Source organism: Adiantum capillus-veneris, chromosome 29, assembly GCF_014529385.1.
Source record: "Adiantum capillus-veneris isolate H3 chromosome 29, ASM1452938v2, whole genome shotgun sequence".
NCBI classification, from domain to species: Eukaryota; Viridiplantae; Streptophyta; class Polypodiopsida; order Polypodiales; family Pteridaceae; genus Adiantum; species Adiantum capillus-veneris.
The window spans coordinates 69,137,237-69,425,594 of NC_140959.1; positions in this window are offsets into that span (position 1 = coordinate 69,137,237).

Genomic DNA, 288,358 nt, shown 5'->3' on the forward strand with positions numbered 1-288,358 from the left:
TGAGATGACACCCAAGGAAACAATTTTTTTGCAGTGAGAATTACAAAAGGTTTTGGTAGCAAGTAGGATCTAAACTTTCTCACCGCAAACATGAGAGAAAGCATCATGAGTTCTGCCTCCGTGTAGCCTCTCTCCAAAGCATTCATGACCCTACTAGCAAAGTAGATGGGTCGCATTCGGGTACTATGGGGATCTTGTTGTAGCAAAACCGCTCCAATTGTTTCTTTCCCAACACTAGAGCTAACAAAGAATGTGTACTCCCAACAAGGAGACATGAGTGTTGGTAGTTCTGACAGGATGACTTTAATGTTAGAAAAGTACTCTTCAAGCTCATAAGACCATGCAAATTCTACTTGTTGTGTCAACTTTTGCAAAGGATGAAGCAACTCTGAAGCTAAGTGAATAAAGCGCGACATATACTTCACCTTTTGAATGAATGAGATGGCCTCTTTGAGATTCTTGGGTGATGGGAGCTCAATAAGAGCCTTTGCCTTTGAAGGATACACCTCAATGCCTTTATAGGAAACCTTGTCACCAAGCAAAATCACTTCATCCTCACCTATGTGGCACTTGTCGGGGTTGAGTTGACCTCCCATGTCATAGAGCTTCTTTAAACCTTCTTCTACCCTTTGTAGATGCAATGATTTTGAGCTATAAATGCAAAAACCATCAATAAAAACCCTAATGGACTTTCCAAAGAATGTTTGAAACACCATGTTCATGATGCGTTGGAAAGTTGCAGGAGCATTTTTCAAGCCAAATGGCATGACTCTAAAAGCATAACAACCCCAAGGAGTGATGAAGGTTGTTTTCAATTGATCTTCGAATACGATACCTATTTGAAAGTAACCCGAGTAGCCATCACACATAGTGTACTTCTCATGACCAGCTACCTCATTTAGTATCTCATCCTGAAATGGGAGGGGAAAGTGATCTCTTTTTGTTGCCTCATTAAGTGGACGGTAATCCACACACACTCTCCACTTGACGTTTTTCTTAAGAGTGACAACAACAGGAGAGACCCACTCTGAATTCTCCACTGGATAAATGAAACCTGCTGCTAGAAGCTTTCTTACCTCCTTGAGTAAAGCCTTCTCCTTGATGACTCCTAGCCTTCATAGCTTTTGAGCCTTAGGTGTGGCCTCTGGCTTCAACTCAATTTTGTGTTGAACAGCATCTACTCCACGCACATCAGTGTAGTCTTTAGCAAAAAGCCTCGGAAATTTCCCTAGCACACATTTGAACTCCTCTCTTTCGTCCTTTGTAAGTGTTGTAGACAACATACCTTCTAACATTCCTTCATCTTGCACATTTTGGTTCTCTTGAGTACCTACCTCTTCCAAACCTCGAGAAGAGGTCTCTTGGTTGTTTGGCTTAAACCTTACCCCCATGACTTCGATGGAAGACTCCTCTTCAGTAATGCTGCCGCTACTTTCTCCTTCTGAAGTGCTATCTGTCTACCCTTCCTCCGTCTCACTTTGAGATTATTCTTCATGGAGCTCCTCTTGGCGTTGCTCCTTCATGTCAAAGACAACCTTCTTATGATTTTCATTCGTGCAAATTAGCTTTCCATTCTCCCAATCCTGCAAAGCTCGCATTTTCATTAGCCATGGTCTCCCTAGGATAAATGGGTAACCATTTCCTTTGGTAGACATAACATAAAAATCCACTGCCTTCTTAATGCCAAAGGCCTCTACAAAAACATTTTTACAAATGCCTACACACCTAGCTTTGCTATTTTTTGCCATCTTAACTTTAATTTCAGGTGTCTCATAGATGTGCATGCCTAGTTTTTGCATGAGTCCCTCTGTCATGATGCAAATTTGTGCACCCCCATCCACTAGACCTTTCCTAACCAATCTTCCTTTGATGTAAAAATCTAGCACAGGTGTAATATCCTCATTCATTTCAGCATGTGCAATTTTTACAAAAGGCACACTCTCTTTTACCTTTCTCCTAGTGCTAAATGCCTTTGTTAAATCCCTCCTAACTTGTGGGCATAATGCAAGAAACTAAGGCCATGTGATATCAGGACCCTTACCTCTCATGTCTTCCAACAAGTTGTATGGAGCCATACCATGTCTAAGAGGGAAGTCTTGGATATTGATACGACGTCAAGTCCTCGATCTTAGCTTCATTGGTTTCCTTTGCCTTCTTACCTCGTCCATGGTCACTCTGTGATGTGACACCTTATTTCTCCTTCCCTTTTCCATAGCCACATTTAATGCCATTTGCTTGCATGTCAACCTCTTTTGAATTTGTCACCTCTACCACATGCACATTTGTGTCTGGCAAAGGTGGAACTCCTTCCACTCCTTGTGGAGGTGGTCTTCCTCCATTTGGCCTTTGTAGAATCCGTGGTTGCTGACTTGTTCCTTCACCTGCATTCATCACTGGGTAATTCAAGTTAGGTCTCCCTGGCTCCCCATGGTGCCAAGGACAATTATACATACCATGTCCATACTCTCTGCAATTCCAACATTGTAAGACTCTCCTAGGTCGTGGATCTCGCTCTTCAGACTTCCTTGCTTGTCCTTTTGGACCTACAGCTTGTGCAAGGTGAATTGACAAGTTGCTTAAAGATTCATTTAACTTCTCAATCACTTCCGCTGCTACCTCAGGAAGCTCCCTAGATGTTGATACTTGTGACTTACCTTTGGGTCTAAGACCTTCTATTGGAACCTCTCCCCTTAGGCACTTGAGTTTCCTATACTTCTTGGAAGCTCTAATTTCAGATGCATCATAGGTGGTAGGTGCATCCTCCTCCACCTTTACCTTAAGATCAGCAAAGAGTCCAGCTATGAATCTCTCCTTCTTTAGAAATTCTGCACCATCACCAGGGTTAGCAACATTTTGTATCCATAGAGCCCAAAGACGTAGAAACTCTTGCTTGTACAAGTAGTAGTCATCTGAATCTTTTTGCTTATGAGAAACAATGTCTTGCCATAGTTTTTGAGTGTTTTGGGGATCAAAGAAGTATCTCTTGAAATGATTCACAACTTCCGTGTAATTCCCTTTAACTTCCTCAGGCAAAGAGTCAAACCAAGTGCTAGCATCTTTCCTAAGGACCACCACAAACATCTCTACACGTTCTTGATCAGTTACTATCCTCTTAATATGACAAGACATCTTGAAATTTGCTAAAAATAATTATGCATCCTCTCCAGGCTCTCCAAAGAAAAGAGGGTATCCGAACATTTGGCGTTGGCTTTCCATTAATATGAAAGATTACAAAACGAGTTGCAACAAGGGATAAAATAGAAATTTAGAACCACTTGCCTGCAAATGAAGAAGTAAGAAAGTACCACTCTAGGTTTTCTTCTTCAGCTATCCAAGCTTCAATGAGGTCTCGATTTGTTTGATCAAAACAAAAGGGTAGACTATTTATGAGCTCTAAGAAGGGTTAAAATTCTTCAAAGCTAAGACGATATACAAAAATATCTAAAACTTCATTTTCTGGATCTAGAAGAGCAACCACGTCCCAAGTAATGAATTGCACTTGCTCTACAATTCCCAATGCACAAGCGGTTTGTATAAAAAACTAGATCTTCATGCTCGGCGAAGGCTCTGAGAAAGTAGCGCGCAATTGACTAGGAGCTCCTTTCCTTCGAGTTCCACATACTCGGAATGAGGCAACCTTCTCACAATTTCATAAAGAACATCCTCCTCAAGTCCAATCAAGATTGCAAGATTTAAAGACTCCACTTGTGCTACAAAACTCCTGGACAAAAACTCCTTAGGATTATGGTTAAATCGTTCATAAGCATCAAGAGATTTATAGTGTCTCTATGAACAAACTGTCATAGAAAGTAGAGAAGGATGAGAATTTATACAAATTTGCAATCTTCTCCATTCTCTCTTTATTAAGACAAACCCTAAATAGCTCGGTATCTCCTTTGTTGAAAGTGAAAGGAAGACTATTAATAAGACTCAAATGAGGGAAAAATTCACCAAATGTGAGTCTATGAAGCATAAACTCTGGCCGCAAGTTTCCTGAAGAGTCTTTCTCAATGGTGAAATGCACTCGCCAAACACCACATTTCACTCTATTTACCAATCTTAGGGCACACACTACTTGGATGAATGTACGGTCTTCCTTACTGCCCAACAGCAAAAGAAAAATGGAATCCACACGCAGGACCTTTCGTCTTAGCTTCACCACCCTCTTGTTATGAGGGAGACGCTTTACTACCTGCTCCTGCAACTCAATCGGTAATAGAGCTAGATCTCTAAAGATTGAATTTTCACTGCACAAACACTCCTTGTTAGAACAAATGATCGTTTTTTTTGTTTTTGTAACAAACGTGGACAAACAAAAAGCCAACATACACACTATTTTGTTTGGTTGAATTTTAAAATAAAATGAACACATGTACATCAAAAGAAGTGTGGTAGTTGATGAGAGGTAGAATGACAGGTTGTGGAGATGCAAGAATTTCCCATGTTCTTTCAGCCCCAAACATAAACACCATACGCTGGTGAAAATGTATCTTTCTACTAAGTGCAATATTTGTCCTAATATATGGTGTGAAGTAAAAAGGGAAAATTTCTGGGCCATTATCCATGCTCTATACATAACCTAATGCCTAAAATAGAACAAAGATATATACATCGAAACTAAGATTGTACCTAATGAGAGGCAAAATAAAAGGATTTACCGAAGCGTTTATTTCGGCTAACCTAAGAGAACCTAAAATTCTACGAATTACTCGTTGAAATTGCAACTTAGTACTAACAATTATGTGTACCTTTTGCCTTGCAGTCAGAATGAAAGGATCATACAAATTCTCGTGATTCATTCAAGCTACTTGATTATGCTAAAGGTTGAGCCTTCACAAAACATACACAAGCCGTCCTTAGTGGGGGAACCAATTTGAGGCAGTTCGGGGCGGGCAACAAGAAGAGTGGCCTCTAAGCACCCTTGTAGGCTCCCGTGCTGCTCAATTGGGTTGGGGTTGGAAAAAACAACAAACACACACACAAACCCGCAACCTAACCCTACACAAATTTGGGGCACCACCTAGTTTTGGATGCGAACTAGGACGCGTAAAGAGAGAGAGAGAGAGAGAGAGAGAGAGAGAGAGAGAGAGAGAGAGAGAGAGAGAGAGAGAGAGAGAGAGAGAGAGAGAGAGAGAGAGAGATAGTGCTTGGGCTGCTTTGAAATGTATCGGCAATGATCAAGCAAACACAATTATATATGTAAGAAAGAGAGAGAAGAGGGAGGGGGTGCTTGTTGCATTAATACCTTCTTACAAATCTGTCATGACCGATCAAAGTGAGATTAGTATTTGTTCAACATAGCTTGAGTAAATTTCACCACGACACATCACAAGAAAAGCCACCCCAATCACTGTCTTAAGGCCAGGGGAGTCCTCTCCACCCTGTCGCCCTCTTACAATATGTGGGATTTATGGCTAAATTGATGACGACACCCAGACACAAGCTATCAAGAACTAAAAATATCACCAAGACACTTACACATCATTGTTGCCCATTACTTCACGTTGGAAGAGAGACAAAGTATCCAAGCTTAGTCCAAATCCACCCTCCTTGATTCAGCAAATGTTGGGATTACACTAGTAGGAGGAATGATAGATTTTCCACTCTCAATTGAATGATCGCTCTCTCTCTTACAATGGCATGGAGTTCCCATGCTAATCACCCCTATTACAACACATGCACAAGCATACGACAATGAGCTTCCACTCAAGAGCTCCTTCTAGAGAGGTTGAGCTTGGCTTCTCAAGCTATAGCATAGTTCTCTTGCTTATCGCTCTCTCTTTGTGCTAGCTACACCCTCCTTTTATAGCAATTTTGAAGGCTAGGGTTACTCCTCTAACCATGGTTGGGTTATATTTTCAGCACTTATCTAATTTCTTTTGCTTGGAATTATCAATAAGTTGGTGTGGATAGATGAAGAAGAGAGAGAGGAGAGAAGTGGAGGTGATAGGACTTTTCATAGTAGGTTAGTGTTAGTAAATTAGTAGAGTTAGTTATTTTATTGATTTACAAATGGAATTGGATATTTACAATGGGAGTATCCAAGTAGGAAGAAAAAACTCTTAATAGGTAAGAAAACATGGATTTCTTATAATGTTGATGCTCCAAGTGTCTTGAGTAGGGTCAATTTCGATGCTTGTTGACGGTACGTTCTTTTCACTACAAGGAACTCTACCAGCTCTGCAAGCAGGTGTACCAATCCAAATCACCAAACTATCTGCTGGGAGTCAAGTTTGCACGCGGATATGTTTATATCGTATGCACAGGTCCCGTAAAGTGGGCTGAGTTTGCATTTGAGGTGGTGAAGAATGTGACCAATGAAGGTCACTTAGATAGGAAAAGAGAACAATGGAAGTTAGAGACTTCCCAAGTATCCACAGGTACCCCAAGTGGTTCTACCATCTTCTTAGTAAATACCCCATCCGGAAGTACACCAGTCGGAAGTGGAATTTTTGCGACCACTCAGTCTGCCTTTAGTGTTGAAGTATCCACTTCCTTGCAAGAACTTCTTGTTGAGGTTAGAAAATCTCATGAAAATGTATCAGCCGAGTGTCAGAAGGCTAAGGATTCAGTGTTCAAATCTGTTGCTGATGTGCACCGTTGCAAGGGTGCCCTTAACACCATCGGAATGCACTTCCTTGATGATGCCAATGTACCAACAGGCTTGCTTGACAGCCTCCAAGAAAAATTTGACCAAGCAAAATCCACCCTACAGCAGGCACAGGTATGCTTTTAACTCCATCTGATTTTAGTATAATACATGCAAAGTACCATATGGTATGATTTTTCATACCGGTAGGATTATATCATATTCGGTAATGGTAGATGACAATACCGGTAGGATGTTATCATACCGGTAGGATTATACCCTACCGGTATGATTATATCCTACTGGTAGGATGTTATCTTACCGGTAGGATTTAGGAGATAATCCTACCAGTATGATAACATCCTACTGGTATGGTTACATCCGACCGGTATGATCAAATCCAACCGGTTTGATGTTATGCTTCCGGTATACTGTTATCCTACCGGTATGATGTTACCGGATGTTATCCTACCGGTATGATGTTACCGGATGTTATCCTACTAGTATGATGTTATACTATCCAGTATAATAACATTATACCAGTGGGATAACATCATACCAGCAGGATGTAATCATACCGGTATGATAACATCATTATACCGATTTTCAAGCATTCATACCGATTTTATACCTGTTTGACATTTTTTGATAACAGAGGTCTCTTGCCTACAGGAAGAATTACCCAAATGCTTGGACTGTGAGGAAACATTTGGTCTCTATGTCATGTTTGTGATAGGCATGAGTAGTCAACCAATGCTACCTGAAACCATAGTCTTGCCTGCACGAGTAACAGTTCCTGGACATAGTGTTGTTCTCATTGATGTGTGCAATGCTTGTGGTGTAAGAATTCATGATCACAATCGCTCAAGCCATGTTGTTCTATTGCCTTGTTCACATGCATACCATGCATTCTGCTATGCTCACTTGGCTAAGAAAGGAAAGTGCATGCTTAAGGATTGCCTCGGAGTTATTTCTACAGAAGACCAATCCATTCTAAAGAAGAAGCCAGTTGAACCATGCCCAAAAACAGGTGAGAAAATTGTTTCAATGGGTAATCAGGTGGTTGATTTTTGTCTTCTCTGATGTTTTTTCAGGTGGTTGATTTTTGTCTTCTCTGATGTTTTTTCAGAGTCAAGCTGCTTGAGAACCACTGCCGGTAAAGACACAGGGAACGATGCAGTGACGCCTGCATACAAGACACGTGTGGAGGTATTTCTTGATGAAAATGTCCCTGGTAATGCTGAGAAACCTGTTTCGGAAACAACAGAAGAAGAACAAAACTTTGAGGTAAAGGAGCAGAGTACGACTGGTGCTGAAGAGAAAACCCAGAATGAGGAAGATGATGTGTTGCTAGACAGCGTGCGGGTGACAAGATCAAAGACCCCGAGAAAACGAGGCCAACGTGGAAAGAGTAAGTTTTTTCATTGATTATGGCTCTAATAAGTGATCTCTTGCTGCACAGCTTTCTAAAGCTGATGGTCGTGTAGATGTCATGCTGGAGGGATGTCCCGAGGAGACCCTTGCTCAGCATATAAGAAAGGCAAAAAGAAAAAAAATCGAGAAGACTGGAGATGAGAAGCCTGAAATGGAGCAAAAAAGCAAGGAAGAGGAAGAGACCCAGGGGCAGCTAGAAGAGGAGATGGACATAGAAGACACTAAGGAGATGCAGAATACCGGCACAAGTTCTGACCCTAAACCCAGAGCCTGCAAAAGATTATAGTTTGCCCCCCCATGTTTCTTTTTATGTAACCACTTCTGAAATTAATATAAATTTCTTTCCCATTCGACGTCTCTTTCATCTCGTGCCTAATTTTTGAACATTGTGTGTTTTTATTGTATGATTTCAATCTATAGATATGTCCTAATTGCATATTTAAATTTGAGTCTTGTGTAATTTTGCATCTGCAAATATGTTTTCAGTTGAAGAATGGCGCCTTGTAGATAGGTTCTGGGCTCACAAGCAGAATGGCAGGGCTGATATTCGTGCAATATGGAATTGCGTGTTGTCTCCTGCAGTGCTTGTGTTTCCTCTATGGTATAGACTAATTAAAAGAATCCCACTGATATGGCCAAGGCCACCACCTCCGTTGAGCGTCCAGCATAGGGTTCTCATTTTGGACCTTAATGGATTACTGCTCAAGAAATTTGATGGAAAATATGGTGAAGAATTGCCCCACTGGCCAGAAATGCGGTATGTTGTTGAAGGGGATACACAGTTTTGGGTAAGGCCCGATGCAAAAGTGTTTCTGAATTTTTGTTTCAGATGGTTCGAAGTGTGGATATGGAGATGCTGCGAGTTTGAGAAGCTCAAACGCACGCTAGCGACAGTGTTCCCTGAGCACCACAAAAGATTCAATAGAGTGGTAAGTCAGACACAGTGCACAAGGTGTTGGAGCTATATATGGCTCACTCTACTCAACTTGGTCTCACCTATATATTTGTATCTTGTCCTCAATATGAATTAGTCTTTGGGAGCGTATATGGTGTGTCTCTTGTCTCGTCTCTCTCTCTTTCTCTCTACATCTCAACATGGTATCAGAGCACTAACGATCACACGCCGATTCAATTCATGGGGACAAAACAGTATGTGTATGCGATTTGCATGTAAGATTCAAAAAATACTACAAATTTTATTTTTGAGCATTGATTCTTGTTAACTGTGGTTGTTTTGTGTTAAGAAGAATATGATTAGTGTTTTGCGTGGCGTTTATTGCTAATCAATCTAATCGTTGATTACGTTTTCTTGTTGATGACACCTTGAACTTCATCTCAATTTTTCTTGTTGTTCTGCTCAAAATTTGGAGAAATGGGAAAAGTGCAATGGAGCATAGCGCAATGGAACTTTTCATCCAAAACTTGTTCGAGATTTTCGATTTGAGTTCTAGGTTTGCATCAATCGGAGTTCGCAGCAGAAAGTTATGCTGTTTTACTGCAATTGAGCTTGATGCAGCTTTCTTCGTCCTACTTCTTCGTGAAGCGTCCGCGATCGTTTTTTTTATTTTGGCGTTAACGTTTTCGAGAAGATTTAGCTTTTTGCTATTCGTATTGTGGCCATCAATCTTGCGTCTCACGCCACTCTATTTTGAGGACTCTTTTATTATTAACGTCTCCATTACCCTACCTTTTTTGGGTGACGTCTCTCACATCTTTGGACGTTCCTTGAGCATCCTTCTTAAGTTTATCGTTGACAGAACACAGTCCTCATATCTCTTTCATTCTCAATTGCGGCCTTCACCATATATGGTGTACAAATTCTATGATCTTATCTTAAACATCTTCTCACAACAAGATATGGCTATGAATATTCTCGTTAACGGCTTTCCTTCTAGCCAGGGTTCTGCTCCTCCTTTCCAAGGTCAAGGTTTTCCAGGCTGGAAAGCAAAGATGTTGTTAATTCTTGAAGGCGATGAACTCTCCGATGTTGTTCTTGGAAATCGTGTTTGTCCGCCTCAGCCTGTTGATACGGATAATAATAACGTGCTTATCACTGAAGGACCTATATTTGAAGATTGGAATGTTGCCTATAAGGATTGGCAACGACGTGATAAAGCAGCTCGTCGGTATATTCTTTTTGCTCTTACTGATTCCCTTTTGCTTGATATGTATGAACTGCCTACTTCCCACGACGTATGGCAGTACCTTATTGCAAACTTTCAGAAGAAATCTGTCACAGAAATACTTTATTTGAGAGGGTTGCTTAACAAGTTACAATATGAAGTTGGTAGTGCCATGACATGACATATTGAATCTTTCATCTCTATTATTCATCAACTTGCTGCTCCCAGTGATCCTGTTCCACAAAAGCAACTGATTACACTTCTCCTTGATACGGTGAAGGACTCTTCTTATGATAACATTGTTACTATTCTCTCTAATAAAGATGGTCTTGATTTCGACCAAGCCTACATGTCTTTAATTGAATACTCTCAACGTCAAGAACGTCGTAATGCTAGTCATGATACAGCTATGATTTCACAAGAGGAGACTAAGTCACAACAGATGGAACGGGCTTTTTATGCTCAAAGGCGTCCATTTCAACGAGGAAACCGCAGAGGTGGCCGTCGCGGTAATATTTTCTCTCATCCCAAATTTCTTAATAAGCAATGTTCTTACTGCAACAGAAATGGCCATACTGAAGATGATTGTTGGGCACGTCAATATGATGAAGAACACAATAGTACCACAAAACAACCACGTTTATGTAGAGACTCTTCTTCTTCTTCTTGTGATTATTGTGGACGATCTGATCATCCCACTCATATGTGCTATAAGCGTCGATTCGACACAGATCGGAATAGAGCATATGCTACTGAACATCAAAACAACATTGTACCAGAAACAAGCTGCGTCCTATGTTCAGTTGCTCCAGACAGAATACTTCATGTACGTGATGGATCACTTTTTATTGTCGATTCTCGTGCTACAAGAAATATGACATATCAGTCTAAGTGGCTCCATAACTATCATCCACTGCCAGTTCAACATGTTGTTTATCTTGCTGATGATACTACTTGTCAAGTAAAGGGTATTGGAGACTTATATCTTGGTACCTTATCTTCTTCCACTCGAATTTTGTGAGGAGTATTACATGTACCAGATCTTCAACGTAATCTTCTTTCAGTTGCTAGACTTGTTGATCTTGGTCTGTTTGTTGGATTTGATCATACCAAATGCCGAATTGAGAAAGATGGACAGACTATAGCCACTGCTCCTCAAAATGGTAAAATGTTTGAACTCTCTCTCAACGATGCTGTAGCAAATGCTGTCACTGCTCCAGTTGATCATGATTGCAAAGTATGGCATCATCGTTTTGTTCATGCTGATTTCTCAAAACTCCTTGATCTTCAACGTCGTGATCTTGTTCATGGCATGGATCTTAAAGCCCATCCCCATATGGGAATTTATGAATTTTGTGCTCTTGGGAAACACAATCGCAAACCCTTTCCTCTTTCAAATACAACTCATTCTCATATTGATATATGTGGACCTCTACCTTCTTCGAGATCACAATATCGCTACTTCATTGCTTTCATTGATGATTTCTCAAGGTATACGACTATATTTCTACTTAGACAAAAATCTGAAGCCTTATCTGTTTTCAAACAATTCCACAAGGCGGAACTTCAAATTGGTCGTCGCCTTAAGAAGCTTCGTAGTGACAATGGAGGCGAATATGTTTCTCGAGAGTTTGTGAGTTACTGTGCTGACAGTGGAATTCATCGTGAACACACTATTCCATATTCGCCTCAACAGAACGGTGTTGCTGAACGAAAGAATCGCACTATTCTCAATGCTGTAAGATGTATGCTAATTCATTCTAGCTTATCTCGTGTTTGTTGGGCTGAAGCTACTTTGACAAAAGTATTTATTCAGAATCATCTTCCTACTACTGCACCCTCTGGTAAGATACCCATCACAGCATGGACAGGTGACATTCCTTCTATATCTCATTTTCGAACCTTTGGATGTATTGCTTATATTCATGTTCCCAAAGAAACACAAACAAATCTTGATGCTCCTGGTCTTAAAGTTATTTTTATTGGATATTCTGACACTTCCAAAGGCTACAAATTCTATGACCCTTCCTCCAAGAAAGTAATTGTGAATCGTGATGCTACTTTTAACGAACAACTTATGGGAGGCTCATGGTCCATGGATGATTCTGATGATACTAAATCATTGCTTCAGGTTTTTCCATTTCTTTCAGAAGATGAAACTCTTCCTATAGAGCAACTTTCCTCTTCACAACCATCCATTCTGAATGTTGTCAATGATGATATTGATATTTTTGTTGATCTGCCTATTGATTTTGAACATGGCTCATGTCATGTTTATGATGACGATATTGCTGATAATGATTTTTCTACTTCCGAAGATCCCATTACTTATGATGAAGCTATCTCTTCACCACAAAAGGATCAATGGCAAGAGGCTATGGAAGTAGAGTACGATTCTCTTATCTCTAAAGGTACATGGATACTAACTGAATTACCTCCTGGTCGTACAACTATTAAATGTAAGTGGGTGTATAAGACAAAAGTAAAAGCAGATGGATCTTTTGACAAGTTCAAGGCGCGTTTAGTTGCAAAAGGTTACTCCCAAGTAGCTGGTGTTGATTATCAACAGACTTTTTCACCAGTTGTTTGCATTACAAGTGTTCGAGTTTTATTGGCATTTGTTGTTCAATTTGATTTAGAAGCTCATCAAATGGATGTGCGAACTGCTTTTCTTAATGGTGACTTGGAAGAGGAAATTTATATGGAACAACCAGAAGGGTTTGTTATTCCAGGTAAAGAAGACCTTGTTGCTCAACTCCATAAGGCACTATATGGTCTCAAACAAGCTTCGCGAGCCTGGTATACAAAATTTGATCTTTTGCTCACCTCTAAAGGATTCATCTCTTGCTTGTCAGACACCAACTTATACATAAAACGCCAAGGTAGCAGTTTTGTGATTCTTGCTCTTTATGTGGATGATACCATCCTTGTTTCCAATGATTTGGGATTTCTTCAGCAAGTGAAAAAGTTATTGTCTTCTGCATTTGATATGGTGGATCTTGGAGAGATTCACTCGTGTCTTGGCATTCAAATCCAACGGAACTGTACAAAAGGTATTTTATTCCTTCAACAGTCAATGTTTATTGCAGATACTATTCAAAAATTTGGTATGGAATCTGCACATTCAACAAACACACCTTGTCTTGCAAGCTCTACGAAGAACACTTCTGAAAATGGCGGTCAACTTGCCACAAATCAACCTTATGCTAAATTGATTGGATGTCTTCATTTTGTTGGCATGAACACTCGTCTTGATATTCTGTTTGCTGCTAATTATCTTGGACAACATCTTGCATGTCCTTCTCTTAAGCATTGGTCTGCTGCAAAGCGTGTGTTGAAATACTTGAAAGGCACTACAGATTTTGGTTTAGTCTATCGACGACAACTCACATCGGATTCTATGCAATCTCTTTCTCTTTTGGGCTACACAGATGCAGACTGGGCAAGCTCACATTTATCTATGCGATCTACTAGTGGAAATTGCTTCTTTATAAATGGTTGTCTTGTTTCTTGGACCAGCAAGAAACAACGTTGTGTTGCAGTTTCTACGACTGAGTCAGAATATGTTGCGGCATCACTTGCAGCTTGTGAGTTGATTTGGCTTCGACAAATGTTGGTTGATATTGGTCACTCTCCTCTTTCTAGCACACCCTTGCGGTGTGACAACCAAAGTGCTATTAGTCTTGCAAAAGACTATGTTCAACATAATAAGTCAAAGCACATTGCTGTCCATTATCATTATGTCAAGTATGAAGTACACAAAGGAACCATTATGGTTGAACACTGTCCAAGTGACCAGATGATTGCAGAAATTTTGCCCAAAGGCCTCAACGAGTCACGTTTCATCGATCCTCTTGCGCTCGGAGCTTGGAGTTGCTTCGACCTCACTCTTTCTAGACTGGCTTCTTTGCTATTGTAATAGCTTTGTACATATGACATTGTAATCTTTTAGGTACCATGCACTATGCACACTCCACATTTGCACATTGTGATCTCTAAGTCACTTGAATATTTGTACATAGATGCACAATTCACTTTCATATCATCATCGCTGGTTCATATTTTTGCATTGTATAGGGGCTTGGGTTTTTCCCTTGAACTCCCCAAGGGTTTTTTCATCCAAATCTAGAGACCTTTGTTTGAGTGGGGATGTTGGAGCTATATATGGCTCACTCTACTCAACTTGGTCTCACCTATATATTTGTATCTTGTCCTCAATATGAATCAGTCTTTGGGAGCGTATATGGTGTGTCTCTTGTCTCGTCTCTCTCTCTTTCTCTCTACATCTCAACACAAGGGCCCCTTTTAAATTGGGCGTGAAAGATAAACCGGTGTTCCACAAGAATCTCGAAAATTTTTCTAACCTACCACCTGACACACTTATCTTTGATGATTCTAGATATAAGCTAATGTTTAATCCATTGGGGTCATTTCTTGTTTTCCCCAAGCTAGAAAATCAGTCTAAAGAAGTGCGCGCCTATTTTTTGTCAACCACTGTCATAAACTGGCTAGCACACTGGTTGTACTCTAAGGACAGAATTGAGTATACAAAGAGGATTGTAATTTGTGCAGATGGACAACCTGACGACACCTATGTGCGTCGTTTTTATTGGAAATTGAGGATTGACTTTTTCAAGAAGAAAGGAACAGATTTTTTATATAAAAAGAAAGCTTCATAAAGTTTGTGAAGTGGGCGACTTTTGTCGATGAATGTAAATGGAGAACTACTCAGCCAAAAGGCTCAATCAATGTAAGAGAATTCATGTATAATACATTTACAAGCAAGTTGCACGGAAATACATTGTATTCTATATTTGAAGTATATTGCAAATAAAAGGAGAGAGTGAGAGAGAGTGTCTGATAACGGTATTATACTAGGCATGACTGGTATGATACTGAGAAGTGTGTGTGTGTGTGTGTGTGAGAGAGAGAGAGAGAGAGAGAGAGAGAGAGAAAGAGAGAGAGTCGGATACAAAGAAGTGACATGTATGATACCGGTATGATTCTTTCAAGTGACTGGTATGATACAGGTATGATATTGAGAAGTGATCGGTATGATATTGAGAAGTGACACGAGAGAGAGAGAGAGAGAGAGAGAGAGAGAGAGAGAGAGAGAGAGAGAGAGAGTCTTATACTGAGAAGTGACTGGTATGATACTGGTATGATACTGTGAAGTGACTAATATGATACCGGTATGATACTGAGGAGTGACCGGTATGATACTTAGCAGTGACAGAGAGAGGGAGAGGGACTGGTATGAAACCGGTATGATACTGTGGAGTGACCAGTATGATACTGAGATGTTACACACACACACACACACACACACACACACACACACTCAGAGAGAGAGACAGAGAGAGAGAGAGAGAGAGGGAGTGGAATGATACCGGTATGATACTGAGGAGTTATTGGTATGATACCGGTATGATACTGAGAAGTGACTGGTATGATACTGAGAAATGACAAAGAGAGAGAGAGAGAGAGAGAGAGAGAGAGAGAGAGAGAGAGAGAGAGAGAGAGAGAGAGAGAGAGAGAGAGAGAGAAAGAGAGAGGAACTTGTTTTATACCGGTATCATACCAGTCACTCCTCAGTATCATACCGGTATGAAACTGAGAAATGACTGGCATGATGTTTAGAAATGACAGAGAGAGAGAGAGAGAGAGAGAGAGAGAGAGAGAGAGAGAGAGAGAGAGAGAGAGGGAATGTATGATATGGGTATGATACTGGGAAATGACTGGTATGATACTGGGAATTGACTGGTATGATACCGGTATGATACTGAGAAATGACTGGTATGATACAGAAATGATACTGAGAAGTGACAAAGAGAGAGAGAGAGAGAGAGAGAGAGGGAGACATTTTAGTTTACAGTAATAGGCAGATATACACAAAATTATGCATTATGCATTTCTTAAGATGGTTACAGCTCAAAAGGCATACTATTGTAGATAGACTCACTGACATCAAGTGATATTGTATATAGTTTTGAGTTGCTGGGATGGGGTATCATGGGGATTTTGATTGCCCGAACAAGATGTGAATATATGAACACCTCTGGCTTTTTGTCCAAAAGCTCGTAGGTCTGCTCATTTATCATACGATAGTAAAACCCTTTGATAGCATAGGATCCTCGCCCAATGATATTGCCCCAGTCATCTTCAGCGTCTGAATGAAACTCTTGAATAGCTGCAGTGCATTTCACCATATAGAAATCCACTTTTTCTTCATTGTCATTTGGTGCGGGAACAACAAAATTATCACCAACAATAAGAGCTTGACTGAGGGTGTCATAGTGTCCTTCATATGTTGCATCCTCATTTATATTGTCTTCATCGTCTTCCCCTTCTTTTGTAGGCTCCAAAATAAGGTATGTCCAGAAAGGAACGTGTGACTTGCTCACACATCTCCTCCACTTTTCATGTTTACATGCACTACAGAAACAAGACAGTGAACGTGTTCTCAAAGCAGTTGTATCATGATCTAAATATGCAAAAACAGAGTGCATTGAGCGGGTATTTTTTACAGCCTTCACATCCCAATTTTTTCCCCTTTCGACATCTCCCAATTCAATCACCCAAAAAATCCTGCTTACATAACAGGCCTGGGATGCATAGGTGGCTGTAGCACCATCTGACAAGGTCCGTCTCAATAATGCCACAACATCTATAGCACAGTCTATCTTTGGGCAGTTTGGCTGCAATTGGTATTGAGTTAAAGACCTTTTTATCACTGCTCCCGCACCGTCGTGTTCTCCCTTACCATGTCCGGATCCAAAAAAGTTCCAAGACATTTTCCATCCCGTAAAAACATTGTATCTGCAATTTATTCAATGGATAGAAGAAGATTAATATACTCTTGGCACGATAAAACTACCAAAAAAAACACGTATTATAATATTACTGATGTTAGACAAGCATTTTATTACAACTTTAATGCCACTATGATAGGTCTCTATATTAAAACCACCTTCAGATAATGTTTGTTATAACATGGTATCCCTGGCAAGGAAATAGAATGGTCTTCTTGCTTTGAATTGTGAAGCTGCTCCATCTGACCATACCCAATGACGTTTTATATTTAGACCAAATTGCTTTAGCCATTCCGCATGTTTCAGAAAACAGTGTTGAACAAAATGTGTCATGTTGCTTGTCATCTGAAATGAAGAAGTGAATTGTCTTGTGAATGTCACCTACATAATATAAAAATCAGAAATTATTGAAGGCTTAATACAAAAGAAATAATACTGATCTAGGGTGATGTTGTTACCTACAATTCAGAAATATGTTATGTGCACAAAAATAGTTACTTGATTTGAATACAAGTGCATGGACTGAATCTCATTTTGTTCTTTGAAACTATAATTTTCAGCAAAGTCAACAACTAACACAACAACATCTTTTGGAAAGCTTTGTATACATTCCTTATATTGTTCTGCTTGCCATCTATACACAAAATTATGCATTATGTATTTCTTAAGATGGTCTTTGAACATGACTGAGAGATCTTGGCATGATATTTCCTTATGCGACAAGACTTTCCTTTTCTTCTTCAAACCCTCACACACAGTTCCTACTTATAGGTCCTCAAAAATCTTCACCACAATCTTTTTAGCAATAAATGCAACCTCTGCAACACAAAAGTCTAACTTATCCGGGCCACACCTTTTACATTGACCACTCAAGCAGGCAAGTGCATGGAAGGTGGACGTATCTAATTTAGGACACAGTATAGAGTCCAATAAGGCTGTTACACTCTTGATAGGGTTTTTTGGTGCCTTGCATCCACCATTGTCTTTGCATATGTTGCATTGACAATGGCAAGCTTTTCCATGCAGACCGAATACAGAACTTCGCATGTGATTTATGGAATCCTTTAGGAAGGAAATTTGAACATGTGAAATGCAGCAGCAAGTATATAGGTCTCTCAATTTCCGCACAAAATATGGCTTCATGTACTCAAACGCCCGCTGCCTTATTACAATTTCAGGGTATTGTTCTTTGAAGTTGAGAAAGAGCTCCACCTACAATGAAAGACATATATGGTTAAAGAACATTGAAGAAAAGTGTAGGTTTTGAGGAAAACTGTTACATTACTATAAACCAGTATTTTTATTTCAAACCACTATGTTTTTTCACTTAATTGGTTAGGTAAACTAGTATATATGAACACATGTCCTTGGTACGTACCAGTGGTATATAAGTGTCAACCAGTGCAAATGTTCTTACTGCTGATGTAAACCAGTCTTTTCATTTATAACCGGTATGTTATTTACCTAACCAGTACAAGTGAGCACTTAACCACGATGTATATCAATGATAAATAAGTGTTAAAAAGAATGAACACATGCCCTTGGTACGTACCTGTGGTATATAAGTGTCAACCAATTCAAATGTTCTTACTGCTGATGTAAACCAGTTTTTTCATTTAAAACCGGTATGTTATTTACCTAACCAGTATATGTGAGCACTTACCCATGATGTGTACCAATGAAAAATAAGGGTTAAAAAAATGAACACATGTCCTTGGTACGTACCAGTGGTATATAAGTGTCAACCAGTTCAAATGTTGACTGCTGATGTAAACCAGTCTTTTTATTTAAAACCGGTATGTTATTGTTAGCCAGTATGCCGCGAAGGAGGATGGAGCACAGTGAGAACACAGACCAACAAACTGTCAATCCGAGGACGTAACTGACCCGACTAGGGCATGGAGGCAATCTGTGCGTTGTCAACCCTGAGCTAGACACGAATAACACTCTACAGTCAGTAATCCTACCACAACACTACCATAAACCAAAGAAACAGACAACGCATCCTAAGAAACACTACAAGCTCGAAACAGTCTCAAATCATATCAGAATGACTCAAAATCGGAGGGTAAGACTCACAAGGACATATCCTATGTGGCCAAACACCTAAACCCTGAAAACCATAACTGTAAGACCTCTAATCGCTGTCGCGATAGACTCAAAACAGCAATTTCCAAAGTGTCCAGAATTGATCTACAAAGACATCAACACGAAGAGCTTCTCGCCCTGATTCTAACGAGTACTCGATCATTCAGAACGGATGTCGTTTGAGGTACTTACGACCAAACATAACTCGTAGTAGGCGGGCTCGCGATGTGGTACTCGGCTTGCATTGCTTGCATGGACGCGGAGAGCTCCTCGATGCTTACACGCTCCTACTCTCATATCTGCAATGTGATTAGTGTGTGCGACGGTGTGTGTGCGTGAAGCTCACTAGTGTGTGCTGCAGAACCCACGACTGTATATTATTTGAGATAATGTAATGTGTTTTTTACAAAGCCTTAGAATTCAGCTTATATACAAAGCCTTCAAACCTAATGTCCGGCCAAATGACCTGAATTGTCTCTAGGCTTCTACAGAGCTTAATTACAAGAAACTGAGTTGGCTTTACTCATGATACAAGCATCTGCGGCCAAAATACAAGTGCCGATTTAAAATATGAGGTTCCCGTAAACATTACAAAAGTGGCCGTAATGGCTCAAAATAATAATAACGGGATATTCGATGATGTCCATGAACTCGTATCTTCGTGTTGTAGCATCCATCTTCATCTTCATTACTTCATCACCATCTTCATGTGGAATCTTTACATAATCTTTGAGGAATCTTAATGGAATCTTTATGGAAACGTTGTTGAAAGGGCGTCCTTTCAACACTCTCTCCCTCTGAATTCTTGTCGTCCCCGACAAGACCCTATGCCTTTGCTGCCCTTGACGAGTTCTTGATGTCTTGGTGTTGGTTGAAGTTGTTGTGGAAGCCTCTTCTGCAGTTGGTTACTTTGCGTGATATTAAAGCTGCCTTGAAGTTGTACCTGTAGTGTATTTGAAGCCTGGAACTCTCCCCCTCCAATAGGTTGTTGTATCTTGAATTGCATGAGGTTATATCGACTTGTTGGTGCAGCAGATCGTTGTCATTGTAGCTTGAGTTTGCTTTTCCTGTGGTTATTATCTAGAAGTGGTACCTATAAGCTGACTTGAAGCTTTGTCAAGCTGTTGTTTGGCCTCTCCCTTTTGACTTGTCAGTAGATTTGCAATTAGTAGTGTGGGGATATCGTGGTTCTTCTTGTTTTTGTTGTTATAAGAAATAAAAGAGTAAAAGTAAAATGTAGCGTATACACAAAATGAAGGTCTTGGATACCTAGATAAGACTAAAGGGAAAAACCCAGTGGGAAAAAATGTCTTTAGTCATTTATAGCGAGAAAAAGACCAGTGCAATCGGATGGCCTTTGTACTCGTGCACACTCCACAAACCACGCCTCATGCAAACAAGCAAAGAACAAAACAAAGGGGGCACCACCCTAAATTAAGAGGTTTAGGGACCTCACACATAGTGCACATAGGCAAGTGAGACTTCTGGCATTATGATGGCATCCAAAACATATGGCGAAACACATAGAAATGAAGCTTAGGGACCTTATGTAGCATATATATACACAAGACATCAGCTTAACAATACAACGGCATCTGATCATACATAACAAGGATATAGAGAAGCAAGCAAGGATGGCATAATCCCTTGTCAAAAACAATCAACCCAGCAAGTAGGTATGATCCTACTAGCAACACATCTATACCTTAGAGAATGATGGCGAGGATGGTGGCCATGGAGCATGAGAGAAGACTCCTTATTTAGGTTTTAGGGCTAGTAATGTAGCATACTAGAGGGAGAGAGAGAGAGAGGGAGAGAGAGTAGAGCTCCATCCATAGCTCCTCGTTGTGAGCAATGTCGTCATAGCTTCGTTGCTTGGTGAAGTGGGAGAAGTGTTGGTTTTGAGTGAGAGAAGGCCTCCTTATATAGGTTTCTGAGAGGGTTTAGGATTAGGGATAAACATGCTTAAATCCGCTCATTGGGGTTACTTTTTGCTTAGGGTGGTCAACAGATTGAGGTCACCTGATATGTCACCATCAAGATATTCTCTAGAGTGATGTGAGAGGGGACGGTAAATGCTGATTTTTCTGATTGTGACACATGGGGATAAGGCCTTGACCAGCATTTAAGAGCAGGTAAGGTGGCTGTTGAAACTGGAGGTTCTGCACATGTCAGGGGGGGACCTGCGGGGGGGAGGTGGCATCTGGGTCCTCCTGAATATCAAATTCTCAAAAAATCCTCAACCATGGCTTCTTTTGACATGTGTTCATTGAAAAAATCAACATGTCTCTTTTCAACTCAAAAGTCTTTATCCCTGTTGACTCACCTTTACCATAAGATTTTCCCCTTTTCTCCTCCTATAACTGCATTGTTGATGCCCAATCACTGCTTCCAGTAACAGTGAACTGTTACCTACCAAATACTTATGGTGAAGTAAAAAATATTTACCATGGGTTAAAAAAGTTACTGTAGGTAAAAAGTGATTTGTATTTACCATGTAGGTGAAAAATATTTACTGTAGGTAAAAAAATATTTATTGTGGTAAAAAATATTTACTGTCGGTAAAAAATATTTACTGTCGGTAAAAAAGTGAGAACGGAGTATGCTGTGCTGTCAGTCCACACGAACATCCTCGTGTACATTTTACTAGAAATTCACACCTAGAATGGGCTATTCTGTAAGATATAGGTTGCAGGCATGCATAAGAGCTCGTTCCCACGTATCTTCTGTCCATGGCACTTTTTACTCTTTGGTGCTTGTGAAGTAGATTTTTCTTTTCTTTCGAGATCCCTTGGACTAGAGAATCCTCATCTCCTCAACAACTGACTGTGACTTTATTGCATCTTCAGAAGGGGTCCTAAAAACCATGCATCATATACCCCTCCCCCTTAAGCTAGAGGTATTTGATGCCTCTAGTTGTAAGTTGTGCTACAATACGGTTCTCTTGAATACTTACCCACCTGGTACCAATTGAATTTTCCATGTTACTGCTTTCCTAGCTGATGCACCCTGTTTAGTCCTTTCTGATGAATAATTGTATCCATCCATGACTAACAACTGGTCTCCTAGACCCTTGAAAGCCATACCCCATCCATTGTCAATATCCGCTTTCACTGGTAGCATTCTCTTTTTTTTCTTTTTTTCTTCTCTTTTTTTCCTTTTTTTTTTGTCTTCTCTTTTTTTTTTTGAAACGACTATGTACATGATTGGTACCTTAGTTGGAGCTCGAATATGATGAGCTCTCCTCTGAACCATCCTTAGCATTGATTTCACCAGCATATGGCTGTGAAAGACGACATTGGTAGGCCTTCAATCGCCAACCATTTACCGGGGTCTGATGTACCTTACCATCTAGGTCACCTAGTTGGTAACTACCATTTGAGAACCTCTGTATCACTACAAAAGGGCCTTCCCACTTAAGCAAGAACTTACCATCCTTCCTGCGATCAAAGCGATTGTCGTATCTGAGCACTAAAGAACCTTCCTTGATCCCTTTCTTGACAAGGTTGCGATTGAACTTCTTTCGTTTCTTCTCTGCCTGGGCTGCATAGTACTTCACTGCTGACTCTCGATCTAGCCCTAACCTCTCCAAATCGATGATTCTTCCTTCCACCTGCTTCTCTTGACTATCCTCTGCATGTGCTTTTAGAACTCGGAGGCTCGCTAGCTCCACTTCTATAGGCAATAGTGCCTCTTTCCCGTAAACCAAGTGAAAAGGTGTATACCCCAAGGATGTTTTAAAGGATGTTCTGCAGGCCCAAAGTGCTGCATCTAGGTGTTTGTCCCGTGCCTTAGGATGTAAATACACTTGCTTAGTGATGATTTTACATATAAGACCATTTACCTTTTCGACAAGACCATTGCACTGAGGGTAGTATGGTGTAGAGTGCCTGCGCTTGATTTTTAACTTGCTCATCAATTGCCCGACTAAATTAGCTCGAAATCCTTGTCCCCTATCCGAGAGAATCTCCAAAGGTGTGCCAAAACGGCAACAAAGGCATTCAAAAATGAAATCACTCACGTCCTTGGCTGTGATGCGCTTTGTGGGACGAGCTTCTGCCCATCTGGTCATGTACTCCACCCCCATAATGATGTATTCCTTCCCTGATTGAGTGCAAGGTAGTGGCCCTATTGCATCTATCCCCCATTTTTCAAATGGCCCATAGGTTTTGATTGGATGCTGATTTTCATGGGTAAGACGCCTTGGTCCAGCTTTTTGGCAAACCTCACATGTGCGCCACCAATGTTGTACATCTCGATGGAGGCTTGGCCACGTGAACCCTGCTTGTAAAATCTTTCTACTAGTAATCTCTTGTGCAAAGTGGCCACCACACACACCTTCATGACAACTAAACAAAATATCCTTTATCTCTTGGGATGCAAGAACTCTCCTTAAGACAGCATCTTTCCCTCTACAATACAAGTCCTCATTCACTAAGCTATAGCTGGTAGCCTTTTTTTCCAACCACCTACGTTCACTTTTACTCATACTAGAGGGTGCTTCACAATGCTCAAGAAAGTAAAGTAAATCATGCAGCTCCTCCTTTCCCTTGTATAAAGGACTTTTCACAAGGATAGCACCTACTATGAGAGTTTGTAGTTCTTCACCTGCTAAGGCATCTGCTTCTCGATTTTGATCTCTAGGTACAAAGTGCACTCGAGCTTCTTTAAAACCCTTCAACAAGGCCTTTGCTTCCCTCATTTTAACAGAAAATTTGCCATTTTTACAGGCCCATACACCAACCATTTGCTTAACAATCAACATGGAGTTACCAAAAACATTTAGCTTTGTGATGCCCTGAGAAAGACAACATTGCAACCCTAAAACAAGGGCATGGTACTCTGCCTCATTGTTAGAATGAACCTCTTTTACATGAAACCCTTTTGCAAAGATCTTCTCCTTCTCTGGACCTAATATTACTATGCCTGCTGATGCCTTCTCTTTGGTCCTCTTGTAAGCCCCATCAAAATACAGACTGTGTGCTCCCAGTAGAACTTCAGGCTCCGGGATAGGCGGTACCTTACTAGGTGCCTCTTTCTTGGCCTTCTCATAACACCTTTGTGTGAGGACATCTGCCAAACAAGCACGGGTGGAATCCTCTACTTGTAGTGTGTAGTCAAACTCTTGAAGCTGCACCACCCACTTTGCTATTCTTTGAGACAATTCCATGTGTTGTAGGGAATATGGAGAAACCTCCTCAGTTGTGATCACCACAAATTGTCTCCGAAGTAAGTAAGCCCGAAACTTCTCCACTGCAAACTTAAGAGCTAGCACCAATTTCTCAGTTGCGCTGAAACCCTTTTCAGCAGCTGTCATCACTCTACTAGAGAAGTAGATTGGTCTCATGAGAGATGTCTTTGGGTCTTTTTGCATCAAGACAGCTCCTAGAGCTTTTGGACCTACACTAGGATTTACATAGAATAATTCACCCCATGTGGGTTGTAGGACGACAGGCAATGAGCTCAAAATGGTTCTAACTTCTTGAAAGCACCTTTCACCCTCCTCACTCCATGTCAATGTAGTGTGTTTAGTGAGCTTCTGCAAAGGATAGATTGCCTGAGAAAGGAGATGTATGAATCGTCCCATGTAGCGAACCTTTTGAATGAAGGAGACTAGTTGCTTCACGTTTGAAGGAGTAGGTAAAGCTAACAATGTCTTTACCTTTTCAGGGTCAGCCTCAATAACATCTTGAGACACAACATGGCCTAGTAGAGTGACCTTGCTCTCACCTATGTGGCACTTGTCTTTATTCAATTGCCCACCCAATTGGGCCAGACGGGTGAAACCTTCATCAACCTTGGACAGATGTACTTCCCTAGAGCTGTAAATGCAAAAATCATCAATGAAGACTCGTATGGATTTACCAAAGTAAGGCTGAAACACCAAGTTCATAAACCTCTGGAAAGTAGCTGGGGCATTAGTTAAACCAAAAGGCATAACTCTATAAGCAAAACACCCCCAAGGTGTTATGAAGGTAGTCTTTCTTTGGTCTTCATCTGCAATTCTGATTTGGAAGTAGCCTGAGTACCCATCACACACTGTGTACCTTTCATGACCAGCCACTTCATTTAGTATTTCATCTTGAAAAGGCAAAGGAAAATGGTCCCTTTTTGTGGCTGCGTTTAGAGGCTTGTAATCCACACATACCCTCCACTTCCCATTTTTCTTTGGTGCTACCACAACTGGAGACACCCACTCAGAATCTTCCACTGGGTAGATAAATCCTGCCTTGAGTAATCTTTTTACTTCTTTTAAGAGTGCATCTTGTTGAACTAGCCCTAATCTCCTTAGCCTTTGCACCACTGGTTTGGCACCTTCCTTTAATTGGATATGGTGTTGGGTTACCGTCACTCCTTTAATATGCTCATAATCAGTTATAAAGAGGCCATCATGCTTCTTTAGTACCTGCAAATAGGGTTCTCTCTCTTCTTCTAGTAGGTCCTTAGCTAGCATCTCCTCTAAGCCTGTGGCTTCTTCCTTGTTTAGAGAGTCTTGACCACCTTCTCCTTCTGGGTTTCGCAGTATTATACCCATGACTTCCAAAGAGCTAGCATCCTCCTCAGATGACTCATCCTCAGATGAAGAGCATCTGTTTGTGCTCCATTCATCCATAGAAGTCTCCATCTCTAGGTCTTGTTGTCTACCCTGCTTCATGTCATACACAATTTTTTGTTGCTTGCCACCTACCTTATGATTTGGTCGCAACTCAAGGGAACCTGTCTCCCAATCTTGCCTAGCTTTCATAGCCATAAGCCAAGCTCTTCCAAGGATTAGCGGATAGCCCTCCCCCTTGGTTGGGATCACATAAGCATCAATTGAGATTGCCACACCAAAAGCTGAAACCTTCACTCCATTAAACTTTCCCACACAAGCCACCCTTACATTATTTGCCATCTTAGCTTGTAAGGAAGTTTGCTCATTTACTTCCAAACCCAACCTGTGCATTAATTTTTTGTCATAACACAAATCTTGGCTCCACCATCTACGTACACATTGGAGACTCGCTGACTCTTAATCTCTGCATCAATGACTGGCACGATATCCTTCATGCCTCTTGCACTAATAGACCCAACTGACTTTGCCTTAGCCCTCCTGATGCTGACCATCTTAGACCAGGTTCTACGCATCTTTGGGGAAAGGTGGAGGATTTGCTGCCATGAAATCTTTGGTCCTTGCTTACTCACATTTGCTACCAGGTCGTAAGGTATGGATCCTACCCCAAGTGGAAAGTCTTCTACTCCTATGTGCCTCCTTGACCTACTCTTCCTTTTCTTGTCTCCTATCACTTGGGAGGAACCCTCATTCCCTTTATCCGGCTCTGAAGCTTCCATTTCATCAGTTCTTTGTCTCCTAACTCTCTTTATTGGCATGGCAACAGCTTCCTCCATTTTTTCTTTCCCTTTATCCATACTATTGTCAAGACTTATGACAGAGACATCCCTGTCCTCCCCTCCCGATGGTAGTGGAGGGATCTCTGCTGGTGCTTGTGGTGGTGGAGGAGGGGGTCTCAATATTTGGATTGGTGGAGCCACGTGTGCATTTTGTCCATTTAGTGGCCTAGCTCGAGGAGGAGTGACTTGTTCGCGAGGAGGTGGTCTTTGATTACCATTTCCTTGATAGCGTAGTGGATGGGGGCAATAATACATGCCGTGACCTACCTCTCCACAGTTGTAGCAAATGTACTCACATGCTTGCCTTTGTCCTTCTTGTCTATTTCGTTCATTTCCTGGCTGGGGAGCCCTTACACCTTGAACCAGATTGATGGATAGGCTCTCTAGTTGATTGGTGATTTGTTGAAGTAATTCTTGTTGAGAGGACTCTTGGTCTGTTGCTCCTGTCCCTGCTACTACCCTTGCCGTAGGTTGAGCTAGCGATAGAGGCTCCATTCCCCCTTGTAGTTGAGCTTGGAATTTTAACTTCCTATCCTTCTCCCTTGCATAAGTCATAGCTTTATCAAAGGTATCTGGGAATTTACCTTTTACCTTTTCTCGAAGGATGGGGTAAATCCCTGCCAGGAAACAGTCCTTCTTTAGGCATTCTGGTGCCCTTTCTCCTTCACCTAGTGATGCACACCATTTCTCCCACAGGTTGGAAAACTTTCCTTCATAGCTTCTATAGTCATTGGGTGATGTTTGGCGTAGCTCTAAGAGCTGTCTCCATATCTCCTCTGGAGGCTCATGGCGGCGAAATTCTTCGATGAAGGCCATCTTTAAGGACTCCCAGTCTCTTCTTCCTTCAGGTGCCAAAGATTGATACCATAATTTTGCACCTTCCCTCAAGACCAAAGGAAAGGCCCTTAACTTAGTAGCTTCGTCATCCCTTCCCGATACCAGAAAGGCCATTTCCAAATTATCCAAAAAGTCTGGAGAAACCTCCCCAAGATTACCATAAAAATTAGGGAAGGCCATAAGTGAGAGAGTAAATAATTACACAAACAGCTCCAATTTATTTTAAAATAGAGTATGGTAATTACAATTTGGAGCTTTAGCACAACTTAGCTCAAAATAGGATGAAGATCGACACATCAAAGGAATGGTAATAGTCTAGTAAGGGTAGAATGACAGGATGAGGAGAGCGCAAGATTTCCCCAAGTCTCTCGGCTCCAAACAACAGGGCTATTCTTTGCTGATAAAAGATTTTTCTATCAATACAAATATTCACACGGATATGACGCACAAAATGGAAAGGAAACATGCGGGGATCATCATTCTCATTATTGGCATCCATACTTACACACAAGAGCCTAGCTTAGTTGCACCACCTTGGGACCAATGAGCCTGATCAGCCACAGAAGGTCAGCACCTCGGATCACTTTGACTCTTCCTGATGCATCTGTGAAGACGTAAGGCGTGATGGAAACACTTTGTACAATGCTGAGCCTTTTAGCAAGCAACAATTGGATGCTATTACCATAATCAACATGACGAATGAAAGTGACGCCATTAATGTGCAGCACATCATCAACTAAGATAGTTTCCTTAGATTGAGATAACTTCTTGAAAATTAGCAGCAAAGGTAGGGCAGGGAGGCTTTTCACCCGGTCTGCAAAGCGCTTTGGACAATATCCAAAGTGATCTTCACGTGGATAGGAGGTTGGCTTGGGATTGGTGGTGTCTGGATTCACAAAGTGCACTGGGAGCACTCGCAGACGGGTGGCAATCTTGTAGGAAAGCCTTCGCCTCTTTGCTTTAGGGGGATTTAGGGGTGAGAGTCATGGTTGCAAGTTGGTTGCTCACTAGCCTTTTTCTTGCCTGTAGTGGTCATGTAATCCCTTATTAATGAGATTAAGCCAAATGTTACCTTACGCTTGAGCACGCGCTGTGGCCTTGGGCCACTTAGGTGTAGAGGTGATCTTCCTCCTCTTAGTCAGCTCCTCAGGAAAGAGAGGTCTGGTGATGCTTTCTCTTCCCTTAATGTGTGTCACAGTACCTTCGTGTATGTTGATGTAGAATATTTCAAGCTCGTGTGCTAGTGATGTGAGAGGGGAGGGTAAATGCTGATTTTTCTGATTGTGACACATGGGGATAAGGCCTTGACCAACATTTAAGAGCAGGTAAGGTGGCTGTTGAAACTGGAGGTTCTGCACATGTCAGGGGGGGACCTGCGGGGGGGAGGTGGCAGCTGGGTCCTCCTCAATATCAAATTCTCAAAAAATCCACAACCATGGCTTCTTTTGACATGTGTTCTTTGAAAAAATCAGCATGTCTCTTTTCAACTCAAAAGTCTTTATCCCTGTTGACTCACGTTTACCATAAGATTTTCCCCTTTTCTCCTCCTGTAACTGCATTGTTGATGCCCAATCACTGCTTCTAGTAACAGTGAATTGTTACCTACCAAATACTTATGGTGCAGTAAAAAATATTTACCATGGGTAAAAAAAGTTACTGTAGGTAAAAAGTGATTTGTATTTACCATGTAGGTGAAAAATATTTACTATAGGTAAAAAATATTTACTGTCGGTAAAAAAGTGAAAACGGAGTATGCTGTGCTGTGAGTCCACACGAACATCCTCGTGTAAATTTCACTAGAAATTCACACCTAGAATGGGCTATTCTGTAAGATATAGGTTTTAGGCATGCATAAGAGCTCGTTCCCACGTATCTTCTGTCCATGGAACTTTTTACTCTTTGGTGCTTGTGAAGTAGATTTTTCTTCTCTTTCGAGATCCCTTGGACTAGAGAATCCTCATCTCCCCAACAACTGACTGTGCCTTTATTGCATCTTTAGAAGGGGTCCTAAAAACCATGCATAAGTCATAATTAAATGCGAGGCTATACGTACTTAGGTTCTTATGTTATATAGTTATGCTTAGTTAAAGTACATATGGCCATATGGCTACTAGTATGGGCTTGATATACATGGATAAGTGTTAGTAGCTTGAAGTCAGAGTCATTGTTGTTGAGCAAAGGCTCATAAAACTTGTTTCCGCTTGGTCATCGTCATTTGTTTGTGTAAGTGCATGGGTGGAATAAAAAAGAGTGCCTAATGCATATGTCCAATGATGGGACATCTATATACTTGCACAGAGTTATGCATGTTAAACAAGATGCGGTGTGAGAGAAGATTATTGATGGGTTCTTCATGGAGTTAGTGTAGCGAGAAAAACATATAGCATGAGTGCTTCAAAAGCTTTCACTACTCCCAAGAAGGGTTTTCGTTGTCGAGGTTTTTCACTCTTCCTCACTGTGTCAAGTGCGTGAGTGTTTTGTTTTGACTACTCCGCCTTCTCCACCTGATATATTATATGGACTTTGACTCTTATGCTCACCTCTTCCAGCATGAGTGACATGACTTTATGTATGCTCAACTCTCGAGCTTGAGCTTATACCTATTAGCTAGACTCATAGACCACAGAAAAATATTAACTTGAAGCTTGGGTCTGACACTTTGCTCATTTAGTGGCTTAGCTGCCCGACTCTAGACTCTTATGCCATGTAAGTTTAATGGCAACTTGGACTTACCTGATCGTGGCCTGAAATCCAATTCCATATGCTTTTGATGTTTAGGCCTTTCTCGTTAGTTTCTGTTGGAGATGCCATGTTGTCCAATACATTGGCATATATATGCTCTTCATTCCTTGGTAGCAAATTGTGGTCGCCTGATGAGACAGGTAATGATGTTGAAGCAATGGTTGATGAAGTCTTCTTCTTCCAGATAGTGTTCTTCAAAACTGTGACCTCCACATTTACCGTTGCTTTCTTTTTGTTGTTAAGAGGCTGTAAAGGAGTTGTGTATCTTTCTTGTTGTTGAGCCACAATCGTGGATTTTGGAGCCCACACTGTTCTTTTACCTGGTGTGATCTCCTTTGCCACTTGCCTTGTTTGTTCTTTGACTTGATGAAACCTTGTCTTTAATTTCCAAATATGGCTGTTACTTTTGTAAAATCCTTGCTCTTGTAGTAATTGACGAGGGATCCATCGATAGGTTGTAGTACTCTTGGGTGTAGTGGGTGGCTGCTCTTGATTTCTTGATGTTTCTTGCTTTTCCTTGGTGATTCCTTGATAAGCTACTACCTTAGGTAACCAGATTTGAAAGTTACCCTCATAGAATCCTTGTGCTTTGAGTAACTCGACTGGAATGAATCTTTGGACTTGCTTGGAGGTGATCTTCACTTGACTTTGTTGGGTAGTCTGGTAGAATTCTGATTTCATTACCCAGACTTGTAGTATGGTTTGTCCAGTGGAAGACCTTCTGTTTTTCTTTTTGTACCTCTCCTTTCTGTTGGTTGAGTTATGTGATTGACGTTGACGGCTTTGTTGATTCCTGGCTGAGTGGTTCTCATGGGATGGATATTGCCAGGCTGTTATCTTGGGCTTGTTGACCCAAACATCTGAATTTCCTTTCTTGTAGCCTTGTGCAATAATTGACTTGCTTGATGTGATCCATCCTGTTACCTTTGCTTGTTGAGGTTGTTCCTGTGATTGTATCCAAATTGGATGATTAACTTTAATCTGTGCCTTGGATACTAGCACTTGGTTGACCTGTTTTGACTTCCTTTGGAGACTTTCGGGCGATGGAAACTTCGGTTGATAGACTTTTTGATTGGGTTTCCATTGTTTTGTTGATGGTTTGGTTTTTGATGTAGAGGCTTTGTCTTGCACTTGAATTGGCTGTGCTAGAGACTGTGGGATTACTTTAGCTTTGCCTTTTTCAATAGCCAAGAATCTTTGAACTGTTGTAGGCTTGACCTCTGTTGTTACTGGATAGCTTGTCATGATGACCATTGTTGAAGATTCAGGCTCGTCTTCAAAGACTTGTGCCCATGGCTTGGACAAAATCAAGTGTGTTCCCATTTGTCGAGAATCTACCACCAAGAATTTTTCTTTGACATTCTGTGAGTGTAGTTGGAGAGTAGCTTCTGCAATCCCCATACTTATAACATCTACTTCGGGTGAGAGATTTACCTTTAATTGAATATCATAAAGCTTTGGATTACCTAGAAGTAACCACATGCCATATGACATGACATTAGTCATGGAATTTATATCAATTTCTGCCATAAAATTCATCTTGACTCCGTCTTGTGCACTTAGCAAAAAGTTGATCTTCTTTGGTACTAGATTGCCTGTGTTCTCTTGAGTGACTTGATCAATCTTTGTCCTAGACTCCTTGTCATCTTCTTCTTCATTGTTCACACTTGTGAGTTCATCTGTGTGTTCTAGCTCCTGCTTGACCACCATTTCCCCTGATATGTCTTTTCGAGAGACAAAATCAACATTTGGTTCTTGTAGAGTCATAGGCTCTTCTTCCTCGACTTCAGCTATTGAAATGTCACCAATAGTGTCTGAACTTCCTGTCACTTGCTGCAACTCTTCTTTGATTGATTCCAAGTCTTCACATTGCTCGTTTGTAGGCACTGGACCTGAAGCATCTTCTTTGGATCTTAGCCCTTCTTCCTGCAACTTTGCTTTGTTGACTTGCGGCTCCTCCTTTGTATTATGCATTCGAGTTGGACAGTTTGTAATCAAGTGTGTTATCGCACACTGATCGCAAAGAGCATCTATTTCTATATGACCAATATTCAGGCTAGGTATCTGGTTTTGTGTTATCCCCATAGCTGATACCCATGTTTCGAACTCATACTCAGATTCGTCATCTGTCTCACCCATAACCCTTAGCATGTAGTAGGGGACTATGTCATACCCATTCTCATCGCAAAATTTTGTTGGTGTGGTCTCATTAACACAGACATCCAAAGTAGCCAATATCCGAGTCTCTGGTGGTTCTAACGCCTCTTCCGGAAAAGGTTCTCTTATGTAAGCATCATCTTCTAAGACCCTCTCTAAGGAATTCTCATTTCTCCCAAAGTCACTACATTCCGATGCTCCACACATCCAGATTTCTTTCTTTTTGCCCATCCACGGATGGTCTGTTGATCCACTTTGTGTTGCAAAATCAAAATCTTCCATGGGCGTTCTAGTTACATCTTGGTAACTATGATTTCTCATATTTACACGTCTTGTGGTTTCAGCATGTCTCAAGTATAGATAATCATAACCCCAATCTTGTACCATCTTGAGTTGCCTCATGAATGGCTTCCAAGGATGATTTCATAGTTATTTTTCTTGCCAAAGTCAACTATGGCAAAAGTATGCGCATACTCTATACCACAAGAAGACACTACTATCTCTTCTAGCAATCCCATGGGTCTTTCCACATGCCCATCCGCTAACTTTAATTTTATTCTGGTTGTTCTAAAGGCGGGCCTACCCCATTTCTCCCATATTTGTTTTTTTGCTATGGCAATTCCTGCTCCGTTGTCAAGTATAGCTTTTGTTTCAATCCCATTGTACTCGACATGCAAAGTGGCATTACCATCTTCTCCTTCACAGTACTCTCCTACTTTGTTCAGAGGTACCGGTCTTACATTTGATCTAGGCTTCTCAATCTCATCTAGCTCTTTTTCCAGGAACCTTAACCGTCTTTTGATCCCAATTTTTTCCAAGCATTTTCCTATATCCGTCCACATACTTGGCCTGATTTTGAAAAGTTCTGCCAACGTAATTGTGCACTTCACTGGCGTCGATAGCAAGTCAGTCAAATTTTTTGTGTCCAATTCTTTTGTCCCCCCTAGCCTCTGTGATGGAACTCTCACAATCTCAGACTTTGCCTCAAAATCTCCCATGTACTGTGGCAAAGTTCTTAACGATGCAGGTCTAGTGTCTTCGGAGGCTATCGATCCTACGTCACCATGATATGACCTCACATCAACACTCATTTGTGGTCTATCTAATGTGATTTCTGGAAATGGTGCTGGTCAAGCATCCTCTTCTCTTTTTTGGGCATCTCGGACAGCCTTCCATAACTCCTCTAGCCACTGCTCCTCAACTATAGGAACATAGGGTGGGAAATCTCTCATTGATTCATCTGTTGTATTTTGGACTACCCTCGAGTCTTGCGACCTTGGCAGTGGTTCTTCTCTATGATCCACTTCTTCTCTAGGCAATTTGTCTACTTTAATGCTCTCGTCTTTGTGCAATGGGGTGACTATCCTATCCTTCACTTCTGGTGGAGGTGGTTCTAGCAATGCTTGAGCAGTTTCAATGAGCTGCTTACACATTTCTAGCCTCTGCTTCTCTAGTTCAGGATAAGGATAAGTCATCCATCTTTGTTCTAAGGTCTGTCTATTTGCCAATCTAGCCTCATAAGCCTGTAAAATCGCATCTAAAGGCTCATTCACTTTGTCCACTAGGACAGATCCTCCTGAACTAGCACTCTTTGGTGCTTCAGCTGGTTTAAGGGTTTCAACTTCCCTTTGCTGTGTGTTGCTCTTGAGTTGTTTCCAACTCAGTTGTAACAGCCTTTTCTTCTCCTTTCTCCCTTTCTAGTCTCGCTTTCATTCTAGTCCTTCTTACTCGTCTAGAGTTTCTACGGCTTTTGGAACTCTTACTAGTCTCTCCATCTGTAGGCTTCTTCTCTTGCACTTTTGCTTGTGCTCTTGTGACAACGTTTATTGGAGCAACTTGCTTACTTTCATCTTCTTGTTGTTTAAGCACCTGTTCTTTTGTAATTGTTTCTTTCTCTGTTGTTGTTGTCGTCTCTCCTTTTGTTGCGGCTCGTTCTTTCTCTGATTTGCTAGTAGAAGGAAAGGTAGCATGTGGTTGCATTTTACCTTTCTTTCTTGGATGCTTAGGACAATCTAAAATCATATGTGTGATTGCACACTCATTACAATATACATTTATCATGATATCATGGTGTGGACAATCCTTAATCAAGTGATCACTACTACCACATCTGTCACATGGACGTATTGGTTGTTGTGGCCATACTTGATATTGACCTTGAAGTGGCCTCTGATCTACCACATTTCTTTCTATTTGAAGCTCATGACTCACATATGCATTTCTAGCAGCTATGGGTCTTTCACTTAAGAACACTTGTTCCGCTACAGGATGATATCTAGGTGGTTGAGACATAACATGCTCAAACCCTGGTGGAGTCTTAGGTCTATATTCAGGAAAATGCTGCGTCAGATGGTCCCCTCCACATGTCATGCACCTTCGTTGTTGAGGAATCCTATAGGCTGGTACTCTGTCAGAGTGGTTGATGAGTTGCATCACATTCTCTATGATTTGCTCCTCAACATTTACTTGGTTTTGTCCTAGATTCCCTCTTTGATCCTCAAGATCAACGGTTTTCTTTTTCTCACTCGCATCATTCATCTTCTTCTGACCATCTTCATAGAACGTGCAATTGTCAAATAGGTCAACTGCCACTTTGGTCACCTCTTCCAAGGTTTGGTATCTTTTCATGTATAGGTCGATCCTTTTGGAGATTCTCATTCCTAAGTCCTCTGATGAAGCATAGGATCTGACGTTCTGGCGTGGGTAAATCTTGGGTAGGACATCTAGCAACGTATTGCTTGAAACGCTATATTGCATGTCGCAATGTTTCTGTTTCGCCTTGTTTAAATTCCTGAATCTTAGGAAGGGTGTTATGTTTTATGCCCCTCTTGTAGAAATCTTGAACAAATTCATCCAACATTTTCTCAATGGTTGTGAACTCTCTCCGTTTGAATAGTTCAAACCATGCTTGTGCATTGTCCTCCAATGTAAGTCCAAAACTCTCATACTACGTGTGGAAGTCCTCTACTCGTTCTGCTCGTAGGACTTGCTTGAAAGCCGAGACATGGGCATATGGGTCTCCTATGCCATTGTACTTTCTATTTACACATTTTCTTAGCTGAGATGGTCTTATACTTTGGGATGCAAAGTATGGAACCATACTCCTCTCTGGTATCGTTTCATCTCTCGTTATTGCTCTAGGAGGAAATCCAGGTGGTGGTCCCCTCTTTGGAATTCTCTTAAAGGTTCCTCTGTTTGGTGGATGTATCTGAGGTCCTTCATTGACCAAATATCCACTCATCTCTAATTTGGTTCGCGGATTTGTGCTTTCTACAACTCTATATTCTCGTCCATACTTGTCAACAAATAAAGATGTCCATTGTCGGTCAACCTCGTATGTATAGACATATAAGAGCTTGTACTCTGTCTTCTCATCTGGGTAAGGCTCTAATCAACTGTAAAGGTTGAATTGATTTCCATTAATATACCTATATAGTCCTTCACTTTCATGGTTATACATCCAAACTCTCTCCACAAAATTGGTCTTTATGTACTGTAGGTTTGGATGATCTATTCTGGGCGGGTGCTCATCTATCCCTGCAATCCATGTGCTTGTATAAGCTGAGTCTGAGTCTGAGTCTGATGTAGACATGACTTCTAGGCTTAATAGATCTACCTTGCTGTAGTAATACCTCTCTCAGTGTGTTCAACTGTTTTGGTCAGGGAAAATCCAAAACTATGTCCAAAACCGTGAGCGTTTTCTCACAATTCTCTCAAATTGACGGTTTTAGACACCCCTGACTTCAAGATGCATTTTGAGGCCTTAAACAGCGTTTTTTTTTTTCAAAACTGACCAAAATGTATGCCATTGGAAACCATTTTGGTCAATTTACTCTAAGGTCTGTAGTGCTGCTCTCAAGCTACGTTTTGATAAAAAAACTTTTGGAATCGGAGTCCGTATGTGAAACTTATGACCAAAACAGTGAGATCTAATTTGGAAAGTTGCTCTATCTGATGTTTTTGCAAGTGGTCAGTTTGAGCCCAAAATTGGTGTGTGCACTCCTTAGGCAATGATAAACCGAGTGGTATACTTGGTTTCAAAAACTTTTCTCAAAAAAAATTTCATGACTTGTCTATCGCGATAGACTCACCAAGTACCCCTTGCAGATGTCCAAATGCACTCAAACTTTGTGTATAGGGTATAATGGACCTTCTGAACCCAAATATGAAGTCAGATTTGAGTTTTGATTTTTCTACAATGAATTTCTAAGTCTATCGCGATAGACTCACTAGAGTGTTACTGGGATACAAATTTTCAACTGTTTTAACAGATTTGAGTTCCCCCTTCTCTTGAGATACTACTCACCAAGTTTCAACCAATTTGGAATACTTTTCCTTTGTAACTTGGATCAAACAACGGTTTCTTTTCTGATCTTATGAAGTAATCCTCTTAGATGCACTTCCAGAGCTCCAAATTTACTCAAAATTTAACCATAGGCTCACAACAACATGTAGAACAAGGCCCTATGGTCAATTTTCAAAAATTTCAATTTTTGTGAAAAAACCCTAGTCTATCGCGATAGACTCAGCAAGTTCTTCATTTTTGAAAATTTTCCAGATTTCTCTTCACCACTGTGTTCCCTATGCTCTCTACACCTTGCTCACCAATTTTCACTTGTTTTGGACTTCTTCTTAGGTCTCTAATTCCAACTCTAGAATTCTTAGTCTATCTGATCACTAGAAAATAGACTTAGGATGACTTCCCAATGTCCAAAATCCACCAAATTTTGTGTGTAACCTCCTGAGAGGCTAAACAAGCTATGCTCCAGAGGGTTTTGAAAATTTCAATTTCTTTGGCCCTGCTTTGAGTCTATCGCAATAGACTCAGCAAGTACCCCTTTTATAGGTCAAACTTGAACTTTGACTATACCACTGTGTTCCAACACCTCTCCTTAGTCCTCCTACCAATTTCCAAGTGGTTTGGACTTTTACTTTGCCAGTTAGACCAGATCTGGTGTTTTCTACAAGCTGAATCCTCTCAAATGGTCTTGGACCCACTTTCTGATGTCCAAATGACTTCAAAATTTTTATGTGTCCTTGATAGCACCTTTCCAAGCTATGCCACAGAGGTTTTTGAAAAAATCAGTTTCTATCACTGGGTTCTTAGTCTATCGCGATAGACTCACCAAGCATGTCAAAATGACACCTTTTTCAAATTTTCTCTTCATAGATGTGTTCCCTACCCTCTGTAGATCATGTATACCAAGTTTCACAAGGTTTGGAAATTTGGTCAAGTCCCTTTACCCAATTTGTCTCTGAAGTCTAACTCAAAACACCAACCTTGAGGTTTAGTGGTCAAGCAGGTATCCAAGTACACTCAATTTTTGGGAGCAGCCTTGTATTGATGTGTTTTACCTGTGGTATGATGGGTTTTGCCTATGTGTGAGTCTATCTCCAATTCACTAGTCTATCGCGATAGACTAAGCAGAGAGCCACTGGGGAGTGATTTTTTTCTCTATTTTTGGACAGTTTGGTTCCCAATGCCCTTAGAAGCCTATCCCCAAAGTTTCATTCAATTTGGACTTCTTTTCCTTTGAATTCAAGCATTTCACCCAAATACTCCTTACACTCAGAAAAAGCAAATTCCCACTTAGATGCACAAGCACTGATGCAAATGCTTTGAAATTGCACCTACAAGCTCTAGAGCATATGCAAAACAAGGTCTTGAGGTCAAACCTTTTTGAAAATTGCAGATTTGGTTTCAGTTTTTTTTTTATAGGGTTTTTTTTTTTGGATTGGACCAAATCTGTGTTTTCCCCCTACCTTAAGGTCTCCAATGCAACAACAAGCACTCAAATTGGCTTTCAAACGACCATTTTACAGCACTTTTACCATAATCAACAGAATTCCGCCTTTTGTGTTTTGAAACACATTTTCATGTCAAAATTGCTCTAGATCAACATCAGATGTCCTACACTACCTAAAGTCCTACTTTGGATGGTTGAATGGTTGTTTTTGCTTTCTGGCAAGCAAACAGCCTCCTACTTACCTTTTGCATTTTTTTTTCTCTTTCAAGTTCGTCACAACCATAAGTCACAACCAAACACAAAAACCATAAAACCTAATCTAAACACACAACAAAATAATATAACCATACCTCAACCTCATGGTGGACCACCTCGGCGAGACGTAGGCTCCCTGGCTATCCCTCAGTCAAGAGATCCGCTCTCTGACTTCCCACTAAGAAGGCAAATGGTGACAACACTCTAGAAAACTCTAGAGAAACGCTATACTATCAAACACGAGTGATGCGGTCTACGCTAGTTTAGACACTTCATCCACGGCAACGGCGCCAATGTTAGCGGGTACGCCGCGACGGACGATGGAGCACAGCGAGAACACAGACCAACAAATTGTCAATCCGAGGACGTAGCTGACCCGACTAGGGCATGGAGGCAATCTCTGGGTTGTCAACCCTGAGCTAGACACGAACAACACTCTACAGTCACTAATCCTACCACAACATTACCATAAAGCAAAGAAACAGACAACGCATCCTACGAAACACTACAAGCTCGAAACAGTCTCAAATCATGTCAGAATGACTCGAAATCGGAGGGTAAGAATCACAAGGATATATCCTATGTGCCCAAACACCTAAACCCTGAAAACCATAACTGTAAGACCTCTAATCGCTGTCGCGATAGACTCAAAACAGCAATTTCCAAAGTGTCCGGAATTGATCTACAAAGACATCAACACGAAGAGCTTCTTGCCCTGATTCTAACGACTACTCGATCATTCAGAACGGATGTCGTTTGAGGTACTTACGACCAAATATAGCTCGTAGCAGGCGGGCTCGCGATGTGGTCCTCGGCTTGCATTGCTTGCGTCGACGCGGAGAGCTCCTGGATGCTTACACGCTCCTACTCTCATATCTGCAATGTGATTAGTGTGTGCGACGGTGTGTGTGCGTGAAGCTCACTAGTGTGTGCTGCAGAACCCAGGACTGTATATTATTTGAGATAACGTAATGTGTTTTTTACAAAGCCTTAGGTTTCATCTTATATACAAAGCCTTCAAACCTAATGTCCGGCCAAATGACCTGAATTGTCTCTAGGCTTCTACAGAGCTTAATTACAAGAAACTGAGTTGGCTTTACTCATGATACAAGCATCTGCGGCCAAAATACAAGTGCCGATTTAAAATATGAGGTTCCCGTAAACATTACAAAAGTGGCCGTAATGGCTGAAAATAATAATTATGGGATATTTGATGACATCCATGAACAAGTATCTTCGTGTTGTAGCATCCATCTTCATCTTCATTACTTCATCACCATCTTCATGTGGAATCTTTATATAATCTTTGAGGAATCTTTATGGAAACATTGTTGAAAGGGCATTCTTTCAACAGTTATTTACCTAACCAGTACATGTGAGCACTTAACCACGATGTATACCAGTGAGAAATAAGTGTTAAAGAAAATGAACACATGTCATTGGTACGTACCAGTGGTATATAAGTGTCAACCAATGCAAATATTCTTACTGCTGATGTAACCCAGTCTTTTCATTTAAAACCGGTTTGTTATTTATCTAACCAGTACATGTGATCACTTACCCATGATGTGTACCAGTGAAAAATAAGGGTTAAAAAAATGAACTCATGTCCTTGGTACGTTCCAGTGGTATATAAGTGTCAACCAGTGCAAATGTTCTTACTGCTGATGTAAACCAGTCTTTTCATTTAAAACCGGTATGTTATTTACCTAACCAGTACAAGTGAGCACTTAACCACGATGTATACCAGTGAGAAATTAGTGTTAAAAGAAATTAACACATGTCCTTGGTACATACCCGTGGTATATAAGTGTCAACTTGTTCAATTATTCTTACTGTTGATGTAAACCAGTTATATACCAGTGGTATATAAGTGTCAACTTGTTCAAATATTCTTACTGCTGATGTAAACCAGTATTTTCATTTAAAACCGCTATGTTATTTTACTAACCAGTACATGTAAGCACTTAACCACGATGTATACCAGTGAGAAAAATGTGTTTAAAAAAATGAACACATGTCCTTGGTACGTTCCAGTGGTATATAAGTGTCAACCAGTTCAAATGCTCTGACTGCTAATGTAAACCAGTCTTTTCATTTAAAACCGGTATGTTATTTACCTAACCAGTACATGTGAGGACTTAATCACGATGTATACCATTGAGAAATAAGTGTACAAAAGAATTTACTAGATATGTAAACCACTATTTTCCTTTCCAACAGATATGTTTTTTACCTATCTGACATGACAAACAATACATGTGATCACTTGACGAGTACATGTGAACACTTAATCACTATGTATACCAGTGAGAAATAGGTGTTAAAATATTTTTACTGGTTATGTAAACCAGTTTTTTACCTAAGCAGTTTATACATATCATACGTGTGTGAAAGTATGCGTCTGCAAACGTATGTTTCAACAAACATACGCGTATGATAAAAACTATGTTTCCATTTATATTCTCCTTCACATCCAATATTTATCTACTCTTAGTCTAGGACCAAATACAGATTCCCCTTATTTCCATTTATAACTTCCTTCATATCCGATTTCATATCTACTCTTATCAACCCATTTATAGAGAATATAGGTTATGAATGCAAATATTAGAAAACAAAAATGGATATAGTGAAGCAAGTTATTACCTGAGATTGTTTAAGAAGATGCAGAGGATGTTTGACATATGAATTTCTTCCAATACGCTTTCTGCACACATCCTTCTTATTGGGTGAAAGTGTGAGGTCCCTGCCCCTTTTTGAGAGGAGCGGAGTACCTTTGATAGGTCTCCAATCCTGAAAAAGAAAAACCAACGGACATTGCCTTAGCTACTACATAGCCACGGGCATGAACCGTTAGTGAAGGATTGGTCCTATCTCGCTAAGGCCGAGCGTGACCACCATAACCCTATCTAAAAACTATCTATAATCAATTATACCTAAAAGTATAAATCTTAGAGTGACCAACCTGTGTGCTTTTTTCCCCATGTTTCAGAAGCACAGCCGCCAAGGTTTGTCTCTTTTAAGATTTATGACTTAAAAAAAAACAATTTCTAGCGTTGGAAAGTTACCCGACTCATCGGGTCCATCCGTCCATAGAATGATACCGTCGGATATCATTCTCCCACTTTCCACCCCGCACTCGCCCTTCTTTTGTTATCTAATTACTACCACTCTGTTTAAAAATACATGTTCCTTTACTTTTTTTATGATATTGGTTCGTTAAAACAGCCCTTCAAACAGTATTACAAACAATAGTCAAACAAGAAGTCGTACAATTTTAAACCAACAACCATTGGATTAGGTTCACTCAAGAATCTCTACTGGCGCTATTATGTCCGATCGGTATATACATTATTTATAAAAACCCTTGTCCTCATGAGCGTCCCATACCGCTCGACAAGTACTCGTTGTGCTAATCTGGACGTACTCCCGCCACAACAACAACGGTGCCAATCTGGGCGTCATCCTCACGCCACGGCAAAACAAACCTGCAATATCCAGCTGGGCTAATCTGGGTGTACTCCACCACAGCATCAGCGGTGCCATCTTGGGCGTTATCTCACGCCTCAGCAACTGCCACATAATACCACCGATAATAAGTAGAGAGAGTTGAGAGAAACCATACCGAAGGTTTTGGACAAACATTCTTTCCTATAGCAACCAGTTTAACCAGACAATCTTTTCTACTTGTCAAACATATGACGAGTTTCTTGGGGTTAAGCCCCGTGGTTTCGGTCCGTGTTTTCTTTTCATAAGGTAAATAATATATTCCTATGGTCTCGCATATGCAATGATGCATAACTTGAAACTGCAATACTAACCTGTACCATAGCACCGATTGGTCCGATTGGTGGAGTTTTAGCATGTTCCACAGGGGTTTCACCGTTACTTGTACCAGCTTCATGATCATTAGCGCCTTGGGTTCGAGAACGCTTTGGAGCCATTTTTTTGTACTACACTTATGTTATACACTTAGAACTTTAAATTGGTCAATTTCCCTAGTAATCTCTTGTTTCCAAAGAGAGTCTGTAATTTGAACCCTCGCCAACTCGGATTCACACTTATTGTTGTTGTTTTACATCTAATTTCTATACATCAAATATTTGCTAATCGTAATTAATCAAAAATTATATGTGTAAACTATGAGTGAAAGTTTAGGAATGCATTACTTTTATGCTTCACATTTCTAATCCAATTCTAACTTCAATTTCTATACTTTAACTAAATCAATTTTTAGTATTATTCAAAATTCTACTTAATCTAATTGACAATAAAATTGGTGAATGAGAATTTGATCATGTGTAATAACAATATGATGAGTTCTCTTATGTATTAACTTTCAATTAACTATGCATGAGTTAATAGTGAAGATGTACTAACTAGAGAGAGTAGGTATACTTAGAGAGATTAAAGTAAGAGAAAACATATACACACATCTTTTCTAAAGTTAATTGAATCTTACTAATCCATTAGAAAATTAGAGTAAAAGAGAACACACACACATCCTTTTCTAAAGCTAATTGAATCTCACCAATCTATTAGAGAGATTAGAGTAAGAGATAGCACACATACACACATGTCCTTCTTAAAACTAATTGAATCTTACTAGTCTAGTAGAGAGATTAGAGTAAGAGATAAACACACACTCACATATAGCTAATTAAATCTTACTAATTTATTAGAGAAATTAGAGTAAGATATAGTACACACACACATAGCTAATTGATTCTTACTAATCTATTAGAGAGATTAGAGTAAGAGATAGCACACACACACACATAGCTAATTGAATCTTACTAATCTATTAGAGAGATTAGAGTAAGAGATAGCACACACACATCATTCCTAAAGTTAATTGAATGCTTCATTAATACGCACCTTATTAGTCCACTAGAGTTTTTTCTCTCTTAGTGGTTCGTGGACGCCTTCTCTCTAAGAGAAGTGGCAGCACTTCGTGAGCACTATAGAGGCAATCTCTATGTCTAAAGTGTGAGCATGGATGCTCTATTTATAGCAGAAAGAAAACGTCCAACTTTTTTTTCCCAAAAAAAAATAAATTGTTTTTTCCCCAAAAATCATACCCGCGTTTTTGGTACCTTTGTGGTACCCATCAGCTTGACAACTTTGTCATTATCATCAAAATATAAGGCCACACAGGCCCCCCTCATTAAGATTGGTCAAGACTAGCCTCTCCTTTTCATGTGACATTCTGTCCCACTTTGTCCCCTTCTATGTGAGTCCATGTTCCTTCATTTGTCATCCCTGTGTATTTTTTTTTCTTTATAATTATTTTACTTATTTCCTTAATGATAATTTACTTTACATTTTTAAGTTAAACTTTACAGTCTTATATTAACTTTACAATAGTAAAAGAAAATTCTACAATCAGTAACTAAGTCTTGCAATAAGTTGGTTATTGATTCATATAGCTAAACATGTCAGAATTTTGTAGCGTAAATTTTAAATTATAGGTTTTCTCAACCTACGATTCATAATATGAACTCGAATATCTTAAATAATGAGTGATGGTTAAAGAAAATTCAACTACGTAATAGAACTTGTGTGAAATTGAAAAGTAGAGACCTTACAATCTCCCCAACTTAGAGTTTGAGATGCCCTCATCTCAAGAATAGGGTAATTCTTAAGAAGGGATGTCTCATCTTCCCAAGTAGCATCTTCTATAGGGAAATCCTTCCATAAGATAATATGTTCTTTAATGGATCTATTCCTAAGCTTTCTCTCCCGAGTTTCTAGGATAGTATCAGGTTGGAGTTGTAGAACATCTTGAGCAGGTAAAATGATTTTCTCATCATCAAGGACATGGTCAGGGTTATATACATAAGGTTTTAATAGACTTACATGAAATACATCATGCACTTTGAGATGATAAGGGAGTTTTAGTCTATAAGCTTGATCACTTACAACCTTGATTATTTCGTAAGGTCCACAATATCGGTAGCTAAGCTTCTTATACCTTCCGAGAGATAGATTGCTCTTTTTGGGTTTTACTCATAAGAAAACTTTGTCACCTTCTTTGAAAATCCGATCAGATCTTTTTAAGTCGGCGTACTTCTTTTGTCAATCTTGAGCCGCTTGAATATCCCTTCGAATAGCTTTGGTTTGAGCTTCCATTTCTTCAAGCATTTTCTTTGAGGCTTCTACCCTTATAGTGGGGTTAGAAAAGTTAAGAGGTGATAAACATTCTTGACCATAAAGAGCATTAAAAGGTGTCATTCCAATACTTCTATGAGTAGAGGAACTGTATGCATACTCTACCAAGGGTAGGTATTGAATCCACTTGCGAGGTTCTCTATTGCAGTAGGCTCTGAGGATGTCTTCAATTACTTGATTAACTCTTTCATTTTTGCCATCAGTTTGAGGATGATAAGCAGTACTAAAACATAACTGGGTTCCAATAGCTTGAAACAATGATACCCAAAACTTTGAAGTAAACTTGGCATCATGATCACTGAAAATCCTCTTGGGTAAACCATGAATTCTGAAAACCTCCTTCACAAACAGACGAGCAATATCTGAAGCTATAAAGGTTGTCTTGACTGGGATTAAGTGAGCCACTTTAGTAAGCAAGTCGACTATGAACATGATTGAATCATAGCCAGCTTGGACATAAGGAAACCTGGTGATAAAGTCCATGCTAAAACATTCCCATTTCATTTGGGGAATATCTAAAGGATGTAATTTACCTGGCATCTTTAGTCTTTCTGCCTTAATCCTTTGACAAGACAAACACTGCTTGACATAGAGAAGGACATCACCCTTCATACCTTGCCAATAGTAACTTCTGCGAATTGCATTGATGGTTTTGGCATAACCTGGATGTCCTGAAGTTGGGCCATCATGTGCTTCATATAGGATAGCATTCCTTAGGGTAGAATCCTTAGGTATGCATAGTCGATTCCTATAGTAAATTTTCCCATCTTCTAAGGAATAATATAGAGGTTTAGGCTGATTTGATGATACCCTTTCTTCACGTAGGATACTAGCAAGAATCTGGTAATCTACATCTCTGACAGCAGCATAGGAGACCTTGTCTAAAATAGGGTTGTTAGCCATGGAAATTGCCCCTAGAAAAGCTTTATGGATTAGGGCATCTGCCACAACATTATCTTTACCTGGTATAAATTTAATATCAAAATCATATTCGTGCATGAGCTCTATCCATCTCCTCTGTCTCATGTTAAGGTTAGGTTGGGTAAAAATCCACTTAAGGCTCTTGTGATCTGTTACCAACTGTAATTTGCGTCCCAATAGATAATGTCTCCACAGCTTGAGAGCCTGAATAACTGCTAGCAATTCTAAATCACATGTATCATAATTCACTTCATGAATCCTAAGCTTCCGAGAAGTATAAGCTACAGGCTTTTCTTCTTGAGTAAGGACTCCTCCTAATGCAAGGTTACTAGAATCTGTGATCACCTCGAATTCTTGGGTGAAGTCTGGAAGTTTTAAGAGAGGTTCTGAAGCAAGATACTCCTTAAGCTGTTTGAAGCAAGATTCATGTTTTTCTTCCCAAATTATCGTAGCTCCTTTCTTTAGCAAGTCGGTTAGTGGTGCAACTTTAAGAGCATAGTCCTTTGCAATGATCCTGTACCACCCTGTGATACCTAAGAACCCTTTGACTTCGGTTTGGGAAGTCGGTTGAGGCCATTCCACAATATCTTTGACTTTGTCAGGGTCAACAGAGACTCGTTCAGGTGAAATGATAAACCCTAAGTAACAGACCTTAGGGGTAAAGAAGGTACATTTGTTCTTCTTTGCATACAACTTATTTCGGCGTAAAAGCTCTAACACTTTCCTAACATGTCCTTCATGCTCTTCCTCCACGATTTATTATTTGGCCTCGTCCTCTAGCTTGATTAGGTGTATTTGTTGTAGAGACTCGCCTAGGACATACATTCTTGAATTGTCCTAGCTCATTGCATTCATAGCATCTAAGATCTGCATTTTGAGCTCATTTGCTGAAGCTGCAACTATTGGATGAGTTTGGTGAACTGGGTGAACTTGCCTTTGGTTCCACATCATAGGCCATCCTCTCCTTCCAGCATTCCTTAAATTTCCATTTTGTACCCTTTGAGAATTTGACATCTCTTTAGCTAAGGGTTTAGCTCTTAAAAGAGCATCTTGCAAATTTACAAGCCTCATGGCTTCCAGATGAGTATTTAAAGGAGCATTTAGCCCTTGGCAGAAACGGGCTACTTGTTGATCTGCGGTCATTGGCGGAGCATAGCGCCTAAGAGTTACAAATTTGGAGTAGTATTCTTCCACTGTAAGATGAAACTGACGTAAGTTGAATAATTCATTCATCTTAAGGGATTCGTGTGCGGGTGGAAGATAACGTCTTTTGACAACATACTTAATGTCTTCCCAAGTTTGAGTGTTTTGAGCTACTTGATTATCTTTGCAGTGTTGTTTCCACCAAATCTTGGCATTCCCCGTGAGATGAAACATAGCCAACATTGCTTGGTTATCGGGAGTAGTACCAGCAGCAGCAAAATAATCCTCCATCTCTTCGAGCCACACTTCTGCATCGCGCTCAACTAGGGCTCCTTCCCCTTTGAAAGAGGGAAGTTTAGCTTGCTTGAGAAGTAGCTTTTTCTCTTGAAGAGATGTGTACACCGCACTCTGTGCAATACAGATTAAGTGAAACTTTATTGGATACTCTAACTTTAATCCACTTTAAAGCAATACTTGATCAGACAATAATAAAAACAAAAGATAATATTAATCCAAACTTTATTTATACACATATTATTTGCTACCAAGATGTTGGGGTAGATACAACAATGATAGGAAGAATATCTTCTACTCTCACTCACTCAAACTAGCTCAAGCTTTTCTATGCACCAAAGTGATGGTGTATAGAAAGCTTACTCTCTCTTTACAACCAAGATAGAACTGGCGTGTGCTACGCTCAATCTAGTGTGCAATGGTATAGTGATGTCTTTTACAAGGAGGAATGGGTTCTATTTATAGGTTTTAGAAGCCTTGATTAGGATTAAGCCTAATCAATTTCATTAGGAAAGATCAAGGATTATGAATTTCAAATGAGAATGGGGTCTCTCTTTTCTCTTGAGTCACATGGATGTGGGCTCAAGTAAGAGAATTATTGATGTGGTGAAAGGAGAGAAACTTCCATGGGAGTAAGTGAATTTGGTTTACTTGTGCGGTTGCCTACTCCATATGCTGATAGTGTGGGTGCATTTTTACAAGAGAAGTTAATTGTTAGTGGTAATAATCACTAGAATTGTTAGTGATACATTTACAATGGGTAGGATGAGTTGATTTGATGAAGGAAGAGGGGTGAATTAAAAGAGAATCATTGAGATGGTGAAGCTTTGAAGAAGCTTGAACTCACCCTTGTGTAGATTGTGGAAAAAATGACCGCTGGTCTTCTTCTTCTTCTTCGCTTCTTTACGCCGCCGCCACGGTTGACCACCACGATGAAAAGAGGATTTGTTGATGAAAAATCCTCAATTTGCAGAAGTTATCATGGTTAAGATGCTGAATTTTAGATATTTTTAGGAGAGGTAAATGAAATTGTAACATAGAAGCAATAGAGAGAGACATGGAGAGGGTGTATGTATGTAGAGGTTCATAAAAGAACTAAAGGGATGAGAGAGAAGGATAATGGTGAAGAGGCTGGGAGAAGCCATGGAAATTGCAGGTTTGAGTGAGGGAAGGAGAGGGAGGGATGTGTAAGAGTGAGTAGGTGTGTGGAAGGGTGAGAGAAGACTAAGGGCTACTTGTGAGAAAAGTGGACAGACTGGGGTCCACTCAAAAATCGTAGCTCACCGCTGGTAGCTCCAAAAATCATGAAAAAATTTGAGGTGATTATTTAAAGCGTGGGATACATGTTCTCTTTTAACCACTGCTCCAAATTCGGAGTGGAGATAGGTGCCAAAATTCTCACCAAAAATCCTGTTTTGATGCCTGCAAAAGTCTTTTAGTGGCCCCCTCCTTTGTTGAATTTGTACAATGCATCCAAGAGTGAGCCCCTCCTTTGTCATATTATAATACAAAGCATCCAAGTTGCCCTTGACCCATGCATGGAGGAGGATTATTGGTGAATAAAGAAATATATACATGGTGGGACTAGTGTATGGACTATTCATGGACTTTAGCTCAATGAGCACATGGTGTTAGAATAATGAGTAAAAATAATAATAAAAATATGGAGGAGTTATGGATATGGAAAGATATTGGAATCATATGATATGGTCCCTCCTTGAATTGTTTGGGTGAAAGAGGAAAAGGTATGCAAGTGAATAATATAATAAACATAACCAATGAGTAGAAATCAATTTTTTGTTTTCACGAGGGTGAGGGTGAAAATGTGGGAGTGATTTGTATAAAGAAAAAATATGAGGTTAGAGTATGTACATATTGGCAAAAAATATAATTATGGTGTAAGAGGATAAAAGAAGGTGTACATAGGTTTAATAAAACACACACTTAAGTAGAAATATTTAAATAAAATACCAAAATAATTTTAAAAATCCCTATATTTAGGCCATATATACAATGAAATATTTACACACAAAGAGGCCATAATATACTTTCTTTTTTTTTTTTTTTGGCTCACTAGCCTAGTGACTAGGTAGCTGAGGGTTTTTAAGAAGATATGGGGAAAGCCCCCTAACTCACACACGCCTATGTACAGTGAAATGGTAGGGATAGCCATAGCATTTGGGTGAATTTGGTAGGATGGAGCAACTTACTATGGCAATTACGGAGAGCTGAAAAACGGCTATCATTAGCGCTCTCCCAGGATGATGGTATATTCATGTACCATCATAGAGCATCTTTTCCAAAGAGAGTGCTTTAGAGTCCTTGACGAGATCTTCATTTTTTGGCCCCTCAGAATTTTGGCTAGAGTTACACTCATGCTTCATGTAACAATACTTACATGAGACAGCGGCCTCTTGACAGATCTTTGGTAGATCCTTTGGTAGAAGGCGACTCAAATAGGGCTTCAAGCGATACCCGTTTACCTTCCTGGAGTGCTCTTTACCATTCAAGGCCATAAGCTGATAGTAACTTGAATTGAAAGCCTTCTTGACTATGTATGGCCCTTGCCATCTAGTTTCAAACTTGGCATCAAAACGATTGTCAAGTTGATTGTCATACCTTAGCACAAGCTCTCCTTCCTTGATGCCTTTGTCCTTCATTTTCTTGTCGAGCTTTTCTTTCGCTTGTGTGGCTTTCCTCTTGTAACACTCGTAAGCTGCTTCTCTTTTCCACTCAAGCTCCACTAACGTAAGAAGTCGATCCATCCATACCTCTTGATCATCTTGTGCACCTTTTCCATTAAGCCGCATTGTTGGAATGTTGAGCTCGATAGGCTGCAAAGCCTCTTGACCATAGACCAAGTGAAATGGTGTGAACTCCGTGGCTTCCCTATATGTGGCTCGATATGCCCACAAGGCACCATCCAAGAAGTCATCCCATAACTTTGTTTTGTTTTGCACCATCTTTCTAATGATTCCTGCAATGACACCATTAGCCTTCTCCACCAAACCATTTGATTATGGGTAGTATGGAGTGCTATGACGATGTAGAATGTGAAGCTCTTCACAAACTTCTGTGAGTAAACCCTTCTTGAACCCCGGACCATTATCCGAAACAATCTCTAGAGGTGTGCCAAATCTACAACAAATATTAGTGTAGACAAACCTTCTCACTGTTTTCCCATTTACCCTTGCCACACTTTGAGCCTCTACCCACCTAGTCATGTAGTCCACAGCCACTAGAATGTAAAGTTTACCATTTTTTGTCCTAGGCAGAGGATCCATAGCATCAATGCCCCACTTTTCAAAGGGTCCATTTGCAAGAACTATTTGCCTCGGGCCATGCACCAACCTTCTATTTCGATTTATCTGACAATTGTGATAGCTTTTACACCAATGTTGAACATCCACATGCAAACTTGGCCAAACATACCCCGCAAGCAAAATCTTCTTCACAGTTAATTCTTGGGCAAAATGACCACCACATGTATCTTCATGAAAACTTTTTAGAATGGCTGGAATTTCCTCGATAGTTGGTACTCTTCTGCACACTTGATCCTTTCCTCTTTGGTAGAGGGATCCTTCTAGGAAGAGATACGTGTTTGAATTCTTCATGAGTCTCCTCTTCTGAGCCTTCGTGAAGTCTTGTGGAAACTCACCCTCCAAAATGTAGCCAATAATGGGAGTCAATGACTCTAATCCCTGGTATCTCGGTTGCTTGACAGCTGCTGCCACCATGATGACCTACACTTCTTTCTTGACACATGTGACTGCTTGTTGTGCAAGTAAATCGGCATCTTCATTTTGTTTCCTAGGAATATGATATAGTTGCACTTCTTCAAACTGATTAAACATCCTACGAATGGCATGAACTTTTGTCCTTAAGCTTTCATTCTTGCATGCCCAAATGCCAAAATCTGTTTAGCAATGAGAAGTGCATCTCCCTTTACCATGAGACATTGTATACATTGGCCAATGCACATCTTCAAACCATGAAGTAGTGTGTCGTATTCTGCTTCATTGTTGCTAGTTGAACCTGGTAGATTGACCTTCTCTTTCATGACCACCTCTCCACTTGGGTTGAGCAACACTAGCCCTCCCCCTGCTTTTCCTGTGACTCGTCTAAAAGCTCCATCAAAGAACAAGGTAAAAGCATTAGGAATACTTTAAGGTGGTGGCAATGGTAGGGTCTTTACTTCAGGCACCTTAATCTCCTTCTCATGTACCCTATAAGTAAGGATCCCTGCCAATTGTGCACGCACACTATCTTCTACTTTGAAAGAGTATTGAAACTCTTGCAACTCCATAATCCACTTTGAGATCCTAGTACTAAGATTCATTTGAGATGACACCCAAGGGAACAAATTTTCTGTAGTGAGAATTACAAAAGGTTTTGGAAGCAGGTAGGATCTAAACTTTCTCACCGCAAACATGAGAGAAAGCATCATGAGTTCTGCTTCTGTGTAGTCTCTCTCCAAATCATTCATGACCCTACTAGCAAAGTAAATGGGTCGCATCCTTGTACTGTGGGGATCTTGTTGTAGCAACACAACACCAATTGTTTCCCTTCCAACACTAGAGCTAACAAAGAATGTGTACTCCCAACAAGGAGGAATGAGTGTTGGTAGCTCTGACAAAATGACTTTAATGTTACAAAAATACTCTTCAAGCTCATCAGACCATGCAAATTCTACTTGCTGTGTCAACTTTTGCAAAGGATGAAGCAACTCCGAGGCTAAGTGAATAAAGTGTGACATATACTTCACCTTCTGAATGAAAGAGATGACCTCCTTAAGACTCTTCAGTGATGGGAGCTCAATAAGAGCCTTTGCCTTTGAAGGATCCACCTCAATGCCTTTATAGGAAACCTTGTGATCGAGCAAGATCACTTCATCCTCACCTATGTGGCACTTGTTCGGGTTGAGTTGACCTCCCATGTCATAAAGCTTGTTTAAACCTTCTTCTACCCTTTGTAGATGCAATGATTTTGAGCTATAAATGCAGAAATCATCAATGAACACCCTAATTGACTTTCCAAAGAATGCTTGAAACACCATGTTCATGAAACGTTGGAAAGTTGCAGGAGCATTTGTCAAGCCAAATGGCATGACTCTAAAAGCATAACAACCCCAAGGAGTGATGAAGGTTGTTTTCAATTGGTCCTCCAATGCAATCCATATTTGAAAGTAGCCTGATTAGCCATCACACACGGTGTACTTCTCATGACCAGCTACCTCATTTAGTATCTCATCCTGAAATGAGAGGGAAAAGTGATCTCTTTTTGTTGCCTCATTGAGCAGACGGTAATCCAAACACACCCTCCACTTCCCGTTTTTCTTGGGAGTGACAACAATAGGAGAGACCCACTCTAAATTCTCTACTAGATAAATGAATCCTGCTGCTAGAAGATTTCTTACCTCCTTGAGTAGAGCCTGCTCCTTGATGACTCCTAGCCTTCGTAGCTTTTGAGCTTTAGGTTTGGCCTCTGGTTTTAGCTCAATCTTGTGTTGAACATCATCTACTCCACACACGTCGGTGTAGTCTTTAGCAAAAAGCTTAGGAAATTTCCTTAACACACCTTTGAACTCCTCTCTTTCATCCTTTGTAAGTGTTGTAGACAACATACCTTCTAACATTCCTTCATCTTCCACATTTTGGTTCTCTTGGGAACCTACCTCCTCCAACCCTTGACAAGAGGTCTCTTGGTTGGTTGGCTTAAACCTTACCTCCATGACTTCAATGGAAGACTCCTCTTTAGTAATGTTGCCGCTACTTTCTTCTTCTGAAGTGTTATCGGTCCAATCTTCTTCCGTCTCACTTTGAGATGATTCTTCATGGAGCTCCTCTTGGCATTGCTCCTTCATGTCAAAGACAACCTTCTTATGATTGTCATTTCTGCAAATTAATTTTCCACTCTCCCAATCCTGCAAAGCTCGCATTTTCATTAGCCATGGTCTTCCTAGGATAAATGGGTAACCATTTCCTTTGGTAGACATGACATAAAAATCCACTGCCTTCTTAATTCCAAAGGCCTCCACAAAAACATTTTTACAAATGCCTACGCACCTAGCCTTTCTATTGTTTGCCATTTTGACTTTAATTTCAGGTGTCTCATGGATGTGCATGCCTAGTCTTTGCATGAGCCCCTCTGTCATGATGCAAATTTGTGCATCCCCATCCACTAGACCTTTCCTAACCAATCTTCCTTTTATGTAACAATCTAGCACATGTGTAATGTCCTCATTCATTTTAGCTTGTGCAATTTTTACAACAAGCACACTCTCTTTTACCTTTCTCGTAGTGCTAACCGCCCTTGTTAAATCCCTCCTAAGTTGTGGACATAATGCAAGAAATTGAGGCCATGAGATATCAGGACCCTTACCTCTCATGTCTTCCAACAAGTTGTATGGAGCCATACCATGTCCAAGAGGAAAGTCTTGGAGGTTAATACGATGCCGCGTCCTCTTGGTTTCCTTGGTCTTCTTTGCCTTCTTTTCTCGTCCATGGTCACTTTGTGATGTAACCCCTTCTTTCTCCTTACCTTTTCCTCGGCCACGCTTAATGCCATTTGCTTCCATGTCAACCTCTCTTGAATTTGTCACCTCTACCACATGCACATTTGGGTATGGCAAAGGTGGAACTCCTTCCACTCCTTGTGGAGGTGGTCTTGCTCCATTTGGCCTTTGTAGAAGTCGTGGTTGCTAAATAGTTCCTTCACTTGCATTCATCACTGGGTAATTCAAGTTAGGTCTCCCCGGCTCCCCACGGGGCCAAGGACAATTATACATCCCATGTCTAGACTCTTCGCAATTCCAACATTGTAAGACTCTCCTAGGTCGTGGATCTCGCTCTTCAGACTTCTTTGCTTGTCCTTTTGGACCTACAGCTTGTGCAAGGTGAATTGACAGGCTGCTTAAAGATTCATTTAACTTCTCAATCACTTCCCCTGTTACCTCAGGAAGCTCCCTAGGTGTTGATGCTTGTGACTTACCTTTGGGCCTAAGACCTTCTATTGGAACCTCCCCCCTTAAGCACTTGAGTTTCCTATATTTCTCAGCAGCCCTAGTTTCAACTGCGTCAAAGGTAGCAGGTGCACCCACCTCAGCTTTTACCTTAAGGTCAGGAAAGAGTCCAGCTATGAACATCTCCTTCTTGAGAGATTCTGCACCATCACCAGGGTTAGCAACATTTCTCACCCATACAGCCCAAAGACGTAGAAACTCTTGTTTGTACAAGTAGTAGTCATCTAAGTCTTTTTGGTTATGAGAAACAATGTCTTGCCATAGTTTTTGAGTGTTTTCGGGATCAAAGAATTATTTCTTGAAACGATTCAAAACTTCTGTGTAATTCCCCTTAACTTCCTCAGGCAAAGAGTCAAACCAAGTGGTAGCATCTTTCCTAAGGACCACCTCAAACATTTCTACACGTTCTTGATCAGTTACTATCCTCTTGATACGACAAGACATCTTGAAATTTTCTAAAAATAATTCTGCATCCTCCCCAGGATCTCCAAAGAACAAGGGGTAACCACTGATTTGCCTAGTTGTATCCATGTTGCTAGTTTTACTAAAAAATTTCTTTCTCTTTTTTTATTTTTTGTTTTGCAAAATCAAATTTCAAGGTAGAATGAAAATATAAACGTCAAAGCTTAGATCATAGCGCATCAATGGCAAAATGAACGGATTGACTGAGGCATTGATAGTCGCTACTTGCCTAGGTTCAAACATACGACGGAAAATACATTGAAATTGTAACTTTGTGCCAACTATTACATGCACGTCTTGTCTAGCCAAAGGAATGAATAAACGATACAAGTTCTCAGGATTCATCAACCTAGCTAAAACAAGATAAACACATGTACATCAAAAGAGACATTATAGTCTACAAGTGGGAGTATAATAGGATTTGGAGATTGTAGAATATCTCTTAATGCTTCAGCACCAAAGAGGAATACAATACATTGTTGAAAAAATATTTTTCTATCAATACGAACAATTATCCTAACCCCTTGCACCCAATGAAACTGATGAAATTGAATTGCATGAGCAGGATTAGGAGGTGGTGGATTGTTCATGTAAACACAACTAGTTTTTGAAGACTTACCTTGGGTATGCTAACACAACCGCTCGTCCTCAGTGGGGGCACCAAAATTGAGGCGGTCCGGGGCGGGCAACAAGAAGAGCAACCTCTAGACACCCTTCAAGGCTTCCGTGCTACTCAATGGGGCTGGGGCACAACACAACACAAACCAAAACAACAAACCCACAGCCAAATCCCAACTACACAAGGGGCACCACCTAGTTTAAGAGCGAACTAGGACGCAAAAGAGGAGAATCGTTAGAGCAACCCACAAACAAGCAAGGAATTTACACTAACCCTAACACCAATGGAACACTCTCACACACTAAAACACGAGAGAGAGAGAGAGAGAGAGAGAGAGAGAGAGATGGTGTACAACTTAGCTTCAACTTTATATTTTGCACAAAAAGGAACTTAGAGCTTGCGGAATCAAGTGACAAGATTTGGTTATAGCATCACTAGCACATTGTCTTAGGGTTATGGGATCCCTCTCACCATCCACCCTCTTACAATGGTAGCCAAACAATAGACAATGAATCACAAGCAACAAAACAACAACCTTCAATGAAACAAGTCACCTTATGAAGCTGAATGAGTTTACCAAGCCAAATTGGAGGAGAAGCGTGAGCCTTTGGACATGAATTGCACCCAAAACTACCAATTCATTGATGTTGGGGTAGATACAACAATGATAGGAAGAATATCTTCTACTCGCACTCACTCAAACTAGCTCAAGCTTTTCTATGCACCAAAGTGATGGTGTATAGAAAGCTTACTCTCTCTTTACAACCAAGATAGAACTGGCGTGTGCTTCGCTCAATCTAGTGTGCAATGGTATAGTGATGTCATTTACAAGGAGGAATGGGTTCTATTTATAGGCTTTAGAAGCCTTGATTAGGATTAAGCTTAATCAATTTTATTAGGAAAGATCAAGGATTATGAATTTCAAATGAGAATGGGGTCTCTCTTTTCTCTTGAGTCACATGGATGTGGGCTCAAGTAAGAGAATTATTGATGTGGTGAGGGGAGAGAAACTTCCATGGGAGTAAGTGAATTTGGTTTACTTGTGCGGTTGCCTACTCCATATGCTGATAGTGTGGGTGCATTTTTACAAGAGAAGTTAGTTGTTAGTGGTAATAATCACTAGAATTGTTAGTGATACATTTACAATGGGTAGGATGAGTTGATTTGATGAAGGAAGAGGGGTGAATTAAAATAGAATCATTGAGATGGTGAAGCTTTGAAGAACCTTGAACTCACCCTTGTGTAGATTGTGGAAAAAATGACCGCTGGTCTTCTTCTTCTTCTTCGCTTCTTTACGCCGCCGCCACGGTTGACCACCACGATGAAAAGAGGATTTGTTGATGAAAAATCCTCAATTTGCAGAAGTTATCATGGTTAAGATGCTGAATTTTAGATATTTTTAGGAGAGGTAAATGAAATTGTAACATAGAAGCAATAGAGAGAGACATGGAGAGGGTGTATGTATGTAGAGGTTCATAAAAGAACTAAAGGGATGAGAGAGAAGGATAATGGTGAAGAGGCTGGGAGAAGCCACGGAAATTGCAGGTTTGAGTGAGGGAAGGAGAGGGAGGGATGTGTAAGAGTGAGTAGGTGTGTGGAAGGGTGAGAGAAGACTAAGGGCTACTTGTGAGAAAAGTGGACAGACTGGGGTCCACTCAAAAAATCATAGCTCACCGTTGGTAGCTCCAAAAATCATGAAAACATTTGAGGTGATTACTCAAAGCGTAGGCTACATTTTCTCTATTAACCACCGCTCCAAATTCGGACTGGAGATAGGTGCCAAAATTCTCACCAAAAAGCCTGTTTTTATGCCTGCAAAAGTCTTTTAGTGGCCCCCTCCTTTGTTGAATTTGTACAATGCATCCAAGAGTGAGCCCCTCCTTTGTCATATTATAATACAAAGCATCCAAGTTGCTCTTCACCCATGCATGGAGGAGGATTATTGGTGAATAAAGAAATATATACATGGTGGGACTAGTGTATGGACTATTCATGGACTTTAGCTCAATGAGCACATGGTGTTAGAATAATGAGTAAAAATAATAATAAAAATATAGAGGTGTTATGGATATGGAAAGATATTGGAATCATATGATATGGTCCCTCCTTGAATTATTTTGGGTGAAAGAGGAAAAGGTATGCAAGTAAATAATATAATAAACGTAACCAATGAGTAGAAATCAATTTTTTGTTTTCACGAGGGTGAGGGTGAAAATGTGGGAGTGATTTGTATAAAGGAAAAATATGAGGTTAGAGTATGTACATATTGGCAAAAAATATAATTATGGTGTAAGAGGATGAAATAAGGTGTACATAGGTTTAATAAAACACACACCTAAGTAGAAATATTTAAATAAAATACCAAAATAATTATAAAAAATCCCTATATTTAGGCCATATATACAATGAAATATTTACACACAAAGAGGCCATAATATACTTTTATTTATTTTTATTTTTTTGGCTCACTAGCGCAGTGACTAGCTAACTGAGGGTTTTTAAGAAGATATGGGAAAAGCCCCCTGACTCACACACGCCTATGTACAGTGAAATAGTAGGGATAGCCATAGCGTTTGGGTGAATTTGGTAGGTTTGAGTAACTTACTATGGCAATTACGGAGAGCCGAAAAATGGCTATCAGCACCATTTTGATCATTATCTTCCTCACGTGCTACCTGCTCAAGCTTGTTCTTAGCACGCTGCTCCCTCTTTCTCCTAGCATGATATTCCTTGACCGCATCAACAGCATACCTAGCACACAGTTCACAGTGAGGCTGAGATCGATCAGATACAGTGTGAGATCTTGCTCCATGCTAGAGAGGGAGAGATTGAGCAAGGTGATAGGCCTACAGAGAGCAAGAGAAGTATATGACAGCAATAGATGTGTGATAGGCCTACAAAGTAAAACAGCAATCTGTGCTCCTACACAGAGAGTTAGAGAGAGACAGGAAAAGGAGAGAGCACAAAGACAAAGAGCTGGCTGACGTGCATAGTTAAGAGCTACAGAGCCGTATTCTATATTTGAAAAAGAGACATGGAAATAGTAATGGTGTAAAGAGCTGGCTGACATGCATAGTTAAGAGGTACATAGCCGTCTTCTATATTTAACAAAAAGCTTTGGAAATTCTATCTTTAATTAAAAATCTGTTCAAAAGAATATATCGAATTGAACTAATAGAGATGGTTTTATGTACCGGTTATAAAACCTATGTCCGGGACAAGGTTTTTGGTCCACCTATTCATGCATCCACCCTGCAGGAACCAATGGGAAGCCGGCAAGAGAAAAAGGGAAGAGGGGTTGAGTAGAGAGAGAGTTGGCATTTGTATTCTAACTCACTTTTCTACACACACACACACAACTCATGTGTTGAGCAAGAACTCCATCTCCTTCTCCAAGCGTTGAGAAGTGGAGGCCTACACCAACAACTCTATATTGTCTATGGAATGCAAATCCAACCAAGAGACAAGCTTCAATGGCATGCTCATCTCCCCTACCATGCTAATTACTAATGTAAGCTATTCTATTAGAGTGATTATGTGAGGAGAATACTTCTTTCCTCATAAGATACATCTTATTCCTCTCAATCTTTCCTCCTTCCCTACTAGCTCTCACCATTTTTGAAGTTGTGTGAGGTCTTGGGACTGAGGCTAGGGACACTAGGTGTGTTTTTCAAGTATAATTTGGTGTATAAGGCTTCCATCTTTATTGCATCAACTATTTTTGTCTAGGAACAGAAATATTTTATTGTAAAAAAGTCTCCTTTGATGGGAGAAGTTATCATAAAAAGCTGTTTTGGAGGAGGGACAAGCTCCATGTAAATCCGGTCCTCAACAATTGTTCTATTTCTCTCTTTTTTCAAGTATTGTCTATGCCAAACTAGCTAGGTATAAATTGCTATGCTACTTTTGCAAACTAAGTACTCTCTCTATGCTCATTAGGAACTTGTTCTTAATGAAATGCTCACTATATTATAATTTTCCACTGCTACACTCAAGTTACTAGTGCATTAAATGTTACATTGGTATAAGAGCTATTAGTATCTCTTTTCTTGCTCAAGAAGAGAGGTCCTCAAGTTTGCTACAAATGGTTGGTGTTATTAATTGCAAAAGAGTAAGTAGAATAAGGATGTTTCAACCTTGAAGCATGCCTACTTTATGCAGTTAACGGGAATACGATCGAGAGCTATGTTCTTAATAATGGAGTCCTCCAGGTTTGTTTATGGCTTAACCATTATTGAGCTATTAGAAGCTTGACAAGAACCGGTGTTGTCTGGTCTCTATTAAACCCTCTCTTCTATTCCTTGGAATTAATAATATTTGAGCCACAGGTATAGATGCTTGAGTACTTACCTCTGAAGGTAAAGAGGAGTAGCAACTAGGGCTTATGTGCCAAAGTATAAGTAGTAATGTACATCTAAAATTTGTCAGTATGGCTGACAAAGGAAAAGAGATTGAAATGAATGTTGATGGATTTGATTTTTCTAATGAAAGAGACACTAATGATGCCCCTATGCTTGTAAACTATCTTGTTTCTAGGCTTCAACAAGCCCTGGGCAATCCATCCCTTCAAGGTGAAGTGCTACAATGTACCCATGGTATTCTCCAAACTCCCCACCAAGAATAGAGAGTACCTAGGAAAGCTCTTGGTGAGACTTCCAAAAAAGGACTCTCTCCGATAAGGGAAGAAGAGGAGGATCCGTATGAAGGGCTCAAAAACTTACTGCTCGATGAAGCATCTCCCTCCCAAAGGAGAACCCAAGTCTCAATGGTAGAGCCCCCATCGAAAGAACGAGAAAGAAGCGAGTCTCCTGCCACGTAGGCAGAGATGGCTCCACGAACACGGCGGGCAAAACGCTATCCAACACCCCCTAAACAGAGAGGACCATCACATACTCCTCTTCAACATAATCTAAAGAGGGAAGAGAGAAAACAAGAGAATTGAAGAAAAAGGTGAGAAAGAGGTCACCCTCTTCTCCATCTTCTTCATCCTCTTCCTCTTCTAAAGAAAGTGATGGTGCAGACAAGGAGTAACAACGGAAGAAAAAGGCGAGAAACTCTTCTCCATCCATCCTCTTCCTCTTTTGAACAAAGTGATGGTGCAGCTCTTGAACCACCCAAGAGAAGAGTCCATAGGAAATATTATTCCGCATGGAAAAGGTCATCCAAGCTCAAAAATTTCAAAGAGGGAGGAAGAACATCTCTTTCGTTACCTACGATGGCACCTTTGGTGGTACGGACAAAGTTTTGACCTTTATCCAAAAATTTGATGTGGTGTTTGGAGATGAGGTCTTCACGGAGTCCTCTAAGCTATGTCATGTACCTATGCATTTCCAAAAGTCCGCCAGGCAATCGTGGTCTAGCCTACGAGCAAACGGTGAAGCTCCACGAACAAGAAAGCTTTAAGAGCTTCCATCATGAAGAAGTTTTTGGCTAGAGATGCCAAAGACAAAGTTCTCATTGAATGATGAAGCTTGAAGATCTCTCCCTATGAATCTATTCACAAATATGTAGACAAATTTTGGTATTTACATCTCAAAGCCACTGCCTACAAAAAGGTGGATTTTCGAGAGCAAAAACAACAATTTTGTGCAGGCTTATCTGAGGATATGGCGGAGCATTCTAACTCCCAAAGGCCTCGCACCATATATGTGGTCATACACCATACCATGGTGGCTTCAAGAATGAACTTCCAACAAGGGGCTAAGATAAATCTTAAGCCCATGGGAAACAAGGACCACAATGAGCCTAAGGGCATCCAAAAGTCTCCCAAAGGCAACGCCAACAACAACAAAGTCAAGGAGAAGGGAGTTTATTAAGGCAAAAATAAACTCTCTCCTGAAGAGATAGAGCGTTATCAAAAAGATAACCGTTGTTTCAAGTGCAAGGAGCAAGGGCATGCCTATCTGCTTGCCCCCACAAGGGTACATGTAATGAGCCTTCTAGAGCTACCTTGGTTTCAATTCAAGAAGAGGATGCTCATCACAAAGGATCTTCTGTATGTCACGCTTGGAGAAAGGTAAGAGAACATGATGCTTTCATTCTCTTAGACCTTGGTTCTACTCAAAATTTCATATCCACAGAGTTGGCCACCAAGCTAGGCATCCAAGCCTATGAGATGGGAGATGTCCTACCTGCCAATGGTGCTTTTAAGGAGCAAGAAGCCTCAGTCACTCCCTTAACTGGGAAATTGAGGCTCCATGTCCAAAGCTATGTGAACAAGGAGGATTTCTTCATCTCTCCTCTCAAACATGAGGATGTAATCCTAGGGGCACCATGGTTGGATCGCATGGCTGCCAATGTTAAATTCCTTGAAAGACAAATCTACTTTAGGTATAGGGAAAAAGATATGTACATAGATACTAAGGAGTTGAGTAGCACCATACCCATTGTACATAAGCAAGCTTTCAATAAGTCAATAAGAGCTCTATTTCTGTGTACATGATTTTGTTAAAGGTTCTCAAAATGAACCTAATGTTTTAGCAAAAGAAGATATAAGCAATCAAAAGGACTTAGAGTTATCCAATTTCCTCAAGGGATTCCAATATGTTTCTATTGAGGACATCCCTTGTGAGCTACCTCCCAAACGTGGGGATGACAACCATGCAATTCAACTTCTTCTAGGAAGCTCACTGCCTAATAAATCTCCTTATCAAGTTTCTTAATCTCAACAAGAGGAGATTATGTGCCAAGTGCATGAGTTGGTTGAGAAAGGCATGGTTAGGCCTAGCTCATCTCTATTTGGTTCACCAATGTTATTAGTGCAAAAGAAAGATGGCACGTACTGTATGCGTGTGGACTACATAGCACTAAATAGGATCACTATCAAGAATAGGTTTCCCATTCCACGGGTAGAAGACCTATTTGATAAGCTACAGGGTGGACCTATTTTAGCAGGATTGACCTAAAAAGTGGCTACCATCAAATAAGGATGGTTGATCAAGACATTGTAAAGACCGCATTTTGCACTACATTGGTCTTTATGAGTACATTGTCATGCCTTTTGGCTTGACCAATGCACTAGCTACATCTAACCGTTTGATGGAGAAGCTATTGAGGCCTCATGGAAGCTTTACTAGAGTGCTCTTTGATGATATAATCATCTACTCTAATTCATGAGACGAACACAAGCAACACCTCCAGGTAATATTTCAAGTTTTACAAGGGAATAAACTTTATATTAATTGAAAGAAAAGTGAATTTTTCTTACAAGAGATTCAGTATTTAGGTCACATTTTCTCTCAAGATGGCATCCAAATGGATCCTCCAAAGTTAGAGGTAATAAAAGAATGTCCTAATCCAAGGAATTTGCATGAACTAAGAGGCTTTATAGGTATGTATGCATACTATAGGCGCTTAATAGAAAAGTTCTCACAAATTGCGGGACCATTAAATGACCTAACAAAGAAAAACGTTAGGTATATATGGTCCACCAAGGAGAACAATGCTTTCAAAAATCTTAAAGAGAAGCTTATCTCTCAACCTGTGCTTACACTGCCGGGTCTCTCAAAACCCTTTGAGGTCCAATGCGACGCTTGTGGTGATTGCCTTGGAGCTGTTTTGCTCCAAGAAGGGAATGCCATAGCCTATGAAAGTTGAAGGCTCGAACCTGTTGAGCAAGGTCTAGTTATATATGTAAAGAATGAGGATGCAAGAGAGCTACACAAGACAAGCACAAAGCACACAGAGATGGAAAGCTTCTTCTTCTTCTTCACAGAAAAGAGAGTACAAAATGACTAAGTGCTAAAGCTGAAAAGTAGCACATATGTACATGCGGTCACTAAGTGTGAACTCGCTAGAAGCGTACTAGGCTGGCACTATAAGTGTAGTCCAGCTGTAGAATCACTGGCAGAGATCCTCCATGTCGGTCACCTAACGCGCCAGTGAGTAAATGCCGTAAGCGGCCAAGACCCGTAGTGGATGCCAGCTCAAGGTGTAGAGCTCGACATCTCAACACTCCCCCTCGAGCTCTACATGTCGCAGAGTCCAAGCATAGTCCGAAAACGTCGAAGCTTCTCAGCTCCGAGGGCCTTGGTAAAGATATCCGCTATCTGCTCCTCTGTGCTGACGTAGACCAAGTCGATGTCGCCCGCCAACACTCGCTCTCGAACGTAGTGGTAATGGACCTCTATGTGTTTGGTCCTAGCATGGAACACTGGGTTCCTAGCCAACTGCATGCTGCTGAGGTTGTCACAATGAATGACAATCTGCTGGTCCACCTGCACTCCCAAGTCCTCATGTAATGTGCGTAGCCAAGCTACCTCGCACGCCGCAACTGCTGCACCTCTGTACTCGGCCTCTGTGCTCGATAAAGCAACCGTAGGCTGCTTTTTGCTGCTCCAAGTAACAGCAGCACTCCCAAAAGAGAACATGAAGCCACTCGTAGATCTCCTATCAACAATGCTACCTGCCCAATCTGCATCTGTATACCCATACAATGCTAATGGTGCATCTTCTACATAGAACAATGCGTAGTCAAGAGTCCCTTGCACATACCTAAGTGTGCGTCGTACTCCATCCAAATGTGGCTTCCTCGGAAGCTGCATGAATTGACTCTCCAAGCCTACTGTGTAGCTCAAGTCTGGCCTTGTGATAGTCAAGTAGATTAGACTACCCACCATCTTCCTGTACATATTGACATCCTCAACAACATCACCCTTCTCTGCACTCAGCTTTGCATTCACATCCAAGGGAATGGAAATCAGCTTACAATCAGCCATACCATACTTTGACAACATGTCCAAAGCATATTGTCTCTGTGACAGCCATACACCCTCTGGAGTCCTGATCACCTCAATGCCAAGAAAGTAGCGCAACTCGCCCAAATCTTTCATTTCAAACTCCTATTTGAGAAGACCCTTCACATGGTCAATCTCCATAGCATTGTCACCAACAATAATAAGGTCATCTACATATATGGTAATGACCACAATCCCCACATCACTCTCACGTACATAGAGTGAATGATCAGCATGAGCTCTCCTAAAACCAATACTGACAAGATACTTGGCAATCCTGTCATACCATGCTCTAGAGCCCTGCTTCAAACCATACAAAGCTTTGAGAAGTCTACATACATAATCTGGGTAACCTGGATCGACATGACCAGGTGGTTGATCCATATACACTTCCTCTTGCAACTCACCATTCAAGAAGGCATTCTTTACATCCATTTGATGCATAATCCATCCTCTAGATGCAGCCACTGCTATGACAGCTCTCACAGTCGTCATCTTTGCCACTGGAGCAAAGGTCTCCTCATAGTCTATGCCATACGTCTGTGCATAACCCTTTGCGACCAGCCTTGCCTTGTGACGCTCAATGTTACCATCAACCTTATGCTTGGTTTTATACACCCATTTACAGCCAATAGCTTTCTTGCCACTTGGCAATGGCACCAACTCCCATGTGTCATTTGCTTCCAATGCAGCCATCTCTTCATTCATTGCATCATCCCAATGCACATTTCCAACTGCATCCTCAAAACATGTGGGCTCCACATCCTGTATCACCTTAGCCATGTAGGCTTGGTGATGTGCTAGATACCCATCATAAGTCAATTTCTGAACTGGATTTCTGACTCTATTAGATCTGTGCGGTCCTTGGTCACTCCTTTGCCCTCTAGCATCTTCTTGTACTTTCCTTACACCAGGTGTCGTGACAGCCGGAATTCCAAATTCCTCATCAAGACTTTGTTCAGAACCATCTGAATCCATGTCTACATGTGAAAAACTTGATGATGCATCAACCATAAAGGGAGGTTCATCAACCTTTTCCTTTCCTTTTCGTGATACATTCCCTGTACCTGTTGGTGGAGTAACCTGCTTACGTAGTCTACCATTCCATGGTTTCTCAACAGAGCCACGAGAAGAGGACTCTTGTGGTCCACTCAAAACCTGTGACTGTGGCCTCACATTTTGTACAACCACATCATCTTTTACATCAGCCCCAATAGTGCCATGTGCATTACTGTACCAGCTGCTCATCTCATCAAAGACTACATCTCTGCTCACTCGTAATTCTCGTGTAGTAGGATTGTAGCACCTGTACCCCTTTTGTTCAAGGGAATATCCCACAAGAATACATTTCTCTGCTTTAGGATCCAATTTCCTACGCAACTCATCTGGTACATGCACGTAAGCTATGCAGCAAAACACTTTCAAGTGTGCCATATCAGGCTTTGTACCTGTAAACTTTTCCTCAGGTGTTACATCATGCACCGTAGCTGTAGGTGTCTTGTTCATAATGTACACAGCTGTATTTACAGCTTCAGCCCAGAAATGATGAGGCATGTTCTTCTCATTCATCAATGCACGTGCAACCTCTGCAATGTGCCTGTTTTTCCTTTCTGCGACCCCATTCTGCTGTGGAGTATATCTGCATGTAAACTGCCTGTGTATACCATGCATTCGCAGAAAATCTGAAAAATCATTGGAGAAGTACTCTCCCCCTCCATCTGACCTCAATGTCTTGATTTGCATATCTGTCTCCTTCTCAATCATGACTTTGAAGTCTTGAAAGTGACCAAATACTTCACTTTTGTTACGCATGAAGTAGACCCATACTTTCCTTGTATGGTCATCAATGAAAGAGACATAATACCTGCAACCATGTATACTTGCAGTATCGGTTGGACCCCAAACATCTGTGTGCACCACCTCAAGTGGCCTTTTACATACATTGCGCTCATGTGGAAATGAGCCCTTTGACTGTTTTCCAAACTGGCATGCTGCACACACTTTATGCATACCATCCACCTTGAATTTGGGCAAACCTTTTACAATCTGTTTTGTTTGCATGCTGTGCAATCTCTGCTCATTGACATGGCCAATGCGTTTGTGCCAAATGTCAACATCAGCCACAACACCTGTGCCCTGTGCAAATAATGCAGCTTTTACCTCAGGCATGTCTACATTCAGCGTAAACATTCTGCCCACACATTTGCCCTCTGTGATCAGCTTACAGCCATTCTGGAAATCTTCTACATAACAGCCATTTGGATTGAAGCGAACCTGCAAACCCTGCTCAACCATTTGTCCAACAGAAATAAGATTCTTTGTAATGTTTGGGACATGAAGTACATCTGCTAAGTACTTTGATTTCCCACTCTTCGTATTTAGAGGTATGTCCCCTACATGAGCAATGGGGTGAGCTGTGTCATCTCCTGTCTGCACATAGCCTGACACATCTGGTTTGCGCGTATCTCTAAACCACTCTCCACGAGACGTCATGTGATTAGAGGCACCTGAATCCACATACCAAACATCATCTTGGGTGGAATTCTCTGCAGTCATTGTATTCATTACATGCTGCATAACAAACATGCGCTCGTTTTTGCTGTCATCTGTATCTCTGCTAGTAGATGCATAGTTGCCCTGTTCTCTCTTTCTACTTGCTTTTCCCTTTGGACAGTCACGTGACATGTGACCTCTTTCACCACAAGTCCAACATTCTCTACTATCTGGAGTATGTTGCTGCCTGCTTGATCCTGCACCACGACCTCTTTGACTCCCCCTGCCTTGATACTGGTTTTCCTTGCCACCTGTATTGTTTTGATTTGATTGACCTTCCAGAAATTGGCCCCTGCAACCCCTTGGGCCTCGACCACGACCTCTACCTCTACCTCTGTTGGAGTTAGAATAGAAGGCCTGTTCAGAATTATTTCTGCCATGAGAAGAAGATGTGTCAAGGTTCTTCTCCTCAAGAATAAGCATAGAAATCAAATCTTGGAACACGGGGATGTCGTCTCTTGTATTCATGGAAGACCTAAAATGTACATACTCATCTCCTAGATCATCCAAGCATGCATGGACAATGTCATCGTCTTCCACTGAGACTTTAATAGATCCAAGAGCCTCAATGATACTCTTGATCTTCAAGGCATAATCATTGATTGAGAGGTTGTTCCTCTTAACCTGATTTAGCTCCGACTTTAGTTGAAGCTTCCTGGCCTTGGTGTTCACCTCGAACACTCTGCCTAAGTTTCTCCATGCAATGGCGGGGGTTTCAGCATCCTGTAGATAGCCCATCATGCCATCTGTGATGCTCATAGACAGCCAATACATCACTTTGCTCTGGCCTTGTTGCCAGTCCCTCAAAGCTTTCCTTTGTTCTGCTGTAGCATTTGCCTCGGGAATCTCTGGTTCCTTTTCATTGTCTCCTTCTACATAGTTCCAATAACCTTTTCCTTTTAGGAAATTTGTTATTCTGAACTTCCATGCAGGGTAGTTATTTTTCTCAAGCTTCTCGGTAACAATCTGACTGAAACCGTCAGACATCTTGAAGCACTAAGACAAAATAGCTACAATCTGCAAAAACTTGCAAATCTGCTGAACCTGCTATCGTGGTTCCTGTAACGCTTTCTACACTCAACGAGTGTCCACAATCAAGCGTTTCACAACCACTGTACTTGTATAGTAAATCTCTGTATACTGCACTTTGGAGACCTGTTCAGAAACTTGTGCGAAAAACCCCTAGAATTTTTTTCGCTGCGCGAGGCGCCTTCGGCATCTGGTCGTGGATTGCGAACGAAGGGATTGTGATGCTCTTGCTCTCTTAGCCTCTCTTGCCTGCACCAGGATCTAATACCATGTAAAGAATGAGGATGCAAGAGAGCTACACAAGACAAGCACAAAGCACACAGAGATGGAAAGCTTCTTCTTCTTCTTCACAGAAAAGAGAGTACAAAATGACTAAGTGCTAAAGCTGAAAAGTAGCACATATGTACATGCGGTCAGTAAGTGTGAACTCGCTAGAAGCGTACTAGGCTTGCACTATAAGTGTAGTCGAGCTGTAGAATCACTGGCAGAGATCCTCCATGTCGGTCACCTAACGCGCCAGTGAGTAAATGCCGTAAGCAGCCAAGACCCGTAGTGGATGCCAGCTCAAGGTGTAGAGCTCGACATTTCAACAATATATGAAAAGGAACTCTTACCAGTTCTATATGCTCTAGCCTCGTGGAAGCACTATTTATTGGGGACTCCTTTGATTCTGCAAACCAGACCACCAAAGCCTTAAGCACTTCATGACGCAGACCAAGCCCTCCGACAAACAAATCATGAGGTGGGAAAATTTCCTTTTGCAATTTCATTTTCATATTTCTCACATTACTGGAAGGCATAATCAAGTAGCCAATGCACTCTCAAGGCGATCGAGAGTGAATGCGGTATCCATAGCAACTCACAATGATCTATCTTCTATGATAGATGAGTATGCTATTGATCCCGATTTTAAAGATGTGATTTCATCCCTTGCACTAGGGAAGAAGGAAGAACCATTTACCTTACAAGATGGTTATCTTTGCTATGGCAACAGACTATGTGTTACTAACTTACTACGTGAGAAAGTAATGTATGAATATCATGCTCCTCCTTATGCAGGGCATAGAGGGACTCAATCTACCGTAAAAGGGATAGAAACATGCTTCTATTGGCCTGCCATAAAAGCAAACATACAAGAGTATGTTTCAAAATGTGTGGTTAAACAAAAGACGAAGTTTGATAGAGGAAAGCAACCTGGATTGCTTCAACCTTTGCCAATTCCTAATTCACCATGGAAGAGCATATCCATGGATTTTACCTTTGGAATTCCCAAGTCTATCCATGGGAATACAAGAATATGGACGATAGTGGACAAGTTTAGCAAACAGGCACATTTTATACCTTTCAAACAGACTATCAAGGCCCACCAAATGGAAACCCTCGTTATATCACAAATCTTCAAGTACCACGACTATCCAATGTCCATAGTATCGGACAGAGATCCTAGAATGACCAGTAACTTTTGGAAGGGTCTCTTTGAGAATTTAGGTAGTACAAGGCTAAACTTCTCTTCGTTCTATCACCCGCGTACGGATGGCCAAAGTGGAATAGCTAACCTAAAAATTCTTGATCTACTAAAATCTTATGTCACAGAAGTAGATCAAAAGTCCCAATGGAGGAGGTACTTACCTTTACTGGAGTATGCTTACAATAACACTTTACATACTTCCACGGGAAAAGCACCTTTTGAGGTGATTGAGGGAAGATCAAAAAGTCCCCTGCAACTTTGGGTACATGGGAAGATCTTCACTGCAGATCTTTGCTCTCACCATTTTTGAAGGTGCATGAGGTCTTGGGACTGAGGCTAGGAACACTAGGTATTTTTTTCAAGCATAATTTGGTGTATGAAGCTTCCATCTTCATTGCACCAACAAGTTTTGTCAAGGAACACAAAGATTGTATTGTACAAAATTTTCTTTGATGGGAGAAGTTATAATACAAAGCCTTTTTGGAGGGGGGACCCGCTCCATGTAAATCCGGTCCTCAACTGTTGTCAATTGTTCTATTTCTCTCTCTTTTCAAGTATTGTCTATGCCAAACTAGCTAGGTGTGAATTGGTATGTTACTTTCTCAAACTAATTACTCTCTCTATGCTCATTAGAAACTTATTCTTAATGAAATGCTCACTATGTTATCATTTTCCACTACACACAAGCTACTAGTGCATTAAATTTTACAAATGATGAGCACATGGGGTAAGTAAAAGAAAATTTTATCCTTTGTAAAACTTAGGGCGTTGGATGGGCCAGCTTTTTGCAAAGCATTAAGAGGGATTCTTGGCTTTTAGTCCATGCACATCACATATTTCAAAAAGGGAACAAACACACGATTTCAAGTGAGCACATACACACTTAATCAAAAGGATTAATAAGAAAACTATTAGCATCAAAATACAGCTTCCCCTAAAAAACGAACTTGCATTTTAATCATCCAAGAAGACATGCATCTAACCTCTGATTCAAGTATTTATGGGTGTAGTAGAAAGCTCTTGATAAAGGCTTGTAATGCATGTGTATACAGATAGGTGATATTGCAAGGGAAGTACTATGCAAGACCACCAATGCTGGTCAAAATAGTGCCTCTTTGAGAGTTCACTATAAAATATGCGCGGTATTATCGCTCACATTACCGCAAAAAAACAAACAAACTTGAAATATAAAAATTCCCGTCTGCGGAAAATACTGCGGTAATGGTCTAGCGATAACTCCCGCAAACATTACCGCGACAAAGTTATCGCGAGCATTACCACGGCGGGATTTATTGTAAAAAAACAGATGACCGTTTGGATTGTCCTTTGCAGGACCATCCAAAAGGTCATTTATTTTTTTATTTATTTTAGTTATTTTACAAAATTATTATTAATTACAACAAAATATCACAATTGGACAATACATTGAGCCAAAAAAAGATTGTAATTTCATTTACATAAGTGGAATTACAATTGGGGGAGGTATTGAGCCAAAAAATGATAGGTATTGCATTTACATAAAGGGCAAAAAAAGCCCGCGTGTACAAAATAGAGTATGGTCATGTGGGATAGGGCAAACGGGGCCCGCGTATACAAAATAGAGGATGCTCATGGGGGAGTTGGCGGCATTTCACGTGGAACTCCTTGACTCTGCAAAACCATAAAAAAGAAACAATTAACACTTTGTTATTTAATATTTGATATAAAATCAACAATTTGATTATTTAGATAAGATTAAACTTACATGTTGCAGACTTCTGCACGCATTTTCGAACTCCTCTCGAGAGATCATTTGATTTTCAAACAACCAACACCAAGTTTGATACTCGGTATGGTTCTCTCTATATCTCTGCACATCTCTGGTCGGGCGACTCATGGTAATGTTATACTGACAAAAAATAGCAACCAATTAATTAAATGAAAAACATTAGATTTTTTACAATAAAACTAATATTTTTACTTACATATTTGTCTTTCCAAGCCGTTTTTCCTCCCAAACCATAATGCGTAGGAGTCTGATGGGATCTGGCCTCAACTTGACGCGTATACATCCTTGCACCCGGTACCCTTTCATTCTCTTTCTCGCCCATAGCGGTCTCCCACTCCACATCATGGACATTTCCTGGCCAATAGCTATGCTCTGGAGACTCCATTGTCTTCTTTACCGCTCTCTTCACACTAGATTTTTTGTTCTTCAGAAATGTTTTGACATGCTCTTGCAACCATTGCCTTGAGAATTGTTGCCCCTCAGGGTTGGGGAAACGCATGTGCATGGTTGTCTCTATATATGTGAGGTTGTAGGGATCTTGCTGATCAAATTTGAGAAAACAATTGATATATGTGGAGTGGATTAATTGGTTGACCTGTGTGCGGAATCTCCTGCCCAACGCTGTCCCGAGATCCACCATACCTCCTCTATGAACCTCGTAGTATAACCCGTGAGCATCTGGTGAAGGCATGTCATGGTCCTGATCTTCTGTTGGAGCAGGGAGCGGTGATTGTGGAGGAGAATCTGTAGTACTTACCTCCCCCCCCCCCCCCCCCCCCCCCCCCCCCGGCCCAAAACAACAACTAGCTCCGCTCCCTCATCGAGCTCAACCGGCGTTAGCGCGTGAGCTGCCCTGACGCTGACTGCCAGAAGACCACCGGCATGAATCTGGGGCAGAAGGTGGGATAGGTGATGGATAGGTGGACGCCCGTGGCGTCGGACCCTGTGGCGTCGTACCCAACGGCGTCGGACCCTGGGGCGTTGGACCCTCTGAAGGAAAAGTTGAACCTGGAGCTGTAGCTGGAAAACTCTGCAGGTATGGAGTGCCACTAGTTGGAGTAGAGACCTCTGATAATCCAAAAGCTGCTAGCTGTGCCGGTGAATAGCGTTGCGTAAGGGTCTATTGTGAACCTAACTACTCAACCCGAAGACGCAATGCCCTCTCCACATCTGGATCGGTCATAGGTACGGCAATGGACCCACCTAGAGCGTCCCGAAACCAACCGAACCTTGATGATGACTGTTGAGGCGACGGCTGTGAATGATAGGCAGAGAGAGCATCGGGATATGACATCCTGTCTGCCATGAAATCCTCAATGCTGTGAAAGCGTGGTGTGGAAGAAGAAGACATGGTCTTCATTTATTACGACAAAGATTAAACTAGGGTATAAAATTTGAATATATGATTAAAAATTTACACATTGATTTTTTTCAAACATTGGATTTTTTAACATTGGATTCTCTATAGTATCCAATGTTGAAAGAATCCAATGTGTGTCTACAACCTATAAAAGAGTCTTGCAAAGCCTTGAGTGCTGATAAGATATTAGTGTGTGTATTGACTAATAAGAGATTATTGTGTTTATGATTAGTGTGACCGATTGTGCGATCACTTGGACGGTCATTGGGGCCTAATACGTCACCTACGACTTAATCATGGAGGTATGTTTCTGTTTTTGTGTTGATTGTTGTTTAATTTAACATAATTAGTGTGTGTTTTAGTGTTGGCTTGTTTATTGGCTTGTGCACACACTAATTAGTGTGTGTTAACATACACTAATTAGTGTGTGCATTGGCTTGTGCACACACTAATTAGTGTGTGCATAATTAGTGCGTGCACACACTAATTAGTGTGTGTTAACATACACTAATTAGTGTGTGCATTGGCTTGTGCACACACTAATTAGTGTGTGCATTGGCTTGTGCACACACTAATTAGTATGTGTTAACATACACTAATTAGTGTGTGCATTAGCTTGTGTAATTGGCTTGTGCACACACTAATTAGTGTGTTTTAACATACACTAATTTGTGTGTGCATTAGATTGTGTACACACTAATTAGTGTGTGCATTGGCTTGTGTAATTGGCTTGTGCACACACTAAATAGTGTGTGTTAACATACACTAACTAGTGTGTGCATTGGTGTGTGCACACACTAATTAGTGTGTGCATTGGCTTGTGTAATTGGCTATGCATTGGCCAATTCCATTGGTCAATGCACACACTAATCACACACTAAATAGTGTGTGTATTGGCCAATCCAATTGGCTTGTACACACACTAATCACACACTAAATAATGTGTGTATTGGCCAATCCAATTGACCAATGCACACACTAATTAGTGTGTGAATTGGCCAATCCCATTGACCAATGCACACACTAATTAGTGTGTACATTGACCAATCACATTGGCCAATGCACACACTAATCACACACAAATTAGTGTGTGTTAATGAGCACTAATTAGTTTGTGAATTGGCCAATCCAATCACATTGGCCAATGCACACACTAATAACACACTAATTAGTGTGTGCATTGACCAATCACATTGGCCAATGCACACACTAATTAGTGCTCATTAACACACACTAACACACACTAATTAGTGTGTGCATGGCGAATCCCAAATTTAACATATTAGGTTATGCAAGTAATAAATTTAACAAATTTGACAAATCTAACAAGTTTAGATTTTGCAAGTAACTAATAATTAACAAATTTAAGTTTTGGTGTGTCTTTACTTACACTAATTAGTGTGTGCTTTAGAATAATGCACACACTAATAAGTGTGTGTAAAGAACACATGCACTAATTAGTGTGTAAAGAACGTACACGTGCACTAATTAGTGTGTGTGCATGCGTGTGTATGAGTGTATGCGTGTGTGTGTGTGTATGCATGTGAAAAACTCAAAAAACATAACAACAGAACTTACATGGAATTGAAGCGCTTGTTGGGAGAGGGTAGGAGAGTGGAAGAGTAGAGATGGTGGAGAGTAGAAGAGTAGAGATGGAGGAAGAGCTCAAGGTTTTGAGGTTCGCGCTCTCGGCTTCTGTGGAGAAGACGATGAAATTTGAATTTTAGGGATTTGACCTTCGTGGGGCACGCGGGTGCCCCTATTTATAAAAAAAATTGAAATTTGATTTTTCGCTCCTATTACCGCGTGGCTTACCGCGTCTATTACCACGGCGCAAATACAGGCCATATAAACAGATGGCCACATTCTGACATTATTACTATTGATCCTCAAAATCTATTGGTACTATGTTTTTTTATAAAATATATATAAAATGAAAGTATTCCTAGTACTTTGAAAATGACATTTTTACCTAAAAGTTTAATTTTTACTTTTTACTGATATTTTATTAACATTCTTTGGTAATTTGATTTTAATTAGTGTATTTAATTTATTAATGTAGGTTGCTTGGGATGATTTTGGCCCGTCCACTGAACCGGATAGATCACAGTGGTTGGCCGAGCGATTACCATGCCCATGCGTGCGGTGCAAATGCGCCATTGCTCGGCTTCGACGGATATGCTTGAGCCATGTAGAAGATTATGGACTATGGGACAATCTTCGCAAGCGTGCACGGATGGAAACAAATGATCCGCGAATTGTAGCGGCTATTGACGTCACCCCTCATTGGCGTGTGGTTGGTGGAGGAGGGGAAAGGAGGGTGGAAGAGCGCATGCGCCAAGAATCCATTAGAGAGGGATGGAGCACATCAAATCAGCCAAGTACTGTTGCTCCCTCTTATCCGAGTGACCACATCCCATCTCCTTACATGGATGAAGAAGACGACCATTTGCATAGAATGGTTGAGGATCTCTTTGCACGAGAGGAGGAGCATGAACCAGAGTGTGCATGCGAAGAAGATTCCGAGCGAACGAGTAGTGAGCTACTCGATTCGGCACACACCGCACTATATGATAGATGCTCTTACTCCATTTTAAGGGCATCTTTCGAAGTCCTTAACCTTCAGGCGATGTTTGGATGGAGCAATGCTAGTGTCGACGCACTTTTGAGGTATGTATACAGATTGTGAAGGATGCTTATGGAGTGCATAAATTAGCTTCTAATGTACTTTCTTCTTGTGATAGATTGCTAGGAAAGATGCTGCCAGCAGGCAATCACATGACAGAGAACAGACGAAAAGCCCGCGAAGTGGTGACTGCATTAGGGATGGATTATGATCGCATTCATGCTTGCGTGAATGATTGTGTGCTCTTTCGTAATGAGCATGCCGATTATGACACATGTCCATCGTGCGGGGAGCCTAGGTTCAAAGAAGGAATGCAGAGCAACAAAATTCCACGTAAAGTTTTGAGGCATTTTCCACTTATCCCTCGCATCCAACACATGTTTAGATCGAAGGGTACGAGCGAGCTTTTGAGTTGGCATGCAAAAAATCGCTCCACAGATGATATTATGAGAGTGCCAGCTGACTCACAAGCGTGGAAGCACATAGAGGACACATGGCCAGAGTTCAGGGATGAGCCTCGTCACTTGAGGATTGGGTTAGCTAGTGATGGAGTGAATCCATTTGGGCACCACTCTACTTCATGGAGCACTTGGCCGGTGGTTGTTGTAAACTACAATATTCCGCCTTAGGAGGCAACAAAAAAGGGAAACATTTTACTATCACTTCTCATTCTAGGAAAGCACAAGGTAAAAAACATGGATGTATATCTGCAGCCTCTTATTGATGAGCTTCAAGAACTATGGAGAGGCATAGATGTCATTGACATTTCACGGCCACCAAGAGACCGCAAAGCCGTCATCAAGTGCATCCTCATGTGGACCATGCATGATTACCCAGGATTTGGAGAGGTATCTGGTAAGTATGCACATGTTAATTGTACTCTTTGCTTTAGGTTTATCGTCTCATGTGTAACATTTGTTTACCTCTTGGCAGGATTGGCAACATCTGGACATAGTGAGTGTCCCACTTGTGGCCCTTCCCTTGTGACAGAGAGACCTCCTCTTCTTGGGAAGGTGATCTATCCCAACAACCATCGCTTCCTACCTCCTTCACATCATAGATATGCTCCCCCTATCAATGGAGTGCAGCCGTTCCATTGGAACATGGCTGATTGGGCCAAGCATTGGGAGGAGCATCATGGTACCTCACCGCCTCCCAATGGGTTGTCAAAGGGTATGTCGAGGTACTCAATCTTCTTGTCGCTCCCCTATTGGGCTTCGTTGAAAATTCAACACTTATTGAACCCTGTGCATGTATTCAAAAATGTTGGGCAAGCTATATGGGATCACATAATTGGCAAGAAGGATTCATTGGGTGCTAGGGAAGATTTAAGAGCCATTAGACGTCTCCCCCCTTCAGCCACGCCCCGCATGGGGGAGCGGGGAAAGATGATTCTCCCAAAAGCACCGTGGATAATGTCAAAGGCAGACCAAGAGCGGACAAAACAAGTTATTGCATTTATCAGAACTCCAACAGGATATATGCGGTCACTCAAAGGTGCTTTCACAAAAACCAAAAAGGGTGGCTCCACTTAATTGTATGGATTGAAATCCCATGATTGGCATAAAATCCTTCAAGTAAGAGTAGAACAGTTTGTGGTGTCTATGTGTCCTTTTATATAGGTTGACATTCACTAAGATGTTTTATTGCTTGTAGTTTGTACTTCCCATAACTATTAGTGGTTATGGGGACACTAAGGTGAAGGCTGCAATATTCAAAGTGGGTGAGATTGTGAGGTAATGGGTTTTTTTCAAGTACTATATCATGTTGTGCATGCATGAACTTTGGAATTTTTTGTCATCTACAATATAACGTTTGCCCTCCTGTAGATTTGTGAGCTCCAAGGAGATAGAAGTAGAAGCTATACCAGTAGCCCATCAGCTCGCAGTAGAGGTAGTGTGTGCTATTGAGGATGCATTCCCACGTACAATTCTTATTAGCCAAATACACCTATTGCTTCACCTTGTTGAGGAGATTGCCATTTGTGGGGAGTTTCACTATAGATGGATGTTCTTCTTGAAGAGATTCTTGAAGACTTTAAAGGATTTTGTTAGATTGAGGTCACAACCGGAGGTATGCAAAATAAATAAAATATAGATAGCATTTATACGCTATGGAGTTACTAATAAAAATATGTGGTTTTAATGTTTTCAGGCGAGCATGGCAGAAGGTTGGGTGGTGCAAGAGGCATTTGTGTATGTCTCACAGTATCTCATCACAGGGGATCCATCATTGCCTCGTCTGTGGAGTGAAGAAGAGGATCCTAGGAAGCACTCAACCATTCCCAGTGGAAAAGGCTCACTCTTGGTCATGGATAGAGAGTTTCATGCCATAGTCAACAACTACTCATTACTCAATGCCACTATCATGACCAAATGGGTCAATATGTACTTGGAAGCCCGCGCAGCTAGAGATGCATGGAAGAGGTCCCATGGAGGTAGACGTGCACCTCCTTTTCCTAAAGAGATTCCAAAATATCCTGACTTGATTCAAGTAGAGTGGATCCATAATGCCATGACCAATGCCAAAGCACAAGGAGAACAAATAAGCCCTAAATAATGGGAGTATGCGCGAGGATGCTTGCGCAAGGTGAGTGTGTATATGTTATGTATGCATGTATGCAAATCACTTAATGAAATGCGATGTAACCTCTTATGCATTGTGATTGTAGGGTCTCATTTTCAACTCCATTTGGTCTGAAGGCCGACATTTTCGCACCCGCAAGATAGATGAGCGTCGGACCACTAATGATTGTGGCGTGATGGGAAACTTTGACACAACAATAGATGAGGTCAGATATTGTGGTACTATAGAGAGAGTAATCAAAGTGGATTTCAGATCTTTTCACAAATTCCTCTTTGAGTGTCGATGGTTTGCGGGTGAGGTCAAAAGACATGAAAATGGGCTCATTATGGTGGATTCCACCCAATTCCATCGGGGAAAAACTGACAACTTGGTGTATCCTAGTAGTTGCGAGCAGGTAATTTAGGCTATGTGCAATTAAATTAAATTAAAAATTTAAGTTATGTATATCAGCTTATTCTTAGTGTGTGACGTACAGGTCTTTTATGTGCCATGTATATATCAAAGAAGACTTTGGTATGTCATTCCAGTCACGCCGTGGGGTAGATCTATCTTTGCAGAGACGGACATTGAGCCAATAATTGATCCCATCATACCATCACCACAAGATGCAGAGGAAGATGTAGTAGAGGTTGAAGAAGGTCAACCAAGCCTTGCAAATAGTCATCTTGAGGAGGAGGAAGAGGGAGAAAGCGATGATGATTCTACAGGAGGTGATGGAGAGGAGGAAGAATCTCTAAATTTGTTTATTGATTTGAATACTATGGGTCCAAATATGGATCGTAGTGCTTGTAGAGATCTTATACAAGATGAGAATTAATAAAACTCTCCATTCTTTCACTTGGTGTAGTATATGATTAATTTGCAAATGTTTCGTTATGTGTTTATGAATAGTATTTGTTGTGAGTTCAATGATTTATGTATAGAATTTTTAGAGTGAAAGAGAGACTAAGTGAAGTGAGCAAGCATTCTGGAGAGTGTAGGAGTTGTATTGGATTTAAATGGAAACCCGTGGGAGAGGGAGGGGGAAGGGGGTCCAGCCTGTCTTAGCGGTAATGTGAGCGGCAATAATCGTGGAAATTTACGCGATAATATTTGAGGTAAAGTGCCGCTTCAGTATCAAAAGGATTCTCTCTTCTCGTTTTGAATTCCTCTCTCTTGTTTTGCGGTAATGGCCCACGGTAAACACCACGATCTCTCATAGTGGTTGTAGAAACAAGTATCCAATGCAATCAAGCAAGAATTGAGACACGATTTATGTTAGGTATAGGGCGGATAAACAAGAGATCCATTCATGATAAAAGGATGCAGAATTACTCGATAAGAAATTCATGTACAAAGTGCCTCATATATAGGCATAGTGAGGGATGTAGCCTTCGACACATAGCCTTCTAGGTGTCATCACATGCATAGGATTCAAGGTCTTTGTTACACATGGTTGTCAAGCTTAGAGGGGTTGCACACACAAGTGATTGCCCAATTTGAGTTGATCTAATAATTTAATCCTCAATCTAATTATCCTAAACATAATAGTGCTCATATAGACTTGCCAAAATCCAATGATTGACATGATTATGATTGAGTCACACTCATCTAATTCTAGAGATTCATGAATCAATTTTGTGCTTACAGAGATAGAGCACTAAATCTAGCAAGTTGTGACTTAACATGTAATGACTACGGTGGATAGACCAATGAGGCATTCATCATAGTTATATCATCGTAACAATAAGGAGTGAGTAGATTAGAGAGAATTTACTTAATACATTGAAATGAATTCTTGATTGATTAGAAGGGAGAAATTACAAGTTTAGCTCAATGTCTTTATATAGGCTTGTGTAGAATCAATCAAACTAAATTTTACCCTATGGATAAATTTTACCCTGGCGATGTATACTCGTGGGTGGGGACTCTGAGTCCTTGCAAACTCTTTCACGAGCTTGCGGAGGTGATCGGCATCTTGGGGATACTTGAGGAGGCAATCAAAGTATAACTGGTCCTCATCTTGGTAGATGAAAGCCATGATAAAATGATCTCCAGCCTTGGCCACTACTTGCGCGCTACGATGAGAACCGCATGAGATGCTGGTGCGCGGTTTTACATTGCTAAGGCGGCCTTGTGGCAGATCATCTGGCAGTCTCACCTCTCCCCACCATTTACCTCCTACTACCCGTCGGGGAACCATTAACATTGTATTGTTCTTGCAGCATCTACTGGTCGGGCTCTTCATAGCCGGTTTCTTCTTGGGATTATGCGATACCATTCTTAAATATTTCCTGCACAAATTATAATCAGAGACAAGAACCAGCTTCAAGGGTTGCGCTTCTTATGTAGCAAGTTTCTAGCTCTCAAAAGAGTGTTCCAATAGAAACATGAAAACCTTATCTGCGCGTGTAGGAACGAGAGAGGAGGCAAAACATCTGCGCTGAGGAGGATTAACGTACTGGCATTGGCTGAGGGTGGCGCTGAGGAGGATTAACGCTACTCGCATTCGGTGACTTGGCAGTACTTTGAACTGCCAAATCAGCATTTTATACTGCCACGTCACCCTCATCCGACATCTGGCAGCCCGACTTGAAAATGAATTGCTACAGAGAGAGGGTCTCGCCAGCTTGCCCTTTTTAGGCCCCTGGCACACTGGGGCACCCCTCCCTTTCCTTTTTTAATTGTGCACGGCCTCAAAGTGTCACACTGGGGTTTAAAGAAAAATTGGGTGCAACAAATGGTGAGTAGCCAGGTAGTGGTTGACTCTTCGCATCATGTGACTTTTTGAGAATGGCCAAGCAAAGTGAAAGTTGGCCGGGTTGGGAAGGTCGTCCCTCTGACAAGCTGTGGAGGCCATCTTTGCCTTTTTGCGTAGCCAATGAGCGCTCTCCATTTTAGTTGGGTCATGTTTTGCATGTCCCACCATGACATGGACCATAGTGGCCAATAGAAAGCCAGTCCTGTAGAGGGACTATCTATCCCAATACCAACTTATTATCAATGCTAGTCGTGGTACATGGAAAACGGGTTATTGATAGGGTGCATATATAAGGCAGCTGAAACAAAGTCGTAGGCATTGCTGGTACATTGTACTCTCATTCACCCGACCTCGGCTTTTCATTCATCCCTCATTTTGTTACATAGGAAAAACATACTTACATAGGAAAAACATACTGCCCTCATTCATTGCTTGTGAACCATCGTGCAGGCTATGCCTTTTCTTGCTAGTACATCTCGCATGTCACCCCGTGGTCCCTAATTCGACCTCCTAGCTTAAGTGGTAGCCTGAGTTAATGAATTTCTAGAGAGGGTCTCGAAAGCTTTGCCTTAATTAGTGACCTTAGGGTAAAACACCCAATAAAAAATGAGGGACACGTCTACCCCCAATATTAACTTATTAATGACCTGCCAATCTTGGTACACAAACGGGTTATTGGTACTAGGTAGGGTGCATAAGGTAGCTGAAACAAAAATGTAGACGTGCAATCCAGAGTTCGAGCCTTGATGGTGCTTGTACTTTCATTCACCCAACCCAGGCCTCTCATTCACCCATCATTTTGTTACCAAAAAAAAAAAGTGCTTTATGAGCATGCAATTTAATGTGTGAGATGTAAGAAGAAGGGTAATTAAATGGAAGCCCTCATAGGTAGTATTCTCATTTAAACCCGTATGCTATAGATCATATATAATTTATATGAGTAACCTCCTCCATTTTCCCTGCCATATTTCTTTTGCAGTACTTTCGAGTAAAAACGGCCAAGAGCGACGATTAGGATCATCAATTTCTGTTGAAAATGTCCTTATATAGACATACATATATGTGTGTGCATTTGTGAGAATCAAAATTCTTTAACAAGATAGAAAATGACATGAAAATCAAAACATCAATGCCTTGCATTTAATGATGCACTACTAATCAATGAATCTTTACACTATGATATCGTCTTTGAATGAGAGCAGGTAGAAAGTTAGATAGCTATTTTTCAAAGTTTGTAAAAAGGTCATTGTGTGTGTGTGTGTGTCTCACTCTCTCTCCCAATGGTCATGCTTTTCTTGTCCGTAGCAACATGAAGGTTACACACTAGCTCTTTAAGATTGCATACATTTTTTATACATAGGCAATACCCAAGTCCCGACCTAATTCATGAAGATAGCATCCTAAAATTTATTAACCTTGGCCTTTAGTTGAGAACATGAGTGTTTCTCTTCTTTCCGTGAGTAACAAAACTCTTTCCACCTACGTAAGATTGCAAGTTGTGATACGTGTGCATTGTTGTCAGCATATGGCAAGCCTAGGGGAAAATCTTTGCCATCAGTAATTAAAAGATCTTAAAAGAATAGGATAACGAACCTTGTGTATCAAGGATAAGGGGGCGGGTTGGTAGGGGTGGCTACCCTAATAGCTTATGTAATTATGGCCCCTGGATGACGTCATGGCTCAACACGAGTATGACAAGACCTCGTAATTATTTGGGTTGATCAATATAATTCACTCACAATTGTGAGTTTTGCTAAGAAAAAGCTAGTACTTTGGATTTCATCAGAATCTCATGGCGAGGTTCAAAATCATCTTTAGTGTAGCTCCATTGCCATGGAATCTTGATAAATCATAATGGTTGCCTTGGACTAGAAAATACGCATAGTTAATGTACCCAAATTGGCTACGACCACATAGAGATTCTATAGAGGGTGTTGTGTTATGGTGTCCTTTATTTACAAACCATGCACAAAGCCTATTATTCTTGAACTCCAATTGGTATCGGTTCAATGGTTTTCAAAGGGTAATTAACAAGATCTTCAAGCTGTATGAATTGATGCCAATTTGGTTTTTTTTTTTTTTTTTTTGCAAAACTCACAATGGTGAGTGGATATATCCAAAAAACTACATATTTGTGTTGTGCTCGTGACGAGCCATGGCCACTTCAACGGACCATGGATACATTGGTTGATGGGAGAGCCACCCCACAACCATGGATGAACCCATACTTTCACCTTTGCACGTCTGTTATTGCAGTTCCCACGGTTATGTTACACTCCGCTGAGTTCCTTTGCCTTCCAACGTCATTGATTTTTTTCCTGCTTCCTTGGACTATCTCTACGAACTTAGCTACTTCCAAAGAGTTCTCAAAGAAATGACAATTCGTTGTCTTCCAAATCTTTACTATTATAAAAGGGGGAGGGATTCTGGCTCTCTCCTCTGCCCACGTGTCGCCTCTTCAGACTGGCCAGTGTGCTCTGCAGCCAGTGTCCTCAGTGAGAGAGAAAATCCTGTGTGGAGAGAGAGAGAGAGAGAGAGGGGGGGGGGGGGGGGGGGGGGGTCGGCAGTACTAGTGTGTTTAAAGTAGCAATACCTTGCGATTTGTGTAGCAATGAGCAATGTTTTTTTTTTAAATGTCTTCCCTCCCAAGTTTTCCAGGTTTTTTGGATCCATTCGAAGATCTTGCCTACCAAACCACAGATTGTCGGACACTCCTTGAATAGGTGAGAGAGGTATTTATAACCCGTTCTATAGAGAATCTGTCTAGACCAATTCCCTTGTTAAGGACCTTCACTCTAATTGGCATGACTCCCCATAGCACCTTCCATAAGAAAACCTTCATCCCATGCGGCCATTGAGGGCGTCATATGTTCTTTATGAGCGTCTCCCATCTTAACCATTAGGATATTTCGGAGGTCATTTGGAGGGCCTTCTAAGAAAAATAGAATTTTGACTGTCTCTCTCTAGAAAACAGGTGTGGTAAAAGCAAATGTAAACTTGGAATAACCATTCGAAAAGTATACTTACAAGTAGATTCTTGCCACAGTGTCATAACGACCGTGATGATTGAAGAATAAATCGTTTTCACTTGCTTTTAATGAACGTCCTAGAATTGGAGGGAGTTTCCTGTACATGGAATGTACGGCTAAAGGAAATTAGACGGATCCTTTCAAACCTTCTCTCTCCTTGCTCTCTCACTATTTGTGCGCTAACCTTAAAGAAATCCGCTCTTGCTTGCCTTGTTGCACACATGGCTTCTTCTTCCACCCCCACAAATGTCCTCCTTAAAAGAACCTTCTATCATCTACACATTGACCTAGATCCCTAATATACACCACTGTGTAAGCGAGGCAAAACTAACATCAAAGTGACACCAATCATGACAGAGAGACTCAGAGCAGAGGGAGCAAAACACTTAGATATTTGGACAAAAGGCTCACTCTATCCATTGAATCCCATGACAAATGCTTTCCCAACATTTTCCAATCCCACTAACTTATTGACCTTTGCAGGTAATGGAGAGAATGGATTGCTTGGCTAATGTAAAGCTCTAAACAACAAATCAGAAACTTATAAAGACATGGTGAAGCACCAAGAAAATGAGATTCAAAGACTTTCAAACTTGCATCACAAGGACCAAAAAACTTTAATGCAGCGCACACAAGAATCACAGGTCTTGCGAACAAAAGTATGATCATTACAAAACAAAGAGACAATGTTAGGCACTTGTATGCGAAAGAAGAAACTATGGAATCTTGAAACGTTGAAGGCAGTGTTTGGCGGCCTTAAGAAAAGAATCCAAGCATTGAGGTGAGCATTGTAAACTGTCTAATTAATTTAAATTAATCTAAGTGTTTGTTTATGTTAGTTATGCTTTATTTGTAGAGATTCCATCTATCCAGACAAAGAAAACATAGACCCGAAGGCCAATGTAGGAAATTAGTTAAATCCATTGATAACTAGTGGTCTTGCAAAGGATATCATGCATGACAAAAAGTTTAAGGTTTTGCAACGAGATGTCGTTGACAGATTCATTTCAAAGAATGCAGTACCTGCCAAGTATATACAGGGTACATTGGACTCCCTTGAAGTTAGTAAAAGAGGTTACTCAACTATTCAACAGTCTATCTCTTCCATGTTTGTGAAGAAGGGAATAAAGTCTAAGATTTTACCAACAACTGCAAGTGTTTGGAAGGAAAGACTACAGATCAATAATGAATAGACAGACTTCATTGGATTTCCATTTCATATTCAAGATATTTATAGCTCACAGGGAACTCATAAGGAGATTTCGGAGGTCTTTTGGAGGGCCTTTTGGAAGAGAGAGGAAAATAAGCTCCTCCAATGAGAGAAGAGCCTACGTTACGTAAAAAAATAGATTGATATTAACAAAAATATAAAAGGTGTCCCTCTCCTCATTTAATAATCTAGTGGTTTTGAAGACGATCACTCTCTTTCATTTAATGCGAGCACCTTTTTCAGAAGGTAGATGTGGTGCATTTGATACGGCTTACATCATCACTAGAATTCAAAAAGTTACAAAACTATCAAGCGGTGGAAGATTTTAAAACTTTTGATATTGTCAATGCGTCCGGAACGCCCAAATATCTTAGAAATGAATGTCCAATTGCCTCGCTCCGACATCCAAAGAGGCAAAGAATGTCAAAAACCCCTAAAAGAACATTTAACTAGCGGTGTACGATGGGGCATTCCAAAATTTTGGAATGCCTCCTCGCACGCCGTTAGTAAAAAGCCCCTTTTTTCCTTTTTTAGGGAGCTTTTTGAGAAGAAAATGTCAAAAAACCTCTAAAAAGGGGTTTTCTTGAAAGATAATTGTCCAAGAATCACTATAAGAAGCTTTGTACTAACGGCGCGCAGAGGGGAATACTAGAATTTTAGAATGCCTCCTCGCGCGCCTTTAGTAAAAAGCCCATTTTTTTGGGTTTTTTGACATTTTTTCCCTTTCCGGATGTCGGAATGAGACAAGTAGACATTAGTTTTTAGGGTATTTTGGCGTTCCGGATGCATTGGTGGTGTCAAAAGCCTCAAAATATATCACTATTTGACAGTTTGTGACTTTTCAACTTTCAGTGATGACATAAGCTGCATTGAATGCGCCGCACCTGCCTCCTGAAAAAGACTCGCATTAAATAAAAAGTGACCATTTTCAAGGACGATTGGGAGTATAAATCTACTTTTTAGAGTGTCTGGTTTGTTGAGAGAGAAAGAGAGAGCACAGAAATAGAACCCCAAAGTGTGTAGAATACACACATGAGATGATGTATATATAGAGGGGACCTGGGTGCCATATATAGAGAAGCCATATATTGAGTAGCTTCACATATAAGCTCAACACCCCCGCTCAAATAAGGGTCCCTAACTGTGGATGAAAAAACCCTTAGGGGATCAAGGGAAAAACCCACATCTCTATATACACCCACCGTTATATTATAAAAATCATTTAATATACAAATGTTCATGAGGAGCTACATCACTCCTTTTACAATGAATATTTTATGAGGAGCTACATCACTCCTTTTACAATGAATGTTTTATGAGGAGTTACATTACTCCTATCCTATCAAATACAATAATGAATACAAAGGTTCAATAAAGAGGTGTAAAGGCTATCGATTAGCTCGTAATCAGAAGTGTCTCCATGAATCTGCTATGTAGCTTGTCATCACTATCGTATCACCAAACATATCTTCATGTTGTCATCAATATGACATCACCAAACATATCTTCATAAATCTTTTATTTTCACCAAGTTTGTCTTCATAAAATCAATTCTTTGATGAATCCTACATAGATCATAGACTCAAAAAAACATAGTCATGAAAATTATTAGCATCGTTAGTGAAATAATTTACGTTCACAATGTCATAAGAGATGGTTTGCGACGCCACTCTTTTGACGACATATATATGCACGAAAACATATGGTATATAGAGTATGAACGTAAAAGTACAAGGTGCGTGATTACGTGATGCAAATGGTATGTGTATATACTACATAAAACAACATTTATCAACGTAGTGATCAATGAATATCATCAAAGTATTAACAAAACATCATCATTGTATCAATAAAAATGAATAAATCATCATGGTATCAACGAAAAGCATCATGATATCACCGAAAATAATCATTGTATCAGCGAAACAACATCATGGCATCACCGAGAATAACCATGGTATCAACGAAACAGCATCATGGTATCACCGAGAATAGCCATGGTATCAACGAAACAACATCATGGTATCACCGAGAATAACCATGGTATCAACGAAACAGTATCATGGTATCAACAAAAATCACCATGGAATTAACGAAATATCATCATGGAATCACCGAGAATAACCATGGTATCAACGAAACATCATCATGGCATCACTGAGAATAACCATGGTATCAATGAAATATCATCATGGCATCACCGAGAATAACCATGGTATTAACGAGAAATTATCAATAAAACGACGAAACTATATCTCTAAAAGAATAATTAACGAGAATCAATGAACGAGTATATCATATAACAAAAGATCATGTACCAACAGTATCTCGATAGAATTTGGACGATCATCAGCTGCTCGATGACTGAATCGGAACGATATGTAACTGGCTTCTGCAGCAAAGTTACGTCAGTAACAAATATATGATTGATGAAGAAAAAATATAATCGAGAAGTTTTCAATTATGAAAAAAATCAAAAGCAAAAAGTAAAATTTTGCTTTTCAAACATATTCACAGTCCAAGACGATAACCCAAAATCGGTGCAGAATTTAGAGAAACTTTCTTCTGCAAAGTTATAGACCATATGGATTACGATGGCTTAAGCAAATAGTTTCTCATCGATTCCGATGCCTACAGCAGCTAGTTCCTTCTGCAAAGTTGTAGACCACATCGATTCCAATCCCTTACACGGGTAGTTTCTGCAAAATCGTTTTCAATTATAGCAGAAAACTCAAAAACATAAAACGAAACTTGCTTTTCAGACATGTACGCAGTCCGCGAACGATAACTCAAAATCGGTGCAGAATTTGAAAAAAACTTCCTTCTACAAAGTTGTAGACCACATTGATTCCGGTCCCTCACGTAGGTAGTTTTTGCAAAATCGTTTTCAATCAGGAGAAAACTCAAAAACAAAAAGCAAAAGTTGCTTTTCGAGTATGTACGCAGTCCGTGAACGATAACTCAAAATCGGTGCAAAATTTGAAAAAACTTCCTTCTGCAAAGTTGTAGACCACATCGATTGTTGTCTCTTGCGAAAAATCGTTTCTGCAAAATCGTTTTCAAATAGCAGAGAAATCAAAAACAAAAAGCAAAAGTTGCATTTCAGGCATGTACGCAACCAGCGAACGATAACTCAAAATCGGTGCAGAATTTGAAAAAACTTCCTTCTGTAAAGTTGTAGACCACATCGATTCCGGTCTCTTGAGTGAGTAGTTATTGTTAAATCGTTTTCAATTAGGAGAAAAATCAAAAACAAAAATGTACTGCTCTGATACCATGTTGAGAGAGAAAGAGAGTGCACAGAAATAGAACCCCAAAGTATGTAGAATACACACATGAGATTATGTATATATAGAGGGGACCTGGGTGCCATATATAGAGAAGCCATATATTGAGTAGCTTCACATATAAGCTCAACATGGTTGTCCTTTTGGACGTACTCACAAGGTGCAAGTGCACTTTAAAAAAAGTTTCTAGAGAGAGAAATACAATTTCTTACAAGGCCCTCCAAATGACCTCCAAAATTTTCTAATGAATGTCACTTATGATGAGTACAAAAAATCCGTTCCGCACGTGGTCGCCAAGTGTTAAGGGCATCCTTATGATGACATCCGTGTGGACAGGGGCTCGGTTCTTCTGCTTATGAGCAGAAGAGCAGAAGAGCCCTGTTCACTTATGCGGTTTCATCATAGCAACATAAGTGTTAAGGGAAGAAGAGTAGAAGAGCCCTGTTCACTTATGATGACAGCCGAGACCCTGTCCACACTGCCTAGCCCGACCCTTGGCCGTAGTCCATGACTATCCTAGTTCTTAGGTTACAGGACCCTTGTCCTGACATTACTCCCCCCTTAAAGAAGAGTTTTTGTCCTCGAAAACAAAAGTGGGAAACTTCTTAAGAACACTAATGTTTTCCCAAGTGGCACCTTCTTCAAGTCGTTCTTTCCACTTGATTAAGGCTTGTTGTCGTACATGATGTCGTGTACGCAACTCATGATAATCCATAACACGTTCAGGTTCATGCGGTAAAGTAGGAGGTTCAATGTAATCAACCAAAACGTGTTGGTCAACGACGTTGTCGTCCCTTTGTAATTGCTTTCGTAGATGACTTACATGAAACACCGGATGAATGCGAGAATGTGATGGTAGTAGTAGTTTGTAGGCACGATCACCAACTCGCTTGAGTATTTTGAAAGGCCCACAATCTTGGGGAGATAATTTAGGTGTTGGTCCAATTATTAGACTTTCTAAATGTTCTGGCACTCGTAAAAATTCTTCCTCTCCTTCTTCGAAGGTAACTTGCCGACGTTTCTCATCAGCGTTGAGGCATGCTTTTCCATGCATGGGAACCCCCCATATTTTTTTTCTCTTTTACCAAAAATATTTCCTATTATATAAGTTACTTTTGATTTTTTCTTCCCTTTTTCACAAACGTTTTAGCCTTTATTAAATAAATAAGACTTATGCTAAATCAATCACGATGTAGCATAAATAAGTAAGCTTTCATTGTTGATCTCTCTTTTGACCTTAAATATTAAATATATATATTCTAAATTACATTATATATTTTAGTATTTTCTAATATATTTTTCATGTATATATTAATCCACCCTACCAAATATTTTATTCACTAGTTTTCATTTTCAAACCTCGACCCCACTTTCAAATTTCAATAATATTTCCATCTAGATGATTGCCAATCTTTTCAAAACTCTAGGTCATGTTTTCATACACATGAAGGAGCTCACACTTGAAGGCAAGAGAGAAGTCCACTCAAAGGGGACCACCAAAATACCTTTGCAGCCACAAATAATACATTATTTGGCTGAATTTTTTAAGTAGAGAAGAACCCGCAATCTGAAGGAGCATTCAACATAATAGATGTAGCTCGTGATCTCAACTTTTAGCTTAATTTTTTTCAAAATTTTTGGAGTTATGAACACGGAGATATGATTTTTGTAGTGGACCCCAGTTTTCTCGTGTAATGGTGAAACAGGCCATCCCCAATTTTCTTCTCTCTAGAATGGCTATGGCTCTACAAGTCTTCAAACATGATTACAAGAGACAAGGCTCTTTTAATGAGGTAGTGGCAAGTCTAGAGTGATTCTATCACCATTTTTGGAGGATCCATCCTCATCAACAACTATCCACACAAACACACCTATCCATACACACTCTTGTGCTACATGCTTGTAGCATGAACCCTAATCACATAATCACAACACCATCATCATCACCATCACCATGCACAAAAGATGAGCACCACACCTCCACACCATTTGTAATTAAGGGTTGAAGGCACAATTTCAAGAAGAAGAAGGGTGGACACACTCATGATATTCCTCGCCATCAACTCCCATCTCTCCATTATGCCTCCTACGATCTTGTCCCCTTCTCATTTTCCTGCCATACGCTACCTATTGTATTCATCTTTTGCAAGCAATCAACACACTCCATCTTGGTGCCATACTTTGTGTCGCTTTGGATACATCTCATTGTGAGTATGGTATATGCTTGTTCCTTGCCTTTTTTTTCTGCTTATGTAAAGGTGTGCGGATTCGCCACCATACACACACATTCTCTCTCTCCCTCTCATATTCCTATCATCTTGCTACTTCCATCTTGAGGTGTGCGGATTCGCCACCTCTTGTATAATAAGTGAGCATACTCGCAAGTTTCCCCTATCTCATTATCTTTCGTACTAACATGCACGAGTAGCAAGCCCATTCTCACTCATTCACCACTCCTCTCACCTTATTCTCCGACCACCCAATTCCACATTTGGGCGTGGATCTTGAAATTGTTTTCCATGGAATGCTTCATTGTGTATATGTATGCGTCCTAGCCGCATATCTTGCTAGGTGGTGCCCATATTGTGTATCCCCCATGATGAGGCCATTGTGCATAGTCTTGGTGTAGAGGCCACCGGGTCTATTTTTCACTTCTGCCTCTCATTTGGTGCCCGCACTGAGGAGGGCTCGTGAAACCTTCAGTTTACAAGGATGACATGTTTACTTCCCTTCATGGACGAGTGGCTTCTTGAATTCTCTAATTGGACCACTGAAGAGGAGCAGCTTCAAGAAGGTTTGACTCAAGTCATCAAGACACTCTTGCCAGGGTGTTGTATTGTTAGCATAGAAGAGGTGGTAAGACCCTCTTTCCCTACTCAAATTGTTTACATTTCTCATCATCCCCGCAAGCGTAAAATCAAGGCACAAGCTACATCATGCTCACATTGTAGCCAAAAACCGCACCTTAGACATGAGTGAAACCCAAAGTGAAGAAAAGGCCATCATTTTCTCCCTCGACATCCGCACAGACGTTCTCACATCAGTAGGCTTTCAAGTAGCACCAGGCTTCTCAACATCTACGTCCCCATCTTTGCCACCTATTTCACCTATATCCACAACAAGCCTTCACAACTTGAGGAAGCTACTACGAACGCGTGGTCCCTCCCTCTCCCTTGCACCAAAAGATTCAAGGGTTTTCCAGTGCCGACAATCACCCCGTCTCCAAAACAAAAAGGGTAAATCCTCCAAAGTCTTTCTATACCTCACTCTCATCTCATGAGCCAGGAACTAGAAACAACAGCATGGATTCTACATCGTCTACCGAGTGAAGTGGCGGAGCTTGTCATCGACAAGGTCTTTGACACTGGTTTTGCTTGGTGGAAAGACAAGACCCTCCACCTTCAAGGGGTGTTGCTTGTGAATCAAGGCTATGATGACGACTTTATAGCTTGCTATGTATCCATCCAACTTGGATTAATACAAGTGGTAAAACTCACCACCTACCTCATCACACCTGTGTATACACTAGATGGCACTCTATCTTGCAGGAAAGTGAAGTTGCTCAAAGGGAGAGAGTTTAAGATTTTCCAAGAGCTTGCTAGAGGGGCAGTCTTAGAGCTAGAAGACGAAGACAACCTTGTCCTGTGGTACTATAAATTTGACCTCGACTACCAAGATCTCTACACCTCCGACTATAACCTTCCACCATGAAGGAGAGAGCCTTTCCGAATTATCATGTGATGGACCCAGCGCATCAACCTTTTGCAAGGAACCAAACTTATGCACCACAACGAATTCAATCAATCAAAGTAATCTTGGACCGCAAGATGTTTTATCAGCAGATCATTACAACCATGTTTGGTAGAGAACGACTGCAAGAGATAAACACCTCTTCTCTACCCTTTATCCTCCCTATGATTAATCATGAAGTGTCTTTTGATATAGTTATTTTCATCCTTGTATAGTATGTTTTCCATCTACCAAGCACCCATGTATTGAATCTGTATTTTTTTTTTTAAAAAGATTTCTAAGTCGAGTTAATTTTCTCACTCTCACAATGGCAAGTGTAGCATTTCAAACCTTTACTGGTAAGGTGGGTGAGGATGTTGCAGACTTTCTAGACAACTTGGAAATAGCATGTGTCATCTCTGCGAGAGATGATGATGCTTCTCTTGCGCATCTTCCCACTTCTAATGAAGGTGGAGGCAAGATCATGGTACAATGCCTTGGCACAAGAAACCAAGGAACGGTGGGACTTATTAAGAGCAGCCTTTGTCAAGCGTTTTGGAGAGGACACAACATCAGAGAAGCTATGGAAATTGTTGACAGAGTTGAAGCAGGGCAGTATGCTGGAATACGCATCATATAAGTCAAAGTTTGTAGATTTATGGGGGCGATGGGTTGCATCGCTAAGAGAGGATGAGGGGGGACCTGATTTCCTAAAGAAGGATCGGTTTGTGGCTGGGTTATGGCCAACTCTTAAAGAGAAGGTGAAGGGAAGGTTTCCTGCTACGTATGAGCTAGCAGTTGAAGTAGCCCGCCTTAAAGACAAGAAGTTGCGCCTACAAGCCAGGAATATCGATGAAGAGGAAGCCGTTAGGACCCGACCACCTCTAGCACCACCTACAACAGCCGCCCAGAGGATTCAACCACAAGAACCAATTGAAGATCAGCAAGACCTGCTCAATCGAATCACCAATCAACTTGAGAATCTCTCAGTCCATTTGATACAACAAGGTCATGCACACAATCGCAACCAAGAGCAAGGAAGAGGACAACGAAGGCAAAACCAAGAATACCACTGCTACAATTGTGGGGAGGATGGTCATGGCATGTACTACTGTCCACACCCAAGGAGGCGGCATTTCAACAGAGGAGCTAGGCAAAACCAGAATTCACCACCGAGAGCAAGACCACCACCACCGAGGGCACCACAACAAGCACCACCCGTGCAAATCCTACAACCACCCAATTAACCACAACCACCACCACCACCACAACCTCTCATTCCACCCTTACCCCCACCACCAGTTGGCAATCAAACAGTAAGCGTCATCAGTCTTTAAGGTAAAGGAAAGGAGAAAGTGGAGGAGGATAAGACCAAGGTTAAAGGAGTAGATGCCATAGGGGTAAAACGTGCTAGGCATGGTGAATCTTTCCAAAAGGAAGAAAAGATGAAGACTAAAGGGGAATCTAGAAAAAAGGCGTCCGAGTCACGATGTAAAATTGACATTGTAGAATTTTCTAAACCATATGATTTGGTTAAAGATGTTTCTGTGCAGGGCCCAAAAACCACCTGGCCCCAGTTACTCCACCTAGCACCTAGGGTGAGGAGACAATGGACAAAGATGGTTAGCACGAAACGACCAAAGCCAAAGATAGATGGGGCTATCTCTGGGAGGAATCTAGATGACATACTACCAGTGATGGATGCTTACATCAAAGGGCAACACATCTCCAATATCTACATCGATGGTGGCACACAAATATACGTCATGAGTGAAAAAATGATGCACCGTTTGGGTTTAGAGGTGAGTCGGCCAGCACCATGCCGAGCCAAAATGGCAAATAATTTAAAAGTTCCATGTGTTGGTGTCATAAATGCAGTTAGGATAAAGGCATTCAACACCGAGGTAGATGTGGAAATCTTTGTCATGCCACACAAAGGGGAGGGCTACCCTATCATTCTAGGGAGACCTTGGCTTATGGCTATGAGAGCTAAGCAGGACTGGGACATCGGCATAATCTAGATGAAGGATGCAAAAGGGAGGCCAATACTTTATGACATGAAGACAAGTCAGCAATGCGACATGGATCTAGAAACCTCTATGGATGAGTTCTCTAGTGGTGACTCTTCAACCACTTCAGAGGAGGAGTCAACAGTGAGTGAAGAAAGTGACAGTAGCATTGAGGTGATGGGGATCATTCTCAAGGACCCTAAGAAGATGGAGCAACCTGATGCCTCATCATCAAACCAAGGGGAGACACCAGGTATACAACCTCTGGTAGAAGCACGTAAGCTACATCAAATGCTCTCTAGTGAGTTGTGTGGGAAGGAGCGTGAAGATTATATTTTGATGCTAAGTAATTTTACCACATTGTTCATTGATGAATATGATAAAATCACTAGCATCACAGTAGTTCAACATCACATTAAGCTCAAGGAGGAAAGTAAACCTGTAGTGCAGAAGCTCAGGCGGCTAGGAGTAATTCAACAAGACGCCCTGCTCAAAGAGGTGAGGAAGTTGCTAGAAGCCGGGTTTATCTATCCTGTTGAAGACTCAGAGTGGGTTTCTCCAGTGGTAGTCACACCAAAGAAGAATGGTAAGTGGAGGGTTTGTGTTGATTACAAGCCTCTTAATGCATCCACAAAGAGGGACCATTTTCCTCTTCCTTTTCAAGACGAAATAGTCAATGAGGTAGCAGAACATGAGCACTACACGGTATGTGATGGCTACTCAGGCTACTTCCAAATTAGCATCGCTGAAGAAGATCAAAAGAAGACAACCTTCATCACACCATGGGGATGTTTTGCTTACAGAGTTATGCCTTTTGGTCTCACTAATGCTCCAGCCACTTTTCAGCGATATGTAACATTTGTTTTTCAGCTATTCTTTGGAAAATCAATCCGTGTTTTTATTGATGACTTTTGTATCTATAGCTCTCGCTCTCTTCATTTGGAGAAAGTTTATGAAGGTCTAGCTAGGCTACAAGCTTTGGGGGGCCAACTCAATGTGGAGAAATGCCACATTGGTGAAAGCAAGGTTACTCTTCTTGGCCATGTGATCTCGGCCAATGGCATTGAAGCTGACCCAAGCAAGGTTCAAGCCTTGCTGGCTTTGACCTCTCCCACCACAACAAAGCAGTTGGTCTCTTTTCTTCAAAAGGTGAGGTATTTGAGTAGGTTCATTCACTTGCTCTCCCAAGTGGTTCTCCCTTTACAACAAGTTACCCATCAAGAGATCTTCACTTGGAGTGAAGAAAATGAACAACAATTCAATGAGGTAAAACAAATTCTAGCTTCACTTCCCACCATAGCACCTCCAAAGTGGGACGAGCCATTTTATGTAAACCCTAGTGTGGGCAATGACACACTTGGGGCTGTATTGATGCAAAAGGATCCTCAAACTTCTTTCATGCGTCCTATCTACTTCTCTAGTCGAATGATGACTCCATCAGAAAAGGGATACACGGCAGTGGAGCACATGGTGCTTGCATTAATGTTTGCTACCACCAAATTTCGCTCTTATTTATTTTCTAGACCATTCATAATATTAACAATGGAAGAAGTATTTCCTTATGTAATGCAACACATGGATGTTTCTTCTAGAATTTCCAAATGGTTCACAAGGCTACAAGAGTTTGACTACACAATGCAAGTGGAGAACTCCACAAGGGACAGTTTAGGAGGTATTCTCACTCATCGCCACTATGAAAAGAAGCTAAAGATAAATCCAAATGATCAAGATATTACACCCATACTGGAAGTCCCTAAGGTAGAGGAGGCTCACTCTCTTTTCTTTGATGGAGCCTACAAGAGGAAAGTGGACAAAGCTGCAGCAGGCATTGTCATCTTCAACAAGCAAGGGGATAAGGTTTTATCCATTGGGAATCTCTTGGATTCTCACTCTAACAATGAGGCAGAATATGCAGCCTTAACTCTTGGGTTAGAGTGGTGTGTGACACAGGGCATTCAACGGTTAAATGTATTTGGTGATGCCATGCTTTTAATAAAACAAATACAAGGAACTTGGGCTTGTAAAAATCATAGCTTGCTAGGCCATTTGCGCAAATTCAAGGAACTTTTAGGAAAATTTCAAGTTGTACAATTACATCATGTTCCTCGAGCAGAAAATCAAGAAGCAGATGCTCTAGCTAGAGAGAAGTTGTAAGATGTTTCAATGGTGGGTGCTATCAAGTTGAAGCTGCCTCTCTTCCAAGGTAGCGATGCTATGCCTGACATCATGAGTTTCTTGGACACAGGAGAGTGTCCTAAAGATCTTACTAAGGGACAAAAGCAGTGGCTTGTGCGCAAGGCAACAAAATACCGTCTTATCAATGACGACCTCTACTGCAAGGGTAAGGATCAAATTCTTAGGCGGGTACCTCTCTCTGGAGAGATCAGTGAAATCATTTCAAGTTGCCATGATGGTGTTTGCGGAGGACACTTTGCACTTGACATCACTAGTAGAAAGATTCTACAAGCCGGGTTTGTATGGCCTAGTCTGCATAGGGATGTGCGTCATTGGTGTAAAACATGCAAGGAATGTCAAAAGGCAGGGGATATGAGGCTCACATATGAGCCACAGACTCCTATAATCTCATATGGACCATTTGAGAACTAGGGAATTGATGCTATTGGGCCTTTTCCAAGGAGCCAATCATGTAAATTTTATATCATCATGGGTGTGGACTACATGACCAGGTGGGCTGAAGCAGTTTCCACCACCCGGATTACAACTAAGGAAGTGGCTAAGTTCGCATTTGAAAACATTTGTTGCCGTTTTGGCACTCCTCTTGAAATAATTTCTGACAGGGGACTAGGTTTTAGAGGAGACCTTGTAGGAGAGCTAATGGAGAAGTTAGGTATCTCACGAAGACACTCAACTCCCTACTACCCACAATGCAATGGTTTGGTGGAAAAGGTAAATGGTATGATCTGCAAGATCATCACTAAACATGTAAACAATCACAAAAGTGATTGAGACAAGCATCTTATGGCTGCACTTTGGGCTTATCGCACTTCATTTCGCACATCCCTTGGGTTCACACCATATCACTTGGTGTTTGGTAAGGAAGCCATTTTACCCATTGAAGTACAATTGGCTAGTCTCAGGGTGCTAGCTGGGCAGGTGGAACGTCCTAATGCTCATCTCCACAACCACATTCTTGATCTAGAGAGGCTTCAACTAGACAGAGAAGATGCTATCAACTATTATGCAGCACAGGCAGAGCAACGTCGACTTACCTCCAACAAGGGACTTAGGGAAAAAGGTCTCAAGAAAGGTATGTTGGTCCTACGATATGATAACAGGTTTGACACTAGGAAGGATAAAAAGTTTTCACCCAGATGGGAGGGGCCATTTGTCATTAGAAAGCGCTACGCCAATGACAGTTACCGATTGATGGATGCAGATGGTAGGCTCCACAAAACACGTGTCAATGGATGGAGGTTGAAGCAGTACTTTTTGAGATTTGATCAAGCACCTATGATAGAAATCCCCGAGGAGGGAGACTCCTCCACCTCAATTGAAGAAGAATCAAGTAGAACGCTAGAGGCATGAATACCTCTAACCTTAGAGGGAGGGTTAATGAGGCATGCTTTTCCATGCATGGGAACCCCCCATATTTTTTTCTCTTTTACCAAAAATATTTCCTATTATATAAGTTACTTTTGATTTTTTCTTCCCTTTTTCACAAACGTTTTAGCCTTTATTAAATAAATAAGACTTATGCTAAATCAATCACGATGTAGCATAAATAAGTAAGCTTTCTTTGTTGATCTCTCTTTTGACCTTAAATATTAAATATATATATTCTAAATTACATTATATATTTTAGTATTTTCTAATATATTTTTCATGTATATATTAATCCACCCTACCAAATATTTTATTCACTAGTTTTCATTTTCAAACCTCGACCCCACTTTCAAATTTCAATAATACCTCCATCTAGATGATTGCCAATCTTTTCAAAACTCTAGGTCATGTTTTCATACACATGAAAGATCTCACACTTGAAGGCAAGAGAGAAGTCCACTCAAAGGGGACCACCAAAAGACCTTTGCAGCCACAAATAATACATTATTTGGCTGAATTTTTTAAGTAGAGAAGAACCCCGAGTCTGAAGGAGCGTTCAAAATAAAAGATGTAGCTCGTGATCTCTATTTTTAGCTCAATTTTTTTCAAAATTTTTGGATTTATGAACACGGAGATATGATTTTTGTAGTAGACCCTAGTTTTCTCGTGTAATGGTGACACGGTCCATCCCCAATTTTCTTCCCTCTAGAATGGCTATGGTTCTACAAGTCTTCAAACATGATTACAAGAGACAAGGATCTTTTAATGAGGTATTGGCAAGTCTAGAGTGATTCTATTACCATTTTTGGAGGATCCATCACTATCCACCTTTGACAATCTCTCTTGTAAATTTCTTACCTCTCTCTTCTCTCCCTAATAAGCTTAAGTATAGCCAAAGCTAGACTATTGTAAATATCTCCTATCCTCTACATCCTACCCACATTCTCTCTTCTTCTCTCTCTATTGACTCTGGTATTTTAAATAACGAGGAGACAAGATGGGAGCCATAGTCACATGCACCCCATTTTCCTAGTCACCAAAGGGGGACACTCACCTCAAATAGAAATATTGCTAAATCCTCCCCTCCTTCCCTATATAAGGAGGCCATGAGAGCTCACTAAGTGGGGGGGGGGGGGGAGAACACACACCCACACACACAAACACACCTATCCATACACACTCTTGTGCTACATGCTTGTAGTGAGGCGGTCCGGGGCGGGCAACAAGAGAGGCGACCTCTAAACACCCCTCAAGGCTCCCGTGCTGCTCAATTGGGGCTGGGACAACCACAAGCACAACACAACAACAAACCCACAGCCAAACCCAAACAAGATAGGGGCACCACCTAGTTATGGTATGCGAACTAGGACGCAAGAGAGATTTTGGCACAACCAAGAAGATGCACCACACAACACACACAAGCAACCTCACACCAAGACACACATGAAATGGACTAGAGAGAGCTAGAGCAAAGGGAAGAGAGAGAGGAAAGGATCTTGCGTAATACCTTATTTGTGACTTGCAAATGGAGATGGTTCGTTATGATGCTATCGTAGAACTTGTACAAAAATCACTCAATGCTTAGTGATTGCTAATCATTGCCAAAACACACACACACTGTCTTAGGGTGTGGGAGACCTCTCACCACAATACCCTCTTACAATGGACACAAAACTGGCAATGAAAAACACACTAAAACACTTTCTAAAATCAAGATCAACCGATAAAACTCAAAATACACAAGTCACCTTGAATTCACCAAACCGTATTGCACAAATGGAAGGACGAAGATTTAAACGTCGAATCACGCCTTTGATGCACCAAACCTCAATTTATTGATGATGAAGGAGCATGTACAATAGTGGTTTTGAGATTTGTGGAACTCACGCTCTCTCACTTGCAATGTGTAGCTCGAAGGCTTCTCTCACACCAAGAGTGAAGCTCACAAGTGGTTGCTACACCTAAGTCTCTCCTCACGCATAGAGTGTTGGGGTGCTGTGTGAGATGTTGGAGGTTGTTTTACAAGAAGGAGACGGGCCTATTTATAGGTTGGAGACCCCTCATTAAGATTATTGGAAATCCTAATTTACAAGCTAACAAATCAGGATTATGATTTTTTTGAATATCAAAACATTACGGGCCTTCTTTGTCTGCTTGAGTCATGGGTGTGGGCTCAAAAGAGAGCATTATTGATGGTAGATAAGGTGAAAGTAAGTTTTAAGGAAGGGAGAGAGAGAGAGAGTTACTATACATGTCTTGAGGTGAGGTGTCTTTTATGGTTAGGTCAATGCTATTTTGTGTTAGTATGTTAGTCGTTAGTAATCACTAGAAAGTTAATGTTACATTTACAATGGGTAGAGTGAGTTGATTTGATGAAGGAAGAGGGGTGAATTAAAAGAGAATCATTGAGATGGTGAAGCTTTGAAGAAGCTTGAACTCACCCTTGTGTAGATTGTGGAAAAAATGACCGCTGGTCTTCTTCTTCTTCTTCGCTTCTTTACGCCGCCGCCACGGTTGACCACCACGATGAAAAGAGGATTTGTTGATGAAAAATCCTCAATTTGCAGAATTTATCATGGTTAAGATGCTGAATTTTAGATATTTTAGGAGAGGTAAATGAAATTGTAACATAGAAGCAACAGAGAGAGACATGGAGAGAGTGTATGTATGTAGAGGTTCATAAAAGAACTATAGGGATGAGAGAGAAGGGTAATGGTGAAGAGGGTGGGAGAAGCCATGGAAATTGCAGGTTTGAGTGAGGGAAGGAGAGGGAGGGATGTGTAAGAGTGAGTAGGTGTGTGGAAGGGTGAGAGAAGACTAAGGGCTACTTGTGAGAAAAGTGGGCAGATTGGGGTCCACTCAAAAAATCATAGATCACCGCTGGTAGCTCCAAAAATCATGAAAAAATTTGAGGTGATTATTCAGAGTGTGGGCTACATTTTCTCTTTTGACCACCGCTCCAAATTCGGAGTGGAGATAGGTGCCAAAATTCTCACCAAAAAGCCTGTTTTTTATGCCTGCAAAAGTCTTTTAGTGGCCCCCTCCTTTGTTGAATTTGTACAATGCATCCAAGAGTGAGCCCCTCCTTTGTCATATTATAATACAAAGCATTCAAGTCACCCTTGACCCATGCATGGAGGAGGATTATTGGTGAAATAAGAAATATATACATGGTGGGACTAGTGTATGGACTATTCATGGACTTTAGCTCAATGAGCACATGGTGTTAGAATAATGAGTAAAAATAATAATAAAAATATGGAGGAGTTATGGATATGGAAAGATATTGGAATCATATGATATGGTCCCTCCTTGAATTATTTTGGGTGAAAGAGGAAAAGGTATGCAAGTAAATAATATAATAAAAGTAACCAATGAGTAGAAATCAATTTTTTGTTTTCACGAGGGTGAGGGTGAAAATGTGGGAGTGATTTGTATAAAAGAAAAATATGAGGTTAGAGTATGTACATATTGGCAAAAAATATAATTATGGTGTAAGAGGATGAAAGAAGGTGTACATAGGTTTAATAAAACACACACCTAAGTAGAAATATTTAAATAAAATACCAAAATAATTATAAAAAATCCCTATATTTAGGCCATATATACAATGAAATATTTACACACAAAGAGGCCATAATATACTTTTATTTTATTTTTTTTGGCTCACCTAGCCCAGTGACTAGCTAGCTGAGGGTTTTTAAGAAAATATGGGGAAAGTTCCCTAACTCACAGACGCCTATATATAGTGAAATGGTAGGGATAGCCACAGTGTTTGGGTGATTTTGGTAGGGTGAGGTAACTCACTATGGCAATTACAGAGAGCCGAAAAACGGCTATCATTAGCCCTCCCCCAGGATGATGGTATATTCATGTACCATCATAGAGCATCTTTTCCAAAGAGAGTGCTTCAGAGTCCTTGACGAGATTTTCATTGTTTGGCCCCTTAGAATTTTGGCTGGAGTTACACTCATGCTTCATGTAACAATACTTACATGAGACAGCGGCCTTTGGACAGATCTTTTGTAGATCCTTTGGTAGAAGGCGACTCAAATAGGGCTTCAAGCGATACCCGTTTACCTTCCTGGAGTGCTCTTTACCATTCAAGTCCATAAGCTGATAGTAACTAGAATTGAAAGCCTTCTTGACTATGTATGGCCCTTGCCATCTAGTTTCAAATTTGGCATCAAAACGATTGTCAAGTCGATTGTCATACCTTAGCACAAGCTCTCCTTCCTTGATGCCTTTGTCCTTCAGTTTCTTGTCGTGCGTTTCTTTCGCTTGTGTGGCTTTCCTCTTGTAGCACTCGTATGCTGCTTCTCTTTTCCACTCAAGCTCCACTAACGTAATAAGTCGATCCATCCATACCTCTTGATCATCTTGTGCTGATTTGCCATTAAGTCGCATTGTTGGAATGTTTAGCTCAATTGGCTGTAAAGCCTCTTGACCATAGACCAAGTGAAATGGTGTGAACTCCGTGGCTTCCCTATATGTGGTTCGATACGCCCACAAGGCACCATCCAAGAAGTCATCCCATAATTTTGTCTTGTTTTGCACCATCTTTCTAATGATTCCTGCAATGACACCATTAGCCTTCTCCACCAAACCATTTGACTGTGGGTAGTATGGTGTGCTATGACGATGTAGAATGTGAAGCTCTTCACAAACTTCTGTGAGCAATCCTTTTCTAAACCCTGGACCATTATCAGAAACAATCTCCAAAGGTGTGCCAAATCTACAACAAATGTGAGTGTAGACGAATTTGCTCACTGTCTTCTCATTTACCTTTGCCACACTTTGTGCTTCCACCCACCTAGTCATATAGTCTACAGCCACTAGAATGTAGAGTTTACCATTTTTTGTCCTAGGCAGAGGACCCATAGCATCAATGCCCCACTTTTCAAACGGTCCATTTGCAAGCACGATTTGCCTTGGACCATAAACCAATCTTCTGTTTCCATTTACCTGACAATTGTGACAACTTTTATACCAATGTTGGACATCCACATGCAGACTTGGCCAAACATACCCCGCAAGCAAAATCTTCTTCACAGTTGATTCTTGGGCAAAATGACCACCACATGCCTCTTCATGCAAACCTTTTAGAATGGCTAGAATTTCCTCAATAGTTGGTACTCTTCTACATACTTGATCCTTCCCTTTTTGATAGAGGGAGCCTTCTAGGAAGAGATAGAAACTTGCCTTCTTCATGAGTCTCCTCTTCTGAGCCTTCGTGAAGTCTTGTGGAAACTCACCCTCCAAAATGTAGCCGATAATGGGAGCCAATGACTCCAATCCCTGGTATCTCGGTTGCTTGACAGCTGCTGCCACCATGATGACCTGCACTTCTTCCTTTACACATGCAACGGCTTGTTGTGCAAGTAAATCAGCATCTTCATTCTGTTTCCTAGGAATATGATATAGTTGCAATTCTTCAAATTGATTAAACAATCTACGAATGGCATGAACTTTTGTCCGTAAGCTCTCATTCTTGCATGCCCAAATGCCTAAAATCTGTTTAACAATTAGAAGTGCATCTCCCTTTACCATGAGGCGTTGTATCCCTTGGCCAATGCACATCTTCAAACCATGAAGTAGAGTGTCATATTCTGCTTCATTGTTGCTAGCTGAACTTGGTAGATTGAACTTCTCTTTCATGACCACCTCTCCACTTGGGTTGAGCAACACTAGCCCTCCCCCTGCTTTTCCTGTGGCTCGACGAAAAGCTCCATCAAAGAACAAAGTAAAAGCATTAGGAATACGTTTTGGTGGTGGCAATGGTAGGGTCTTTACTTCAGGCACCTCAATCTCCTTTTCGTGCACCCTATAAGTGAGAATCCCTGCCAATTGTGCACGCACACTATCTTCTACCTTGAAAGAGTATTGAAACTCTTGCAACTCCATAATCCACTTTGAGATCCTAGTACTAAGATTCATTTGAGATGACACCCAAGGGAACAAATTTTCTGCAGTGAGAATTACAAAAGGTTTTCGTAGTAAGTAGGATCTAAACTTTCTCACCGCAAACATGAGAGAAAGCATCATGAGTTCTGCTTCTGTGTAGTCTCTCTCCAAAGCATTCATGACCCTACTAGCAAAGTAGATGGGTCGCATCCTTGTACTGTGGGGATCTTGTTGTAGCAACACAACACCAATTGTTTCCCTTCCAACACTAGAGCTAACAAAGAATGTGTACTCCCAACAAGGAGGCATGAGTGTTGGTAGCTCTGACAAAATGACTTTAATGTTACAAAAATACTCTTCAAGCTCATCAGACCATGCAAATTCTACTTGTTGTGTCAACTTTTGCAAAGGATGAAGCAACTCCGAGGCTAAGTGAATGAAGCGTGACATATACTTCACCTTCTGAATGAAAGAGATGACCTCCTTAAGACTCTTCGGTGATGGGAGCTCAATAAGAGCCTTTGCCTTTGAAGGATCCACCTCAATGCCTTTATAGGAAACCTTGTGACCAAGCAAGATCACTTCATCCTCAGCTATGTGACACTTGTCGGGGTTGAGTTGACCTCCCATGTCATAGAGCTTCTTTAAACCTTCTTCTACCCTTTGTAGATGCAATGATTTTGAGCTATAAATGCAAAAATCATCAATAAAAACCCTAATGGACTTTCCAAAGAATGCTTGAAACACCATGTTCATGAAGCGTTGGAAAGTTGCAGGAGCATTTGTCAGGCCAAATGGCATGACTCTAAAAGCATAACAACCCCAAGGAGTGATAAAGGTTGTTTTCAATTGATCCTCCAATGCGATACCTATTTGAAAGTAACCCGAGTAGCCATCGCACACAGTGTACTTCTCATGACCAGCTACCTCATTTAGTATCTCATCCTGGAATGGGAGGGGAAAGTGATCTCTTTTTGTTGCCTCATTGAGTGGACGATAATCCACACACACCCTCCACTTGCCGTTTTTCTTAGGAGTGACAACAACGGGAGAGACCCACTCTGAATTCTCCACTGGATAAATGAAACCTGCTGCTAGAAGCTTTCTTACCTCCTTGAGTAGAGCCTGCTCCTTAATGACTCCTAGCCTTCGTAGCTTTTGAGCCTTAGGTGTGGCCTCTGGCTTCAACTCAATCTTGTGTTGAACAACATCTACTCCACGCACATCGGTGTAGTCTTTAGCAAAAAGCCTCGGAAATTTCCTTAGCACACATTTGAACTCCTCTCTTTCATCCTTTGTAAGTGTTGTTGATAGCATACCTTCCAGCATCCCTTCATCTTGAACACCTTCGTTTTCTTGGAAACCTACCTCTTCCAAACCTTGACAAGAGGTCTCTTGGTTGCTTGGCTTAAACCTTACCCCCATGACTTCGATGGAAGACTCCTCTTCAGTAATGCTGCTGCTACTTTCTTCTTCTGAAGTGCTATCGGTCCAACCTTCTTCTGTCTCACTTTGAGATGATTCTTCATGGAGCTCCTCTTGGCGTTGCTCCTTCGTGTCAAAGACAACCTTCTTATGATTGTCATTCCTGCAAATTAATTTCCCACTCTCCCAATCCTGCAAAGCTCGCATTTTCATTAGCCATGGTCTTCCTAGGATAAATGGATAACCACTTCCCTTGGTCGACATAACATAAAAATCCACCGCTTTCTTAATGCCAAAGGCCTCTACAAAGACATTTTTACAAATGCCTACACACCTAGCCTTGCTATTGTTTGCCATCTTGACTTTGATTTCAGGTGTCTCATGGATGTGCATGCCTAATCTTTGCATGAGTCCCTCTGTCATGATGCAAATTTGTGCACCCCCATCCACTAGACCTTTCCTAACCAATCTTCCTTTGATGTAACAGTCTAGCACCGGTGTAATTTCCTCATTCATTTCAGCTTGTGCAATTTTTACAACATGCACACTCTCTTTTACCTTTCTCCTAGTGCTAACTGCCCTTGTTAAATCCCTCCTAACTTGTGGACATAATGCAAGAAATTGAGGCCATGAAATATCAGGACCTTTACCTCTCATGTCTTCCAACAAGTTGTACGGAGCCATACCATGTCCAAGAGGGAAGTCTTGGAGGTTGATACGACGTCGAGTCCTCTTGGTTTCCTTGGTTTCCTTTGCCTTCTTGCCTTGTCCATGGTCACTCTGTGATGTGACTCCTTCTTTCTCTTTACCTTTTCGTCGGCCACGCTTAATGCCATTGGCTTCCATGTCAACCTCATTTGAATTTGTCACCTCTACCACATGCACATTTGGATCTGGCAAAGGTGGAACTCCTTCTACCCCTTGTGGAGGTGGTCTTGGTCCATTTGGCCTTTGTAGAAGCCTTGGTTGTTGACCACCTCCTTCTCCTGCATTCATCACTGGGTAATTCAAGTTAGGTCTCCCTGGCTCTCCACGGGGCCAAGGACAATTATACATCCCATGTCCAGACTCTCCGCAATTCCAACATTGCAAGACTCTCCTAGGTCGTGGGTCTCGCTCTTCAGACTTCTTTGCTTGTCCCTTTGGACCTACGGCTTGTGCAAGGTGAATTGACAGGCTGCTTAAGGATTCATTTAACTTCTCAATCACTTCAACTGTTACCTCAGGAAGCTCCTTAGATGTTGATTCTTGTGACTTACCTTTGGGTCTAAGACCTTCTATTGGAACCTCCCCCCTTAAGCACTTGAGTTTCCTATATTTCTCAGCAGCCCTAGTTTCAGCTGCATCAAAGGTAGCAGGTGCACCCGCCTCAACTTTTACCTTAAGGTCAGGAAAGAGTCCGGCTATGAACCTCTCCTTCTTTAGAAATTTTGCACCATCACCAGGGTTAGCAACATTTCGTATCCATAGAGCCCAAAGACGTAGGAACTCTTGCTTGTACAAGTAGTAGTCATCTAAGTCTTTTTGCTTATGAGAAACAATGTCTTGCCATAGCTTTTGAGTGTTTTGGGGATCAAAGAAGTATCTCTTGAAATGATTGACAACTTCCATGTAATTTTCTTTAACTTCCTCAGGCAAAGAGTCAAACCAAGTGCTAGCATCTTTCCTAAGGACTACCTCAAACATTTCTACACGTTCTTGATCAGTTACTATCCTCTTGATACGACAAGACATCTTGAAATTTTCCAAAAATAATTATGCATCCTCTCCAGGCTCTCCAAAGAAAAGAGGATATCCAGACATTTGGCGTTGGTTCTCCATTGAATTGATTTCAAAGTGACGCGTTTTGTTTTTTCTTTCTTTAAAAGATCTACACAATAATATTCTCTAAATTGCAATCTATTCTACAACAAAATAAAAATATTCACATCAAATGACCTATGATAATCAATGAGAGGTAGGATGACAGGATTTGGTGACGCGAGAATTTCTCCTACTCTTTGGGCACCAAACATGAACACCATACGTTGTTGAAAATGGATTTTTCTACTAATTGCAATGTTTATTCTAATGTGTGGAGTGAAATGAAAAGGGAAAACCTCTATTCTTGGGCCATTATCCATTGTCTATGCATGACCTTATGCTTAAAACAAAACAAAAATATAGACGTCCAAACTAAGGTCGTACCTAATGAGAGGCAAAATAAAAGGATTTACTGATGCGTTTATCTCTGCCAACCTAAGAGGACCTAAAATTCTACGAATTACACGTTGAAATTGCAACTTAGCACTAACAATTATGTGTACCTTTTGCCTTGCAATGGGAATGAAGGGATCATACAAATTCTCGTGATTCATGCAAGCTACTTGATTATGCTAAAGGTTGAGCCTACACAAAACATACACAAGCCTGTTCCTCAGTGGGGGCACCAAAATTGAGGAGGTCCGGGGCAGGCAACAAGAGAGGCGACCTCTAAACACCCCTCAAGGCTCCCGTGCTGCTCAATTGGGGCTGGGGCAACCACAAGCACAACACAACAACAAACCCACAGCCAAACCCAAACAAGATAGGGGCACCACCTAGTTATGGTATGCGAACTAGGACGCAAGAGAGATTTTGGCACAACCAAGAAGATGCACCACACAACACACACAAGCAACCTCACACCAAGACACACATGAAATGGACTAGAGAGAGCTAGAGCAAAGGGAAGAGAGAGAGGAAAGGATCTTGCGTAATACCTTATTTGTGACTTGCAAATGGAGATGGTTCGTTATGATGCTATCGTAGAACTTGTACAAAAATCACTCAATGCTTAGTGATTGCTAATCATTGCCAAAACACACACACACTGTCTTAGGGTGTGGGAGACCTCTCACCACAATACCCTCTTACAATGGACACAAAACTGGCAATGAAAAACACACTAAAACACTTTCTAAAATCAAGATCAACCGATAAAACTCAAAATACACAAGTCACCTTGAATTCACCAAACCGTATTGCACAAATAGAAGGACGAAGATTTAAACGTCGAATCACGCCTTTGATGCACCAAACCTCAATTTATTGATGATGAAGGAGCATGTACAATAGTGGTTTTGAGATTTGTGGAACTCACGCTCTCTCACTTGCAATGTGTAGCTCGAAGGCTTCTCTCACACCAAGAGTGAAGCTCACAAGTGGTTGCTACACCTAAGTCTCTCCTCACGCATAGAGTGTTGGGGTGCTGTGTGAGATGTTGGAGGTTGTTTTACAAGAAGGAGACGGGCCTATTTATAGGTTGGAGACCCCTCATTAAGATTATTGGAAATCCTAATTTACAAGCTAACAAATCAGGATTATGATTTTTTTGAATATCAAAACATTGCGGGCCTTCTTTGTCTGTTTGAGTCATGGGTGTGGGCTCAAAAGAGAGCATTATTTATGGTAGATAAGGTGAAAGTAAGTTTTAAGGAAGGGAGAGAGAGAGAGAGTTACTATACATGTCTTGAGGTGAGGTGTCTTTTATGGTTAGGTCAATGCTATTTTGTGTTAGTATGTTAGTCGTTAGTAATCACTAGAAAGTTAATGTTACATTTACAATGGGTAGAGTGAGTTGATTTGATGAAGGAAGAGGGGTGAATTAAAAGAGAATCATTGAGATGGTGAAGCTTTGAAGAAGCTTGAACTCACCCTTGTGTAGATTGTGGAAAAAATGACCGCTGGTCTTCTTCTTCTTCTTCGCTTCTTTACGCCGCCGCCACGGTTGACCACCACGATGAAAAGAGGATTTGTTGATGAAAAATCCTCAATTTGCAGAATTTATCATGGTTAAGATGCTGAATTTTAGATATTTTAGGAGAGGTAAATGAAATTGTAACATAGAAGCAATAGAGAGAGACATGGAGAGGGTGTATGTATGTAGAGGTTCATAAAAGAACTATAGGGATGAGAGAGAAGGGTAATGGTGAAGAGGGTGGGAGAAGCCATGGAAATTGCAGGTTTGAGTGAGGGAAGGAGAGGGAGGGATGTGTAAGAGTGAGTAGGTGTGTGGAAGGGTGAGAGAAGACTAAGGGCTACTTGTGAGAAAAGTGGGCAGATTGGGGTCCACTCAAAAAATCATAGATCACCGCTGGTAGCTCTAAAAATCATGAAAACATTTGAGGTGATTATTCAGAGTGTGGGCTACATTTCCTCTTTTGACCACCACTCCAAATTCGGAGTGGAGATAGGTGCCAAAATTCTCACCAAAAAGCCTGTTTTTTATGCCTGCAAAAGTCTTTTAGTGGCCCCCTCCTTTGTTGAATTTGTACAATGCATCCAAGAGTGAGCCCCTCCTTTGTCATATTATAATACAAAGCATTCAAGTCACCCTTGACCCATGCATGGAGGAGGATTATTGGTGAAATAAGAAATATATACATGGTGGGACTAGTGTATGGACTATTCATGGACTTTAGCTCAATGAGCACATGGTGTTAGAATAATGAGTAAAAATAATAATAAAAATATGGAGGAGTTATGGATATGGAAAGATATTGGAATCATATGATATGGTCCCTCCTTGAATTATTTTGGGTGAAAGAGGAAAAGGTATGCAAGTAAATAATATAATAAAAGTAACCAATGAGTAGAAATCAATTTTTTGTTTTCACGAGGGTGAGGGTGAAAATGTGGGAGTGATTTGTATAAAAGAAAAATATGAGGTTAGAGTATGTACATATTGGCAAAAAATATAATTATGGTGTAAGAAGATGAAAGAAGGTGTACATAGGTTTAATAAAACACACACCTAAGTAGAAATATTTAAATAAAATACCAAAATAATTTTAAAAATCCCTATATTTAGGCCATATATACAATGAAATATTTACACACAAAGAGGCCATAATATACTTTTATTTTTATTTTTTTATTATTTTTATTTTTTTGGCTCACCTAGCCCAGTGACTAGCTAGCTGAGGGTTTTTAAGAAAATATGGGGAAAGTTCCCTAACTCACACACGCCTATATATAGTGAAATGGTAGGGATAGCCACAGTGTTTGGGTGATTTTGGTAGGGTGAGGTAACTCACTATGGCAATTACAGAGAGCCGAAAAACGGCTATCAGTAGCATGAACCCTAATCACATAATCACAACACCATCATCATCACCATCACCATGCACAAAAGATGAGCACCACACCTCCACACCACTTGTAATTAAGGGTTGAAGGCACAATTTCAAGAAGAAGAAGGGTGGGCACACTCATGATATTCCTCGCCATCAACTCCCATCTCTCTGTTATGCCTCCTACGATCTTGTCCCCTTCTCATTTTCCTGCCATACGCTACCTATTGTATTCATCTTTTGCAAGCAATCAACACACTCCATCTTGGTGCCATACTTTGTGTCGCTTTGGATACATCTCATTGTGAGTATGGTATATGCTTGTTCCTTGCCTTTTTTTTCTGCTTATGTAAAGGTGTGCGGATTCGCCACCATACACACACACTCTCTCTCTCCCTCTCATATTCCTATCATCTTGCTACTTCCATCTTGAGGTGTGCGGATTCGCCACCTCTTGTATGATAAGTGAGCATACTCGCAAGTTTCCCCTACCTCATTATCTTCCTTACTAACATGCACGAGTAGCAAGCCCATTGTCACTCATTCACCACTCCTCTCACCTTATTCTCTGACCACCCCATTCCACATTTGGGCGTGGATCTTGAAATTGTTTTCCATGGCATGCTTCATTGTGTATATGTATGCGTCCTAGCCACATATCTTGCTAGGTGGTGCCCATATTGTGTATCCCCCATGATGAGGCCATTGTGCATAGTCTTGGTGTAGAGGCCACCGGGTCTATTTTTCACTTCCGCCTCTCAGCGTATTTCGTATACCGATCATGTGCTTGTCGGACATTCTCACAAGAAAGTTTCAGCATATCTATGTGGTCTTGGAGAAAATCGTTAACCTGTTGGAGTTTCTCTGTTGCCAACCCCACCGTAACTGGTGACCTAGGTTGAAATCCGTACATGAGCATGAAAGGACTAAAACCTATTGTGACATGCTTAGAACTGTTGTAGGAAAACTCGAGAATAGGTGAGTATTCTTCCCAGTCTATCTGTTTTTTGCTAACATACGCTCTTAGCATATCCTCTAGTACCTGGTTAACCCGTTCCATTTGACCATCTGTTTCTGGATGATCAGTTGTACTGAGGTTGAGTTGTGTACCCAATCGTTTAAATACAGATCTCCAAAAGTTGCTGTTAAACTTGGGGTCACGGTCACTAAGAATGCTACTTGGCAACCCATACAATTTGTATAGATTGTCCACAAATAACTTTGCTAGCTCTAGTGTCTTAACCGTTGATTTGGTCAGAATAAACTTACATAGTTTAGTTAACCTGTCTATGACCACCCATACTGAGTCATGATCTCATGTAGTGGTTGGTAAACCTACAATGAAATCCATGGAGATACTTTCCCATTTTCCATTGGGAATTTCCAAAGGATGTAAGAGTCCTCCTGCTTTCAGGTGCTCTGCTTTGTTAACTTGACATTTTTGGCAATGCAAGACATAAGCTTGAACAAAGCCATGTAGACCTGGCCAGTAAAATTGTCATCCTACGAGAGAATAAGTTTTTCTAATCCCCGGGTGCCTTGCACTTGGACTATCATGACATTCATAAAGAATTTGGCGCCGAATGTCTATGTCCATCGGTACACAAACACTCCCCTTGTGGAGTAGGTACCCATTGTCGATGGTAAAATGCTTCCATCGCTGTAGTTCATCACTTGATAAAGGAGAACTAGGTGTGGAGGTTAACTATACACTACCTGCATTGGAGTGAGAAGGATCCCTCTTTTGAACATGGCTCTACACTTTGGAATATGTTTCATCTTGATCATATTTACCCTTGAGAGATTCTAAAAATTCACTACGAAGTTCCGTGAACAAGAGCGAATTGATCTCTGGCATTCGACTGAGAGCGCCTGCCACTACATTGTATCGGCCTTTGCGATACCTTAACTTGGCGTCATATTCCTGAAGGATCTCGGCACACCTGACTTTTCGACCCTTTAAATCTATTTGTTGTGTAAACCATTTGATGCTTTCATGGTCAAACACAATCTCGAACAGAGCACCATACAGATAGTTCCGCCATGCCTTTAAGGCAGACACTATTGCATAGAGTTCGCGTTCGTAAGAATAATTCTGTTGAGCTGTATCCAGCTTCTTACTTTCAAATGCAATTGGCGGTCCGTCTTGTAACAGGACTGCTCCAATAGCACGATCACTGGCATCCGTTTCCAAAACGAATGGTTTCAAAGGATCTACAATAGCTTGTATAGGAACTGTAGCTAATGCGTCTTTGAGTGTTTCAAAACTGTGTTGTTGAGCGGAACCCCACTGAAAAGCCTTTCCTTTTCCTTTTAGTTGGTCCGTCATAGGTACAACAATGTGAGCATAGTTTTTAATGAACCTTCAGTAAACACCTGCAAAGCCTAAAAAGATCTATAATTCTTCCAGATTTTTAGGAACAGTGGCCATTTTCGGATGGTATCCACTTTGGATTGATCCATGTATAGGCCATTAGCTGAAATACCATGACCTAAATAATGAATTTCCTCCTTGAGAAAATCACATTTAGAGTCCTTGGCATATAACTTGTTGGCACGTAACAACTCAAACACCTACCTGAGATGTTGTAAGTGCTCTTTTTCAGAAGCACTATAAACTAGAATGTCATCGAGGAACACAATTTGAAATTTGCCCAAATATGGTTTCAAGACACTATCCATAAGTGTCATGAATGTCGCGGGCGCGTTGGTTAACCCAAAGGGCATCACCAAAAACTCGTAATGTCCAAACCTTTTTTAGAATGCAGTCTTAGGTATATCAGCAAGCTAAATATGGACTTGGTGATATCCTGACCGCAAGTCGATTCTCATAAAAATCGAGCATGGGTTAGCTTATCAAATAACTCATCTACCCGTGGAAATGGGTATTTGTTCTGAAACCCCGGTAGTCTATGCACATGCGCATACTGCTGTCTTTTTTCTTCACCAAAAGGATAGGCGAACCCCATGGTGAAGAACTGGGTTGTATAAACCCTTTGCTAAGGTAGTCAACAAGCTAATGTTCCACCTCAGCAGCCTCTAAGTAACTCATTCGGTAAGGTGGTTTACTAACAGGTTTACAGCCTACAGCCACGTCAATGCCATGTTTCACTGAGCATGTCGGTGGTAAATTGAATGGCAAATCATTAGGAAAGACATCTTGAAATTCCTTTAACAATTTTTGTAACTGATTAGCAACGTTTGCTTGTGCAGAATTAGAAATTGGTGGAATAGAGGAGAGAGAAGCATGCGACGTTGAGGAATGTTCAACAGACTCATTGTTAGAAAGAAAATGAGACATTGAGTAACACAAGAAAACCTATTCTATTTCATTATTAGAAACGAGCTGCATAAGCTCGGCAGTACAAATCAGTGGGTGGTGATGATGGTATATCCTTTTCTCCTAACAACAAGACATGTGTGCCATGGGAATCAAACATCAAATTGTTGTGCTCATAGCTATGCTTCAGTGATGGTCCTAGGCTGTGCAACCACTCCCTACCAAGAACCACATCAGCCCTTTCCATGTTCATAACTTTAAAATCCAAACAAGTAGAGTATCCTTGTACTTCCAATGGAACAGCTCGGCATTGAGTATCCCATATTTCACTATCATGTCCATTCATCATTGCTACCTTGTAGCGGTGGGTACTCGGAGTTTGAGGCAGTTTGAGCTTTTTCACCAATCCATAATTGATGAAATTGTGCGTAGCACCGTCATCTACTAAGATGCGCACCTTGTGCCCTTGGAGATATCCGTGCATACATACTGACTCATGTGGTCCAAAGGTTTGTTGCCACATGGAAGCTGTGAGAGAGCATTCATGCACCACCTCATTGTGTTTTACTTCCACTGTAAAGAACTTTGAGGAAGACTCGAGAGGTAGTAGTTGCACCGTGTGCACTGCTTTCTCCTTCCCCTTGGGACAATTCTTTTTTCCATGGCCTCTTCCTAAGCATTAAAAACATAGCTTCTCTTTCTTGGACTTATCAAAATCCTCAGGAGAGAGAGGACCCCTGGACCCCTTGGGTTATTTAGATGCATATGAATTAGCAACTATAAAGTTTCTTTTATTATGCCCATACTGAGTGCGTGTGTTACTATGTGTACTAGCAGGCACGTTGCTATTATGTGTTTTCTTATCATCAGGGTCATTATGAATATGTGCTTTCACTATGGATTCCTTAAGTGTTTTAGGGTCCTAGGATTTGACATACTTCTTAAGTTATGGAGTGAGACCTCGCATGAACCCTCGTACTTGTTGAAAGGTATCAAGCCTCCCAACTTGAGGATGATGTCCCTATAGTGAGAGATATATTCAAGGAGTGGTGGATATTGGCGCATGGAACACGTGTCCCAAGTGATCCAATTCCGATTGGCCTCGTTTGTAGGCAAAAATTCCTTGCTAAACATTGATTCAAAGGCTGCCTAACTTTGTGGTATGATGTTCTTCTCCTTGAGAGACATCCACCATTTGTAGGCCTTGCCTTCGAGAGTTAAGCTCGTTTGCAAAGCTCTTACTGCATCCGGAGTTCTCCGTAAGGCGTGAATTTTATCCCACTTACTGAGAAAGATGTTCACTGCATCCTTATTCTGGTCCCGATCTTCGCCCTTGAAAACTGTTGGTTTACAATTCTTCAACAAATCATCTACCTCTTTGGCAGTGAAAGTATGCAGTGTTTCATTAATTGGGCTTTTCCCTTGTGTTCCAACGTGCTCATGCATGTGGGTGTCAGCAGTACTCTTAGTCTGCCAGCCGTCATCCGGGCAGGATTAGGAGTACTTTTCTCAAAATTGAATGTCATGTTGATATCTGAATCCATGGCTACACAGTGCAGTGAAAGAAGTACTCAGAAAAAAATACCTAATTTTGGTAGCACTTGCCAAGTATAGGTAACTTCACTTGTGCGTCATAGCACTTGACCGTTGAATAAACAAGAATTTTCATCGGCGGTGTACAAATCGAACTCCGCACTATCGTCCGTGGTTCAAAAGATGACTGAACGCATGCTGTGTAGATGGTTGAAGCTTCACCTTTAAAAAGAATCTCAATTATTGGATCTTTCGGCGATTATGTTGCTTGAACGCCTCTTGAAGTCGTCGCAAAAAAATATGTAGGTTCTGGAAATTTTTGGAGGAACTAAGTAGACTCTTAAGCCGTGAAGGTCGAGGGACTTTCTTTGACGGGTTGTAGCTTGTTGCTCTGGCTTGCTTGACCCCCTTGAGTCGCCGATTTGCTTGTGGGAAGGGCCACTAATAGTGGCCAAGGCTCAAAGCTAATGGCCAAAAGGTCTTTCAATGTGAAAATAACGGGTTTTTGAAGCAAAAAAACGCGGAGGCAGCGTGAGGTCGAAGGGACTGTGTGTGTTCTTGCCCAAGCCGGTAGCGGCCAAGAGATGGTGGCAAACCTCCTACCTCCCCATGGAGTTGTCTTCAAGCCAAACTCCTCGCCAAAACATGCACCACACACCCCATTCCAAAATGAGAAAGACGGCCCGAATTGGCAAGAAAAAGACTATTTTTCGAAAAGCCTCAGAAAAGCTACAGTTCTCACTTAAAGACCTTTCTTTTAGGGACCTAAAGTGACCACGCCTAGAGAGAGAGTGGAAGAGAGACTCCTAAGCTCTGATACCAGTGTAAGAACTAGGGAAACTAGACATGAGATCCTCCTCCCAACCTCCCTTTATATAGGCTGGCTCCTAGCCCCTTGCCCTAGACGGATCCCCTGTCCACACTGCCTAGCCCGACCCTTGGCCGTAGTCCTTGGCTGTAGTCCATGACTATCCTAGTTCTTAGGGTAGAGTACCCTTGTACTGATAGCAAAGTTGAGTATATGCACTGGAAAAAACTTCATTTAGCAGTGAAAGACTGAGAGCCAATAACTCGCAATACAAAGGGTGATGTGTGGCGTTCCATTGACATATTATTTCAAATGTGTGAGAATGATAATTTTTTGTCGAATAATCTCAACAAGTTTAAACAGAACCTTTAGCTATTGAAAAATCCACTCAAATCACTCGCTACATGGTAAATTCAAAGCACCTCATATAGTCTTAGTACTAAGTTTGTGTTTAAATTTCTAAATAAAGTTCTTCTTTTGTAGAACATTATTTTCAATCATTTGCCATACTTCATCCAAAAGTATGGGAATCCAGGTATATGGAACACCCAGGGCCTGGAGAAGTCTCATTACATGGCTAGAAATTCCTACTTCAGACACACATAGCATGGAGGCTCTCGAAATAAGGCAAACAGTTTGAAGGAGTTATTTCAATGGTTTTATCGCAGAATCATTCATCGCATGCAACAAAAGCAAGTATTGGCCTCTTCAGCAATCGTACAGGCAATCAGACATTTGCAACTTCAGAAAAGAAAGCGAGCAGACGCATTCAGCAACTCAAGTGCTCTTGAAAGTCAAATCAAGTGGAGAGAGACAATGCAATATGCCAATCATCGGTGGAACAAGAGAGTTAGAGTTTAGATGATCGGATGTACCACAAATGCCTGTGGAATTAAATTCAATATATACCACAACTATTTCAAAATTTTGATGATTTGCAAATATCATTTGGAACCTCGCCCTTGTATCTGATTACTAAATGTTTTCCATACTCTAAGAGTTCAGTAGGGTTTTGTTTCCCTAAAGATAATGTCATTGTTGTGTATGTGTAGTAATATGTTGCATGGCCCCCAGTATATCCTGGCGAGTAACCAAAACATTCTCTCCAAAAAACCTTGTTGACGAGGATAACTTTGTCAGCATTGAACCACCTAAGAAGCGAGATAATGTCTTGAAATCATAGGTTGCAGTATTCCCCTCTTGTGACATTCCATTGTGGAAAATTAGGATAGGTCCCTCGCATAAACTAGGAAGATATTGTCCTAGAGCTGCATCCCTACCACGTAACTCTCTTCTTTGACAACGAAGAAAGTTGTCCTTTTCAGCAATCCATGACTGGAAACAAAAGAAGTATTTGTGTGTGTGTGTGTGTGTGTGTGTGTGTGTGTGTGTGTGTGTGTGTGTGTGTGAGAGAGAGAGAGAGAGAGAGAGAGAGAGAGAGAGAGAGAGAGAGACAGAGAGAGAGAGATGGGGAGGGGGCAGGATTTTATACCATGAAACTCTCATCTTACAAAAAAAGCTTCATCCTTTCATAGGTTGACTGATCCGGTTGACTCCTGCGCTGGTGGCTTAAACCAATCCTCCATATCTTGTTTACTAGTTGATGGCTTAAGATTATTTTGAATAGTTTGAAATGTGGCTTCATCAGGAAGGCTTTCTTTATAATTTTCTACATTTTCAAAGCAGAGTTTAAGGTAGTCCAATGGGTTACTGGAGATCTCCATTGCCTCGTCATCACTACTGTCATATGAAACAAATCCATTCCTCTCCTCCCGATACTTGGAGATAGTGTCCAGTGCAAAGTCCTCCGGCAAACAAAAAATACTTTGTATATCATGAAGGAAAATGTATGACCTATCTCCGAATTTAAACTCTGGCACTCCTGGTAGTATTAAAGTGGCTTTTCGCTCATTGAAACTTGACACATCTAGAGGTAGCTTGATATCTGAGGTTTTCATTGAGAGAAGATTGCTTCATTTCACCTCTTTTGCTTCTTCTTCAAGATCAATGGACTCCTCTATCTCTGTCACTTCAATATATTCCTCATTCTTTCTTCTTTTTCATTTGCTGGTAAATCTTGTTCCTCCATGACCTCCTTAGGATATTTCATAAGACTTGTAAATAATCCATTTAAAAAATATTAGAAATTCAAAGGATTCTTGAATCAACTTGCACCGCCGTTCATGTAAGCTGCACCAATGGGGCCTGCAGGTAGCTGATTATACTTCTTGTAAGACTGTCTTTTAGGATCACAGTATTTTAAATGGACTACCATCATTTCACCAACATTAACCCTGCCCTCTTGAGTGTGAAGCTCAAACTTCTCTCGTTCTAGCTTCAATTGTTCACTCTATTCAGTTATAAACACATCAAGATTAAATGGAGCATTAAAAATGGAGGAGACAAAATCAAACTTATCACCATCCCCATACAAAACTGCAAAATCTAAAAGCCTTTCATCAATCACTGTATGGTCTTCATAAATAATTGTCTCTTTTTTCTTTTGGATTGTTGCAACACATTGGGCACTCTGCAAAGTAGGTGCTAAAAAATCCACTTCTCTCTTAAGTGAGTTGGGTAAAGTAAATTTTGGAGTAGAAGGGGACTCCATTTCTACAGATGGGTTAGTATCAGGCTCCTTCAAACCTAGAGAAGGCTCCTCCAAACTAATAGCAGGCTCTGCAGAGCAGATATATCAATGGATTCTGTGAAGTCTACATTTCTCTTCATTGATGTTTTTAACAGTTTCAGCAGTCTTCTTAGAAGGTTTCCTTGGCCAACTATGCGCTCGGGATCTATTTTCTGCCTCGAGTCCTCCTATGTGATCTTAAACCTGCCATTTATTTCATATTCACAAATATAAGTTTTCACAAACATATATAAAAAGAAGAGCACCAAATGATTATATAAGTTTTGAACAAACTATAGCTAGATATCTCACAATTATTACCAACTAATCATATAGACAATATAATCGGATGATTACTATGGATTAAATGAAAAACTGGATTATATTTGTGAAGAGTAAAAGCCATACAAGTGGATTACAACGTGCAGAATACATAAACAAAAATCCACATAGCTATAGGAAAGGCGTGATCCACTTAATGGGCTTTCATAAAATAGAATAGCTACCAATACATCAAAGCAATTTTATTTTCAAAAAAAACGTTTTGTACAAAATCAAAAGAGGATCACGGCGCGCGGAGTATGTAAACTAACATTAAAAAATCTACTGGCGGGCTGTGATCCACTTAGCAGGCTTTCATGCATTGAAATACCTACAATATTATTATACAAAAAAATCATTTGTAAATATTAGAAGAGGAGCACAACGCGCGGAGTATGTAAACGAATCGCCATAATGTTATCGGCGCGCCGTGATCCACTGATGGTATTTGAATGGTGAAATGATCCTTTACATTTTGAAGCACAATCCCTAAATACAAATAAACTAAGTACATGATGAAACTGAAGAGATTGACTTTACCTTTGCCAAGAGTAGAGATTCAGGACTATTAATGTAGTTTTGGGTCTTCAAGCTCCTGGTTCCTGCACCTTGAAGGAGGCAGAGGCCTTCTTAGGTGTCTCTTTCTCACTCCCTCACTTTCTCTCTCTATCTCTCAAGCCTCTCTCAAGGTCTGTAATTAGCTTGACCACACGAGTTAATCTCTCTCTCTCTCTCTCTCTCTCTCTCTCTCTCTCTCTCTCTCTGCCTCCCCCCCTCTCCCTCTGTGTGTGTGTGTGTGTGTGTGTGTGTGTGTGTGTGTGTGTGTGTGTGTGTGTGTGTGTCCCTCTCTAGCCTCTATCTCTCTCTCGAGTTATTCTCTCTCTCTCTCCTCTCCCCTTTTCATGCAATAATAGATATTATCATTGGCGTTTTTTACGATGCAATCCGCATATATTGAACACGTGTTACAAGGACATGAACTTAATGGGCGGTACAACCAAATAAGTGAACTTTAACAACCCAAGAATACATGTACATTTATAGTAACAAATACACACTTGATTTCATGATAAGAGAGAGAGAGAGAGACAGAGAGAGACAGAGAGAAAAGCTGACATAGACGACCTCTACGAGAAGGAGAGAGAGACAACTAACGGAAAAGATGACCTCTACGAGAGATAGAGAGAGACAGAGAGACACCTACAGCCGAGACATCCTCTGCAACCAAGGCGCAAGGCTCCTACACGTTGATCCGAGCCTATCACAAATTTTTGTTTACTATATTTTGTTGGTTTTCCTTGCTTCTAGAGGTTTACAATAAAAGAAAGAGTGAGAACAACCTCTTGGAAAAATTCAAAAAATGATTTGATGGGAATTTTTCCTTGACTAGCTCGCCGGAGGTGAAAGGTAGAGGGAGAACCTAGTGGTAAAGGAAGGGAAAATATGTAAATGTGAAACGAAAATATATGATGTGGTTGTGGAGCCATGCACCCATGATTCAAGGGTCATGAGTGGCTCATATCATCATGGCTTTGGAGCCATATGATGATTCAAACAGATGGGACCCAAGTGGAAGACTTGGTAAAGGAAGGAAACAAACACATGATTTTGCTGGATTTTTAAAAAATACTTCCACTCCGATCCAAGAAAAGTTGTCTGCATCAAAGTTGTAGCTGATGAGCTGGAAATTTTGACCATATTTTTCATATAATTTTTGCATCTACGGTTTAGGAGATATGGCCAAAATGGCGGATGCGAGTTTTTTTAACTGTGGTGGAGACCACCCCCTCTACCTTTACACACACACCCTTCCTTTTCCACATTGAGTCCTTCTCTAAAAATCAGCCATTATTCTTCTCACCCTCCCCTCCTTCCTCCTCTCTCTCAAGCTCATAAAACCATCACAAATTCCACTTCTTATCACCTCTCAAATCATGCTTAATCTTGTTGTAATTCATAAGTTCTCATTCAACCCCTTTCTATTATTAGTAGATATGCATTGATTTTATGTATATTCTTTACATTTTAAAATAAGGAAGCTCTTGGACTCAAGCTATGGAGGAAGGAGTGAAGACAACACAAGTGATGATGGAGCCAATTAGTTGCAAATTGGTCAACAAATCACTTGGAAGGAGCTTCTTCATTTGTTGAATGTCCCTAATCAAGCTTCATTTGTACAAATTACACTTGGATCTTAACCTCACTCCTAATCATTCTCTTTCCTATATAAAGAGGCCCCCCCCTTGGTAATTTCAAGTCTGCCTCAGCCCCATTGAGTCTTTGTATCACTCATCATGAGCCCATAAAGCTCATTCATTCACTCTATTCTTGCACATTCTAGAGTGCAAATTGTTTTATGCTAGTAACCTCCCCTCCTCTTACTTATGTTAATTAAGAGAGATCTTTTATGTGTGTGTGAGAGTGCTTGATGTGATTTTGGCTAATTCTTGAGTTGTTGTTTAGTAATTTACATGCTATTTGTGTTGGGAGTGCTTGAAGTTATCCATTCCTTGTACACACACTAAGGTTAATGCTTCATTCATAGTGATAGTTCTCTCTCTCTCTCACTCTCTCTCTCTCTCTCTCTCTCTCTCTCTCTCTCTCTCTTTGTGTAGCGGTCCTAGTCCACGCTTCCAAGACTAGGTGGTGCCCTCATCTCATTTACCTTGTGGCGCAATGGAGTTTGTTTTGGTGTAGAGGCCGCCATTCCAAATTTCCTTCGTCATAAATTGGTGCCCCCACGGAGGAGTTCTCAAGAAGCACTCTGTCAATCCTATGAAGGAAGGTCCATCAAATTCTCCAAGACTTCCACTATGTTCTTCGCAAGAAGCTCGAGAAAAGAAGCGTCTTTATCAACAAACGACACATATGCGGGTAAACAGAGTTAACTACATACACCCTTCTTTGCTTCAAGGAAAATCTTGTAGTCATCAAGTCCCTAGGTCAAAGCATTGTGTTGAGTGCTTCGTGGCTAGTGTGAAGACACTTCCTTTGAAGCCTCGACTTCAGGTGGTGAAAGCACTCTCAAACTCGGGTATTAACAAGTTTTTGGAGGGGGAGCTACACATCAATGGTGTGCGGTATTGGTAAGAGGCTACATATGGTGATACACTCCGACTACTACTAGCAAGAAGGCTCAAGGTGGTTGAGAGGGTAGCCATTGAACCCTATGAACTCTACAAAGCTGAAGATGGTCACACCAAAGCTAGGCTAATCACTGGTGAGCAAATTCTTCGCATCTCTCAAATGGTGGGATCCAAGAGAGCTGAACTTCAATGAAGTGCTTCATGGAAGTTTGTATTTAATGCACCAATGAATAATCCCATTTTCTACAACTTTCAATCATTTTAGAATATTAGGGTGAATGTGTGCATTGATAGAAAGATTTTTTTCCAACAAATATTGGTCTTCTATTTTGGAGTTGAGAGGTTGAGACAGATATTGTTGTCCCCTGACCCTATAATATTTCCTATTTTGGAGTATAATGTATCTTTTGATGTTCACATCTTCATCTTGCTTTAAGCATACTCCATGAATCATAGGGATTTATATGGACCTTTCCAACCTCTTGCTAGACAAACTATGCATATAATAGCTAGCACAAAGCTTAGGTTCCAAAACATCATAAGGAACTTACTAGGCCCTCGTCGTCTAGCTGAGATTAATGCATCTATCAATCCATTTATTCTACCCTTAATAAGATATGATTTGGGCATAGACGTTTTCATCTTTGTGCTGTATTGAGAGGAAGGCAACCCATTTTATGATGGCTTTCCCTAATTTTTTTGGGCGTAGTGGGGCAAATGTTGGGGATTTTTTGGATAACTTGGAGATGGATTTCCTTGTCTCTGGGAGGGATGACGAAGCATTGAAATTGAGAGATTTTCCTTTGGTGCTCAAAGAAGAAGCTAGGGTATGGTTCCAAGCTCTAGATCCAACCAAAAGAGCTGATTGGGAGGGATTGAAGGCGGCTTTCCTACGAAGATTTCAACAAGCCAATTCGGCAAAAGAACTATGGCAATGGCTTCTAGCCCTTCATCAAGTTGACCCTCATGGTTGTGCAACCTATGAGGAAGGTTTTTTGAAACTTTGGGGGCAATGGTCAGACTCACTAAACCCTGGTGAGCGAGCTCCCAATTGCCTCCAAAGGATCGATTTATCTCAGGTTTGTACCCCTTGCTAAGGGAGAAGGTAAAGAGAAAATTTCCAAATACTTTTGAAGATGCCTTAAGAATTTCTAGGAAAAAGAATCGAAAGATTCTCTATCAAGCCCAAGGTGGCCAGCTAGCTTTGGGAGGCAATATCACAACTATGGAAGCTTCTCACGTACCTCCAAATGTGCCTAGTGCACCAGACCTCAATAGAGGTCAACAAGAAGATATGATCCAACAAATAAACAATCTCACAAACCAGCTAGAGGGTTTGAGAGTAAATCTTCTGCAGGGTGCAAGAAGGCCTATTGAGGGGAATGGTGGGAATCGGCCACCAATGCGACGTCAAGAAAGGGAAATGTTGTGTTACAATCGTGGGGAAAATGGCCACATCATGTATAATTGCCCTCATCCCAGAAGATATGACTACCCTTTCAGAGGTCCTCGACAACAAGTAAGTCCTCCCCGTGCTAGAGCTCAAGCACAAGAGCAACTGCAACCTCAAATTTTGCAGCCACCTCATGCTCAAGCTCAAGCCCCTGCTACTCAGCCAAATGTGAGCATCATAAGGATGGAGGAGGTCGTCAAGGGCAGAAGCAACCAGGAAGACATAGCTAAAGGGAAGATGAAGATAGATGAAGTGGCTACAATGCCTATCAAGCGTGTGCGTGTCCAAGATGAAGTAAGTGAAGAAATAAGCAAGGATGCAAGCAATGAAGCAAGTACATCTCGGGAAACTAAAGATGAAGCCAAGAAGAGAAAGACCCGTACTAGGTCTCAAATTGACATCTCTGATTTGCCTATGGGATCTTGGACACAACCTTATGACTTGACAGCTCATGTGAGGTCTCAAGGACCAAAGATTACTTGGCCACAACTACTTCATATCTCCCCAAAGCTGCGACGACAATGGTAAAAAATGGTGAGCACGAGGGCAAAGCGAAGTAATCTAGTAAGTGTAATCAAAGCATGTGGTCTCAAGGATATAGTGCCTTTGGTGGAGGCTCAAATCAAGGGACAACGGATTCCAAAAACTTACATTGACAGTGGAGCAGAGGTTTGTGTCATGACAGAAAATCTAATGCATCAATTGGGTTTAGAGGTAATGGAATCATCAAACTTTAGGGCAAAAATGGCCAATAATGTCTCTGTCACTTGTGTGGGTGTAGTGAAAGCTTTGAGAGTTTCTGTTTTTGGAATCACAACAGAGGTTGATTCTTATGTGATTCCAGTAAAGGGAGAAGGATACCCCCTTATTTTAGGACGACCTTGGCTCATGGGTATAGGAGCTAGGCAAGATTGGGAAACAGGAGACTTGGAGTTGAGGCCTCCAGTGGGTGGCCATAGTCGGAAGGTGGTTTATAACTTGAAGAATGGGTGACAAGAGAACCTTGAACTAGAGACGTCAGCTGATGAGTGGAGCTCAAGTGGATGCTCCTCATCCATGGACGAGGAAGAGAGTTCAAGTGAAGAGAGTGATAGCACTCTCGAAGTCATGGGCGTCACCATAAAGGAAACTACCTCATCAGAAGACAACCCAAGTATCCAAATGGAGAATGTGTGGGATGCCAGCCTAGAGAAGATGTTATCCAAGGATATAAAGGAAGAAGAAAAGGAGGTTTATGTAAATGTTCTCAAGAAGCATATATCATTGTTTATTTTTTATTACACTCACATTACAGGTGTCACTGCAGTGAAGCATCGTATCCATCTAAAAGAAGGGAGCAAGCCAGTAGTACAAAAACTAAGAAGATTAGGAGTTGTGCAACAAAATGCATTGTTGTCCGAGGTGAAGAGACTCTTAGAAGCAGGATTCATATACCCGGTAGAAGATTCAAAATGGGTCTCCCCAGTAGTGGTGAGGCTAAAGAAGAATGGTAAATGGCGAGTGTGCATGGATTACAAGCCACTAAATGCTGCAACAAAGAGGGACCACTTCCCTTTCCCATTTCAAGATGAGATTCTAAATGAAGTAGCAGGCCATGAGCGATACACAGTGTGTGATGGCTACTCCGGCTACTTTCAAATACGCATTGCAAAGGAGGACCAGAAAAAGACTACTTTCATCACACCATGGGGCTGTTTTGCATTTCGAGTCATGCCTTTTGGTCTCACCAATGCTCTAGCCACCTTTCAACGATTCATGAACATGGTCTTCCAACCTTACTTTCGTAAGTCCATAAGGGTTTCCATAGATGACTTTTGTATTTATAGCTCCAAAAGTATGCATCTCAGCAAGATTGATGAAGGATCTACTCGTTTAGCTAAGCTGGGTGGACAACTAAACAAGGACAAATTTCACATTGGGGAAAGCAAGGTTACACTATTAGGGCATGTAGTGTCCATTGATGGAATCGAGGTAGATCCTGAAAAGATAGAAACATTGCTAAATCTACCTTCCCCAACTTCCATAAAACAATTAATCTCTTTCTTGCAAAAGCTAAGATATTTGAGTAGATTCATACACTTACTCTCCCAAGTGACATTTCCTCTACAACAGCTGACTCGTCAAGAGACGCTTGTTTGGAGTGAAGAAAGTGATGGGCATTTTAGAGAGATAAAAAAAATGTTAGGGTCACTCCCTGTAATCCTCCAACCTTGTTGGGAAGAAACATTCTTTGTAAACCCTAGTGTGGGAGAAGAGGCCATTGGTGCTGCCCTCTTACAAAAAGATCCAAAAACATCCTTTATGAGGCCTATGTATTTTTCTAGCCGCCTCATGGAAAACACAGAGAAGGCCTACACCCTGATGGAACAGCTAGTGCTAGCTCTCATGTTTGCGGTAACCAAATTTCCGCCATACTTGCTGCCGAAGAGGTTTGTAATTATCACTGCGGAGGATATGTTTCCCTATGCACTACAACATATGGAAATCTCTGACAAAATAGCAAAGTGGGTGGTCCGACTTCAAGAGTTTGATTATACAATATAGGTTGAAAGAACAACTCGAGCATGCTTAGCCGACATTTTAACAAACAAGTGCTATGAAAAAGTTTTCCATTTGAAGAGAAAGGAACTTCCACCACCTCCAGCTCTAGAGGCTCTACTTTGATGGAGCATACAAGAGAACTAAGGATAAGGCAGCTGTAGGCATTGTGGTCTTATCTCCATTGGGAGAGAGGATCCATGGTGAAGGAATCACTCTAGAAGATGTGCACTCCAACAATGAAGCAGAATATCAAGCTCTAATTCATGGCCTTTTTTGGTGCCTGGATAATTCAATTGAGAGGTTAAATGCTTTTGGTGACTCCATGCTTTTGGTAAGGCAAATGCAAGGTACATGGGCTTGCAAAAATGCCAGTCTCTCTACTAAAATGAGAGAAGCTAAAGCTCTTATGAGGAGATTTAGGGAGGCACAAGTACATGGGCTTGCAAAAATGCCAGTCTCTCTACTAAAATGAGAGAATCCAAAGCTCTTATGAGGAGATTTAGAGAGGCACAAGTACATCATGTGCCAAGAGACCAGAACAAGGATGCATACCACCTAGCATCATCGAAGTTAAATGAGTCAATAGTGGGAGCAGTGGCCATCAAACTTCCACTTCAGCAAGGCAAGGAGGACTTAGAAGATATTATGCACATTCTGGAGCAAGGAGAGTCTCCTAAACACTTGAATGCAGGGGAAAGGCGATGGTTAGCTAGGAAGGCTACCAGGTATCGCATAGTAAATGATAACTTGTATTGTCTTGGTAAGGATGGTGTGCTTAGGAGAGTGCCTTTGAAGAGTGAAATTGAAGAGATTTTAAAATCTTGTCACGATGATATGTGCGGAGGACACTTTGCACACGACATCACTAGTAGAAAGGTTCTACAAGCTGGTTTTACTTGGCCAAGTCTTCATCGTGATGTCAAATACTGGTGTCAAACATGTGATGAATGTCAGAAAGCAGGACCACGACGGCTCATAGTTGAACCTCAAAAACCAATAAAGGTATATGGGCCCTTTGAGAAGTGGGGAATTGATGCCATAGGGCCTCTACCACGCACTCAGTCAGGTAAAGAGTACATCATTATGGGAGTAGACTACATGACTAGATGGGCTGAGGCTATGCCGACCAATAGAATTACTGCTAAGGATGTGAGTCAGTTCATCTTTGACCACATTTGTTGCCGGTTTGGCACCCCTCTTGAAATACTATCTGATAGAGGACCAGGGTTTAGAGAAGACTTGGTAGAAGAACTCATGCAGAAGCTAAATATTCAGCATCAACACTCTACTCCTTACTACCCTCAGTGCAATGGCTTGGTAGAAAAGGTAAATGGAATCATTTGCAAAATTCTCACCAAACAGGTACATGCCAGGCACCAAGATTGGGACAACCACTTGAATGGAGCTCTATGGGCCTATAGAACCTCCTTCAAAACCACATTAGGGTACACGCCCTTTCTTTTGGTTTATGGAAAGGAGGCACTTTTGCCCATTGAAGTGAAGTTAACAAGTATTTGAATATTGGGTAGCCAGGTAGGCTCTCAAAAGGAGAAAGTACATCAAAGGATCATGGATCTAGAGAGGCTGCAATTGGATCGTGAAGAATCCATCACCACTATTCTCAAGAAGCAGAGAAGCACAGAGAAAAGTTCAACAAAAAGCTAGCATCCAAAGACATCAAAAAGGGATCTCTGGTGCTTCGATATGACAATTGCTTCGACACTCGTAAGGATGGAAAGTTTATTTTTCGATGGGAAGGCCCGTTCTTGGTCACCAAAAAGGTTCAAAAATGGCTCTTACAGACTTCAAGACATTGATGGTAAAGTGCATAAGACCAGGACAAATGGATGGAGTCTAAAGCCTTATCACATCACGATAAGGTCAGCCCAAGATCAAAGAAAGTAGGCTAGAGGCATAAATACCCCTAGCCAGGTTTGGGGGGGCTATGATTCGAGCCTATCACAATTTTTTTTAAACTATATTTTGTTGGTTTTCCTTGCTTCTAGAGGTTTACAATAAAAGAAAGAGTGAGAACAACCTCTTGGAAAAATTCAAAAAATGATTTGATGGGAATTTTTCCTTGACTAGTTCACCGGAGGTGAAAGGTAGAGGGAGAACCTAGTGGTAAAGGGAAGGGAAAATATGTAAATGTGAAAAGAAAAGATATGATGTGGTTGTGGACCCATGCACCCATAATTCAAGGGTCTTGAGTGGCTCATATCATCATGGCTTTGGAGCCATACGATGATTCAAACAGATGGGACCCAAGTGGAAGACTTGGTAAAGGAAGGAAACAGAAAAATGATTTTGCTAGATTTTTAAAAAATACTTCAACTCCAATCCAAGAAAATTTGTCTTCATCAAAGTTGTAGCTGATGAGCTGGAGATTCTGACCATATTTTTTTTATAATTTTTACATCTACGGTCCAGGAGATATGGCCAAAATGGCGGACGTTAGTTTTTTCAACTATGGTGGAGACCACCCCCTCTACCTTTACACACACACCCTTCCTTTTCCACATTGAGTCCTTCTCTAAAAATTAGCCATTAGTCTTCTCACCCGCCCCTCCTTCCTCCTCTCTCTCAAGCTCAAAAGACCATCACAAATTCCTCTTCTAATCACCTCTCAAATCATGCTTATTCTTGTTGTAATTCATAAGTTCTCATTCAACCCCTTTCTATTATTACTAGATATGCATTGATTTTATGTAGATTCTTTACCTTTTAAAATAAGGAAGCTCTTGGACTCAAGCTATGGAGGAAGGAGTGAAGACAACACAAGTGATGATGGAGCCAATTAGTTGCAAATTGGTCAACAAATCACATGGAAAGAGCTTCTTCATTTGTTGAATGTCCCTAATCAAGCTTCATTTGTACAAATTGCACTTGGATCTTAACCTCACTCCTAATCACTCTCTTTCCTATATAAAGAGGCCCCCCCCTTTGTAATTTCAAGTCTCCCTCAGCCCCATTGAGTCTTTGTATCACTCATCATGAGCCCATAAAGCTCATTCATTCACTCTATTCTTGCACATTCTAGAGTGCAAATTGTTTTATGCTAGTAACCTCCCCTCCTCTTACTTATGTTAATTAAGAGAGATCTTTTATGTGTGCGTGAGAGTGCTTGATGTGATTTTGGCTAATTCTTGAGTTGTTGTTTAGTAATCTACATGCTATTTGTGTTGGGAGGTCTCATCTTTAAGCCAGGCTAGTTGCTTATTGCACACCGTGATCCACAAGAGGATAAAGAAAATTTTGTAATATATTTCATGCCTTTTAAGCAACAAGCCTCCACAGTTTTGTAGGACACTTTCACACACTCTCTCTCTCTCTCTCTCTCTCTCTCCCTTTGTATGGATCACGGTGCGCGGGCACAAAAACAAGCAAAGAGAACAATTTATCGCGCGTCGTGATCCATTTTGTGACATCCCTCTCTTTCTCTCTCTCTCTCTCTCTCTCTCTCTCTCTCGCTCTCTCTCCATGTATCTTCCTCTTTCAAACCAAGCAAGGCTTCAAAAATACTATCTCTCACTCTCTCTCTCTCTCTCGATCTATCTCTGTCTTTCTCTTTTAAACCTAACAGACAATCATATGCTCTAGCTCTCTCTCTCTCCCTCTCTCTCTCTCTTCATCTTTAAAAACCACTATGGAAATACCTCTCTTGGTGGAATTCAAATGGAAGAAAACACGTTGACGAAGGAAATTTGGAATGGCAGCCTCTACACCAAAACAAACTCCATTGCACCACAAGGGAAATGAGATGAGGGCACCACCTAGTCTTGGAAGCGTGGACTAGGACCGCTACACAAAGAGAGAGAGAGAGAGAGAGAGAGAGAGAACTATCACTATGGATGAAGCATTAACCTTAGTGTGTGTAAAAGGGGTGGGAGATAGATAGAGAGAGAGAGAGGGAGAGAGAGAGAGAGAGAGAGAGGGGGGGGGGGGGGGGGGAGAGAGAGAGAGAGAGAGAGAAAGAATGACATAAGAGAGAGAGAGAGAGACAGAGATCCTTTGCATTTTTCTCTTCCAGTAGAATGGCAAGAACCAAGGCAATAGCAAGGAAGGCAGCGAAAGGACCAGGGCTTGCAAAGAAAGCATGTGAAAGGTTTGCTAGTAAGAAGAAAACTTCAGGTAAACCAATGAAGATATTGAAGGGACCAAGAATGAAGAATATTCAAAGAAACATGGGTTTATTTAGGGAGATCAGGAAAACTCAGAAATGTATTGAGCTTTGTGTCCCTAAACTTCCTTTCCAAAGAGCAGTAAGGAAAATCTGTGAGGAAGCATATGCTGATACAATGAGGTGGAAGGTTGTTGCCCTGCTGTGTCTTCAAGAAGCAGCATAAGATTTTTTATTGGAGTATTTTAATGATATTACCATTGTTGTTGCTCATGCTCATCGGGCGACAATAATGGACAAGGACAGTGAGACTCTCAAGAGAGTGCGTTGGAGATACAATAAGATCCTTATCCCTAATGAGTTTATTGATCCCAAAATGAAAGATATACTACTAATACCACCAGGCTGTCGGGATCAAGGGGCTAAGATTCATGAGGTTACTCATGAGGTGAACACCAGAGCCAGAGCTGAGCAAGAAGAAAGACGTCACTCTGAAGCAGAGAAGTTAAAGAGGATACAGTCTGCTGCTGATGATGAAGAGGCCCAGAGGAGAAATTATGGGCAAGTTACCACATACCTAAATGAAAGAAACAATGATACTTTACATTCCATGACAGAAGGATTATTAGCAACCATTCCCCTTGCTGATGAAAGTAGGCAATTAGCACTAGACTCTGTTGATATTGGGATATTGAAAGATCCAAATGCACAAATTACCGACTCTATTGTTTATTTATGCCTAAAGTAAGTGCTCTTCTCTACCTTTAAGATCCTTTTTTGTTGGTACTTGGCCTCTAATTAAATCCTTGTTTTTGATTGTAGCTTAATAAAGAGCCATTGCCCTTGAAACCTATAATGAAATTTATATTTTAGATCCACAGTTGTTTGTGCCACTCAGAATAAAGAACACCCCTCATGGCACATTGGAGAGATGGTTTGTCCACTGTCCAATGCTTCAGGTGACAGCTCTGGTGTTGCCATACAAATAAAATAATCATTGGAGCCTTGTATTGCATAGAAATGGACAAACAAGTGGTATGGACTATCAACTCCATACAAGCAACAGATTCAGAGATAAGAGTGTAAGTGTTGATAAAACCTTTAGTGTTTATTTGGGGTATGGTTGATGACCAGAATATTGTTAATAACAAATAACCTTCAGTGTTCATAGATGTGTAAAAAGATTACATCATGTCTATGGAAGACTCTGTGGAAATCATGAACTCTACAAGTCCACCTTTAAGCTATCAAAGTGCCTAATCAGACAGATCCAAATTCCTGTGGTTGGAGATGTCTTCTCCATGCAGAGTACATACTCCATAGTTTTTTTGCTTTGAATCCATTTATGTCAAAGGTATTTCCTTGCTATGGTTTGGACCAACTTGGTGCTATTATTAATTAAAGTATTGACCACAAGTTAACCTAATTTTATAGAATGCTTTGGAAAATTATACATTGGAATATTTACAAAGGTGTCGCGCTTCAATGATTCAACATCTACTATCTCTTTCAACCCCAAGAGTTTTAGATGCATAAGACAGTTTTGTCGACGATCATATTATAGCTTTAACAATGACTGGTGAAGAGGAAGTCATGCCAGTTTCCACCATTGGAAACCAAATCCCTAAAATTGACCCCATATTAGAGGAAAAGACACCGGTAAGCTTTGCAGTTGGAGCAGCTAAATCCGAAGTTGGGGTTGATCAATGTGAAGTAGACCAAGCCCCTGAAAATGGAGATGTAAAATGCTCCTCAAAGACGAGGAATGCAACAGAGGTTCTAGGCTAAGCAGAGGAGGATAAGGGAGTGCCTATTATTGTGGCACATGATGCGGGTCATGATCAAAATTAGGGAGTCCAATCTGCTGTTATTGCATATGTGAAGAGCTCTTCAGAGCCGAGAGAAGATACAGAGTGACTTGACCATGTAGAGGAGGACGCCAATATTGCAAATCAAGGCCAGGAACAGAGAACAGAACATGTTAACCATTTGGCCATGAAAACACAAGAGTCATGTATTGCACAACCACAAGAGGTGGATACCCTTGGCAATACAGAAGGAAACATCGACACTCAACAACAGAATGTCAACATTAGAAATGACTAGTATGGACTCTTGCTTCAAGTAGATATGGTTGTTCTGGTAATATCCATTGTACTTAAATAATATACGCTTTTCTGTTTCTAACTACTTATATGTATGCACACAATGATTGCAGAGACTGATTATCTTAGATCTCAATGGATTGTTGCTACTACAACATTCGTACAATGTACATATAGAGTTCTCCGATTTACGTAGTTTCCGCTTGGGAAATGTCAGAGTATTAATTCGACCAGGCACAAAGGAATTTTTGAATGTTTTGATTCCATGGTTCAGCGCTGCTATCTCGTCTTCAATCCAGGCCCATAACCTGAATCCCCTTGTTACCATAGTTTGCAATTTGGTTGAAATTCAGAGATCGCATTTTTATTATGTGTATAGTCAAAGAAATTGTAATACCATTGCGGGACATTTCCACCCAATTAAAGCTAATGTACCACTTTTCTACAATCCCTTTGAACAAATCAATGTGCCTTATGATGCTCTCAATACTTTGTTGATCAATGACACACCACATAAGGGTTTACTTAATCCACCCGGCACTACTATTTCCTATCGTTCATTTGAAGGGCATCTTCACGATTTTTACCTAGAGGACATTTTGGTCCCATACCTGCAAGCAATGAACTTAAGCCCATTGAGCACATCGGAATTTGTACTTACAATTTACTTAGTAATTCATTGTTTATACCTTAAAATGATACTGTCTATGTGTTTTGAATACTCACACAGAGAGAGAGAGAGAGAGAGAGAGAGAGAGAGAGAGAGAGAGAGAGAGAGAGAGAGAGGGAGAGAGAGAGAGAGAGAGCCTTGAGCAAACACTTGATATTAAACTAGTCAAAAAAGTTACATTTCATTGAAGCCATTCAAAGTTGATTACATAGGCACAATTTGAATACGGCCAAAAAGATATCCACAGAAAAAATGCTTCTCCCTTCGTTGCATTACTCTTCGTCTGCCCAGCAAGAAATAAAAGTTTACAGAGTCGATGTCGGCAGTCTCCTACACTATGTCATGTCAAAGTTGCAAAAGATTGCATTGTTGTCTTATTGTAATTACTGCCATAAGATTTAGGCCTTTGTCCACCACTTCCACGTCTAGGACAACATTGTTTTTCCAAACTTGCTGCCTCTTGATCCATAGGCACATAGCAACCTTCAACAATGTGAGAACGCTTGTACCAAAAGGAGATTATTAATTTCTGTGTCTCAAGCATATACTTGAAAATGAAAGTGTCAAGAGCAATCTCTCAACATATTCCATCTGTTTGTTTCACATACCACCTCAATTAAGAAGCTTATCACACAAGAGGGAATCCAATGATCTGCAGAGCAGCATAGTTTTAGCAACATGTACTTTGCAGGTATGAAATAACTCAACAAAGAGACCAATAGGACAAAAATTTGCAAGTTTTACCAATTTAGTGGGTACAGAGTTTCAGAGAGACCTCTGAACATCCATATAGAGCCTGCTCCTCAATGCCTTACTCATTGTTGTGTTGAGAACGGGCTAATCCACGGAGTTCTAGTTGGTTGGTAGTGGATCCTTCACCAACACTCCTCTCTGATTCCTTTGATTGAGTTGGTAGAAATGGTCATAGAGGAAAATACCCTCGTCTGCCAGGATTTTGCTAGCTCTGTCAGCATATTGCAAGACTCCAATATGAGCATGGGTCACAGATATGAGACCTATAACAAAATCCAGTGGCTCCCATTCCTCGTATGATGAAGGATAAACATCTGTGAATGTAATAGAATAGAAATAAATACAAACATCTGTATAACCTCATCATATATCTGTGAAGATAAGAGAAGAAAAAAACAGATTCACATTTGAAATGTAAGATAACATTTATAGAGGAGTGCTAAATAATTAACTTACAGTTGCACCGTGGATTATGCACCATGGAGACATCGCTACCATTAGCAATCACATCAGAGTGAGTGAAAACATGTTGAACAAAGACTTCTTTCATAGTCTTCTTACCAACCTCGACTTTGAAATTCAGAACTCTTGCTTTCCATGCAGAACGAAATATGTTTGTTGCTTTTGAGATTTTTCTCCTTCTTGGCTGCATAAGAACCCAGTAACCTTTTCTTATCCTCTACTCTTGCCACCTATTATCTGTAGTGAGAGAGTTTGAGATTCAGATAGTGCTTATGCTACTACATGGTCTTCTTGGCACACTATTGGTGAGGCTAGTTGGGGACAGTGTAGAGCAACCTCTAGAACTTCTTGGGCAGGTAGAAGACGAATCCATAGGTAAAATGGAGGGAGAATGAGGTTTGAAAGCCTTTCATAAAGGTAGTGGATATCTTTTAATGAAGGGAGAGAGTTAGCTATCAATCAGTAGTCAGGTGTCATGAACTTGACAGCTACTAGCAGTGGGTCCTACTTTGTGAGACGAGGAAGTTACCTTACAAAAATGGGACAAAACTCAATATTGTAAAATGTTTTCTTTCATTTTTGTGTTGTTTTCCATGTATTTCTACGTTATGTAAGGTTGCTGCTCATTGGCTGCGCCTTCTTTTCTCTCTCTTCAATAAGGACCTCCAAATGACCTCCAAAATTTGCTAATGACTGGCCCGTCGTTGCCCCATTGCTTATAGAGTGAGGAGAACCAACCTTGTGATTCCATGAGGGTGAGATACAAATATTTAGTTAGCGATTTCAGGAAATGTCTATTCACAGGCCAGTGCCAAGATTTTCACTTGATCTTGGATTCACAATCCAACCACTCGAGCTTGGATTCACAGTCCAACAAATATCACCTATTGAGTCGTTCTAGCTAGAGCTCTACTGCTCAACAATCTTTTTGATCCACCAAGGCTAGACTCACAGGCTAGCTGGTATGTTCCTTTTCAACCGCCTCTTTTTTAGTCCCATAATTGGTGCAACTCCCCTCCAGAAAGGAGTCAGAAGGATACCTCCAGCCTCTAGAACCATTGAGATAAAGAGTTGTGAAATTACCTTGTAAGCTCTCTCCATTCCAAATCCTTCATTATTGTGTTGCATTTTTTAGTAAGCTCACTTGTCATACCCCCAAGTTTCACGATGGCCCATTGCAGGGTCAACAGCTTGTCGTGCGAGTGTATTTTGAAGCTCTCCATGATCTCCTTGGCCAAATTTTAATGAATACTTTTGTTTATGAACCCTTCTAATTTGTAGTATCAAAATATTTCTCTGGGTTTTGATGCTATTGTATGGGTTTTGTGGTAGAAAGGTCATGCTTTTGATCTCACATTGGCTATTAGTACATTTTACAAAGTGGCCATCACCAAGTAGGCTGACACAATTTTGAAGCAATTTCTTTAAGTGGAATCTCTAGGATATGCTTTCCTTGCAAAAGAAATGAAAAGTGAATGAGGTGTGTGCAAATCTTGGGAAGGTAGGAATGTGGAGAACACAATGGCATGCAACAAAGGAATCCCAGCACAAGGCAGGGTGTGGCAAGTGTCGCACGGCATGTGAGGGGCCAAGAAACTGTATTTTTTCAATGCAAGAACTCAACAATAGTGCAACAATTTCCAAGCGGTGGAGTGGTCAACATGGAAGGCATTGTGTGAACCTTAAGGTCATGAGGTTGATTTGAGATCTTGCATTACTATTCCAGAGTTGCATCCTGCACTAGATGTTGCTTCTTCCTTCTTCTTCATCTTCTTCAGCCAAATAGATTGATCTGATGGGCTTTTGACTACTTCTAGTGCTTCCTTTGTCTTTCTTGAAGCACTTGGAATGAGGATGGCCCTTCTTCCCACTAATGCTATGTGAGGTGAAGGAGAAGTGAATGTTGAACTTTGCTCAAGATGAGTGCTCCGAACTGTACTCAAGGTTCCTTTTACTTACGGAAGGGAGAGCCTTCCGTTCCTTTAGTGAGAGAGTGCAAGTGATCACAAACAAACTAAATAAACACGGTGAATGAAGGTGCTAAGAGTGAGAGATAGAGAGATAAGAATACGACACCAGAATGTTGTCAAACCCTCCTCCGAAGGCCCCACTCTCTATGGAAAGAGCAATCTATTGCTATTGATTGCAAAAATCTCTAGAATGCTTTGGACTAGCCGACGATGTCGACGACAATGAGGAGGACGACGAGACGGGCTAAAATCTGAAAATGCTGATGGTTGAAATTTTCAAATCTTTATCTGCTGAATTTTGACTCTATGTCGATAACGACAGCGATGATGATGATGCAGCAACGACACGCTGAAAACGCGAACGCTGAAATCTACGTTTTTCGGGCTGAATCTGTAAACTTTGGCTGATCTAACTGTGCGACAAGGATCTATTGTGGGAAGGTGAGATCTTTGAGGTTTGGGACTTGCGGTGCAGAGTCTGATTGCTGCAAATGCAAAACACTGATGCAAGGGGTATTCTACCGTCAGGAATCTACAAAAACGCTAAGGGTTCTGCTGTCCCAAAAACACTACGGTTGAATCTATGTTTAATGCAAAATGTTGGCGAATCTGCTGTGTCTGTTGTTGCCAGGCTACTATAACTGAAGAACGCTCGGTTGAATCTGCACCTGAAGGAAACACTAGCTTGTTCTTTGGTCTTTGGCTGAAAAGGCTAAGTTATCCGCCGCGGAGGGGAGTCTTGCTAAGAAGATGCTCTGTTGGATGTCAGGTCCCTACTGCCTCTTCTGTTAGAAGGTGCTAGCGCTAGGTTTTCTTATATACATGCTTGTCAAAATTTCCCTACCCAGTTTCCCAACAAAAGTCACTTAAAAATAATAAGTGAAAAATGGCTAAAATTGGGAAAATAGGTCTATGGACTGTAAAAATGCTCTTGATGGGTTTTGATGAAAATTTGATGATCATGTTGTGTGCAACCAAAGCATATGCATCTAATCTAAGTGCCTGGGCATGCATGGTCTGCGAACAGACTCACAAAAGTGCCAAAACACTTCCTAAGCTAACTGACTAAAACTGAACCCATTAGGAAAATTTGAACTCATTTTTGGGCCTTTTAAGAGTGCCACATCATCAAAGTTGTACAAAAGAAAGCAACCCGGTAGACCCCTCTAAATATTTCTTAGAACCCCATGATATGACCTATCATTGGAAAGTTCTTGAAAAATGGATTCTAAAGAGCCAAGGTCCGAAAATTTTGGATGACTTCTATGAAAGTTTTGCCATTTTTTTTCAATTAGCCAGCTTTTGTTACCGTTATGTTAATCTAAAATCACCTTTTTCTAGATCTACATGAAGGCAATGTTCGATACATGCATGCTATATATCAATAGATAGAATTTGAACAGTAGATTCTAAATATCCAACCTCCGACAAGTTTGGATCTTATTTGCAAAAAATTTACCGATCCCCACTTTTTGAAAGCTATGCCATATCAACAATTCTTACAAGGCCCATTTTTGAGTCCAAACTTTTCTTAATGCTAGCCATGAAGTAGCTTGTCCACGTACACATAGGGTTAGATGTGCATGTGACATCCCCTCCTTTTCAAAGTGAGGTACTGATACCAAACTGTATGGCGTCGAGGGAGATTGTCAACAACGTCTGGAATGTTGGGAAGGATTCTTCACCGGCCCACTCTAATGCGTGGCACTACAAGAGGTTGTGTGCTCTTGTGACGCTGTTAGCGACGGAAATACACTAGGTTTTTATAACCCCCGGCGTCGCTAAAACCGTCGCTACAAGCGTCGCTATAGGCGTCGCTATAAGTGTCGCTATATAGAGACGCTCATAGCGACGCTCATAGCGACGACTATAGCGACGTTTACACAGAAGACTATAGCGACGCTCATAGCGATGCTACAGAGCCATAAATAGCGACGCTTATAGCGACGCCCGAGAGAATTTTTTTTTGGTGGCGAACATTGAATGCCCTGCCACCCATCAACCATATTGTACTTGATTCACTTTTTAAAAAAAGTGCAAGGGTAGATAATAGACCCAAAATAGTCACCCACAAGACGCATTGTTTGCAAAATTGACAATTGTACACATCATAGGCAAAATGAATTGATTGGCAAATGTAATAATGACAATTGTACAACATCATAGGCATAAAGAATTGATTGGCAAAAGGAACTACGGTGACAAATGTAATAATATACATGGTTCAAAAAGACATATAAAATCCGTCTCATGATACATAAGCTATGAGAAACCCTAAACTAATGCTATCTAGCTACGGCTAAACTGACGTCGTCTAGTCAGACGTCTCATCGCGTCCAAGCGGCGTATCTATCGGATTCTGCAAAAAAAGACAATAAGACAGCTTGCAATAAGTATAAACATATAACGACATTTATAAAACAATACAAAAAATAAAAAAGAGTAAACCCTAATACTAACCATGCCGCCGCGAGAACTGAGAATGTCCATCAAGGCGTTTAAGCCCTTCCTGCCTGCGTACTCGCGCTCGTACGGTGTGGGATCACGTCCTGTCATCGACCACTGTCAAAACATACAAAGATTTCATTATGTTAGAATTAAAAAACTCATAAACCCTAAACTATCGAACATAAAGAGCAATGTGAAAACACTTACAAAATCCGCCTCAAACGATGCCCATCCACCGCTCCCCAAGTGGTGCGAGCTCCCTGCCTCTACTCACGCTCTGGCTGCATCCTTTTGTTGCTTCCACTTGTCGGGATTCTCGCGCGCTGCTTTCTTCGCATTCTTCCAATGTTCTTTGGCCAGCCAATCTGGCCTGTTCCACCCATTCTTGTTTGCTTTTTGCACTTCGGAACGCTTGTGTTTGCATGCAAAATCGGTTGATTTTAGCCTCTAGATCTTCCGTCATCTTCTTCTCAACACCGAGATTGCACATGACAATACCAGATATGCGCTCATCATCTATGGTTCGCCATAGCGTGTCCCGGGATTTATCAAATCCGTCTAGCCACTCTCCAATGTACACTAAGGACTCTGATACCAACCAACCTTCTGCCATGCTACCCTCCGGATGTGCCTTTTGACGCACATATCCCTTAAGCGTTTTTATGAAACGCTCTAAGAAGAACATCCATCTGGAATGAACTGTGCCAGCTATTTCCACCTCATCAACTATGTGAACAAGAAGATGCACCTGAATGGTTAGCATTGTAGTAGGAAAATGTTTCTCAAACATGCACACAACCTCCGCAGCATTTAGTTTGGCGAATGGTATGGAGTCTACGTTGATCTCCTTTTGTGAGATCCATTGCACCAGCTTTGCAAGTTTGTAGATTGTGTTACGGATGTCGAGAGACAAACATCCCTCAATGGCAACCGGTAAAATAAACTGTAAAGTATGTGCATCAATGATATTAAAGTCCACATTTTATGCAATGATATTAAAGTCCACTATGGACGTACCTGACACATTTTATGCCAATCGTGTGACTTCAAACCGGTAAGCTTTCCTTCTTTAGTAAAACACGTTCGGAGCGAGTGCATTACGCCAGTGGGGGTCCGCAAAGATCGAATGGTCTCTTTTACTTTGCGTTCTTGGGCTCCTGTGAAAATCCATGGTGCTTTAGGGAGTTTTATCGATCCATCAGACGCTGTTTGCGGCCAATATTGCTCCATACGATCCACATTTCTAAGGTCAACTCTGGCTCCCAAAGTATCTTTCTTTCCGGTCAGATGGTCCCATAGTAGATTACCCACATTCTTGAATATGTGCATTGGATCGAGCAAGTGATTGATCATGAGTCGGGGCCAGTATGGTAACTCATACCATAGAGATAGTCTCTTCATCCCTGGAGGCAATCCGTCATCGCACATCTCCTTCTGCTCTAACCATGCTTGTGCAGACATCCTTGGTGGCTCTCTTCCCAAAAAGCCATCGCGTAACACATGATTCTCTGGAAGATACGCTTGATGACCTTCGTAGATTTTCTTCTTCAATGAGGGTGCCCTACATGCATTCAGTCTAGGTCCACATGTGACACATGATCTGTATCCGCTTGTTTGAAGCCCTGCATGTATACACATGATAATAGATCAACTATGGGAAAAAACAAGATTTACAGTGTCTGAGTGAGGAGTGTCAATAGATCACCTGAGCATTCTGTTAGCCCGGGATAGTCATGCATGGTCCACATTGGAATGCCTCTGATCAAAGCATTCCGTCGTCCTGTGTGTCGGCTCATATCCACCACCTCTATGCCAATCCACAATTGTTGTAGCTCTTCCAATAGTGGACGAAGATACACATCCATATTCCCCACTTTATATCGCCCTGGCACAATCAAGATTAGCCATAGGTGCCCCTTCTTCGTAGTCAACCACGGGGGAATGTTGTAGTTGACGATGACAACGGGCCATACACTGTAAGATGTTGATCTTTGACCAAATGGATTTACGCCATCCATAGCCAGGCCTAAGCGCAAATTTCGAGCTTCCCTGGCAAAATCTGACCATGTTCCATCTATATGTTTCCACGCTACGCAATCTGCAGGAATTCGTAGCACACCATTCGAAGATTTATTCTCCTCATGCCATGATGCTAGGGCGGCCATGGACTTACATTCGAAGAAATGCTTGATGCGAGGAAGCAGAGGGAAATGTCGCAAAACCTTTTGTGGAATTTTTGTCCCGTGGAGATCTATTCGATATCTTTCGGAATCACATTTCGGACACTTCTCCATGTCTATGTATTCCCCTCTGAAGAGAATGCAGTCATTAGGACAAGCGTGGATAGAATTGTAATCCATCCCCAAGTTTTGCAAAATCTTTCTTGCTTCATCTCGGGAATCTGGCATCACATTGTCAGCTGGTAGTATGTGCTCTTTCAGCAATCTACACAACATAAAAATATGATACAGTCGTGTAAAAATCTATCAGATCATTATACATTTAGAGTTTTATTAAAGTAAACTAATTGTAATAGATCACCTGAAAAGCGCTGTGACGCTAGTGTCACTCCATCCAAACTTTGCCTGCATGTTGAGAAGAACCAGGAGTGCTTTCAATCTAGACATACGTGCTCCATTATACAATGGCGTATCGGCTTCACTTTTCATATCATCATAGATAAGTCTTTCTGAATCCATGATCGTCTCGATCATTTCATCAATCTCGGGCTCAAACATTGCCTCGTTGGGAATGTGCTCTGCATGATCATCCCCCGAGCTGTCAGAGGCTACATCTTGTGGCCTCACATATGCTGCTTGACCAAAGCGCCTGCGAACACGTCTATTGGGTTGCAAGATTGCTGCTTGTTGGCCAGCGTCAGAGTCCAACGAGTTATAATTGGGAACAACTCGATCTATAATAGATGGATCGAACTCGCCAAATTCACGAACGTGCTGCAAAGAAACACGTCTTGTCCGTCGCACAGCATGCTTGCATTGATTACAAGGACATAAGACCCTCGTTGAGAGATAGGTGTTTCGGTTGGACGGTCCCACATCCTCGTCACTACTCATAATGAGGATAAATTAAAAACTTATAACCTGGACAACAAATTTAATATTCTATTGGCATTCTTCGTCTTATCTCTCTCTCTCTCTCTCTCTCTCTCTCTCTCTCTCTCTCTCTCTCTCTCTCTCTCTCTTTACCTCACATTCTCTAGTCATGTCCAATCCCCGCACACCTCGGTCTAGAGGTGCACGGAGATCAGAACCACCGGGTTATAATCTCGTCTTTATTGGTCAATACCTATATTTGTGGGTACAAGAAATCTACACACCCACGTCTACATGATACTGCATGTAGTGGACAAAACCCCTTTGCCTCTTCTCTAGCTGTAGCACTTCACAACATCTTAACATCTTTTCACAGTAGATCTTTTCACTGTTCGTCTAACTCTAAACCCTAAACCGTAAGTAATTCTTGCGTGGACTCGATCTAACGTAAATAAGAGTAAATCTAAATAAACGTAAATCTAACTAAAAATAAACCTAAATCTAATTTAACGTAAGTCTACATCTAACCTACTCTTTAACGTCTTTTGGGATAGTTTCCTACGACGTTAAAACTCTCTTCTTCTTGTGTGTGTGTGCGTGTGTGTGGGTAAACCTAAATAAACCTAAGTCTAATCTAATATAACATAAATCTAAATCTAACGTAAATTATGTTATATTAAAAACAAAGAACTAAACTAACAGGGATTATAAGAACCTTAAAATTGATTTAACACATAATTTATCACATAACTCGGCAAGAGTTGGCATTCTCATCACTAAAGATGTGAGAGTTAACTTCCGGCGGTGACGCTGCCTCATCTCCATCCACATCTGACGACAGCAATTGGCCCTTTAGACCGTTCTTGCTCTTGTTACTAACTTTGAAGTTGCTGTTGAATGACTAGAGGTTGTCTAGATGGTCATTGTGTCGGGGATGTAGTGACTCTTGCCACCCTAAAGATCCACCTTCTTACCTATCTTCTGAAGACATTTCACCAGTACTTTTGGATCAATGGAGCCCACCATGAGTGAAGGCAGCAATACCCTATATTCCATTGAGGGCTTTCTTCACCCGCTTCATGCAGGCATCGCAGTCTATGGAGACCTAAATCTAATCTAATATAACGTAAATCTAAATCTAGCGTAAATAAACGTAAATCTAGTTTAAAATAAACCTAAATCTAATTTAATGTAAGTCTACATATAACCTAATCTTTAACGTCTTTTAAGATAGTTTCCTACGACGTTATAACTCTCTTCTTCTGGTGTGTGTGTGCATGTGTGGATGTGTGTGCCAATAAAAAGAGATAAATGGTATAACCTTTCTATCACCCATGCCAAGTATGATAGATTGATTATGCCATTTCCCTCTTGAATAATAGGTCTTGAGTTCAACTCCTCGTCGGCTAGATCTTTAGTTCTTTTAATTTTAATTAGTTTCCTACGACGTTAAATTAGTTTCTCTCTCTTTCTCTCTCAATGTGTGTGCGTTTTTTTGGATCGTATGCATGTTTTCTCTCTCTTTTCCTCTCTCAATGTGTGCGTTTTTTGTTTATGCATGTTCTCTCTCTCTTTTCCTCTCTCAATGCGTGCGTTTTTTTTTTATGCATGCTCTCTCTCTCTCTTTTTCTCTCTCAATGTGTGTGCATTCTTTGTTTATGTATGTGTGTGTGCGTTTTTGTTTTTGTTTGTACTCTCTCTCTCTCTCTCTCTCTCAAAAACACTATGTGTGTGTGTGTATGTGTGTGTGTGAGAGAGAGAGAGGGAGAGAGAAAGAGGGGAAGGGAACATGAGAATGAGGAGAGGGAAGGAGCATACCTGGCTCTCCTTCCTCTCCTCGTGTGTGTGTGTGTGTGTGTGGAGAAGAAAAAGAGAGAGAGAGAGAGAGAGGGAGAGAGAAAGAGGGGAAGGGAACATGAGAATGAGGAGAGGGAAGGAGCATACCTGGCTCTCCTTCCTCTCCTCGTGTGTGTGTGTGTGTGTGTGTGGAGAAGAAAAAGAGAGAGAGAGAGAGAGAGAGAGAGAGAGAGGGAGAGCATTACCTGCTCCTTGCTTGAGGGCGCCGAAAAACTCAGATCTGAGATCTGAGTTTTTGGGCGCGCTCGGTTATTTTTTTTAGCCCAGCCGGCGTCGCTATGAGCGTCGCAAATTTCTTTGTAAATTTGTGACGCTCATAGCGACGCCGGGAAATTTTTTTTTGAGCGTCGCTGTGTGAGCGTCGCTAATATGAATAACCTCTTGTAGTGTGGGTCATGCGATACTTGAACATCATAAAGGTCTGCAACACTTGATTCTTTGGCCGTGCCGAAAGCGACACAAAGTCATATGTGGCTCCTTCAATGCTTCAAATTTGTCTATAGTCATGCGTCTACCTTCTTCAAAAATCTCCGAGAATGAAAATTCATGAAACCACATCCAACACAAAAACATGAACATACTCATTCCATGTAAAGTGGCTGGAAAAATTCTAGTCTTCTTTAAAAATTGTGCATGTAATGTAGATGAACGTATAGACGGAGTGCCAAACCGTTCATCAAATACACACAAACAATGGAATTGAAACTTGTCTTTCTGATCTAAATCTATCAACTGTAGAAAATCACAATGGAAATGTCGATGCTTGATGCTCAATGATCCTTCTTGTGCTCTTTTTGAGACTGTGTCATGCCAAGGAAGAGACATGGAACGTGAATTCCTTGAATGCAAATATTTAATCTTTTCGTGAGTAATCCGCATACATCCCGTACTCATTCATGAGTGAATCGTGTTCATTGTACAATATGGCATGCCTATGAAAAGGAATCACATAAGGACGGTGACTAAAATACAAGAAAGCATCACGAATGAAACACTCGAACAATGCGTGCTGACTAATCATTCGAACACATAATACTTCCACTGGGGGTTCTTTGGACCTCCACTTGAGAGCCAAGATTGATTCTTCATGACTGATTGAATCTGCAATGAGGTTAGCGTCACTGGACAAAGTATCAACTAAACCATCATCCTTGTGAACAATCACATCTTTAGCCTACAAAGCATCATGCTCATGAATAATCACATCTTGATCATGCAAATCATCATGCTCGTGAATAATTACAACTTGATCATGCAATTCATGTGTGTCGTTCTTTGGAGAAGAAAAGATTGAGAGCGTCTCTTTCTCCTGATTATTTTCAATCTTCACGAGCACATTAGAAATGAGAGATGAATAATGAACAACTTGCTCATTAGAAAATAGTGGGACCAGCTGTTGCATGTATTGGTCTCTCTGCGCTTCACGCTCTAACTGTCTTTCTTCACGCTCGCAATTCAATTCGGCTATCCTTTCTTCCCCGCCAAGCACGCTTGCTCGCACTCACGCTCTCTAGCTGACATTCTTTTTTTGTGTTCACAAACCAATTCGGCTTGTCTTTCTAAGTGTTGTCTCATCATGTCCATCAGTGTCTTGACCAAAGCCTCCATAGGATTTGGTGCAATCCTTGGCGTAGATGGGGAAGGGGGAGGGTCGAAAAAACCTCCTGGTGGGGAAAATTCTTCTTCGCCACTTCCATGCGAAGTATCCATTCCTCTTTGGGTGATGACCATACACTAAAGTCTTCGGTTCTTAAGTTCACGAGGAACTTGGGTTCTTGTGGTTCTTGGGTTCTTGGGTTCTTGAGGGTCTTGAGGTTCTTCTTTAGCTTGAAATCTGTGTTAGAGAAGGATCTTATCTTACCCGAGCTCTTCTCTTTCTTGCAAGCGTACCCCTTGGCGGCCTTGCGCTCACACCAAGGTTGTTTTTTCCACCTCACATCGATTGGACGGCCGCTAAGTTCACGGTCCGCTCTCCATAGTGAAAAGAGAAACAAGGGGAGGTTGTTCAAGCCCTTCTTTCTTGGGTTTCTTGTCACTCTTCAAAAACACGATAAGGAATTGACACGCCCAAGATGACTTGGGTTACGTGCGATCTCAACAAGAAAAAAAATTTCTTGTCGTTCTTTCCTTGAGTGATATAGAACACTGCCAAAGCTCTGATACCAATGTGAGGTGCATCGGAAGTGAATGTTGAACTTTGCTCAAGATGAGTGCTCCGAACTGTGCTCAATGTTCCTTTTACGTACGGAAGAAAGAGCCTTCCATTCCTTTAGTGAGAGAGTGCAAGTGATCACAAACAAAGTGGATAAACACTGTGAATGAAGGTGTTGAGACTAAGAGATAGAGAGAGAAGAACATGACACCAGAATGTTCTCAAACCCTCCTCCAAAAACCCCACTCTCTATGGAAAGAGCGGTCTATTGCTATTGATTGCACAAATCTCTACAATGCTTTGGACTTGCCGACGATGTCGACGACGACGAGACGGGCTGAAATCCAAAAACACTAATGGTTGAAATCAGCAAATCTCAATTCTAACTCTATGTCAATGACAATGCTTAGGTTCACATCTCGTGGGTCGTTTTTTTTTTTTTTTTTTTGGGCCCCACTCTCTATGGCAAGAGCGGTCTATTGCTAGTGATTGCACAAATCTCTACAATGCTTTGGACTTGCCGATGATGTCGACGACGAGACGAACTGAAATTTAAAAACGCTAATGGCTGAAATTTGCAAATCTTTATCTGTTGAATTATGACTTTATGTCGATGACGACGACGATGATGACGATGCGAGGACGACACGCTAAAAACGCAGATGCTGAAATCTGCGTTTTTTGGACTGAATTTGCAAACTTTGGCAGTGAGGATCTGCTGCGAGAAGATGAGGTCTACGAGGTTTGGGACTTGTGGTGTGGAGTCTGACTTCTGCAAATGCAAAACGTTGATGCAAGGGATGTTTTACCGACGGAAATCTACAAAAATGCCAAGGGTTCTGCTGTCCCAAAAACGCTAGGGTTGAATCTCTATCTCATGCAAAACGTTGGGGGATTTGCTACGTCTGCTGTCGCCAGGCTACTGCAACTCCAAAACGCAGGCTGAATTTGCACTTGAAGAAAACGTTGTCTTGTACTTTGGTCTTTGGCTGAAAACGCTAAGTTATCCGCCAGGGGGGTCTTGAGAAGAAGGTGCTTTGTTGGATGTCAGGTCCATGCTGCCTCTTCTTCCAGAAGGTGCTAGCGCTAGCTTTTCTTATATACATGCTTGTCAAAATTGCTCTATCTAGTTTCCCAACAAAAGTCACTTAAAAATAATAAGTGAAAAATGGCTAAATTAGGGAAAATAGGTCTATGCACTGTAAAAATGCTCCTGATGGGTTCTGATAGAAATCTGATGATCATGTTGTGTGCAACCAGAGGATATGCATCTATTATAAGTGCCTGGGCATGTACGGTCTGCGAACAGACTCACAAAAGTGCCAAAACACTTCCTAAGCTAACTAACTAAACTGAATTGAACCCTTGCCATGAAGTAGCTTGTCCACGTACACATAGGGCTAGATGTGCACGTGACATGCTACAAGCCTTTGATGTTAGGCATTTTTTGTCGGGGTGTCTCTCTTAGCCACACTCAAAATATGTTTAATTGCTAAAACTAATTGCATTTTCTCATTTCTTTGAATTTGAGTTCCTCCTTTTCTTCTTTTCCTTGAACTGTAAAGAGTTAATTACATCCTGCAAGACGGGTGCTACATCCTCCTCTTCAATGATGGTTACTATTTGGTCAAAGCTAAATGGAAAGGCTCCTAGTAGGATGGAAATCTTGTCCTCCTCCTCTGGTCACAATTCATGTAGGTGAGTTTTGTGGTCATGTTTTAAGGCAGTTGACAAAGCTTGCAATATTTCTGTCAAGATCCATTTTTAGCTTGTCGAAATCATTCTTCAAGCTTACCCTACTTTTCGTTCTTCTAGCTCGAAAAGTTTTATCTAGGGCTTTCCATGCAACCATTGAAATTTCACAATCATTCATGAAATGCACATAATTGTTGTGTGGTGTTGTAAGTATGATTCCCTAGTGCGTGTTTATCCTTTTCCTAGTTCTTGCGCTCATAGCTCATGTTTTCACAAGCCATCACTAAATGAGGGATCACTAATTGTTGGTTTGACTATTGTCCATAACCCTTTTTCATTAAAGAACCCTTTAATTTGGTCTACCGCATGTGAAATATATTCCCATTGAACTTCCTAATTCCCTTCTCTTACATTTGGGAGACTCTTCCACAGCTACTTTCTAGCCTCTTACAAGAGCACAATCACAAAATCATCCCCAAAGGTCATAAAATATGAGAACATGCTTTTGTTTTTCCAAAACTCACAGACCGTGAGTGTATTTAATGATATTGTGACTTGTTGTAATTTTTTGGCATTTTAAGTAATTTATGAGAGAGAGAGAGAGAAGAAATTCCCTTTTCGATAGCTTATGTGTGAAGTCCTCTTCACCTTGGGTGATGTCACCCTTCACACTTGAACTGCCTTCTGCGGACTTGCTTCTTAGCAAGAGATGGCGCCTGCTTTTTCGCTTGTGAGAATCACTCCATAAGAAGGCTTGGGGGTTGCTTAATTTTGCCCTTGGGAATAGGTGAGGACACACCATGGGAGCAATGCCTTGCGGACCCAAAAGGGCCACAGGCTCAATTGAATGGATTTTGATGTCTAGTGGTTGCTCCAAAACAATGTTGAGAAGTGCGCATGTGAGTTTTCAATTTTATTAAGGGCCTTGTAAAAATCCAACCACTATCCCAAAATAGGATGCTTGAGGCCTAGAAGCTCTTGGAGGTCAACATCCTAAAGTTTGCAAGCTACACCAACACGCCATCGTGCCTTGTGTATGTGCGAAAGCCCGAACACTGAGATTTGTTTCTTGTTTGTGGGTTTGCATAGAATGGTTAGACTATTAAAACTCTTCCAAATGAGATGAGTAAGGGCTCATTTGAAAGTCCTTGAGGCACACTTCTCTTACTCTCGATCAATTGCAGACCGTATCCTAAGATTCCAATGCAATGAAATCTCAATGATAATTTCTCATCAAGCATTAACCTTTTTGCTAGCCAAGAGAGTAGTAGCTAAAAAGAGCCCGACAACATGGCACTCACATTAACTAGAGAAACACTAATCTTGATCAAGGCATGTTAAACTATTGATCTAGTGAGATTAGAATGTAATAATCTCTATCGAGCTCCGATAGCATTTGTCGAGATTAGGAGGATAAAATAGCAAATTATTCATAGCACGAGCACAATAATCAACACTTGAGTGTACACTAGGGATCCGAGTAGAGTGTAGACAAGAGAGTTCAAAGAGTCTCATTATATAGAGCTAATGTAGGCATCTCATCTAGACAAAGCCACTTGTGAACTGTTTGATGCTCTTTCATGCCACTTTAGGAACCCTTTTACTAAATTTAAGTGAGTCTACATCCTCTACAAATTCCCCCTCGTGGGTAGCTAGACCCTTTAGGTGTCTTTTCCACATGCTACCACATGACTTCTACCACCTAGGCGTCCAATAGACAAAAGGTGCTACACATAAACATCCAATAGACAAGAGTTGTTACACACAAGCATGGGATAAAGCCCATAAACCTATGGTATTTGACTAAACCCAAGCCAACAATAACCACGATGATCCCCTTGCTCGAGATGTGAAAGCCTTGAGGTAGTCTAGAAAGAGAACCGGATAAACAGCATTGTCGATAACGCCACTCAACCCCTGCTGAAAGCCCCAAAATGGCCCAAAAGCTTCTTGTATACACACAACATAGCCCCCATTCTCAGGAAAGCTTCGGGGATGAGCGAAGTAGAGGTTCTTTATTCCACTGCCATACAAGAGGGGCTCAAGACGAGAGGGTGCACAGAATTTGATGGCTTAAATTGCTGCTTCATGAGGAAATGCAGCATCTTTCACAAACAGCTTAATGCAACCCCAAAGGACTGCAATGAGATCGAATTTCTAAGAAATCTTACAGAAAGTATGGAGTAGGTCAGATCGACGGGAAACAAGCAGAAAGCTTACGCTTTGTAAAAGAAGCTATTTGAGCATATGGCGCGGCAAGCAGATCAATGCACAGAGAGAAGCTGGGTCATCAGCACGCCATAACCAGCCCGATCGCCACAGCCGGAGCTTGAAATGAAGCCTGTTGCATCGACACCACTACTTGATACTTTATTTGTAACGACAAGTGCTTTACTTTTATCAGCACCCAAGTCCTGGTTCGAATATCCGACCGGACTTATTTTAGACCGCAGCAGAGTATGTCTAGCTATCTTGATTGGATGGAAAGTGAGGGCATCCCTCTCAAAGAGTGGGCACATGCTAGGTTCTACACGCCGTTGTTGCTCCGAACTCTGACGTGGCATCAAGATTCCAGCCGTTGCGATTTCTGCGTGAAAGTAGGGTAGTGGACACAGTTGGCCGCTGCGTCTGCAAATATTTCATGATTTTTTTTGCCATCGCCACCAAACAAGAGACCTGACTTTGCGCAGAAAATATTGCTTTTTTGGTTATCATGTGTGCGTAATGGTTCTGGCGGCTTCATCCGTAAAATGTGGGATTGGGAAGTCAGGCAAGAGCTTGGCCACATGTGTGCACCCTTTCAATGCATTCAAATTGCATACCACCAACCACTGCCTTTTCTAGCTCCATGTCATTCGTAACAAAAAGTTGTAGCCTCGTATCAAATGAATAGTTAGAGAGCTCATGTTTATCTCATCGGTTGCTAGTTAGTGGGATCAAGAGCTCAAGTTGTTGAAGGTCAAAACCATTTGCTCAATATAATAGCCATTGTCGGGGGTTTAAGGGTTTGAAGATGAGTCCGGACAGCACCCGGCTGCTAGCTGTGAGAAAAGTGAGGAGAGGAAGAAGCACCACACCATACAATAGACCAATAGGTTCTTTGAAATAAGATTATGTATGAAAGTAGAAGGATCTGCTAACTGAACAAGAAAAGTAGCATGTTGACCAAGTGACACCATTGTCAACACCAAAATGTAATTAAGTTCTAGAATATGGAGTTTAAACTCCCTTACAACGGGTTAACCCGGTTGATTACAGATAAATAGAGAAATTAGCCAAGGGAGTTACGTAGAGGAAGTGTCAGTGTTTGAGGACTGATCGAACGGGCATTCACTTGACTAGACATGTAGCCGGACACCACATTTGTACTCTATTAGTTTTCTGAGTTAGTGTAGTGATACTCTGTGTAAATCCTGATTCCAGAGTTGTGGATCAATTCCTTGAGTTGTAATGCTCTAATGTAATGGAATTGGCCTATTTAACTTGAGAGTAGTGGCAATTAATGAGAGTACTTTTGAGAAATGACTTTGTGAGCATAGCGAGTGAACATAATTAAAGATAGCAACATAATCATATCAATCAGTTAACTTGGCATGAACAATACTTTTGCAAGAGAGAGAATTTAGAGAACATGACAACAGTTGAGGTCCGGATTTAGGTGGAGCCGGTCCCCCCTCCAATAGGCATTTGTATTATGATTTCTCCCATTAAGAGATACTTGTTACAATACAATCTTTGTGTTCCTTGTGACCTAGGTGATGCAATGAATATGGAAAGCTTCATGCATCACAAGCATAACATAAACTTGAAGAAAACTTTAACTATCCCAAGCCTCACTCCCAAGACCTCAAACACCTTCCAAGGTGGAGAGAGCTAGTAGGGAATGAGGGTAGAGAAGAGGAAAAAGAAACATTTCATAGGAGAAAGAATGTTCTTCACTTATCATAACTCTTCTTGCTAGCATACATAATAGCATAGTAGTGAAGAAGGAGGACATGGAAAGCTTAAGCATTGAAGCATGGCTCTTGGTTGGATTTGCACTCCATAGCCAAAGTGTTGGTGTAGGCTCTCAACCTCTACTTTCTTGGAGAAGGAGAGGGAGCTCTTGCACTTTTCATAGCACACAATGAGAGTGTTTGTGAGTGTGTGTGGGTGAGTATACCCCCTAAGAAACCCCCTAGATTTCTTGGGTCGACCCCCCTCGTAACTCATGCTCTAAGCTCAGTGGACCCCTCCAGGCCTAGCCAATCACAAGTAGGAGGCTACTACAAGCAGCAAGGGTAGCCTTGGGACAAGTGTCCCCCTTTCCCCTTTGAGAGAGAGGGCTTGATAAATGCAAAATCAATCAATTAAATCTCCTAAATTATCATTGGACCCCTTGGGTGGCCAACCAATAGGCTTCAAGCACACCATGAGGGCAACATGAGGAGGAACTTGACAAGTGTCCCTTCTGCTTTCTTTGTACCATGCATGCCTTGTGTGAGTGTGTGGGTGTTCTCTCTCATCTTCCCTCATGTAGGGCTCGCCCCCTCCTTGTAGGGATTGAATATTTGACTTTCTAACAACTCAAGTCCCTCATGCATAGGCCCGGTTCCCACCACAAGCTTGGCCCTTAAGCACTTTAAGCTTGGGCTAGGTTCTCACCTCAAGTGCAACCCTAGCATCTTAAGCATGTCAAGCACCTCAAGCATCTCAATCATCAAGCACCTCAAGCATCTCAAGCACCTCAGTCATCAAGCATGACAAGCAGGACTAGCACCTCGAGCTAGGTCGGCTTCCCACCTCAAGCTCAGCCCTAGCTTATCTAAGGTCAAAGGACTTCTATATACATTATTGGAGGTCTTCAATGAATCTAAACCTAAGGTCTTATGCTCCATTGGTTAGCCTTGCTCTTTGATAGACCAACTCTCATTTGGGCCCCTTTACCATTGGCCCTGTGTTGAGATAGATCTATAAGCACATGTCTATATCTTAACCCTTGTTCCTGTTTATTCTCCCACATTAAGTGATCAGTTTAATATGAGAAATTCATTTGGGTTGGTTAGATATTAGGTATTAGATTTTATGACATTACCTCTCTCTTCAAATCATAGTCGTCCTCGACTATGAGGTACAAGAGATAAAGAATTAGTCATTAGTCAATTTTACTTGGCATGTAGAGGATCCCTTTTTACCCTACGACATATTTCCAAGATGGATGACTAATCCATTTGGTGTTTGGGAGACATAGCTGCCACAAGCATGTATGCTCTTTAGTCCATTTCATTCTCCCAAAGTAGAGTGACAAATTCTACGTGGTGTTTGAGAGGCATCGTCATCACAAACATGATTCTAAGCATGCATACTAGTTAAATTTGTACACAATTAAAATGAGGACTAGTCTTATAAGACAAAAACATGAGTCATTTAAAAGAAATTTGTACATTTGCTTACTCTAATGTAGCATTGTAAGCATTGACAAGGTTCATACTATCCTTAAGCTATATTCCTTGCATCCATCTAGCATCTTCAAAAGGATAATTTTTGACTTAATAAGATACCTTCGGATAATCTTACCATGTCGTAGTACCTTGTCTTCATGCCGAAGGATAGCTTCGGGTTGTAGCACCTCTTCTTGGTCTTCAACTTCGGGAGGGTCTTCAATAATTGGTTCACTTGGTGGCTCTCCTTTGTAGGGCTTAAGTAGGCTTACATGAAAGGCATTGTGTATGAGCCAATGGTTGGGCAACTTGAGTTGATAAGCCGTCTCATTGATGGGCTTAAAGATTTGGAAAGGACCATAGTATCTTTTTGCTAGTTTAGCATAATACTATTGATGGCCGGTAGGATTTTTGCCCATCGTTTGCCTTAATCGAGCCTTAGGAAACTTAAGTAAGACCCAATCATTTTCTTTCAATGTTAAGGCCCTTTTGTGCTTGTCAGCAACAACTTTTTGCCTTTGTTGAGAGATGGATATAGCCTCCTTAATCTTTTGAAAAGATTCTTGTAGGTCATGGCTATACTCATCGATGACGAAGATCTTCCCATGTACTTTGAGTAGCAAGGGACTTTTAGATCTTCCCTCAATGATCTCAAAAGGTGCTTTTCCATAGAAGTATGTACAATATTATTGTAGGCATACTCTACAAGAGGTAAGTACTTTCCCCATTGTGAGCGTTGATCTACTTCGGTAACAGAAGTCTTGAGTAGATCAAGTATTGTAAGATTGGCTATCTCACTTTGGATATGGATAGGCCAAAGAGAAATTCAATCTTGTTCCTATATTTTCAAAGAGACCTTTCCAAAAATTACTGGTCATTCTAGGGTCTCTATCTGACACGATGGATGTGGGTAATCCATGGTGCTTGAAAATGTGAGATATGAAGAGAGTTGTCAATTGATGTGCCTTAATAGTCTTTTTGACAGGAATAAAATGTGCTTGCTTGCTAAACCTGTCGACTATTGTCCATATTCCTATATTCCCATGGATAGACATGGATAATCCAAAGATGAAATCCATGGATATACTCTCCCATGGTGAATTTGGGATAGGCAATGGCTGGAGTAATCCAGGTTGCTTCCCTCTATCATACTTGGTATTTTGGCATACCACACATTTTGAAGAAAACTCTCTTATGTCCACTTTCATGGTAGGCCAATAGAAGTATGTCTCTACTCCTCGGAGAGTAGGTTGAATACCTCTATGCCCCGCATATGGAGGAGCATGGGATTCATACATAACTTTCTCACGAAGGGAATGTGTAACACATAGCCTATTGCCGTGGAGAATATAACCATCCTGCAAGGTGAATGGTTCCTCTTTCTTCCCCAAAGTAAGGACTGATATTATGTCTCTATAGTCAGGGTCAGTAGCATACTCATCTATAATAGAAGATATATCATTGTGAGTAGCTATAGACACCGCATTAACTTTTGGTTTTCGTGAAAGTGCATCGGCTACTTGATTGTGCTTACCAGCAATGTGAGCAATATGAAAATTAAATTGCGAACGAAAATTTGCCCACCTTATTTGTTTATCGAAAAGCTTGGTTTGCGTCATGAAGTACTTGAGACTTTGGTGATTGGTTCGTAGAATGAATGGAGCCCCCCCCAATAAGTAGTGCTTCCATGTGTCTAGGGCATGTAGAACTGCTAAAAGCTTTTTCTCATAAATGCCCAAGACTCGTTCATCAGTATTGAGCCTTTGGCTCTCATATGCTATGGCATGACCTTGTTGAAGCAAAACTGCTCCAAGGCAATCACCACAAGCATCACATTGGACCTCAAATGGCTTTGAGAGATCCGGAAGTACGAGGACTGGTTGGGAAGTAAGATTCTCTTTGAGCTTATCAAAAGCATTTTTCTCCTTAGCAGTCCATACATACTTAACGTTCTTCTTAGTTATGAAAGTCGTGTAGTGGTCCTGCTACTTGAGAGAATTTTGCTATGAAGAGTCTATAGTATGTGTAAAGCTTCTTAGCTCATGTAGATTCCTTGGGTTAGGCCATGTTTTTATTACCTCTAACTTCGATGGATCCATATGGATACCATCTTGAGAGATAATATGACCTAAGTACTGAATCTCTTGAAGGAAAAATTCACTTTTCTTTTGGTTGAGGAAGAGCTTATTCTCCCTCAATGCTTGAAAAATCACTTGGAGATGTTGCTTATGTTCCTCCAAGGACTTGGAGTAGATGATGATATCATCAAAGAACACTCCAATGAATTTATGATAAGGTCTAAAAAATTTCTCCATTAGACGATTGAACGTAGCAGGTGCATTAGTCAAGCCAAAAGGCATGATTGGATATTCATAAAGACCAAACGTTGTGAGAAATGCGGTCTTTAGGATATCTTCATCCACTATCATTATTTGATGATAGCCACTCTTAAGGTCAATCCTACAAAAGTAGGTAGAACCTTGTAGCTTATCAAACAAATCTTCTACCCGACGCACGGGAAATCTGTTTTTGATAGTGATATGGTTTAGTGCTCGATAGTCCACACACATACAGTATGTACCATCTTTCTTTTGCACTAAAAGGACTATAGAAAAAAAGGTAGAGGAACTACACCTCACCATCCCTTTGGCTACCAATTCCTGTACTTGCCTCATGATCGCCTCTTGTTGACTTGTGAGACTCGATAAGGAGGCTTGTTAGGCGGTGAGCTTCTAGGAAGGAGCTCCATGCGAAGGTCATCATCCCCTCCTTTTGGAGGTAAGTACATAGGGATATCATCGATGAACACATCTTGGAATCCTTTTAGAAAATTAGACAAGTCTAACTCTTCTTGATTCCTATCATTTACATTTGATGAAACATTAGGATCTTTTAGAGACTCTTTGACAAAAATCATGTACGGAGAAACTCTTCATTGACGTATCAAAGCAAGAGGATTTACAAGTGGAATAGTGTGACCACATTGGAGAGGGGGACACACCCAACACACAACACAATGCCTCACTATAGCCCAGGGTATACACAATGCCCCAATCCACCAGTGTTCACTTTCAAAACTCAACACTACCCAAAAACAAACCACCGCTTTCACACAACCATACGCACATACGCCTTGCAATGCACCGGACAGACTCAATCACTCCGCTTCGCTCAATTCACAGCCTTCCACACTCATACAACCTCTGTCTATCTCTCTTTGCACGACAAACCTCGGGGGGCACACATGCCTACACACGCTCGGAAGCACACGCACACAAGCAGAGAAGAGAAGGGGGAATGACGCCAAGAAACAGTAGGGAATAGTCTTCTAGCATAGGAAATATCATGTGCAACCAACACACCACCGGCATGAACCTCGGCAACCAAAAAAAATGGCTCAAAGGCCTTGGCCAAAGACCCTAAAAAATGAACATAAACCTCCTTTTATAGGGGCGTGCCTAGGAGTCCCAAAAAAAGAAAAAAATATGAATCTCCTTTCCCGTAGCCTCCACTTAGAGCCTCTTTTAGTATTATTTTGCATTTCCAACACTTGGCATAGGTTATTTTTGGAAAGCTTTGCATGCTACCCTTTGGGTTTTGGCCCCTTTCCCTTTGGCCGGACGGATTTTCCTTGAACCTTTGAGTGTCCTTGGTTTGCTCTTCGATTTGCACTTGTCGGCACCTCTAGCAGCGGGACCCCTCCCCTTCAAGGCAATAACGATGTCGCTATTGGGGGGGGGGGGGGGGTACAACCCTTTCCCTCAAAAATTTTTCCTTCAACGGGTGCGGGCACACCCGCTTAACTGCATGCCATGTCATCAACGAACTCAACCACCGCACAGCCATGCGGCTGCCCGTGGGCACCCCGCCTCTTCCCAGCACCGCCGGTTCACGCCAAAACTGCCGCCATAGCAACGCCCTGCGCATACCCGCCATAGCCATGGGGAAGGGAGCTCCCCTCACTCCTCTTCTGTGACAATGGAGAGGCCACGCCTCAGTATGTATATCACGGCCTCCTCGCCCCCGACTATGCATGTGGGATTTTTAGCATGCCACGTGGCGGCTCCTCAGAGCCCCAACCTTTTGAACTTCAAAAAATCCCTTTATATTTTTTAACCAAATAAACGTTTTAGCCTGCCTTTGCCTTCCTTCCATTTTCTGCTCCAATGTCAGATTGCTGAGCCGCAAACACTGACTGAAATGCCACTTTCCCGGCTTCAGCCACACCCTTCATCTCTACATTTTGACTCCTCAGCATCCTCGAACCTAGGCCTTAAAAAATGGAAAAAATCATCTGCAAACAATTCTAGACAAAGGCACTCCAGCTTCCGACCGCTGTAACTTTTTGCTTCGGACTCCGTTTGGCATGTAGTCTCTTCCTGTTAGCTCCTTATGATGTACACCCTGCTTTAGATCTTTGTCAAGGCTCAAAAAAAGCCAGATAGCACATTCTCCAATGCGGCCAAGTGGGCTCAGACTCGGCCCCTAGAAAAACTTCAATTGATCATACCTTGCAAACCATGGCTCCCATCCACAATCCGAAAAGACGGGTAGGCTCCATGAATTGAGCTCTACACATCTATACCCCAAGTTCCACTCCAACCATCTGTCCCCAGCTGCACTGTCCGGCAAGAATCTGCAAACCATCAAAGCTTTAACCTTCAATAACTTGGGCTCCGTAGCTCGGTTTGATGAGTCGTCTGGACCTGCTCCTTCAACACTTCAAGCTCTTCATTCCTGGACCCAAAGGCTGCACTTTGCACCTCCTTCACCTACGACCCCAATTAGCCCGTTATGGAGCCTTCCTAGCCTATAAGCCGCATCATGCATACACTTCCGCTGCTATCTGCCATCACATGACCTTCCTAGCTGCTTCAGTCCTTTGCCATGCTTCTACTTGCCTGTACACATCTGCCCATGCCACCTTCTAGAGTCGACACACTTTGGCTGCACCAACGCTCACTAGCATCTATATACATGTTCTTTCCCCTATAGGTGAAGAAGATTCTCCTTTCAGGGAACTTCATAGTGGGAGCCATGCGATCAAACCATCTATATACATGCACCAATGCTCACTAGCATCTATATACATGTTCTTTCCCCTATAGGTGAAGTAGATTCTCCTTTCAGGGAACTTCATAGTGGCAGCCATGCGATCAAACCATGGTGCCCCTAGGATAGCATCCTCATGTTGGAGAGGAGAGATAAAGAAATCTTATTTGTTGACCCCAAGGAGGTCACCTAATACAATGTAACCTATCACGTGAGTTCAACAGAAGGGTATTTAAAGTTCTTGAAACTGACAAAAATATATATACATAAGGGTATTATTTTTGCAAATTTGAAAAAAATTTACAGATTTTAAAAGAACAGGGTACATTATATTCTCAAAAAAACTCACACATAAGGGGTTTTACAAACATGTCTTGAACGCACGTGATATGGCAGTTTTGCACATAGTGAACCCCCCGAATTGTTGACATAGCTTTGGACATCAAGCCTTAACTTCCCAATCAAGGGACTAACGGAGGCTTGCTGTCCCTTGAAAGTTGCGTCAGCTATACATCTCAAAAGCTTGAATGACCAACTTGGTGGCCAACTCCGTTGATATGAAGTTGTGAGTAGAGCCAAGGTCAAACAAGATGAATGAATCATGGTCTCTTACCTTTCCCCAAGCATAGGAAAGTGATGATGCTTTGCAATGAGCATCCTCTTTTGGAGCTTCGATGGTGGAATCCCTAGGAGTCTCATAGCGAGTATTGTTCTTGGGGCAAGAACGATAGCCATGTCCTTGCTCCCCACACTTGAAACACTTATGGTCCTTGCAAAAAGATTCAAGCTCTTCAGTAGAGAGTTTGTTTTTACCTTTGTAAACTCCCTTCTCCTTGGACCGATTGTTGTTGTTGTTGTTGGAAGTGCCTTGGGAAGAATTTTGAACATTGGTTTTCCCCTTTGCATCATTTTTGTCTTTGTTTTTCATGGGCTTGACATTAAGTCTAGCCCCTTGATGGAAATTGATGTGTGAAGCAACCATGGTGTGATGGATTACTTCATTAATAGTACCAAGCCGTTGAGAGTTGATGTATTCGGCCATCTCTTCAGGCAATCCCGCATAGAATTGCTACCTTTGCTCGGCAAAATCTATCTTTTGAAAGACAGTAGCCTTGAGATGTAAATCCAAAACTTGTCTACATACTTGTGGATAGACTCATGAGAGAGAAGCTTCAATCTGCGCCATTCGGTAAGTACTTTGTCCTTTGCATCACTTGCAAGGAATTGCTTCATGATGGAAACTCGTAGAGTTTTCCATGTCTTTGGGGCTTCATCATTTCCATGAAGGCTAGCCCACCATTGATGAGCTGATTTTTGGAAGTGCATAGCTACATGGCGTACCCTGGAGGACTCTGTGAAGCCCTCGTCTCCAAAGGCCGCATCAAATTGTTGGATGAAGGCCAACACTTTGTCGGTAGCACCAAAGGTGCCATCATAGGTGAGAAAATAGATACTCTTTCCTCCCTCCTTGAACTTCTTTAGCTTTTTTGACCTTCACCATGCAGGAAATGATTTGCGATGTTCTCCCCTCTTGTATTCTCTAGGAGAATAGCCATAGCTTTCATTAAAAGAGGAGGAAGGTGAAGAAGAAGGGGAAGAGGGTGACCTCTTCCTAGCCCTTTTCTTCCTTTGTTTCCTCTCTTCCCTTGTGGAGTGACGAGGAGAAGGACTATGTGTTGATCTTTTCCTCTTGGGAGGAGTGGACGATTGTCTAGACCACCATCTTCGTGGAGCCACATCTTCAGAGGAACTTAAGCTTTCATTGCTTTCTTGCTCTTTGGATTCCTCCTCTCGAATGGGAGAGAGTCTTCTTTTGGGGGTCTCGTCAAGACGCCTCCTAAGCTCTCTCTCCTCTTGGAGAGGAAGGGAAATTCCATAAGCACGAAGTTGTTGAGTAACTTCGGCTTGCAAAGCAGGGTTTCCCATAGCTTGCTGCAACCTAGTGACGAGATAATTCACAAACACGGGAGCATCATCATTAGCACCTTCATGTGAAAAATCAAAGTTATCAATGTTCATTCTACTCTCTTGATTTATTGTCAGCCATGTTAACAAAATTTATGTATGTACTTAGCGTATGCTTTGGCAATTCAAAACCTTAGTTTCCACTCCTCTTAGCCTTTGAAAATCGGCTCTTAAGTATCTACATCCACGGCTCGAAGTGATTAATTATAGAGAGTAGAGGAGTAGGTCTAACATAGAAGATTTGCCGAAGGCTAGCTCCTTTCGGATTTCTTATGGCTCAATAATGGTAAAGCCGTAGGCAAGTCTAAAAGACTCCATTATTAAGTCCAAAACTCCCGAGGTGTGCACCATGTCCCACATAGTGGCCTCAACAAAACCAATATAAATCCCAATTCCACTTACCCTAATATAATTAACAACATCAACCATTTATAGGCTACTTAAGGACCTCTCTTCTTAAGAAATATAAGAGAAACCAAATGATCTGATACCAATGTAATGGAATTGGTCTATTTAACTTGAGAGTAGCAGAAATTAATGAGAGTACTTTAGAGAATGACTTTGTGAGCATAGCGGGTGAACATAATTGAAGATAGCAACATAATCATAGCAATTAGTTAACTTGGCATGAACAATACTTTTGCAAGAGAGGGAATTTAGAGAACATGGCAACAGTTGAGGACCGGATTTATGTGGAGCCGGTCCCCCCTCCAATAGGCATTTATATTATGAATTCTCCCATTAAGAGAGGCTTTCTACAATACAATCTTTGTGTTCCTTGTGACCTAGGTAATGCAATGAAGATGGAAAGCTTCATGCATCACAAGCATAGCATAAACTTACAGAAAGATTTAACTATCCCAAGCCTGAGTTCCAAGACCTCAAGCACCTTCGAAGGTGGGGAGAGCTAGCAGGGAATGAGGGTAGGGAAGAGGAAAAAGAAACATTTCATACAAGAAAGAATGTTCCTCACTTATCATAACTCTTCTTGCTAGCATACGTAATAGCATAGAAATGAAGACGAAGAAGATGGCAAGCTTCAGCATTGAAGCATGGTCTTGGTTGGATTTGCACTCAACAGCCAAGAGTGTTGGTGTAGGCTCTCAAGCTATACTTTCTTGGAGAAGGCGAGGGAGCTCTTGCACTTTTCATAGCACACAATGAGAGTGTTTGTGAGTGTGTGTGGGTGAGTATAACCCCTAAGTAGCCCCCTAGATTGCTTGGGTTGACCCCCCCCCCCCCCCCCTTGAACCAATAGGCTTCAGGCACACCATGAGGGCAACATGGGGAGGAACTTTACAAATGTCCCTTCTGCTTTCTTTGTACCATGCATGCCGTGTGTGAGTGTGTGGGTGTTCTCTCTCATCCCCCCTCATGTAGGGCTCGCCCCCTCCTTCTAGGGATTGAATATTTGACTTTTTGACACCTCAACCACTCATGCACAGGCGCAGTTCCCACCACAAGCTTGGCCCTTAAGCACTTTAAGCTTGAGCTGGGTTCTCACCTCAAGTGCAACCCTAGCATCTTAAGCATTTCAAGCACCTCAAGTATCTTAAGCACTGCAATCATCAAGCACCTCAAGCACCTCAATCATCAAGCATGACAAGCAGGACTAGCACCTCGAGCTAGGTCGGGTTCCCGCTTCAAGTTCAATCCTAGCTTACCTAAGGTCAAAGGAATTTTATATACATTATTAGAGGTCTTCAATGAATCTAACCCTAAGGTCTTATGCTCCATTGTTTAGCCTTGCTCTTTGATAGACCAACTCTCATTTGGGCCCCTTTACCACCGGCTCTGTGTTGAGATATATCTATAAGCACATGTCTATATCTTAACCCTTGTTCATGTTTATTCTCTCATATTAAGTGATCAGTTTAATATGAGAAAATCATTTGGGTTGGTTAGATATTAGATATTGAATTTTATGACATGTAATGATATTTGTAAAGGTCCATGTGAACCGGCATGATTGTCCATTCAGAATGCCCTGGTATAGATGTCAATAACCTTAATGTGAAAGAAGGCTTATCTTGAGAGAAAGAGCTCTGTTGTACGTACGCTCAAGCTACGAAGTCGCTCCAACCTGTAATCAACTTTTCTAACGATTGAGTCATAACTTTTCAATTTCGAAACTTGCCGTGTGTTCCTCTTACTTTGCTCTTTCATTTAATTGTAAGCATTGTCAGTTTTGTTGTGGTTTGCGACTATGTGTCTATGAGTCTTGATTGCATATTTGAGTGCTTAAATCATGATTTTTAGTAATTTTGACCATAGGAGAGTGTTCCTAGACCATAGGGCGACCTTTCTAGACTCATCTGTTGCAGTTTTGAAGACCTTTTTCATGATGGATTTTGATTTTGGTATCTTGTCAGATTACGACCAGACTTGGTAGGATAGTGCCCCTAGGTGTCCTAGACCTCCTCCTAAAGTTTCGTTGCATTTCGTGTCCGTTCGAGTGCCGAAATGGTGTGATGACCTAGAGCTGTGAGAAAGGACATAGGCAGATTTCCCTGATCATTGAGTGCTAGTTTGCTTGTTGAGTTGGTATGTTTGCTTGTTAAGGTTCACTTCTTGAGATTGACACTCAAAGAGTCTCCGTGCCCCATCCGAGTCACTTCCCTGAGTATTGACATTATGTTAGTGCTAGATCACTATGCTATAGACGTCCGTCGTGGTGACGGGCTAACATTAGCGTCATTTTCGGGGATATGATTCTTAGATGGTGAGTGACCTAGGGTGTATTTAGAGCGTGCTTTCTAAGATTTGTCTTCCATCCCATTTACACATTATCAGTGAAGCAGCTAGACATGGGGTTTAGTGCTTGGTAGAGTCTAGAAGCTGAGGACTTGCTAGATTTATTCTTAATAAATAATGAGGGTTGTGAGTGAGATAGCCAAAAGAATTTCCTTCTTCCATTTTCTCTATACTTTTAGATTGTTGTTCCATTTTTCGTTTCGAATTTACTTTGTACCTTCATGTTTATTTTTGTTTCATGTTTTATTTTAGTACTTACGAGTAGGGTAGGTAGAGACTACAACCATCAAATTTGGGCTGAAAGATTGAGGGAAAAAAGGGTGAAAACCATATTTTGATCAAATGACCATAACTTCGAAATTCCAAAAATTTGATGGTAGAGACCTCAAAAGTGATCCAAATTCAAAAATTTGTGGATCAAGGGCATCAACAGCTCTCTAGAAGCAATCTGAAAAGTTTGACCAGAATCTGTGGAGGAACATGGATCGTGATTCTTGTACCCTAGAGACCATTTTTGGTGAAAAGTGACCAGTTACAATGTACATGAGTGGAACATTGCTATGATCAAGTTTGCTTGAAAGAAAAACTCAAAAATCACATCAAAATTGAATGTTAGGGCAAAAACAACAAAACATGCATTTCAGACATAAAAGTTGAGATTTTTCAACTTTTTGGCATCCAAATTCGAAAAGGGGTGAGATTAGGCTTCTACAGGAAATAGAGAACTAGCAGAACAAAATTCATGAAGAAATGTTGACAAACATGGATCGCGATCCATGTACCTTTTGACGTTTGGGGCGGATATTTGGCAAGTACATCACTAATAACTAGTGAAACAACTTTTCCAAAAGGGAGAATGTCAAAAAATTGAAAAAAGTTGATCAAAATTGCCAAATACAAAAACTAGTCAAAAAGCGCAGGCAGGACAAAAAAACTCACTTTTGACTAGAAAAAAGGTGTCCAAATTCAAAAAGATTTGGGGATAAGTATCACCATAACATGGACTAGAAGACGACCAAGTTTCATGTCAAAATGAGGTAAAACATGGATGGCGATCCATGTACCTAATCAAAAAATTTGCCTGAGATTTAAGGAGTAGGTAGGGGATATCATTTGGAACAACTTTACCAAAAGTGCTATATGCAAAAAAGTCACGAAAAGTGGTCAAAAGAGCCAAAAATAGTTTATTATCAAAATTGTCATAGCAGATGTAGAAGTTAGTTTTGGTTTGCAAAACTGATCCAAATCCAGAACTTCTGTGGGACGGATGTCTAACCTCACTATCCTATCTTATTGTAGTATTAGCGAGAACCACGATTAAATTGTCAATCCATGGGATGAAGCTGAATCGACTAGTGCATAAAGGCTACAAGAAGGTGTCAATCTCTCGAAAAACAACTAACAACTTGCATCTAACTCAAGCTACACTCAAGTGATTGAAATCATTAAAGTCCAATCGCTCATCGGCAAACAAATCACATCCGTAGTAGCATCAAATGACATCCAAACGTAACGAAACTTCTAGGACATGTTTACTAGACCTAAGCACACATGCTTATGGTTTCAAACCCCACTTTAGGTCAAGTGCCAAAATTACGATTATTAATAGCAGTGGATTTTTTATTGAGTCACTTTTGACCTAGAATGCATCTAAATACTTAGCAATGATGCTCCAATACCCCGCCTATGCTTAGTTTTTTATTTTGAAGTGTTAAATTTCTAATTATGGTGAAACTAGGCCTCGGGTCGGCGATGCCAAAAGCTAAGAATTAGTGTGATATTCTTACGTCGATGCGTAGAGCTCTTACCTACGGTTGTAATGCAAAAAACATGACTGCAATGTGACAACCGGGGAGGGAGTAAGAAGCGAGAGAAGGAGATAAGTGAGTGTCGTTAGCTCACGCTGTGTATTTCATTATCCAAAACTTAATAATAATGGCTTTTATACCTTAGCCAAGGTTTTTGGTGGTCAAAACTAATAATCTAAGAGTTCTACCAAAGATGGGTAATGATAGGTTGATATAATCTAGAAGCTTGTAGCCCTGGTTCATCAATTACAAGGTTTATCCAAAAATTAAGAGCTACAATATTCCCGATGTATCAAAATAATAAGTGTTTTTACAATGAGAACTTCAAAAAATGGTATCCATGGTATCTTTGTTAGCTTGCTGCTAACATTCCCTCCCTCCTTGCCTGTGTCGTCCCTTGACACAACTTTATGGGGTGGAGTAGTCTTCAGGTTGACGGTTGGCGAGGGTGTCTTTAAGCGCATTGATGCCTTTTGGTATCTGATTTTTCACTCTTTATTGGGCACTTGCAAAAATTGCATGGTGACTTTGTTTTTTAGCTCCACTGCTGAGTAGCCTACAAACCTTGATGTCAGGTTGCTAATCACTAGCCCAAATATTTTCGATCACCAAGTGAAGAATCCTGTGTAGAATGCTTCCTGGAACGCCAGCATATTGTGAGAAGGTAGAAACATACACCTGGTGTGGAAGCAAGCCATAGGGGACTTCTTTGGAAGGTTGGCCACTCAGATCATAGCACAATCCTTTGTTGCCCTCGAGGAATCCAAGGGGCACCTATTTTCTCTGTCTCATTGAACACTTTGATGCAGGTGAGCGGCATTCAACAGATTTCATGTAGGAAGCTTAATGGCCCCACTAGATGATATATCATGAATCACATAGGGTCCATTGCCTCGCTTGTTGAGCTTTCTGGAATGCTGTTTTAGGGTATACATTAAAGCGTAATCCCCTGTAGCAAATTCCCTGCTAATAACATGTTGATCAAAAAATGATTTCATGTTTCGACTTTGAGCATAAATTGATGAAAGTGCTTTCAATCTAGTTTTTCCAGGATATCTATTTGATCTCACAGCTCATGACCTATCCATTCTAGTTCTTTAGCTACCTGAAGTGTAGGGATAAGAAATTCAAGTGGTAAAATCTCTTGAATCCCATAAACCATCTTAAATAGAGTCGTTCTTATGGAAGTTTTGAATGCTACTATGTATGCCCGTAAAGCTGAATGTAGCTTCTGATCCTAGTCGGCTCTCGAATCACTGATAATTTTTGTGAGAATTGTCACCAAAATCTTGTTCATGCTTTCGGCTTGGCTGTTAGCTTGCGGATGATAGGGATCTGACTTTTAATGAATTACCATGAATTCATCTAGTAAAAATTCAATCACTTCATTAATGAAATGAGTCCCTCTGTCACTCACTATCTCTATTTGTAAGCCATATTTGGTGAATATGTTCTCATACAAAAATTATGCTGTCGTTTTTGCATCATTTTTTGTTGTCACTTTTGCTTCAACCCACTTCATAATATAATCCGCTGCTACAATAATGTATTGAGAATGCGTTCGATATGCAGGAGGCGCAATTGGCCCTATAAAATCTATTCCCCATTTGGAAAATGCTCTTGCCCCCATCATTGTTCTTAAGGGCATGTCATCTCGTCCTCTAGGGGTCTTTGTCCTTTGGTAGTCATCACATTGTTTCACATACTCTTCAGCATCCACGAATAGTGTAGGCCAACATATGCCAGCAATAAGGATTGATTTGGCTGTTTTGTCAACTGAGAAATGTCCTCCAAATTGTCTGAAATGTGCCTGCTCTAAAATAGGAACGCATTCCTCTTCTGTTGCACACATTCTCAATTGATCGTCCCTTCTATAGCTCATGCTTGAAGCTCATTGGACCCCTCTAGGCCTAGCCAATCACAAGCAGCAAGGGTAGCCTTGGGACAAGTGTCCCCTTTCCCCTTTGATAGAGAGGACTTGATAAATGCAAAATCAATTTATAAAATCTCCTATATTATCAATGGACCCCTTGGGTGGCCAACCAATAGACTTCCGCCACACCATGAGGGCAACATGGGGAGGAACTTTACAAGTGTCCCTTTTTCTTTCTTTGTACCATGCATGCCTTGTGTGAGTGTGTGGGTGTTCTCTCTCATCCCCCCTCATGTAGGGCTCGCCCCCTCCTTCTAGGGATTGAATATTTTACTTTTTGACACCTCAACTACTCATGCACAGGCCCAGTCCCCACCACAAGCTTGGCCCTTAAGCACTCTAAGCTTGAGCTGGGTTCTCACCTCAAGTGCAACCCTAGAATCTTACGCATGTCAAGCACCTCAAGAATCTCAAGCACCGCAGTCATCAAGCATGACAAGCAGGACTAGCACCTCTAGCTGGGTCGGGTTCCCGCTTCAAGTTCAACCCTAGCTTACCTAAGATCAAAGGACTTTTATATACATTATTGGAGGTCTTCAATGAAGCTAACCCTAAGGTTTTATGCTCCATTGGTTAGCCTTGCTCTTTGATAAACCAACTCTCATTTGGGCCCCTTTACCATTGGCCCTGTGTTGAGATAGATCTTCAAGAACATGTCTATATCTTAACCCTTGCTCCCATTTATTCTCTCACATTAAGTGATCACTTTAATATGAGAAAATCATTTGGGTTGGTTAGATATTAGATATTGAATTTTATGACATGTAATGATATTTGTAAAGGTCCATGTGAGCCTGCCGTTGGCCATTCAGAATGCCCTAGGTATAAATGTCAATAACCTTAATGTGAAAGAAGGCTTATCTTGAGAGAAAGAGATCTGTTGTACGTACGCTCAAGCTACGAAGTCGCTCCAACTTGTAATCAACGTTTCTAACGATTGAGTCATCACTTTTCAATTCCGAAACTTGTCGTGTGTTCCTCTTACTTTGCTCTTTCATTTAAGTGTAAGCATTGTCAATTTTGTTGTGGTTTGCGACTATGTGTCTATGAGTCTTGATTGCAGATTTGAGTGCTTAAATCATGATTTTTAGTCATTTTGACCATAGGAGAGTGTTCCAAGACCGTAGGGCGACCTTTAGAGACTGATCTCTTACAATTTTGAAGACCTTTTTCATGATGGATTTTGATTTTGGTATCTTGTCAGATTGCGACCAGACTTGGTAGGATAGTGCCCCTAGGTGTCCTAGACCTCCTCCTAAAGTCTCCTTGCATTTCCTATCCGTTTGACTACTGAAATGGTGTGATAGACGTCCGTCGTGGTGACCCGCTAACATTAGCGTGATTTCCAAGGATATGATTCTTGGATGGTGAGTGACCTAGGGCCTATGTAGAGCATTCTTTCTAAGATTTGTCTTGCATACCATTTACACATTATCAGCAACAGTGAAGCAGCTAGACATGGGGTTTAGTGCTTGGTAGAGTCTAGAAGCTGAGGACTTGCTAGATTTATTCTTAAGAAATAATGAGGGTTGTGAGTGAGATAGCCAAAAGCATTTCCTTCTTCAATTTTCTCTATGCTTTTAGAGCGTTGTTCCATTTTTCGTTTCGAATTTATTTTATACCTGTATGTTTATTTTTGTTTCATGTTTTAGTTTAGTACTTAGGAGTAGGGTAAGTAGAAACTACAACCATCAAATTTGGGCTGAAAGATTGAGGGAGAAAAGGTGAACACCATATTTTGATCAAATGACCATAACTCTGAAATTCCAAAAAATTGATGGTAGAGACCTCAAAAGTGATTCAAATTCAAAAATTTGTGGATCAAGGGCATCAACATCTCTCTAGAAGCGATTTGAAAATTTTGACCAGAATCTGTGGAGGAACATGGATCGCGAGTCTTGTACCCCACTGTTGGAAGCTCGCCATAGCATAGGCAATCTCCCACAAATCTATCAATCTGAAGAGAAAGAGCATGACCCCGCTAAGGCTTGGAGGCATCACACAAAGAATGTGCGAGAGCGTCATCGGATGCAAAGATTGAGAGGATTGGAGAGCGTGTATCCTCCAATGAAAATAGAAATCATCCCAAATCAACTAATGCTAATCGCACATCAAGCATCAATTTCAAGCAATCATCTACACACATCAAGCAACGAAGTGAAAGACACTAATCTTGGAATCTCTCAAGCACAACTCTAATTACATGCATTGACGATTAAGCACACAAGATCGCACTCAAGTCGGCCACCCCAACCATGCCCATCTTGGTGTCCAAATCAAGTCACATATAATCAAATTAAGCTCAAAGCTTCTTAAACCTACACACACACAAGCACACCATTAGAGGACAACTCTAATCCCTCAATCATGAGTACACCCACTCCGCTTAATCGAGAGAGTTAGATAAGGACTTCACTAATCGGAGTAGCTTAGCATAAGTAAGAGTTAGATTAGAGAAGATCAACACTTCAAAACAATGAAGGAAAGTAGATAAACATGATTGAAAACATAATGAAGACTAGATTAATTAAGAGAGGATTACACTAATTACATGTGATTAGCACTAGCCTTCTAAGCATGGGCATTAAGATCAAAGGCTAGGCCATCAAGACCTCCTCTAGGGAGAGAGTTCTCAAAAGGACCACTCAAGAATGACCTCTCATTAAGCATAGGGCTCTTTTATAGTTTTGGGCCTCAAACCCTTCAACTATGGGATAAAGTGAGCTCTCTAGCTTAGACTCATACAACTTTGGAACTCTTAAATGAGCCCAAGCCCTATACAATGAAAAGTAAATATTGTGTACATCCATAACATATCCACAACTTGGTGCATAATTGGTGTAGCCGTTAGCCGCTTCTAACATTCCCCCCTTCCTAATTTGGTGCACATCCTCGTGTGCCGGTGAAGCAAGACACGGTGACATGGTAGAAAGCAAGTCCAAGGAAGAAATGTTGAGCTGCAAAACATAAGAACAAGTAATGAGCATCAAAGGCCACCAGTAATGAATAAAACATGAAGCATAAATGAACAATCATGCAAAGTGATTTTTTGCTTCTAAAAGATGGGTCAATCATAGTAAAAAACTAGACATCATAAAGCAAAAAAATACTCAAACTATTGTGAAGATTAAACCACTTGAAATTTCAGTTTTATGCATGAAACACAAGCAATTAATTATGACCCTAGGCTAATGCAAGTTGATAAACCTACTAGCCTAAAAACTATGTGAACAATCTTAATAAATCGTTCAAGTCTATCATGTCTATGGGCTCTAAAAAAGCTCATAATCTATTAGTACATTGTCAAAGTTTTTTGAAGCTCAAGGAAGTTTTTCTTTAGTCATTCATTGTAAAATTAAAGCACAATCACAAGGCTACCACCCCAAGGCAAGTCTAGGTGCGACTCTCAGCTCCTTGAACCCTCAAGAAGGTGTTCCAAAAGCCTACTAGCTTACCAAGGCGACGGCTAACCCCTATCAACCCAGGGCATCGGTTTAGGGCCTTGACTAAGAGAGCCAAGGTGATTCCCCTCGCCTACCAAGTGCCAATAAGGCGCTAGGCCTCACAAAGACACATCATAACATAGAATTTTTATTTTCATGTGCCTTAGTAGCATTTTTGCTACTTTTTTGGACACTTATTTGCTTCATGGTTCATTTTTAGCACATTTTTACTGCTTCTTTTATGATAACTAGTGGCAATTCGACTAAAAATGACTAAAGCCTAATCATAGCCCTAGGTCATGACAAAAATGAGTGGAATATTATGACTATCACTAAGAATCTAGGACTAGCAAGAAATGAGCCTACATTAACCTAAGGTCAAGGCACATACCTATGATTAACATACATAAAACCTAATTTTTTGTGAGTTAATTTTCACAAAGTAGGGTGTTGAAACTTTACGATGCCTAGCTTAGCTTTCTAACATGAAAATACCATAGCCTAGAAGCAAAATTTCACCTAAACCAAGCAAGAGAGTGGAGAGATGAACAAAGAGAAAAATAATGGAAGGATTACACTTCTTCATGCTCTTTGAGCACTCTTGAGCAAGCATCTTTTGTGTAGAGAAGCCTCTTGATCCTTTTTATTTGCAAAAGAAGCCTTTGGAATCTAAGTGTAAACATAAGCTACAAAAGCCATTTATTGGAAAGCCATACAAAAAACATTAATGAAAACCTAAAGCTAGGGTCTTGCATACCCGAATTTGTCAAAGGGAAAAAACCCAAGGGAAAAAAACGCCTTTGGTTATGCACATGATTCTCTAATGTAGCAAATTTATGCATACATAACAACCATGAGAGAGATAAAATGCTTCCATATAAGAAAATTTTGCAATTTTTACCATCTCTCATGCATGATTCAAAAATTGATTAGTTTCTAGCTCACTTGAAGTATGGAAAAACAAGTCAAGAGCTAAAAAGTAATGCAACTTTTGGATGAAATGAAGTAGCTCTCGATAGCCAAATTTTACAATTTAAGCTTTTCAAAAAGTTGGCTATTAACAACTAACTCATATGAAATTTTACATTTTTGAGTGCAACCTATGAGCTAGAGATGATTGCAACTCGATGAAATGAAAATAAATGGCTCTTACTAGCCAAAGTATGTACTTGAAAGCTCAAAAGTTGGCTAAACACTAGCTCAAATGAAAAAAATTTCATTTTTAGAACAAGCTATGAGCTAGCATTACAACTTTAATCCAAATAATTGGAATGGCCCTAAGTATCCAAATTTTGCAATATGGCAATGATGAACCCTCCTTGGATCATTTGAAACCACACTTTACCTACCACAACCCTTCAAATAACTCATATGTTAGTGCTTTTAAGCATTATATCATCCAATACAAGCACTAAAAACATGCTAAATCACAAGCCCAGAAGTTTTGGTGCTCTCTTTTGTCCATCAAACAAGATCAATGTTAGTGTTATGCAAGGATTTTCCATTTAAATCAAACACTAAAAATGTACAATCAATGCCAAGACCAACTTTTAATACACACCTTCAACGATCACATCCAACTGCACACATACGGCATGCATAGCAAGGGAAAAAGAGAGCATAAGATGAAGCAAATCGAAGCTCTCTCAAGGCATAAAAACCCTGTTTTGTATCATTGGCCACCATCCATGAAGAAAATGCATGGCTCTTGAATAGACCAATTTTGCATTACATTATAATTTTCTGCCCCTTAATAGGCATTCGGATCCTCAATCTGCTCTTAACCTGCCAATCACCCTTCAAAAAAAACTCAATGATTAGTTCTCTTAAACATTTGTACATGCACATTAAGCACCAAAAATATCGAGCTCAATCATAAATTCACAATGGTACTCTTTGGTCTTTCAAACCTCAATTTTAGTGTGTTCAATAATTTTACATTCAATCCAAGCACTAAAATTTAAAGCAGTGTCAAAATCAAGCAAAACTTTTCATCCAAGGTAGCTCTCAAAATCCGCAACCATATCACAAAGAAATTATCTTATTATTGCAAAGGGAGATCAAGCACAATTCCTATAATTAAATGCAATCCTTGCATCGCTACCAATGAGTCATCGCAATGGACGTGCATACAATTGATGCTCACATGCTTGTTTATTCAAATAGTATGGTAGAAGGAAGAGAGCATTTAAACTCCATCAATTGACCTATAGTTGGCTAGACTTCCTTTGTCAAATTTACCAAGAAGTAATCGACCAAGATCCAACAATGAGCTTTCACACACAAGAGCCGAGCCCGGGTGATAGAGCTGCAGGGTGGTGAAGATGCGGAGATGAACCCTTCTCCAGGCAAAACTTGGGGCGAGGCTGGGTGCATTGCAAGAGGTGGGAACGAGTGCTTTTATATATATATATATATATTTTATTTTTTTTTTGAAAAACAACTTTCTGCCATTAAGCACGATGTGCTGCAGCTACGGGCCTGTGGAGCCGGGCGAGAGAGAGAGAGAATCTCGAGCACGGTCAGCGGGTTGAGTGGCGGGAGCTACAGCCAAGAACAGTGGGAATCGCGTGCGTATGTGTGTGTGTGATGTTTGGACGGAGCCGGCGGCCAAGGCGGAACCGGGTGGTTGTGTGTGTGATTTTATGGCAGAGAAGCTACGCACAACTCGCCTCCGTACTGACTCAAAAGTAGCGGCTTCTTGTATCATCGAGAGCAGTGGGATCATCAAGAGCAGATAGAGCAGCCCAGACGCTGTATTCACACTGTGTGTGTGTGTTTTGTAGGTTGAAGTGCAGGTAGCGGCTTTTTCATAGCGAGGTCAACAAGTGGGGAAAGCTAGCTTGAGGTGGCAAATAGCAGTACGAAATTGCAAAGTAGATGAGCTCATAGTCGGTTCCGATTCTCGAGGGCAATTATAGTTCCAGCTAGGTGGGCCAATCAACCAGCTGAGCACATAGTATGTGTGTGTGTGTACTATCAACACGCGTGAGCCAAACTAGTGAGGGTCGGAGCCTGATGGCCTGCAATTTGTACTTGAAACCCATGCAGGCCGAAATGCTGATGACAGTGAGTGAACGAGAGGGAGCTAGCCAGGGCAAGCTGAACAACTGAGGTAATAATGAGTCGATATGTATGTGGAGGGTGTAGGACTGCAACGGCCCGAGGCAGGTAACTGTAGGAGGCAGGAGACTCGCGAGTCAAGGACCTGGCTCTTGGACGAGAGCGACAGACAGGGTGCAACTTGCAAGTCCGTGTTTGAGGGCGCATGTAATGGCATCGCGACAAGGGCGGCCAGATATACGTTGGTCAACAGTGAGTACATGGGCAAGTGGTCAAGGGTGGGTAACCGGGCGGACTTGCTGTCATGCCATTTTAAGCCGCTGCGTGTGTGTGTGTGTGTGCAAGCTATGAAGAGGCCAAAATCACGTTTGGCTTTTAGTGAAAACAGGGTGTGTGTGAGTTGAGGGGTTACTCCAAGCCAAGTCAATGCCAAAAATTGGGTGTGTGTTTCCTTTATTTTCAAAAAAAAACTCAAGAGGAGGTTCTCACTTAAGGAATGGTGTGTATGATATGCTATGGACATTTAGTGGTAGAGAGAGGGCAGGAGTCTTCGAGAAAGAGGCATACGAGGCTACGGAGTTGGACTCCCTAGACACTATGTAAAGGTTGCTTACATTAGGAAAGCACAAAATCAACATGGGCCTTCATAATTTTGTTTTTCATACGCACAAATGATTGACAAGAAACAGACTAAGCCCCGTTTTTTTTTCATATTTTTGGAAAACTCTGTAGACCGTGGTCATGGATTCAATTTCAACGCACTTTAATGCCAAAAATTGGGACTCTTTCCATTAAATTGATTTTCATTCACCATGCCGCACTCCGATTTTCAAGAAATTGAGATCCAATGCACAAAAAATGACAAAGTTGATATTCAAACTCAATCAACTATGTATAAAACTCCACATCAAGCTTTTAAAATCCCATTTTAAGTCATTGATTAAAATGGGTCAACAACTTGAGTTGGTATAGGCATTGCTCATTATCATCATTGCAATTTTGAATTGCTCATATCTAATATCCCATATCATTCAAACCCAATGGGGCTTGTCATTTAGGTTCGCAAATTAAGCTACACAATTGATTCCGGCATTTGCACAGGCAAAATCGTTCAAAATTCTTACCATCTTTAATCAAAATGGCATACATAACAATGGTAATACGTAAAATCATTTTCAATTGTGTATCAATCGAATCATCAATTATACACATAGAACATCAACCATTTTAGGTCCAATAATCATCATAATTGATAATTGATACCAATTATTCATCCCCAATTTAGGCATAATTGGCCATTAATTATGCACACACCTAAATTTAGGCCGTCGATTTGTGCAAAAATTTCATTAAACACTTATTGCATTTTCATCAATTGCACACTTGATCACACCTACATGAGTATATACATGCTAAATTAACTCAATTTTAATAAAAAATTGATCCAATTTTAACTCAATTTAGCATTGCACACACACAAAAATTAGGTGCACAAATCCATTTTTTTTGCTCAATTAGCAACGAAATTAGGCCAATTTCTAATGCTTGCACACACATTTCTTGCAAAATCATCAATCTTCAAGCATTTAGGTGTTCAATTTGACCATAAATCTTCTCATCAAAGTTATTTAAAATGGGCACACACATTCAAATCTTGCCCTAATTTTGGCAATTAGGCCTACTCCATGACCGGAATAGCCTCACATACACGTCAATTTAGTGATTTGCACACACAATTTATGCAAAACTACCATTCCTCAAGCATCTAGGTATCCAATTTTCATTCCAATTTTATCAAATTAGGCATAAATTCCATCAATATTAGGCACACACACCTAATTTTAGCAATGATTTAGCAACTCAATGGGATCAACTTAATCAATCAAAAATTGAACGGAGTAGGTCAATCCACTTACAATTGATTGCTTGCTCACTCAGCTCTTGCTCCTCGCCTAGACCCTCCATTGCACACACATGTGTGCAACTCCAATTCGGTCCAAAATTTGATCAAAAAATTGACCAAAATCAACACTCAATCACATGATTAGGCATAGATTAGAGCAATTAAGAGTGATGATCCTCATCAATTAAGGGGATTTAGCATACATTACAAATCAAAATTAGTGGTTAGGTTAGCACAATTAGCATGAAATTAGCATGGAATTAGTACAATTAGCACGAAATTAGCATGAATGGGATGCAAAATTTGTCAAATATTAGCAAAATGGAAAGAGAATTTAGGGGTTTTTGGGGTGAAATGACTCTATGCGCATCTAATTAAACCTAATTACACTACACACAAATCAAATCCTACCTAATTATAAGAAATCGTTAATCAAATTACTCTTATCTTTTGCAACCTCAACTCCACTAGCGTAGGCAACCCGTCCCCGGCAACGGCGCCAATGTTGGAAGCTCGCCATAGCATAGGCAATCTCCCACAAATCTATCAATCCGGAGAGAAAGAGCATGACCCGGCTAGGGCTTGGAGGCATCACACAAAGAATGTGAGAGAGCATCATCAGATGCAAAGATTGAGAGGATTCGAGAGCGTGTATCCTCCAATGCAAATAGAAATCATCCCAAATCAACGAATGCTAATCGCACATCAAGCATCAATTTCAAGAATTCATCTACACACATCAAGCAACGAAGTGGAACACACTAATCTTGGAATCTCTCAAGCACAACTCTAATTACATGCATTGACGATTAAGCACACAAGATCGCATTCAAGTCGGCCACCCCAACCATGCCCATCTTGGTGTCCAAATCAAGTCACACATAATCAAATTAAGCTCAAGGCTTCTTAAACCTACACACACACAAGCACACCATTAGAGGACAACTCTAATCCCTCAATCATGAGTACACCCACTCCGCTTAATCGAGAGAGTTAGATAAGGACTCCACTAATCGGAGTAGCTTAGCATAAGTAAGAGTTAGATTAGAGAAGATCAACACTTCAAAACAATGAAGGAAAGTAGATAAACATGATTGAAAACATAATGAAGACTAGATTAATTAAGAGAGGATTACACTAATTACATGTGATTAGCACTAGCCTTCTAAGCATGGGCATTAAGATCAAAGGCTAGGCCATCAAGACCTCCTCTAGGGAGAGAGTTCTCAAAAGGACCACTCAAGAATGACCTCTCATTAAGCATAGGGCTCTTTTATAGTTTTGGGCCTCAAACCCTTCAACTATGGGATAAAGTGAGCTCTCTAGCATAGACTCATACAACTTTGGAACTCCTAAATGAGCCCAAGCCCTATACAATGAAAAGTAAATATTGTGTACATCCATAACATATCCACAACTTGGTGCATAATTGGTGTAGCCGTTAGCCGCTTCTAATACCCAGAGACCATTTTTGGTCAAAAGTGACCAGTTACAATATACATGAGTGGGACACTGCTATGATCAAGTTTGCTTGAAAGAAAAACTCAAAAATCACATCAAAATTGAATGTTAGGGCAAAAACAACAAAACAGGCATTTCAGACACAAAAGTTCAGATTTTTCAACTTTATCGCATCCAAATTCAGAAAAGGGTGAGATTTGGCTTCTACGGGAAATAGAGAACTAGCAGGACAGAAAAACTCACTTTTGACTAGGAAAAAGGTGTCCAAATTCAAAAAGATTTGGGGATAAGTATCACCATAACATGGAGTAGAAGACGACCAAGTTTCATGTCAAAATGAGGTAAAACATGGATGCGATCCATGTATCTCATCAAAAACATTTTCCTGAGATTTGAGCAGTGGGTAGGGAATATCATTTGGAACAACTTTACCAAAAGTACTATATGCAAAAAAGTCACGAAAAGTGGTCAAAAGAGCCAAAAATAGTTTAGTGTCAAAATTATCATAGCAGATGTAGAAGTTAGTTTTGGTTGGGCAAAACTGATCCAAATCCAGAACTTCTATGGGACGGATGTCTAACCTCACTATCCTATCTTATTGTAGTATTAGCGAGAACCACGATTAAATTGTCAATCCATGGGATGAAGCTGAATCGACTAGTGCATAAAGGCTACAAGAAGGTGTCAATCTCTCAAAAAAAAACTAACAACTCGCATCTAACTCAAGCTACACTCAAGTGACTGAAATCATTAAAAGCCAATCGCTCATTAGCAAACAAATCACATCCGTTGCAGCATCAAATGACATCCAAACGTAACGAAAATTCTAGGACATGTTTACTAGACCTAAGCACACATGCTTATAGTCTCAAACCCCACTTTAGGTCAAGTGCAAAAATCGCGATTATTAACAGCATTGGATTTTTGATCGAGTCGTTTTTGACCCAGAATGCATCTAAATGCTTAGCAATAATGCCCCAATACCCCGCCTATGCTTATTTTTTGATTTGAAGTGTTAAATTTCTAATTATGATGAAACTAGGCCTCGGGTCGTCGATGCCAAAAGCTACGAATTAATGTGATATGCTTACATCGATGCGTAGAGCTCTTACCTACGGTTGCAATGCAAAAAACGTGACTGCAATGTGACAACCGGGGAGGGAGTAAGAAGCAAGAGAAGGAGATAAGTGAGCATCGCTAGCTCACGCTGTGTATTTCATTATCCAAAACTTATTAATAATGGCTTTTATACCTTAGCCAAGGTTTTTGGTGGTCAAAACTAATAATCTAAGAGCTCTACCAAAGATGGGTAATGACATGTTGATATAATCTAGAAGCTTGTAGCCCCGGCCCATCAATTACAAGGTTTATCCAAAAATTAAGAGCTACAATATTCTCGATCTATCAAAATAATAAGTGTTTTTACAATGAGAACTTCAAAAAATGATATTCGTGGTATCTCTGTTAGCTTGCTACTAACATTCCCCCCCTCCTCGCCTGTGTTGTCCCTTGACACAGCTTTATGGGGTGGAGTAGTCTTCGGGTTGACGGTTGGCAAGGGTGTTTTTAAGCGCATTGAGTACGTTTTGGTATCTGATTTTTCACTCTTTATTGGGTACTTGCAAAAACTGCATGGTGACTTTGTTTTTCAGCTTCACTGTTGAGTAGCCTACAAACCTTGATGTCAGGTTGCTAATCACTAGCCCAAATATTTTCGGTCGCCAAGTGAAGAATCTCATGTAGAATGCGTCCTGGAACGCCAGCATATTGTGAGAAGGTAGAAACATACACCTTGTGTGGAAGCAAGCCATAGGGGACTTCTTTGGAAGGTTGGCCACTGAGATCATAGCACAACCCTTGTTACCCTCGAGGAATGAAATCCAAGGGTCACCTGTTCACTATTGAACACTTCGATGCAGGTGAGCAGCATTCAACAGATTTTGTATAGCATAGCACATGACAAATCTGGTATACTTTTAAAGAATGACATGGTGTCCTTTAGGATTTTCACCATGTATTCTTTAGTGGGCTGTCCCTTTTCTGCAGCAGGTAATCTGGGGTAATTCAGCAAAGTTGGCTGCTTCTATAGTAGTGCCTTATGTGCTATCTAGGTCCTTATTATTAGTACGAGACAGAAGGTAGGATCCTTTTGTAGGGTCGCAGGTGCTTTTGTGAACAGAATCAAGTACCTTGGATTCTTGTTTAGCCAGCTCAATCTCCACTTCGGGTGGTCTTGATCTGTGCCCTCAACTTTCATGTCGGTGTAAAGCCTTTCTTTTACTTGCAACAACTCCACTTTAATCAGAGGATAGCGCAGGGATTGTTGGTGCCATTGCACATTTATTTGATTGGCAGTGAGTTGTGTGACATTGATGGAATGAATTACTCTCAGCTCCCAATCCATTGCTGCCTTCCACTGCTCATCTACCTCTTGTGTAATTTTTTCTTTTAGTGCATCTTCTTCAGCCTTTGAGATCTGCTTCGGTAATTGGTACTTGAAACTCCTCGCCACTTAGCTCTACTGCTGGCTGTGTCTCCATGTCAGTGAATGAGATTGAGGGGATTTCTATATGAGGTTTCTCGGAAGTTCCTACCTCTTCTTGCGTTTCCGGGCGTCCCTCCCTCAGTAGCTGGTTGACTCTTTTGAGTTCAGCTATCTCCTTCAGCAGCTCGTCTTCTCTTTGGACCCGCATCAAGGTCAAGTCTCTGCACTGAGACTCCTCCAATTTCATTTCCAGCTCGAGGTCTTTATTTATTTTTTCTAACACCTTGTAGACCACGTTTGTTTCCTTGATCGAGGGGACGACTGGATTTTCTCGTATTTTCCGTAAGAATAATGCCCGATCATTGATTCTTTGTTATGAGTACTAGAGGGAAGCATTGGCTACATCTAGCTGTACCTGGAACTTTTGAGCTGATAGGGTAGTAGTTAGAAGTTCATTTAACTATACCTAGATCTTTTTACTAATAGGGTAGTAGTTAGAAGTTGATTTGTAACTTCAGTAAGTTGATCATCCTTTGCTTTGTATGCATCTGACAGTTTTGTGAGCAACTCACCTAGTTCCTCCATTTCTTTCTATTGCTTATCTCTTGCAAGCTAATGTTGTTCAACTTCCACTCTCAACTCTTGTACTTACCTCTATAGATCGGTAATGACATTGAGTCTATCGTCCAGCTCCCCTTGGAGTGTGTCAATCACCGTCTCTAACTCTTTGTCCCTTGTGCTACGACCAAGTGCCGTTGAGTGAATTCTTTTTTTCATCTCCTGTATTTTCTTAGCATATTCATTAACTTGCAGGATGACTTCGTCATTTGACTCCTAGTCTTCATTTCGTACTAACTATCTTGATGTTTCTACAGATTCTAGGGTGTCCTTTGGTTGTGTCATGACGGCTCGTTGTTGTTGTTGCCCTTGTGGCTACTGATCTTTTTTCATTGAGGTAGAGGATGGTGCCTTGGCCTTCTCTTGTTGTGTTGAGGTAGAGAGTGTTTCCTCGGCCTCTTGTTCTCTTGTGTGCTCAGAATTTGCGGTGTCCTCTTTTGGTGCAAGACTAGCTGCCTTTTCTGTCCCTAGCTCTTTATCTATTTGTTACTCTTGAGTAGATACAATTGCTTGTTGTGCTGATTCCATTGCTTCTTGCTGTTCAGGTTCTTGTGTAGATTCAACTGCTTTTTCCTGTTTAGGTTCTTCTTCTTTTGTTAGCTCAGCTGTTGTGGTTCTAACCACCGGTGATGGTGGTGGGCTCGGCATTGGGTGATCTTGGTGTTAAGAGACACGAGAAGAGATGCGGGGAGACACATCACCTTGAGCATGTTGTTCTTCTCCTTGTGCAGTGGCTTCCTCTGCTTTCTCTTGATGTTCTATCGCCTCTTTCGATTTTCTTGCCGCTTCTTGGGCTTCCTTTAGCTTCAAAGCTTCTGCTTCTTGGTATTTCTTTTCCAAGGATTCCATGGGATCTTCAAACTGCTTCCTGGTGTGATGCTTGGTTCTAGTCCCTTTAAGCCCAATAGGCACCCACTTTTTTGGATCCTTTCCTTGTGCTTGGCGGCTACATTGGTATGAGTGTTTATCTCTTTCAAACCGGGCTTGCTTTTGCACAGGCTCCTCCTGGTGTGCTGCCATGGCTTTTTTATTCATTTCTTCAATGTGCACTCTCCTTTCTTTGTTATCCGAGCTTTCAGTGCTGTGGCGTTCGGACAAGCTCTGAGCAGACTCTTCATCTGACCTGTATGATCTCTTGGCAGATCTTGTAACTTGAGAAGATGGTTGAGATGACACTATCCAAGCGTTTTGATCTAGGGCAGGTGGTAGGTTGTCAGCCATGCCGATGGCATGGTATGCAATCCTAGTCAAAACTTCTGGTGCACCCAGGTATGTGATCTTTCCTTCCTTCTTTGTCCCTTTCAATGTGGAAAAAACATATCGTGCGTGGTCAATCGGTTGCCTGGTTGTTGACTTGAGGACTTGTGTAAAGGTGGTGGCAACCACATGATTGGACGTGGTATACCTTGGCGGCCTCTTAGCAAGGAAATGGAAATGTTGATGGTATAACCTTGCGAGCTCCTCCACCTGCTTGTGAATAAGGTATGCAAAGGTGGCTACGGTGGTTTCTTTAGTGAAAGTTCTAGCTTTTTTCCTGTCTCTTGCCCTCATTGTCATTCCTTCTGTGGGCAGTCTGAGTGCTTCTGCCACTATCTCCTTGGTAATTAACACTTCAACTTTATTACCTTGGGGGTCAAAAATCTAAGTGGTTCCATCTTCTTTGATCATGGACAAAAGATCGTAAGCTTTCTGGAAGTCCACTCCACACGGCTCGCGTTCATAGAAATCTCTGAGTCCTAGCCTTCAGTTGGCTTCTTTGGTCTCGGGCTTTGCAGCGACCTCATACACTTCTTTTGGTAGAAGATGCACCTCTACTTGATGTCCCTCCTCACTCTTGAATTGGCCAGTGAACACTGTGGTGTTGTGCTCTTCAAGATGTTCCTTTGAAACATAAGTTGCCTTGGCGGTTTTGACTGAATCAGGGTCTAGTTGGTACGCGGATAGCTCTTGCAACTTTTCTTTTTGGTTGAGCTTCTTCTTGGCCCTCTCTACTGCTTGCATGTCTCTTGTTCAGTCAATAGAGTGTCAAAGTTAGCAGATTTGGTAGATTTTTCTCTGAAGTGTCCTTCAGTCTGAAATGCTGATAATTTTGGTCCAATTTACTTCAAATCAATTGTTGAACAAGCATAGATGCATAAAAACATGTAAGGAACAAAATCGTAAAGTCAAAACAAAAATTGCAACAAAAGTAAATAATCACGATTATTTACAACTAAGTATTTTTTTAGCTTTTTGCAAATTTGGCATTGCAGGCTTGAACTAAATACCAAATACATACTGTAAGTGAAATATGGGCTCATTTGGATGCATAGAGTGAAAATGGTACCGGATTTTGGCTTTAAGTCTCTGAAACAGTAGATATAAAGAAAATTTGGGATTTTAAGCTCCAAATTGGTTCAAACTTGGGTAGTGGGCTTAGCACATCATGTAATTTGGATGTATGATGGAAAAATAGCAAAATTCTTCCATTTTGGCATGAAAGTAAATAATCGCGATTATTAACTTTTCTACCAAAATGAACTTTTTGGGTACAACTTGGTTCTAGGCATTGTATAGACCCTCTGTATGTGATGTGATGTGATTTGGATTAAAAAAAAGTGGTCCATAACTCAGAATTTGTCTTGCAAAGACTTCCTTGCGTTTTTTGGTAATTTTCCAAGATATATGTGATCATTTTGGCTCATACTTGATTTTTGGCATGTAATAGGTGTGTACAAATGATAGGTGAGGTGATGATACAATTTTCAAGCAAAAATAGTGCAAAAGTAAATAATCACGATTATTTGCAGTAGTCACATTTTTATTGCAAAACTTAAATTTTTTGACCTAAACACATTCTATACACCTAAAACAAGTCCTAAATTGAATTTGGTAAAGTTTGGTCTTGCTGGCATCATTTTGTGCTTTGTCGACTCTGAAATCTCTGATTTCTGTGACTATATTGTTTGTTGAGTTGGTTTGTCACTTATGAGGCTTTGAAGACCATATTAGGTAAAGTGGGAAAATCCCAATTCCCAGGTTGGACAACTTTCAATATATCATGTATAAAATATAGAGATTTTGTCAAAAATTTGAGTTTTCTTTAGGTCTCATTCCACTTTATGCACATACAATACACAATGAAAAAAACTAAAATATCATGGTTTCAATCAATTGGATTATTAGGAGAGGAGTATATTGCATCCATTATCGTTGTCTATGTTCTACTGTCCTACCTACAACTTATCTCAACATGGAGAGCTTGGCTTCTAGGTCCACCACTTGTCCAAGTTAATGTAAAAGTGACTCAAGGTTCACAACTTGTGAAAGCAAGGATCCATTGAGGAATACAATCCACTTGGCTATTTTTCCTTAATTTATTGCATGTGACATTTAAGCAAGGTCCACTTCTAATCTATAACTTCTTAATTTGAGGCATGGGGCATACATAAAATATGTAGCATATGCTCTATTGCCTCATAGGAAGGTTGGTTTCAAGGTGCACTTATCCATGCTAGCCTATCTTGGAGAAATGATGGAGCTTGCTTCTCTCCTTGCTTCAATGGAGACTAGCTTGGACAAGTGGTGGACCTTTGCTTCTCTCTATGTTTCAATAGAGTTAGCTTGGACAAGTGGTGATCTTGGAACAAAACCCCCATGTAAAACATATCATGGGTATTCCAAGTGATTAGAAAGATTACCATTTAAGATATAACCTTATAGGTTGGACAACTAGATCTTGGCTTGGAGAAATGGTGGACCTTTGATTCTCTCCATGTTTCAATGGAGTCTATCTTGGAGAAATGGTGGAGCTTGCTTCTGTCCATGTTTCAATGGAGCCTAGCTTGAATAGTTGGTGGACCTTTGCTTCTCTCTATGTTTCAATAGAGTTAGCTTAGACACGTGGTGGATCTTCAAAATAAACCAACTACTATCAATGTTGCCTAGCTTGGACAAGTGGTGGAGTGTTTCTCTACTCCATGTTTCAATGGATCTTAGCTTGGACAAGTGTTGGACCTTAAAACAAAAACCCCATGTACAACATAGAATGGATTTTCTAGATTTCAATGGAGTCTAGATTTAACAAATGGTGGAGCTTGTCTTCATCCATGTTTCAATGAAACTAGCTTGGACAAGTGGTGGACCTTGTAACAAACCCTCCCATGTACAACATATCATTGGTTTTCTAAGTGATGGGAAGGAATACCATTCAAGATATAAACTTATAGCTTGGATAAGTAGTTGACTTTAAAACCAAATTCATCATAATACAATGAAATACAGGTCAGCCAATTCCTAAATCTTGAGACCAAACCTCCCATGCTATTAGAGATAATATATTGGATAAGTGGTGGACCTTCTATTATTTTCCCATGCCTAGTTTAGACAACCGGTACACTTCGCAGCTATAAAGGTTGGACGAGTTGTGGAGCCTTGTTTCTATCCATGTTTTAATGGATCCTAGCTTGGACAAGTGGTGGACCTTGGAAAAAAGCTTCCATGTACAACATATATGAGGTTTTCCATGTTTTAATGGAACCTATCTTGGACAAATGGTGAAGCTTTCTTCTCTCCATGTTGATTTTGGAACTACCTTAGACAAGTGGTGGAGCTTTTCTTTTCTACTCTTCATAATACAATGAAGTATATGTTGGTTACATGGTGAATCTTAAGGCCAAACCTCCCATTTTACTAGAGATGATAGGTTGGACAAGTGGATCAACCTTCTATCATTTCTCCATGACTATATTGGACAATTAGTAGACATAACATCTCTCTATGTTGTCTAGAGATGAGCTTGGACAAGTGATGGACCCTGCTTCTCTCTTCCCTTGGTTTACTAGTTTGAAGACTCAGTATGTATACTTTCTTAGATCTAGCTTGAACAAGTGGTGGACCTTGCATCCACAATCTTAATTCAGTACAAAAAAGTATATGAAAAAATAACATAGGAATCTTGGTTTGAAGGTCAAGCAATTAGGTTCCAAATGCACATAATAATATATTTTCCACCCATATTAAAAGAAAGTTAAATATGTTATTACCAAATTGACAAAGGTAACGTCCAAGAATTATATCTTTCCATCTTGTCAGATCTAAATCTTCATCAAGGCGACATGCATGTATACATCAACTTTCAAGCCATTCAAGAATACATGCACTTAGATTCCATAGTTTTGTTTTCAAAGTCTTTTAGGTTCTAAAACTCTTTCACATAAAGTATGTAATGACAAAATTCTTGAAGCAAACATTTGTGCCCAAGAAAAAGATCCCTCTCACATATTTAAAGTCCATGAATTCTCTGATCCACACTTACAAGTTTTATTTTGACATCAAACATCAATTCTTTCATAGTTCCAAATAAATGCAACCTCGATATGAATTGACAAAAAATGAATTTCTTTTACTATATGACCCAACATAGGCCCCAATCAAATAAAAAATGAGTCCCCAAAAATTTGGGTGCACTCTAGCAATACATCAGAGTCCCCTTACAATAGGATGCACTCCAATAGTACATTGAAGTCCCCTTAGAGTAGGGTGCACTCCATTCAAGTGTTCATAAAATTGACACACCTTTAAAAAAAAAAAAAAAGACTATATCAAATTATACAAATGTTGAAAAATACACACTAGAATAAAAAAAGCATCTTATAGCCATATTTATTCAATGCTTTCGTGTTGACAAGTACACACCAAGGACATAATTTGTCTCAGAATCACTATACTGATTTACAATTGTGTTGTATGTATAGACTCTCTTATCTCTTGCATACAACCATCCTACCAACCATGGAATTATGGTTCTCTGCAAGAAGTTTTGAAGTTGCTCGGAAGTTTGCCTCCACATCTTTGGAAATATAAGATATGTCCCTGGCATGTTCCACATCACCCTATATGGAGTGTCATCAAAAATTAAGGTATTGTTTGCATCCAAATCCTCAAATATCTTCCAAATATCACTCAGATTTTTGTGATAAACCCTTGTAAATCCTAACATGATATTTGGATTTTGGCAATTTTTGTTACTCATAAACACCTTGAACTTGGTATACTGCTCAGGAAAACACTTTTGTGTGATGCGTTGCACCCTTGTTAAGTTATAGCAACTCCATATCCATAGCTCAAAGTATTCAGCACAAAAATCCAAAAAACTTTGTGCGTCTGGTCGCACCACATGATAAACTTCATCTTTGTCCTCCACAAGTCGCGTGTGTTGAGACCAAGATGGCATAGAATCTCCATGTTTCATTTCAACTGTCTTGAGAAGTAACCCCTCTAGATCCAAGATAAGTACTCTTTTTATGTCCTTGAAAGCAAGTGGTAGGTGATAAGGAGGTGATTCATTCCTTGGACAAGGTCTTGGAGGAGGTTGGATGGGTAATTCAATAGTTTTCTTCAATTTATGCCAGCATATAGCCAATCCATTTTTCTGTAATGGTTCTGAAATTAAAGAACAAGAACACTTAATGCAAACACAACAATAGACATGAGTTTTACATTGTCTACCCTAAGGTTTTATTAGATACCAAAATCCATCTATGATCTACTCATTAATAGAAAGAAAGTCAAATTAAAATCCTGACTCTTTTTAATGCTACACTCTCTCTTAGTCTCAATACCATGGAGTTCAACTAGACTTAAGTCAACTAATAACTACTACTTGTTGTTAAAGGTATTCTTGAAGTGTATAAGGCTTAACCAATGCTCTAGTGTAGAATGGGTATTTAGGTCTCAAGGTCTACCACTTATCCAAGCAAAGATCCATTTAGATATGGAAACCCAATTTTTCTTAATATAATGATATAAAGTGGACAAGTGGTGAATCCTGAGACCAAGCCACTCATGCTACTAGGGATAATAGGTTGGACAAGTGGTGGACCTTGAATGTAAACCCCCCATGTACAAAGTATCAGGGGTTTTGGGTATTTCAATGGACTCTAGCATCTTGGAAACATGGTGGAGCTTACTTCTCTCCATGTTTCAATGGAGTCTATCTTGGATAAATGGTGGAGCATCATTCTCTCCATGTTTCAATGGAGCCTACCTTGGACAAGTGGTGCACGTTTGTTTCTCTCTATGTTTGAACAGATTTAGCTTGGACAAGTGGTGGACCTTGGAACAAAATCCCCATGTAAAACATATCATGGACATTACAAGTGGTGAGAAAAAATACCATTCAATATATAACCTTATAGGTTGGAAAAGTGGTGGACCTTAACACCCAATTATTATTAATATAATGACATAGAGTGGACAAGTGGTGAATCTTGCGACCAAACCTACTAGGAAAAGTACGTTGGACAAGTGGTGGACCTTGAATGCAAACCCCCCATGTACAAAATATTACTCATGCTACTAGGAATAATTTGGTATTAAGGTCCATGTTTCAATGGAGCCTAGCTTGGAAAAGTGGTGGACCTTTGTTTCTCTCTATGTTTCAATAGAATTTGCTTGGACAAGTGGTGAACCTTGGAACAAAACCCCCATGTAAAGCATGTCATGGGCATTACAAGTGGTGAGAAAAAATACCATTCAAGGTATAACCTTATAGGCTGGACAAGTGGTGGACCTTAGCACCCAATTCCTCTTATTATAATGACATATAGTGGAAAAGTGGTGAATTGTGAGACCAAACCTACTAGGGATAATAGGTTGGAGAAATGGTTGACCTTGAATGTAAATCACCCATGTACAAAATATCATGGGTTTTGCGTATTTCAATGGAGCCTAGCATCTTGGAGACATGGTGGAACTTACTTCTCTCCATGTTTTAATGGAGCCTATCTAGGAGAAATGGTGGAGGTTCCTTCTCTCCATGTTTCAATGGAGCCTAGCTTGGACAAGTCGTGGACCTTTGTTTCTCTCTATGTTTGAATATGGTTAGCTTGGACAAGTGGTGGATCTTGGAATGAAACTCCCATGTAAAACATATCATGGGCATTTCAAGTGGCGAGAAAGGATACCATTTAAGATATAACCTTATAGGTTGGACAAGTGGTGGACCTTAACACAATAGAATGACATAGAGTGTACAAGTGGTGAATCTTGAAACCAAACCACTCATGCTACTAGGGATAATAGGTTAAACAAGTGGTGGGCCTTGAAATAAAACCCCCTAGAGTGTTTCAATGGAGCCTAGCTTGGAAACATGGTAAAGCTTGCTTCTCTCCATGTTTCAATGCAGCCTATCTTGGATAAATGGTGCAGCATCATTCTCTCCATGTTTCAATGGAGCCTAGCTTGGACAAGTGGTGGACCTTTGTTTCTCTCTATGTTTGAATAGAGTTATCTTGGAAAAGTGGTGGACCTTGGAACAAAAACCCCATGTAAAACATATCATGGGCATTACAAGTGGTGAGAAAAAATACCATTCAATATATAACCTTATAGGTTGGACAAGTGGTGGACCTTAACACCCAATTATTCTTAATATAATGACATAGAGTGGATAAGTGGTGAAATTGGGACCAAACCTACTAGGGAAATAGGTTGGACAGGTGGTGGACCTTGAATGTAAACCCCTCATGTACAAAATTATGGGTTTAGGGTATTTCAATGGAGCCTAGCTTGGAGACATGGTGGAGATTACTTCTCTCAATGTTTCAATGGAACCTATCTTGGAGAAATGGTGGATCATCCTTCTCTCCATGTTTCAATGGAGCCTATCTTGGACAAGTGGTGGACCTTTGCTTCTCTCTATGTTTTAATGGAGTTAGCTTGGACAAGTGGTGGGTCTTGGAACAAAACCCCTTTGTAAAACATAGCATGGACATTACAAGTGATGAGGAAAAATATCATTCAAGATATAACCTTATAGGTTGGAAAAGTGGTGATGGACCTTGAAAAGTGGTGAAGGATACCATTTAAGATATACCCTTATAGGTTGGACAAGTGGTGGACCTTAACACCCAGTTATTCTTAATATAATGACATAGAGTGGATAAGTGGTGAATCTTAAGACCAAATCACTCATGCTACTAGGTATAATACGTTAGAGAAGTGGTAGACCTTGAATGTAAACACCCCATGTACAAAATATCATGGTTTTAGGGTGTTTCAATGGAGCCTAGAATCTCGGGACATGGTAGATCTTGATTCTTTCCATGTTTGAATGGCACCTATCTTGGAAAAATGATGGAGGTTACTTCTCTCCATACTTCAACGGAGCCTAGCTTTGACAAGTGGTGAACCTTTGCTTCTCTCTATGTTTGAATAGAGTTAGCTTGGACAAGTGGTGGACCTTTTCTTCTCTCTATGTTTGAATAGAGTTAGCTTGGACAAGTGGTGGACCTTGGAATGAAACCCCCGTGTAAAACATATCATGGGCATTTCAAGTAGTGAGAAAGGATACCATTTAAGATATAACCTTATAGGTTGGACAAGTGGTGGACCTTAATACATAGTTCTTCTTAATATAATGACATAGAGTGTACAAGTGGTGTATCTTGAGACCAAACCACTCGTGCTACTAGGGATCCTAGCTTGGACAAGTGGTGGACCTTGGAAAAAAGTCCCCCTATACAACATAGATGAGTTTTTTCATGTTTTAATGGAAGAGAGATTCGACAAATGGTGGAGCTTGCTTATCTCCATGTGGATTTTAGAACTAGCTTGGACAAGTGGTGGAGCTTTGCTTTTTTACTCTTCATAATACAATGATGTATAGGTTGGTTACATGGTGAATCTTAAGGCCAAACCTCCCATCTTACTAGAGATGATAGGTTGGACAAGTGGTCAACCTTCTATCATTTCTCCATGCCTATAATTAGACAATTAGTAGAACTAGCATCTTTCTATGTTGTCTAGAGCTGAGCTTGGACAAGTAGTGGACCTTGCTACTCTCTTCCCTTGGATTATTAGTTTGAAGACTCATTATATATACTTGCTTAGATCTATATAATTACTCATTAGTTAGGTTACAAGTGGGTATGTAATTTGTTAGCCTCAAGGGACTTTGAATATTGAATAGTAAGAAAGTCAAGTGCTGGTTTGAAGATCTTTTGCTTATCTAAACTAGACTCTAACTCAATAATAAGTTTCATAAGTTCCACAAATTGTCCTATCTAGGCTCCAAAAGATTCTTAATTGGTTTGTGCTAGATTCTAACTTCCTTGATGGGGTAGAATCCTAGAAAAATGAGGCACTATAAGTTTTACCTTAGCTCAAATGGATTTTTCACTTAAACTCGACTGCAATTTGGCTATCTTGTCTTTGTCTCGATGGAGTTTAACACTAGATACATAGTAGTGATATTTAAGCTTCATGTCTCTTCACTTGATCGAGATATGAGACCATACTTTCAAGGTCACCACTTGTCTTACCTAAAGACCAATGTGAGACATGGGAGCAAGAAAGCCATCCGATATTGTTTTAAGGACTATTACATAGGCAATCAATAACTTAAGTAAAGCAAAAAGACTTGGATCTTTCACAATTAATAACTTAAGTAAAGCCAAAAAGACTTGGATCTTTGACAATTTTTTTCAAACTAAAAAAGCACAATCTCATGCTAACAAAACTATAAATCACAATTGAAAGGTTTGAACAAGAAAAAGATCAACAATCTTAATAAGAAGGATACTTTTCATTTCATTTGATGATTACAAACTAAAATAAAGTCTCTCAAGAAATTGATAAACAAAAAATGTAGGTGACTGCTTCATTATTTTGAGCAAAAATATCAAAATCTCTATTGATTGAGCTCCATCTAGTAGTATCCTTTGTAAGATCCTGCAAGAAGGAATAAAAAGAAAGATTTGTTAGATACCATGCACATGAGTGTTCAAGCATGTGTATCAAGAATATATGACATGTCACTAGTACCTTAGGGTTGCTTTCTATCCAGCCTTAGAAGATTGTTCTCAGCTTTCACCTTATTTATATAAGCCTTTGCTGTGGTTGCCTTCAAAACTCCTTTTGTGTTACAACCCAATTGCCTAGCTAAAGTGGTCAATTGTGACGCCTTCATGCTTTCAATGGGTGTACGCTCCTTTGCCAAGATCTCTTGTATTTGGGCTCTTCTCATTTCATTGTGGTGGCTTGTGTCACTTGCATCTTCAATGATAGTTTCATCTCTGTCACCTTTTGCAGGTGGTATTCTTCTTGTAAAGAACACCTTAGCTGACCAAACATCATTTTTCTGCTTCCAATACTCCATGATTTGTTTGTATTCACTATCATTTGTCACTATAGGTTGTCCATAACGATTAGAAGCAATTAAATCACGCACATCCCTTCTCTCATCAAGCTGAATCAAGTATGGCAGTAGCTCCTCCAAGAGCATATTGTCAACCATCTTCTCAGCATCAAATTGTGGTGGAAAAATGCAATTGTTTGCTGGTGAAATACATCCCTTGTAAGGAGAGTCATCAATAAGCACTGTTCTTTGTGGATCACATTCAAACCCCATGGCAATTTTGGCTAGAGGCTTGAACATTGCCTCAACGTTTGGATTGTCGGGTCTAAACAATTTTTGAGTTTGAGCGGTGTAGCAAACATCTTGCGACCAAATTGCAAAGAAAGGCAATGTATCCTCAGCTAAGTTGTTTAGTGCTGCAAGGATTTGATACACATTATTCCTAGTAGCTGTCGACCAAATTGCAACATTAAACCTTTGTAAAATAGTCTTCAAGAATTGGATGCAACCTGGCCTGAGTATAATATATCTTTTTGAATCCATTTGCACTGAGTTGTGGTGTGAGGATGGTTGAGGGGAACGTTTCAACAATAGACCATTTAAATCCAATATAATTGTAAGCATGGATTTCTCAACATCTACGCTACATGACGTAGTACCAATTGGCAATAGCTCGTGAGTGGACTTTTCAGTCTCTTTTGATGTATGTTGCATTTTTGAAGCATCGATTTCTTGGTTCTCATTATTGGAAGCTTGCTCAAGTTGCACAACACTAGACTCTAGTATAGAAATATCATCCATCTTGGGCACTTTAGAAACCATAGAATCTATGGATTCTATAGTTGTTGACTGAACCATAGGAGCATTATCCATCCCAGTTTGTGAATCTAAGAAAACACACACACAAATGGTATCTCAAAACCACTAGAATTTTATTCACCATATTTATATGTAGAACTCCTAGTAAGAAATTTATTTAAGGTAAAGTCGTTGTTAGAATCCTTGCAACCATTTTCAGCATTCGTACACCAAACACCACTTGTCTAAAATACAATCTACTAACTCAACATTTTCCATCCTACACTTTATTAAAGATGAGTACTTAAAGTGAAAACTAAAAGCCACCCTTGTTGAGGAAACATGGATACAAGGTCCACCAAATGTCCAACCTAGACTACAAGAAAATAATTAGAGATTTGGCTTAGATTTGGATTCAAAGGCCACCACTTATTCAAGTAAGATAACTCCACTTGTTTAAGACAGTAATGTTTGAAGCCCCACCACTTGTCCAACCTAGACATTGATTAAATTTTGGTAAGATTTATCACAAATCTAGAGTAGAATCAAGATTCTATGGCCAAGGTAGTCAAATATGTTAGACAACACACAAAGCATAAGAGCACTCTAGATTCTCGTTGAGCATAAACTAAACAATAATCAAATGTTATATTTACTTGAGATTTCATCCATGAAAAATGAAAATGATGCATGTACTTGAGATTTCCATCCATGTACAATACTTTACAATGTCAAGTAAAGTTATAGTCAGCAAACAACTCTTCTCCTGCTTCAACTTGACAAATAGTCTCAATGCATACATGGCCATATTCTTCTGACTTGATGTGTGAAGAGGTGCATTTATGCCAAGGTGGCAAATTTGGATCAAATGTATAGCGTACGTTGGGACAGACATTTGTACTGTGAGAACTATTTATATAGCCCGACACGTTTCCTTCTTCTACACAACCAATAATGTATGATTGATCTTCCTCTTCTTCTATGTTTGGATCCTCTAGAAGAGAATATTTATAAGCTCTTGGAAATATTTTGCATATCTTTTTCCAGTCTTGAAATCTATACTTATGCCCTCCATAGTTTAGAATAGTCAAACCACTTTCCAGGGTAGTATGCACAAATAGCCCATAACCAGCTCCTTCAATACATGAAAGTCGCACTTCAAAATCCACACCGTTAATATGGAAAATTACATCTTTGGGAATAGGAAAAGTTGGTGTCCCAAAAGGATCTTCATGCCAATCATAGTGTGAAATACATCTAGTTTTTATATCACTTAACTCCTTTGTGTCTGCAAAAAGAAGAAAATATTATGCATAAAATAATGACAATATCAAAGAAAGATATCATTATTTTATAGTCCAATAGGTCCATTGTATGGAAGACTTAGAGTGCCTCTTACATGGTGCCTCCAAGGTTTCCAAAAAATAAAATCATTGGAAAAAAAAGGCCACTGTGTCTCCAATCTATTGCCCATTTGAAGCATAGAGAGAACCAAGGTCCACCACTTGTCCAAGCTAGACATGGAGCATTGACACAAGATCCAACACTTATCCAAGAACCCTATAGTATATGTGGTAACATGGGATGCATTGATGCAACAAAAGTAGTCTAGCCTCCTCATCCATCTCTTTTTTCTTGTAGCCTAGAGGGATTAGTTTCAAGGTCTATCACTAGTCAAAAACTACACATAGAACATTGATACAAGGTTCCACCACATGTGAAACCTATCATCTCTAGTAGCATGGATGGTTTGATATCAAGGTTCATCGCGTGTCCTACCTATACTCTATTGTAGCATATAGATTCTGGTTTGGTGGTACTACACTTGTCCAAACTTGGCTTGTTGTTGATATCTGGAGGTAATCAAGGGTCCTCCACTTGTCCAAGTTAGGCATATAAAACAATTGCAAGGTCCACCATGTGTACAACATATGATTGATTATAGCATGCATGGTCTTATTTCATGGGCAACCATCTTCTCTCCAACATGTGTCCAACCTCGGCTCCATTGAAGCATGGAGAGAAGCAAGGTCCACCACTTATCAAAGCTATTATTTTCTCCCAGTGCTTTCAAAACCCATAATACGTTGTACATGGGGGGGGGGGGGATTCTTGTTTCAAGGTCCACCACTTGGCTAAGATTGGATCCATTGAAACATAAAGAGAAGCAAGCTCTACCATTTGTCCAAGCTAGGAGCCATTGAAACATGAAAACCCCATAATATGTTGTATACGGGGGGTGTTTTTCAAGGTCTACCACTTGTCTAAGCTATGGTCCATTGGAACATGGAGAGAAGCAAAGCTCCACCACTTTTCTAAGCTAGGATCCATTGAAACATGGAGAGAAGCAAGCTCCATTGTTTGTCTAAGCTAGGCTCCATTGGAACATGGAGAAAACAAGCTCCACCACTTGCCTATTATTGCATAGAGATTCTGGTTTGAAGGTCCACCACTTGTCCAACCTTGCCTTCATGTATGGAGATAATCAAGAGTGCAATGCTTCTCTAAGCTAGGGACATAAAAGAGTTTCAAGGTCCACTACATATACGATCTATGATGGGTTGTAGCATGGGAGGTTTCATTTTAAGGTTGACCACTTCTCCAGCTCCGCTTGTCCAACCTCAGATCCATTGAAGAATGGAGAATAAAGGTGTACCAACTCTCCAAAATAGGCAAGAAAATCTCTATAAAACCCATGAATTGTTAATATATGCTATGCTGTGGAGTTTTGTTTGAAGTTCCACTCCTTATCCAAGCTACAATCCATTGAAGCATGGAACTAAGTAAGATATATCTCTAGTCCAAGATAGGATCCATTGAAACATAGAGAGAATCAAGGTCCACCACTTGTCCAAGCTATGCATGGGTAATTGATATAAGGACCACTACGTTTTCACCTATACTATGCTCTATCATGGATGGTTTCATATCCCACCAATTTTCCAACCTATTTAGTAGGTTGTATTATGGGGGTTTGGTTTCAAGGTACTTCACTTGTCTAAGGTGGGTTCCATTGAACCATGGAGAGAAACTATGTCTACCACTTGTCCGAAATATGCTCCTTTAAAACATAAAAACAAGGTCCACCACTTGTCCAAGCTAAAGTTTCTCTCCATTGAAGCATGGAGAGAAACAAGGTCTACCACCTGTCCAAAATATGCTCCATTGAAACATAAAAGCAAGGTCCACCACTTGTCCAAGCTAATATAACAAATGGGTGTTGGTTACAAGGTGTACCACACTTGACTAAACTAGTCTTCATGCAAGGTCTACCACATGTCCAAGCTATATGAGCTTGTTTTGAAGGTCTACCACACCTCTTGAAATTAGGATCCATGTAAGGTCCACCTTTTGTCAAGCTATGCATTTAATGAGTACTAAAACTAAGTAAATTGCAGTACTTAAATACCTTTCCAAGCTCATTAAGATTTTGGTCTCTAAGGCCGGCCACCACCACATGTCTAATCTATGCTCTAATTGATTACTTATGCTAGTTCTCAAAGTCCAAACATAAGCTCCCTTCTAGCAAGGTTAGTTTAAATTTAGGCTCGAGCACCTGTCTAAGCTAGGTTCAATTTATGAAGCATCACCATTTAACCATGCTACGATCTAATGTATCATATCAAGGGGGTATTGATAAAAGGTCCAAAACTTATTGAGTTCAAGCTCTTAAGTAATTAAGTCTTTGTGAGTATTAAATGTTATAGTTTTAGTCTACAGATCCACCATTCAAAAACTCAAGTAATTTACTATTTACATTCAAACCTTGAATGCTTGAGATACAAAATACAAACTCAATCAATACTATATAAAGCAAAATCTAACATTAAGAGTATCAAATCAGTAACAAGAAACACTAACATGCACAAGAAACTCAAAACATACGTGTCTCCATTTCCAAAAAGTCCTCCATTGACAGAGGATGGTGTTGTTGTTGTTCTTCTTCTCTTTGTGGAGAGCACTCCTCTGTAACAGGCACAATGTCGCCTGATTGCGAAGTGGATTGTTGAAGTCCAGCCCATTTTTCTATATCTTCATGAGACTTAACAAAGTCTAGCAGCATGGTCTCCACGCTTTTTGCCTCCTCCACACTATCAATTAAGCAGATAACTTCTTTTTTCTGTTGTATTCCTTCTTGTGCAACCAAGGAGCCATCACCAAAAACATCAACAAGCTTGCGGTCTTCAAAACAATATGTACGAATGTAGTGCTTGACCAAAGCTCTTTTTTTGGCCTCCAAATATTGCAAATCTGACATATCGTTATCTGCTACTTGAAGAAGAGAACAATCAATTGGCATGGGATGTTCCTCTAATCTTCTTCTCAGGTCTTCAAATGCATTGCCTTGTCCCAAGAAGGCAATAACTGTTAGGAATTGAATTGCTCCTTTGCAAGGAGCTGATGGAAAGTGATGCAATGCACCACAACAATGGTAGCTCAGATTATCTCCCATGGCGTCAAAGGCACATTGCAATTTTGTGAAGTTAGTGAAATCCACAAATGCAAGAAAGACAAATCCAGGATCTGTTGACCCTCCAGCAATAGCCAAGATCCCATCCAAAGCATTGTTAAATGTCTCCTCACTCCACTTCAAATTGCCTCCAACGTTTTTTGTCATATCTAAAACACATAAGCCAATAGGCACTTTATTATTGAAGTGGCGCATCAAGTAGAGATTGCCTTCCATTTGTAGGCTCACCACATAGATTGACCATGGCAAATCTCTAGGCTCAGTTTTCTCCTTTTGAAGGTGAATTGCCCATTGCATGTATTTTATTGCTCCATCTGGAAAAGCCATTTTCTTTGTTCCACGCGTCAAACTAGATCTGATCCATTCCTCGCATAGCATTAAAATTGTTTTATAAACAACATCATTGATGTTATACATTTTGACCACCTCCTCCCAGTCTTTACATGGTGAAGACTCATTCAAATTGTTGAAGCCTTCAAGAAGTGCATCTTGAATCAATTTGTCTTGCTTCAACTGCTTGATTCGATCATACATGTCAGTTGCATCACCATCCTTTGCACTCTTTGACAGTAAAATCTTCTCATCTCTAATCTCTTCTTGAATAGTCTTTACCTCTGATTCCTCAAGGCCACAAAGGTATCTAAATACAGTTGTTGGGGGTTTCTTATTCTCCTCTTCTAGATTTTCAATGATTTCTATCCAGCAATCATAAACTAAATCAGAGTACGTGACCATGTGTGCCTGTTTAGCAATCCAACTTGCTGCTGCACTCATTCTTGCCAATCGAAGAAAAGCCTAAAAAGAAATAGAGAAATAATTAAACTATTGAGCAAGATTTGTTAATTAAACACTATCAAAAAGACAAAGAAAATAACTTACATCCCATCCGGCACGAGATGCATGTCCCTCTGCAATTCCACTTGCTGCCTTTGGTGGTCGTCCTGAGAAGATCCATTGACTCCGTAAATGTCTCAATATTTGGCTGTAAGGTTGCTTGACATACAATGCCTGAGCCTCCTCATTTGCAATGGCAGATATAGCAGTTGCAACAAATGGAGGAGCATTCACAACAATGCGAGCCTTTCTAAATTTATACACGCTAATCAGTCTTTCAAAGATCTCTTTGTTGTTTTGTTCATTGTGAAGCAAAACTTTTGCAGCATAGATTGAATGCTGCCCATCAAGAATCCAATAATGATAATCTTTAATTTTTTGCTCCTCTACCTCTTCTACTGCCAAAGGAGTCCCCTTCTTTGATTTTGCATTTCGAACAGGCATCAAATATGCACATGCTGCAGGCTTGGTCGTACTCCGTGAAAATCCAAATAACACACTTTCAGCGTGTTTTTTATCCATAATACGTGCATTATAGTGATCAGGAGCAAGCCAACAATTTTGAATAGGGATATCAAATTCCCTATATTGGAAAGGAAAATAATTTATGTACTTATTCATTCCACCTGTATCTTTTTCTTGTCCTTTCATGGCCTCAGCTTCTAAAACATTTGGATCCACAATTCTCATCTTTGACATTGAACCCTCTGTTGATGAGGATGCCAAAGATGCCTTGTCTACATCCAAAATGGAACTAGTTCGCTTAGCTTCTACTTTCTGCACTTTTGCTTGCTTCTTTGTGGATGGTGGTCGTGAAGCTTTCACCTTTTTTCGTTGTAGTGTGGCAATGATGGAGCTTTGAAGTTGATCTGCTGTGATATTTGGATTTGATTCTGCAAACTTCCATCCTCGAGAAAACATTGTCTCTTCTTTGTTTCTAGACATGCGCTCCAATGCATATGCTCCTGGAGATAGTTGAAATTCTAGATTCATTGGAACTAGAATGTCAATGCATTCCACCTCTGGATGACTATCAACTACAGAGACAGATGCTTCCACAACTTGTCCAACATCTTCAAACAAGCTGTCATTCTCCTTTTTGGCAATAAATAGATGCACCTTATGAAATTGTGCACCCTCTATACCATGTATGTCCAAATACCATTTCCTAAGATCATTGCAAGTATAGTCAACTGAGACAGCAACCCTTGCAACCTGTTTTTTTGGAGCCATCTTTCCTGAAACAAAAAAAACCAAATGTTATTTTAACATATACTTTTTTGTAATGGATTAAGTTTGTGTGAATACAAGTTCCACCACTTGTTCAAGCTAGATCTAAGCAAGTATACATAGTGATCATTTAAGCTAGTAAACTAAGGGAAGGGAGAAGTAAGGTCCACCACTTGTCCAAGCTCAGCTCTAGACAACATGGAGAGATTCGAGGTCTACTAATTGTCTAATATAGGCTAACTATATTGAAACATAGAGAGAAGCAAAGGTCCACCACTTGTCCAATCTAGGGTCCATTGAAACATGGAGAGAAGGATGCTCCACCATTTGTCCAAAATAGGCTCCATTGAAACATGAAGAGAAGCAAGATGCACCATGTCTTTGAGATGCTAGGCTCCATTGAAATACCTTAAACCCATGATATTTTGTATATGTGGGGTTTAAATTCAAGGTCCACCACTTGTCCAACCTATTATCCCTAGTAGCATGAGTGGTTTGGTCTCAAGATTCACCACTTTTCCACTCTATGTCATTATATTAAGAAGATCTGGGTGTTAAGGTCCACCACTTGTCCAACCTATAAGGCTATATCTTAAATGGTATTATTTACCACCACTTGGAATGCACATGATGGGTTTTACATAGGGGTATGGTTCCAAGGTCCACCACTTGTCCAAGCTAACTCTATTGAAACATAGAGAGAATCAAAGGTCCACCACTTGTCCAAGCTAGGCTCCATTGAAACATGGAGAGAAGGATGCTCCACCATTTGTCCAAGCCAGGTTTGATTGAAACATGAAGAGAAGCAAGCTGCACCATGTCTCCAAAATGCTAGGCTCCATTGAAATATCTTAAACCCATGATATTTCGTACATGGGGGGTTTACATTCAAGGTCCACCACTTGTCCAACCTATTATCACTAGTAGCATGAGTGGTTTGATGTCAAGATTCACCACTTTTCCACTCTATGTCATTATATTAAGAAGATCTGGGTGTTAAGGTCCACCACTTGTCCAACCTATAAGGCTATATCTTAAAGGGTATTCTTTCTCACCACTTGGAATGACCATGATAGGTTTTACATGGGGGTTTGGTTCCAAGTTCCACCACTTGTCCAAGCTAACTCTATTGAAACATAGAGAGAAGCAAAGGTCCACCACTTGTCTAAGCTAGGGTCCATTGAAACATGGAGAGAAGGATGCTCCACCATTTTTCCAAGATAGGCTCCATTGAAACATGAAGAGAAGCAAGCTGCACCATGTCTCCAAGATGCTAAGATCCATTGAAATACCTTAAACCCACGATATTTTGTACATGGGGAGTTTACATTCAAGGTCCACCACTTGTCCAACCTATTATCTCTAGTAGCATGAGTGGTTTGGTCTCAAGATTCACCACTTTTCCACTCTATGTCATTACGTTAAGAAGATCTGGGTGTTAAGGTCGACCACTTGTCCAACCTATAAGGGTATATCTTAAAGGGTATTCTTTCTCACCACTTGAAATGTCCATGATATGTTTTACATGGGGGTTTGGCTCCAAGGTCCACCACTTGTCCAAGCTAACTCTATTGAAACATAGAGAGAAACAAAGGTCCACCACTTGTCCAAGCTAGGCTCCATTGAAACATGGAGAGAAGGATCCTCTACCATTTGTCGAAGCTAACTCTATTGAAACATGGGGGGTTTACATTCAAGGTCCACCACTTGTCCAACCTATTAACGCTAGTAGCATGAGTGGTTTGGTCTCAAGATTCACCACTTTTTCACTCTATGTCATTATATTAAGAATATTTGGGTGTTAAGGTCCACCACTTGTCCAACCTATAAGGCTATATCTTAAGGGTTATTCTTTCTCACCACTTGGAGTGACCAGCATAGGTTTTACATGGGGGTTTTGTTTCAAGGTCCACCACTTGTCCAAGCTAACTCTATTGAAACATAGAGAGAATCAAAGGTCCACCACTTGTCCAAGCTAGGGTCCATTGAAACATGGAGAGAAGGATGCTCCACCATTTGTCCAAGATACGCTCCATTGAAACATGAAGAGAAGCAAGCTACACCATGTCTCCAAGATGCTAGGCTCCATTGAAATACCTCAAACCCATGATATTTTGAACATGGGGGGTTTACATTCAAGGTCCACCACTTGTCCAACCTATTATCTCTAGTAGCATGAGTGGTTTGGTCTCAAGATTCACCATTTTTCCACTCTATGTCATTCTATTAAGAATATCTGGGTGCTAAGGTCCACCACTTGTCCAACCTATAAGGCTATATCTTAAACTTTATTCTTTCTCACCACTTGGAGTTACCAAGATAGGTTTTACATGGGAGTTTGGTTCCAAGGCCCACCACTTGTCCAAGCTAACTCTATTGAAACATAGAGAGAAGCAAAGGTCCACCACTTGTCCAAGCTAGGCTCCATTGAAACATGGAGAGAAGGATGCTCCACCATTTGTCCAAGATAGGCTCCATTGAAACATGAAGGGAAGCAATCTGCACCATGTCTCCAAGATGCTAGGCTCCATTGAAATACCTTAAACCCATGATATTTCGTACATGGGGGGTTTACATTCAAGGTCCACCACTTGTCCAACCTATTATCCTAGTAGCATGAGTGGTTTGGTCTCAAGATTTCACCACTTTTCCACTCTATGTCGTTATATTAAGAAGATCTAGGTTTTAAGGTCGACCACTTGTCCAACCTATAAGGCTAGATCTTAAAGGGTATTATTTCTCACCACTTGGAATGACCATGATATGTTTTACATGGGGGTTTGGTTTCAAGGTCCACCACTTGTCCAAGCTAACTCTATGGAAACATAGAGAGAAGCAAAGGTCCACCACTTGTCCAAGCTAGGCTCCACTGAGACATTTAGAGAAGGATGATCCCCCATTGGTGGAAGATAGGCTCATTGAAACATGAAAAGAAGCAAGTTGCACCATGTCTCCAAGATTCTAGGATCCATTGAAATACCTTAAACCCACGATATTTTTACATGTGGGGTTTACGTCAAGGTCCAGTCACTTTCCAAGCTATTATCCCTAGTAGCATGAGTGGTTTGGTCTCAAGATTCACCACTTTTCCACTCTATGTCATTATATTAAGAAGATCTAGGTGTTAAGGTCGACCACTTGTCCAACCTATAAGGCTATATCTTAAAGGGTATTCTTTCTCACCACTTGAAATGTCCATGATATGTTTTACATAGGGGTTTGGTTCCAAGGTCCACCACTTATCCAAGCTAACTTTATTCTTTCATAGAGAGAAGCAAAGGTCCACCACTTGTCCAAGCTAGGCTCCATTGAAACATGGAGAGAAGGATGCTCCACCATTTGTCGAAGCTAACTCTATTGAAACATGGAAGGTTTACATTCAAGGTCCACCAGTTGTCCAACCTATTAACGCTAGTAGCATGAGGGGTTTGGTCTCAAGATTCACCACTTTTTCACTCTGTGTCATTATATTAAGAATATTTGGGTATTAAGGTCCACCACTTGTCCAACCTATAAGACTATATCTTAATGGTTATTCTTTCTGACCACTTGGAGTGACCATGAATAGGTTTTACATGGGGGTTTGGTTCCAAGGTCCACCACTTGTCCAAGCTAACTCTATTGAAACATAGAGAGAAGCAAAGGTCCACCACTTGTCTAAGCTAGGGTCTATTGAAACATGGAGAGAAGGATGCTCCACCATTTGTCCAAGATAGACTCCATTGAAACATGAAGAGAAGCAAGCTGCACCATGTCTCCAAGATGCTAGGCTCCATCGAAATACCTTAAACCCACGATATTTTGTACATGGGGGGTTTACATTCAAGGTCCACCACTTGTCCAACCTATTATCGCTAGTAGCATGAGTGTTTTGGTCTCAAGATTCACCATTTTTCCACTCTATGTCATTATATTAAGAATATTGGGTGTTAAGGTCCACCACTTGTCCAACCTATAAGGCTATATCTTAAAGGTTATTCTTTCTCACCACTTGGAGTGACCATGATAGGTTTTACATGGGGGTTTGGTTCCAAGGTCCACCACTTGTCCAAGCTAACTCTATTGAAACATAGAGAGAAGCAAAGGTCCACCACTTGTCCAAGCTAGGGTCCATTGAAACATGGAGAGAAGGATGCTCCACCATTTGTCCAAGGTAGGCTCCATTGAAACATGAGGAGAATCAAGGTGCACCATGTCTCCAAGATGCTAGGCTCCATCGAAAAACATTAAACCCATGATATTCGTAGATGAGGGGTTTACATTCAAGGTCCAACACTTGTCCAAGCTATTATTGGTAGTAGCCTGAGTGGTTTGGTCTCAAGATTCACCACTTTTCCACTCTATGTCATTATATTAAGAATATGCGGGTGTTAAGGTCCACCACTTGTCCAACCTATAAGGCTACATCTTAAAGGTTATTCTTTTACCACTTGGAGTGACCATGATAGGTTTTACATGGGGGTTTGGTTCCAAGGTCCACCACTTGTCCAAGCTAACTCTATTGAAACATAGAGAGAAACAAAGGTCCACCACTTGTCCAAGCTAGGGTCCATTGAAACATGGAGAGAAGGATGCTCCACCATTTGTCCAAGATAGGCTCCATTGAAACATGACGAGAAGCAAGCTGCACCATGTCTCCAAGATGCTAGGCTCCATCGAAATACATTAAACCCACGATATTTGTAGATGAGGGGTTTACATTCAAGGTCCACCACTTGTCCAAGCTATTATTGCTAGTAGCCTGAGTGGTTTGGTCTCAAGATTCACCACTTTTCCACTCTATGTATTATTAAGAATATGTGGGTGTTAAGGTCCACCACTTGTCCAACCTATAAGGCTACATCTTAAAGGTTATTCTTTCTTACTACTTGGAGTGACCATGATAGGTTTTACATGGGGGTTTGGTTCCAAGGTCCACCACTTGTCCAAGCTAACTCTATTGAAACATAGAGAGAAACAAAGGTCCACCACTTGTCCAAGCTAGGCTCCATTGAAACATGGAGAGAAGGATGCTCCACCATTTGTCGAAGCTAACTCTATTGAAACATGGGGGGTTTACATTCAAGGTCCACCACTTGTCCAAGCTATTATTGCTAGTAGCATGAGTGTTTTGGTCTCAAGATTCACCACTTTTCACTCTATGTCATTATATTAAGAATATGGGTGTTAAGGTCCACCACTTGTCCAACCTATAAGGCTACATCTTAAAGGTTATTCTTTTTACCACTTGGAGTGACCATGATAGGTTTTACATGGGGGTTTGGTTCCAAGGTCCACCACTTGTCCAAGCTAACTCTATTGAAACATAGAGAGAAACAAAGGTCCACCACTTGTCCAAGCTAGGGTCCATTGAAACATGGAGAGAAGGATGCTCCACCATTTGTCCAAGATAGGCTCCATTGAAACATGACGAGAAGCAAGCTGCACCATGTCTCCAAGATGCTAGGCTCCATCGAAATACATTAAACCCACGATATTTCGTAGATGAGGGGTTTACATTCAAGGTCCACCACTTGTCCAAGCTATTATTGCTAGTAGCCTGAGTGGTTTGGTCTCAAGATTCACCATTTTTCCACTCTATGTCATTTATTAAGAATATGTGGGTGTTAAGGTCCACCACTTGTCCAACCTATAAGGCTACATCTTAAAGGTTATTCTTTCTTACCACTTGGAGTGACCATGATAGGTTTTACATGGGGGTTTGGTTCCAAGGTCCACCACTTGTCCAAGCTAACTCTATTGAAACATAGAGAGAAGCAAAGGTCCACCACTTGTCAAGCTAGGGTCCATTGAAACATGGAGAGAAGGATGCTCCACCATTTGTCCAAGGTAGGCTCCATTGAAACATGAGAGAAGCAAGCTGCACCATGTCTCCAAGATGCTAGGCTCCATCGAAATACATTAAACCCACGATATTTCGTAGATGAGGGGTTTACATTCAAGGTCCACCACTTGTCCAAGCTATTATTGCTAGTAGCCTGAGTGGTTTGGTCTCAAGATTCACCACTTTTCACTCTATGTCATTATATTAAGAATATGTGGGTGTTAAGGTCCACCACTTGTCCAACCTATAAGGCTACATCTTAAAGGTTATTCTTTCTTACCACTTGGAGTGACCATGATAGGTTTTACATGGGGGTTTGGTTCCAAGGTCCACCACTTGTCCAAGCTAACTCTATTGAAACATAGAGAGAAACAAAGGTCCACCACTTGTCCAAGCTAGGGTCCATTGAAACATGGAGAGAAGGATGCTCCACCATTTGTCCAAGATAGGCTCCATTGAAACATGACGAGAAGCAAGCTGCACCATGTCTCCAAGATGCTAGCCTCCATCGAAATACTTAAACCCACGATATTTTGTACATGGGGGTTTACATTCAAGGTCACCACTTGTCCAACTATTATCGCTAGTAGCATGAGTGGTTTGCTCTCAAGATTCACCACTTTTCCACTCTATGTCATTATATTAAGAATATTCTCCAAGATGCTAGGCTCCATCGAAATACATTAAACCCACGATATTTCGTAGATGAGGGGTTTACATTCAAGGTCCACCACTTGTCCAAGCTATTATTGGTAGTAGCTGAGTGGTTTGGTCTCAAGATTCACCACTTTTATTAAGAATATGTGGGTGTTAAGGTCCACCACTTGTCCAACCTATAAGGCTACATCTTAAAGGTTATTCTTTCTTACCACTTGGAGTGACCATGATAGGTTTTACATGGGGGTTTGGTTCCAAGGTCCACCACTTGTCCAAGCTAACTCTATTGAAACATAGAGAGAAGCAAGGTCCACCCTTGTCAAGCTAGGGTCCATTGAAACATGGAGAGAAGGATGCTCCACCATTTGTCCAAGGTAGGCTCCATTGAAACATGAGGAGAAGCAAGGTGCACCATGTCTCCAAGATGCTATGCTCCATCAAAAAACATTAAACCCACGATATGTCGTAGATGAGGGGTTTACATTCAAGGTCCACCACTTGTCCAAGCTATTATTGCTAGTAGCCTGAGTGGTTTGGTCTCAAGATTCACCACTTTTCCACTCTATGTCATTATATTAAGAATATGCGCGTGTTAAGGTCCACCACTTGTCCAACCTATAAGGCTACATCTTAAAGGTTATTCTTTATTACCACTTGGAGTGACCATGATAGGTTTTACATGGGGGTTTGGTTCCAAGGTCCACTACTTGTCCAAGCTAGGGTCCATTGAAACATGGAGAGAAGGATGCTCCACCATTTGTCCAAGATAAGCTCCATTGAAACATGAGGAGAAGCAAGCTGCACCATGTCTCCAAGATGCTAGGCTCCATCGAAATACATTAAACCCACGATATTTCGTAGATGAGGGGTTTACATTCAAGGTCCACCACTTGTCCAAGCTATTATTGCTAGTAGCCTGAGTGGTTTGGTCTCAAGATTCACCACTTTATTAAGAATATGTGGGTGTTAAGGTCCACCACTTGTCCAACCTATAAGGCTACATCTTAAAGGTTATTCTTTTTACTACTTGGAGTGACCATGATAGGTTTTACATGGGGGTTTGGTTCCAAGGTCCACCACTTGTCCAAGCTAACTCTATTGAAACATAGAGAGAAGCAAAGGTCCACCCCTTGTCTAAGCTAGGGTCCATTGAAACATGGAGAGAAGGATGCTCCACCATTTGTCCAAGGTAGGCTCCATTGAAACATGAGGAGAATCAAGGTGCACCATGTCTCCAAGATGCTAGGCTCCATCGAAAAACATTAAACCCACGATATGTCGTAGATGAGGGGTTTACATTCAAGGTCCACACTTGTCCAAGCTATTATTGTAGTAGCCTGAGTGGTTTGGTCTCAAGATTCACCACTTTTCCACTCTATGTCATTATATTAAGAATATGCGCGTGTTAAGGTCCACCACTTGTCCAACCTATAAGGCTACATCTTAAAGGTTATTCTTTATTACCACTTGGAGTGACCATGATAGGTTTTACATGGGGGTTTGGTTCCAAGGTCCACCACTTGTCCAAGCTAACTCTATTGAAACATAGAGAGAAACAAAGGTCCACCACTTGTCCAAGCTAGGGTCCATTGAAACATGGAGAGAAGGATGCTCCACCATTTGTCCAAGATAGGCTCCATTGAAACATGACGAGAAGCAAGCTGCACCATGTCTCCAAGATGCTAGGCTCCATCGAAATACATTAAACCCACGATATTTCGTAGATGAGGGGTTTACATTCAAGGTCCACCACTTGTCCAAGCTATTATTGCTAGTAGCCTGAGTGGTTTGGTCTCAAGATTCACCACTTTTATTAAGAATATGTGGGTGTTAAGGTCCACCACTTGTCCAACCTATAAGGCTACATCTTAAAGGTTATTCTTTCTTACTACTTGGAGTGACCATGATAGGTTTTACATGGGGGTTTGGTTCCAAGGTCCACCACTTGTCCAAGCTAACTCTATTGAAACATAGAGAGAAGCAAAGGTCCACCCCTTGTCTAAGCTAGGGTCCATTGAAACATGGAGAGAAGGATGCTCCACCATTTGTCCAAGGTAGGCTCCATTGAAACATGAGGAGAAGCAAGGTGCACCATGTCTCCAAGATGCTAGGCTCCATCGAAAAACATTAAACCCACGATATGTCGTAGATGAGGGGTTTACATTCAAGGTCCACCACTTGTCCAAGCTATTATTGCTAGTAGCCTGAGTGGTTTGGTCTCAAGATTCACCACTTTTCCACTCTATGTCATTATATTAAGAATATGCGCGTGTTAAGGTCCACCACTTGTCCAACCTATAAGGCTACATCTTAAAGGTTATTCTTTATTACACTTGGAGTGACCATGATAGGTTTTACATGGGGGTTTGGTTCCAAGGTCCACCACTTGTCCAAGCTAACTCTATTGAAACATAGAGAGAAACAAAGGTCCACCACTTGTCCAAGCTAGGGTCCATTGAAACATGGAGAGAAGGATGCTCCACCATTTGTCCAAGATAGGCTCCATTGAAACATGACGAGAAGCAAGCTGCACCATGTCTCCAAGATGCTAGGCTCCATCGAAATACATTAAACCCACGATATTTCGTAGATGAGGGGTTTACATTCAAGGTCCACCACTTGTCCAAGCTATTATTGCTAGTAGCCTGAGTGGTTTGGTCTCAAGATTCACCACTTTTATTAAGAATATGTGGGTGTTAAGGTCCACCACTTGTCCAACCTATAAGGCTACATCTTAAAGGTTATTCTTTCTTACTACTTGGAGTGACCATGATAGGTTTTACATGGGGGTTTGGTTCCAAGGTCCACCACTTGTCCAAGCTAACTCTATTGAAACATAGAGAGAAGCAAAGGTCCACCCCTTGTCTAAGCTAGGGTCCATTGAAACATGGAGAGAAGGATGCTCCACCATTTGTCCAAGGTAGGCTCCATTGAAACATGAGGAGAAGCAAGGTGCACCATGTCTCCAAGATGCTAGGCTCCATCGAAAACATTAAACCCACGATATGTCGTAGATGAGGGGTTTACATTCAAGGTCCACCACTTGTCCAAGCTATTATTGCTAGTAGCCTGAGTGGTTTGGTCTCAAGATTTCACTCATGTTTTATTAAGAATATGCGCGTGTTAAGGTCCACCACTTGTCCAACCTATAAGGCTACATCTTAAAGGTTATTCTTTATTACCACTTGGAGTGACCATGATAGGTTTTACATGGGGGTTTGGTTCCAAGGTCCACCACTTGTCCAAGCTAACTCTATTGAAACATAGAGAGAACAAAGGTCCACCACTTGTCCAAGCTAGGGTCCATTGAAACATGGAGAGAAGGATGCTCCACCATTTGTCCAAGATAGGCTCCATTGAAACATGACGAGAAGCAAGCTGCACCATGTCTCCAAGATGCTAGGCTCCATCGAAATACATTAAACCCACGATATTTCGTAGATGAGGGGTTTACATTCAAGGTCCACCACTTGTCCAAGCTATTATTGCTAGTAGCCTGAGTGGTTTGGTCTCAAGATTCACCACTTTTATTAAGAATATGTGGGTGTTAAGGTCCACCACTTGTCCAACCTATAAGGCTACATCTTAAAGGTTATTCTTTCTTACTACTTGGAGTGACCATGATAGGTTTTACATGGGGGTTTGGTTCCAAGGTCCACCACTTGTCCAAGCTAACTCTATTGAAACATAGAGAGAAGCAAAGGTCCACCCCTTGTCTAAGCTAGGGTCCATTGAAACATGGAGAGAAGGATGCTCCACCATTTGTCCAAGGTAGGCTCCATTGAAACATGAGGAGAAGCAAGGTGCACCATGTCTCCAAGATGCTAGGCTCCATCGAAAAACATTAAACCCACGATATGTCGTAGATGAGGGGTTTACATTCAAGGTCCACCACTTGTCCAAGCTATTATTGCTAGTAGCCTGAGTGGTTTGGTCTCAAGATTCACCACTTTTCCACTCTATGTCATTATATTAAGAATATGCGCGTGTTAAGGTCCACCACTTGTCCAACCTATAAGGCTACATCTTAAAGGTTATTCTTTATTACCACTTGGAGTGACCATGATAGGTTTTACATGGGGGTTTGGTTCCAAGGTCCACCACTTGTCCAAGCTAACTCTATTGAAACATAGAGAGAAACAAAGGTCCACCACTTGTCCAAGCTAGGGTCCATTGAAACATGGAGAGAAGGATGCTCCACCATTTGTCCAAGATAGGCTCCATTGAAACATGACGAGAAGCAAGCTGCACCATGTCTCCAAGATGCTAGGCTCCATCGAAATACATTAAACCCACGATATTTCGTAGATGAGGGGTTTACATTCAAGGTCCACACTTGTCCAAGCTATTATTGCTAGTAGCCTGAGTGGTTTGGTCTCAAGATTCACCACTTTTATTAAGAATATGGGGTGTTAAGGTCCACCACTTGTCCAACCTATAAGGCTACATCTTAAAGGTTATTCTTTCTTACTACTTGGAGTGACCATGATAGGTTTTACATGGGGGTTTGGTTCCAAGGTCCACCACTTGTCCAAGCTAACTCTATTGAAACATAGAGAGAAGCAAAGGTCCACCCCTTGTCTAAGCTAGGGTCCATTGAAACATGGAGAGAAGGATGCTCCACCATTTGTCCAAGGTAGGCTCCATTGAAACATGAGGAGAAGCAAGGTGCACCATGTCTCCAAGATGCTAGGCTCCATCGAAAAACATTAAACCCACGATATGTCGTAGATGAGGGTTTACATTCAAGGTCCACACTTGTCCAAGCTATTATTGTAGTAGCCTGAGTGGTTTGGTCTCAAGATTCACCACTTTTCCACTCTATGTCATTATATTAAGAATATGCGCGTGTTAAGGTCCACCACTTGTCCAACCTATAAGGCTACATCTTAAAGGTTATTCTTTATTACCACTTGGAGTGACCATGATAGGTTTTACATGGGGGTTTGGTTCCAAGGTCCACCACTTGTCCAAGCTAACTCTATTGAAACATAGAGAGAAACAAAGGTCCACCACTTGTCCAAGCTAGGGTCCATTGAAACATGGAGAGAAGGATGCTCCACCATTTGTCCAAGATAGGCTCCATTGAAACATGACGAGAAGCAAGCTGCACCATGTCTCCAAGATGCTAGGCTCCATCGAAATACATTAAACCCACGATATTTCGTAGATGAGGGGTTTACATTCAAGGTCCACCACTTGTCCAAGCTATTATTGCTAGTAGCCTGAGTGGTTTGGTCTCAAGATTCACCACTTTTATTAAGAATATGTGGGTGTTAAGGTCCACCACTTGTCCAACCTATAAGGCTACATCTTAAAGGTTATTCTTTCTTACTACTTGGAGTGACCATGATAGGTTTTACATGGGGGTTTGGTTCCAAGGTCCACCACTTGTCCAAGCTAACTCTATTGAAACATAGAGAGAAGCAAAGGTCCACCCCTTGTCTAAGCTAGGGTCCATTGAAACATGGAGAGAAGGATGCTCCACCATTTGTCCAAGGTAGGCTCCATTGAAACATGAGGAGAAGCAAGGTGCACCATGTCTCCAAGATGCTAGGCTCCATCGAAAAACATTAAACCCACGATATGTCGTAGATGAGGGGTTTACATTCAAGGTCCACACTTGTCCAAGCTATTATTGCTAGTAGCCTGAGTGGTTTGGTCTCAAGATTCACCACTTTTCCACTCTATGTCATTATATTAAGAATATGCGCGTGTTAAGGTCCACCACTTGTCCAACCTATAAGGCTACATCTTAAAGGTTATTCTTTATTACCACTTGGGAGTGACCATGATAGGTTTTACATGGGGGTTTGGTTCCAAGGTCCACCACTTGTCCAAGCTAACTCTATTGAAACATAGAGAGAAACAAAGGTCCACCACTTGTCCAAGCTAGGGTCCATTGAAACATGGAGAGAAGGATGCTCCACCATTTGTCCAAGATAGGCTCCATTGAAACATGACGAGAAGCAAGCTGCACCATGTCTCCAAGATGCTAGGCTCCATCGAAATACATTAAACCCACGATATTTCGTAGATGAGGGGTTTACATTCAAGGTCCACCACTTGTCCAAGCTATTATTGCTAGTAGCCTGAGTGGTTTGGTCTCAAGATTCACCACTTTTATTAAGAATATGTGGGTGTTAAGGTCCACCACTTGTCCAACCTATAAGGCTACATCTTAAAGGTTATTCTTTCTTACTACTTGGAGTGACCATGATAGGTTTTACATGGGGGTTTGGTTCCAAGGTCCACCACTTGTCCAAGCTAACTCTATTGAAACATAGAGAGAACAAAGGTCCACCACTTGTCTAAGCTAGGGTCCATTGAAACATGGAGAGAAGGATGCTCCACCATTTGTCCAAGGTAGGCTCCATTGAAACATGAGGAGAAGCAAGGTGCACCATGTCTCCAAGATGCTAGGCTCCATCGAAAAACATTAAACCCACGATATGTCGTAGATGAGGGGTTTACATTCAAGGTCCCACTTGTCCAAGCTATTATTGCTAGTAGCCTGAGTGGTTTGGTCTCAAGATTCACCACTTTTCCACTCTATGTCATTATATTAAATATATGTTAAGGTCCAACTTAAGGTCCACACTTGTCCAACCTATAAGGCTACATCTTAAAGGTTATTCTTTATTACCACTTGGAGTGACCATGATAGGTTTTACATGGGGGTTTGGTTCCAAGGTCCACCACTTGTCCAAGCTAACTCTATTGAAACATAGAGAGAACAAAGGTCCACCACTTGTCCAAGCTAGGGTCCATTGAAACATGGAGAGAAGGATGCTCCACCATTTGTCCAAGATAGGCTCCATTGAAACATGACGAGAAGCAAGCTGCACCATGTCTCCAAGATGCTAGGCTCCATCGAAATACATTAAACCCACGATATTTCGTAGATGAGGGGTTTACATTCAAGGTCCACCACTTGTCCAAGCTATTATTGCTAGTAGCCTGAGTGGTTTGGTCTCAAGATTCACCACTTTTATTAAGAATATGTGGGTGTTAAGGTCCACCACTTGTCCAACTATAAGGCTACATCTTAAAGGTTATTCTTTCTTACTACTTGGAGTGACCATGATAGGTTTTACATGGGGGTTTGGTTCCAAGGTCCACCACTTGTCCAAGCTAACTCTATTGAAACATAGAGAGAAGCAAAGGTCCACCCCTTGTCTAAGCTAGGGTCCATTGAAACATGGAGAGAAGGATGCTCCACCATTTGTCCAAGGTAGGCTCCATTGAAACATGAGGAGAAGCAAGGTGCACCATGTCTCCAAGATGCTAGGCTCCATCGAAAAACATTAAACCCACGATATGTCGTAGATGAGGGGTTTACATTCAAGGTCCACCACTTGTCCAAGCTATTATTGCTAGTAGCCTGAGTGGTTTGGTCTCAAGATTCACCACTTTTCCACTCTATGTCATTATATTAAGAATATGCGCGTGTTAAGGTCCACCACTTGTCCAACCTATAAGGCTACATCTTAAAGGTTATTCTTTATTACCACTTGGAGTGACCATGATAGGTTTTACATGGGGGTTTGGTTCCAAGGTCCACCACTTGTCCAAGCTAACTCTATTGAAACATAGAGAGAAACAAAGGTCCACCACTTGTCCAAGCTAGGGTCCATTGAAACATGGAGAGAAGGATGCTCCACCATTTGTCCAAGATAGGCTCCATTGAAACATGACGAGAAGCAAGCTGCACCATGTCTCCAAGATGCTAGGCTCCATCGAAATACATTAAACCCAGGATATTTCGTAGATGTGGGGTTTACATTCAAGGTCCACCACTTGTCCAAGCTATTATTGCTAGTAGCCTGAGTGGTTTGGTCTCAAGATTCACCACTTTTATTAAGAATATGTGGGTGTTAAGGTCAACCACTTGTCCAACCTATAAGGCTACATCTAAAAGGTTATTCTTTCTTACTACTTGGAGTGACCATGATAGGTTTTAAATGGGGGTTTGGTTCCAAGATCCACCACTTGTCCAAGCTAACTCTATTGAAACATAGAGAGAAGCGAAGGTCCACCCCTTGTCTAAGCTAGGGTCCATTGAAACATGGAGAGAAGGATGCTCCACCATTTGTCCAAGGTAGGCTCCATTGAAACATGAGGAGAAGCAAGGTGCACCATGTCTCCAAGATGCTAGGCTCCATCGAAAAACATTAAACCCACGATATGTCGTAGATGAGGGGTTTACATTCAAGGTCCACACTTGTCCAAGCTATTATTGCTAGTAGCCTGAGTGGTTTGGTCTCAAGATTCACACTTTTCCACTCTATGTCATTATATTAAGAATATGCGCGTGTTAAGGTCCACCACTTGTCCAACCTATAAGGCTACATCTTAAAGGTTATTCTTTATTACCACTTGGAGTGACCATGATAGGTTTTACATGGGGGTTTGGTTCCAAGGTCCACCACTTGTCCAAGCTAACTCTATTGAAACATAGAGAGAAACAAAGGTCCACCACTTGTCCAAGCTAGGGTCCATTGAAACATGGAGAGAAGGATGCTCCACCATTTGTCCAAGATAGGCTCCATTGAAACATGACGAGAAGCAAGCTGCACCATGTCTCCAAGATGCTAGGCTCCATCGAAATACATTAAACCCACGATATTTCGTAGATGAGGGGTTTACATTCAAGGTCCACCACTTGTCCAAGCTATTATTGCTAGTAGCCTGAGTGGTTTGGTCTCAAGATTCACCACTTTTATTAAGAATATGTGGGTGTTAAGGTCCACCACTTGTCCAACCTATAAGGCTACATCTTAAAGGTTATTCTTTCTTACTACTTGGAGTGACCATGATAGGTTTTACATGGGGGTTTGGTTCCAAGGTCCACCACTTGTCCAAGCTAACTCTATTGAAACATAGAGAGAAGCAAAGGTCCACCCCTTGTCAAGCTAGGGTCCATTGAAACATGGAGAGAAGGATGCTCCACCATTTGTCCAAGGTAGGCTCCATTGAAACATGAGGAGAAGCAAGGTGCACCATGTCTCCAAGATGCTAGGCTCCATCGAAATACATTAAACCCACGATATGTCGTAGATGAGGGGTTTACATTCAAGGTCCACCACTTGTCCAAGCTATTATTGCTAGTAGCCTGAGTGGTTTGGTCTCAAGATTCACCACTTTTATTAAGAATATGCGGGTGTTAAGGTCCACCACTTGTCCAACCTATAAGGCTACATCTTAAAGGTTATTCTTTATTACACTTGGAGTGACCATGATAGGTTTTACATGGGGGTTTGGTTCCAAGGTCCACCACTTGTCCAAGCTAACTCTATTGAAACATAGAGAGAACAAAGGTCCACCACTTGTCCAAGCTAGGGTCCATTGAAACATGGAGAGAAGGATGCTCCACCATTTGTCCAAGATAGGCTCCATTGAAACATGACGAGAAGCAAGCTGCACCATGTCTCCAAGATGCTAGGCTCCATCGAAATACATTAAACCCACGATATTTCGTAGATGAGGGGTTTACATTCAAGGTCCACCACTTGTCCAAGCTATTATTGCTAGTAGCCTGAGTGGTTTGGTCTCAAGATTCACCACTTTTATTAAGAATATGTGGGTGTTAAGGTCCACCACTTGTCCAACCTATAAGGCTACATCTTAAAGGTTATTCTTTCTTACTACTTGGAGTGACCATGATAGGTTTTACATGGGGGTTTGGTTCCAAGGTCCACCACTTGTCCAAGCTAACTCTATTGAAACATAGAGAGAAGCAAAGGTCCACCCTTGTCTAAGCTAGGGTCCATTGAAACATGGAGAGAAGGATGCTCCACCATTTGTCCAAGGTAGGCTCCATTGAAACATGAGGAGAATCAAGGTGCACCATGTCTCCAAGATGCTAGGCTCCATCGAAAACATTAAACCCACGATATGTCGTAGATGAGGGTTTACATTCAAGGTCCACCACTTGTCCAAGCTATTATTGCTAGTAGCCTGAGTGGTTTGGTCTCAAGATTCACCACTTTTCCACTCTATGTCATTATATTAAGAATATGCGCGTGTTAAGGTCCACCACTTGTCCAACCTATAAGGCTACATCTTAAAGGTTATTCTTTATTACCACTTGGAGTGACCATGATAGGTTTTACATGGGGGTTTGGTTCCAAGGTCCACCACTTGTCCAAGCTAACTCTATTGAAACATAGAGAGAAACAAAGGTCCACCACTTGTCCAAGCTAGGGTCCATTGAAACATGGAGAGAAGGATGCTCCACCATTTGTCCAAGATAGGCTCCATTGAAACATGACGAGAAGCAAGCTGCACCATGTCTCCAAGATGCTAGGCTCCATCGAAATACATTAAACCACGATATTTCGTAGATGAGGGGTTTACATTCAAGGTCCACCACTTGTCCAAGCTATTATTGCTAGTAGCCTGAGTGGTTTGGTCTCAAGATTCACCACTTTTATTAAGAATATGTGGGTGTTAAGGTCCACCACTTGTCCAACCTATAAGGCTACATCTTAAAGGTTATTCTTTCTTACTACTTGGAGTGACCATGATAGGTTTTACATGGGGGTTTGGTTCCAAGGTCCACCACTTGTCCAAGCTAACTCTATTGAAACATAGAGAGAAGCAAAGGTCCACCCTTGTCTAAGCTAGGGTCCATTGAAACATGGAGAGAAGGATGCTCCACCATTTGTCCAAGGTAGGCTCCATTGAAACATGAGGAGAAGCAAGGTGCACCATGTCTCCAAGATGCTAGGCTCCATCGAAAAACATTAAACCCACGATATGTCGTAGATGAGGGGTTTACATTCAAGGTCCACACTTGTCCAAGCTATTATTGCTAGTAGCCTGAGTGGTTTGGTCTCAAGATTCACCACTTTTCCACTCTATGTCATTATATTAAGAATATGCGCGTGTTAAGGTCCACCACTTGTCCAACCTATAAGGCTACATCTTAAAGGTTATTCTTTATTACCACTTGGAGTGACCATGATAGGTTTTACATGGGGGTTTGGTTCCAAGGTCCACCACTTGTCCAAGCTAACTCTATTGAAACATAGAGAGAAACAAAGGTCCACCACTTGTCCAAGCTAGGGTCCATTGAAACATGGAGAGAAGGATGCTCCACCATTTGTCCAAGATAGGCTCCATTGAAACATGACGAGAAGCAAGCTGCACCATGTCTCCAAGATGCTAGGCTCCATCGAAATACATTAAACCCACGATATTTCGTAGATGAGGGGTTTACATTCAAGGTCCACCACTTGTCCAAGCTATTATTGCTAGTAGCCTGAGTGGTTTGGTCTCAAGATTCACCACTTTTATTAAGAATATGTGGGTGTTAAGGTCCACCACTTGTCCAACCTATAAGGCTACATCTTAAAGGTTATTCTTTCTTACTACTTGGAGTGACCATGATAGGTTTTACATGGGGGTTTGGTTCCAAGGTCCACCACTTGTCCAAGCTAACTCTATTGAAACATAGAGAGAAGCAAAGGTCCACCCCTTGTCTAAGCTAGGGTCCATTGAAACATGGAGAGAAGGATGCTCCACCATTTGTCCAAGGTAGGCTCCATTGAAACATGAGGAGAAGCAAGGTGCACCATGTCTCCAAGATGCTAGGCTCCATCGAAAAACATTAAACCCACGATATGTCGTAGATGAGGGGTTTACATTCAAGGTCCACCACTTGTCCAAGCTATTATTGCTAGTAGCCTGAGTGGTTTGGTCTCAAGATTCACCACTTTTCCACTCTATGTCATTATATTAAGAATATGCGCGTGTTAAGGTCCACCACTTGTCCAACCTATAAGGCTACATCTTAAAGGTTATTCTTTATTACCACTTGGAGTGACCATGATAGGTTTTACATGGGGGTTTGGTTCCAAGGTCCACCACTTGTCCAAGCTAACTCTATTGAAACATAGAGAGAAACAAAGGTCCACCACTTGTCCAAGCTAGGGTCCATTGAAACATGGAGAGAAGGATGCTCCACCATTTGTCCAAGATAGGCTCCATTGAAACATGACGAGAAGCAAGCTGCACCATGTCTCCAAGATGCTAGGCTCCATCGAAATACATTAAACCCACGATATTCGTAGATGAGGGGTTTACATTCAAGGTCCACCACTTGTCCAAGCTATTATTGCTAGTAGCCTGAGTGGTTTGGTCTCAAGATTCACCACTTTTATTAAGAATATGTGGGTGTTAAGGTCCACCACTTGTCCAACCTATAAGGCTACATCTTAAAGGTTATTCTTTCTTACTACTTGGAGTGACCATGATAGGTTTTACATGGGGGTTTGGTTCCAAGGTCCACCACTTGTCCAAGCTAACTCTATTGAAACATAGAGAGAAGCAAAGGTCCACCCCTTGTCTAAGCTAGGGTCCATTGAAACATGGAGAGAAGGATGCTCCACCATTTGTCCAAGGTAGGCTCCATTGAAACATGAGGAGAAGCAAGGTGCACCATGTCTCCAAGATGCTAGGCTCCATCAAAAACATTAAACCCACGATATGTCGTAGATGAGGGGTTTACATTCAAGGTCCACACTTGTCCAAGCTATTATTGCTAGTAGCCTGAGTGGTTTGGTCTCAAGATTCACCACTTTTCCACTCTATGTCATTATATTAAGAATATGCGCGTGTTAAGGTCCACCACTTGTCCAACCTATAAGGCTACATCTTAAAGGTTATTCTTTATTACCACTTGGAGTGACCATGATAGGTTTTACATGGGGGTTTGGTTCCAAGGTCCACCACTTGTCCAAGCTAACTCTATTGAAACATAGAGAGAAACAAAGGTCCACCACTTGTCCAAGCTAGGGTCCATTGAAACATGGAGAGAAGGATGCTCCACCATTTGTCCAAGATAGGCTCCATTGAAACATGACGAGAAGCAAGCTGCACCATGTCTCCAAGATGCTAGGCTCCATCGAAATACATTAAACCCACGATATTTCGTAGATGAGGGGTTTACATTCAAGGTCCACCACTTGTCCAAGCTATTATTGCTAGTAGCCTGAGTGGTTTGGTCTCAAGATTCACCACTTTTATTAAGAATATGTGGGTGTTAAGGTCCACCACTTGTCCAACCTATAAGGCTACATCTTAAAGGTTATTCTTTATTACCACTTGGAGTGACCATGATAGGTTTTACATGGGGGTTTGGTTCCAAGGTCCACTTGTCCAAGCTAACTCTATTGAAACATAGAGAGAAGCAAAGGTCCACCCCTTGTCAAGCTAGGGTCCATTGAAACATGGAGAGAAGGATGCTCCACCATTTGTCCAAGGTAGGCTCCATTGAAACATGAGGAGAAGCAAGCTGCACCATGTCTCCAAGATGCTAGGCTCCATCGAAATACATTAAACCCACGATATTTCGTAGATGAGGGGTTTACATTCATGGTCCACCACTTGTCCAAGCTATTATTGCTAGTAGCCTGAGTAGTTTGGTCTCAAGATTCACCACTTTTATTAAGAATATGTGGGTGTTAAGGTCCACCACTTATCCAACCTATAAGGCTACATCTTAAAGGTTATTCTTTATTACCACTTGGAGTGACCATGATAGGTTTTAGATGGGGGTTTGGTTCCAAGGTCCACCACTTGTCCAAGCTAACTCTATTGAAACATAGAGAGAAACAAAGGTCCACCACTTGTCCAAGCTAGGGTCCATTGAAACATGGAGAGAAGGATGCTCCACCATTTGTCCAAGATAGGCGCCATTGAAACATGACGAGAAGCAAGCTACACCATGTCTCCAACATGCTAGGCTCCATCGAAATACATTAAACCCACGATATTTCGTAGATGAGGGGTTTACATTCAAGGTCCACCACTTGTCCAAGCTATTATTGGTTGTAGCCTGAGTGGTTTGGTCTCAAGATTCACCACTTTTATTAAGAATATGTGGGTGTAAGGTCCACCACTTGTCCAACCTATAAGGCTACATCTTAAAGGTTATTCTTTCTTACTACTTGGAGTGACCATGATAGGTTTTACATGGGGGTTTGGTTCCAAGGTCCACCACTTGTCCAAGCTAACTCTATTGAAACATAGAGAGAAGCAAAGGTCCACCCCTTGTCTAAGCTAGGGTCCATTGAAACATGGAGAGAAGGATGCTCCACCATTTGTCCAAGGTAGGCTCCATTGAAACATGAGGAGAATCAAGGTGCACCATGTCTCCAAGATGCTAGGCTCCATCGAAAAACATTAAACCCACGATATGTCGTAGATGAGGGGTGTACATTCAAGGTCCACCACTTGTCCAAGCTATTATTGCTAGTAGCCTGAGTGGTTTGGTCTCAAGATTCACCACTTTTCCACTCTATGTCATTATATTAAGAATATGCGCGTGTTAAGGTCCACCACTTGTCCAACCTATAAGGCTACATCTTAAAGGTTATTCTTTATTACCACTTGGAGTGACCATGATAGGTTTTACATGGGGGTTTGGTTCCAAGGTCCACCACTTGTCCAAGCTAACTCTATTGAAACATAGAGAGAAACAAAGGTCCACCACTTGTCCAAGCTAGGGTCCATTGAAACATGGAGAGAAGGATGCTCCACCATTTGTCCAAGATAGGCTCCATTGAAACATGACGAGAAGCAAGCTGCACCATGTCTCCAAGATGCTAGGCTCCATCGAAAACATTAAACCCACGATATTTCGTAGATGAGGGGTTTACATTCAAGGTCCACCACTTGTCCAAGCTATTATTGCTAGTAGCCTGAGTGGTTTGGTCTCAAGATTCACCACTTTTATTAAGAATATGTGGGTGTTAAGGTCCACCACTTGTCCAACCTATAAGGCTACATCTTAAAGGTTATTCTTTCTTACTACTTGGAGTGACCATGATAGGTTTTACATGGGGGTTTGGTTCAAGGTCCACCACTTGTCCAAGCTAACTCTATTGAAACATAGAGAGAAGCAAAGGTCCACCCTTGTCTAAGCTAGGGTCCATTGAAACATGGAGAGAAGGATGCTCCACCATTTGTCCAAGGTAGGCTCCATTGAAACATGAGGAGAATCAAGGTGCACCATGTCTCCAAGATGCTAGGCTCCATCCGAAAAACATTAAACCCACGATATGTCGTAGATGAGGGGTTTACATTCAAGGTCCACCACTTGTCCAAGCTATTATTGCTAGTAGCCTGAGTGGTTTGGTCTCAAGATTCACCACTTTTCCACTCTATGTCATTATATTAAGAATATGCGCGTGTTAAGGTCCACCACTTGTCCAACCTATAAGGCTACATCTTAAAGGTTATTCTTTATTACCACTTGGAGTGACCATGATAGGTTTTACATGGGGGTTTGGTTCCAAGGTCCACCACTTGTCCAAGCTAACTCTATTGAAACATAGAGAGAAACAAAGGTCCACCACTTGTCCAAGCTAGGGTCCATTGAAACATGGAGAGAAGGATGCTCCACCATTTGTCCAAGATAGGCTCCATTGAAACATGACGAGAAGCAAGCTGCACCATGTCTCCAAGATGCTAGGCTCCATCGAAATACATTAAACCCACGATATTTCGTAGATGAGGGGTTTACATTCAAGGTCCACCACTTGTCCAAGCTATTATTGCTAGTAGCCTGAGTGGTTTGGTCTCAAGATTCACCACTTTTATTAAGAATATGTGGGTGTTAAGGTCCACCACTTGTCCAACCTATAAGGCTACATCTTAAAGGTTATTCTTTCTTACTACTTGGAGTGACCATGATAGGTTTTACATGGGGGTTTGGTTCAAAGGGTCCACCCACTTGTCCAAGATAACTCTATATGATAAAATAGAGAGATAGGCATCTTAAAGGTTCACCACCCTTGTCTAGCTATGGGTCCATTGTCCAATACATTGGAGAGAAAGGATGCTCCACCATTTGTCCAAGGTAGGCTCCATTGAACTGTGGAGAAGCAAGAGTGCACCATGTCTCAAGATGCTAGGCTCCATCGAAAAACATTAAACCACGATATGTTCGTAGATGAGGGGTGTACATTCAAGGTCCACCACTTGTCCAAGCTATTATTGTAGTAGCCTGAGTGGTTTGGTCTCAAGATTCACCACTTTTCCACTCTATGTCATTATATTAAGAATATGCGCGTGTTATGGTCCACCACTTGTCCAACCTATAAGGCTACTCTTAAAGGTATTATTCTTTTTACCACTTGGAGGTGACATGATAGGTTTTACATGGGGGTTTGGTTCCAAGGTCCACCACTTGTCCAAGCTAACTCTATTGAAACATTGAGAGAAAACAAAGGTCCACCCACTTGTCCAAGCTAGGGTCCATTGAAACAGGAGAGAAGGATGCTCCACCATTTGTCCAAGATAGGTCCATTGAAACATGACGAGAAGCAAGCTGCACCATGTCTCCAAGATGCTAGGCTCCATCGAAATATTAAACCCACGATATTTCGTAGATGAGGGGGTTTACATTCAAGGTCCACCACTTGTCCAAGCTATTATTGCTAGTAGCCTGGTGGTTTGGTCTCAAGATTCACACTTTTATTAAGAATATGTGGGTGTTAAGGTCCACCACTTGTCCAACCTATAAGGCTACATCTTAAAGGTTATTCTTTCTTACTACTTGGAGTGACCATGATAGGTTTTACATGGGGGTTTGGTTCCAAGGTCCACCACTTGTCCAAGCTAACTCTATTGAAACATAGAGAGAAACAAAGGTCCACCCACTTGTCGAAGCTAGGGTCCATTGAAACATGGAGAGAAGGATGCTCCACCATTTGTCCAAGATAGGATCCATTGAAACATGAGGAGAATCAAGGTGCACCATGTCTCCAAGATGCTAGGCTCCATCGAAAAACATTAAAACCCACGATATGTCTTAGATGAGGGGTTTACATTCAAGGTCCACACTTGTCCAAGCTTTTATTGCTAGTAGCCTGAGTGGTTTGGTCTCAAGATTCACCACTTTCCACTCTATGTCATTATATTAAGAATATGCGCGTGTTAAGGTCCACCACTTGTCCAACCTATAAGGCTACATCTTAAAGGTTATTCTTTTTACCACTTGGAGTAGTGACCATGATAGGTTTTTCATGGGGGTTGGTTCCAAGGTCCACCACTTGTCCAAGCTAACTCTATTGAAACATAGAGAGAAACAAAGGTCCACCACTTGTCCAAGCTAGGGTCCATTGAAACATGGAGAGAAGGATGCTCACCATTTGTCAAAGATAGGCTCCATTGAAACATGAGGAGAAGCAAGCTGCACCATGTCTCAAGATGCTAGGCTCCATCGAAATACATTAAACCCACGATATTTCGTAGATGAGGGGTTTACATTCAAGGTCCACCACTTGTCCAAGCTATTATTGCTAGTAGCCTGAGTGGTTTGGTCTCAAGATTCACCAGTTTTATTAGAATATGTGGGTGTTAAGGGTCCACCACTTGTCAACCTATAAGGCTACATCTTAAAGGTTATTCTTTATTACCACTTGGAGTGACCATGATAGTTTTACATGGGGGGTTTGTTCCAAGGTCCACCACTTGTCCAAGCTAACTCTATTGAAACATATGAGAGAGAAACAAAGGTCCACCACTTGTCCAAGCTAGGGTCCATTGAAACATGGAGAGAAGGATGCTCCACCATTTGTCCAAGATAGGCTCCATTGAAACATGACGAGAAGCAAGCTGCACCATGTCTCCAAGATGCTAGGCTCCATTCGAAATACACTTAAACCCACGATATTTCGTAGATGAGGGGTTTACATTCAAGGTCCACCACTTGTCCAAGCTATTATTGCTAGTAGCCTGAGTGGTTTGGTTCAAGATTTCACCACTTTTATTAAGAATATATGTGGGTGTTAAGGTCCACCACTTGTCCAACCTATAAGGCTACATCTTAAAGGTTATTCTTTCTTACCACTTGGAAGTGACCATGATAGGTTTTACATGGGGGTTTGGTTCCAAGGTCCACCACTTGTCCAAGCTAACTCTATTGAAACATAGAGAGAAGCAAAGGTCCACCACTTGTCCAAGCTAGGGTCCATTGAAACATGGAGAGAAGGATGCTCCACCATTTGTCCAAGGTAGGCTCCATTGAAACATGAGGAGAAGCAAGGTGCACCATGTCTCCAAGATGCTAGGCTCCATCGAAATACATTAAACCCACGATATTTCGTAGATGAGGGGTTTACATTCAAGGTCCAACCTTGTCCAACCTATTATGCTAGTAGCATGAGTGGTTTGGTCTCAAGATTCACCACTTTTCCACTCTATGTCATTATATTAAGAATATGCGGTGTTAAGGTCCACCACTTGTCCAACTATATAAGGCTACATCTTAAAGGTTATTCTTTATTACCACTTGGAAGTGTGACCATGATAGGTTTTACATGGGGGTTTGGTTCCAAGGTCCACCACTTGTCCCAAGCTAACTCTATTGAAACATGAGAGAATCAAAGGTCACGCACTTGTCCAAGCTAGGGTCCATTGAACCCTGGAGAAAGGATGCTCCACCATTTGTCCAAGATAGGCTCCATTGAAACATGACGAGAAGCAAGCTGCACCCATGTCTCCAAGATGCTAGGCTCCATCGAAATACATTAAACCCATGATATTTTGTAGATGAGGGTTTTACATTCAAGGTCCACCACTGTCCAAGCTATTATAGCTAGTAGCCTGAGTGGTTTTTGGTCTCAGATTCACCACTTTTCCACTCTATGTCATTATATTAAGAATATGCGCGTGTTATGGTCCACCACTTGTCCAACCTATAAGGCTACATCTTAAAGGTTATTCTTTATTACAACTTGGAGTAGTGACCATGATAGGTTTTACATGGGGGTTTGGTTCCAAGGTCTACCACTTGTCCAAGCTAACTCTATTGAAACATAGAGAGAAACAAAGGTCCACCACTTGTCCAAGCTAGGGTCCATTGAAACATGGAGAGAAGGATGCTCCATCATTTGTTAAAGATAGGCTCCATTGAAACATGACGAGAAGCAAGCTGCACCATGTCTCCAAGATGCTAGGCTCCATCGAAATACATTAAACCCACGATATTTCGTAGATGAGGGGTTTACATTCAAGGTCCACCACTTGTCCAAGCTATTATTGCTAGTAGCCTTAGTGGTTTGGTCTCAAGATTCACCAGTTTTATTAAGAATATGTGGGTGTTAAGGTCCACCACTTGTCCAACCTATAAGGCTACATCTTAAAGGTTATTCTTTATTACCACTTGGAGTGACCATGATTGGTTTTACATGGGGGTTTGGTTCCAAGGTCCACCACTTGTCCAAGCTAACTCTATTGAAACATAGAGAGAAACAAAGGTCCACCACTTGTCGAAGCTAGGGTCCATTGAAACATGGAGAGAAGGATGCTCCACCATTTGTCCAAGATAGGATCCATTGAAACATGATGAGAAGCAAACTGCACCATGTCTCCAAGATGCTAGGCTCCATCGAAATACATTAAACCACGATATTTCGTAGATGAGGGGTTTACATTCAAGGTCCACCACTTGTCCCAGCTATTATTGCTAGTAGCCTGAGTGTTTGGTCTCCAGATTCACCACTTTTATTAAGAATATGTGGGTGTTAAGGTCCACCACTTGTCCAACCTATAAGGATACATCTTAAAGGTTATTCTTTCTTACTACTTGGAAGTGACCATGATAGGTTTTACATGGGGGTTTGGTTCCAAGGTCCAACACTTGTCCAAGCTAACTCTATTGAAACATAGAGAGAAGCAAAGGTCCACCCCTTGTCTAAGCTAGGGTCCATTGAAACATGGAGAGAAGGATGCTCCACCATTTGTTCAAGGTAGGCTCCATTGAAACATGAGGGAATCAAGGTGCACCATGTTCTCCAGATGCTAGGCTCCATCGAAAAACATTAAACCCATGATATGTCGTAGATGAGGGGTACATTCAAGGTCCACCACCTGTCCAAGCTATTATTTCTAGTAGCCTGAGTGTTTGGTCTCAAGATTCACCACTTTTTCACTCTATGTCATTATATTAAGAATATGCGCGTGTTAAGGTCCACCACTTGTCCAACCTATAAGGCTACATCTTAAAGGTTATTCTTTATTACCACTTGGAGTGACCATGATAGGTTTTACATGGGGGTTTGGTTCCAAGGTCCACCACTTGTCCAACCTAACTCTATTGAAACATAGAGAGAAACAAAGGTCCACCACTTGTCCAAGCTAGGGTCCATTGAAACATGGAGAGAAGGATGCTCCACCATTTGTCCAAGATAGGCTCCATTGAAACATGACGAGAAGCAAGCTGCACCATGTCTCCAAGATGCTAGGCTCCATCGAAATACATTAAACCCACGATATTTCGTAGATGAAGGGTTTACATTCAAGGTCCACCACTTGTCCAAGCTATTATTGCTAGAAGCCTGAGTGGTGTGGTCTCAAGATTCATCACTTTTATTAAGAATATGTGTGTGTTAAGGTCCACCACTTGTCCAACCTATAAGGCTACATCTTAAAGGTTATTCTTTCTTACTACTTGGAGTGACCATGATAGGTTTTACATGGGGGTTTGGTTCCAAGGTCCACTACTTGTCCAAGCTAACTCTATTGAAACATAGAGAGAAGCAAAGGTCCACCCCTTGTCTAAGCTAGGGTCCATTGAAACATGGAGAGAAGGATGCTCCACCATTTGTCCAAGGTAGGCTCCATTGAACATGATGAGAAAACAAGGTGCACCATGTCTCCAAGATGCTAAGCTGCATCCAAAAACATTAAACCCACGATATGTCTTAGATGAGGGGTTTACATTCAAGGTCCACACTTGTCCAAGCTATTATTGCTAGTAGCCTGAGTGGTTTGGTCTCAAGATTCACCACTTTTCCACTCTATGTCATTATATTAAGAATATGCGCGTGTTAAGGTCCACCACTTGTCCAACCTATAAGGCTACATCTTAAAGGTTATTCTTTATTACCACTTGGAGTGACCATGATAGGTTTTACATGGGGGTTTGCTTCCAAGGTCCACCACTTGTCCAAGCTAACTCTATTGAAACATAGAGAGAAACAAAGGTCCACCACTTGTCCAAGCTAGGGTCCATTGAAACATGGAGAGAAGGATGCTTTACCATTTGTCCAAGATAGGCTCCATTGACACATGAGGAGAAGCAAGCTGCACCATGTCTCCAAGATGCTAGGCTCCATCGAAATACATTAAATCCACGATATTTCGTAGATGAGGGGTTTACATTCAAGTTCCACCACTTGTCCAAGCTATTATTGCTAGTAGCCTGAGTGGTTTGGTGTCAAGATTCACCACTTTTATAAAGAATATGTGGGTGTTAAGGTCCACCACTTGTCCCACCTATAAGGCTACATCTTAAAGTTATTCTTTCTTACTACTTGGAGTGACCATGATAGGTTTTACATGGGGGTTTGGTTCCAAGGTCCACCACTTGTCCAAGCTAACTCTATTGAAACATAGAGAGAAGCAAAGGTCCACCCCTTGTCTAAGCTAGGGTCCATTGAAACATGGAGAGAAGGATGCTCCACCATTTGTCCAAGGTAGGCTCCATTGAAACATGAGGAGAAGCAAGGTGCACCATGTCTCCAAGATGCTAGGCTCCATCGAAAAACATTAAACCCACGATATGTCGTAGATGAGGGGTGTACATTCAAGGTCCACCACTTGTCCAAGCTATTATTGCTAGTAGCCTGAGTGGTTTGGTTTCAAGATTCACCACTTTTCCACTCTATGTCATTATATTAAGAATATGCGCGTGTTAAGGTCCACCACTTGTCCAACCTATAAGGCTACATCTTAAAGGTTATTCTTTATTACCACTTGGAGTGACCATGATAGGTTTTACATGGGGGTTTTCTTCCAAGGTCCACCACTTGTCTAACCTAACTCTATTGAAACATAGAGAGAAACAAAGGTCCACCACTTGTCCAAGCTAGGGTCCATTGAAACATGGAGAGAAGGATGCTCCACCATTTGTCCAAGATAGGCTCCATTGAAACATGACGAGAAGCAAGCTGCACCATGTCTCCAAGATGCTAGGCTCCATCAAAATACATTAAACCCACGATATTTCGTAGATGAGGGGTTTACATTCAAGGTCCACACTTGTCCAAGCTATTATTGCTAGTAGCCTGAGTGGTTTGGTCTCAAGATTCACCAGTTTTATTAAGAATATGTGGGTGTTAAGGTCCACCACTTGTCCAACCTATAAGGCTACATCTTAAAGGTTATTCTTTCTTACTACTTGGAGTGACCATGATAGGTTTTACATGGGGGTTTGGTTCCAAGGTCCACCACTTGTCCAAGCTAACTCTATTGAAACATAGAGAGAAGCAAAGGTCCACCCCTTGTCTAAGCTAGGGTCCATTGAAACATGGAGAGAAGGATGCTCCACCATTTGTCCAAGGTAGGCTCCATTGAAACATGAGGAGAATCAAGGTGCACCATGTCTCCAAGATGCTAGGCTGCATCCAAAAACATTAAACCCACGATATGTCTTAGATGAGGGGTTTACATTCAAGGTCCACACTTGTCCAAGCTATTATGGCTAGTAGCCTGAGTGGTTTGGTCTCAAGATTCACCACTTTTCCACTCTATGTCATTATATTAAGAATATGCGCGTGTTAAGGTCCACCACTTGTCCAACCTATAAGGCTACATCTTAAAGGTTATTCATTATTACCACTTGGAGTAGTGACCATGATAGGTTTTACATGGGGGTTTGGTTCCAAGGTCCACCACTTGTCCAAGCTAACTCTATTGAAACATAGAGAGAAACAAAGGTCCACCACTTGTCCAAGCTAGGGTCCATTGAAACATGGAGAGAAGGATGCTCCATCATTTGTCAAAGATAGGCTCCATTAAAACATGACGAGAAGCAAGCTGCACCATGTCTCCAAGATGCTAGGCTCCATCGAAATACATTAAACCCACGATATTTCGTAGATGAGGGGTTTACATTCAAGGTCCACCACTTGTCCAAGCTATTATTGCTAGTAGCCTGAGTGGTTTGGTCTCAAGATTCACCAGTTTTATTAAGAATATGTGGGTGTTAAGGTCCACCACTTGTCCAACCTATAAGGCTACATCTTAAAGGTTATTCTTTATTACCACTTGGAATGACCATGATAGGTTTTACATGGGGGTTTGGTTCCAAAGTCCACCACTTGTCCAAGCTAACTCTATTGAAACATAGAGAGAAACAAAGGTCCACCACTTGTCCAAGCTAGGGTCCATTGAAACATGGAGAGAAGGATGCTGCACCATTTTTCCAAGATAGGATCCATTGAAACATGACGAGAAGCAAGCAGCACCATGTCTCCAAGATGCTAAGCTCCATCGAAATACATTAAACCCACGATATTTCGTAGATGAGGGGTTTACATTCAAGGTCCACCACTTGTCCAAGCTATTATTGCTAGTAGCCTGAGTGGTTTGGTCTCAAGATTCACCACTTTTATTAAGAATATGTGGGTGTTAAGGTCCACCACTTGTCCAACCTATAAGGCTACATCTTAAAGGTTATTCTTTATTACCACTTGGAGTGACCATGATATGTTTTACATGGGGGTTTGGTTCCAAGGTCACCACTTGTCCAAGCTAACTCTATTGAAACATAGAGAGAAACAAAGGTCCACACTTGTCCAAGCTAGGGTCCATTGAACATGGAGAGAAGGATGGTGCACCATTTGTCCAAGATAGGATCCATTGAAACATGACGAGAAGCAAGCTGCACCATGTCTCCAAGATGCTAGGCTCCATCGAAATACATTAAACCCACGATATTTCGTAGATGAGGGGTTTACATTCAAGGTCCACCACTTGTCCAAGCTATTATTGCTAGTAGCCTGAGTGGTTTGGTCTCAAGATTCACCACTTTTATTAAGAATATGTGTGTGTTAAGGTCCACCACTTGTCCCACCTATAAGGATACATCTTAAATGTTATTCTTTCTTACTACTTGGAGTGACCATGATAGGTTTTACATGGGGGTTTGGTTCCAAGGTCCAACACCTGTCCAAGCTAACTCTATTGAAACATAGAGAGAAGCAAAGGTCCACCCCTTGTCTAAGCTAGGGTCCATTTAAACATGGAGAGAAGGATGCTCCACCATTTGTCCAAGGTAGGCTCCATTGAAACATGAGGAGAATCAAGGTGCACCATGTCTCCAAGATGCTAGGCTCCATCGAAAAACATTAAACCCACGATATGTCGTAGATGAGGGGTGTACATTCAAGGTCCACCACCTTGTCCAAGCTATTATTTCTAGTAGCCTGAGTGGTTTGGTCTCAAGATTCACCACTTTTTCACTCTATGTCATTATATTAAGAATATGCGCGTGTTAAGGTCCACCACTTGTCCAACCTATAAGGCTACATCTTAAAGGTTATTCTTTATTACCACTTGGAGTGACCATGATAGGTTTTACATGGGGGTTTGCTTCCAAGGTCCACCACTTGTCCAACCTAACTCTATTGAAACATAGAGAGAAACAAAGGTCCACCACTTGTCCAAGCTAGGGTCCATTGAAACATGGAGAGAAGGATGCTCCACCATTTGTCCAAGATAGGCTCCATTGAAACATGACGAGAAGCAAGTTGCACCATGTCTCCAAGATGCTAGGCTCCATCGAAATACATTAAACCCACGATATTTCGTAGATGAGGGGTTTACATTCAAGGTCCACCACTTGTCCAAGCTATTATTGCTAGAAGCCTGAGTGGTTTGGTCTCAAGATTCACCACTTTTATTAAGAATATATGGGTGTTAAGGTCCACCACTTGTCCAACCTATAAGGCTACATCTTAAAGGTTATTCTTTCTTACTACTTGGAGTGACCATGATAGGTTTTACATGGGGGTTTGGTTCCAAGGTCCACTACTTGTCCAAGCTAACTCTATTGAAACATAGAGAGAAGCAAAGGTCCACCCCTTGTCTAAGCTAGGGTCCATTGAAACATGGAGAGAAGGATGCTCCACCATTTGTCCAAGGTAGGTTCCATTGAAACATGAGGAGAATCAAGGTGCACCATGTCTCCAAGATGCTAAGCTGCATCCAAAAACATTAAACCCACGATATGTCTTAGATGAGGGGTTTACATTCAAGGTCCACACTTGTCCAAGCTATTATTGCTAGTAGCCTGAGTGGTTTGGTCTCAAGATTCACCACTTTTCCACTCTATGTCATTATATTAAGAATATGCGCGTGTTAAGTCCACCACTTGTCCCAACCTATAAGGCTACATCTTAAAGGTATTCTTTATTACCACTTGGAGTGACATGATAGGTTTTACATGGGGGTTTGGTTCCAAGGTCCACCACTTGTCCAAGCTAACTCTATTGAAACATAGAGAGAAACAAAGGTCCACCACTTGTCCAAGATAGGGTCCATTGAAACATGGAGAGAAGGATGCTTTACCATTTGTCCAAGATAGGCTCCATTGACACATGAGAGAAGCAAGCTGCACCATGTCTCCAAGATGCTAGGCTCCATCGAAATACATTATCCACGATATTTCGTAGATGAGGGTTTACATTCAAGGTCCACCACTTGTCCAAGCTATTATTGCTAGTAGCCTGAGTGGTTTGGTGTCAAGATTCACCACTTTTATTAAAAATATGTGGTGTTTAAGGTCCACCACTTGTTGCAACCTATAAGGCTACATCTTAAAGGTTATTCTTTCTTACTACTTGGAGTGACCATGATAGGTTTACATGGGGGTTTGGTTCCAAGTCCACCACTTGTCCAAGCTAACTCTATTGAAAACATAGAGAGAAGCAAAGGTCCACCCCTTTGTCTAAGCTAGGGTCCATTGAAACATGGAGAGAAGGATGCTCCACCATTTGTCCAAGGTAGGCTCCATTGAAACATGAGGAGAAGCAAGGTGCACCATGTCTCCAAGATGCTAGGCTCCATCGAAAAACATTAAACCCACGATATGTCGTAGATGAGGGGTGTACATTCAAGGTCCACCACTTGTCCAAGCTATTATTGCTAGTAGCCTGAGTGGTTTGGTTTCAAGATTCACCACTTTTCCACTCTATGTCATTATATTTAGAATATGCGCGTGTTAAGGTCAACCACTTGTCCAACCTATAAGGCTACATCTTAAAGGTTATTCTTTATTACCACTTGGAGTGACCATGATAGGTTTTACATGGGGGTTTTCTTCCAAGGTCCACCACTTGTCTAACCTAACTCTTTTGAAACATAGAGAGAAACAAAGGTCCACCACTTGTCCAAGCTAGGGTCCATTGAAACATGGAGAGAAGGATACTCCACCATTTGTCCAAGATAGGCTCCATTGAAACATGACGAGAAGCAAGCTGCACCATGTCTCCAAGATGCTAGGCTCCATCGAAATACATTAAACCCACGATATTTCGTAGATGAGGGGTTTACATTCAAGGTCCACCACTTGTCCAAGCTATTATTGCTAGTAGCCTGAGTGGTTTGGTGTCAAGATTCACCACTTTTATTTAAGAATATGTGGTGTTAAGGTCCACCACTTGTCCAACCTATAAGGCTACATCTTAAAGGTTATTCTTTCTTACTACTTGGAGTGACCATGATAGGTTTTACATGGGGTTTGGTTCCAAGGTCCACCACTTGTCCAAGCTAACTCTATTGAAACATAGAGAGAAGCAAAGTCCACCCCTTGTCTAAGCTAGGGTCCATTGAAACATGGAGAGAAGGATGCTCCACCATTTGTCCAAGGTAGGCTCCATTGAAACATGAGGAGAATCAAGGTGCACCATGTCTCCAAGATGCTAGGCTGCATCCAAAAACATTAAACCCACGATATGTCTTAGATGAGGGGTTTACATTCAAGGTCCACACTTGTCCAAGCTATTATGGCTAGTAGCCTGAGTGGTTTGGTCTCAAGATTCACCACTTTTCCACTCTATGTCATTATATTAAGAATATGCGCGTGTTAAGGTCCACCACTTGTCCAACCTATAAGGCTACATCTTAAAGGTTATTCTTTATTACCACTTGGAGTAGTGACCATGATAGGTTTTACATGGGGGTTTGGTTCCAAGGTCCACCACTTGTCCAACCTAACTCTATTGAAACATAGAGAGAAACAAAGGTCCACCACTTGTCCAAGCTAGGGTCCATTGAAACATGGAGAGAAGGATGCTCCATCATTTGTCAAAGATAGGCTCCATTAAAACATGACGAGAAGCAAGCTTCACCATGTCTCCAAGATGCTAGGCTCCATCGAAATACATTAAACCCACGATATTTCGTAGATGAGGGGTTTACATTCAAGGTCCACCACTTGTCCAAGCTATTATTGCTAGTAGCCCGAGTGGTTTGGTCTCAAGATTCACCAGTTTTATTAAGAATATGTGGGTGTTAAGGTCCACCACTTGTCCAACCTATAACGCTACATCTTAAAGGTTATTCTTTATTACCACTTGGAGTGACCATGATAGGTTTTACATGGGGGTTTGGTTCCAAGGTCCACCACTTGTCCAAGCTAACTCTATTGAAACATAGAGAGAAACAAAGGTCCACAACTTGTCCAAGCTAGGGTCCATTGAAACATGGAGAGAAGGATGCTGCACCATTTGTCCAAGATAGGATCCATTGAAACATGACGAGAAGCAAGCTGCACCATGTCTCCAAGATGCTAGGCTCCATTGAAATACATTAAACCCACGATATTTCGTAGATGAGGGGTTTACATTCAAGGTCCACCACTTGTCCAAGCTATTATTGCTAGTAGCCTGAGTGGTTTGGTCTCAAGATTCACCACTTTTATTAAGAATATGTGGGTGTTAAGGTCCACCACTTGTCCAACCTATAAGGATACATCTTAAAGGTTATTCTTTCTTACTACTTGGAGTGACCATGATAGGTTTTACATGGGAGTTTGGTTCCAAGGTCCAACACTTGTCCAAGCTAACTCTATTGAAACATAGAGAGAAGCAAAGGTCCACCCCTTGTCTAAGCTAGGGTGCATTGAAACATGGAGAGAAGGATGCTCCAACATTTGTCCAAGGTAGGCTCCATTGAAACATGAGGAGAATCAAGGTGCACCATGTCTCCAAGATGCTAGGCTCCATCGAAAAACATTAAACCCACGATATGTCGTAGATGAGGGGTTTACATTCAAGGTCCACCACCTTGTCCAAGCTATTATTGCTAGTAGCCTGAGTGGTTTGGTCTCAAGATTCACCACTTTTTCACTCTATGTCATTATATTAAGAATATGCGCGTGTTAAGGTCCACCACTTGTCCAACCTATAAGGATACATCTTAAAGGTTATTCTTTATTACCACTTGGAGTGACCATGATAGGTTTTACATGGGGGTTTGCTTCCAAGGTCCACCACTTGTCCAACCTAACTCTATTGAAACATAGAGAGAAACAAAGGTCCACCATTTGTCCAAGCTAGGGTCCAGCTAGGGTCCATTGAAACATGGAGAGAAGGATGCTCCACCATTTGTCCAAGATAGGCTCCATTGAAACATGACGAGAAGCAAGCTGCACCATGTCTCCAAGATGCTAGGCTCCATCGAAATACATTAAACCCACGATATTTCGTAGATGAGGGGTTTACATTCAAGGTCCACCACTTGTCCAAGCTATTATTGCTAGTAGCCTGAGTGGTTTGGTCTCAAGATTCACCACTTTTCCACTCTATGTCATTATATTAAGAATATGCGCGTGTTAAGGTCCACCACTTGTCCAACCTATAAGGCTACATCTTAAAGGTTATTCTTTATTACCACTTGGAGTGACCATGATAGGTTTTACATGGGGGTTTGGTTCCAAGGTCCACCACTTGTCCAAGCTAACTCTATTGAAACATAGAGAGAAACAAAGGTCCACCACTTGTCCAAGCTAGGGTCCATTGAAACATGGAGAGAAGGATGCTTTACCATTTGTCCAACATAGGCTCCATTGACACATGACGAGAAGCAAGCTGCACCATGTCTCCAAGATGCTAGGCTCCATCGAAATACATTAAATCCACGATATTTCGTAGATGAGGGGTTTACATTCAAGGTCCACCAGTTGTCCAAGCTATTATTGCTAGTAGCCTGAGTGGTTTGGTGTCAAGATTCACCACTTTTATTAAGAATATGTGGGTGTTAAGGTCCACCACTTGTCCAACCTATAAGGCTACATCTTAAAGGTTATTCTTTATTACCACTTGGAGTGACCATGATAGGTTTTACATGGGGGTTTGCTTCCAAGGTCCACCACTTGTCCAACCTAACTCTATTGAAACATAGAGAGAAACAAAGTTCCACCACTTGTCCAAGCTAGGGTCCATTGAAACATGGAGAGAAGGATGCTCCACCATTTGTCCAAGATAGGCTCCATTGAAACATGATGAGAAGCAAGCTGCACCATGTCTCCAAGATGCTATGCTCCATCGAAATACATTAAACCCACGATATTTCGTAGATGAGGGGTTTACATTCAAGGTTCACCACTTGTCCAAGCTATTATTGCTAGTAGCCTGAGTGGTTTGGTCTCAAGATTCACCACTTTTATTAAGAATGTGTGGGTGTTAAGGTCCACCACTTGTCCAACCTATAAGGCTACATCTTAAAGGTTATTCTTTCTTACTACTTGGAGTGACCATGATAGGTTTTACATGGGGGTTTGGTTCCAAGGTCCACCACTTGTCCAAGCTAACTCTATTGAAACATAGAGAGAAGCAAAGGTCCACCCCTTGTCTAAGCTAGGGTCCATTGAAACATGGAGAGAAGGATGCTCCACCATTTGTCCAAGGTAGCCTCCATTGAAACATGAGGAGAAGCAATGTGCACCATGTCTCCAAGATGCTAGGCTCCATCGAAAAACATTAAATCCACGATATGTCGTAGATGAGGGGTGTACATTCAAGGTCCACCACTTGTCCAAGCTATTATTGCTAGTAGCCTGAGTGGTTTGGTCTCAAGATTCACCACTTTTCCACTCTATGTCATTATATTAAGAATTTGCAAGTTTAAGGTCAACCACTTGTCCAACCTATAAGGCTACATCTTAAAGGTTATTCTTTATTACCACTTGGAGTGACCATGATAGGTTTTACATGGGGGTTTGGTTCCAAGGTCCACCACTTGTCCAACCTAACTCTATTGAAACATAGAGAGAAACAAAGGTCCACCACTTGTCCAAGCTAGGGTCCATTGAAACATGGAGAGAAGGATGCTCCACCATTTGTCAAAGATAGGCTCCATTGAAACATGACGAGAAGCAAGCTGCACCATGTCTCCAAGATGCTAGGCTCCATCGAAATACATTAAACCCACGATATTTCGTAGATGAGGGGTTTACATTCAAGTTCCACCACTTGTCCAAGCTATTATTGCTAGTAGCCTGAGTGGTTTGGTCTCAAGATTCACCACTTTTATTAAGAATATGTGGGTGTTAAGGTCCACCACTTGTCCAACCTATAAGGCTACATCTTAAAGGTTATTCTTTCTTACTACTTGGAGTGACCATGATAGGTTTTACATGGGGTTTTGGTTCCAAGGTCCACCACTTGTCCAAGCTAACTCTATTAAACATAGAGAGAAGCAAAGGTCCACCCCTTGTCTAAGCTAGGGTCCATTGAAACATGGAGAGAAGGATGCTCCACCCTTTGTCCAAGGTAGGCTCCATTGAAACATGAGGAGAAGCAAGGTGCACCATGTCTCCAAGATGCTAGGCTCCATCGAAAAACATTAAACCCACGATATGTCGTAGATGAGGGGTTTACATTCAAGGTCCACACTCGTCCAAGGTATTATTGCTAGTAGCCTGAGTGGTTTGGTCTCAAGATTCACCACTTTTCCACTCTATGTCATTATATTAAGAATATGCGCGTGTTAAGGTCCACCACTTGTCCAACCTATAAGGCTACATCTTAAAGGTTATTCTTTATTACCACTTGGAGTGACCATGATAGGTTTTACATGGGGGTTTGGTTCCAAGGTCCACCACTTGTCCAAGCTAACTCTATTGAAACATAGAGAGAAAGAAAGGTCAGCCACTTGTCCAAGCTAGGGTCCATTGAAACATGGAGAGAAGGATGCTCCACCATTTGTCCAAGATAGGCTCCATTGAAACATGACGAGTAGCAAGCTGCACCATGTCTCCAAGATGCTAGGCTCCATCGAAATACATTAAACCCACGATATTTCGTAGATGAGGGGTTTACATTCAAGGTCCACCACTTGTCCAAGCTATTATTGCTAGTAGCCTGAGTGGTTTGGTGTCAAGATTCACCACTTTTATTAAGAATATGTGTGTGTTAAGGTCCACCACTTGTCCAACCTATAAGGCTACATCTTAAAGGTTATTCTTTCTTACTACTTTGAGTGACCATGATAGGTTTTACATGGGGGTTTGGTTCCAAGGTCCACCACTTGTCCAAGATAACTCTAATGAAAAATAGAGAGAAGCAAAGGTCCACCCCTTGTCTATGCTAGGGTCCATTGAAACATGGAGAGAAGGATGCTACACCATTTGTCCAAGGTAGGCTCCATTGAAACATGAGGAGAAGCAAGGTGCACCATGTCTCCAAGATGCTAGGCTCCATCGAAAAACATTAAACCCACGATATGTTGTAGATGAGGGGTTTACATTCAAGGTCCACACTTGGCCAAGCTATTATTGCTAGTAGCCTGAGTGGTTTGGTCTCAAGATTCACCACTTTTCCACTCTATGTCATTATATTAAGAATATGCGCGTGTTAAGGTCTACCACTTGTCCAACCTATAAGGCTACATCTTAAAGGTTATTCTTTATTACCACTTGGAGTGACCATGATAGGTTTTACATGGGGGTTTGGTTCCAAGGTCCACCACTTGTCCAAGCTAACTCTATTGAAACATAGAGAGAAACAAAGGTCCACCACTTGTCCAAGCTAGGGTCCATTGAAACATGGAGAGAAGGATGCTCCACCATTTGTCCAAGATAGGATCCATTGAAACATGACGAGAAGCAAGCTGCACCATGTCTCCAAGATGCTAGGCTCCATCGAAATACATTAAACCCACGATATATCGTAGATGAGGGGTGTACATTCAAGGTTGTTAACCCTCATGGCACACGGACACCCATCACCTACGATGGACGCGTATTATGTATGATTTAGAGTCAGGTACCGAGCTTGTTGGACCAATAGGGAAAGGTAGAGTGATCGTCGATGAGAGGCGCACTTTAACTTGGACATTCAAGGGATTAGTTGGTTAAGCATGGGCGCCCAAGTGTGAATGGGGTGAGCTCCTATAAAAGCCAACTAAACCTAATTTTTACTCATTCTCTCATTTGTGCAATTGAAGAGTGCTCTTGCTCCATCTCCATCTTCTTCTTCTTCACCTCCTTGTGTGTGTGTGTGTGAGAGAGAGAGAGAGAGAGGGAGAGTGTGTGTGCGATCGAGCATTACGAAGGCACGACGGCGGTGAAGCGGTTGAGCGTGACACGACTGCAGCTTCTTCTTCATCGCGGCGAGGAATCCACCACGAAGGCGAGCGTAGAGCGGTGAGTGACACACCCTTTGTTTTCTTGAGCTTGCTAGTTTAGGCTTGTTGTGTGCTTGGAGCCGTTTGTGGCTCGCATACGGTGTATTGGCAAGTCCCTTGCTTCGACAGTGCGGCAAGGAGCGCACATTTTTGGCGCCGTTGCCGGAGATATGCCCTACACTAAGCTCGGTTAGCACTTTACGCTTCCTTGTGGTGCAATTTCTATCATAGGAAAGGCGGGGAAGAGGTGTGTGGAGATTTCTGTTTTTTGCGTTTTCTGCAATTGCTGTCAAATTTCAATTTCTGCTATTGTCTGTGTTTTTTCAATTTCTGCAATTTCTGCATTTTCAAGTTCGGCGTTTTCAATTTCTGCAATTTTTTGCAATTTCTGCGTTTTTGCTGCATTTTCTGCAATTTCTGCGTTTTTTCCGCATTTTCTGCAATTTTTGCATTTCTGCGTTTTTTTCAATTTCTGTATTTTCTGCATCAACAGAAAAAAAAATTTAAAAAAAATCTGAAAAAAAAAAGTTTTTTGAGAAAAAAAATAAAAATAAAATAAAAAATCCAGAAATTAAAAACGCGAGTGAGTGGGCGGCGATATTTTTCGAAAATAAAAAACGTGACTCTTAAAACGGACGGGTTGGTTTGTATAAAAGATAGATCGGGATCATTTTCCCAAGCCCAAGCCCAAGCCCAAGCCCAAGCCCAGGCCTCAGTCCTCAGTCTTATGATATATACTAGACTCACTTTTATATATATACCCTACTCCCTCAAGAGAGAATGAGAGCATGTGGGACAAGTCCTCCACTCTCCTCCTTTCTCTTCCCACTTGCACCCTTAGACTTTCTAGTTTGGGCCTAGTTCCCTACTGGAAATTGACAGTTTTAGGGATTCCGAGGGCATAGAGTGACCAAACGGAGTGCTGTAAAGCACGGCACGACCCTCTGACCGATACGCTCGTTTCGAGCTATCACACGGCCCATTCCACGACACGCTCTAAAAAATCTAGCAAAAAAACAAACAAAAAACACACTAAAAACTAGTCACAAGGCCTCCTAGAGCAGCTTTTTGACACCTTAGGGTATCAAAAGCACATGCACTTACGCTCTGGGCGGGTGCTAGAACACGATCATATTGAGGGTGCCTCTGTTCATACGGACACCAATTACCCATCCACGATAAGCTCTAGACCCTCAGCGGGGACACAAGGTAGCACCACCCAAGACCCTAAAATAGCCGCTAGTGATTCCTCCTCCGACTCAGAAATCATGGAAGCATACCCTACCCAAAACACTGAGAGAGAAGGTCATGCACCTCCCGAAGCTCCACAGCCTAGTACTAGTATGTTTAGCCGTTTCATGGAAACATTAGGTAGAGCTACTCGCTCGGAACCTGATGCAGATGAAGCACGCGAAGGGGGTGGGGAAGTGGAATCTCCTTTCACATCGCACGTGGACCCCACACCCCCAAAGAGTGTCCATGTGGATATCCTACCAACTTCTTACCAAGAAGGCCCTGTTGAGCTGCCTCCTTCAGAAGTTCCCTCTAGAGTACCGTTGGTGCAAGTAAAACCACGGGGAGCAACATTGCTTCTACCTCACAAGAAACCGTTAACACGTCGACTCTAGAAGGATTGTTCATTAATGATCATTGGACATACGACCTCCACACTGAGGTGTTGACGGATCTACACTCTGGCCACGCCTACCATGTAGGATGGATAGAGATTGTACAATCCACCTCTAGTGCCACGAGCATCGAAGATCAACAGAAAATGATCTGTAATGTTATCCATGGCATTATTCAATCAGAAAGGCAAAACCGAGGGGTAAATATACTCTCAACTGGCCCCATGAGATTTCTGGATACGAGCAAGGCTCAACAGCCTACTCTATCTCAAATGGAGACTCCTCTAATGAGCCCCATGGACCCATCTTACGTCATTTCACCTGGGGTCTCTATGCAATCTGAGCCTCCGAGCGAAAACTTTAGCTTCCCTAACTTGGCTCAACCCTCTATCAAGGAAAACACAGTGCTCACTCCAGGGATAAGCCTGACAGAGAATGTACCGATGACATCTACGGTTAGCGCAGTGCCACTACCTAGTGTCGTAGTACCTAATATGGGGCCTCGACCATATGTGCCTCTAGCCCCTTATGCACACATGGCCCCCACACCTCCAATTGTACCACTTGCTTATGCTCCTCGAGTGCCGCTCCCTAGCTCTTATCCGAGTGGACCTATGCCCGGTTATGTTCCATATCCTGCATCATCTACACATATGCCAAGACCGGTACCCGTTCCTCTCCCACATATGATTCCAAGAGTACCTCCACCGGCCCTGCCTCCTCACATAGGTGACTTGGCAGCGTTTGCTCAAACCATAGGTCGATCTATCGCGGAAAATATGCGTCATGCATCTGATAGAGAGCCTAGAAGTAAGGCAGTACAAATTGCCAAACTCACGCAAAAATTCAATGGGGATGAAGATGCTAGGAAACACATTGAAGTGTTTGAACAAGTATGTGATTCCTTAGGGGAACGCAACGAACTACATAAGTGCAATGCCTTAAGCTTGACATTAAGTGGGAAGGCTGGAGATTGGTATAGGACCCTAAGGGTGGACGAGAAAACAATCTACCCTACCCTTCGAAGGTTGTTTCTAAAGGAGTACATACGAGAAGGTGTGCTTTGGGGTGTAGCATCTCAGCTACAGAAGGCCGAACGTAAGGAAGGAGAGTCAGTAAGGGACTTCATTAGTCGTTAAAGCACTTAAACTCTCGTTGCCCTGTAAATGAGCGCTTCAACAATAACCAACTGCTTGATCGATTCATCGAGGGTTGAGGAATGAAGGAATCTATAATGGACTAGTGATTAGAGGTATCACAACCTGGGAAGATGTCACTGCCAATGCAATCCAATTAGAGGACAACTTGATGATAGCAGGCATGAGGGTGTCTACCGACACGAGATCCACTAGCTCACAAGCCATTGAGTATGAGCCCATGACTGCAAAGCCCATTGCCAATGAGCCAAAGGTATTTGAGACATTCTTGACAGACCTCACCAAGGCAATCCAAGAGTCTCTTAAGGATAATCGACCCCCTCAAAATAGTCACATGTATCCAAGAAGGGAGCAACAATGGTGTTCCATTTGCTTAGGTCCACATAGCACTAGTGAGTGCCCTACGTTTAGAGTAAAATTTAATGGAACTTGCAATGCATGTGGTAGGTATGGTCACCAAGCTAAGGATTGTTTAATGATCAAACGTATGATGGCAAATAGACCATCTGTAGCCTGGACGGATGCGCCTCGAGCTCCTGTATTGATGCCTACTCCACCTGTTGAGCAACTACCGCAACCCATGGTCCCTAGATCTCAAAATGTTGTACAAGCTACACCGCTACCACCTCCTGTGCTAGGACCGCAGCCCCCGCATCCAAGAGTCGCCCCTATGAACCAAGTGGGTTGCGAGCCATCAAACGCTTATGCAGATGGTTGTGAGGAGGAAATAGACACTAGTATTGCCTACGGACTTGATACATTGGAAGAATGTCCTATATACTACATGGAAGATTGTTGGGGACAAGTCAAGCCGGTTTATCAAGCTGCTGCTCTTGCATCCAGAGGTCAAAATATCAACACCCAGGCTAGGAGGCCACCTCTTCAATGCTACGAGTGTGGTGGACCACATCGAGTAGCGGAGTGCCCTATTAGGCTGCAAAAGAATGCTGCACAGATGCAAATGAATCAAGGGAGCACGTCTGCAATGCCAATACTCACATGTAATCGTTGTGGCATAGATCACTTGATTGCCCAATGCCCCTATAACCCAAATGCACCTAAAATCACACCCCTGAATTTGGTCGAAATTGCTAGTGTGACATCGCCAATGCCACCCGTTGCACCTGCTTATGCGATTACACGGTCCATGCTTCAAGGGCCAGGACATATCCTCGAAGAGAGAGATACCGCATCAATTATCCAAGCAAAGAAAAAGAAGACACGAAGGAAGAAGTCGCAGAATACGGAAAATTCAAAGCCAAGTTCCAAAACAAACATAGGAACAGGAGATGACCCCGTGTATATGAATGACCTCGAGGATGATTCAGATTCAGTCGAGACAATGGAGACTAGAACCAATACCACAAAGGGAAAGACCGACAAGGAAAACCGTAACATGGGACCAAATGAAAACCGAATGAGAGAAAACCATAAAGAGCCTCTGAAAACACCACAAGTGTTTCCAAATCCAATCCAAGACCCCCAAGATAAACCGCAGGGGCAAAAAGGGAAAAATCGTAAAAAGAAGATTGGGACGTACCCAAACCCGGTAGACGAGATCAAGCAGGTGAAACAACTAAGAGGTTTAGTGGAGGAGACTCAAAGGAAACTAGAACCAGAACCCATGCATATCAAAATTCATGACACAGTGTTTCCCACGCAAGTTCATCCACCCCACATGAACCATAGACCGTTAGCCATATCTAGTATCATCCAAGAAGGGAGTGAGGACAGGACATCAGAAAGTGAGCATACACCCTTCTTGTTGGAAAGGATGTTTAACGAAGGAATACCTGATCCCATTGAGGAATATGAGATTCCATCCTCACCAGTTCCTAGTCAAGGACCTACACCCTGCAAAACGCCAATGAATGTTGCCAAACTAGTGGACTTCATGTCTTCTGAGGTCCGAACCACGATCATAGCAAAGCTGTATGGAGATCCTGAGTTATTCCTTGCACTTCGAGCATTCCTTAACGGAGAGCTACGAACGGGATTACCGCAGTTTGCGCAACCAAATAGGCCTGACTCGATTATGATTGATGAGGAAAATCATGTGCAATCACTTGACTTAGATGGACACGAGTCTGTGATCGAGGTACCCATTAACGAATTAGGCCAGTATTTTGAAGGCGACGAGTCTAATGCGACCCTACCCATCACTACCAAGGGATTAACTATAAAGGGAATTCTTGATGGTGGTGCAGGAGTTAGCATCGTTACAAAAGATTGTTGGGAATCCATGGGAAAACCCCGCCTCAGTGTTACTAACATTGTGGTAAAGATGGCAAATGGTACCATAGCCAAACCTATGGGGATGCTCAAGGATCTTAAGATCAAAGTTCTAGGACACAAGGTACGACATACGTTCATTGTAATGGATTTCTCTAAACACCTTATGTCATATGAAATGATTTTAGGACGACCATTCATGAGGGAAGCACAAATGGTTCACGATTGGTCTAAAAATCATGTCTATTTGCAATTCCAAGACTCTGTCCTTAGAGTGGATTTGGTGACTGGTAAGGTACACCCCTTAGGGAGTAAAACCATTATTGATCATCGCTCTGACACCACAGTTCACTCGACCCCACTACAATATTGTTACACTTGTAAGAAGGATACAGACATTGGCCAAGATTCTCCTTATATGGATATCCTACCTGGTATGACGGAATCAGACAATGTGGATTGGGTCCACCTAGCATCAACCATAGACACTTGGGGAAATAGGGGGACGACCTGGGTAACACTTGAGGGGAATGAAATGCCTATACCCTTAAATATGCTACAAGCAATGCATATCGCTTCCGACAAGACTCATCCTAATGTAACGAAGAAAACATACAAGTGGGTCCCTAAAGCTTCTTTAGTGACCATAACTAGTGCTAAAAAGCAGAAGCCTTGTAAGAAACGTACCACTCACTCCAAGAAAAGTAAGAAAATGTTGCGATGGATCCCTAAACGACTATTGGAAGCCCAAGGCTACTATCAAGGAAATGATCAAATCTGGGTGCCAAAACGTAGATTGTGCTCTTACCTATCACCTGACCCAAGTGAGCCCAATCCCGTAGTTCCAAAACGAATCAATGATCGTGAAAAGAAAAAAATCACAGAATGTTACACACCCGCTCCCGAGCTAGTTTGGGTACCAAAGAAAGAACGATTTGTTCCACCTAGCTCAGGAAGGGGGGAGTCCCATGAAGATTCTAGCTCATCATGTAATACATCCATAGAGGTAAAAGCTTCTACACAGCCTCCATCTATAGTAGTGGACCTCCATGAAGCTACAAAAGAATCCACACCTCCCAGTGTTCAAGAATCACCTAATGAACCACTTCAAGTTCGATCCTGGGAGAGTACCTTACCACCCTTGCAACTTGACGAGGCACCTAGGGTAATAGAAAACTACTGGCAAAAATCCTCACCTATTACCAACTGGAACAATTGGTTTCAAAGGGTGACAAGCTCATTTCAAACGGTATGATCTACCCAAGGAAGGGGGGAGTGTTTGCTGACAGTCATCATTCATTTGTTTCCCTCTCAACCTTTTTCCCTGACCTCTCAATTCCAATCTTAGGGAATGTACATATAAAGCTTTATACTCACAAAAAAAAAAAAAAAAAAAAAGAGCAAGAGCAATTAGCAAACGAGTATGCACATTAAAGTCAAAACATTGACTCAGACCTACACATGTCACATCTGGTACAGTGAAACAGAAACCTATGCCATAAAACACCTTTGATCCTCAAAACTTGAATGATGGAGGGTAGGTAAGATTAGTACGATAGGAGTGTTTTTGTTTTAGAGTTGAGTGATTAGCAAAGTTCTCTTTTCCCACTAATGTGCCTCCTGGAGGTATTCCTTTTGTTTCCTAGTGTGTACAGGAGCGTGTTTCTATTGATAGTATTTGGACCTTCATGGAACCTTCAAATCAAGCGCGACCATCGACACAAACAGGTGTTTCTTGTCCATTAGCATTGCCCTTATCTTTTTTGCATCCATGTTTGTCTGCTTTGATTGTGATTGGTAGCATACTATTCAGCGCATTGGCTTAGTATCCAACATTTAATTCAATGCAATCTTTTGTCATAACTTGTTTAGGTGTAAAAATCAAGCAGTCCGACTAAGCTAGTTTGACCAAGCTAGGTATTAGAAATCTTCTCTTAATACCATGGGGAATGCCTTCCTAATAAGCAATGGTTACTTAGGTTCTTAATCCGATTTAGGCAGCATTGTATGAAATGTACTAGGGCTTTCTAGTGGGCTTAACCCTATTGACCTTTAGCTTAAGTATTATAAAGGGAGTTTACTAATGTGATGAGCCTGGGGAGGGTAACAGTGTTATATGACCCCCCAAAGTTACAAAATTAAAATGATGAAAATGAACAAACAAAAAATCAAAGTGCCACAATGTAAAATTTTAAGCTGGAAGAGAAATCTCAGCTTGATTTGGTACTTCACTCACATGTATTGCCTATGGTACTAGAGCCCTAGAGGTTCCCAGTGTGGGCGCTTTTCCTTGAAAAGCAAAAAACCCAAGGCATACAAAATAAGCACACACATCAAAATTGAATCAGTGTGAAAAGACCTTGGGGGGTCAAAGAAAAAGTAATCAGTCAGGCAATGATTTCATGAGAAATTCCTTTTATGGTAGCTTAACTACAAGGTTTTCTAGATATAGCCTCTAGTCAGCCCTTGAACATGAATACTTGGCTCTCGCGATTAAACAACTTAATTGACCACAAAAAATTAAGAAGCTTACCCATGGTATTAATATTTGATCTCTAGTGCTTTTCGACCGTCAAATTAGTGACCCCAGACTTGTTTAATTTTTTACCTTTACATCTGTTTATGCATTTGATTACATTGAAATTTAATGTTCATTGCTAACAAATTGTTTGAAATTCTTTTACCAATCAATTTGTCTACCTAAAACTGCATATGCTTTTTAAGAGAATGCAATTACTGTGCCAATGTTGTTTGATTTTGCAGTGACTGAAGAAGGCTAAGGACATTCATCTCAAATGCTCTTCCACCTCGACGAACCAGCTTCAACTCAATAGCTTCCGAGGACGGAATCTACATCAGGAAGGGGGGCATGTTAACCCTCATGGCACACGGACACCCATCACCTACGATGGACGCGTATTATGTATGATTTAGAGTCAGGTACCGGGCTTGTCGGACCAATAGGGAAAGGTAGAGTGATCGTCGATGAGAGGCGCACTTTAACTTGGACATTCAAGGGATTAGTTGGTTAAGCATGGGCGCCCAAGTGTGAATGGGGTGAGCTCCTATAAAAGCCAACTAAACCTAATTTTTACTCATTCTCTCATTTGTGCAATTGAAGAGTGCTCTTGCTCCATCTCCATCTTCTTCTTTTTCACCTCCTTGTGTGTGTGTGTGTGAGAGAGAGAGAGAGAGGGAGAGTGTGTGTGCGATCGAGCATTACGAAGGCACGACGGCGGCGAAGCGGTTGAGCGCGGCACGACTACAGCTTCTTCTTCATCGCGGCGAGGAATCCACCACGAAGGCGAGCGTAGAGCGGTGAGTGACACACCCTTTGTTTTCTTGAGCTTGCTAGTTTAGGCTTGTTGTGTGCTTGGAGCCGTTTGTGGCTCGCATACGGTGTATTGGCAAGTCCCTTGCTTCGACAGTGCGGCAAGGAGCGCACAAAGGTCCACCACTTGTCCAAGCTATTATTGCTAGTAGCCTGAGTGGTTTGGTCTCAAGATTCACCACTTTTATTAAGAATATGTGGGTGTTAAGGTCCACCACTTGTCCAACCTATAAGGCTACATCTTAAAGGTTATTCTTTCTTACTACTTGGAGTGACCATGATAGGTTTTACATGGGGGTTTGGTTCCAAGGTCCACCACTTGTCCAAGCTAACTCTATTGAAACATAGAGAGAAGCAAAGGTCCACCCCTTGTCTAAGCTAGGGTCCATTGAAACATGGAGAGAAGGATGCTCCACCATTTGTCCAAGGTAGGATCCATTGAAACATGAGGAGAATCAAGGTGCACCATGTCTCCAAGATGCTAGGCTCCATCGAAAAACATTAAACCCACGATATGTCGTAGATGAGGGGTTTACAGTCAAGGTCCACCACTTGTCCAAGCTATTATTGCTAGTAGCCTGAGTGGTTTGGTCTCGAGATTCACCACTTTTCCACTCTATGTCATTATATTAAGAATATGCGCGTGTTAAGGTCCACCACTTGTCCAACCTATAAGGCTACATCTTAAAGGTTATTCTTTATTACCACTTAGAGTGACCATGATAGGATTTACATGGGGGTTTGCTTCCAAGGTCCACCACTTGTCCAAGATAACTCTATTGAAACATAGAGAGAAACAAAGGTCCACCACTTGTCCAAGCTAGGGTCCATTGAAACATGGAGAGAAGGATGCTCCACCATTTGTCGAAGCTAACTCTATTGAAACATGGGGGGTTTACGTTCAAGGTCCACCACTTGTCCAAGCTATTAGTGCTAGTAGCATGAGTGGTTTTGTCTCAAGATTCACCACTTTTTCACTCTATGTCATTATATTAAGAATATTAGGGTGTTAAGGTCCACCACTTGTCCAACCTATAAGGCTATATCTTAAAGGTTATTCTTTCTCACCACTTGGAGTGCCCATGATAGGTTTTAAATGGGGGTTTGGTTCCAAGGTCCACCACTTGTCCAAGCTAACTCTATTGAATAATAGAGAGAAGTAAAGGTCCACCACTTGTCCAAGCTAGGGTCCATTGAAACATGGAGAGAACGATGCTCCACCATTTGTCCAAGATAGGCTCCATTGAAACATGAAGAGAAGCAAGATGCACGATGTCTCCAAGATGCTAGGCTCCATCGAAATACCTTAAACCCACGATATTTCGTAGATGGGGGGTTTACTTTCAAGGTCCACCACTTGTCCAAGCTATTATCGCTAGTAGCATGGTTTGGTCTCAAGATTCACCAGTTTTCCACTCTATGTCATTATATGAAGAATATCTGGGTGTTAAGGTCCACCACTTGTCCAACCTATAAGGCTATATTCTAAATGATATTTTTTTTTACCACTTGGAATGTGCATGATATGTTTTACATGGGGTTTTATTCCAAGGTCCACCACTTGTCCAAGCTAGATCTATTACATATATATTATACATACAATATTCAACTAGATTCCCTACCTATCATGTCCAGTAGCATGGATGCTCTAGCTTGAAGGTCCACCACTTGTCCAACCTATACTCTCTTATGTAAGGGAGATCTCGCTATAAATTCAAAACCTTCCTGCCTAAATTTAAAATATCCCTCCCAAATCTTAAATATCCCGCCTAAATTTTAAACTATCCCGCCCAAATTTTAAAATTCAAACTTTTTTATAAAAATTTAAATTTTACTACTTAAATTTAAAATATTCCACGCAAAATTGATTTTAAATTCAAGTTTACCACAAAAAGATATCATTATACCACCTAAATTCAAATATGCAAACCTCAAATCATTATATTGTACATAAATTCAAACAAATTCAAATTAACAAGCCTAAACTGATATTAGTTTGCATAGATATGAATTTATCACACCTAAATTATGTCACCATGTTAGAGAGAGTGGTTAGAGAATTTGAACAAGGTCCACCACTTGTCCAACCTAGATACCAAGAAGGATTGAGTGTACAAGGTATTGTTTGGAGGTCCTTATAGTCCATTGGTCTCAAGGTCCACCACTTGTGGTAAGGGTCACCAAAAAGTGTATATATTCATCCAAAGAAATACACGTATTTTTGGTCTACATGTCCTAGTTTAAACCATTTATGTCCATTAGGTGTATCACTAAACAACACTACTATTTTTGAGAAACAGAAGTTACAATCATATCTACAAATGGATTAGAGGAAAATCAGCTCAGCATACATCCAGAACTCGCTACAAGAATCGACTTTAATAGATCACGCAAGTAAGTCTTCCATTCAATTTTACTAGTATTACAATGTGTTAGTTATTTGTGATATTTATGTATGTATATATACTATGTGTGCATATCGTAATTAAGTGTAATTGTGTATCTGCATTATGTATGAGTATTACAATGAAATAACACAAATATACATACATACACATAGATAACACAGACGCACACATACATGAGCATGTATTTTCAAGAGAGAGATAGCAAATACAGAGATAGATAGATAGAGAGAGAGAGAGAGAGATAAATAACTGTTTTTTAGAGAGAGGAGAGAGAAAGATAACAGATTTCACTGTGTTTATGTATGTGGAAGAGAGGAAGACGATGTATGGGAATATGTGCACGTATTTTCAAGAGAGAGACAACAAGATAACAGATTTCATTGTGGTTATGTATGTGGAAGTGAGGAAGACGATGTGCGGGAATATGTGTATGTATTTTCAAGAGAGAGACAGCAAGATAACAGATTTCACTGTGGTTATGTATGTGGAAGAGAGGAAGACGATGTGTGGGAATATGTGTATGTGTGCGGGGATACTTTTAAACTATGTATCTCTGTCTTTTGATGAGAGAGTGTGTGTGCAAGAAGAGTTACAGAGAACCATCTTCTCTATATGGAGAAAGACAGAGAGTGAGAGAGAGAGAAATACCTGTTTTTTCTCTATTCGTGAGGTGTGCAATGTCTCCTAAGAAGACTGCCCGATCCTGCCCTTCTGGAAAGCGTTGTGTACGCTGCTGTTTCTTTGTCTTGTGCGCGAACTTTCAATCCTGTGCACTCCACCTGTGTGTTGTGTACGATGCCGAGCTTGCTCCTCTACGCGCGCGTATACTCCAACTGTGTGCGATCCGTGTGCGCTTTCTGTGTTTTTGCTGCTCGCCTGCTTTCTCTGTGTGCGTTTCTCGTGCGCTCTCTATGTGCCTAATCTTGATAGGGTTTATTAGAATGCCACGTATGCTACAAGTCCATGTTTTATCATAGGATTAAAAAAAACAAAAGCAATATAAAAAATTAACCAATTCACACGGCCAAAATTAAAGAAATCATGGTTGAAAATATGAAAAACATGCCCCTAGCCCTGCGGGGCGCTGCCCCTCGACCCCGCCCGGCAGTCGCGCCGGGAGGCGACAAGGGGCTGCCGCCCCTTGACCCCGCCCAGAACAATATCCCAAAATCAACCTCCCAAGCCCCGCCATCGAGAGCGCTATATTCCACATCCCCATCAAGAGCGCTACCCCCAAACCTCACGTGGAAGCGCTGCCTTGTCACCCCATTGTGGCATTGCCCTAAGACCCCGCATCTGGAGTGCTAAATGGGAACATTCTTCATTAGTGAAATTTTGAACATAAATTATATTAGCATATACTTAAATATAATACAAATATTAACATATTAGCTATACTACTAATTTACTATAGCAGTTCTAGATTATGTCCCATACTATATTTAAGGTGCCAAAGGTTTGGCCTTATGGTCCTAGATTTAGCCAAGTGGTCAACACATATAGGACCAAGTGCACACTGTGCCACAAAACTTGGCCACCACTTCACTTGCCAAAGTTTAGGCCACATGGTCAATCCTAACTTTCCAATGTTCTTATTATGTCACCTTTTGCCTCGTGGAAAACCTAGGCTTGTTTTCACATACTCAGGCACTTCAAGCCACAATAAATTGTCATTACTCTTCGACAACCCTTTTGTTCAAGTCTTTGAAAAAACATTGTTTAAGGCCACCCTAAACCATTTTCATTTAGGGGTGTCTAAAACTAGCTTTTTGGCAATTCGAGAAGAAAATGGTCAAAGTTTTATACTTAGTTTTAACCACTTGACCAATTCAAATATTGGAAAGCAAGGTCTTGTAATACTTTTCTTTGGACATCACACATTAAAACTAGGTCCCTCACTTGTCCAAGCTATGCTCTAATACAATAAAGGGCTTCTGGTTTCAAGATGCACCACTTTCCCAACCTTGATTCCATTAAAGAAGCTAGCTCTACTTAGACATTTAATAGCAAGGTCTTGCAGCAGTTCAGATTGAACATTTTCCATGGCAGCTAGGTCCACCACTTATCTAAGCTATGCTCTAATAGAGTAAGGGGGTTTTGGTTTCAAGATCCACCACTTGTCCAAACTTGATTTGGGAAGCAAGGTCCTATAATAGTTTGCTTTGGACATTCACCATTACAACTAAGTCCACCACTTCTCCAAGCTATGTTCTAATACACTAAGGAGGTTTTGGTTTCAAGGAGAACCACTTGTACGACTCTGTTTTTGGAAGTAAGGTCTTTACATAGTTCACCTTGGACCTTGGACATTGGATACTACAACTAAGCCCACCACTTGTCCAAGATATCCTCTATATATAGCCAAAGGGTTTGGGTTTCAAGATTCACCACTTTTCCAACCTTTCTTCCAGTAAAGAAAGGAGGGGCTTTATAACTAGGTCCACCACTTGTCCAAGCTATGCTCTGATATGGAAAGGGGATTTTGGTTTCAAGGTCCACCACGTGTTCAACCTTGCAAGACTCAAGGGATACTTGGACATTGGAAAGCATAGTCCTATAGTAGTTGATAGGTGGCAGTGGGTATTACAACTAGGTCCAACCTATGCTCTCATATAGCAAAGAGGCTTTGCTTTCAAGGTCCACCACTTGTCCAACCTTACTTCCATTAAAGAAATGAGGGGCTACGTAAACATTGGCAAGCAAGGTAGCAAGGTTCTAAGGTGTTTCACCTTGGATATTGGGCATTATAACTAGGTCCACCACTTGTCCAAGCTATGCTCTGATAAAGAAAGGGGATTTTCGTTTCAAGGTCCACCATGTGTTCAACCTTTCTAATATAGAAAGGGGATTTTTGTTTCAAGGTCCACCACGTGTTCAACCTTGAAAGACTCAAGGGATACTTGGACATTGGAAAGCATAGTCTTATAGTAGTTGATAGGTGGCAGTGGGTATTAAAACTAGGTCCAACCTATGCTCTTATATAGCAAAGAGGCTTTGGTTTCAAGGTCCACCACTTGTCCAACCTTACTTCCATTAAAGAAATGAGGGGCTACGTAAACATTGGCAAGCAAGGTAGCAAAGTCCTAAGGTATTTCACCTTGGATATTGGGCATTATAACTAGGTCCACCACTTGTCCAAGCTATGCTCTGATAAAGAAAGGGGATTTTCGTTTCAAGGTCCACCATGTGTTCAACCTTTCTAATATAGAAAGGGGATTTTTGTTTCAAGGTCCACCACGTGTTCAACCTTGAAAGACTCAAGGGATACTTGGACATTGGAAAGCATAGTCTTATAGTAGTTGATAGGTGGCAGTGGGTATTAAAACTAGGTCCAACCTATGCTCTTATATAGCAAAGAGGCTTTGGTTTCAAGGTCCACCACTTGTCCAACCTTACTTCCATTAAAGAAATGAGGGGCTACGTAAACATTGGCAAGCAAGGTAGCAAAGTCCTAAGGTATTTCACCTTGGATATTGGGCATTATAACTAGGTCCACCACTTGTCCAAGCTATGCTCTGATATAGAAAGGGGATTTTTGTTTCAAGGTCCACCACGTGTTCAACCTTGAAAGACTCAAGGGATACTTGGACATTGGAAAGCATAGTCCTATAGTAGTTGATAGGTGGCAGTGGGTATTACAACTAGGTCCACCACTTGTCCAACCTATGCTCTCATATAGCAAAGAGGCTTTGGTTTCAAGGTCCACCACTTGTCCAACCTTGCTTCCATTAATATAGCAAGGAGGATTTGGTCTCAAGGTTCACCACTTGTCCAACCTATGCAAACCTTTTTCATGTTGTAGCATGATTTTTGGTTTGAAGAGTATTTTTCTATAACTATGGATTTAACAATGTAATCTTTTTACTTACAGGATGGACTTCGAATCTGGGGAGAAAGTACATATGATACTTGACAATGAAATCGTTGGTATTGGTTGTGTGTGTAGAACAGATCCAGATTCCACTTGTGGTGGTACAAAGATAGGGCTGGGAAATGTCTCCATACTAGTGGAGGAATGCTTGAAGGATGTGGTCCTACCTTTTCCTACAATGGATACTTCATCTCTCCAAGGCTCATTATGGAGTGCTGTTCAATGGTCAAAGCTTCTTTTGCAATCTTTTGTATTAAATGGGAACTTAATTGATCCACACGAAAGCTACAATGGTGATGAAGAACATGATCATTCTGATCCTCTAGTTACAGATGCAATACCTATGACAAGCCCAGAATTTGAAGCAATGATTCGAGAGTCTTGGAGAAATCAGAGGGTCCTTTTAAAAGATGACACAATGATGCAAACCATGAATGAAGGGACCATCTTATATGTATTTCCACATGATTATGTCAACTTTCAGGAACTTGGTCCTGATTGTGTGGGTGTGGGTATTGAAAGAGAAAATGCAAGCATTGATGATGTGGTTGAAGTGGGTAGCATCACTTTGCTAAAGTGGCCCATCAAGCAGACAACAATGTTGAATGGGAGCCCATTACAACGCTTTGTTCCTGTTGATGGCATGCATGCTACATATGAGGATGTATCCAACGATGGCAATGTTGGAAAAAAACTTGATGGGAGTAATGTTGTCCAGTTGTCAAGGAAGAGACGATACACTTTCATGAACAGGACTCAAAAATCAAAAGCAGCACCAGCTTCGACTTTTTACCTTTCAAACAAATCAATTCAAAGGGTATCATGCATTGATTGTTGTGCACAAAAATGCTGCCAATTTGCAGATCGTGATATGGTGACAAGGTTACGACAACAATTTTGGGGAGAGTCTCAAAAATCACGCACTAATTATGTTTATGATGTTCTTTCTATATGTTATCAGAAAGATGAGAAGTCACGATACCAATTCAGGCTAAATGGCTCTATTGTTTGCTGTAGAGCATGGTATGAGCTACATGGAATACCAAAGACATCATTTTATCGATACAAGGAGAACTTTGAAAATGGTGTGCGCCAATATGTACATGGGAACACATGTACATTGAGAAGGGGACTTCAACATACTAGTTTAGCAAGAGCACTACTAAATGAGTTTGTGGAAAACAACTCTGAGAAGATGCCACATAGAAGTAGAACACTGCTAGATGGCTCAAGAGAGACTCAATTGGTGATTCCATCAACATACAAACAAGTGGATATTTTATGTGAAATCAACACGACACTTGACCAAATGGGCTATGAGAAGAAGCTATCCCAATCTTCTTTTGGTAGAATTTGGAACAAAGAGTACCCACATGTCACTTTAACAAAGACGAGTGAGTTCTCTAAGTGCAATATTTGTAGCTCAATCAAGGCAAGGTTAGAAGCTAAACCTTCTCTTGAAGAGAGAGCTCTTCTCTTGAGGGAGAGAGAAGTTCACATGGCACAACAAAAGAGTTGCAGAAGCCTATATTATGCATGGCGCACGTATTCAGAAACTCAACCACAAAAATATGTATGCATAATCCATGATAAGATGGATCAAAAGAAGACTGCCATTCCTAGATTACGCATTGTTCCCAAGGGTGTGGATTCAGGATATAATCTGCAGGTGGCATTGATTGGCATGATCACTCATGGACATGGAGAAGGTCATTACGGACACTTTGTCTTGAATGGTTTGTGGCCAGCTGATCCAAATCTTACAATTGGCTCAATTGCTAATTGTTTACATAACCTCGAGAGGATAGATAAGCATCCTCTTGGTGATCTAGTAACAAATGGACTTCCAAGGAGCAATATTTCACTACTACATGCTTTGAACTCAAGGGATGCTTTGGACTACCATAACTTGAGTGATGGAAAAGAGCCCATTGTGCAGTCGTCAGAAATTGCAGAAGAGGAATTGGGGTCAACATTTCGCAGATTGCCAGAGAACTTGTTGCTACAATTGGATAATTGTGCAGGGGAAAACAAAAATCGATACTTATTTGCCTATTTGTCAATGCTTGTTGCAAGGGGTGTTTTCAAAACCATCCAGCTGGGATTTTTAATGGTTGGGCATACACATGAGGACATAGACGCCATGTTTAGTAGGTTTTCAGAGAAGTTGAGAGTTACACAAACCTATACTTTGCCACATTTGATGGATACATTACGAAACAGCTCATCTTCATCTCCAGCTCCATTTTTTCTCACAAAGATCCCCGATTTCAAGCAATATTGTGATGGCTATCTTTGTGATGGACAAGACATACTTGTTGGACATTCCAAACCGCTTCAGTTCAGGTTCTTTATGCAGGATGGGACACCAATGATGCAATATAAGGCACATGTAGGTGTATCAAGTTGGAGTGGAAGTATTCGCCTTTGGAAAACAGACATAGAAGGCAAGCCAATGTTACCACATGGAGATCCACCTCTAGTACAAATGGCGGAGTATGTCAAGGCCCACGAAGAAGTCATTTTGGGGCTAAAGAACTATATAAAATTTTGGAAAAATTTAGGGAATGGTTCAAGTATTCCGCGATATTATAGACCCGTGATAGATTATTGGAGTAAGGTAATTGAAGAGATTGGAAAAGCAATCATATCAGAGGGAGTCTTGTATGAAATGTTTTGGCCAAAAACTCAAGAATATTCTCACCTACAAAGCACTACACTGAATTTGCAACAAGGAGCAGAAAGATTCCTAGGCCTTGAAGAGTTGAACGATCATTTTTGTGGGCCTCAACGAGATAGGCCAAGGGAAGAGTTTGACCCTATGTCTGATGTGCACCAAGGTGACTTTCTTATGCTTGTTCCGAGTGACACAGAAATCTATCCAGTGTGGCTTGCAATGGCTTTATCTGACATTGATAATGAGCCTACATCACCAAACTACAGAAAACTCTTGATTCAATATTGGGCACCTTGCGCGAGAAAAAGTGGGATGACAGATACTCAAGCTTACAGTAATTGTTGGAAGGGTTATTGGGCTGTCAACTATAAGGACCCACAAGTGTGGGAAACTATAGATGCAATTGTTTGGTCCTGGAGACCCAACAAAGAAGGACCATTTTCTAGAATAAAGATTCCAGAAAGACATGCTCTAAAAGCCAAAGAAGGCCTCACTCGTGCACATCAGCCACACTTGGATCAAAGTTCAGATATGGTATCAAATGTGGAGTAGAATTATGTGGAGCTTCTATTGTGACTATACTAGTCAATTTGTAAACAAAATCTTTTTTGTATCTTCCTTTGTTTTATGTAATTTATAGTTATTATTCAAATCCATGTGTTGTACATCCTCTTGACTTTTGGTGTTTATCAACACCACAATCCTATGAGATTTTCACTTTATTTACTAGCCACACACCTCAATTTTTCCCACTTTAAGTGGAAAATTCCCAAATTACATGAATTCGGTCGATTTGGAGATTCCCATAATGTGAGATTTTTACCAAAATACCTAATATGGTCTCTTTGGACTTGTCCGCAACATAGTCGTGAAGAAACTCATCCACTTTTGGCTCATTTGGAGTCAGTTTGACCTCCTACTTGAATTTGACGCTTTGTAGCCTTTGAGCCATTTTCTGCTTTTCGACGGCTTTGCTTGATTGATTTCACGAAACCAATCATGTAGATTGTATAAAAACCTCGTAGGCAAGTTGTCTATAGAGTAAGAACCAAATTATGGCATCTGTCAAAAACCTAGCTTTTCTATTGGGGACCCCCTCGACCCCTGCCAAATGGTCAACTGATGATATAGAAAAGCTATATTATGTTAGGACATGCTACAGTTCAAATCTCATCCAATTTGGTCGAGATGACATGCCGCTATGGTCAGTTTTTGATCGTAGCTCTTCGTGCACTGCTTGGATTCTAGGGTTTTTTCTAGGGGTTAAGACTAGCTACCGGCCGTACAAAATGGATCATTCTCAGGGGGGGTTCACTATGTGTAAAACTACCATATCACGTGCGTTCAAGACATGTTTGTAAAACCCCTTTTCTATGAATTTTGTTAGGAATACAATGTACCCTTTTCTTTTAAAATCTGTAAGTTTTTTCCAAATTTGAAAAAATAATGTCCTTATGTAAATATATTTTTGTAAGTTTCAAGAACTTTAAATACCCTTCTGTTGAATTCACGTGATAGGTTACATTTTTATTAGGCGACCTCCCTAGGGAATCATTGATGAGTAAAAAACTTACCCCTCATGTCTCGTGTGAGATGGCACTGAAAAAAGGCAACTGTAGACTCCGGAAAGTACACACGAAAGAGGTTGAAAAGCTCTCTCTGCAAAGGTAACAAGTGAAAATGAGGTGATTTTAGCCTACCTAGGATATCTATACCCAGACTTCCTGAACCATTTTTCCCCAGATTCCCTCGCTAGTCCTTCTAGGCCGTGAAATCTATGTTAGACTCAAAAATCTCCCCGATCGGATTCCTGTAGCTCATTCTGCAAGAATTTTGCTAAATTAGGTCTGGCCGCCTAATTTAGGCTTTCCTGCTTCCATCTTCTGATTCCATTGAAAATTTTTGTGCTTGTCTGCCTTGTCTTTCTGATCACCAAAGCAAAGTGAAAATCCAATATTTAAGAAAATCCATTAAAAAACACATATTGTTTTTGTTAAATTTCTCCATTTTTAAGTCTCATTATCAAAAAACATAACAAAAAAGGACTATTTTTTGATGATTTTCTGATAGTATATACACTATTTACACTCATCGGGAAGATATTACCAGTGAATTTTTCTTTGATGATGAATTATAAGGGCATTATTAAGTAATTTTGCAAAACCACATGTTAACATCAAACTTTTTCCTCCCTCTTCAAACATTGCCCTTAATTACTTAGTGCCCTTCCACCCCTCCTAGATGGCGTACTCTGGGACGACTGTGTGAATGGGTTGAACAATCGTGTCTTATGCATAGCTGTGGTTGGCTCTACCATGCTTTGAAGATCAATGCAGTTCAAACCAATATGATGTGCAAGAGCTAGGTCTTGAGTAATTAACTCAAGGGTTTCTGACGTCGAGGCTTTTTGATGCTCTCTTCCAAAGAGAAAATCTTGTAGCTTGTGTGCTCTCTATTTGATTGTACCATCAGGATGCTTCAGCACGCTAATTGCCCGAGCTTTTGATAGCACTTTTGACTATTGTCGAGCTTTTTCTCGCGATTGATAGGTTGGTGTGTTCGGTGTGGAATGGTGTGGTGGACTCTTTTGAAACTTAACTCTCCATGGCTTGATTGGTTTTACGGTTTGTGGAGAAGATAAGTGCTCTTTTTTTTTACAGATCCATTTCAAGTTAGGTTCCTTACTCGAAGAATCTCGTTTCTGTGTTTTGACCCTTGGAACCTTCTTTGGTTTTGTCGATGATGTTTTGGGCACCCAGATTTCAATCGGCTTATCCTTAAGCTGTGCTTTTGGTACCCAAATTTTCCTGACTCCTTGCATGCTACTAGTAGCATTTGCTTGTCGACAGGATGGAGAAGATTGATTGCTTCGTGGTTTGGTATGATGATTAGTCCCTTTCCATTCCTCCTTGCTTGGTGCAATTGGAACAATAACTTGCCCGCCTTTAGGTGATAGCTTGAGCTAATTTTTATCCCAATCTAGTACTGCCTTGTATGTCCGTATCCAGGGAATTCCAAGAATCACCGTCTCATTCATGTGTTCATCTGGTAAGCATACAAACTGATGAGGACATGAACATCCATGTACTATCACGTTCAAGTTGACCACTCCCAATGTTGGTGTTGGGTTCTTATTGCATCCTTTTATTGTCGCTATTCCTACTGTCAATGCTTGACTTGTTGCTTTCTTGTACGTGGAATAACTGACTGCATTTACTCTAGATCCTGTGTCGACCAAAGCATTTGTGCTATGATTGTTGAGCTATACTTTGATGGGCAGGTCCATTATTTCTAACCATTCATCATCTGTTGACACTACATCTTTAGGCAATTCCCATTGTAAGTCATCTATTTCCAGACTGTTGATGGAAATCGATATCTGTTGATTCTTGAGAGAAGCTTTCCATTTGAGTACCCAGAGACGAGCTTCCTCTTGGGCTTCATCAATAACTTGCTATCGTTTAATCCTCCTTTGCTTGGCTGCATGCATTCTTTCTAGCAATTCATTGGTTAGCGGAAAATTGTACTTCTTTAAACAACATCCACTCATCCGATTAGCCATTGGTTTACCATCGAGGGTGGACAATTTTATTGCTCCACTTGGAGATACATCTTCAATGATAAACAGTCCGTTTCCTTTTTTCTTAAACTTGGGAATGTGTTGCTTAAGAGAGTAGACTAAAACTAAGTCCCCTTTCTTGAAGATTTTTGTTATTATATGGGAATCAAAAAAATGTATTTGTTTCCACGACAGTTAGGCTTTGCTTATCTCACTTTTCTAAATCTTCACGTCTTTCTCACAATTCATGTCTAGTCCACTCAAGATTTTTAACTACCCTTAATGTCGGCAATCGAAATTCCATTGGTAGTATGGCATCAAGACCATAAACAAGGTTAAAAGGTGTAGCATTTAAAGCTATTTTGAATGAGACTCGATAAGCCCATAGAGCTGCATGGAGATTCATTTCTTAGTCTGTCCTTCCTGAACTAACCACTCCAGTCAATACGGAGATAAGAGTTTTATTCGTATGCTTAGCTTGTTCGTTTGCTTGTGGGTGATAGGGAGCTGATTTGTTATGGATGACCATAAACTCATTAAGCAAATACTCGATTACCTCATTGAGTAAATGAGTTCCCTGATCACTGACAATTTCTATTGGGAGTCCATATCTCGTGAATACATACTCATATAAGAATGCGGCAGTGGTTTTGGCATCATTCTTTTGAGTTGCTTTAGCCTCGGTCCACTTGGTCAAATAGTCGGTAGCTACAATGATATATTGAGCTTGGGTTCTATAAGCATGTGGCTGTATTGGCCCAGCAAAATCTATACCCCACTTTGCAAAAGCTCTAGTCCCCATCATTGGTCTTAAGGGCATACTATCTACACGTGTTGGCATTTTTGCTCGTTATCACACCTTCGAACATATTCTTTGGCATCTGCAAAAAGCGTTGGACACCATATTCCTACCATTAAGATTGCTCTTGCGGTGGTCTCACTAGAAAAGTGACCTCCAGCTAATGCAGCATGTGCTTGTTCTATAATTGGAATATACTCTTCTTCATTTGCACAAATACGCAAAATTTGATCCTTACCTCTTCGATACAATTGGTCTCCAATAAGAGCATAGTCTCCTGCTTCAATTTCAATTGCTCTTTGACGGCGTTTACTCATATCCTCAGGAAAAGTTCGGCTTGATAAGTAAGTAACCAGATAGTTACTCCACTTAGGAACGTGCGACATTTGAAACAATGTTACATGAGGTATGGGTGTACATTTAGGACAATCCTTTACAAAAGATCGAATATCACTCCTCACAGTTGGCCAAAATACTTCAAGTCGCTCGATTCTTTGCATAGTTTGATTTTCCGCAAAGTGAAGTCCTACTATGGTAATATGTGCTTGACTTAGGTACTAGTTTTTCTCTTCAGGATTAATGCATAAGAACAATATTCCATTTTTATTTCTTTTGTATAGCCTACCAGCTAGTAATTGATACATATTCGATTGCTCGATTAATCCTATTGTAATAGGAAGTGGTATTTGTGAATCCACTTGAGCTATTGTCATTAATGACACCATGTTTTTTGACCATCGAGGTATCATTTCCATGGAGAACAAATAGGCATCTGGTAGATCATTGTCTATCCCTTTAGGTGATTCTCCTGAAATAATCCTTGACAAATGATCTGCTCTTTGATGTATAGTGCCCTTTTTTACAAACACAGTGAAATCAAATTCCAGAAGAATAATGAACCATCTCACTATTCTTCCTGTGTTGCATGGCTTGTTGACAAAATACAACAAAGCTTGGTGGTATACAAAGAACAGAAACTTGTTGGCTAATAGGTAATGTCCATACTTGTTAGCAACATAGATCATTCCTAACCCTTCTCTTTCACTAATAGTGTAATTCTTTTTTTCCATGTTCAACTATCGGCTAGCATAAGAAATAGGAAAGTCAAATTTTTCTTCTCCTGGTTGAGCTAGTATACAACCAATAGCAAAATTTGAAGCATCTATATGTATGTGGAGTTTCTTATTCCACATCTACATGTATGTGGAGTTTCTTATTCCAATCTGGTGCTTTTAATATTGGAGCTGAGATGAGAGCTTGCTTAAGATTTATGAAGGGTTATTCACATGCCTCGGTCCATTCAAAGTGTGTAATCAAGCTATACATAGGTTTTGCCATTATAGCATCCATATGAATGAACCGTCTGTAATATCCACAATGCCCCATGAAGTCTTGAACCCCCTTTACTGTTTTTGGTCTAGGCAAATCAGCAATAACATGAATTTTATCCAAGTCAGTAGATATGCCATTTTTAGACACTATATCTCCAATAAATTTTCTTTGTCTACCCATGAATGTGCACTTTTCAGGATTTAGGAAAATCTTATAAAGTCTACAATTTTTTGAATACCTTTTTGAGATGTTCAAAATGATCATCTCGGATTGATGAATGTGCGCATAGATCATCCATATACACTTCCAAGAATTTCCTCAGATATTCTTTAAAATAATGGCTCATCAATCTTTGAAAGGTGACTGGAGCATTAGTTAACCCAAAAGGCATAACCCGATAGGCAAAAATGCCACATTCTGTTGCAAAAGCAGTTTTATGCTGATCTTTTGGGTCAACCAAAAGTTGATTGTATCCCGAAAAGCCATCTAAGAAAATGTAAGCTTCTTTCCTTTCAACTCATTCTAAAACATGCTCAGTGATTGGAAGAGGAAAGTTTTCTCTAATGGTAGCTGCATTCACTTTTTTGAGATTGACCACAATTGGAGACACTCAATCTGTGTGTTCAATTTAGTAAATGAATTTGGCTTCCTTTAGTTTCTCAATCTCTTCATTGATTTTCCTGGCAAATGTTTCATTATATGTGTATGGCCTTTGTCTACTTGGTTTTGCATCATCTCTCATGGGTATGGTATGTTGACAAATTTCTGGATCAACACCCTTGAGATCCTTGTAAGACCAAGCAAAGATATCTCGGTATTCTTTTAGAAAACTTAGCAAAAGATATTCTTATTCCTCTGTTATGTCATTCGCAATGTAGCCAGGCCCAGGTTCTTCCCCTTGTTTAGCCAAGTCTATCTTTTTTGCGTTCTCAGGCCCTTCGTAGGACTCGCCCTGTTTTTGTAGTTTTCTAACAGGTTGTTCGACAATGACTTTTTGATCTTGGAGAGTATACGTTTTGTAATGGAATGGAACACTCATCACATCCTTACCATCCTCTTCTGTGGTTTCCATTTCGGTCGTATACATCTCCTTTAGAGATTTTTTCAACTCTTGATATTTCTTTTTCCGCTCAACTCGTGTCATGGTTGGCTCCTTGTTATGTTTTTTTGGCTTTGCTTGAGTATCCTTCCTTGTTTTTCTCGATGTTATTTTGAAATTATTGGATTTTTATTTTAAGGACATCTACCAATGATTTTGTCCTTGACACAATCATGTGTATCTATCTGCATCAGGAATTGTGTTCTACTGGAGACTGATGGCATAGGTCTAGCTTTCACGTTTTTGGTGTCTCTTTTGCATCTATACCATTTTTGTCTTCTCAATTTTTGGTTAGGAAAGTCAAAAAAAATTCTCCCCTCCTTTCAGGAGTAGCTTAGCTCTCACATGTTCTTTTTCTGACCCCGAGTCTTCTGCGTGTTGGTTTAGTGGATGCTGTTTTCTCACTTTGGTTCTCCTTAGGGACATCTTCTTTGTTGAAATTATCACAATTGTCTCCTAAGTCAATAGCATCTGACACACACTATTCTAGGGCTGTATGCTTCTTGCCATAGAGTATAGCATGAAGTTCTTTGTTTAGCAGTCCCTCTAGAAACAAAGATACGAGTCGTTCTTCTCCAGGTATCTCTAGCCCTGGGCATCAGGCAATGTATTTTTTCATTCGAGTTGGACAATCCCTAACAGAATCACCATGTTTCTATTTAAAGCTTTAGATTTGAGCTACCGTATTATGTTTGATCCCTATTTTAGAATAAGCAGCTACAAATCCTTGAGCTAATGTGTTTAAGTCCATGATTGACCTTGGCGGTATGTTTTGGAGCCATGTCAATGCTTTTCCTTCTAATGTCATTCCAAACCCCTCGAATTGAGAATGAAATCGAATATAAGTTTTGCTCTTAGCACTCGCTTAAATCTTGCTAAGTGGTTGTAGAGATCCCCTGATCCACTGTGTTTTCTGACCCATTTTTTAAAATCAGTTGGTCTGACGCGTCTATTTGGTTCAAATCCCTCTTGGCGGTTGGTCCCATTCAGTATTGACTCATGTAGCCCTCGACTGGCCTTAGTGTCACCCAGTTTTCTTTGTGATGAGGTGGTTTCTGGTTTCTTAACATTACTCTTAGATGATCTCTCACGATGTTCATCTCTTGGAATTGTTTCTGGTCCTTGTCCCAATATCCAATACCCTTGGTATAACAAAGTTGTTGTTATAACAATCCCTAAATAGGTAGGTTGGTAGGTCTGCTGATTCCTTATCTTTGATCTTGAAGATATATGATCTTCATGGTCGTTAGTTGTCCTGATTTGGCATGTGAAGTCCATAGAAGATCTTTTACGTTTCAATCCTCCCAGCAATAGACTTTGATCCTAGGATTATCCTTACTAAGGCATTTCAAAGGACTCAAATCTACTTAATCGTATCCCTCAAATTCTAAAGTTGGTGGTCCTTCTTTTGCCTGACATATCTGGGATTATGGTGTTTACTTCTAACCCCCATTTGTCTATCACGTCAGGGTTTTCAACTTGAAAAAATACTGAGCTCCGTTTCTGTCCATGTACATTTTTCCTTGTTTGTTTGCCCTAATCTCTTCTTCCAACTCAACACCATGGTCATCAATGCGAATAGCATACTCTTTGTTGGGATCCAGGTAAACCTGAGCTCCATGGCGATTAGTCTTATAAAAAGAGAGTATATGCTTATAGTGCATTGTCGTTCCGGTTTTTGAGTGAGTCGAATAGGAAGACATTTCAGATGTTGAATCTGAAAAAGTGTATGAGACTTCTTCAAGAATAGTATGCAAGTAATTGCCTTGATTCACGCTTTCTTCGGTGGATACTCTAATGGAGGTTTCTCCGAGTTTGCCATGATTTCCTAGTACACGACCACATTTAAGGTTCATAAAGACTTACGAAGCCCTGGATAGAGTACTTACCTTTGGATTGACTTGTTGTCAATTTCCACTTGATTCGATTGCAACTTTCTATCAAGCTACCTATTCCTTTTCTGCAACCTGATTCTTGTATAGATTTGGTAAAGTTAGCTATTCTGTCACAAAAGCTGTACTAACTATTGTGATTGGTCTGTGTGTATCACTTCAAATCAAGCTATGGGAGTCACCAAATGACTTTCAGATTCGACTTTGGCAAAAAATCAAAGTATTAATCTGCAACTTGGAAAGTGAGTGAACATGTACCAATTTGGATTCGATTGAACCCAAAATTGCCCGGTGACATTGTATTATGTTGGTTTAACATTGTACAAATTCAAAAGTCAAAACTAGTGTTTGTTGGAATTAGGGTTGCAGAGAAACGCACACAGCTTGGAGAAGACGAAGGAAGCTCAAGGCACACAATAGAAAGTGTGTTACTTAGTGTGCAATAGAAAGATAGATAGCCCTAGAGTAATGGGCTTATATACAATACACGGGGGGAAAAACCTCCTAAAGAGGGAAAAAATGCCTGGGCGGTCCTAATGTGCTCACACACATTACTACCACATGTATATGGTAACAAATCTCCCCTGGAATGATGTGGTGAACAAGAGTTGGCATATGAGTAAAGGGAAGTGCCATGCCCCCCCTGAGGACATGATCAGTACACAAAGGGAAATAAGCCCAAATCTTTGTAGAAAGCTTCAAGATTCTCATGAGACAATGCCTTTGTTAAAAGATCTGCAAGGTTGTCCTGTGTTGGCACCTAAGCCAAGCTGATCTCTCCTCCTAAGAGCCTCTCCCTGACATAGTGGTAATGCACCTCAATGTGCTTTGTGTGAGCATGAAAAACTGGGTTCCTCGCAACTTCCAATGCGCTCTGATTGTTAGTGTAGATAGTGTTGGCAGTATCCTGTCCAACACCCAAATTAGCGATAAGGCGTCTGAGCCATACACATTCAACCGTAGCTGTGAAGACTGTCCTATACTCAGTCTCATAACTCAAAGTGGCCACAATAGGTTGCTTCTTGCTCAACCATGATATACATGAGCTGCCAAGCATGAAACAAAAACCACTTGTGGACAGTTGCATGTCAAAACAACCAGCCCAATCTGAGTCCAAAAAAGCATGTAAGTCTGGCGGCAATGATCCTCCCTTGGGATAAAACAAGCCAAGATGTAAAGTTCCACTAAGGTAGCGAAAAGTCCTCTTGACAGCCTCCCAATGCTTAGACCCTGGGCTATGCATAAATCTACTGACCTGTGAGACTACAAACTGAATATCTGGCCTCGTGTTGCATACATAAATGATGCATCCAACAACAGTTTGGTCAAGAGTGACATCAGCAGGATCTCCAGCATCATGTAGACTCAACTTCAAACCTCTTTCCATAGAAGTGGCAATAGGTTTGCAATCCTCAAGTTCAAACTTACATAGCAATGTCTCTATGTAACTTTTTTGACACAAGGCAATACCACCATCACACTCCTTAAACTATATACCCAAGTAATGATGCAACAGCCCCATATCCTTCATCTTGAAAATAGCATTCAAATCAGCCTTAAATTCAGCAATATGTCTCTCATTCGGTCCAATGATTAGCAAATCATCTACATAAATAACCACAATGAGAAGCACATCACCCTCACGCTTTACATACAATATGCTTTTTATTGGACTGTTACAAAAGCCTTGCTTGATCAAATGAGTGTTAGCTTTGTCATACCAAGCACGAGGAGATTGCTTCAACCCATAAAAAGCCTTGTTACATTTGCACAGTTTGTCCTCTTGTCCTTTATTGACAAATCCGCAAGGCTACATTACATAAACTTACTCAAATATGTCACTATTCAAGAAAGCAGTAACAATGTCTGATTGATGTACATCCCAACCAAAACGAGCTTCCAATGCACATAGAAAATGCACATTAGTCATACGACAAGTGGGAGAAAAAGTCTCTTCATAATCTATGCCTTTTTGTTGTGCATAACCCTTTGCAACAAGTTGAGCCTTATGGCGATCAATCTCACCATCCGGCTTGCATTTCAAGTTGTACACCCACTTCGTACCAATGGCCTTTTTTGCTAGGAGGCATATCACATAAAGTCCATGTGTCATTTTCTATAAGTGCATCATATTCTGATTGCATGGCAGCCATCCAATTTTTTGAATTTTGTGCTTCATCAAAAGACAGAGGCTCCTCAACATCATGTAAGCTAGACACAGCCAAAGCATAACAATGTGATGCATACGATGCATGGAGAGAGCTTGAACGAGTACAACTAGACAAAGGTGCATCCAATTTACGATCACGCAATGTATGCACCAGCCATTTTGGCATACCTGTAGCCTCCTCATTTTCAACCCTTTCCTCATCAAGTACATCATGTACATTTGCATAAGTAATAGGCTGATCTGTAACATTTTCAGAAACCCCCATAGGCTATACATTTTCCTCATTGTAATTTACATTCGAACTTCCACCACTGAAAAGAGGCAAAAAAGTGTCATAAATGTCATGTGAGCTTACATTACTATCTCTAGTACATGACAGCAAGAGTTGAACAGAGTCTTCCACAAAAACTACATCTCGAGAAACCAAAATACGCTTTGTTTGTAGATGATACAACCAGTAACCTTTGCTTTCAGCACTATAACCAACAAAAATACATTTGGCAGCCTTATCATCCAATTTTCTGCGCTATGTTTGTGGCACCAAAGCATATGCCAAACAGTCAAAACCACACATATGCTCAATAGAAGGCTTTCTATCATGGCATGCTTCATATGGAGTAATTGACTGGAAAGCTTTTGTAGGACACCTATTTAGTACATAAGTGGCACACATGATGGCCTCAAGCCAAAAAGAATGCGGAAAATCTTGACTTTTGACCATACATCGTGCCATTTCCCTAAGTGACCTGTTTTTCCTCCTAGCAACACCATTTTGATGAGGTGTACAAGGCATTGTACATTGGTGTTTTATCCCATGACTAGCGAGAAATGCATTGAATTCATGAGACATATACTCCCCCCCTCGATCCGAACGGAGGGTGCCCATAGTACATTTCAAGACATTTTCAGTCATAGCCAGAAATTGTTTGAAGCACATAACAACTTCGGACTTTGCTTTAAGAGGAAATACCCATGCATGCCTGGATTAATCATCAATGAAAGTCAGGAAGTATAGGTAATTGCCCAAGGACGGAGTTTGCATGGGCCCACAAACATCACTATGCACAAGCTGCAACCTACATGTGGCCCGAGCTGAACCATCCTTTGGAAACTTAGAATGCTACATCTTACCCAAAATACAGCCTTGACAAACATGTTCGGCAGGTACTTCAAGAGGCGGCAAAGAAGCAACCATATTAGCTTTCTACAAATGCAGCAAACTGGCATGAGCAAGTGTGAAAGAACTGCCATTAGAAGCAGTAAGCACAATATTTCCAAATCCCTGAACTGGATAACAGGCATTGTTGGCACAAGTAACAGAATTCCCATGAGGGACATACGAGAGAGAGGTGAAAAACTCACATGTGAGGTAATGTGCTTTGTAGCATCACTTGGAAATACCACACATGTGAATCTGCAGCAAAAGCTGACATGCATGCATCATGGATAGCAGGATTGTAAGTGCACTATGCGCTAAAAGCCCATTCGACATCAACATCAGTATTACAGTCTCCTTTTATAGAAGACTCAACAATGGCTGCATTTGTAGTGGAACCAACATTTGCAGTGGAACCACCCTCTTTCTTCTTAGCCTCTTTTGCCTTCAACTTAGGACATTGCTTGACCAAGTGATCATTAGCTTTAGAATAATGGCAACACGTCTTCTTTTTGCCCGTATCACCAGAATTACTAGAAGAAGTTCTGCCAGTAGAAGGATTGGGAACAAAAGTTTTTCCACTCGCAACAGAACCATAAGACGTGGCTACATTGTTGTTACCACCCTTTCTTTGAGAAACAATAAAAGCCTGTTCAACTTCACGTTGTCTAGTCCTATTTTTTTTTGGAAAGTGACTCTTGCAACAACAATGTGCATAATGCATCAAACTTGACAACTTCAGGATGTCCTTGGGTCATAAGTCTCCAAGTACTAGCAAAAGTCTGGTAAGAATTTGGTAAGGCATCAAGAACAGTCTACACAAGGGAGCTGTCTGAAATGACTTCACCTGCAAAAATAATGTGCTCATTGATATCCTTGACACCAGCAAGAAATGTGTCCATATCTTCTTCCTCATGCATAATCTTCGACTCCAGCTCTTTAGGCAGCAAAGCAATTTTAGCCTCATTATGGTTTGCATAAAGACCTGCTAGAATATCCAAAGTCTATTTTGTAAATTTTGTTGAACGAATGTGAGGAACAATGGTGCACTTCACAGACAACTCAATCAATGCATGAGCCTGTGCATCCTGTACATCCCAACGAGATTGTTCTGCCATAGGCAAAACAACTCTAATAGCAGCAATCCTTGTAGCAAGACCTGCAACATCCTCAACATGGCCTACATCCTCAGAACTAGGACGTACATCAATGCCCTGCACAATATTCTAGGAGCCCTGACACAAGAACATGTTGCATCATGTAAGCCCACATAGGGTAATTGTCCCCATCCAACCTGTCCTCACCAACAAACATCTTGAACACATCTGTGTTGTTGTCAGCCATGGTAAATGCTACACCAAATATGAAAACTATCAAAAAAGAGGAGAAATGGAGCGGGAACAACACATGCTATATATCACAAATCGTAGAAGACTATAAGGCACCTATTATGCAGAAAACGGAACTGACCTACCTGTAGTGGAAATGGAGGCCGAAATGAGCCCGAATCAGAAATTTAAGTAGACTGAGCTCTTCGAGCAATCCCAAAATATTTGTCAACATGCAAACTCTCACCAAACCTCACTAAAATTAGAGAAAGTAAGCAGGCGTCTACTGGACCAACTGGCGACTACTTCCGAGAGGATGCAATCTACTCTGAAACCAATTGTTGGAATTAGGCCTGCAGAGAAACGCACACAGCTTGGAGAAGATGAAGGAAGCTTAAGATACACAATAGAGAGTGTGTTACTTAGTGTGAAATGAAAATATAGATGTCCCTAGAGTGATGGGCGTATATACAATGCACGGGGGAAAAAACCTCTTAAAGAAAAAAATTCCCACGATAGTCCTAATGTGTTCACACGCATCACTACCACATGTATATGGTAACAGTGTCCCTATGCAGCAGTAGTAAATAATCATGATTATTTACTTTTGCCAGTTTTGGTCAAATGGTCATCAATTTTTTGTCCTTAGACTAACTTTGCAAATATGGTCACAATTTTCAATCCAATGATCCATATCTTACCAATTGGTTTGTGGGCTTATTACAACATGATACAGCTAGTGGTATGCTGACTTGGTCAAAAAAGTTGAAAAATGGGAGAGATGTAAATAATTGCAATTATTTACTACTGTCAATTTTTTGCAACTTTTTGGTCAATTGAGCATGTACACATGTTTATCACATCAATATAAGCCTAGAATCAAATTTCAACAAGTTTGGAAAAACTTTTACTCAATTTACACTCAAGATTCAGAAAGTCAGTACAAACTTTAGTTTTTACCCAGTTATTTGTCAGTTTGTTGATCCAAATCTTCTGTTCCTTTACAAAAGTTGTTTGTACACATGCAATGAGTCAATAATATGAACCTTGGTCAAATCTGAGCTGAAAGTTAATAATCACGATTATTAACTTCAGACTTGAAATGAACCAATTTTTGCACTTTTTTCAAGGACAGTCCTTTTATAAGTTCTTTCAAGCCTATGAATCAAGTCCTACAAAAAAAGGGTGAGTCCTACAAAGGACATGAAAACGGAAAAAAGATAGATCTAGCCAAACTAGGAGAAGAGCCTAGACCTTCCTACATTGCAAACGACCTGACGGAAGAAGAAGAAGAGATTTTGTTAAGCTTACTGAAAGAATACCGAGATATCTTTGCTTGGTCTTATAAGGATCTCAAGGTTGTTGATCCAGAAATCTGTCAAATACCATACCGATGAGATTTGTTATACCAAGGGTGTTCAAATGAGAGCCATACACATATAATGAAACATTTGCCAACAAAATCAAAGAAGAGATTGAAAAGCTAAAGGAAGAAAAATTCATTTATGTAATTGAATACACAAACTCGGTTTCTGCAATTGTGGTAGTACCCAAGAAAAATGGAAAATTATGGGTGTGTGTCAATCTCAAGAAAGTGAATGCAGCTACCATTAGAGACAACTTTCCTCTCCCAATCACTGAGCATGTTTTAGAACGAGTCGCATAAAAATAAGCTTACAGCTTTTGAGATGGCTTTTCGGAATACAATAACTTTTTGTTGATCCCAAAAATTAGCATAAAACTATCTTTGCAACTGAATGGGGTATTTTTGCCTATCAGATTATGCCTTTTGGGCTAACTAATGCTCCTTCCACCTTTCAAAGATTGATGAGCCATGATTTTAAAGAATATCTTAGGAATTTCTTGCAAGTTTATATGGATGATATATGTGTACATTCATCAGTCTGGACTGATCATTTGAACACCTCAAAAAGGTATTCAAAAAATGTAGACTTTAAAGGATTTTCTTAAATCTTGAAAAGTGTACATTCATGCGCAGACAAGGAAAAAATCTTGGGCATATACTGTCTAAAAATGGCATAGCTACTAATATGGATAAAATTCATGTTATTGTTGATTTGCATAGACCAACAACAGTCAAAGGGATTCAAGCCTTCATGGGACATTGCAGATATTAGATTCATTTACATGTACGCTATAATTGCAAAACCCATGAATAGCTTGATTACACACTTTGAATGGCGTGATGAGTGTGAAGAATCCTTCATGAAGCTTTTAAAAAACTCTCACTTCAGCTCCAATATTGAAAGCACCATATTGAAATAAGATATTCCACATACATGTAGATGCTTCCAATTTAGCCATCGGGTGTATACTAGCTTAATCAGGAGACGGGAAAATTGATTTTCCTAGTATGCTAGATGACAATTGAATAAGGCAAAGAAAAACTATACAACCACCAAAAGGGAAGGATTAGGAATGATCTATGCCGTAAAAAATTATAGACATTACTTATTAGCTAGTAAATTTGTATTATGTGCCTTATTATACTTGGTCAACAAGCCATGAAACACAGGAAGAATACTGAGATGGTTCATCATTCTTCTGGAATTTGATTTCACTATAGTTGTAAAAAAAGAAATCACTCATCAAAGAGCAGATCATTTGTCAAGTATTGTTTTAGGAGAACCACATAAGGGAGTAGAGGATGATCTACCTGATGCATATCTATTCTCCGTGGAAATGATACCTCGATGGTCGGAAAACATGGTATTCTTGATGACCATAGCCCAAGTGCATTCGCAAATACCACTTCCTATTACATTCGTATTAATTGAGCAATTGGATATGTATCAATTAATAGCTGGAAGGTTATAAAAAGGAAATCGACATGGAATATGCTTTTATGCATTAATCCTTAGGAGAAAACCCAATACCTAAGTCAAGCACATATGATCATAGTAGGACTTCACTTTGTGGGAGACCAAAATATGCGATGAATCTTGAAACTTGGAGTATTTTGACCCACTATGAGGAGTGATGTTCATTCTTTTGTGAAAAATTATCCTCAATGTCAAAAACAAGCACCCATACCTCATGTAACATTGTTCCAAATATCACCTGTTCCTAAGTGGAGTAGCTATCTAGTTACTTACTTATCAAGCCAAGCATGTCCTAAGGATATGAATAAATGCTATCTAAAAGCAATTGAAACAGAAGCAAGAGACTATGCTCTTATTGAGAACCAATTGTATCGCAGAGGTAAGGATCAACAGTTGCGTCTTTGTGTAAATGAATATGAATACATTCCCATTATAGAACAAGCACATGTTGGATTAGCTGGAGGTCACTTCTCTAGTGAGACCACCGCAAGAGAAATCTTAATGGCAGGCATATGGTGGCCAACACCTTTTGCAGATGCCAAGGAATATGTTTGAAGGTGTGATGCATGTCAACGAGCTAAAATTCCAACCCTTGTAGATAGCGTGCCTCTAAGACCAATGATTGGGGATAGAGATTTTGCAAAATGGGGTATAGACTTTGTTGGGCCACTACAACCACCTGTTTATAGAACCCAAGCTCAATATATCATTGTAGCTACGGACTATTTGACCAAGTGGGCCGAGGCTAAAGCAACTCAAAAGAATGATTCCAAAACCGCAGCCGCATTCTTATATGAGTATGTGTTCACAAGATATGGACTACCAATAGAAATTTTCAGTGATAGGGGAACTCATTTCCTCAATGAGGTAATTGAGTATCTGCTTACTGAATTTATGGTCATCCATAACAAATCGGCTCCTTTTCACCCACAAGCAAATGGACAAGCTGAGTATAAAAATAAAATTCTTAGCTTGGTATTACTAAAGTGGTTAGTTCAGGAAGGAAAAATTAGTAAAGGAATCTTTATGCTGCTCTTTGGGCCTATCGAGTTTCATTCAAAACGACTTTGAATGCTACACCATTTAACCTTGTTTACGGTCTTGATGCCATAATGCCAATAAAAGTTCTATTGCAGACACTAAGGGTAGCAAAGGATCTTGAGTGGACTAGACACAAACTATCAGAGAGGCTTAAAGATTCAGATAAGCTTGATGACCAAAGGCTAACTGCTGTATCTCACATCTATGCACAAAAGCGGAAACAAAAACAATTTTTTGATTCCCATCTAATTACAAAAATCTTCAAAAAAGGGGACTTAGTTTTAGTCTATTCCCTTAAGCAATACATTCCCAAGTTTAAGAAAAAGGGAAACGGGTCGTTTATCATTGAAGATGTATCTCCAAGTGGAGCAGCTAAGTTGTCCACCCTACATGGTGAACCAATGGCTAGTTGGATTAGTGGATGCCATCTAAAGAAGTACAATTTGCCACTGACCAATGAATTGCTAGAAAGGATGCACGCAGCAAAGCAACGAAAGATAAAACGACAGAGCTTATTGATGAAGCCCAAGAAGAAGCTCGGCTTTGAGTACTGAAAAGAAAAGTTGCTCTGAAAAACAGCAAAAATCTATTCCCATCAACACTCTTGAACTAGATGACCAATAATGGGAATTACAGAAAGATGTAGTATCAACAGATAATGAATGGTTAGACGGAATGGACCTTCGCATCAAAGTATAGCTTACCAATCATAGCACAAATGCATTGGTCGATACAGGAGCTCGAGTAAATGCAGTTAGTTATTCCACGTACAAGAAAGCAACAAGTCAGTCTTTGACAGCAAGAATAACGACTATTAAAGGATGCAATAAGTACCCAACACCAACATTTGGAGTAGTCAACTTAAATGTGATAGTACATGGATGTTCATGCCCTCATCAAATTGTATGCTTACCAGATGAACGCATGAATGAAACAATGATTCTTGGAATCTCATGGATACGAACGTACAAGGCAGTGCCAGAGTGGGATACCAATCATCTCAAGCTATCACTTAAAGGAGGACAACTCATTGTTCCAATTGCACCAAGCAAGGAGGAATGGAAAGGAGGTTACCAACAGAGAAAACCAAAAAGCAGTCAATCTTCTCCATCCTATAGAAAAGAAAATGCTACAAGTAGCGTGCAAGGAGTCGGGAAAATTTGTCTATCAAAGGTACAGCTTAAGGACAAGCCGATTCAAATCTGGGTGCCCAAAACATTATCTATAATACCAAAGATGGCTCCAAGGTTCAAAACACAAAGAGGAGCATCTTCAAATAGGGAACCTAACACAAAATAGATTTAGAAGAAAAAGGAGCACTTATCTTCTCCGCAAATTGTAAAACCAATCAAGCAATGGAGGGTTAAGTCTCAAAAGACTCAACCACACCATTTGGACCAAGACAAACCAAGATATCAATGGCGGGAGAAAGCTCGACAACAATAACTATTGATAGCAACAGATTAGGAAATCAGTATATCAAAGCATCTTGACGGTACAATCAAGCAATGAGCACATAAACTATAAGATTTTCTCTTTGGAAGACTGCAAAAGAAAAACCTCAACATCAGAAACCCTTGAGTTACTTACCCAACTCTTGCACATCATAATGGTTTAAACTACATTGATCTTCAAAGCATGGTAGAGCCAACCAAGGCTATGCATAGACACTATTGTTCAACCCATGCACACAGTCGTCCCGAAGTACGCCATCTAGGAGGGGTGGAAGGGAACTAAGTAATTAAGGGCAATGTTTGAAGAGGGAGGAAAAAGTTTGATGCTAAAGTGTGATTTTTTGCAAAATTACCTAGTAGTGCCCTTACAAATCATCAACAGGGGAATTTTAACTGATAACATCTCCCAGATGAGTGTAAATAGTGTATATACTATGACAAAATTTTTAAAAAAAGTATTTTTTGATTATTTTTATCATTTTACTTGATATTGGGATTTAAAATTAGAGAAATTCAACAAAAAACAATAAAAATGTGTTTCTCAATGGATTTTCTTAATTATTGGATTTTCACTTTGCTTTTTTAGCGTATTTTGTTATTTTTTTTATTTTTAATAAACAGTTCAAAAATTAATAATAAATAGTAAATGAGCACAAACGGAAAATTTGAAGATACACGAATGATCAAAAGGACAAGGCAGACATGCACAAAAAATTTCAATCAAATCGGCAGATGGAAGTGGGAAGCCTAAATTAGGCGGCCAAGACCTACTTTTCTAGAATTCTTGCAGAATGAGCTACAAGAACTCGATTGAGGAAATTTTTGAGTGTAACATAGATTTCACGGTCTAGTAGGACTAACAGGTGAATTTGGGGAAAAATGGTTCGGGAAGTCCGAGTATGGATATCTAGGGTAGCCTAAAATCATGTCATTTCCACTTGTAGCCCTTGGAGAGAGAGCTTTTTGACCTTCTTCGCGTGCAATTTTCGGAGTCCACAGTCGCCCGTTTACAGCACCATCTCATAAGATACATGAGGGGTAAGCTCTATATTTATCAATGATTTATTCTGTATGGACGGTAGCTAGTCTAAACCCCAGGAGAAAACCCTAGAATCCGAGCAGTGCACGAAGTCATACGATAAAAAATTATGTGACCATAGCAGCCTGTCAGCTCAACCAAATCAGATGAAACTTGAACTGTAGCATGCCCCTATACAATAGAACACTTTATATCACCAGTTGACCATTCGGTAAGGGTCGAGGGGGGTCCCAAGTAGAAAAGCTAGGTTTTTGACATATGTCAGAATTGAATTCTGACGCCACAAACAGCTTGTAGACTGGGTCTATACACAATGTATATGGTTGGTTTCATAAAGACAATCAAGGCAAGCTCCCAAGAAGAAAAAAACAGCTCAAAGACTACAAAGCGTCAAATTTGACATATGAAGTCAAACTGACTCCAAATGGGCCGAAATTGGATGAGTAGCCTCAAGACTATGTAGTGGACAAGTCCATAGCTTCAAAAGTGGCTAACCAACTGCACAGGCCATGTAGTCACAAAAATATTTAAATGCAGAGTCGACAAAGCACAAAGTGATGCCAACAAGACGAAACTTTACGAAATTCAATTTAGGACTTGTTTTAGGTGTATTGACTGTTGTAAACAATTGCAATTTATTACTTTTGCAAATTTTTGGCTTGAAAATGGTATCTTTACATCACCCATCACTTGTACACATCTATTACATGCCACATTTCAAGTCTGAGCCAAAATGATCAATGATAACTTATAAAAATATCAAAAAATGCAAAGAAGTTCTTCCAATCCAAACTTTGAGTTATTTGTCACATTTTTTGATCCAAATCACCTCATATCTTATACATAGAGTTTACAGCATGCCTAGAACCAAGTTGCACCAAAAAGTTCATTTTGATGAAAAAGTTAATAATCGCGATTATTTACTTTTTTGCCAAGACGGGGGAAAATTGCAACTTTGACTTCATTGGACCAAAGCACATGATGTCCTGAGCCCACTTACCAAGTTTGAACAAATCTGGAGCTCAAAATCTCAAAATCTCCTTATATTTACTCTTTTAGAGACTGAAAGCCTAAATCTGCCACCATATCCACCCTATACACTCAAATGAGCCCACACTTCACTCAGAGTATCTAATTGATATATTATTTCAAGCCTATGATGCCAAAAATGCAAAAAGTTGGAAAAATTACTCAGTTTTAAATAATCGTGATTATTTATTTTTGTTGAAAATTTTTTCTTGGACTTTATGATTTTGATCTTTAAATGTTTGTATCCATGTATGCATGTTTAAAAATTGATTTGAAACAAATTGGACTTAATTTGTGCGCAAGTGAGGCTGACGGGCATTTCAAAGTAGAATTGCAAAATTTTTCTAACTTTGGCACTCTATTCACTTAACAGGAGCAATGCAAGCTGCGGAGAAGGCCAAGAAGAGGGTCTCTCAAAAAGAGAAGCTGCAAGAGCTGCCACTATACCAATTGGACCCCAGTTCAACAAAGATGGCCAAAGCAACATACTTTTCGAGAGAACAGCTTGAAGAAAACATCACCACAGTTTTCACGGGTAGGCTCAAAAGTGAAGAAGGACACCAGGTAGAGTTGCAACTGCTAGCAAAAGAAATCTATGATGTCGCAGCAAAGCCAGACACAAAGGAGGCCAACAGAAGGCTCGGCCTCAGAGAATGCTACGACCAAGAACCGTGTGGCATAAATTTCCAAAAAGCTTATGAGCTGCTGTCTACAATCAAGGAAGATGGATCAACCCAAATTTACTGACCAACAAGGGCAAAAAGTCGAAGTAGTTATCACAAAGGAAATTGTGGCCAAGGCTTTGAAGTTGCCAATAGACGGGATGACAATGAGGGCTCGAGACAGAAAGATAGCATGCACCTTCACCAAGGAGACTGCTGCAGAGACCTTTACCGACCTCATGCAGAAGAAAGTGGAAGAACCAGCATAGTTATATCATCAGCACTTTCATTTTCTAGCAAAAAGACCGCCAAGGTACACAACACCTAATCATGCAGTTGCGACTACATTCACACAAGTGTTGAAGCCGACAACTAGGCAACCAATTGATCACGCTCGGTATGTGCTATCAACACTAAAGGGCACCAAGAAAGAGGGTAAGATCATGTATCTGGGTGCACCTGAGGTATTAACAAGAATAGTGTACCATGCTATTGGCATGGAAGACAATTTTCAACCTACCCCAGATCAAAACACATGGATTGTGTTTGCAGAGCCATCTCGAAGAACCACCAACTAGACAAAGAGAGTTTACAAATCTGATGAAGAGTCAGCAAAAAGCTGTCATGAAGCAGATAGCAACGAAAGTTCAGATAATGAAGAAAGAAGAGCCAGAATAGAAGAGATGAAGAAAAAAACAGTGGCTGCACACCAAGAAGAACCTCATTAGAAAAATGCAAGGTTTGAAAGAGAAAAACAAATTTACAAAAGAAGCCACCAAGCTGGAGGTGAGGACTCGAAAAAGTGAGTTCCAAAAGAGATAAGGGAACCTAGAACAAAGAACCCTACAAGGAAAGAAGTAGAGGACCCCACGGAATTTCTTGAACGAATGTATGCAAAGACAGAAGCACTCAAGTTGAAAGAAGCTCAAGAAGCTGAGAGAAAAGCACGAGAAGGCTACTGCACAAAGCGGAGCACAACAATATCAAAAGGAAATGTGTCCGAAGCCGCCTTCACCTGCCATAGAACGGGCGGATCACCCAATTCCAAGCCCTCCCCCTTCACCACCAGTCTGACCCACAGAGGCAACACCAAGGCCTCAAGCGACCGAATCAGCCGAGCCAACCGCACAGCCCCAAGAAGAGATAGAAATACTGACGCAACCACATGCAACCACATCCCCACCCAAGGATCCACACACACAGACTCTTGAAACATCTTGGCAGCCTACAGATCCTGAAGAGTGGCACACAAACAATGAAGTCATCATACAGGTGAATGAATATGCCAAGTAGATGCAGGAGATAGCTGAGAAATTGTGAACAACATCACTTAGCAACAGTGCTAAGGCTAGAGAGCTGGAGATGGTTATCGAAGCTCTACAAGGAGAATTAGATGAAAGGATGAATGTCATCTCAGATCTGCAGAGACAAATCCAAGAGCTGAGAGCTGAAGCTGAACAACACCAGCTAGCAAAAGAGAAGCAACAAAAGGAAATGGACGATCTCGGCAAACTTCTCAACAAGTTCGTAGATGCCTGCAAGATCAAAGACCAACAGCTGACATAGGTAACAAATGACTCTTAACCACATTTTTGTCAGTACAAAAGATCCAAGTGCAACTCGACGTAGCGAATGCTTCACTGCAATATTCAGAGCAAAGGATCAATGGTCAAGCAACTTTCTTGAGACAAATAATGGAAACTCCCGCAGTTGCCTCGATCAAAGGTACCAATAAAGTATATAAGGATTTGGAAAAGAAGAATAAAGATCTTGAACTTGAGCTAAAGCTAGATCAGTCACAACAAAGAGACCTTGCATTGATGCAAATAGAACGAGAAGAACAGCTTCTCCAGGAGATATTAAAGCTCAAGCGAGTCAATCAACTGCTGCGAGAGGGACAACCAATGATGCAAGAAGAAGCTGGCACCTCAGAGCAACCAAGCATTGAAATTCCCTCAGTTTGTTTTGCTGAGATGGAAACACAGCCAGCAGAAGGACTAAGAGAAGAGGAATATTTCTAGGCACCACTAACAAATGCTGAGCAAGTGCGAATGCTCCAACTGTCTAAAGCTGAAGAAGATGCACTCAAGGAGCAGGTTTCTCAAGAGACAGATGAACAATGGACATCAGTGATGGATTGAGAGTTGAGGGTTCTCCATTCAGTCAACTTCACTCAAGTCACTCCCAACCAAATCAATGCATAATGGCATCAACAATCATTGCCATATCCTTTGATCAAGGTAGATCTTTATACAGGTCAAAGAGAGATTATACAAAGATATGCAGGTTGAAGGCGCAGAGGAAGTCCACCCCAAGTGGAGAAAGAGCTAGCTAAAAAATAATCCTAGATTTTTGATTCTGCTCACAAGAGCACCTACGGCCCTTCAGAAAGACCCAACCAATTGTCCTGTACCACGGGTAAGGACATGACAAGCACATGAAGCAATGACTAGGAAGCGGCCTACATGGCTGAACTATCCAAGATTGCCAGTTCCACAACAAGGAAAACCGATAGAGGAATACATGGTGAAAACCCTAACGGGCACCATGACATTCTTCAAAAGTCTCCTTGATCTCTCATATGCCGTGCTCTACAAAATTTGTCGAATGTTGCTCACATGCATTGAAGCTTTTCAGGAGCCAGAGCAAGCAGGAGCACCATGGATGCCATTCCTTGAGGGTAATAAGGGTCTCTACTATGACCTAAGTGGCCAGCATTTCAAAGAAGTTCTTTATGGTTTCTACACCCGATGCATGTTCCTACCTTCTAGCATATGTTGACGTTTGAAGAAGCATTTTATACAGGGTCCTTCACTTGGCAAATGAAGATTTTTGGGCCAGTGATGAGCGAACTAACCTCCAGATTTGTTGGCGACTCAGTCATTCAGCTCAAAAACACGGTCACCATGTAGTTCTTGCAAGTTCCAAACAAAGAAAGAAAGATCAGATATGAGAAAGCCTTACATGCACTAAAAGATCGTCGCGCGAGCGGTCAACCCAAAGATTACTTCAACCCATAAAGCTGTGTCAGGCGAGGAGGGGGAAAATGTTAGCGTAAAGCTAAATCGGATTACATTTTTTGGTACTTTCATTGTAAAAACATTTATTATTTTGATGAATCAGGAATATTGTAACTCCTAGTTTCCGAGTAAACTTTGTAATTGATGAGTCGGGGCTACAAGCTTCAAGATTGTATCAACTCGTCTTTAGTTAGAGTTCCCAGGTTATTAGTTTTGACCACTAAAAACCTTGGCTAAGGTATAAAAGCCAATTTTTGTCAGTTTTTCATAAGTTTTTGGATAATAGAAACACAGCATGAGCTAATGGCACTCACTTCTCTTCTTCTGGAGCTTCCTACTCCCTCTCCTGTTGTCACATGTAGACGCATTTGTTCCATTGCAACCGCAGGTAAGAGCTCTACGCGTTGATGTAAGCATTTCACGATATTTTGTAGCTTTTGGCATCCCCGAACCGCAGCCTAATCTCATCATAAGTAGGAATTTACACTTCAAAATTTAAAAATAATTATTGGCGGGGTATTGGGGCATTATTGCTAAGCATTTAGATGCATTTTGGGTCAAAAACGACAAGGTCAAAAACTCATTGCTATTAATAATCGTGATGTTTTTCACTTGAACGAAAGTGAGATTTGAGACCATAAGCATGTGTTGTTAGGTCTTATAAACATGTACTAGAAATTTTGTAACGTTTGGATGTCGTTTGATGCTATAACGGATGTGATTTGTTTGTTGATAAGCGATTGGCTTTTGGTGATTTCAGTCATTTGAGTGTAGCCTGAGTTAGATGTGAGTTGTTTGTTGTTTTTTGAAAGATTGACAACCCCTTGTAGCCTCTAGCACTAGTTGAGTCAGCTTCGTCCCATGGATTGATAATTTATTCATGGTTCTCGCTACGTCTGCAATAAGATAGGAGTGAGGTTAGACACTCGTCCGACACACTCCCTCCTTTCTTGATTGATTTACATCTACTTTGTTTTTGATACATCAGGTGGGCTTCTATTGTTGAGGCAATTTTGGTTTTTGTTACACATTCTCCTATTTGTTTGCCACTTTTAGCAGTAGACATGGCTATTGGTGTTGCCTGTCTTTTTGGCAGTTGAGCCTCGTTATGTAGTCGACTTTATATGGACCTTATCCACGGGTTTCACTGGAATGTAGGTCTTCTGTAATATTTCACCAACTTTGAAGTATTGTGTGAGCTTTGTATGAAATTAATTTTTGATAGCTCTCTTGCTAGAAATTTCGTTGCTTTGTCAATTGTTTTTGTACAGTGTTTTTTGACGTGATTGTTTAATAGAGTTTTGTTGTGTCCTTCAAGTAAGAGTTTCTCTTGACAATCATATTTGAGACTTGTAGTTATATCTCTGATGCCTTGACGATTGATATGGGTAGATATTTTCTTCTTTCTAGTACTTGATCTAAAGGGAATATATACAAGAGGCTAGTGGTGAGTGTTTCTAAACTAGGGTCTAAAATCTAGATGACCAAAGGGAAAAAACTCGTTGGGAAACTATACGCTCTTATTAGAGTTAGGTAGTTGAAACACCATATTAGAGAGTTTGATACTTTATATCCAATTTGGTAATCACCAATGTCATGGATATTGGCCATATGGAAAAATATCAAAACTATTCTTTAAGATCAAAACCTTCCATAAGGTAGTACTTGAAAAGTTCTTCTAAGCCATGCTCTCAAAACTTTGGCTATGTTTTGGCCATGTGGTCTGTTATGGAATATAACTATGACATGGATACAAACGGAGTTTAGATAACCATAGTGAACATTTCCTTTAAGAGGTTTGTTTAAGGAGTATAGGAAGAGTACTTGACTAAAAGTAGAAAAATGAACATTAAACCTAATTAGCTTGGCATGATCAATACTTGTAAAAGAGAGAGAGAAAGGATTAGAGAAATTGACAACAGTTGAGGACCACATTTACTTGGAGCTGGTCCCCCCTCCAAAAGTCTTTTGTATTATAGATTCGCCCATGTAGAGAGAGTTGGTACTATACAAGACTTTTTTTCCTTGACACCTTGTTGGTGCAATGAAGATGGAAAGCTTCATGCACTCAAAATTATGCCCTTATCAATCTTACCAAAGAATTAACTTGTCCCCGGGCTCAGCCCCAAGACCTCAAACACCTTTTAAGGTGGAGAGAGCTAGCAAGGAATGAGGGTAGGGAATAGATAGTGAGACTACAAACAATTAGTAAAATTTTAAGTAACATACAAGAAATACATAGACTCCTCACTTGATATTACTCTTGCTATTTAGTGTAGCATAATAGCATAGTAATGGGGATGAAGGAGATGGCAAGCATGCACTATGGATCATGGATCTTTCTTGGATTTGCATTCCATAGCCAAGAGTTGTTGGTTTAGTCTCTCAACTTCTCAAGCTTAGAGAAGGAGATGGTGTTCTTGCACAACACACTATGAGAATGAGTGTGTGTGTGTGTGTGTGTGAGTGAGTGAATGAGAGAGGGTATATGGGAAATCACACCGCCTTCTTTCTTGTCTCAACCCCCTCTTCTAGCTCTTCCTTGATGGTGATTGAATCTTATCAAGCCTGGAAAATCACATGCTTTGTACATATCAAGCAGCAAGAGTAGCATAAGGAAAAGTGTCCTTCATACCAATTTGAGAGAGAGAGAGGGCTTGAATAGTTCTTAAACAATTAATTAAATAAACTAAATTCTCATTGGACCCCTTTAGAGGTCAACCGGTAGGCTTTAGGCACTACATGAGGGCAGCATGTGTAGCTTAGAGGGTGCACTATGTAATCATGTTAATGTATAATGTGAGTTCAAAAGGAAGGGTTTTAAAATACAAAAATTATACACAATAAGGTGTTTAATATTCAATTTTGGGAAAAAAAACCTAAAATAAGGGGTCATTTTATTCATTCAGACATGTTAAAAGAGAGGAATTTTTAATACCCCACGAATGCATGCTATATAGGGAGGTACTGAACGTTGAACCCCCCGATATGTGTAGGTGCTTGACATGTGCTCTCATTACCTCTTGAGTCTTGGGCTTGCCTTGATTGTGTTTGTGTGTTCTCTCTCATGCCCCTAGCTTTAGGGTTGCCCCCCTACTTTGTAGGGATAATGAAGACTTTGGAACACCACAAGCCCCTCAAGCACCTTAGTCATGAAGTACCTCAAGCACCTTAGTCATAAATCATGACAAGCACCTCAAGAACTTATTCATAAAGCATGACAAGCACCTCAAGAACCTTAGTCATCAAGCAAGACAAGCACCTCAAGCACCTTAGTCAACTCAAGCATAACAAGAACCTCAATACCTCAAGCACAGGCTTAGCTTGTGTTAGTAGCAGCTAACACATGCTACATCGATTATGCACCAAATGAGGGATGTGCTATGGATGTGCACAATTTTTTCTATTCACATTGTATAAGGTCTTGGGCTCATTTGGAGAGTTCCAAATTGTATATACTAAAGGGCTCAACTTAATCCCATAGTAGAAAGGCTTGTGGTGCATGATTTTGTAAGAAAGCTTTCTATGCAAAGAGGCTTCATTCTTGTGGATCCATTCTTGAGTAGTCATTCTTGAGAGATCTCTCTTCAATGGTCTTGGATGGCCTAGCCTTGAGCTTAATGCCCATGCTTAGAAGTCTAGTACTAATCCTTTGTAACTAGAGAAGCATTTCTTAATCTAATCTCTACTTTCTTCATTAGTCTTAATCCTTCTATATTCCATTATGTCATGAAGTAATTTCACCTTCTCATTACTCTAGATTTGAGTCTGTGGTGATGATGTCTTGCTTATTGTGAGCTCGTATCCTTCTATGAGTACTCAATTTGTGATATTTAACATCTATAACTAGGTTGATTAAGTGGGTTCTTAATCTTGTGATTAAAGTATGTACCCTATTGTTTGCTTGCGTGTGGATGGGTTTAATGAGACTCAAACACCATTCACACTAGGTTGATTAAGTGGGTTCTTAATCTTGTGATTAAAGTATGTGCCCTATTGTTTGCTTGTGTGTGGATGGGTTTAATGAGACTCAAACACCATTCATCCTCGTGTAGCTTTTGATTAAGTACCTTGATTGGCATGTGGTGATTGGAGAGGTCAACACCAATGCAATAAGTGTGTTCTTGTCAAGAGAGTGCTTTGAGATTCAAGTATAATGGTAAGTTGGACTTTTGTGTACTAAATGTGTGTAGGTGAATCTTGATTGATGATTATGGTGTGATTAGATTTAGTGATTCATAGCTAATCTCTATTGCATTGGAAGAGCATTCTCTTGAATCCTCTCATTCAATACATCCAATGATGCTCATGCCTCCATCCGGGTTGCTAATCCTAGGATAGATAATTTTGCTGTTCTTGGGTTGTGATTAGGTGATGCTACGATGACCCCCAACATTTGGCGCCATTGCCAGGGAACCATAACCTAAGCTAGTAAGTAGAGGATGTTTAGAATAGAGTAATTTCACCACTTATTTCATCGGTTTTTGAGTGTGTGTAACTGTGATTTGATGAAGTTTGTGCAAATGTCTGGAACCTAATTTTTGAGTTATGAATACCTCAAACCACCAATTCCATCCCAAATTTCACTAATTCCTCACTAACCCCATTACTAGTTTCACTTCATTTCCATGCTAACTTTTATGAATTTTTGAACAGCTTTGCTAACCTAACCACTAACATTTGATGTGTAATGTATCTTTGATCCCCTTATAAGAGGTGGAATTATCACTTTATTCAAGTTAATTGTGCTAAATTGTGCCTAATTTGATGATCTGAGTGTTTGATTTTTGGCCTACAATGATCAATTTTTGGGCTAGATTGGAGATGTACACACTTGTGTGTGCAATGATGCATTTTTATGTGGAGAAAAGTAATAGCTTGGAGTGTGATTATAATGTAAGCGCACTCACTTGGTCATGTCAATTCTTGATTGATTAATGTGGTTCAATGTGTGCTAATTATTTGCTAAAATTATGTGTGTAAATCAATTGACCTACACTTTACACCTAATTTGATTCACTTGGAATGAAATTAATGGTCAATTTTGACTAATGAACCTTGTGTGTCTCAAGATTAAGCTTGATTTGCAACAAGAATTCATGTGTATGCATAAATATCATTGTTTGTGTAATGCACCAAAGAGGGTAAAAACTGCCATAAAATTTAAGTGTGTGTGCACCTAATATTGAATGTGTTCATGCATAGAAATTGAACAAATTGATGATATATGAATGTGAAATCATGTAAGTGATGTGTATGTTAGGCTAATTCAATCATTGGATAATCTTAAGTGCCAAAAAAATTGGACAAAATTTGAGTATGTGTGCCCAAATGAAGACCACTTGATTTAATGATCGATGGTCAATTGGGGCTCCCAAATGCTTTTTGATCAAGAAATATGCATGGAATGTGTGTGCAAGCATTACGGATATACCTAAGTGTATTTCCAGTTGAGCAAAATTTGAACTTTTGTGCTTAATTTTGAGTGTGTACGTTGCTTGATTTAGGCCAAATTAGTGCTATTTTTTAAGAAATTGAGCATGCATACATTCACTTATGCTTCAAGTCAAGTGTGAAATTTGAGCATTGCAATGTGGAATTGATGTAATTTTTGCATATGATTTTGATCTAAATTTGGATGTGTGCCAACTCAATGGCATTTGATATCCAAATTGGGGATGAATAATTAGTAGCAATTACCAATTATGATGATTATTAAACCTAAAAGATTGGTGTATGATTGATTGAATTGGATGTTCAAGTGATACTCAATGGAAAATGATTAGATAAGTATGACCATTGCATGTCTATACCATTGGAAGTGGTAAAACTTTTGTTGCTTTATGCCTTTGCAAATGCCATAATCCAATGTGTGTAACCTTGCAAACCAAAATGGCAAATCCTTTGGGTTTGTATGATTATACCTATTGGATATGAATAATTGAATTTTGCAATGATATAAATATTGGACTTGGATTGCCCAAGGAATATTTGATTACTCATCCTATCTGCATGGATTGATGTATTCAAAATCAATTCTGAGAATGAATTTGGTCCACTACAAATCATATGGACAAATGATTTCCAATTGGTAGCGAAATGGATGAGAATGGATTACTAGTGTGAAAATTCTTAAAATTTTGATGAGAATTGGAGGCATAGATCTTTGTGATGTTTATTATACGATGCATATGGAATTGGAGTTTCTTGGATGTTCAAATAGATGTGTATACACCATCAAAAGACACAAATAAATTTTCTTTTAGTTCAAATGGAATTTAGAATTTTGGATTCAAGACTACAAAAGAAAGTTTTTTTTTCATTTTGGATCACATGGGTGCATCAATCTCAGTCTCACTGTTTAGGCAAGAGCTTTGCCCACTGTCATGCACCATGGTCATCTCTTGTTGTGGGAACCTCCTCTTAAGAGGATATTAATAATAAATCCAAAAAACTAATGGCTCAACTCTACCACAATCCAAATGCACACACATGAACTCTTTTCCTTTCTCAGCTCCATGCAAAAAAAATCACCGCTTTAATGGTGTGTGATTCCACAAGAGCTTCCGGCTCACCATCACAAATACACAGCCACTAAGGTCCCACTCTCTTCATTGGCTGGAGTGCGGGCTGGAGTGCACGTAAATCGCACTACTTTTAGTTGTATTCTTTGAATCAAAGACCCACTCACCTACACTCTCTCGATACTTTTCCCGAATCCTTGGCGCTTTCCTCTGTTGCGTAGGCTTACCCACACACTATCTTATTTGTTGCAGCTCATCGGCGTTTGCAGACTTTTTGCCTACTTGCTTGGCTTGGACTGAATTAGAGAACGCACACACAACACATGGCACTGCCACTTTTTGCCTACTTGCATGGCTTGTAATGAATTAGAGCGAGCACACACACCGTTTGTGCCAACACTTGATGTTGCACTTGTTGAATTATCCCACCTTGATGCATTCAATGTACACACATTTTTAGAATTTTAACTTATCATCCTATTGTGCCTAGCGGCTACAGCCCTGCACATCAAGGACTAGCTGTTCCCATCTCCCTGGTGGTCATCTTCGAGGACTTAGTGCCCACCACAACCCTCTAAAAAAATCTCCTTTTAAATAGAGCGACACTCACATGATCCATTTGACTCTTTCAAGTTTTGTATTTGTTCATGGTGGGCCTCATCCATCGTCTCCATCTTGCACCAATCTGCAACGGCTATGCTACTAATTCTGCCATAAAGCAAGGGGTCTGCTTCGACTTGTTGAGAGAAAAAAACTTGCAACGTTGTAGATCATCACACTCTCCATCGAGCCCATCAACAAGCACATGCATACGCTTTGCTATTGGGATACCATGCTCACCCACACACACATTCAATCATCCCTCTTGACTCCTCTCGTCCTTTGGATAATGCAATGCCGAGTCCCCTGTGTACACTGAGGAGCCTACAAAAAATGTATTTAAAAAAAAACGTTTCGATGGGTTCCCACCCTTCAAGTTGAGTCAACAAGAAGGATTCGAATGAGCCAGACATTGGCCACAAATAGGCAAAGATTTTAATAATGATTAGAAGTCCAAAGAATAACTCCATTTGACTTGAAAATTTCGCTATCTCAATTGAGTTTGTTCATTGATTGTCTGAGAACTATGCATGTTAGCCGCAAATGGCCACTTAGGAGAAATTTAAAATTGTGGGACCCTTTCCATGATGCTTCTATGTCAAACTTATACATGAGAGAATGATCTACCCGCATTGCTACATTCATTGGTCAATGGCATATTCTCTTTTTATTATTTGTATGGAAAACTTGCTACATAAGAGCACGCGGGCATTGATTGTACATCCATTGCATGATTGAAAATTTTGCATGGAGTCCATAAGAAAGGTTGAGTTTTTGGTTTAATGTGACTTTTTAGTTTTGGGCTTGGTATTTGCTTGAAGAATTATTAGTGCTTGATTTGATTGCAAAACTCCTAGATAGCACTAAAAATGGAGCTTCTTTGAATGACCATGGGAGAGTAGTAAAATTTTGAGCTTTGTGATTGATTTTGAATTCTTTTAGTGCTTGTATTGAATGATCATATACTTAAGAGCACTGATGGTTGAGCTGTTTTTGGAGGGTTTTGGGCAAGCATTAGGTTCCAATGATCCAAGGCCAAGTGTTGGCATTGCTTTAAATGGCTATTAAGAGCCATTTACTTTCATTCCATCAAAAGATGCAATCATCTCTAGCTCATAGCTTGCTCTAAAAATTTTAAATTTATTGGGAGCTAGCTATTTGTCAACTATTTTGGAGCTAAATTGTAAACTTTGGCTTTCTATAGCCACTTCATTTCATCAAAGATGAATTATTTTTAGCTCTTGGCTTGTTTTGAATTCCATATGTCAATTCAGATAGCAGTTAATCAACTTTTTATCATGCATGAGAGGTTTAAACATTGCAATATTTGCTTATGTATAAGCACTATCTCTCTCATTTTCGGAGTGTATGTATACACTTGCTACTAAAGAGAATCATGTACATAACCAAAGGCACTTTTTTTCCCTTTCATATATTTGAGTATTTGAGACCATAGCATTAGGATTTCAATAATGTTTTGTGTGTGTTTTCTTGGTTTTCAATGATTGTCTTTTGGATCCTGTGTTTGTTGACACTTAGCTACAAGAAACTTGGTTTGTAAATAAAAGGAATCAAGAGGCTTCTCTACAAAAGAGTGGATGCTTTGCTCAAGGATGATCAAAAGAGCATGAATAGGTGAAATCCTCCCATTATATTTCTCTTTTGTTTATCTCTCCATTCTCTATGCTTGGATTAAGTAAACTTGCTTCTAAGCTATCGTAACTTTCATTTTCAAAAGCTAGACATACTAAAGTGTCAACACTTTTCTTTGTGAATATTAAACTCATTAAAATTTTGGTTTTATGTGTGCTAATCATAGGTAATTGGCCTTGACCTTAGGTTAATGTAGGATCATTGCTTCTTAGTCCTAGACTCTTAATGATTGTCTTAATACTCCATTCAATTTTAACATGACCTAGGGTTATGATTAGGCTTTAGTCCCTTAGTCCATTTGACATAAACATATCATAATGGAAGCAATAAAAAAAGTTTAAAAATAAAACAATGAAGAAAAAAAGTGTCTAAAAAGAGTAGCACAAATTCTACTAGACACATGAAAACAAAATTATGTTATGTTGTGTCTTTGCTAGGTAGCGCCTTATTGGCACTTGGCAGGCGAGGGGAACCACCTTGGATCGCTTGATCAAGGCCCTAAACAGATTCCCTAGGTTGATAGGGGTTAGCCTTCACCTTGGTAGGCTAGTAGATTCTTGGAAAATCTCCTTGAGGGTTCAAGGAGCAAAGAGTTGTAGCTAGACTTGCCTTGGGGTGGTAGCCTTGTATTGTGATTTATTTGTTTCTATGAAATGCTACAAAACAAACTTCCATGAGATTCAAAAAGGTTGTGACATTGTACTAATAGATTCGGAGCTGTTTTAAAGCCCGTAGACATGATAGACTTGGATGCTTTATTAAGATTATTCATATAGTTTTTAGGCTAGTAGGTTTATGAACTTGCATTAGCCTAGGGTCATAACTGGTTCCTTGCGTTTCATGCATAAAACTAAAATTTCAAGTGGTTTAATCGTCATGATAGTTTAGGTGTCTTTTTTGCTTTATGTTGTTTATTTTTTAACTATGATTGACCCATCTTATAGAAGAAAAAAATTTCTTTGCATGTAATGGAATTGGCCTATTAACTTGAGAGAAGCGGAAATTAGAGAGAGTACTTTTGTGAAATTACTTTGTGAGCATAGCGTGTGAAGATAATTGATGGTAGCAGCATAAACTTAGCATTTAGTTAACTTGGTATGAACAACACTTTTGTAGGAGAGAGAATTTAGAGAACATGACAATAGTTTAGGATCTGATTTATCTGGAGCCGGTCCCCCCTCCAAGGGACATTTGTATTATGATTTCTCCCATCAAGAGAGACTTGTTACAATACAACCTTTGTATTCCTTGTGACCTAGGTGATGCAATGAAGATGGAAAGCTTCATGCATCACAAGAATAACATAAACTTTGAGGAAAGCATTAACTATCTCAAGCCTCAGTCCCAAGACCTCAAACACCTTTGAAGGTGGAGTGAGCTAGCAGGGAATGAGGGTAGGGAAGAGGAAGAAGAAAAATTTCATAGGAGAAAGAACTAGTTCCTTTCTTATCATCACTCTTCTTGCTAGCATACATAATAGCATAGTAATGAAGATGGAGAAGATGGCAAGCTTAAGCATTGAAGCATGGCTCTTGGTTGGATTGTCACTCCATAGCCAAGAGTTGGTGTAGGCTCTCAACCTCTCTACTTGCTTGGAGAAGGAGAGGGAGCTCTTGTAGTTTGCACTTCACACAATGAGAGTTTGTGTGAGTGTGTGTGGGAGAGTATACCCCCTAAGCAAACCCCTAGCTTCCTAGGTCGACCCCCCCCCTTGTAGCTCATGCTTGAAGCTCATTGGACCCCTCCAGGCCTAGCCAATCACATGCAGAGGTAATTCAAGTAACAAGGGTAGCCTTGGTACAAGTACCCCCCTTTCCCCTTTGAGAGAAATGATTGGATAAATGTAAAACCAATTAATCAAATCTTCTATTTATCATTGGACACCTTGGGTGGCCAACCAATAGGCTTCAGGCACACCATGAGGGAAACATGAGGAGGAACTTGACAAGTGTCCCTTTTTATTTCTTTGTACCAAGCATGAATTGTATGAGTGTGTGTGTATTTGCTCTCATTCCCCCTCTTGTAGGGCTTGCCCCCTCCTTGTAGGTATTAGCTTTGACTTTTGTGCCACCTCAAGGCCCTCCACCTTGGGCCTAATTCTCACCACAAGCTTGGCCCTTAAGCCCCTCAATCTTGGGTTGGGTTCTCACCTCAAAAATAGCCCTAGCATCTCAGTCATGACAAGCACCTCAAGCATCTCAGTCATTAGGCACCTCAAGCACCTTAGTCATCAAGCACGACAAGGACCGCAAGCACCTTAAGCTTGGGTCGAGTTCCCACCTCAAGGTCATCCCTAGCTTACCTAAGGTCAAAGGACTTTTACACTAATTATTGGAGGTCTTCAATGAAGCTAACGCTAAGGTCTTATGCTACATTGGTTAGCCTCGCTCTTCAATAGACCATCTCTCATCTGGGCCCCTTTATTATCGGCCCTATGTTGAGATAGATCTATAAGCACATGTCTATGTCTTAACCCTTGTTCCTGTTTATTCTCCCACATTAAATGATCAGTTTAATATGAGAAAATAATTTGGGTTGATTAGATATTAGATTTTATGACATTACCTCTCTCTTGAAATTATAGTCATCCTCCACTACGAGGTAGAAGAGATAAAGCCTTAGTCATTAGTCAATCTTACTTAGTGGGTAGAGGATCCCTTTTTACCCTACGACATCTTTCCATGATGGATGACTAATCCACTTGGTGCTCGGGAGACATAGCTGCCGC